At 45.6% G+C, this 261,294-nt stretch overlaps 8 protein-coding genes and 1 long non-coding RNA gene across 9 annotated transcripts; 2 read left to right on the top strand and 7 right to left on the bottom strand.

The window, feature by feature from the left end:
* Window positions 1–8,009: 8,009 nt before the first annotated feature.
* On the bottom strand, window positions 8,010–9,101 carry LOC311512920 (olfactory receptor 52P1-like; the record flags this gene model as incomplete). Its single annotated transcript, XM_084614370.1, has 1 exon — window positions 8,010–9,101. Exon 1 carries the CDS (start codon window positions 9,060–9,062, stop codon window positions 8,010–8,012), a length of 1,053 nt encoding a protein of 350 aa, XP_084470496.1. The 5' UTR covers window positions 9,063–9,101.
* A 23,920-nt stretch (window positions 9,102–33,021) lies between these two features.
* On the bottom strand, window positions 33,022–37,032 carry LOC311514935 (olfactory receptor 52P1-like; the record flags this gene model as incomplete). Its single annotated transcript, XM_084617656.1, has 2 exons — window positions 36,916–37,032; window positions 33,022–34,118 (listed from the first exon to the last, which is right to left on the bottom strand). The coding sequence occupies exon 2, from the start codon at window positions 34,072–34,074 to the stop codon at window positions 33,022–33,024; it is 1,053 nt and encodes a 350-aa protein (XP_084473782.1). The 5' UTR covers window positions 34,075–34,118; window positions 36,916–37,032.
* A 26,911-nt stretch (window positions 37,033–63,943) lies between these two features.
* Window positions 63,944–68,422, bottom strand: LOC311515247 (olfactory receptor 52P1-like; the record flags this gene model as incomplete). Its single annotated transcript, XM_084618187.1, has 2 exons — window positions 68,306–68,422; window positions 63,944–65,040 (listed from the first exon to the last, which is right to left on the bottom strand). Exon 2 carries the CDS (start codon window positions 64,994–64,996, stop codon window positions 63,944–63,946), a length of 1,053 nt encoding a protein of 350 aa, XP_084474313.1. The 5' UTR covers window positions 64,997–65,040; window positions 68,306–68,422.
* A 21,382-nt stretch (window positions 68,423–89,804) lies between these two features.
* Window positions 89,805–166,417, bottom strand: LOC311532985 (olfactory receptor 52P1-like; the record flags this gene model as incomplete). Its single annotated transcript, XM_084652007.1, has 2 exons — window positions 166,290–166,417; window positions 89,805–90,901 (listed from the first exon to the last, which is right to left on the bottom strand). Exon 2 carries the CDS (start codon window positions 90,855–90,857, stop codon window positions 89,805–89,807), a length of 1,053 nt encoding a protein of 350 aa, XP_084508133.1. The 5' UTR covers window positions 90,858–90,901; window positions 166,290–166,417.
* On the bottom strand, window positions 123,250–124,341 carry LOC311515542 (olfactory receptor 52P1-like; the record flags this gene model as incomplete). Its single annotated transcript, XM_084618701.1, has 1 exon — window positions 123,250–124,341. The coding sequence occupies exon 1, from the start codon at window positions 124,300–124,302 to the stop codon at window positions 123,250–123,252; it is 1,053 nt and encodes a 350-aa protein (XP_084474827.1). The 5' UTR covers window positions 124,303–124,341.
* LOC311514510 (olfactory receptor 52N4-like) lies at window positions 139,628–193,312 on the top strand (the record flags this gene model as incomplete). The annotated part of the gene is made up of 2 exons (XM_084617074.1): window positions 139,628–140,025; window positions 192,772–193,312. The coding sequence occupies 2 exons, from the start codon at window positions 139,628–139,630 to the stop codon at window positions 193,310–193,312; spliced, it is 939 nt and encodes a 312-aa protein (XP_084473200.1).
* On the bottom strand, window positions 156,667–157,605 carry LOC311532947 (olfactory receptor 52D1-like; the record flags this gene model as incomplete). The annotated part of the gene is made up of 1 exon (XM_084651972.1): window positions 156,667–157,605. The coding sequence occupies one exon, from the start codon at window positions 157,603–157,605 to the stop codon at window positions 156,667–156,669; it is 939 nt and encodes a 312-aa protein (XP_084508098.1).
* A 12,007-nt stretch (window positions 193,313–205,319) lies between the features above and the next one.
* LOC311532940 (olfactory receptor 52P1-like) lies at window positions 205,320–206,258 on the top strand (the record flags this gene model as incomplete). Its single annotated transcript, XM_084651957.1, has 1 exon — window positions 205,320–206,258. The coding sequence occupies one exon, from the start codon at window positions 205,320–205,322 to the stop codon at window positions 206,256–206,258; it is 939 nt and encodes a 312-aa protein (XP_084508083.1).
* A 45,096-nt stretch (window positions 206,259–251,354) lies between these two features.
* Window positions 251,355–257,034, bottom strand: LOC311533011. Its single transcript, XR_014714482.1, has 3 exons — window positions 256,954–257,034; window positions 252,423–252,517; window positions 251,355–251,843 (listed from the first exon to the last, which is right to left on the bottom strand). It is a non-coding gene; the product is annotated as an uncharacterized lncRNA (long non-coding RNA).
* Between the last annotated feature and the right edge of the window lie 4,260 nt (window positions 257,035–261,294).

Genomic DNA, 261,294 nt, shown 5'->3' with positions numbered 1-261,294 from the left:
GAGAAAAGAATTGTGCTGAATAGAATAACTATTTCTGTCTGTGTATCCTTTTTGTAACTTAAGGTTTTGCCTAGAGGGGTTCTCTATGTTTTTGAATCTAATTACCCTGTAAGATATCTACCATCCTGATTTTAGAGGGGGGATTTCTTTATTTCTATTTACTTCTATTTTTATTAAAAGTCTTCTTGTAAGAAAACGGAATGCTTTTTCATTGTTCTCAGATCCAAGGGTTTGGGTCTGTGGTCACCTATGCAAATTGGTGAGGCTTTTTATCCAACATTTCCCAGGAAAGGGGGGGTGCAAGTGTTGGGAGGATTGTTCATTGTTCTCAAGATCCAAGGGTCTGGGTCTGTAGTCACCTAGGCAAATTGGTGAGGCTTTTTATCCAACATTTCCCAGGAAAGGGGGGGTGCAAGTGTTGGGAGGATTGTTCATTGTTCTCAAGATCCAAGGGTCTGGGTCTGTAGTCACCTAGGCAAATTGGTGAGGCTTTTTACCAAACCTTGTCCAGGAAGTGGGGTGCAAGGTTTTGGGAAGTATTTTGAGGGGAAGGACGCGTCCAAACAGCTCTTCCCCAGTAACCAGTATTAGTTTGGTGGTGGTAGCGGCCAGTCCAAGGACAACGGGTGGAATATTTTGTACCTTGGGGAAGTTTTGACCTAAGCTGGTAAAGATAAGCTTAGGAGGTCTTTCATGCAGGTCCCCACATCTGTACCCTAGAGTTCAGAGTGGGGGAGGAACCTTGACAGGCTCTTCTTCTTGCGATGAGGTGTCACCTTGGTCATCCTGGATCTGCTCTAGGGTATACGGGTTCCCCTTTTAGGTCGGCCAGAGCACAGGCCTCTTTTTCTTTTGTTTACAGGCACACTCAATGTGTCCCTTTTTGCCACAGTGTTGACACACCAGGTCCTTACACCATCATTGTGATGCCTTGTGACCCGGCTCACCACAGTGGCAACGTTCCTCACTCTCTACAGTTTTGTGGGAAGGTTCTTGTGACATTTTATGCACCCTGGAGGATGCACCAATGGATTGCACCTCCTTTGTAGCCAGTTCCATGGAGACGGCAATATACACAGCCTTCGGTAAGGGAAGCTAGCCTCTGTCAATAGGCTCTTCCGTATAGTTTCACTCTGCAAACCACACAGTAACCTGTCACGCAGGGCATCATTTAACATCTCCTTAAATTCACGGTGTTTTGCTAGCCTTTTTAAAGTTGCTACAAATTGTACAACTGTTTCCTCTTCTTTTTGGCCTCTTTTGTGGAACCTCTATCCTTCAGGAATTACCAGTGGTTTGGAGGAAAAATGGGACCCCAGGATTTCTGCAATGTCACTGTAAGATTTGGTCTCAGGCTTAACAGGGTGTAATAAGCTGCGTAGCAGGGAGTAGGTTTTAGCTCCCACAACACTTAAGAATATTGGCACCTTCTTCTCTGCTGTAATGTCATTGCAAGAACAAAAAGATCAAAACGCTCAGTTTACACATGCCACTGCACTACATTCTCCTCCAAAGGTTCCAGTGGCCCTTTAAGTGTAGCCATGGTTTTAGTTTCATGTTTCACAGTCAGTGCCAACAAGCCAGCACAGTCAGTGCAAACAAGCCAGTTCTTACCCCCTTCCAACAGCTGAAAGATTTTGGTAGGATTTTTTTGTTTGTTTGTTTGCTTGCCTTGACTTCTACTTCCTTCTGTGGCTGGGGCAGCACAGGGATCCCATTCTCTTCGCCACTTTGTTGTATCCTTGGGGGCAGCACTTTAGGAAGGAATCACTTGAGACGCAGAGAGCGGTGAGCCATGAAAGCAGCAATTTATTTTCCACACACTGAACTAACCAAGCCAGCCCAAACTGGCTGGGCTATCCCCTAATAAGTTAACTCAGTTGCCATAGCAACAACAAGGTGCTATTAGCATGACAACCAAACACACAACAAGCCAGAAGAGTTGAAGGCAGCAGTGCTGAAGCAGAGCTGGGGAGCTGCAGCTGGAGCAGACCAGAACCGGGAGCTGGATCCGCACAAACCTGCTGCACCAACAGGGAGCCACGGCTGAGCTAGAGTAGGGAGCTGCAGGGACAGAGCCAGGACAGTGGATGCCGGCAACTAGTAACAAGGTAGCCGATCACAATGAGCAGCTCAGGAGAGCAAGTTGGGGCCATGGACAGAGGGCCTAGCACAGGGAGATGTCACCAGACCGGAGGGCCTTGAAGACTGGACTCAGGAGAGAGGACGTCAATCTGATGTAGGGCCAATTGCTGGGGAGAAGGGTCCTGCCACCTAGAGCCTGAGGGTGTGTGGCCACTGCAAAAGCCAGTGTCTGACTTGGCAGTATCACCACAGCACAACTAGAGGCTGGCAGGGGGCCTGGGATGTGTGAGGAACACAAAGAGAACAGTTCTTAGGTCCCAGACATGGCTGCTTGTCAGGACGGGGTTCCTTGTTTCCTTGAACTTTCCCATTTATCCTTAATTTTCTTTCCGGTTTCAGAGTAGCAGCCCTGTTAGTCTGTACTCGCAAAAAGAAGAGGAGGATTTGTGGCACCTTGGAGACTAACCAATTTATTTGAGCATAAGCTTTCGTGAGCTACAGCTCACTTCATCGGATGCATTTAGTGGAAAATACAGTGAGGAAATTTATATACACACAGAACATGAAGGAAAAAAAACAAACAAACCTGTAAGGAGAGTGATCAGTTAAGATGAGCTATTACCAGCAGGACAGCAGGGCGGAGGGGGAGGGGGATTTGTGTCCATTTATTCTTTTACGTAGAGACTGTGCAGGCATATCACATTGGTAGATGTGTAGATGTCCACACTATCAGAGGCTCGTTCACCTGCACATCCACCAATGTGATCTATGCCATCATGTGCCAGCAATGCCCCTCTGCCATGTACATTGGCCAAACTGGACAGTCTCTAAAAGAATAAATGGACACAAATCAGATGTCAAGAATTATAACAATCATAAACCAATCAGAGAACACTTCAATCTCTCTGGTCATGCGATTACAGACATGAAAGTTGCTATATTACAACAACAACAACAACAAAAACCTTCAAAAGCAGACTCCAACGAGAGACTGCTGAATTGGAATTAATTTGCAAACTGGATACAATTAACTTAGGCTTGAATAGAGACTCGGAATGGATGGGTCATTACACAAAGTAAAACTCTTTCCCCATGTTTATTTCCCCCACCCCCGCCCACTGTTCCTCAGATGTTCTTGTTAGCTGCTGGAAAGTTTTCACCCCCCTCCCCCCGCAACCCCCACCCTTCTCTCCTGCTGGTAATAGCTCATCTTAAATGATCACTCTGCTTACAGGTTTTTTTTTTTCCTTCATGTTCTGTGTGTATATAAATTTCCTCACTGTATTTTCCACTAAATGCATCCGATGAAGTGAGCTGTAGATCACAAAAGCTTATGCTCAAATAAACTGCTTAGTCTCTAAGGTGCCACAAGTACTCCTCTCCAATTTTCTTTCAGTCGCTGTTTAACACATTCTAGTTGGTTTGAAGTTAATGCAGTGATCAGTGGGTCAAAGAAGTGTCCGGTGTGAAGAGAGTACTCCACAGTGGGGACACCCTAGCTCCTGTCCTAAGTGACCACGATGAGACTGGGGGTTCAGCCTTCCAGGAATCTTTGGCTCAGCCATATCGCCATTACGAGGACTCTTCCAAACAGGAGAGTGGAAGGGGAGTCCTTGAGGTCAGGCAGGCCTCTGGGAAAAGGGAGTGGGAGTAGGGACTTGGACTCTTTCACTACCAGTTCCCTTGGGGTGACGCAAAAGCCAGGAAAGATCCCAACAATAGTTCCCCACTTACATTAGGGAACTGTTAGAAAATGATAGGTTGGATTTATAGTGACGTATAAACAGATGTGTAATTGGTGAAATCTTTCAAGAATTGAAAAAAGCCAAAATGTCTAACTTTGGGGAGAACATAAGAACATAAGAATGGCCGTACTGGGTCAGACCAAAGGTCCATCCAGCCCAGTATCCTGTCTACTGACAGTGGCCAATGCCAGGTGCAACGGAGTGTGTGAACCTAACAGGTAATGGTAAAATGATCTCTGTTCTGCCATCCATCTCCAGTCTGACAAACAAAGACTAGGGAAACCATTCCTTACCCATCCTGGCTAATAGCCATGAATGGACTCAACCTCCATGAATTTATCCAGTTCTCTTTTAAACCCTGTTATAGTCCTAGCCTTCACAACCTCCTCCGACAAGGAGTTCCACAGGTTGACTGCGTGCTGAGTGAAGAAGAACTTCCTTTTCTTGGTTTTAAACCTGTTGCCCATTAATTTCATTTGGTGGACCCTAGTTTTTATATTAATGGAACAAGTAAATAACTTTAGCTTATTCATTGTCTCCACACCACTCATGATTTTATATACCTCTATCATATCCCCCCTTAGTCTCATAGATTCATAGATATTAAGGTCAGAAGGGACCATTATTATCGTCTAGTTTGAGCTCCTCCACAATGCAGGCCACAGAATCTCACCCACCCACTCCTGCAATAAACCTCTCATCTATGTCTGAGCTATTGAAGTCCTCAAATCATGGATTAAAGACTTCAAGTGCAGAGAATCCTCCAGCAAGTGACCCGTGCCCCATGCTACAGAGGAAGGCGAAAAACCCCCAGGGCTTCTTCCAATCTGCCCTGGAGCAAAATTTCTTCCCGACCCCAAATATGGTGATCAGCTGAACCCAGAGCATGTGGGCAAGATTCACCAACCAGATACCCAGGAAAGAATTCTCTGTAGTAACTCAGATCCCACCCCATCTAACATCCCATCACAGGCCATTGGGCCTATTTACCAAAGATCAATTAATTGCCAAAATCATGTTATTGCAACATACCATCTCCTCCATAAACTTATCGAGCTTAATCTTGAAGCCAGGTAGGTCTTTTGCCCCCACTGCTTCCCTTGGAAGGCTATTCCAGAACTTCACTTCTTTGATGGTTAGAAACCTTCGTCCAATTTCAAGTCTAAACTTCTCCTCTTTTCCAACCTGAAAAGTCCTAGCCTCTTTAATCTCTTCTCATATGCGAGCTGTTCCAAACCCCTAATCATTTTAGTTACCCTTCTCTGAACCTTTTCTAATGCCAGTATATCCTTTCTGAGTTGAGGAGACCACATCTGTATGCAGTATTGAAGATGTGGGCACACCATGGATTTATATAAGGCAATAAAATATTCTCCGTCTTATTCTTTCTCCCTTTTTTAATGATTCCTAACATCCTGTTAGCTGATGTTATGAAGATGGCTCAGTTTTGGGAATCTCTCTAACGTCCTCAGCCATGAAGACTGAAGGAAAGAATTCATTTAGTTTCTCCATAATGACTTTATCATCTTTAAATGCTCCTTTTGTATCTCAATTGTCATGGGGTCCCACTGGTTGTTTAAGAGGCTTCCTGCTTCTGATGTACTTAAAAACATTTTGTTCTTAACTTTTAAGTTTTTGGCTAGCTGTTCTTCAACTCCTTTTTGGCTTTTCTTATTACATTTTTACACTTAATTTGGCAGTGTTTATGGTCCTTTCTATATACCTCACTAGGATTTGACTTCCACTTTTTAAAAGATGCCTTTTCATATTTCACTGTTTGTTTGACATGGTTCTTAAGCTCTTGTTTAGTTCTTTTACTGTGTTTTTTTTCATTAGGGGTAATTTAATTGTGGAAGTCTTGTTTACTCCTTCACATTACACAAGAACCAGGGATGACTGAAGGAAATTAATAGGCTGCAGGCTAAGATATTCAGGGATTCAACCCCATGATCTGGGAATCCCTGGCATCTGATTGCCTATGCTTGGACTGGAGAACAGGAGATGGATCCCTCAAGAACAGCCTGTTCTGTTCTTTCAGTGTGAAGATTGGTATTGGTCACTGTCAGAAGACAGGATACTGGACTAGATGGACCATTGGTCTGACCAGCATGGCTGTTTTTATGTTCTTATCTTAGTCTTCTTTTTCTTCTCTGGGTGGTGCTCCTTGTAGTTGATGGGGCCCACATGCCTCACTACATCAAAGAGTCCCTGCCAATGAACCAATCATCTGAAGAGCAAGCTTGGTTGTAACCATAACACCCAATCACCCAGTCGGAACACTCACAGCTAGACCCCTTTATTATCGGCCTTCTCTTGTACCTGCTGTGCATTTAGCAAAATTTTTCGAGCAAACACTCACAAAGTCTCGAGGCAATTTCTTAATTGAAGAATTTATTGGTCTATGTTCATTACCTGAGGACTTCCAAGACAGCAGTTCAAAGGGCGAAAACTTGAAGCCTTGAGGAACCTCCCTGATTGGTTAAAGGAGGTTGAGGAGGAGTTGATCGTAATGTTCGGAATCTGAGGCTACAGAATTCAATAATGTCTCCAGAACAGTTCCTTGAAATCACTCTACCAACCCATCGGTTTGGAGATGGTAGATCAACATTCTTAATGTCTTTACCCTCAGTAGTCCTTGATCTCTAAGGATTTATTGGGGTATTACCACCCAGAAAAGGACTTTCATAAGGTAATTCACTCGTTTTGCTCATACTCAGGGTGATGGGATTCTGCCTAGGGGGAAATAAACCTCTCCGGATGCCTTTGTCATCGAACCATGCCTGCGGTCTTTCTTTCTGAATAACATCAAGGACTGCTGAATTAGTAGGTTGCCTTACCTGCCAACACTGATAATTTTGGAGCTCCAAGGAGAGAAGCACTGAACAGTGTTACAGAGGCAACAACATTGCAGGTCTTAACAATTCCGGACGACACTCTGAGTCCAGGGATGAACAATTCTACTGTCTGGGGCAAGTCAGTGATTGTTTTGCCTCCTGCACAAAGTATTGTCACTGTCTCAGTCACTCGGGTTCCACCACTTCTCCATTCACCACGGAGAGTTGTTCATAGACATGGCTAAGGATAAGATTAAGTCATAGAAGTCACAGATTCTGTGACTTTCGGAGACCTCTGTGACATTTACCACTTCAGCCCTGGGGCAGCGGGTGGAGGCTCCTGAGCTCTCAGTTGCCATGTGTGGCCAAGGAACCAGCAGCTTTCAGCCACCTCTGGCGGTGGGGGTATGTGGCCCTCCAAGTGGCTCTTGGCCGTGTGGGGACCCAGATCTCGGAGCTGCCACTGGCAGTGGGAGCCGTGGAGCTCTCCACATGGGCTGCAGCAGGGGCTCGGGACCTCTGAGGTGCTGGGGCTGCAGTGGGGGCCACAGAGCTGTTATCTGCAGTGGCAGTAAGTGCTGGACCCTCACCCGTCCTGAAGTGCGGCTCAGGCTCTCATACTCCTGATGAGGCTTTAATCGTCCCCATTTCAGTCGCCCCCGCAGACCCTCGTGACCTGTTGGTGACTTTTACTAAAACTATCTGTGACAAAAAACCTTAGTCATGACTATTCAACTGGTCTTCCCATCTTCCTGAAAAAAATTGTGTTGTGGGCCAGGATATCCCTCCCCGGGTGAACGCATTCTGGATGCTGTGGAGGGTTGTGGTGAATGCAGGCCCATGGACCGATTCAGGCAGTCCGATTCAAAACATAGAGAATCCCTCTAGGCAAAACCTTAAGTTACAAAAAGATACAAAAAACAGGAATACACATGTCCTCCAGGACAGTGAATTTCCAAGCCAAAACAAAGAAAACCTAAAGCATTTTCTAGCTAGATTTCTTACTAACTGGACAGGAGTTGAAGGGCTTGCATCCTTGATCTGTTCCCAGCAACGGTATTACACAGACAGACAAAGGCTTTCCCCCCCTCCAGATTTCAAAGTACCTTGTCCCTCATTGGTCATTTTGGGTCAGGTGCCAGCGAGGTTACCTTAGCTTCTTAACCCTTTTCTGGTGAAAGGATTTTCCTTCTGCTAGGAGTACAACTCGTAAGAACTGCACAGTCAAGGAAGGCTGACTTTTTTTACAGATTGTTTGTGAGCATACTCTTCCTCCATGCCAGGGGTAACTGGGGAACCATGGCGCTCACAGAACTTCTGGTCTTCCTCCCAAACCGCATCCCACTTAGTGCTGGTTCACATACTCTCTGACAATTTGACAGTTCCCTGATGGACACTGCAGGCCTGAGGAGATATCGTCTCTTGTGTCTGCAGAACTTTGTGTGAACTTTGTGTCTGCAGAACTTCTGCAGGTGTATTTGACTACTTTGTCACGAAGCTCTTTCATTTTGACCCCATAAATGATAGGGTTGAGCATGGGAGGGATGAGGAGATAGAGGTCAGCTAAGATGATATGAACATAGGGTGCGATGCCTTGACCAAAGTGGTGTGTAAGAATGGAGAAGAAGGTAGGGGTATAATATGTCAGCATCACACAGATGTGGGCTGTGCAAGTGTTAAGGGCTTTCTGGTGGGCTTTATGAGAGGAGATTCTGAGGATGGCCCTGATGATCAGACCATACGACAGGGCAATGAACGTCAGGTCAAACCCATTGATTACAAACATTAGCACAAAACCATATATTCTGCTGACTCTGATGTCCCCACACACCATCCTCACCATAGCTATGTACTCGCATTGTGTGTGGGGGATAATGCGGTTGGCACAGAATGTCTGCTGACTCAGGAGCAGGGGCAGGGGCAGAATGAAGAGAACAGCTCTTATCAAACCTGCAAGTCCTAGCTTAGCTATTTGTGCATTGCTGAGGATGGTGGCATATCTCAGAGGGTTACATATGGCAACGTAGCGATCGAAGGCCATTGTCACGAGGGTGGATGAGTGCATCACAGAAATCGTGTGGAGGAAGAACATCTGGGTGAGGCAGCCAGCCACAGTAATGCCTTTCAAATTGAACCAAAATATGCCCAGTGCCTTTGGCACAACAAAGGTAGGTGTGGCAATGTCTGTAAGTGCCAGCATGCAGAGCAGGAGGTACATCGGCTTCTGCAGAGTCTGTTCTTTACCTACAACAGACAGAAGTGTGACATTTCCCAACAGGCTGATAATGTAGAATGTAAAGAAAGGGATGGAAATCCAGATGTGGGCAGCCTCCAGGCCAGGGATGCCCATTAGGATGAAAGTTGAAGCGTCAGAGTGGGTGAAGTTGAAAGGTGCCATGAAGCAGTTGATGCATCGATATGACTCAGAAATGCTCAAGGTGCCTGTAAAGGGAGAAAAGCACAGCAAGGGGGTTCTTATTTGTAAAAAATAATATGGTAAATATGTTACAGTTATGAACATTCTCGGAGTCTTCTTGAGTGAGGAGTGAAGAACTACCGACGATGTCACTCCCTACTTTCCATAGATCTAGAATACGGAGGGAACCGTTTGTTTCAAAACTTGGTTTCCAGACTCGTTTGTGGGAAGATTACAGACTCCCCAAAATGGAGTCCAGAGTTATGTGGCCTGGTCACATGGCCTTTTAGAGTCATAGCATCCACTACGTATAGTCTGTCTGAAGCATTCTCAGGGAGGCTCACCAGGTGGGAGATAAGTTTCTCTAAAGGCCTATTGTTTCCCCCAAAGTCTCATTGCCCTGAATAGGCCCTTCCCAACCATCTATCTAGACTGACATCAAGTTCCCTAGTGGGCGTTACTCACTTGTAACTACATTTGAAATACAGGGAAGTCATCAAAATTCAGAACTTTTGACCAAAATCATCAATACATACAACCATAACCATATTCAGAAAGTCATAACTTTTCCAATAACATCTTACATGACCCATCTTGCATAAACTGTATCATAATTATGCTATAATCATATCATCATATCACAATGAACAATATGGGGTACATTGTTACAAAAATATCAAATGTTATTTCTACCAGTGAAATGCCTGAAGTTACAGAACAACAACAAATGGAAACAAAACTGAGTAAAACTTGTGACACCCAGATTGTAGTTCTGTGGCTTGCCATGGGAAAGAGACCCTGAAACTCCCCAAACACACTCTGTACCACGAAAGGTCCCAAAGTTGGCCTTGGACCAACAAACACAAAGAAAAAAATAATTTCAACAGCACTGCCCACCTGTCCACCTACATGCTGCTTTGCAACCCTGTGATGTTCCCCTCTGGTGTTATCTGGACTGGTGATCTGGTTGGTCACCCCAGTCCTTAGCTTTGGTAGCCAGCCTTACCCTGCTCAGCTGTGAGAACCCCACTCCTGGGCTGTTCACGCTCAGTCTTTGACATGTAAACTGCTCTTTGGATTATGCAACCGAATGACACTAGCCAATATCTCCTTTCCCAGACACAACCTTACTCTTGCAGTGTGCAGGTGTGCCCGCAGGGCACTCCAAGCTTATGTGAGTTTGTCAGTTTAAGAAAGAAATGGAAATGCCCCAGGCTTGTTATCCCAAGGGGAGTCTCTTACACGCTTCAAACCAAACACACTGCTTCAGGTAGAATAAACAACAAATGTATTAAGTACAAAGATAGAATTTAAGTGATATTCAGTGATTGGCAAAAAGTCAGAGTGGTTACCAAAAGAAAAGGAAATGTAAGCACACTGTCTAAACTCTCAATCCTATTAGACTGGGCAACATCTAGATTAAGGATTTTTCTCACCCCACTGGATATTGCAGTCCTTAATATACAAGTTTCCTGTGTAAACCTGGGCCAATCTCCCCTGTTGGAGTCTTGTCTTCTTCTCAGTGGGGGCAGGAGAAGGGCCCAGTATGTGTCCGCTCTGTCTGTTTTATAGCCTCAATCCATGTGCTTGGGGGGCACAAGTCCAGGCATGTCTGGGGAGCATTGCTGAGTCTCTCCAAGCAAGGTTGAGCAATTCCCTCTGTGGAGCTTCGTGCACGTGAGTCATTGCATTGGAGCTCCCTTGCTGGACAAGGGCTCTTGATGGGTTGTTTGACACCCTGCCTGGGGATTGGTCACTTTCCTTGCTGTTGCCTCTGGAGAGCTAATATCTGACTTATTCCCCAATTTACAGCATGTTTTAGTGACCACCATACAACACCATAATCATAACTCCATATTCATTAATGATACACATGTATGGATAGAGGCATGATTTCAACAGATCATAACCTTTCCCTGATACCTTACAAGGCATGTTTTCTATGTAAAATCATGTTTATATGAAAATGAGGACTATGGCCGTTACAGGATGCTCCCCGGTGATAGAGAATGTCTCACCTCCCCCCTTATTTTGCTCCAAGAGGGTTAGCCACCGACTAGCTCAAAGGCAGGGTGTGTTATCGCTCTCTTGGCACCCAGCCTTCAAGGCCATGAGGCGGTGTCATAAATACAAAGTGAAGGGGAAAACTCCTCTCACCTGTAAAGGGTTAAGAAGCTAAAGGTAACCTCGCTGGCACCTGACCAAAATGACCAATGAGGAGGCAAGATACTTTCAAAAGCTGGGAGGAGGGAGAGGAACAAAGGGTCTCAGTCTGTCTGTATGCTGGGTCTTTGCCAGGGATAGACCAGGAATGGAGTCTTAGAACTTTTAGTAAGTAATCTAGCTAGGTACGTATTAGATTATGATTTCTTTAAATGGCTGAGAAAAGAATTGTGCTGAATAGAATAACTATTCCTGTCTGTGTATCTTTTTTATAACTTAAGGTTTTGCCTAGAGGGGTTCTCTATGTTTTGAATCTAATTACCCTGTAAGGTATCTACCATCCTGATTTTACAGAGGGGATTTCTTTACTTCTATTTACTTCTATTTTTATTAAAAGTCTTCTTGTAAGAAAACTGAATATTTTTTCATTGTTCTCAGATCCAAGGGTTTGGGTCTCTGGTCACCTATACAAATTGGTGAGGCTTTTTATCCAACATTTCCCAGGAAGGGGGGGGGGTGCAAGTGTTGGGCGGATTGTTCATTGTTCTTAAGATCCAAGGGTCTGGGTCTGTAGTCACCTAGGCAAATTGGTGAGGCTTTTTACCAAACCTTGTCCAGGAAGTGGGGTGCAAGGTTTTGGGAAGTATTTTGGGGGGAAAGACATTTACAAACAGCTCTTCTCCAGTAACCAGTATTTGTTTGGTTGTGGTAGCAGCCAATCCAAGGACAAAGGGTGGAATATTTTGTACCTTGGGGAAGTTTTGACCTAAGCTGGTAAAGATAAGCTTAGGAGGTTTTTCATGCAGGTCCCCACATCTGTACCCTAGCGTTCAGAGTGGGGAAGGAACCTTGACAGGTGGTGTGCCTCAGTTTCCCCATTCAGACACTGCAAACCAGGTTTCTATGCTATGATCAGATTTAAATCTGTTTGCAGCTATTAACTATGAACTAGACTTACCATAAGGTTTAACATCAGTCCTCAAATTCTTATCCCAAAACTTTACATTCATACCTTTTTTTTAATCACAGATGGGTGTTTACATGTATTTTTATGCTACCACGCCGTCTGTTCAGATACTGCAGTGTGAGGTTGGTTTGTTCCTTACCCATGGTGTCCTTTGACTCTCTCCCATGTAATCAGTCAATAGCTTGTCTTTCCCTCCAGTGTTCCCGTCTGTGTGGGCTATTAATTTAATTGTGTCTCTGGAATTTTGGTGCCTCAGGGTCTGGGAAGATAGTTTTTCAGGGGGATCCTGCACATTGGCTGGCTCTTTGCCACCTTTCCCTAGAGGATGGTGATCTGAGCTCCCTGAAAATCAATCAGGTTCTTAAAAGGAGAACTTTTTTTTTTTTTTTTTTTTTAAGTAAAAGAATCACACCTGGAAAATCAGGAGGGAAGGTAACTTTACAGAGTAAATAAAAAAGTAAAACACAGAGGATTCGCGACTGGGCTCAGCTTCAAAGTTACAAAAAACAAGAATAAAACTCCCTCTTAGCATATGGAAAATTCACAATCTAAAACAAAAGATAACAAAGGTATTTCCCTGCCTTTACTTACAATTTCTGTAATTGTAATGTATCATTTCAGGTATCTTTTCAGGAGATGATTTACCAGCTTGGTCTCTGTCTCTCTCTGTGTCCAGAGAGGGGACACACAAAGAGAGCACAGATAAAAACTCTTCCCCCCACTCCAGATTTGAAAGTATCTTCTTCCCTTATTGGTCCAGTTGGCCAGGTGCCAACCAGGTTATCTGACCTTCTTAACCCCTTACAGGTAAAGGGACTCTGTACCTCTGGACAGGAGGGATTTTATGTTACCGCATACATCAAGGTTGTGACCCTTCCCTTTATATTTATGACACAGTCTGTGTACCTGGGTTCCCAGATGCTGATGCAGCCTTCCTTCTAGTGTCCTCGGCATTATGCCCCAAGTGACGAGTGGGGAGAAATTCCTCTACCCCCACTATTCCTTCCCCAGTTTCCTCCTCTGGGCCCCCTCCTAAGACACATTTCTGTGTGCTCCATAGGAAGTGATCTTTCTTTTGTTCAGCTGCAAAACTCTGCCAGTTAACAGCAGAGACAGTTTCCTTACTCACTGACAACACCTCCCCTGCCTCTGTGCCTGAGGGCATGTTGCCTAGTCTCAGCCCCCTCCCATACTTGGAAGCATCCTGCTTCCGTGTGTTACAGAGTGACAGGCATCCTCACTCACCTCAGTGGTTTCTGAGATTCCCTGCCCCTTCTCTAGGCTCTCCTCTGGGACACATTTCTCTATGCTCCCTAGACTTTGTCTCTGGTTCAGCTGTGACCTGCTGGAATCTAACAACCTGGACAGTTCTCTTCCTGGAAGGTATTACACCCCATCCCTTCCTGATGTGATGTTTCCTCCAGCTTGAGTGCAGGAGTTGTTCTAAACCACCCTCCCGCCTGGAAGCATGTGGCTTCCCCCTGTTGCAGAAGAATCAAGGAGACTCTCTCCCATTCTATCAGCAGTTCCTGAGAACTTACCCTTTCCTTCACTGGTCCCAGGATAAAACTCACTCCTGCGGCAGGCAAATACTTTAAGCTGAGCTGCACAGAAAAAACATGAGCACGGAGCAGGTCGACGAAGAGGTGTTCCATTACTCCACAGTCCAAACACTTTCCAGACCTTCCCACACCACAAGGATTTTACCTAGTGGTATAAGGAATCTGCTTTCGCCCACCCTCACAATCTCTGCCGTGTGGCCAGGTAGCACCCTGACCTTTGGGACCACATTCCGCTGAACCAGAGAGATATGAGCTCCTGTATCCCTCTGCCTCAAGTACTCCATCCATTTGGAGAGCGTCAACATGCTCCATGTCTGGTTCTGCAGAGGCTAATCTCCTAAAACCAATATGATTGGTTTCAGTTGCTTGGGGAGTTTCTGGGGTGAGGACAGCAGAACTAACATGAACTATTGGTTGCCTGCTTCCTCCTATGTTTTTGGCTAAGAGAATGTTTCGGCTCCCATCCCCGTACTGTCTTCCCAGGGGCAAAATGGGACCCTCCCTTCCCACCAGTTGTCAACCCCTCTTTCTGTGGCCTGCCCTCAATAGACACCTGAGTCTAATCGAAGTCATCAGCTAAAAAAGCCATCTCAGCCCCAGACTTTACATCTTTGTCCCACAGACACTGCTTTACTTCAGCCGTACTTAGTAAATGCTCTTGAGCAACAAGTCCAAGTATTTCTTCAAAACTTGCCACCTCTTTACCCCTCACCCATTTTCTCATCCTCTCCAGAAACAGAGATGCGGGGGCTCAGAGGGAGCAGACTCCTCTCCCCCCTTGAAAAAAATGTTATCCTATTTGTTTTGAAGGTTTAAGCCTGTGAGTTTGAGATATCAGCATCTTTTCTGTCAGTTCTTCTTGGGTCCTAAGAAGCTCACCCATCCTTAGAGGCCACAGGAGAGCTCCACATGAAGTCACTGGAGACTCAGTGCTGATTTAAATCAGGGCATTTATTTAAGTCACTACATGTGGATTTAGGGGGAACTCCTGGATCTGTTGGTAATTTGGCCTTTGATCTCAAAGGGGACCAGATTCACCCTGAGTGTTTAACTTTTGGCTCCCGGCTGTGAAAATCACGGCTTTGGGTCCTGCTGCAGAATGTGCGATTCTGTTAGGGTGCTGAAAGAGCCTGAGGGGAAACCCCCAGTTCATGGGGTGCTCTGAGACCGGGAATGAAAGTTGGGAATTTCAAAACACAGGGGCCCTGATTTTGCTCTCAGAGAGGACAGTGTCAATCTGGAGTGACCCAGTGAAGACAGAATGTGAAAGCAGAATATAGCCAGTGTGTGGCCCATTCTCGTTGTGAACTCTCTGGTTCACAGGTACCCACTGCAGAGGCTTTGGCTGCATTTCCTAACAGGGCAGTGACATTGCTGAACTGGAAAACTTGAGCGAACCAGAGGAAAAACCACACAGCACAAAAAAAAAAAAAAAGGAAGTTACTGAGACAGATAGAAGGAAACAGTAAGAGAAAAGGAACTAAATTTAAAACACAATATTTGTCGAAACTCTTTCCAATACATTTATAGTTCCAATTTGACCAGGTAAATCCCTTGGTGTTTCCGAGAGTACTAAAAACTCAGCACTAACCTTAATGCAGAAACAGGCAAGTCACCGCAATCCTGCTCAGCAGAGAAAGGAAATCTCCTTATGGCTACTGCAAGGCAGAGGCTTGAGAATCAGTGTGTGAATGTCACATGGCTGACACTTCACATGCTGCACAGCGACCTTTATGATCCCCCTGAAGACTCCCCGCGAACTGTCAGGTTGGCCAGGACTCCCATAGAATTCCCTGGACTCTGTGAGCAACGGGAAAAGCAGAAAATAGACCGTAGAGAACTTCAGCCTAAGAGCCCCCCTGGGAGTGAAGAAATGATCTGCCAATAACAGGGGCTCAGATTTACAGAGCAAAATGCAGTTTGCGAACGGTTCAGTGCAGCACATGGTGATAGATTTCTTTCCTGTGTGTAGTGCACTTCCACCTGCACTCACTGGGAACGCTGCCACAAGATTGGGGGCCAAAAACACATTTCACTTGATGGTAGCATTGTACCACTGCACACCACCCATGCAGCTGTAATAGCCATTCCCTTCGCCTCTGAAAAATCAGTGCCACTCTGTCGCATCCAAATTACATGATCCTGAAATAATGCAAGCTGAAATGCGTGTAAAAGGCTTTCTTCTCATAGGATTCTGACATCAATGGTAGTTGCCAGTGGCCCTTGGGAGGTGCTAACTTGTTTTATGTCTGACAGCTACCAACTGTTTGAATGGTTAATCTACTCTCTGCATCAGGGAGGCATCACCTTTCACTTCTTTGTTGACCTTTCACAGATTGGTGCAGAAATGGGTTATGATATCCTGGGTCAGAGCTAGTCCAACGGGACTTCTCCACTGACTGCGTGATTACTTCCTCTCTTCCCGTGCTAAAATGACCGTGCTTCGGTGAGAACATGGGTGAGAACATGGTGGTACAGGAATCAAAGAACTGCTACATGTGGCTCTCCTGTTTGGGCTACTGTCCCTAGCCCCATACTTGCGTCATAGATGCCTTGCGGCCAAATTTGAGGTCCAGAGGGTATAAGACGGATGGGTTGTCACCCCTGGGGTGCAGTCTGGGAGCCATGAGAACTGCTGCACCCCTCTAACCACTCAACTCGGCTGGCCCTGTTTCACACTGCTTTGCTGGTGATTCAGTCTCTCCAGGCCCTGTGATCACCAACACTAGAGCAGATGGTGCCACACACTGAAACAGAGCTACCTGAGAGTTTAGCGAACCTCCTAAGTATAAACAGCAGACCCCAGCCGATTTCTCGGTTTTGTTTCCAATTTTTGTTGAAAGTTATATACATAACTTCAGACATTTCACTGGTGGAAAGAACCACCGATCTTTGCACCTCAGCTGCTTCAATCTCCTACCATATCCTGGATCCGCTGTCTGAACTCTCCTCCCCCATCCCAGGCTGCCTTGCTTCCAACATCATACTGGTTGCCAGTGTCTTCTCCATACACCTCAGTCACCTGTGGATTCCACAACCTCCGAGCTGCCCCACGCTCCCCACAACTCTTCTTCTGCAGGGGGTGAGATGACTCCCATCAAACCGGCTCCCTTGGCAGGGAGGAGTGACATACTGGTCAGAAATCTACACACAGGTCGCAAATGCTGAGGAACCTATGCTGCTTCTCTTATTACACCGATACACAGTACATGGTGCTTCAAGGACTGCTGCTCAGGAAAAACTCACAGGCTGAGAATTATGCACATTATATAATGAGAGCGGGCAACTCTGGGACATGTGAGGGCCTAGATCAATACAGCTGCCACATGCAGGAACCACTGGTAGCTGACTGACACAGTGGGCCAGTGTGAGACAGATGTTAAACCCAGGATGCTCTGGGACGATTTGCTAGCCAGCTCTGTTAGTTATGAATGGTGAGGGTTGTACATTCATCCTTAGTGCAAAGATTTTATGGGGTGTGTGAAGGTTCCTTCCACACTCTGAACTCTAGGGTACAGATGTGGGGACCTGCATGAAAACCTCCTAAGCTTACTTTTACCAGCTTAGATTAAAACTTCCCCAAGGTACAAAATTATTTTACCCTTGGATTTCCACTGTCACCACCAAACTTTATCTGGGTTTACTGGGAAACATAGTTTGGACATGTCTTTCCCCCCCAAATCCTCCCAACCCTTGCACCCCACTTCCTGGGAAGGTTTGGTAAAAATCCTCACCAATTTGAATAGGTGACCACAGACCCAAACCCTGGGATCTTAGAACAATGAAAAAACATTCAGTTTTCTTACAAGAAGACTTTTAATAGAAGTAAAGGAATCACCTCTGTAAAATCGGAATGGTAGATACCTTACAGGGTAATTAGATTCAAAACATAGAGAATCCCTCTAGGTAAAACATTAAGTTAAAAAAAAAACCACACAGACAGGAATAGTCATTCTATTCAGCACAACTCTTTTCTCATCCATTTAAAGAAATCATTATCTAACACATACCGAGGTAGATTACTTTCTAAAAGTTCTAAGATTCCATTCCTGTTCTATCCCTGGCAAAAGCAGCATACAGACAGACCCAGACCCTTTGTTTTTCTCCCTCCTGCCAGCTTTTGAAAGTATCTTGTCTCCTCATTGATCATTTTGGTCAGGTGCCAGCGAGGTTATCTTTAGCTTCTTAACCCTTTACAGGTGAGAGGATTTTTCCTCTGTCCAGGAGGGATTTTAAAGGCGTTTACCCTTCCCTTTATATTTATGACAGGGCGAAGTTATTATTTTTCTCACCTAAAACTTTTTTGCATGCAGCGCCTAATGGGATCCCTCAGGTTCATGAAATACACACCGAGTGCACATTTTCCAAGGCAGAGCTGTCACCTGAGAATTATGGTTAAATTCAACATACTCATGAATAGAAAATTGTTCTAATGCTGAATTAACTCACACCATTTAAAATGTACACTTTATTTCCAATCAGAAATTCTTTAACTCCAATTTCCAGATATTGGATTGTGTTACACCTCTCAGAGTAACAGCCATGTTAGTCTGTCTCTGCAAAAAGAAAAGGAGGACTGTGGCATCTTAGAGACTAACAAACTTGTTTGAGCATAAGCTTTTGTGAGCTACAGCTCCCTTCATCACAAAAGCTTATAGCAAAAGCTTATGCTCAAATGAATTTGTTAGTCTCTGAGGTGTCACAAGTCCTCCTTTTCTTTTTGCTGTTACACTTCAGTATGCTAGCCTGAAAAGCCTATTATTCAATACTAGTTCACAGTGTATATCGTTTCCGACAGTTATCAAGTCACCCCTTAACCATCTTGATTAAACTAAACAGATTCAAATCTTTGAATCTATCACAATAAGGCATGTTTTCTAATTTGTACTAATTCTTGTGACCCCTCTCTGAAAACTCTTCCGTAGATAAACATCCAGTTTTAACTGGGGACACCACAACTAGACAGAGGATTCAAGAAGCAGCCACACCAGTGCCAAATACAAAGGTAAAATAACTTCTCTAACTCTCCTTGAGATTCCAGTTTTTACCATCCAAGGACCACATTGGCTCTTTCGGCCACAAGGCCACACTGGAAATTCATGATTAGCTGATTATTCCTTCTTACAGATTGCTCTGAATCAGTGACCTGTCTTCTTTATTATTTACAATCCCCCAATTTTTTGTCATCTGCAAACATCATTGATTTTCAGGCATGAGAAGGGTTAGCAGCTGAGTTGCTGACACATGTTTCTTCTTACATTTGTCTGTTAACATCTGTAACTTATGCCTCAGACAAAGCTGGGTGCCTGCAAGAAAGTGTCTCACCAAAAGAAACAAGGAAGGTGTCAGGCTTCCCTCCCCACTCTGAATTCTTAGGTACAGTTGTGGGGACCAGCATGAAAGCCCCCCTAAGCTTATTTTAGATTAAAACCCGGTACGCTGCCAATACCAAGCAATTTAACAAAGAATCAGGGAAGATCCCACTTGGAGACGTCTTTCCCCAAAATATCCCCCCAAGCCCTTACACCCCCTTTCCTGGGAGGCTTGAGAATAAACAAGATGAGCACAAACCAGCCTTGATTTTTAAGACCCAAAAAAACCCATCAGATTCTTAAAAAACAGAACTTTATTAGAAGAACAAAAGCAGATAAGAGAACAACTCTGTAAGATCAGAATGGAAAATAATCTCACAGACAGTCAGATTCAAAACATAGAGAATCCCTCTAGGCAAAACCTTAAGTTACAAAAAGACACAAACAGGAATGTAATTCCTCCAGCACAGCGAATTTCACAAGCCAAAACCAAGAAAACCTAATGCATTTTCTAGCTAGATTACTTACTAACTTTAGAGGAGTTCGAGGGCTTGCATCCTTGATCTGTGCCCGGCAAAGGTATCACACAGACAGACAAGCCTTTTCCCCCCCTCCAGATTTGAAAGTATCTTGTCCCCACATTGGTCATTTTGGATCAGGTGCCAGCCAGGCTACCTTAGCTTCTTAACACTTTACTGGTGAAAGGATTTTGCCTCTGGCCAGGAGGGATTTTATAGCACTGTATGCAGAAAGGTGCTTATTCTTCCCTTTATATTTATGACAGGAGGTAACAGAGGTGCAGACCTGTTGCCCTAAACACCAATAGCTTTATGGCCTTCCTGCCCATTCTGTTGAGCACAAAGTCTCACTTAGCCCATGGCCTCAACTACCTCTTGTTGCAATGAGTTTCTCAGTTTAAGTAGGCATTGAGTCAAGAGAGCACTCTTTTTTTATTGGTTTTGAATTTGCCATGTTTCACTTTAATTGAATGTCCTCTTGATCTTGTGTTAGGAGACATGGAGAACACATTCTCAATCTACTCTCTACCAGGCAGTATTTTATAGATTTTCACATCTCCCCTCTAATTGATCTTCTTTGTAAGGTAACAATCCCAAACTTTTTCAACTTCCATTATGCTGCCCATTCACCTGGCTTGGTTAGCTCTCTCTGAGGACTTCTCTGGACTTGACTAGGACCTAAATAATCTTGTGCCACCTGCATATGTTGCCACATCACTGCTCAACACCCCCTTTCTAGATTGGTAATAAGTATTAAATATTTGCTCTACAGTTTGTTATAAATTGTGTAAACCCCCCAACCCTCTCCCGGCACCCACTGGCTGTCCTTCACAGGCACCTTGACCATTTCTGACCCTGACTGACACATGAACCACCTCATGGCAGTTTTCAACCTCACACACTTTGACGCTTCAGCATTCTTTCTAATGGGCATCCCTGACTTGGAAGCTGCTCACGTCTGGATTTCCATCCCTTTCTCTATTTTCTACTTTATGGGCCTGCTGGGAAATTTCATGCTTCTCTATGTTATAGCCAAGGAGCAGACTCTGCACAAGCCGATGTACCTGCCGCTCTCCATGCTGGCACTCACAGAAATCGGCACATCTACTTCCATCATGCCAAATGCAATGTGCATATTTTGGTTCAATTTGAAAGGTATTACTGTGGGTGGCTGCCTCACGAAGATGTTCTTCATTCACGTGGCTTCTGTGACACATTCAGCCACCCTCATGACAATGGCCTTTGATCGCTGTGTCGCCATATGTAACCCTCTGAGATATGCCACTGCCATCACCAACGCATGAATAGCTAAGCTAGGGCTAGTGGGTTTGATAAGAGCTGTTCTCTTCCTTCTTCCCATGCCCCTGCTCCTGAGCAGGCAGCCATTCTGTGCCAACCACATTATCCCACATACGTGCTGTGACCACATGGCCGTGGTGAAGATGTCGTGTGGCGACATTACAGTCAACAGGATGTACGGTTTGGTAATAGCAATTGTAATCATCATGTTAGACCTGACACGTATTGCCCTTTCCTATGGTCTGTTCATCACAATATCCTCCAAGAAAGCCCACCAGAAATCTTTCAGCACTTGCACAGACCATATCGGTGTGATGAAAATGTCTTACCCTTCCTTCCTCTTCTCCACTGTGACATACCAGTTTGGTCAGGGAATTGCTCTCCAGGTTCACATCATCTTGACCAGCCTATATTACCTCCTTCTCTCCATGTTCAATCCTATCATTTATGGGGCCAAAACCTTCGAGCTTCGTGAGAAATTGCGTAAGTACACTTGCAAAATAGGATTACCCGGTGCCACTGATTTTAAGCCTTCGTGACAAGAGGGTGAAAGTATATCTTGTTAATCAAGGGTGCTCTGTTCTCCTTTGGCTGAGCTCAGCACTGTGGAAGTTCAAGTCTGAGAAGCTCCTCACACCTAACCTCTTATCACTGTATCACCAAGTACTGATCTCTCTGCTGCTAAGTTTCCACTTTCTCACCATCAGCTGATCTCTCTCAGTGTCATCTATCAGCCCTCAGCCCCAGAAACCCTGGCACTTGTTCTTTCCATGACTTTCAAACCAACAGAAGATACGGTAGTTTTCTGAAGCAAGGTGGCTTTCCATTATACCCTGTTTGAACGGGTATCTTGTTCAGTTTGACAAACTGAAGCCATGCTTTCTGACAGCCAAAGACAATAAAGTAAGGACAGTGCTGAAATATACCTGATTTTTCTACGTCCAGTCCTTCTTGAAGCCTGGAGGATAAACTCAATGTTACGGTTGGAAAATGTTAATACAGGAAAGGTGCTGCAGGAATTGAGGGCATTCTAGTAGAGCTTCTTGGTGAGAGTTTTGAAACGATGTGTTTCTGAGAACTGGACCACATTACTCTGAATTTGAGAGCAGTTTGTGAAACAGATGAAACAGAGATTGTCACTATATGTCCAGGTGATTGAATCGCTTGCCTTCTTGAGTCTTTCACAACCTAGATTGGCTGATGTCTCATTTTTGCATCTATACAATGATACAAAATCTGTTATGAAGAGTCTGCACCAATGAAAGAATGATTGCACTGCTTACTGCTGATATGTATGACCAGAAGCAGAAGCATCCTACTTCCAGTGAAGACACCGAAGAGGAAACGTAGCCTTTTAGGGACTAACAGTAACAATATAATGCAACTCAGAATATGCACATTGGCTAGCATCATTGAATGTATTTAGAAATAAATAATATAATAATGTTATTGTTGTTTTTACGCAACATAAGTTTTGGGCTCCCTTGGGCAAGGCAATTTTTAACAACATAATTTGCTATTTTTTCTTTAAAACACCAGCCACCCATCAATCAGGATTCAATACAAATACTGAGGGTTTGATTTTCAATTTGATTGTCATCTCATAGATTTGTAGATTATGTGGAAAAACTCCTTCTGGGGCTTTTCTTTTCTTTTCTTTTCTTTTCTTTTCTTTTCTTTTCTTTTCTTTTGTAAATCAGATCTATGGAAGGTATCTAACAAAACGTTTCATTTGTTACTTGATGTATAGACCATTGCATTTATTATAAAAAAACCCTGTGTTTCAAGAAAGAGATTGCGCTACTTTTAGGTTAGTTTTTAAGTTATTTGGGGCTATTAAAGCAGTAAAATGCGGCAAACCTGATGCAGTAGCTCAAGCTGAGCTGGAGGCAGAGCAGCAGCAGCCATAAAAAAAAAGGTCCAGAGAAGGATCCCTGAAGGCAGAACTGGGCTGAGGCCACAGATGCAGCACTCAGCCATGTTGTATCCTTGGGAGCAGCAGTTGAGGAAGAAATCACTTGAGACACAGAGAGCTGTGAGCCATGAAAGCAGCCATTTATTTCCCACACCCTGAACTAACCAAACCAGCCCAAACTGGCTGGGCTACCCCCTAATAATCTAACTCAGTTGCCATAGCAACAACAAGCTGCTATTACCATGACAACCAAATACACAACATATTCCTCCCCCCTTTATAAGAACATTTCCTAAATAAAACAAACACTAAACTAGAGAAGAAAGGTAGACTGCCTCCATTCCCGGCTAAACCCCAGGGATTATTTTGCCCCATAACCGTGGGTTCACCCTAGCTAAAGATCCAGCCATTGGAGTGTTGTCTCCTTGCTGATTTCAAAGCTTGTTTCATTGTCTGCACAAATCTTTCAGCTAATCCATTGGTCGATGGATGATATGGTGCTGTAGTGATGTGGTGTATCCCATTTGCCTTCATAAAATTTTGAAACTCCTGAGAGATGAACTGTGGTCTGTTGTCACTCGCAAGTTGTTCTGGCAGAACAAAACGACTAAAGAGTCCCCGTAGTTTTTGGATAGTACTCTCTGCAGTAGTGGACTGCATTCTGGAGACTTCTGGCCATTTAGAACGGGCATCTACCACCAATAAGGACATGCTTCCTTCAAGGGGTCAGCAAAGTCAACATGAATACATTGACATGGGTTTTCAGGCCAGTCCCTGGGTGGAGGGGTACCCACTGGGGTGCATTCCTGACACCCTGACATGACATACAAGCTCTTGCTTTCTCTTCAATAGCACTGTCCAATCCAGGCCACCAGAAATAGCTTCGTGCAATTTCCTTCATGCGCACTATTCCACAGTGACCAGAATGTAGCTGTTCTAACATCTGTGATCTCAGTGGTGGTGGGATAATGACACGTCTCCCCCACAATAAACAACCAGATTGGATCGATAACTCCGTCCCCCAGGACATGTAGGTAACAAGGTCCGATGAGACCGGAGAGCTTTCGTTGAGATTTTCCATGCATCACGAGGTCCATAACTTGGGACAATACTGGGTCAATGCGAGTTGCCTTCTTTATCTGAGTAGCAGTGATGGGTGTATTCTCTACGTGTTCAAAGTAGAAGACTTCCTTTTGGGCAGTATCTTGATGTTTGACTGGCAAAGGTAACCTTGAGAGACCATCCACATTGCCGAGCAGAGTGGATTTCTGATATTTGGTTTCATATGTGTGCGCTGAAAGTAACAATGCCCAATGTTGCATACAACTAGCAGCTAATGGGGGAATGCCTAGATAGGGTCCAAAAATTGACGTCAGAGGGCGATGGTCAGCAAGAAGAGTAAAGTTCCACAAAAACAGGTACTGATGAAACTTCTGAATTCCAAAAATGATTCCCAATGGCTCACGTTCAATTTGGGCATAGTTAGTTTCTCCTTTGGTTAGAGTGCGTGAAGCAAAGGCAACAGGTCTCTCTTCTCCCGAAGGCATAATGTTTGACACGACTGCACCCACTCCATAAGGGGAGGCATCACAGGCCAATTGTAGGGATAAGGATAGATCAAAGTGTGTTAGAACTTCAGAATTTAGCAATGCACTTTTAGCTTTGTTAAATGCAACATCTCAGGCTTCAGTCCACTTCCAGGTCTCGTTCTGCCCAAGGAATTTACGAAGTGGTTTTAGCAGTGTGGCTAACTGTGAGATGAACTTTCCAAAATAGTTCAATAGTCCTAGAAACCAGCGCAGCTGGCTAACATTTTGAGGTGGGGGAACCTCCACAATAGCCTTAACTTTTGCAGGGGCCTTATGAAGACCCTCAGCGTCAATGATGTGTCCCAAATATTCAGCAGAGGGCTGGAAGAATTCACACTTGTCTTTGTGGACTTGTAGGCCATACTCTTCCAGTCTTTGTAGGGTAGCCTCTAAATTCTTTAAGTGATCCTTTTCATTCCTTCCAGTGACCAGGATGTCATCCAGATCGCACTGAACTCCTGGCAAGCCACACAAGATCTGGTCCAAAGCCCTGTGGAACAGGGTGGGAACAGACGTTAAGGGTAGGCGACAGTATCGATAAAGCCCCTTATGAGTCACAACAGTCAACAGCTCTTGGGACCTTTCATCGATATGCATCTGTAAACACACTTGACTCAGATCAATCTTACTGAAGTTTTGTCACCCGGCCAGGCCCGCGAAGAGGTCATCGATGCGGGGAAACGGGTATTGCTCTGCACACAACACTGTGTTGACAATGACCTTATAATCACCACAAATCCGGAGGGAGCCATCTTTCTTCATGATTGGAATGATAGGAGTGGCCCATGGAGTATGGGTAACTGGTATTAGGACTCCATTGGTGACCAGGCACTCCAAATCCGCTTCAACTTTCGGCCTGATGGCATATGGCACAGTTCAGGCTCTCAGATATTTTGGTTGACTGTCAGGTTTCATGTTCAGTGTGACAGTGATTCCCTTCATACTTCCCAGATCCTCTCCAAAAACAGCAACATGTTTCCTTAGTATAGCGGTCAGACCGGTTTCTTCTTTAGTCCTTTGGTGCACTTCTGCCCTGTTCAGCTGAATCTTCCCAAGCCAGGACCTACCCATTCAGGCTGGGTAACTACCTCTCACCACAAACAGTGGCAATTTAGCAGCCTGTCCTTTGAGTTCCACCTTAACATCAATACTGCCCAACATGGGCACAGCTTCTCCCGTATACGTCTTCAGAACAGCTTTTGTTGCCTTAAACGGAAGATGCTGTAGCTTTTCTTTATACACAGCCTCAGAGACCAGTGAGAGGGCTGCCGCGGTGTCCAGTTCCTTGCGTATAGGTTTGCCATCTAACAACGGGGTTACCCAGTATTCATGTGAGCCCACTGCCAAAGACAAAACGTGGAGTGGCTCTTCTTCTTGCGATGAGGTGTCACCTTGGTCATCCTGGATCTGCTCTAGGGTATACGGGTTCCCCTTTTAGGTCGGCCAGAGCACAGGCCTCTTTTTCTTTTGTTTACAGGCACACTCAATGTGTCCCTTTTTGCCACAGTGTCGACACACCAGGTCCTTACACCATCATTGTGATGCCTTGTGACCCGGCTCACCACAGTGGCAACATTCCTCACTCTCTACAGTTTTGTGGGAAGGTTCTTGTGACATTTTATGCACCCTAGAGGATGCACCAATGGATTGCACCTCCTTTGTAGCCAGTTCCATGGAGACGGCAATATCCACAGCCTTCGGTAAGGGAAGCTAGCCTCTGTCAATAGGCTCTTCTGTGTAGTTTCACTCTGCAAACCACACAGTAACCTGTCACGCAGGGCATCATTTAACAGCTCCTTAAATTCACGGTGTTTTGCTAGCCTTTTTAAAGTTGCTACAAATTGTACAACTGTTTCCTCTTCTTTTTGGCCTCTTTTGTGGAACCTCTATCCTTCAGGACTTACCAGTGGTTTGGAGGAAAAATGGGACCCCAGGATTTCTGCAATGTCACTGTAAGATTTGGTCTCAGGCTTAACAGGGTGTAATAAGCTGCGTAGCAGGGAGTAGGTTTTAGCTCCCACAACACTTAAGAATATTGGCACCTTCTTCTCTGCTGTAATGTCATTGCAAGAACAAAAAGATCAAAACGCTCAGTATACACATGCCACTGCACTACATTCTCCTCCAAAGGTTCCAGTGGCCCTTTAAGTGTAGCCATGGTTTTAGTTTCATGTTTCACAGTCGGCGCCAACAAGCCAGCACAGTCAGTGCAAACAAGCCAGTTCTTACCCCCTTCCAACAGCTGAAAGATTTTGGTAGGTTTTTTTTGTTTGTTTGTTTGCTTGCCTTGACTTCTACTTCCTTCTGTGGCTGGGGCAGCACAGGGATCCCATTCTCATCGCCACTTTGTTGTATCCTTGGGGGCAGCACTTTAGGAAGGAATCACTTGAGACGCAGAGAGCGGTGAGCCATGAAAGCAGCCATTTATTTTCCACACACTGAACTAACCAAGCCAACCCAAACTGGCTGGGCTATCCCCTAATAAGTTAACTCAGTTGCCATAGCAACAACAAGGTGCTATTAGCATGACAACCAAACACACAACAAGCCAGAAGAGTGGAAGGCAGCAGTGCTGAAGCAGAGCTGGGGAGCTGCAGCTGGAGCAGACCAGAACCGGGAGCTGGATCCGCACAAACCTGCTGCACCAACAGGGAGCCACGGCTGAGCTAGAGTAGGGAGCTGCAGGGACAGAGCCAGGACAGTGGATGCCGGTAACTAGTAACAAGGTAGCCGATCACAATGAGCAGCTCAGGAGAGCAAGTTGGGGCCATGGACAGAGGGCCTAGCACAGGGAGATGTCACCAGACCGGAGGGCCTTGAAGACTGGACTCAGGAGAGAGGAAATCAATCTGATGTAGGGCCAATTTCTGGGGAGAAGGGTCCTGCCACCTAGAGCCTGAGGGTGTGTGGCCACTGCAAAAGCCAGTGTCTGACTTGGCAGTATCACCACAGCACAACTAGAGGCTGGCAGGGGGTCTGGGATGTGTGAGGAACACAAAGAGAACAGTTCTTAGGTCCCAGACATGGCTGTGTGTCAGGACGGGGTTCCTTGTTTCCTTGAACTTTCCCATTTATCCTTAATTTTCTTTCCGGTTTCAGAGTAGCAGCCCTGTTAGTCTGTACTCGCAAAAAGAAGAGGAGGATTTGTGGCACCTTAGAGACTAACCAATTTATTTGAGCATAAGCTTTCGTGAGCTACAGCTCACTTCATCGGATGCATTTAGTGGAAAATACAGTGAGGAAATTTATATACACACAGAACATGAAGGAAAAAAAAAAAACCAAACCTGTAAGGAGAGTGATCAGTTAAGATGAGCTATTACCAGCAGGACAGCAGGGCGGAGGGGGAGGGGGATTTGTGTCCATTTATTCTTTTACGTAGAGACTGTGCAGGCATATCACATTGGTAGATGTGTAGATGTCCGCACTATCAGAGGCTCGTTCACCTGCACATCCACCAATGTGATCTATGCCATCATGTGCCAGCAATGCCCCTCTGCCATGTACATTGGCCAAACTGGACAGTCTCTAAAAGAATAAATGGACACAAATCAGATGTCAAGAATTATAACAATCATAAACCAATCAGAGAACACTTCAATCTCTCTGGTCATGCGATTACAGACATGAAAGTTGCTATATTACAACAACAACAACAAAAAAACCCTTCAAAAACAGACTCCAACGAAAGACTGCTGAATTGGAATTAATTTGCAAACTGGATACAGTTAACTTAGGCTTGAATAGAGACTCAGAATGGATGGGTCATTACACAAAGTAAAGCTATTTCCCCATGTTTATTTCCCCCGCCCACTGTTCCTCAGATGTTCTTGTTAACTGCTGGAAAGTTTTCACCCCCCTCCCCCGCAACCCCCACCCTTCTCTCCTGCTGGTAATAGCTCATCTTAAATGATCACTCTGCTTACAGGATTTTTTTTTTCCTTCATGTTCTGTGTGTATATAAATTTCCTCACTGTATTTTCCACTAAATGCATCCGATGAAGTGAGCTGTAGATCACAAAAGCTTATGCTCAAATAAACTGCTTAGTCTCTAAGGTGCCACAAGTACTCCTCTCCAATTTTCTTTCAGTCGCTGTTTAACACATTCTAGTTGGTTTGAAGTTAATGCAGTGATCAGTGGGTCAAAGAAGTGTCCGGTGTGAAGAGAGTACTCCAGAGTGGGGACACCCTAGCTCCTGTCCTAAGTTACCACGATGAGACTGAGGGTTCAGCCTTCCAGGAATCTTTGACTCAGCCATATCGCCATTACGAGGACTCTTCCAAACAGAAGAGTGGAAGGGGAGTCCTTGAGGTCAGGCAGGCCTCTGGGAAAAGGGAGTGGGTGTAGGGACTTGGACTCTTTCACTCCCAGTTCCCTTGGGGTGACGCAAAAGCCAGGAAAGATCCCAACAATAGTTCCCCACTTACATTAGGGAACTGTTAGAAAATGATAGGTTGGATTTATAGTGACGTATAAACAGATGTGTAATTGGTGAAATCTTTCAAGAATTGAAAAAAGCCAAAATATCTAACTTTGGGGAGAACATAAGAACATAAGAATGGCCGTACTGGGTCCGACCAAAGGTCCATCCAGCCCAGTATCCTGTCTACTGACAGTGGCCAATGCCAGGTGCAACGGAGTGTGTGAACCTAACAGGTAATGGTCAAATGATCTCTGTTCTGCCATCCATCTCCAGTCTGACAAACAAAGACTAGGGAAACCATTCCTTACCCATCCTGGCTAATAGCCATGAATGGACTTAACCTCCATGAATTTATCCAGTTCTCTTTTAAACCCTGTTATAGTCCTAGCCTTCACAACCTCCTCCGACAAGGAGTTCCACAGGTTGACTGCGTGCTGAGTGAAGAAGAACTTCCTTTTCTTGGTTTTAAACCTGTTGCCCATTAATTTCATTTGGTGGACCCTAGTTTTTATATTAATGGAACAAGTAAATAACTTTAGCTTATTCATTGTCTCCACACCACTCATGATTTTATATACCTCTATCATATCCCCCCTTAGTCTCATAGATTCATAGATATTAAGGTCAGAAGGGACCATTATTATCGTCTAGTTTGAGCTCCTCCACAATGCAGGCCACAGAATCTCACCCACCCACTCCTGCAATAAACCTCTCATCTATGTCTGAGCTATTGAAGTCCTCAAATCATGGATTAAAGACTTCAAGTGCAGAGAATCCTCCAGCAAGTGACCCGTGCCCCATGCTACAGAGGAAGGCGAAAAACCCCCAGGGCTTCTTCCAATCTGCCCTGGAGGAAAATTCCTTCCCGACCCCAAATATGGTGATCAGCTGAACCCAGAGCATGTGGGCAAGATTCACCAACCAGATACCCAGGAAAGAATTCTCTGTAGTAACTCAGATCCCACCCCATCTAACATCCCATCACAGGCCATTGGGCCTATTTACCAAAGATCAATTAATTGCCAAAATCATGTTATTGCAACATACCATCTCCTCCATAAACTTATCGAGCTTAATCTTGAAGCCAGGTAGGTCTTTTGCCCCCACTGCTTCCCTTGGAAGGCTATTCCAGAACTTCACTTCTTTGATGGTTAGAAACCTTCGTCCAATTTCAAGGCTAAACTTCTCCTCTTTTCCAACCTGAAAAGTCCTAGCCTCTTTAATCTCTTCTCATATGGGAGCTGTTCCAAACCCCTAATCATTTTAGTTACCCTTCTCTGAACCTTTTCTAATGCCAGTATATCCTTTCTGAGTTGAGGAGACCACATCTGTATGCAGTACTGAAGATGTGGGCACACCATGGATTTATATAAGGCAATAAAATATTCTCCGTCTTATTCTTTCTCCCTTTTTTAATGATTCCTAACATCCTGTTAGCTGATGTTATGAAGATGGCTCAGTTTTGGGAATCTCTCTAACGTCCTCAGCCATGAAGACTGAAGGAAAGAATTCATTTAGTTTCTCCATAATGACTTTATCATCTTTAAATGCTCCTTTTGTATCTCAATTGTCATGGGGTCCCACTGGTTGTTTAAGAGGCTTCCTGCTTCTGATGTACTTAAAACATTTTGTTCTTAACTTTTAAGTTTTTGGCTAGCTGTTCTTCAACTCCTTTTTGGCTTTTCTTATTACATTTTTACACTTAATTTGGCAGTGTTTATGGTCCTTTCTATATACCTCACTAGGATTTGACTTCCACTTTTTAAAAGATGCCTTTTCATATTTCACTGTTTGTTTGACATGGTTCTTAAGCTCTTGTTTAGTTCTTTTACTGTGTTTTTTTTCAGTAGGGGTAATTTAATTGTGGAAGTCTTGTTTACTCCTTCACATTACACAAGAACCAGGGATGACTGAAGGAAATTAATAGGCTGCAGGCTAAGATATTCAGGGATTCAACCCCATGATCTGGGAATCCCTGGCATCTGATTGCCTATGCTTGGACTGGAGAACAGGAGATGGATCCCTCAAGAACAGCCTGTTCTGTTCTTTCAGTGTGAAGATTGGTATTGGTCACTGTCAGAAGACAGGATACTGGACTAGATGGACCATTGGTCTGACCAGCATGGCTGTTTTTATGTTCTTATCTTAGTCTTCTTTTTCTTCTCTGGGTGGTGCTCCTTGTAGTTGATGGGGCCCACATGCCTCACTACATCAAAGAGTCCCTGCCAATGAACCAACCATCTGAAGAGCAAGCTTGGTTGTAACCATAACACACAATCACCCAGTCGGAACACTCACAGCTAGACCCCTTTATTATCGGCCTTCTCTTGTACCTGCTGTGCATTTAGCAAAATTTTTCGAGCAAACACTCACAGAGTCTCGAGGCAATTTCTTAATTGAAGAATTTATTGGTCTATGTTCATTACCTGAGGACTTCCGAGACAGCAGTTCAAAGGGCGAAAACTTGAAGCCTTGAGGCACCTCCCTGATTGGTTAAAGGAGGTTGAGGAGGAGTTGATCGTAATGTTCGGAATCTGAGGCTACAGAATTCAATAATGTCTCCAGAACAGTTCCTTGAAATCACTCTACCAACCCATTGGTTTGGAGATGGTAGATCAACATTCTTAATGTCTTTACCCTCAGTAGTCCTTGATCTCTAAGGATTTATTGGGGTATTACCACCCAGAAAAGGACTTTCATAAGGTAATTCACTCGTTTTGCTCATACTCAGGGTGATGGGATTCTGCCTAGGGGGAAATAAACCTCTCCGGATGCCTTTGTCATCGAACCATGCCTGCGGTCTTTCTTTCTGAATAACATCAAGGTCTACTGAATTAGTAGGTTGCCTTACCTGCCAACACTGATAATTTTGGATCTCCAAGGAGAGAAGCACTGAACAGTGTTACAGAGGCAACACCATTCCAGGTCTTAACAATTCCGGACGACACTCTGAGTCCAGGGATGAACAATTCTACTGTCTGGGGCAAGTCAGTGATTGTTTTGCCTCCTGCACAAAGTATTGTCACTGTCTCAGTCACTCGGGTTCCACCACTTCTCCATTCACTACGGAGAGTTGTTCATAGACATGGCTAAGGATAAGATTAAGTCATAGAAGTCACAGATTCTGTGACTTTCGGAGACCTCTGTGACATTTACCACTTCAGCCCTGGGGCAGCGGGTGGAGGCTCCTGAGCTCTCAGTTGCCATGTGTGGCCAAGGAACCAGCAGCTTTCAGCCACCTCTGGCGGTGGGGGTATGTGGCCCTCCAAGTGGCTCTTGGCCGTGTGGGGACCCAGATCTCTGAGCTGCCACTGGCAGTGGGAGCCGTGGAGCTCTCTCACATGGGCTGCAGCAGGGGCTCGGGACCTCTGAGGTGCTGGGGCTGCAGTGGGGGCCACAGAGCTGTTATCTGCAGTGGCAGTAAGTGCTGGACCCTCACCCGTCCTGAAGTGCGGCTCAGGCTCTCATACTCCTGATGAGGCTTTAATCTTCCCCATTTCAGTCTCCCCCGCAGACCCTCGTGACCTGTTGGTGACTTTTACTAAAACTATCTGTGACAAAAACCTTAGTCATGACTATTCAGCTGGTCTGCCCCTCTTCCTGAAAAAAATTGTGTTGTGGGCCAGGATATCCCTCCCCGGGTGAACGCATTCTGGATGCTGTGGAGGGTTGTGGTGAATGCAGGCCCATGGACCGATTCAGGCAGTCCGATTCAAAACATAGAGAATCCCTCTAGGCAAAACCTTAAGTTACAAAAAGATACAAAAAACAGGAATACACATGTCCTCCAGGACAGTGAATTTCCAAGCCAAAACAAAGAAAACCTAAAGCATTTTCTAGCTAGATTTCTTACTAACTGTACAGGAGTTGAAGGGCTTGCATCCTTGATCTGTTCCCAGCAACGGTATTACACAGACAGACAAAGGCTTTCCCCCCCTCCAGATTTGAAAGTACCTTGTCCCTCATTGGTCATTTTGGGTCAGGTGCCAGCGAGGTTACCTTAGCTTCTTAACCCTTTTCTGCTGAAAGGATTTTCCTTCTGCTAGGAGTACAACTCGTAAGAACTGCACAGTCAAGGAAGGCTGACTTTTTTTACAGATTGTTTGTGAGCATACTCTTCCTCTATGCCAGGGGTAACTGGGAACCATGGCGCTCACAGAACTTCTGGTCTTCCTCCCAAACTGCATCCCACTTAGTGCTGGTTCACATACTCTCTGACAATTTGACAGTTCCCTGATGGACACTGCAGGCCTGAGGAGATATCGTCTCTTGTGTCTGCAGAACTTTGCGTGAACTTTGTGTCTGCAGAACTTCTGCAGGTGTATTTGACTACTTTGTCACGAAGCTCTTTCGTTTTGACCCCATAAATGATAGGGTTGAGCATGGGAGGGATGAGGAGATAGAGGTCAGCTAAGATGATATGAACATAGGGTGCAATGCCTTGACCAAAGTGGTGTGTAAGAATGGAGAAGAAGGTAGGGGTATAATATGTCAGCATCACACAGATGTGGGCTGTGCAAGTGTTAAGGGCTTTCTGGTGGGCTTTATGAGAGGAGATTCTGAGGACGGCCCTGATGATCAGACCATACGACAGGGCAATGAACGTCAGGTCAAACCCATTGATTACAAACGTTAGCACAAAACCATATATCCTGTTGACTCTAATGTCCCCACACACCATCTTCACCATAGCTATGTGCTCGCATTGTGTGTGGGGGATAATGCGGTTGGCACAGAATGTCTGCTGACTCAGGAGCAGGGGCAGGGGCAGAATGAAGAGAACAGCTCTTATGAAACCTACAAGCCCTAGCTTAGCTATTTGTGCATTGCTGAGGATGGTGGCATATCTCAGAGGGTTACATATGGCAACGTAGCGATCGAAGGCCATTGTCACGAGGGTGGATGAGTGCATCACAGAAATCGTGTGGAGGAAGAACATCTGGGTGAGGCAGCCAGCCACAGTAATGCCTTTCAAATTGAACCAAAATATGCCCAGTGCCTTTGGCACAACAAAGGTAGGTGTGGCAATGTCTGTAAGTGCCAGCATGCAGAGCAGGAGGTACATCGGCTTCTGCAGAGTCTGTTCCTTACCTACAACAGACAGAAGCGTGACATTTCCCAACAGGCTGACAATGTAGAATGTAAAGAAAGGGATGGAAATCCAGATGTGGGCAGCCTCCAGGCCAGGGATGCCCATTAGGATGAAAGTTGAAGCGTCAGAGTGGGTGAAGTTGAAAGGTGCCATGAAGCAGTTGATGCATCGATATGACTCAGAAATGCTCAAGGTGCCTGTAAAGGGAGAAAAGCACAGCAAGGGCGTTCTTATTTGTAAAAAATAATATGGTAAATATGTTATAGTTATGAACATTCTCGGAGTCTTCTTGAGTGAGGAGTGAAGAACTACCGACGATGTCACTCCCTACTTTCCATAGATCTAGAATACGGAGGGAACCGTTTGTTTCAAAACTTGGTTTCCAGACTCGTTTGTGGGAAGATTACAGACTCCCCAAAATGGAGTCCAGAGTTATGTGGCCTGGTCACATTGCCTTTTAGAGTCATAGCATCCACTACGTATAGTCTGTCTGAAGCATTCTCAGGGAGGCTCACCAGGTGGGAGATAAGTTTCTCTAAAGGCCTATTGTTTCCCCCAAAGTCTCATTGCCCTGAATAGGCCCTTCCCAACCATCTATCTAGACTGACATCAAGTTCCCTAGTGGGCGTTACTCACTTGTAACTACATTTGAAATACAGGGAAGTCATCAAAATTCAGTACTTTTGACCAAAATCATCAATACATACAAATAGGATAACCATATTCAGAAAGTCATAACTTTTCCAATAACATCTTACATGACCCATCTTGCATAAACTGTATCATAATTATGCTATAATCATATCATCATATCACAATGAACAATATGGGGTACATTGTTACAAAATATCAAATGTTATTTCTACCAGTGAAATGCCTGAAGTTACAGAACAACAACAAATGGAAACAAAACTGAGTAAAACTTGTGACACCCAGATTGTAGTTCTGTGGCTTGCCATGGGAAAGAGACTCTGAAACTCCCCAAACACACTCTGTACCACGAAAGGTCCCAAAGTTGGCCTTGGACCAACAAACACAAAGAAAAAAATAATTTCAACAGCACTGCCCACCTGTCCACCTACATGCTGCTTTGCAACCCTGTGATGTTCCCCTCTGGTGTTATCTGGACTGGTGATCTGGTTGGTCACCCCAGTCCTTAGCTTTGGTAGCCAGCCTTACAAACAAATGTATTAAGTAAAAAGATAGAATTTAAGTGATATTCAGTGATTGGCAAAAAGTCAGAGTGGTTACCAAAAGAAAAGGAAATGTAAGCACACTGTCTAAACTCTCAATCCTATTAGACTGGGCAACATCTAGATTAAGGATATTTCTCACCCCACTGGATATTGCAGTCCTTAATATACAAGTTTCCTGTGTAAACCTGGGCCAATCTCCCCTGTTGGAGTCTTGTCTTCTTCTCAGTGGGGGCAGGAGAAGGGCCCAGTATGTGTCCGCTCTGTCTGTTTTATAGCCTCAATCCATGTGCTTGTGGGGCACAAGTCCAGGCATGTCTGGGGGGCATTGCTGAGTCTCTCCAAGCAAGGTTGAGCAATTCCCGCTGTGGGGCTTCGTGCACGTGAGTCATTGCATTGGAGCTCCCTTGCTGGACAAGGGCTCTTGATGGGTTGTTTGACACCCTGCCTGGGGATTGGTCACTTTCCTTGCTGTTGCCTCTGGAGAGCTAATATCTGACTTATTCCCCAATTTACAGCATGTTTTAGTGACCACCATACAACACCATAATCATAACTCCATATTCATTAATGATACACATGTATGGATAGAGGCATGATTTCAACAGATCATAACCTTTCCCTGATACCTTACAAGGCATGTTTTCTATGTAAAATCATGTTTATATGAAAATGAGGACTATGGCGGTTACAGGATGCTCCCCGGTGATAGAGAATGTCTCACCTCCCCCCTTAGTTTGCTCCAAGAGGGTTAGCCACCGACGAGCTCAAAGGCAGGGTGTGTTATCGCTCTCTTGGCACCCAGCCTTCAAGGCCATGAGGCAGTGTCATAAATATAAAGTGAAGGGGAAAACTCCTCTCACCTGTAAAGGGTTAAGAAGCTAAAGGTAACCTCGCTGGCACCTGACCAAAATGACCAATGAGGAGACAAGATACTTTCAAAAGCTGGGAGGAGGGAGAGGAACAAAGGGTCTCAGTCTGTCTATATGCTGGGTCTTTGCCAGGGATAGACCAGGAATGGAGTCTTAGAACTTTTAGTAAGTAATCTAGCTAGGTATGTATTAGATTATGATTTCTTTAAATGGCTGAGAAAAGAATTGTGCTGAATAGAATAACTATTCCTGTCTGTGTATCTTTTTTGTAACTTAAGGTTTTGCCTAGAGGGGTTCTCTATGTTTTGAATCTAATTACCCTGTAAGGTATCTACCATCCTGATTTTACAGAGGTGATTTCTTTATTTCTATTTACTTCTATTTTTATTAAAAGTCTTCCTGTAAGAAAACTGAATATTTTGTCATTGTTCTCAGATCCAAGCGTTTGGGTCTGTGGTCACCTATACAAATTGGTGAGGCTTTTTATCCAACATTTCCCAGGAAAGGGGGGGTGCAAGTGTTGGGAGGATTGTTCATTGTTCTTAAGATCCAAGGGTCTGGGTCTGTAGTCACCTAGGCAAATTGGTGAGGCTTTTTACCAAACCTTGTCCAGGAAGTGGGGTGCAAGGTTTTGGGAAGTATTTTGGGGGGAAGGATGCGTCCAAACAGCTCCCCCATTCAGACACTGCAAACCAGGTTTCTATGCTATGATCAGATTTAAATCTGTTTGCAGCTATTAACTATGAACTAGACTTACCATAAGGTAATTTAATTAATTTATTTGTGTCTCTGGAATTTTGGTGCCTCAGGGTCTGGGAAGATAGTTTTTCAGGGGGATCCTGCACATTGGCTGGCTCTTTGCCACCTTTCCCTAGAGGATGGTGATCTGAGCTCCCTGGGCTGGCTGTGTTTACCCTTTGATCAGACACAACTTTTTCCCAGCAGCTTTCCCACGACTCACTAGCATGGGGGAAGACACCCCCTTCTCTGTCAGTTGGGGCATTTGTATTCTCACAGACTACCACCTGGCAACTTCCTGGTCTCAATTCTTCCGTTATCACAGGCATTGGAGCTGCAACTAGATGTAAAGAGACACAGATATTTTCAAAAAAAAGTATCAGAAATAGCGTCCTGAAAAACTGGGACCTGGATTGGGGTACCCTCCGTCACCCCTTCCTCTGTCGCTGAGAAGTAAGCTGTGGGACTGCTCCCCTCCAGGAAGCCAGTTACACAGTTCCCTCTCAAAACCTGGGTCACCGGCTGTCAGGGTTCCCTCCCCACCCTGAGCTCTGGGGTACAGATGTGGGGTCCCGCATGAAACACCCCCTAAGCGTATTTCTACCAGCATAGGTGAAAAATTTCCCAAAGGCACAAATCATTTCCTTGTCCTTGGATGGTATTGCTACCACCACCAAGTGATTTAGACAAAAATCCAGGAAAAAAGGGCCACTTTGAGCCCTTGTTTCCCCAAAATATTCCCCGGAAACCCCTTCACCCCTTTCCTGGGGAGGCTTGAGAAAAATATACTAGCCAATTCGTTACAAAGTGAGCACAGAGCAAACCCCTGGCGTTTTAGGACCCTGAAAATCAATCAGGTTCTTAAAAGGAGAACTTTTTTTTTTTTTTTTTTTTTTAAGTAAAAGAATCACACCTGGAAAATCAGGATGGAAGGTAACTTTACAGAGTAAATAAAAAAGTAAAACACAGAGGATTCGCGACTGGGCTCAGCTTCAAAGTTACAAAAAACAAGAATAAAACTCCCTCTTAGCATATGGAAAATTCACAATCTAAAACAAAAGATAACAAAGGTATTTCCCTGCCTTTACTTACAATTTCTGTAATTGTAATGCATCATTTCAAGTATCTTTTCAGGAGATGATTTACCAGCTTGGTCTCTGTCTCTCTCTGTGTCCAGAGAGGGGACACACAAAGAGAGCACAGATAAAAACTCTTCCCCCCACTCCAGATTTGAAAGTATCTTCTTCCCTTATTGGTCCAGTTGGCCAGGTGCCAACCAGGTTATCTGACCTTCTTAACCCCTTACAGGTAAAGGGACTCTGTACCTCTGGACAGGAGGGATTTTATGTTACCGCATACATCAAGGTTGTGACCCTTCCCTTTATATTTATGACACAGTCTGTGTACCTGGGTTCCCAGATGCTGATGCAGCCTTCCTTCTAGTGTCCTCGGCATTATGCCCCAAGTGACGAGTGGGGAGACATTCCTCTACCCCCACTATTCCTTCCCCAGTTTCCTCCTCTGGGCCCCCTCCTAAGACACATTTCTGTGTGCTCCATAGGAAGTGATCTTTCTTTTGTTCAGCTGCAAAACTCTGCCAGTTAACAGCTGAGACAGTTTCCTTACTCACTGACAACATCTCCCCTGCCTCTGTGCCTGAGGGCATGTTGCCTAGTCTCAGCCCCCTCCCATACTTGGAAGCATCCTGCTTCCGTGTGTTACAGAGTGACAGGCATCCTCACTCACCTCAGTGGTTTCTGAGATTCCCTGCCCCTTCTCTAGGCTCTCCTCTGGGACACATTTCTCTATGCTCCCTAGACTTTGTCTCTGGTTCAGCTGTGACCTGCTGGAAGCTAACAACCTGGACAGTTCTCTTCCTGGAAGGTATTACACCCCATCCCTTCCTGATGTGATGTTTCCTCCAGCTTGAGTGCAGGAGTTGTTCTAAACCACCCTCCCGCCTGGAAGCATGTGGCTTCCCCCTGTTGCAGAAGAATCAAGGAGACTCTCTCCCATTCTATCAGCAGTTCCTGAGAACTTACCCTTTCCTTCACTGGTCCCAGGATAAAACTCACTCCTGTGGCAGGCAAATACTTTAAGCTGAGCTGCACAGAAAAAAACATGAGCACGGAGCAGGTCGACGAAGAGGTGTTCCATTACTCCACAGTCCAAACACTTTCCAGACCTTCCCACACCACAAGGATTTTACCTAGTGGTATAAGGAATCTGCTTTCGCCCACCCTCACAATCTCTGCCGTGTGGCCAGGTAGCACCCTGGCCTTTGGGACCACATTCCGCTGAACCAGAGAGATATGAGCTCCTGTATCCCTCTGCCTCAAGTACTCCATCCATTTGGAGAGCGTTAACATGCTCCATGTCTGGTTCTGCAGAGGCTAATCTCCTAAAACCAGTATGATTGGTTTCAGTTGCTTGGGGAGTTTCTGGGGTGAGGACAGCAGAACTAACATGAACTATTGGTTGCCTGCTTCCTCCTAGCACAGGCCATTTATTCCTCAAGTGATCAGTGGAATTACACTGACAGCACCTTTTGAGCTCTTCTGCTTTTACAGGAGATTTGGGATGGGGGTTAGAGGAATGTTTTTGGCTAAGAGAATGTTTAGGCTCCCATCCCCCTACTGTCTTCCCAGGGGCAAAATGGGACCCTCCCTTCCCACCAGTTGTCAACCCCTCTTTCTGTGGCCTGCTCTCAATAGACACCTGAGTCTAATCAAAGTCATCAGCTAAAAAAGCCATCTCAGCCCCAGACTTTACATCTTTGTCCCACAGACACTGCTTTACTTCAGCCGTACTTAGTAAATGCTCTTGAGCAACAAGTCCAAGTATTTCTTCAAAACTTGCCACCTCTTTACCCCTCACCCATTTTCTCATCCTCTCCAGAAACAGAGATGCGGGGGCTCAGAGGGAGCAGACTCCTCTCCCGCCTTGAAAAAAATGTTATCCGATTTGTTTTGAAGGTTTAAGCCTGTGAGTTTGAGATATCAGCAACTTTTCTGTCAGTTCTTCTTGGGTCTTAAGAAGCTCACCCATCCTTAGAGGCCACAGGAGAGCTCCACATGAAGTCACTGGAGACTCAGTGCTGATTTAAATCAGGGCATTTATTTAAGTCACTACATGTGGATTTAGGGGGAACTCCTGGATCTGTTGGTAATTTGGCCTTTGATCTCAAAGGGGACCAGATTCACCCTGAGTGTTTAACATTTGGCTCCCGGCTATGAAAATCTCGGCTTTGGGTCCTGCTGCAGAAAGTGCGATTCTGTTAGGGTGCTGAAAGAGTCTGAAGGACACCCTTCATGTTTTCTGAAACCCTTCATGTTTCCCTTCAGTTCATGGGGTGCTCTGAGACCGGGAATGAAAGTTGGGAATTTCAAAACACAGGGGCCCTGATTTTGCTCTCAGAGAGGACAGTGTCAGTCTGGAGTGACCCAGTGAAGACAGAATGTGAAAGCAGAATATAGCCAGTGTGTGGCCCATTCTCGTTGTGAACTCTCTGGTTCACAGGTACCCACTGCAGAGGCTTTGGCTGCATTTCCTAACAGGGCAGTGACATTGCTGAACTGGAAAACTTGAGCGAACCAGAGGAAAAACCACACAGCACAAAAAAAAAAAAGGAAGTTACTGAGACAGATAGAAGGAAACAGTAAGAGAAAAGGAACTAAATTTAAAACACAATATTTGTCGAAACTCTTTCCAATACATTTATAGTTCCAATTTGACCAGGTAAATCCCTTGGTGTTTCCGAGAGTACTAAAAACTCAGCACTAACCTTAATGCAGAAACAGGCAAGTCACCGCAATCCTGCTCAGCAGAGAAAGGAAATCTCCTTATGGCTACTGCAAGGCAGAGGCTTGAGAATCAGTGTGTGAATGTCACATGGCTGACACTTCACATGCTGCACAGCGACCTTTATGATCCCCCTGAACACTCCCCGCGAACTGTCAGGTTGCCCAGGACTCCCATAGAATTCCCTGGACTCTGTGAGCAACGGGAAAAGCAGAAAATAGACCGTAGAGAACTTCAGCCTAAGAGCCCCCCTGGGAGTGAAGAAATGATCTGCCAATAACAGGGGCTCAGATTTACAGAGCAAAATGCAGTTTGCGAACGGTTCAGTGCAGCACATGGTGATAGATTTCTTTCCTGTGTGTAGTGCACTTCCACCTGCACTCACTGGGAACGCTGCCACAAGATTGGGGGCCAAAAACACATTTCACTTGATGGTAGCATTGTACCACTGCACACCACCCATGCAGCTGTAATAGCCATTCCATTCGCCTCTGAAAAATCAGTGCCACCCTGTCGCAGCCAAATTACATGATCCTGAATTAATGCAAGCTGAAATGCGTGTAAAAGGCTTTCTTCTCATAGGATTCTGACATCAATGGTAGTTGCCAGTGGCCCTTGGGAGGTGCTAACTTGTTTTATGTCTGACAGCTACCAACTGTTTGAATGGTTAATCTACTCTCTGCATCAGGGAGGCATCACATTTCACTTCTTTGTTGACCTTTCACAGATTGGTGCAGAAATGGGTTATGATATCCTGGGTCAGAGCTAGTCCAACGGGACTTCTCCACTGACTGCGTGATTACTTCCTCTCTTCCCGTGCTAAAATGACCGTGCTTCGGTGAGAACATGGGTGAGAACATGGTGGTACAGGAATCAAAGAACTGCTACATGTGGCTCTCCTCTTTGGGCTACTGTCCCTAGCCCCATACTTGCGTCATAGATGCCTTGTGGTTAAATTTGAGGTCCAGAGGGTATAAGACGGATGGGTTGTCACCCCTGGGGTGCAGTCTGGGAGCCATGAGAAATGCTGCACCCCTCTAACCACCCAACTGGGCTGGCCCTGTTTCACACTGCTTTGCTGGTGATTCAGGCTCTCCAGGCCCTGTGATCACCAACACTAGAGCAGATGGTGCCACACACTCAAACAGAGCTACCTGAGAGTTTAGCGAACCTCCTAAGTATAAACAGCAGACCCCAGCCGATTTCTCGGTTTTGTTTCCAATTTTTGTTGAAAGTTATATACATAACTTCAGACATTTCACTGGTGGAAAGAACCACCGATCTTTGCACCTCAGCTGCTTCAATCTCCTACCATATCCTGGATCCGCTGTCTGAATTCTCCTCCCCATCCCAGGCTGCCTTGCTTCCAACATCATACTTGTTGCCAGTGTCTTCTCCATACACCTCAGTCACCTGTGGATTCCACAACCTCCGAGCTGCCCCACGCTCCCCACAACTCTTCTTCTGCAGGGGGTGAGATGACTCCCATCAAACCGGCTCCCTTGGCAGGGAGGAGTGACATACTGGTCAGAAATCTACACACAGGTCGCAAATGCTGAGGAACCTATGCTGCTTCTCTTATTACACCCATACACAGTACATGGTGTTTCAAGGACTGCTGCTCAGGAAAAACTCACAGGCTGAGAATTATGCACATTATATAATGAGAGCGGGCAACAATGGGACATGTGAGGGCCTAGATCAATACAGCTGCCACATGCAGGAACCACTGGTAGCTGACTGACACAGTGGGCCAGTGTGAGACAGATGTTAAACCCAGGATGCTCTGGGAGGATTTGCTAGCCAGCTCTGTTAGTTATGAATGGTGAGGGTTGTACATTCATCCTTAGTGCAAAGATTTTATGGGGTGTGTGAAGGTTCCTTCCACACTCTGAACTCTAGGGTACAGATGTGGGGACCTGCATGAAAACCTCCTAAGCTTACTTTTACCAGCTTAGATTAAAACTTCCCCAAGGTACAAAATTATTTTACCCTTGGATTTCCACTGTCACCACCAAACTTTATCTTGGTTTACTGGGAAACATAGTTTGGACATGTCTTTCCCCCCCAAAACCTCCCAACCCTTGCACCCCACTTCCTGGGAAGGTTTGGTAAAAATCCTCACCAATTTGAATAGGTGACCACAGACCCAAACCCTGGGATCTTAGAACAATGAAAAAACATTCAGTTTTCTTACAAGAAGACTTTTAATAGAAGTAAAGGAATCACCTCTGTAAAATCGGAATGGTAGATACCTTACAGGGTAATTAGATTCAAAACATAGAGAATCCCTCTAGGTAAAACATTAAGTTAAAAAAAAACCCACACAGACAGGAATAGTCATTCTATTCAGCACAACTCTTTTCTCATCCATTTAAAGAAATCATTATCTAACACATACCGAGGTAGATTACTTTCTAAAAGTTCTAAGATTCCATTCCTGTTCTATCCCTGGCAAAAGCAGCATACAGACAGACCCAGACCCTTTGTTTTTCTCCCTCCTGCCAGCTTTTGAAAGTATCTTGTCTCCTCATTGATCATTTTGGTCAGGTGCCAGCGAGGTTATCTTTAGCTTCTTAACCCTTTACAGGTGAGAGGATTTTTCCTCTGTCCAGGAGGGATTTTAAAGGCGTTTACCCTTCCCTTTATATTTATGACAGGGCGAAGTTATTATTTTTCTCACCTAAAACTTTTTTGCATGCAGCGCCTTATGGGATCCCTCAGGTTCATGAAATACACACAGAGTGCACATTTTCCGAGGCAGAGCTGTCACCTGAGAATTATGGTTAAATTCAACATACTCATGAATAGAAAATTGTTCTAATGCTTAATAAACTGACACCATTTAAAATGTACACTTTATTTCCAATCAGAAATTCTTTAACTCCAATTTCCAGATATTGGATTGTGTTACACCTCTCAGAGTAACAGCCATGTTAGTCTGTCTCTGCAAAAAGAAAAGGAGGACTGTGGCATCTTAGAGACTAACAAATTTATTTGAGCATAAGCTTTTGTGAGCTACAGCTCCCTTCATCACAAAAGCTTATAGCAAAAGCTTATGCTCAAATGAATTTGTTAGTCTCTGAGGTGTCACAAGTCCTCCTTTTCTTTTTGCTGTTACACTTCAGTATGCTAGCCTGAAAAGCCTATTATTCAATACTAGTTCACAGTGTATATCGTTTCCGACAGTTATCAAGTCACCCCTTAACCATCTTGATTAAACTAAACAGATTCAAATCTTTGAATCTATCACAACAAGGCATGTTTTCTAATTTGTACTAATTCTTGTGACCCCTCTCTGAAAACTCTTCCGACGATAAACATCCAGTTTTAACTGGGGACACCACAACTAGACAGAGGATTCAAGAAGCAGCCACACCAGTGCCAAATACAAAGGTAAAATAACTTCTCTAACTCTCCTTGAGATTCCAGTTTTTACCATCCAAGGACCACATTCGCTCTTTCGGCCACAAGGCCACACTGGAAATGCATGTTTAGCTAATTATTCCTTCTTACAGATTGCTCTGAATCAGTGACCTGTCTTCTTTATTATTTACAATCCCCCAATTTTTTGTCATCTGCAAACGTCATTGAGATTCAGGCATGAGAAGGGTTAGCAGCTGAGTTGCTGACACATGTTTCTTCTTACATTTGTCTGTTAACATCTGTAACTTATGCCTCAGACAAAGCTGGGTGCCTGCAAGAAAGTGTCTCACCAAAAGAAACAAGGAAGGTGTCAGGCTTCCCTCCCCACTCTGAATTCTTAGGTACAGTTGTGGGGACCAGCATGAAAGCCCCCCTAAGCTTATTTTAGATTAAAATCTGGTACGCTGCCAATACCAAGCAATTTAACAAAGAATCAGGGAAGATCCCACTTGGAGACGTCTTTCCCCAAAATATCCCCCCAAGCCCTTACACCCCCTTTCCTGGGAGGCTTGAGAATAAACAAGATGAGCACAAACCAGCCTTGATTTTTAAGACCCAAAAAAACCCATCAGATTCTTAAAAAACAGAACTTTATTAGAAGAACAAAAACAGATAAGAGAACAACTCTGCAAGATCAGAATGGAAAATAATCTCACAGACAGTCAGATTCAAAACACAGAGAATCCCTCTATGCAAAACCTTAAGTTACAAAAAGACACAAAAACAGGAATATAATTCCTCCAGCACAGCAAATTTCACAAGCCAAAACAAAGAAAACCTAATGCATTTTCTGGCTAGATTACTTACTAACTTTAGAGGAGTTCGAGGGCTTGCATCCTTGATCTGTGCCCGGCAAAGGTATCACACAGACAGACAAGCCTTTTCCCCCCCTCCAGATTTGAAAGTATCTTGTCCCCACATTGGTCATTTTGGATCAGGTGCCAGCCAGGCTACCTTAGCTTCTTAACCCTTTACTGGTGAAAGGATTTTGCCTCTGGCCAGGAGGGATTTTATAGCACTGTATGCAGAAAGGTGCTTATTCTTCCCTTTATATTTATGACAGGAGGTAACAGAGGTGCAGACCTGTTGCCCTAAACACCAATAGCCTTATGGCCTTCCTGCCCATTCTGTTGAGCACAAAGTCTCACTTAGCCCATGGCCTCAACTACCTCTTGTTGCAATGAGTTTCTCAGTTTAAGTAGGCATTGAGTCAAGAGAGCACTCTTTTTTTATTGGTTTTGAATTTGCCATGTTTCACTTTAATTGAATGTCCTCTTGATCTTGTGTTAGGAGACATGGAGAACACAGTCTCAATCTACTCTCTACCAGGCAGTATTTTATAGATTTTCACATCTCCCCTCTAATTGATCTTCTTTGTAAGGTAACAATCCCAAACTTTTTCAACTTCCATTATGCTGCCCATTCACCTGGCTTGGTTAGCTCTCTCTGAGGACTTCTCTGGACTTGACTAGGACCTAAATAATCTTGTGCCACCTGCATATGTTGCCACATCACTGCTCAACACCCCCTTTCTAGATTGGTAATAAGTATTAAATATTTGCTCTACAGTTTGTTATAAATTGTGTAAACCCCCCACCCCTCTCCCACCACCCACTGGCTGTCCTTCACAGGCACCTTGACCATTTCTGACCCTGACTGACACATGAACCACCTCATGGCAGTTTTCAACCTTACACACTTTGACGCTTCAGCATTCTTTCTAATGGGCATCCCTGACTTGGAAGCTGCTCACGTCTGGATTTCCGTCCCTTTCTCTATTTTCTACTTTATGGGCCTGCTGGGAAATTTCATGCTTCTCTATGTTATAGCCAAGGAGCAGACTCTGCACAAGCCGATGTACCTGCCGCTCTCCATGCTGGCACTCACAGAAATCGGCACATCTACTTCCGTCATGCCAAATTCAATGTGCATATTTTGGTTCAATTTGAAAGGTATTACTGTGGGTGGCTGCCTCACGAAGATGTTCTTCATTCACGTGGCTTCCGTGACACATTCTGCCACCCTCATGACAATGTCCTTTGATCGCTGTGTCGCCATATGTAACCCTCTGAGATATGCCACTGCCATCACCAACGCATGAATAGCTAAGCTAGGGCTAGTGGGTTTGATAAGAGCTGTTCTCTTCCTTCTTCCCATGCCCCTGCTCCTGAGCAGGCAGCCATTCTGTGCCAACCACATTATCCCACATACGTGCTGTGACCACATGGCCGTGGTGAAGATGTCGTGTGGCGACATTACAGTCAACAGGATGTACGGTTTGGTAATAGCAATTGTAATCATCATGTTAGACCTGACACGTATTGCCCTTTCCTATGGTCTGTTCATCAGGGCTGTCCTCAGAGTATCCTCCAAGAAAGCCCACCAGAAATCTTTTAGCACTTGCACAGACCATATCGGTGTGATGAAGATGTCTTACCCTTCCTTCCTCTTCTCCACTGTGACATACCAGTTTGGTCAGGGAATTGCTCTCCATGTTCACATCATCTTGACCAGCCTATATTACCTCCTTCTCTCCATGTTCAATCCTATCATTTATGGGGCCAAAACCTTCGAGCTTCGTGAGAAATTGCATAAGTACACTTGCAAAATATGATTACCCGGTGCCACTGATTTTAAGCCTTCGTGACAAGAGGGTGAAAGTATATCTTGTTAATCAAGGGTGCTCTTTTCTCCTTTGGCTGAGCTCAGCACTGTGGAAGTTCAAGTCTGAGAAGCTCCTCACACCTAACCTCTTATCACTGTATCACCAAGTACTGATCTCTCTGCTGCTAAGTTTCCACTTTCTCACCATCAGCTGATCTCTCTCAGTGTCATCTATCAGCCCTCAGCCCCAGAAACCCTGTCACTTGTTCTTTCCATGACTTTCAAACCAACAGAAGATACGGTAGTTTTCTGAAGCAAGGTGGCTTTCCATTATACCCTGTTTGAACCGGTATCTTGTTCAGTTTGACAAACTGAAGCCATGCTTTCTGATAGCCAAAGGCAATAAAGTAAGGACAGTGCTGAAATATACCTGATTTTTCTACGTCCAGTTCTTCTTGAACCTTGGAGGATAAACTCAATGTTACGGTTGGAAAATGTTAATACAGGAAAGGTGCTGCAGGAATTGAGGGCATTCTAGTAGAGCTTCTTGGTGAGAGTTTTGAAACGATGTGTTTCTGAGAACTGGACCACATTACTCTGAATTTGAGGGCAGTTTGTGAAACAGATGAAACAGAGATTGTCACTATATGTCCAGGTGATTGAATTGCTTGCCTTCCTGAGTCTTTCACAACCTAGATTGGCTGATGTCTCATTTTTGCATCTATACAATGATACAAAATCTGTTATGAAGAGTCTGCACCAATGAAAGAATGATTGCACTGCTTACTGCTGATATGTATGACCAGAAGCAGAAGCATCCTACTTCCAGTGAAGACACCGAGGAGGAAATGTTGCCTTTTAGGGACTAACAGTAACAATATAATGCAACTCAGAATATGCACATTGGCCAGCATCATTGAATGTATTTAGAAATAAATAATATAATAATGTTATTGTTGTTTTTACGCAACATAAGTTTTGGGCTCCCTTGGGCAAGGCAATTTTTAACAACATAATATGCTATTTTTTCTTTAAAACACCAGCCACCCATCAATCAGGATTCAATACAAATACTGGGGGTTTGATTTTCAATTTGATTGTCATCTCATAGATTTGTAGATTATGTGGAAAAACTCCTTCTGGGGCTTTTAGCTTCTTTTCTTTTCTAAATCAGATCCATGTAAGGTATCTAACAAAACGTTTCATTTGTTACTTGATGTATAGACCATTGCATTTATTTTAAAAAAAACCCCTTTGTTTCAAGAAAGAGATTGCGCTACTTTTAGGTTAGTTTTTAAGTTATTTGGGGCTATTAAAGCAGTAAAATGCGGCAAACCTGATGCAGTAGCTCAAGCTGAGCTGGAGGCAGAGCAGCAGCAGCCCCCCCCCCCCCCCAAAAAAAAGAAAGGTCCAGAGAAGGATCCCTGAAGGCAGAACTGGGCTGAGGCCACAGATGCAGCACTCAGCCATGTTGTATCCTTGGGAGCAGCAGTTGAGGAAGAAATCACTTGAGACACAGAGAGCTGTGAGCCATGAAAGCAGCCATTTATTTTCCACACCCTGAACTAACCAAACCGGCCCAAACTGGCTGGGCTACCCCCTAATAATCTAACTCAGTTGCCATAGCAACAACAAGCTGCTATTACCATGACAACCAAATACACAACATATTCCTCCCCCCTTTATAAGAACATTTCCTAAATAAAACAAACACTAAACTAGAGAAGAAAGGTAGACTGCCTCCATTCCCGGCTAAACCCCAGGGATTATTTTGCCCCATAACCCTGGGTTCACCCTAGCTAAAGATCCAGCCATTGGAGTGTTGTCTCCTTGCTGATTTCAAAGCTTGTTTCATTGTCTGCACAAATCTTTCAGCTAATCCATTGGTCGATGGATGATATGGTGCTGTAGTGATGTGGTGTATCCCATTTGCCTTCATAAACTTTTGAAACTCCTGAGAGATGAACTATGGTCTGTTGTCACTCGCAAGTTGTTCTGGCAGAACAAAACGACTAAAGAGTCCCCGTAGTTTTTGGATAGTACTCTCTGCAGTAGTGGACTGCATTCTGGAGACTTCTGGCCATTTAGAATGGGCATCTACCACCACTAAGGACATGCTTCCTTCAAGGGGGCCAGCAAAGTCAACATGAATACATTGACATGGGTTTTCAGGCCAGTCCCTGGGTGTAGGGGTACCCACTGGGGTGCATTCCTGACACCCTGACATGACATACAAGCTCTTGCTTTCTCTTCAATAGCACTGTCCAATCCAGGCCACCAGAAATAGCTTCGTGCAATTTCCTTCATGCGCACTATTCCACAGTGACCGTTCTAACATCTGTGATCTCAGTGGTGGTGGGATAATGACACGTCTCCCCCACAATAAACAACCAGATTGGATCGATAACTCCGTCCTCCAGGACATGTAGGTAACAAGGTCCGATGAGACCGGAGAGCTTTCGTTGAGATTTTCCATGCATCACGAGGTCCATAACTTGGGACAATACTGGGTCAATGCGAGTTGCCTTCTTTATCTGAGTAGCAGTGATGGGTGTATTCTCTACGTGTTCAAAGTAGAAGACTTCCTTTTGGGCAGTATCTTGATGTTTGACTGGCAAAGGTAACCTTGAGAGACCATCCACATTGCCGAGCAGAGTGGATTTCTGATATTTGATTTCATATGTGTGCGCTGAAAGTAACAATCCCAATGTTGCATACAACTAGCAGCTAATGGGGGAATGCCTGGATAGGGTCCAAAAATTGACGTCAGAGGGCGATGGTCAGCAAGAAGAGTAAAGTTCCACAAAAACAGGTACTGATGAAACTTCTGAATTCCAAAAATGATTCCCAATGCCTCACATTCAATTTGGGCATAGTTAGTTTCTCCTTTGCTTAGAGTGCGTGAAGCAAAGGCAACAGGTCTCTCTTCTCCCGAAGGCATAATGTTTGACACGACTGCACCCATTCCATAAGGGGAGGCATCGCAGGCGAATTGTAGGGATAAGGATAGATCAAAGTGTGTTAGAACTTCAGAATTTAGCAATGCATTTTTAGCTTTGTTAAATGCAACATCTCAGGCTTCAGTCCACTTCCAGGTCTCGTTCTGCCCAAGGAATTTACGAAGTGGTTTTAGCAGTGTGGCTAACTGTGAGATGAACTTTCCAAAATAGTTCAATAGTCTTAGAAACCAGCACAGCTGGCTAACATTTTGAGGTGGGGGAACCTCCACAATAGCCTTAACTTTTGCAGGGGCCTTATGAAGACCCTCAGCGTCAATGATGTGTCCCAAATATTCAGCAGAGGGCTGGAAGAATTCACACTTGTCTTTGCGGACTTGTAGGCCATACTCTTCCAGTCTTTGTAGGATAGCCTCTAAATTCTTTAAGTGATCCTTTTCATTCCTTCCAGTGACCAGGATGTCATCCAGATAGCACTGAACTCCTGGCAAGCCACACAAGATCTGGTCCATAGCCCTGTGGAACAGGGTGGGAACAGACGTTAAGGGTAGGCGACAGTATCGATAAAGCCCCTTATGAGTCACAAGAGTCAACAGCTCTTGGGACCTTTCATCGATATGCATCTGTAAACACACTTGACTCAGATCAATCTTACTGAAGTTTTGTCACCCAGCCAGGCCCACGAAGAGGTCATCGATGCGGGGAAACGGGTATTGCTCTGCACACAACACTGTGTTGACAATGACCTTATAATCACCACAAATCCGGAGGGAGCCATCTTTCTTCATGATTGGAATGATAGGAGTGGCCCATGGAGTATGGGTAACTGGTATTAGGACTCCATTGGTGACCAGGCACTCCAAATCCGCTTCAACTTTCGGCCTGATGGCATATGGCACAGTTCAGGCTCTCAGATATTTTGGTTGACTGTCAGGTTTCATGTTCAGTGTGACAGTGATTCCCTTCATACTTCCCAGATCCTCTCCAAAAACAGCAGTATGTTTCCTTAGTATAGCGGTCAGACCGGTTTCTTCTTTAGTCCTTTGGTGCACTTCTGCCCTGTTCAGCTGAATCTTCCCAAGCCAGGACCTATCCATTCAGACTGGGTAACTACCTCTCACCACAAACAGTGGCAATTTAGCAGCCTGTCCTTTGAGTTCCACCTTAACATCAATACTGCCCAACATGGGCACAGCTTCTCCCGTATACATCTTCAGAACAGCTTTTGTTGCCTTAAACGGAAGATGCTGTAGCTTTTCTTTATACACAGCCTCAGAGACCAGTGAGAGGGCTGCCTCGGTGTCCAGTTCCTTGCGTATAGGCTTGCCATCCAACAACGGGGTTACCCAGTATTCATGTGAGCCCACTGCCAAAGACAAAACGTGGAGTGGCTCTTCTTCTTGCGATGAGGTGTCACCTTGGTCATCCTGGATCTGCTCTAGGGTATACGGGTTCCCCTTTTAGGTCGGCCAGAGCACAGGCCTCTTTTTCTTTTGTTTACAGGCACACTCAATGTGTCCCTTTTTGCCACAGTGTCGACACACCAGGTCCTTACACCATCATTGTGATGCCTTGTGACCCGGCTCACCACAGTGGCAACATTCCTGACTCTGCACAGTTTTGTGGGAAGGTTCTTGTGACATTTTATGCACCCTAGAGGATGCACCAATGGATTGCGCCTCCTTTGTAGCCAGTTCCATGGAGACGGCAATATCCACAGCCTTCAGTAAGGGAAGCTAGCCTCTGTCAATAGGCTCTTCCGTATAGTTTCACTCTGCAAACCACACAGTAACCTGTCACGCAGGGCATCATTTAACATCTCCTTAAATTCACGGTGTTTTGCTAGCTTTTTAAAGTTGCTACAAATTGTACAACTGTTTCCTCTTCTTTTTCGCCTCTTTTGTGGAACCTCTATCCTTCAGGAATTACCAGTGGTTTGGAGGAAAAATGGGACCCCAGGATTTCTGCAATGTCACTGTAAGATTTGGTCTCAGGCTTAACAGGGTGTAATAAGCTGCGTAGCAGGGAGTAGGTTTTAGCTCCCACAACACTTAAGAATATTGGCACCTTCTTCTCTGCTGTAATGTCATTGCAAGAACAAAAAGATCAAAACGCTCAGTTTACACATGCCACTGCACTACATTCTCCTCCAAAGGTTCCAGTGGCCCTTTAAGTGTAGCCATGGTTTTAGTTTCATGTTTCACAGTCAGTGCCAACAAGCCAGCACAGTCAGTGCAAACAAGCCAGTTCTTACCCCCTTCCAACAGCTGAAAGATTTTGGTAGGTTTTTTTTGTTTGTTTGTTTGCTTGCCTTGACTTCTACTTCCTTCTGTGGCTGGGGCAGCACAGGGATCCCATTCTCGTCGCCACTTTGTTGTATCCTTGGGGGCAGCACTTTAGGAAGGAATCACTTGAGACGCAGAGAGCGGTGAGCCATGAAAGCAGCCATTTATTTTCCACACACTGAACTAACCAAACCAGCCCAAACTGGCTGGGCTATCCCCTAATAAGCTAACTCAGTTGCCATAGCAACAACAAGGTGCTATTAGCATGACAACCAAACACACAACAAGCCAGAAGAGTTGAAGGCAGCAGTGCTGAAGCAGAGCTGGGGAGCTGCAGCTGGAGCAGACCAGAACCGGGAGCTGGATCCGCACAAACCTGCTGCACCAACAGGGAGCCACGGCTGAGCTAGAGTAGGGAGCTGCAGGGACAGAGCCAGGACAGTGGATGCCGGCAACTAGTAACAAGGTAGCCGATCACAATGAGCAGCTCAGGAGAGCAAGTTGGGGCCATGGACAGAGGGCCTAGCACAGGGAGATGTCACCAGACCGGAGGGCCTTGAAGACTGGACTCAGGAGAGAGGACGTCAATCTGATGTAGGGCCAATTGCTGGGGAGAAGGGTCCTGCCACCTAGAGCCTGAGGGTGTGTGGCCACTGCAAAAGCCAGTGTCTGACTTGGCAGTATCACCACAGCACAACTAGAGGCTGGCAGGGGGTCTGGGATGTGTGAGGAACACAAAGAGAACAGTTCTTAGGTCCCAGACATGGCTGTGTGTCAGGACGGGGTTCCTTGTTTCCTTGAACTTTCCCATTTATCCTTAATTTTCTTTCCGGTTTCAGAATAGCAGCCCTGTTAGTCTGTACTCGCAAAAAGAAGAGGAGGATTTGTGGCACCTTAGAGACTAACCAATTTATTTGAGCATAAGCTTTTGTGAGCTACAGCTCACTTCATCGGATGCATTTAGTGGAAAATACAGTGAGGAAATTTATATACACACAGAACATGAAGGAAAAAAAAAACAAACCTGTAAGGAGAGTAATCACTTAAGATGAGCTATTACCAGCAGGGCGGAGGGGGAGGGGGATTTGTGTCCATTTATTCTTTTACGTAGAGACTGTGCAGGCATATCACATTGGTAGATGTGTAGATGTCCACACTATCAGAGGCTCGTTCACCTGCACATCCACCAATGTGATCTATGCCATCATGTGCCAGCAATGCCCCTCTGCCATGTACATTGGCCAAACTGGACAGTCTCTATAAGAATAAATGGACACAAATCAGATGTCAAGAATTATAACAATCATAAACCAATCAGAGAACACTTCAATCTCTCTGGTCATGCGATTACAGACTGTTGCGGTTCAGTGATGAGACAGAACACAGCTTTATGCAAGCAAACAGGCTGGTCAACGGAGATGGGCTGTTCTCCCCCCCCCCCCCCGCCTTCCACCTTCTCCTTTTATTATATTTCTCCCCCTAAGCATTACACACTGCTACACAAAGGAATGTATGACGTTGATTCATATGCTTAGTTACCATTCTCTATCTACTACAATCCTGGTTCTCAGGCCTTGAGCCCAGGCTAAAGAAACCTTCCACAGTTGCTGTCCAAACAATCAAGTTCTCAGGGTTCATATCTAGCCCTTGTCCTTGGATAGAGCAATGTGTGCATTGCTTCTAGGAAACAGTCAGGGTGTGCCCCGCCTGCTTCCAGGTGGAATAGCTAGACATTAACCCTTCATCTCCCCTTTTTTTGTTTATTGATAGTTGGCCATCTCATGGTAGCCGCCAATTTGTTTTGTCATGCTATTTAACTCCCAGACAGACAAGGACATAACCTGGGGAGCTTTCCAGGGCAAAAATTTTACAAAGTCTTAACAAGGAAGGAATACATTGTACACAGCAACAACAAAAAATAAGCCCAATGATTACAAACACAAAATAACCAAAAGCTTAACATCTGCAATATAATCATCTAAAAGGGGTACACTTCTTTTACTACAATTGTGACCAGCAAAAGGCAATATAAGTATCATTCTACTAAGACAGCAAAGGGTGCCATCACTTAAATTTGCAGGAATATAATTAAAGGTGCATGAACCACAAGTAAAAACCCATCCTGATGGTAGGATGATATGGTCATACTTATATGAAACATTAACAGCATGGGAACAATTTAAAAGGGATTGAGAAATTTTTTGACAGCCCAAGGGCACCTTTGTACTAGTGCAGTTAACTACACGCGCACAGGTGACATTGTGAGCCCCGGCCGGGTACGGTGTGTGGAGGGATATAGCCGTGCGAGGCAGAGTATAGTTGGCCGGGCCCCAATTAGCCATGCTAGAGTACTGGGAGGAAAGATTAGCATAAGCAGAGAACAGTGCCTTATTCTCCATCTCCTCAGGGTGATGACATACTGGAATAAGGCATGTACCTAACAAATCTCCAGCTGCTACAGAATTAGATAAACAAAAGTGGGTAACATTTGCTATTGAAGCCAATCTTTCCCATATGTTATATATATGTCATTCGGGCTTGTAACGGGGGAGGCGCTTCCGAGCCAACCCCTACAAGAAATAGCAGGCACAAAAGGTACACAATCATCACAGAATTAGCAGTGATTTGGGCGAGAATCGCCACAAACAAAGTCTTAGGAGTTTCTGGCTGCTGATCTGCTGCCAGTTTTCGTTGAGCCGTGGCGACCAATGCTTTTACCGCTTCCCATGTCATGGGCTGGCTTGGGACGCTACGCCTCCTCCGTTTCCGTCCCGCCGTTGTCGACTCGGGGGGGCAACGCGGTCTCCTCCAAGGTCAGCTGAAACTCTGGTATGGGATTCGACAGCCCCTGGTGCCATGCCATGTTGTTTAAGTGCCGGTCGCACACACCGGGCTGGAACCCACAACGGTCCTGCAGGAAGAGACACAGCAGCATATCCCCGACCCCAAGTGATTAGAGGTGCTGGGCCCAGCCACTGTGGATCGGGCAGCTGACGGTAAAAGACACGCGGTCTTTCCAGTACCTCAGATTTGTGAAAATGCCGATCCGCAGGGGTCTGCTGATCTGCATTCAGTGTTAAATTATTTAAAGTAAAAAAGAGGATATACATTTGTTGTTGAATGTCTCCTAAGGTTCGGAGACGCAGCTCCCCTTGTTTTAATTGTTTATCTAGCAAGGTTTTGAGTGTGCGATTGGCACGTTCAACAATGGCTTGGCCCGTGGAATTATAAGGGATTCCGTGTTTAAGACGGACGTCCCAGCGGGCACAAAAGGTGGAGAGGGCTGCAGAGCAGTAGGCTGGGGCATTATCTGTTTTAATTTGGCAAGGGCGACCCATAACAGAAAAGCAGGCCAGCAAATGGTGAATAACTTTGTTAGTGGCTTCCCCACGTTGTGGGGTTGCCCAAAGGAAGCCTGAATAAGTATCAACGGAATCATGTAAAAATGAATAGGGGCGGAATTGTGGCACATGAGTAACATCCATTTGCCACAGCTGATTTGCTGCGGTACCTTGGGGGTTAACGGCATAAGAGAAAGTAGGAGCAGCAGCAGCACAGTGGGGGCAGGAACGAACAATGGAACGTGCATGATCAGCAGGAATGTGAAACTGCCGGGCCAAAACAGAGGCAGACTGATGAAAAAAGGCATGGCTTTCAATGGGGTCAGAAAAAAGGGAATTTACCTGACCACGCAACGCGCAATTGGCGCGTGAATTGCCCTCAGTGAGTGGCCCAGGCAGAGGGGTATGACTGCGAATATGAGCAACAAAGTAAGGGAAATGACGAGTGGCAAGAAGATGCTGTAAAGACAAAAACAGGTGAAGGAGGTCTGCATCAATCTGAGGGGTAATGAGGGCAAGGGGTAAATGAGCAATTACCTAATAAACATAATGGGTATCCACAATTAAATCAAAGGGACAATCAGCAAAAGGTTGAAAGGCCAAAATAACAGCAGCTAATTCTGAGGGCAAAGGGGGATGGTAAAAAAACAATCTTTTAAATCTAACACACAAGGTTGATCGGTTTGAGGAATTAAATTTGGATTTGGTAAGCCAAATTGCAAGGGGCCCATAGGTTGGCTGCGTTTATTTATTTCCCTTAAATCATGTAACAGCCGCCAAGCACCTGATTTTTTCTTAATAACGAACACCGGGGTGTTCCAGGGACTGGTGGAGCTCTCCAATCGCTGTGCTTGCAAATGCTGCTGCACAAGTGAATGAAGTGCTTTTAGCTTTTCTAGAGGGAGGGGCCACTGGTCAATCCATACGGGCTCTAAGGATTGCCATACCAAGGGTAAGGCGGAGGGCACGGTGGGTGAGGGAGGGTTTTGGGCCATCAGATGTTAATATCGAGGGTGGTGTCTAACTTTGTAAGTAAATCACGGCCCCAAATATTGAGGTGGACAGGGAGCACAAAAGGGCGGATTGTAGCAAGGGCACGGCCTCCTGGTTTAGAGACCGTGACCCAAGACAAACTTTGGCACCCGGGTTTGCTACCCCCAATCCCCCACAACTCTTTAGAAGGAACCGTAGGCCAACTAACCGGCCACTCCAGATCACGAATCACTGTAACGTCAGCTCCAGTGTCCACCAGCCCTGTAAAAGGAACATCATTTAAGAGAAGTGTTAACTGAGGTTTCGAGGGGCGGACTGACATTGTCAGAGCAACAAGTGGAGAAGACGCGCTGTGAGACGGCGAGTGAGACAACGTCGCTCCAAAGCCTCCTCCACCCCGAGTTCGATCCTCGGCAGCTGGCACCTGATAGGGGACTAAAATCAATTGTGCAATTGACCGTCCACGCGGGAGCGACTGTGGAAGATGAGTCCACACCTGAACCTTAATAATGCCAGTGTAATCAGCATCAATGACCCCTGGAATGACAAAAAAGCCCTGTTTCCCAGCATGTGAGCGAGGGAGAACAAGACCTACAAAGCCGGCAGGGAGAGGTCCCATCACCTGTGTAGGTATGGCACAGACCTCCCCTGGCACTTGAAAGTCAGTGTCCTCCTGCATGATCAAATCAAGCCCTGCACTTCCAGCAGTCGCTGCCCTCATAGAGTCTACAGATTCCAAGGCAGAGGAGCGATTGCCTGAGTAGGAAACACCCCCGTTTGGCCCTGGGTTCGGGGGGGACCCGTCGTGCGGTTTCCCGACCCGCTACGACACTGATTAGCCCAGTGATAACCTTTCCCACACTTGGGGCACTTCTTTGAGGGTCGGGCTGGTGCCTTAGATGAGCGACACTCCCGCTGAAAATGACCCTCCTTACCACAGCGGTAACAGCGCTTCCCCTCCTTCCCAGTTTTTCTGAGGGCGGCAGCCAGAACTCCAGCCTTGTGGGCTTGTGTGCCAATGTTCTGGCAAGCCCGCAGCATGTCTGAGAGCTCTAAAATACCAGAGGCTTGTGCTGCCTGGAGAGCACGGCGGCAATCCTCGTTTGCATTTTCAACTGCCAATTTTAACAGGAGCTCGTGAGCTGCCTCAGTGTTATCCACCTGTCGGAGGATAGCCTCCTGCAATCTGTTGGTAAAATCCAAAAAGGACTCTAAGGCACCCTGACGGATACTGACAAAGCTTTTGGTAGGCTTGCCTGAATCCGGGACCTTCTTGAAAGCATGCTGGGCACAGGTGGAAATAATGGGGAAGACAGCCTGAGGGAGTTGAGACTGCATCTCAATAGTAGCAAACGGGCCCTCCCCTGCCAAATGCTCATAAATGATACCTTGCTCTCTATATACCTGGGCTTGGCGTTCTGCCATCTGCCGATACTCACTAAGCCAAATAACATACTGACTGGGTGACAACATCATGAGCAGCAGCGTTTTCCAATCCTCAGGGATTAGGGAGTACCCAGTACCCATCCCTTCAATGAGACCACGCACAAAGGTGCTAGTCAGGCCAAATTCACGAATTGCTTTCTTTACCTCTCTAACCACCGAGTATGGCAGAGTGGTCCAGGTGCCCACGGGGTTGCCCTGGTCATCATTCTGCCAGGTCACCGGGCAAACGGAGACCAGATCAGCCAGCTCCTCTGCTGTAAGATCTGATCGAGCTTTCGCCGCGTGAACCATTTGTTGCACCAGCGAAAGCTTCTGAGCAGATGCAGATGACCCTCCGGGGGGCCCCACGGGGGGAGGGTGATCACACACCGGCTCCAGTGAGGAAGGCCAGGGAGGCGGTGGTAATAGAGGCACTGGGAGCGAAGCAGGGGGAGGGATGGCTGCAGGAGCGGACGGGGGTGGCAGGATCGGCAGCTCCTCTGTTGGGGCTGGAGAGGGCCTTTCCGAGGCGACACGCTGTGTCGCATCGCCAGGAGGGGGGATGGCTGCAGGGGCGGACGGGGGCGGCAAGAGCACCAGCCTCGCGAGGGAGGGTCTGTCCGAGGCGACACGCTGTACCACGTCGCAGCAGAGGTGCCAGGCATGTAAAGCCTACACGGGCGCCCGAGGCTATTTGTGCAATGTCTGGCCCAATCGCTCCCAGTCCGCTAGCTTAAGGCTTCCGGCTTCAGGATACCACGGGCACTTGGCACGCACCTCCTGTAGCAGGAGAGTGAGTTCTCGAGTGGGGCAGTCATGCTGAGCCTTACGCAGCAAATACTGCAGCTCATTGCGGTCTTGCACTTGCAAAGCAGAGAGGGAGCTTCCCATACTTACCACAATGAAAAATACTCACCGGGATCCACGAAGCGGATGAGTGACGCGTCTGAAACCCTTGCCGGGCGAGGTGAGTGCTGAGGGCCCCACGTTTGGGCGCCAGTTGTTGCGGTTCAGTGATGAGACAGAACACAGCTTTATGCAAGCAAACAGGCTGGTCAGCGGAGATGGGCTGTTCTGCCCCCCCCGCCTTCCACCTTCTCCTTTTATTATATTTCTCCCCCTAAGCATTACACACTGCTACACAAAGGAATGTATGACGTTGATTCATATGCTTAGTTACCATCCTCTATCTACTACAATCCTGGTTCTCAGGCCTTGAGCCCAGGCTAAAGAAACCTCCCACAGTTGCTGTCCAAACAATCAAGTTCTCAGGGTTCATATCTAGCCCTTGTCCTTGGATAGAGCAATGTGTGCATTGCTCCTAGGAAACAGTCAGGGTGTGCCCCGCCTGCTTCCAGGTGGAATAGCTAGACATTAACCCTTCAACAGACATGAAAGTTGCTATATTACAACAACAACAACAAAAACCCTTCAAAAACAGACTCCAAGGAGAGACTGCTGAATTGGAATTAATTTGCAAACTGGATACAATTAACTTAGGCTTGAATAGAGACTCGGAATGGATGGGTCATTACACAAAGTAAAACTATTTCCCCATGTTTATTTCCCCGACCCCCGCCCACTGTTCCTCAGATGTCCTTGTTAACTGCTGGAAAGTTTTCACCCCCCTCCCCCCCCAACCCCCACCCTTCTCTCCTGCTGGTAATAGCTCATCTTAAATGATCACTCTGCTTACAGGTTTTTTTTTCCTTCATGTTCTGTGTGTATATAAATTTCCTCACTGTATTTTCCACTAAATGCATCCGATGAAGTGAGCTGTAGCTCACAAAAGCTTATGCTCAAATAAACTGCTTAGTCTCTAAGGTGCCACAAGTACTCCTCTCCAATTTTCTTTCAGTCGCTGTTTAACACATTCTAGTTGGTTTGAAGTTAATGCAGTGATCAGTGGGTCAAAGAAGTGTCCGGTGTGAAGAGAGTACCCCAGAGTGGGGACACCCTAGCCACTGTCCTGAGTGACCATGATGAGACTGGGGGTTCAGCCTTCCAGGAATCTTTGACTCAGCCATATCGCCATTACGAGGACTCTTCCAAAGTGGAGAGTGGAAGGGGAGTCCTTGAGGTCAGGCAGGCCTCTGGGAAAAGGGAGTGGGAGTACGGACTTGGACTCTTTCACTACCAGTTCCCTTGGGGTGACGCAAAAGCCAGGAAAGATCCCAACAATAGTTCCCCACTTACATTAGGGAACTGTTAGAAAATGATGGGTTGGATTTATAGTGACGTATAAACAGATGTGTAATTGGTGAAATCTTTCAAGAATTGATAAAAGCCAAAATGTCTAACTTTGGGGAGAACATAAGAACATAAGAATGGCCGTACTGGGTCAGACCAAAGGTCCATCCAGCCCAGTATCCTGTCTATTGATAGTGGCCAATGCCAGGTGCAACGGAGTGTGTGAACCTAACAGGTAATGATCAAATGATCTCTGTTCTGCCATCCATCTCCAGTCTGACAAACAAAGACTAGGGACACCATTCCTTACCCATCCTGGCTAATAGCCATGAATGGACTTAACCTCCATGAATTTATCCAGTTCTCTTTTAAACCCTGTTATAGTCCTAGCCTTCACAACCTCCTCCGACAAGGAGTTCCACAGGTTGACTGTGTGCTGAGTGAAGAAGAACTTCCTTTCCTTGGTTTTAAACCTGTTGCCCATTAATTTCATTTGGTGGACCCCAGTTTTTATATTATGGGAACAAGTAAATAACTTTTCCTTATTCATTGTCTCCACACCACTCATGATTTTATATACCTCTATCATATCCCCCCTTAGTCTCATAGATTCATAGATATTAAGGTCAGAAGGGACCATTATTATCGTCTAGTTTGAGCTCCTCCACAATGCAGGCCACAGAATCTCACCCACCCACTCCTGCAATAAACCTCTCATCTATGTCTGAGCTATTGAAGTCCTCAAATCATGGATTAAAGACTTCAAGTGCAGAGAATCCTCCAGCAAGTGACCCGTGCCCCATGCTACAGAGGAAGGCGAAAAACCCCCAGGGCCTCTTCCAATCTGCCCTGGAGGAAAATTCCTTCCCGACCCCAAATATGGTGATCAGCTGAACCCAGAGCATGTGGGCAAGATTCACCAACCAGATACCCAAGAAAGATTTCTCTGTAGTAACTCAGATCCCACCCCATCTAACATCCCATCACAGGCCATTGGGCCTATTTACCAAAGATCAATTAATTGCCAAAATCATGTTATTGCAACATAACATCTCCTCCATAAACTTATCGAGCTTAATCTTGAAGCCAGGTAGGTCTTTTGCCCCCACTGCTTCCCTTGGAAGGCTATTCCAGAACTTCACTTCTTTGATGGTTAGAAACCTTCGTCCAATTTCAAGTCTAAACTTCTCCTCTTTTCCAACCTGAAAAGTCCTAGCCTCTTTAATCTCTTCTCATATGGGAGCTGTTCCAAACCCCTAATCATTTTAGTTACCCTTCTCTGAACCTTTTCTAATGCCAGTATATCCTTTCTGAGTTGAGGAGACCACATCTGTATGCAGTATTGAAGATGTGGGCACACCATGGATTTATATAAGGCAATAAAATATTCTCTGTCTTATTCTTTCTCCCTTTTTTAATGATTCCTAACATCCTGTTAGCTGATGTTATGAAGATGGCTCAGTTTTGGGAATCTCTCTAACGTCCTCAGCCATGAAGACTGAAGGAAAGAATTCATTTAGTTTCTCCATAATGACTTTATCATCTTTAAATGCTCCTTTTGTATCTCAATTGTCCAGGGGTCCCACTGGTTGTTTAAGAGGCTTCCTGCTTCTGATGTACTTAAAAATGTTTTGTTCTTAACTTTTAAGTTTTTGGCTAGCTGTTCTTCAACTCCTTTTTGGCTTTTCTTATTACATTTTTACACTTAATTTGGCAGTGTTTATGGTCCTTTCTATATACCTCACTAGGATTTGACTTCCACTTTTTAAAAGATGCCTTTTCGTATTTCACTGTTTGTTTGACATGGTTCTTAAGCTCTTGTTTAGTTCTTTTACTGTGTTTTTTTTCATTAGGGGTAATTTAATTGTGGAAGTCTTGTTTACTCCTTCACATTACACAAGAACCAGGGATGACTGAAGGAAATTAATAGGCTGCAGGCTAAGATATTCAGGGATTCAACCCCATGATCTGGGAATCCCTGGCATCTGATTGCCTATGCTTGGACTGGAGAACAGGAGATGGATCCATCAAGAACAGCCTGTTCTGTTCTTTCAGTGTGAAGATTGGTATTGGTCCCTGTCAGAAGACAGGATACTGGACTAGATGGACCATTGGTCTGACCAGCATGGCTGTTTTTATGTTCTTATCTTAGTCTTCTTTTTCTTCTCTGGGTGGTGCTCCTTGTAGTTGATGGGGCCCACATGCCTCACTACATCAAAGAGTCCCTGCCAATGAACCAATCATCTGAAGAGCAAGCTTGGTTGTAACCATAACACACAATCACCCAGTCGGAACACTCACAGCTAGACCCCTTTATTATCGGCCTTCTCTTGTACCTGCTGTGCATTTAGCAAAATTTTTCGAGCAAACACTCACAAAATCTCGAGGCAATTTCTTAATTGAAGAATTTATTGGTCTATGTTCATTACCTGAGGACTTCCAAGACAGCAGTTCAAAGGGCGAAAACTTGAAGCCTTGAGGCACCTCCCTGATTGGTTAAAGGAGGTTGAGGAGGAGTTGATCGTAATGTTCGGAATCTGAGGCTACAGAATTCAATAATGTCTCCAGAACAGTTCCTTGAAATCACTCTACCAACCCATCGGTTTGGAGATGGTAGATCAACATTCTTAATGTCTTTACCCTCAGTAGTCCTTGATCTCTAAGGATTTATTGGGGTATTACCACCCAGAAAAGGACTTTCATAAGGTAATTTACTCGTTTTGCTCATACTCAGGGTGATGGGATTCTGCCTAGGGGGAAATAAACCTCTCCGGATGCCTTTGTCATCGAACCATGCCTGCGGTCTTTCTTTCTGAATAACATCAAGGTCTACTGAATTAGTAGGTTGCCTTACCTGCCAAAACTGATAATTTTGGAGCTCCAAGGAGAGAAGCACTGAACAGTGTCACAGAGGCAACAACATTGCAGGTCTTAACAATTCCGGACGACACTCTGAGTCCAGGGATGAACAATTCTACTGTCTGGGGCAAGTCAGTGATTGTTTTGCCTCCTGCACAAAGTATTGTCACTGTCTCAGTCACTCGGGTTGCACCACTTCTCCATTCACTACGGAGAGTTGCTCATAGACATGGCTAAGGATAAGATTAAGTCATAGAAGTCACAGATTCTGTGACTTTCGGAGACCTCTGTGACATTTACCACTTCAGCCCTGGGGCAGCGGGTGGAGGCTCCTGAGCTCTCAGTTGCCATGTGTGGCCAAGGAACCAGCAGCTTTCAGCCACCTCTGGCGGTGGGGGAATGTGGCCCTCCAAGTGGCTCTTGGCCGTGTGGGGACCCAGATCTCTGAGCTGCCACTGGCAGTGGGAGCCGTGGAGCTCTCTCACATGGGCTGCAGCAGGGGCTCGGGACCTCTGAGGTGCTGGGGCTGCAGTGGGGGCCACAGAGCTGTTATCTGCAGTGGCAGTAAGTGCTGGACCCTCACCCGTCCTGAAGTGCGGCTCAGGCTCTCATACTCCTGATGAGGCTTTAATCTTCCCCATTTCAGTCTCCCCCGCAGACCCTCGTGACCTGTTGGTGACTTTTACTAAAACTATCTGTGACAAAAAACCTTAGTCATGACTATTCAGCTGGTCTGCCCCTCTTCCTGAAAAAAATTGTGTTGTGGGCCAGGATATCCCTCCCCGGGTGAACGCATTCTGGATGCTGTGGAGGGTTGTGGTGAATGCAGGCCCATGGACCGATTCAGGCAGTCCGATTCAAAACATAGAGAATCCCTCTAGGCAAAACCTGAAGTTACAAAAAGATACAAAAAACAGGAATACACATGTCCTCCAGGACAGTGAATTTCCAAGCCAAAACAAAGAAAACCTAAAGCATTTTCTAGCTAGATTTCTTACTAACTGTACAGGAGTTGAAGGGCTTGCATCCTTGATCTGTTCCCAGCAACGGTATTACACAGACAGACAAAGGCTTTCCCCCCCTCCAGATTTGAAAGTACCTTGTCCCTCATTGGTCATTTTGGGTCAGGTGCCAGCGAGGTTACCTTAGCTTCTTAACCCTTTTCTGGTGAAAGGATTTTCCTTCTGCTAGGAGTACAACTCGTAAGAACTGCACAGTCAAGGAAGGCTGACTTTTTTTACAGATTGTTTGTGAGCATACTCTTCCTCCATGCCAGGGGTAACTGGGGAACCATGGCGCTCACAGAACTTCTGGTCTTCCTCCCAAACCGCATCCTACTTAGTGCTGGTTCACATGCTCTCTGACAATTTGACAGTTCCCTGATGGACACTGCAGGCCTGAGGAGATATCGTCTCTTGTGTCTGCAGAACTTTGTGTGAACTTTGTGTCTGCAGAACTTCTGCAGGTGTATTTGACTACTTTGTCACGAAGCTCTTTCATTTTGACCCCATAAATGATAGGGTTGAGCATGGGAGGGATGAGGAGATAGAGGTCAGCTAAGATGATATGAACATAGGGTGCGATGTCTTGACCAAAGTGGTGTGTAAGAATGGAGAAGAAGGTAGGGGTATAATATGTCAGCATCACACAGATGTGGGCTGTGCAAGTGTTAAGGGCTTTCTGGTGGGCTTTATGAGAAGAGATTCTGAGGACGGCCCTGATGATCAGACCATACGACAGGGCAATGAACGTCAGGTCAAACCCATTGATTACAAACATTAGCACAAAACCATATATCCTGTTGACTCTGATGTCCCCACACACCATCTTCTCCAGAGCTATGTGCTCACATTGCATGTGGGGGATAATGCGGTTGGCACAGAATGTCTGCTGACTCAGGAGCAGGGGCAGGGGCAGAATGAAGAGAACAGCTCTTATGAAACCTACAAGCCCTAGCTTAGCTATTTGTGCATTGGTGAGGATGGTGGCATATCTCAGAGGGTTACATATGGCAACGTAGCGATCGAAGGCCATTGTCACGAGGGTGGATGAGTGCATCACAGAAATCGTGTGGAGGAAGAACATCTGGGTGAGGCAGCCAGCCACAGTAATGCCTTTCAAATTGAACCAAAATATGCCCAGTGCCTTTGGCACAACAAAGGTAGGTGTGGCAATGTCTGTAAGTGCCAGCATGCAGAGCAGGAGGTACAACGGCTTCTGCAGAGTCTGTTCCTTACCTACAACAGACAGAAGCGTGACATTTCCCAACAGGCTGATAATGTAGAATGTAAAGAAAGGGATGGAAATCCAGATGTGGGCAGCCTCCAGGCCAGGGATGCCCATTAGGATGAAAGTTGAAGTGTCAGAGTGGGTGAAGTTGAAAGGTGCCATGAAGCAGTTGATGCATCGATATGACTCAGAAATGCTCAAGGTGCCTGTAAAGGGAGAAAAGCACAGCAAGGGGGTTCTTATTTGTAAAAAATAATATGGTAAATATGTTATAGTTATGAACATTCTCGGAGTCTTCTTGAGTGAGGAGTGAAGAACTACCGACGATGTCACTCCCTGCTTTCCATAGATCTAGAATACGGAGGGAACCGTTTGTTTCAAAACTTGGTTTCCAGACTCGTTTGTGGGAAGATTACAGACTCCCCAAAATGGAGTCCAGAGTTATGTGGCCTGGTCACATGGCCTTTTAGAGTCATAGCATCCACTACGTATAGTCTGTCTGAAGCATTCTCAGGGAGGCTCACCAGGTGGGAGATAAGTTTCTCTAAAGGCCTATTGTTTCCCCCAAAGTCTCATTGCCCTGAATAGGCCCTTCCCAACCATCTATCTAGACTGACATCAAGTTCCCTAGTGGGCGTTACTCACTTGTAACTACATTTGAAATACAGGGAAGTCATCAAAATTCAGAACTTTTGACCAAAATCATCAATACATACAACCATAACCATATTCAGAAAGTCATAACTTTTCCAATAACATCTTACATGACCCATCTTGCATAAACTGTATCATAATTATGCTATAATCATATCATCATATCACAATGAACAATATGGGGTACATTGTTACAAAAATATCAAATGTTATTTCTACCAGTGAAATGCCTGAAGTTACAGAACAACAACAAATGGAAACAAAACTGAGTAAAACTTGTGACACCCAGATTGTAGTTCTGTGGCTTGCCATGGGAAAGAGACCCTGAAACTCCCCAAACACACTCTGTACCACGAAAGGTCCCAAAGTTGGCCTTGGACCAACAAACACAAAGAAAAAAATAATTTCAACAGCACTGCCCACCTGTCCACCTACATGCTGCTTTGCAACCCTGTGATGTTCCCCTCTGGTGTTATCTGGACTGGTGATCTGGTTGGTCACCCCAGTCCTTAGCTTTGGTAGCCAGCCTTACCCTGCTCAGCTGTGAGAACCCCACTCCTGGGCTGTTCACGCTCAGTCTTTGACATGTAAACTGCTCTTTGGATTATGCAACCGAATGACACTAGCCAATATCTCCTTTCCCAGACACAACCTTACTCTTGCAGTGTGCAGGTGTGCCCGCAGGGCACTCCAAGCTTATGTGAGTTTGTCAGTTTAAGAAAGAAATGGAAATGCCCCAGGCTTGTTATCCCAAGGGGAGTCTCTTACACGCTTCAAACCAAACACACTGCTTCAGGTAGAATAAACAACAAATGTATTAAGTACAAAGATAGAATTTAAGTGATATTCAGTGATAGGCAAAAAGTCAGAGTGGTTACCAAAAGAAAAGGAAATGTAAGCACACTGTCTAAACTCTCAATCCTATTAGACTGGGCAACATCTAGATTAAGGATTTTTCTCACCCCACTGAATATTGCAGTCCTTAATATACAAGTTTCCTGTGTAAACCTGGGCCAATCTCCCCTGTTGGAGTCTTGTCTTCTTCTCAGTGGGGGCAGGAGAAGGGCCCAGTATGTGTCCGCTCTGTCTGTTTTACAGCCTCAATCCATGTGCTTGGGGGGCACAAGTCCAGCCATGTCTGGGGGGCATTGCTGAGTCTCTCCAAGCAAGGTTGAGCAATTCCCTCTGTGGAGCTTCATGCACGTGAGTCATTGCATTGGAGCTCCCTTGCTGGACAAGGGCTCTTGATGGGTTGTTTGACACCCTGCCTGGGGATTGGTCAATTTCCTTGCTGTTGCCTCTGGAGAGCTAATATCTGACTTATTCCCCAATTTACAGCATGTTTTAGTGACCACCATACAACACCATAATCATAACTCCATATTCATTAATGATACACATGTATGGATAGAGGCATGATTTCAACAGATCATAACCTTTCCCTGATACCTTACAAGGCATGTTTTCTATGTAAAATCATGTTTATATGAAAATGAGGACTATGGCGGTTACAGGATGCTCCCCGGTGATAGAGAATGTCTCACCTCCCCCCTTAGTTTGCTACAAGAGGGTTAGCCACCGACTAGCTCAAAGGCAGGGTGTGTTATCGCTCTCTTGGCACCCAGCCTTCAAGGCCATGAGGCGGTGTCATAAATATAAAGTGAAGGGGAAAACTCCTCTCACCTGTAAAGGGTTAAGAAGCTAAAGGTAACCTCGCTGGCACCTGACCAAAATGACCAATGAGGAGACAAGATACTTTCAAAAGCTGGGAGGAGGGAGAGGAACAAAGGGTCTCAGTCTGTGTATATGCTGGGTCTTTGCCAGGGATAGACTAGGAATGGAGTCTTAGAACTTTTAGTAAGTAATCTAGCTAGGTATGTGTTAGATTATGATTTCTTTAAATGGCTGAGAAAAGAATTGTGCTGAATAGAATAACTATTCCTGTCTGTGTATCTTTTTTGTAACTTAAGGTTTTGCCTAGAGGGGTTCCCTATGTTTTGAATCTAATTACCCTGTAAGGTATCTACCATCCTGATTTTACAGAGGTGATTTCTTTACTTCTATTTACTTCTATTTTTATTAAAAGTCTCCTTGTAAGAAAACTGAATATTTTTCCATTGTTCTCAGATCCAAGGGTTTGGGTCTCTGGTCACCTATACAACTTGGTGAGGCTTTTTAACCAACATTTCCCAGGAAAGGGGGGGTGCAAGTGTTGGGAGGATTGCTCATTGTTCTTAAGATCCAAGGGTCTGCGTCTGTAGTCACCTAGGCAAATTGGTGAGGCTTTTTACCAAACCTTGTCCAGGAAGTGGGGTGCAAGGTTTTGGGAAGTATTTTGGGGGGAAAGACATTTCCAAACAGCTCTTCTCCAGTAACCAGTATTTGTTTGGTTGTGGTAGCAGCCAATCCAAGGACAAAGGGTGGAATATTTTGTACCTTGGGGAAGTTTTGACCTAAGCTGGTAAAGATAAGCTTAGGAGGTTTTTCATGCAGGTCCCCACATCTGTACCCTAGCGTTCAGAGTGGGGAAGGAACCTTGACAGGTGGTGTGCCTCAGTTTCCCCATTCAGACACTGCAAACCAGGTTTCTATGCTATGATCAGATTTAAATCTGTTTGCAGCTATTAACTATGAACTAGACTTACCATAAGGTAATTTAATTAATTTATTTGTGTCTCTGGAATTTTGGTGCCTCAGGGTCTGGGAAGATAGTTTTTCAGGGGGATCCTGCACATTGGCTGGCTCTTTGCCACCTTTCCCTAGAGGATGGTGATCTGAGCTCCCTGGGCTGGCTGTGTTTACCCTTTGATCAGACACAACTTTTTCCCAGCAGCTTTCCCACGACTCACTAGCATGGGGGAAGACACCCCCTTCTCTGTCAGTTGGGGCATTTGTATTCTCACAGACTACCACCTGGCAACTTCCTGGTCTCAATTCTTCCGTTATCACAGGCATTGGAGCTGCAACTAGATGTAAAGAGACACAGATATTTTCAAAAAAAAGTATCAGAAATAGCGTCCTGAAAAACTGGGACCTGGATTGGGGTACCCTCCGTCACCCCTTCCTCTGTCGCTGAGAAGTAAGCTGTGGGACTGCTCCCCTCCAGGAAGCCAGTTACACAGTTCCCTCTCAAAACCTGGGTCACCGGCTGTCAGGGTTCCCTCCCCACCCTGAGCTCTGGGGCACAGATGTGGGGTCCCGCATGAAACACCCCCTAAGCGTATTTCTACCAGCATAGGTGAAAAATTTCCCAAAGGCACAAATCATTTCCTTGTCCTTGGATGGTATTGCTACCACCACCAAGTGATTTAGACAAAAATCCAGGAAAAAAGGGCCACTTTGAGCCCTTGTTTCCCCAAAATATTCCCCGGAAACCCCTTCACCCCTTTCCTGGGAGCAGGCTTGAGAAAAATATACTAGCCAATTGGTTACAAAGTGAGCACAGAGCAAACCCCTGGCGTTTTAGGACCCTGAAAATCAATCAGGTTCTTAAAAGGAGAACTTTTTTTTTTTTTTTTAAGTAAAAGAATCACACCTGGAAAATCAGGATGGAAGGTAACTTTACAGAGTAAATAAAAAAGTAAAACACAGAGGATTCCCGACTGGGCTCAGCTTCAAAGTTACAAAAAACAAGAATAAAACTCCCTCTTAGCATATGGAAAATTCACAATCTAAAACAAAAGATAACAAAGGTATTTCCCTGCCTTTACTTACAATTTCTGTAACTGTAATGTATCATTTCAGGTATCTTTTCAGGAGATGATTTACCAGCTTGGTCTCTGTCTCTCTCTGTGTCCAGAGAGGGGACACACAAAGAGAGCACAGATAAAAACTCTTCCCCCCACTCCAGATTTGAAAGTATCTTCTTCCCTTATTGGTCCAGTTGGCCAGGTGCCAACCAGGTTATCTGACCTTCTTAACCCCTTACAGGTAAAGGGACTCTGTACCTCTGGACAGGAGGGATTTTATGTTACCGCATACATCAAGGTTGTGACCCTTCCCTTTATATTTATGACACAGTCTGTGTACCTGGGTTCCCAGATGCTGATGCAGCCTTCCTTCTAGTGTCCTCGGCATTATGCCCCAAGTGACGAGTGGGGAGACATTCCTCTACCCCCACTATTCCTTCCCCAGTTTCCTCCTCTGGGCCCCCTCCTAAGACACATTTCTGTGTGCTCCATAGGAAGTGATCTTTCTTTTGTTCAGCTGCAAAACTCTGCCAGTTAACAGCTGAGACAGTTTCCTTACTCACTGACAACACCTCCCCTGCCTCTGTGCCTGAGGGCATGTTGCCTAGTCTCAGCCCCCTCCCATACTTGGAAGCATCCTGCTTCCGTGTGTTACAGAGTGACAGGCATCCTCACTCACCTCAGTGGTTTCTGAGATTCCCTGCCCCTTCTCTAGGCTCTCCTCTGGGACACATTTCTCTATGCTCCCTAGACTTTGTCTCTGGTTCAGCTGTGACCTGCTGGAAGCTAACAACCTGGACAGTTCTCTTCCTGGAAGGTATTACACCCCATCCCTTCCTGATGTGATGTTTCCTCCAGCTTGAGTGCAGGAGTTGTTCTAAACCACCCTCCCGCCTGGAAGCATGTGGCTTCCCCCTGTTGCAGAAGAATCAAGGAGACTCTCTCCCATTCTATCAGCAGTTCCTGAGAACTTACCCTTTCCTTCACTGGTCCCAGGATAAAACTCACTCCTGCGGCAGGCAAATACTTTAAGCTGAGCTGCACAGAAAAAACATGAGCACGGAGCAGGTCGACGAAGAGGTGTTCCATTACTCCACAGTCCAAACACTTTCCAGACCTTCCCACACCACAAGGATTTTACCTAGTGGTATAAGGAATCTGCTTTCGCCCACCCTCACAATCTCTGCCGTGTGGCCAGGTAGCACCCTGGCCTTTGGGACCACATTCCGCTGAACCAGAGAGATATGAGCTCCTGTATCCCTCTGCCTCAAGTACTCCATCCATTTGGAGAGCGTTAACATGCTCCATGTCTGGTTCTGCAGAGGCTAATCTCCTAAAACCAATATGATTGGTTTCAGTTGCTTGGGGAGTTACTGGGGTGAGGACAGCAGAACTAACATGAACTATTGGTTGCCTGCTTCCTCCTAGCACAGGCCATTTATTCCTCAAGTGATCAGTGGAATTACACTGGCAGCACCTTTTGAGCTCTTCTGCTTTTACAGGAGATTTGGGATGGGGGTTAGAGGAATGTTTTTGGCTAAGAGAATGTTTAGGCTCCCATCCCCCTACTGTCTTCCCAGGGGCAAAATGGGACCCTCCCTTCCCACCAGTTGTCAACCCCTCTTTCTGTGGCCTGCCCTCAATAGACACCTGAGTCTAATCGAAGTCATCAGCTAAAAAAGCCATCTCAGCCCCAGACTTTACATCTTTGTCCCACAGACACTGCTTTACTTCAGCCGTACTTAGTAAATGCTCTTGAGCAACAAGTCCAAGTATTTCTTCAAAACTTGCCACCTCTTTACCCCTCACCCATTTTCTCATCCTCTCCAGAAACAGAGATGCGGGGGCTCAGAGGGAGCAGACTCCTCTCCCCCCTTGAAAAAAATGTTATCCTATTTGTTTTGAAGGTTTAAGCCTGTGAGTTTGAGATATCAGCAACTTTTCTGTCAGTTCTTCTTGGGTCCTAAGAAGCTCACCCATCCTTAGAGGCCACAGGAGAGCTCCACATGAAGTCACTGGAGACTCAGTGCTGATTTAAATCAGGGCATTTATTTAAGTCACTACATGTGGATTTAGGGGGAACTCCTGGATCTGTTGGTAATTTGGCCTTTGATCTCAAAGGCGACCAGATTCACCCTGAGTGTTTAACTTTTGGCTCCCGGCTGTGAAAATCATGGGTTTGGGTCCTGCTGCAGAAAGTGCGATTCTGTTAGGGTGCTGAAAGAGTCTGAAGGAAACCCCCAGTTCATGGGGTGCTCTGAGACCGGGAATGAAAGTTGGGAATTTCAAAACACAGGGGCCCTGATTTTGCTCTCAGAGAGGACAGTGTCAATCTGGAGTGACCCAGTGAAGACAGAATGTGAAAGCAGAATATAGCCAGTGTGTGGCCCATTCTCGTTGTGAACTCTCTGGTTCACAGGTACCCACTGCAGAGGCTTTGGCTGCATTTCCTAACAGGGCAGTGACATTGCTGAACTGGAAAACTTGAGCGAACCAGAGGAAAAACCACACAGCACAAAAAAAAAAAAAAAGGAAGTTACTGAGACAGATAGAAGGAAACAGTAAGAGAAAAGGAACTAAATTTAAAACACAATATTTGTCGAAACTCTTTCCAATACATTTATAGTTCCAATTTGACCAGGTAAATCCCTTGGTGTTTCTGAGAGTACTAAAAACTCAGCACTAACCTTAATGCAGAAACAGGCAAGTCACCGCAATCCTGCTCAGCAGAGAAAGGAAATCTCCTTATGGCTACTGCAAGGCAGAGGCTTGAGAATCAGTGTGTGAATGTCACATGGCTGACACTTCACATGCTGCACAGCGACCTTTATGATCCCCCTGAACACTGCCCGCGAACTGTCAGGTTGCCCAGGACTCCCATAGAATTCCCTGGACTCTGTGAGCAGCGGAAAAAGCAGAAAATAGACCGTAGAGAACTTCAGCCTAAGAGCCCCCCTGGGAGTGAAGAAATGATCTGCCAATAACAGGGGCTCAGTTTTACAGAGCAAAATGCAGTTTGCGAACGGTTCAGTGCAGCATATGGTGATAGATTTCTTTCCTGTGTGTAGTGCACTTCCACCTGCACTCACTGGGAACGCTGCCACAAGATTGGGGGCCAAAAACACATTTCACTTGATGGTAGCATTGTACCACTGCACACCACCCATGCAGCTGTAATAGCCATTCCCTTCGCCTCTGAAAAATCAGTGCCACCCTGTCGCAGGCAAATTACATGATCCTGAAATAATGCAAGCTGAAATGCGTGTAAAAGGCTTTCTTCTCATAGGATTCTGACATCAATGGTAGTTGCCAGTGGCCCTTGGGAGGTGCTAACTTGTTTTATGTCTGACAGCTACCAACTGTTTTAATGGTTAATCTACTCTCTGCATCAGGGAGGCATCACATTTCACTTCTTTGTTGACCTTTCACAGATTGGTGTAGAAATGGGTTATGATATCCTGGGTCAGAGCTAGTCCAACGGGACTTCTCCACTGACTGCGTGATTACTTCCTCTCTTCCCGTACTAAAATGATCGTGCTTCGGTGAGAACATGGGTGAGAACATGGTGGTACAGGAATCAAAGAACTGCTACATGTGGCTCTCCTGTTTGGGCTACTGTCCCTAGCCCCATACTTGCGTCATAGATGCCTTGCGGCCAAATTTGAGGTCCAGAGGGTATAAGACGGATGGGTTGTCACCCCTGGGGTGCAGTCTGGGAGCCATGAGAACTGCTGCACCCCTCTAACCACCCAACTGGGCTGGCCCTGTTTCACACTGCTTTGCTGGTGATTCAGTCTCTCCAGGCCCTGTGATCACCAACACTAGAGCAGATGGTGCCACACACTGAAACAGAGCTACCTGAGAGTTTAGCGAACCTCCTAAGTATAAACAGCAGACCCCAGCCGATTTCTCCGTTTTGTTTCCAATTTTTGTTGAAAGTTATATACATAACTTCAGACATTTCACTGGTGGAAAGAACCACCGATCTTTGCACCTCAGCTGCTTCAATCTCCCACCATATCCTGGACCCGCTGTCTGAACTCTCCTTCCCCATCCCAGGCTGCCTTGCTTCCAACATCATGCTGGTTGCCAGTGTCTTCTCCATACACCTCAGTCACCTGTGGATTCCACAACCTCTGAGCTGCCTCACGCTCCCCACAACTCTTCTTCTGCAGGGGGTGAGATGACTCCCATCAAACCGGCTCCCTTGGCAGGGAGGAGTGACATACTGGTCAGAAATCTACACACAGGTCGCAAATGCTGAGGAACCTATGCTGCTTCTCTTATTACACCGATACACAGTACATGGTGCTTCAAGGACTGCTGCTCAGGAAAAACTCACAGGCTGAGAATTATGCACATTATATAATGAGAGCGGGCAACTCTGGGACATGTGAGGGCCTAGATCAATACAGCTGCCACATGCAGGAACCACCGGTAGCTGACTGACACAGTGGGCCAGTGTGAGACAGATGTTAAACCCAGGATGCTCTGGGAGGATTTGCTAGCCAGCTCTGTTAGTTATGAATGGTGAGGGTTGTACATTCATCCTTAGTGCAAAGATTTTATGGGATGTGTGAAGGTTCCTTCCACACTCTGAACTCTAGGATACACATGTGGGGACCTGCATGAAAACCTCCTAAGCTTACTTTTACCAGCTTAGATTAAAACTTCCCCAAAGTACAAAATTATTTTGTAAAAGTTATTATTTTTCTCACCGAAAACTTTTTTGCATGCAGCGCCTTATGGGATCCCTCAGGTTCATGAAATACACACAGAGTGCACATTTTCCAAGGCAGAGCTGTCACCTGAGAATTATGGTTAAATTCAACATACTCATGAATAGAAAATTGTTCTAATGCTTAATTAACTCACACCATTTAAAATGTACACTTTATTTCCAATCAGAAATTCTTTAACTCCAATTTCCAGATATTGGATTGTGTTACACCTCTCAGAGTAACAGTTAGTCTGTCTCCGCAAAAAGAAAAGGAGGACTGTGGCATCTTAGAGACTAACAAACTTATTTGAGCATAAGCTTTTGTGAGCTATAGCTCCCTTCATCGCAAAAGCTTATAGCAAAAGCTTATGCTCAAATGAATTTGTTAGTCTCTGAGGTGTCACAAGTCCTCCTTTTCTTTTTGCTGTTACACTTCTGTATGCTAGCCTGAAAAGCCTATTATTCAATACTAGTTCACAGTGTATATCGTTTCCGACAGTTATCAAGTCACCCCTTAACCATCTTGATTAAACTAAACAGATTCAAATCTTTGAATCTATCACAACAAGGCATGTTTTCTAATTTGTACTAATTCTTGTGATCCCTCTCTGAAAACTCTTCCGTAGATAAACATCCAGTTTTAACTGGGGACACCACAACTAGACAGAGGATTCAAGATGCAGCCACACCAGTGCCAAATACAAAGGTAAAATAACTTCTCTAACTCTCCTTGAGATTCCAGTTTTTACCATCCAAGGACCACATTCGCTCTTTCGGCCACAAGGCCACACTGGAAATGCATGTTTAGCTAATTATTTCTTCTTACAGATTGCTCTGAATCAGTGACCTGTTTTCTTTATTATTTACAATCCCCCAATTTTTTGTCATCTGCAAACGTCATTGAGATTCAGGCATGAGAAGGGTTAGCAGCTGAGTTGCTGACACATGTTTCTTCTTACATTTGTCTGTTAACATCTGTAACTTATGCCTCAGACAAAGCTGGGTGCCTGCAAGAAAGTGTCTCAACAAAAGAAACAAGGAAGGTGTCAGGCTTCCCTCCCCACTCTGAATTCTTAGGTACAGTTGTGGGGACCAGCATGAAAGCCCCCCTAAGCTTATTTTAGATTGAAACCTGGTACGCTGCCAATACCAAGCAATTTAACAAAGAATCAGGGAAGATCCCACTTGGAGACGTCTTTCCCCAAAATAGCCCCCCAAGCCCTTACACCCCCTTTCCTGGGAGGCTTGAGAATAAACAAGATGAGCACAAACCAGCCTTGATTTTTAAGACCCAAAAAACCCCATCAGATTCTTAAAAAACAGAACTTTATTAGAAGAACAAAAACAGATAAGAGAACAACTCTGCAAGATCAGAATGGAAAATAATCTCACAGACAGTCAGATTCAAAACATAGAGAATCCCTCTATGCAAAACCTTAAGTTACAAAAAGACACAAAAACAGGAATATAATTCCTCCAGCACAGCGAATTTCACAAGCCAAAACAAAGAAAACCTAATGCATTTTCTAGCTAGATTACTTACTAACTTTAGAGGAGTTCGAGGGCTTGCATCCTTGATCTGTGCCCGGCAAAGGTATCACACAGACAGACAAGCCTTTTCCCCCCCTCCAGATTTGAAAGTATCTTGTCCCCACATTGGTCATTTTGGATCAGGTGCCAGCCAGGCTACCTTAGCTTCTTATACCTTTACAGGTGAAAGGATTTTGCCTCTGGCCAGGAGGGATTTTATAGCACTGTATGCAGAAAGGTGCTTATTCTTCCCTTTATATTTATGACAGGAGGTAACAGAGGTGCAGACCTGTTGCCCTAAACACCAATAGCCTTGTGGCCTTCCTGCCCATTCTGTTGAGCACAAAGTCTCACTTAGCCCATGGCCTCAACTACCTCTTGTTGCAATGAGTTCCTCAGTTTAATTAAGCATTGAGTCAAGAGAGCACTCTTTTTTTATTGGTTTTGAATTTGCCATGTTTCACTTTAATTGCATGTCCTCTTGATCTTGTGTTAGGAGACATGGAGAACACAGTCTCAATCTACTCTCTACCAGGAAGTATTTTATAGATTTTCACATCTCCCCTCTAATTGATCTTCTTTGTAAGGTAACAATCCCAGTTTTTTCAACTTCCATTATGCTGCCCATTCACCTGGCTTGGTTAGCTCTCTCTGAGGACTTCTCTGGACTTGACTAGGACCTAAATAATCTTGTGCCATCTGCATATGTTGCCACATCACTGCTCAACACCCCCTTTCTAGATTGGTAATAAGTATTAAATATTTGCTCTACAGTTTGTTATAAATTGTGTAAACCCCCCACCCCTCTCCCACCACTCACTGGCTGTCCTTCACAGGCACCTTGATCATTTCTGACCCTGACTGACACATGAACCACCTCATGGCAGATTTCAACCTCACACACTTTGACGCTTCAGCATTCTTTCTAATGGGCATCCCTGACTTGGAAACTGCTCACGTCTGGATTTCCGTCCCTTTCTCTATTTTCTACTTTATGGGCCTGCTGGGAAATTTCATGCTTCTCTATGTTATAGCCAAGGAGCAGACTCTGCACAAGCCGATGTACCTGCCGCTCTCCATGCTGGCACTCACAGAAATCGGCACATCTACTTCCGTCATGCCAAATGCAATGTGCATATTTTGGTTCAATTTGAAAGGTATTACTGTGGGTGGCTGCCTCATGCAGATGTTCTTCATTCACGTGGCTTCTGTGACACATTCAGCCACCCTCATGACAATGGCCTTTGATCGCTGTGTCGCCATATGTAACCCTCTGAGATATGCCACTGCCATCACCAACGCATGAATAGCTAAGCTAGGGCTAGTGGGTTTGATAAGAGCTGTTCTCTTCCTTCTTCCCATGCCCCTGCTCCTGAGCAGGCAGCCATTCTGTGCCAACCACATTATCCCACATACGTGCTGTGACCACATGGCCGTGGTGAAGATGTCGTGTGGTGACATTACAGTCAACAGGATGTACGGTTTGGTAATAGCAATTGTAATCATCATGTTAGACCTGACACTTATTGCCCTTTCCTATGGTCTGTTCATCAGGGCTGTCCTCAGAGTATCCTCCAAGAAAGCCCACCAGAAATCTTTCAGCACTTGCACAGACCATATCGGTGTGATGAAGATGTCTTACCCTTCCTTCCTCTTCTCCACTGTGACATACCAGTTTGGTCAGGGAATTGCTCTCCATGTTCACATCATCTTGACCAGCCTATATTACCTCCTTCTCTCCATGTTCAATCCTATCATTTATGGGGCCAAAACCTTCGAGCTTCGTGAGAAATTGCGTAAGTACACTTGCAAAATAGGATTACCCGGTGCCACTGATTTTAAGCCTTCGTGACAAGAGGGTGAAAGTATATCTTGTTAATCAAGGGTGCTCTGTTCTCCTTTGGCTGAGCTCAGCACTGTGGAAGTTCAAGTCTGAGAAGCTCCTCACACCTAACCTCTTATCACTGTATCACCAAGTACTGATCTCTCTGCTGCTAAGTTTCCACTTTCTCACCATCAGCTGATCTCTCTCAGTGTCATCTATCAGCCCTCAGCCCCAGAAACCCTGTCACTTGTTCTTTCCATGACTTTCAAACCAACAGAAGATAAGGTAGTTTTCTGAAGCAAGGTGGCTTTCCATTATACCCTGTTTGAACCGGTATCTTGTTCAGTTTGACAAACTGAAGCCATGCTTTCTGATAGCCAAAGACAATAAAGTAAGGACAGTGCTGAAATATACCTGATTTTTCTACGTCCAGTCCTTCTTGAAGCCTGGAGGATAAACTCAATGTTACGGTTGGAAAATGTTAATACAGGAAAGGTGCTGCAGGAATTGAGGGCATTGTAGTAGAGCTTCTTGGTGAGAGTTTTGAAACGATGTGTTTCTGAGAACTGGACCACATTACTCTGAATTTGAGGGCAGTTTGTGAAACAGATGAAACAGAGATTGTCACTATATGTCCAGGTGATTGAATCGCTTGCCTTCCTGAGTCTTTCACAACCTAGATTGGCTGATGTCTCATTTTTGCATCTATACAATGATACAAAATCTGTTATGAAGAGTCTGCACCAATGAAAGAATGATTGCACTGCTTACTGCTGATATGTATGACCAGAAGCAGAAGCATCCTACTTCCAGTGAAGACACCGAAGAGGAAACGTTGCCTTTTAGGGACTAACAGTAACAATATAATGCAACTCAGAATATGCACATTGGCTAGCATCATTGAATGTATTTAGAAATAAATAATATAATAATGTTATTGCTGTTTTTACGCAACATAAGTTTTGGGCTCCCTTGGGCAAGGCAATTTTTAACAACATAATTTGCTATTTTTTCTTTAAAACACCAGCCACCCATCAATCAGGATTCAATACAAATACTGAGGGTTTGATTTTCAATTTGATTGTCATCTCATAGATTTGTAGATTATGTGGAAAAACTCCTTCTGGGGCTTTTAGCTTCTTTTCTTTTCTTTTCTTTTCTTTTCTTTTCTTTTCTTTTCTTTTCTTTTCTTTTCTTTTCTTTTCTTTCCTTTTGTAAATCAGATCTATGGAAGGTATCTAACAAAACGTTTCATTTGTTACTTGATGTATAGACCATTGCATTTATTATAAAAAAAACCCTTTGTTTCAAGAAAGAGATTGCGCTACTTTTAGGTTAGTTTTTAAGTTATTTGGGGCTATTAAAGCAGTAAAATGCAGCAAACCTGATGCAGTAGCTCAAGCTGAGCTGGAGGCAGAGCAGCAGCAGCCATAAAAAGAAAGGTCCAGAGAAGGATCCCTGAAGGCAGAACTGGGCTGAGGCCACAGATGCAGCACTCAGCCATGTTGTATCCTTGGGAGCAGCAGTTGAGGAAGAAATCACTTGAGACACAGAGAGCTGTGAGCCATGAAAGCAGCCATTTGTTTTCCACACCCTGAACTAACCAAACCAGCCCAAACTGGCTGGGCTACCCCCTAATAATCTAACTCAGTTGCCATAGCAACAACAAGCTGCTATTACCATGACAACCAAATACACAACATATTCCTCCCCCCTTTATAAGAACATTTCCTAAATAAAACAAACACTAAACTAGAGAAGAAAGGTAGACTGCCTCCATTCCCGGCTAAACCCCAGGGATTATTTTGCCCCATAACCCTGGGTTCACCCTAGCTAAAGATCCAGCCATTGGAGTGTTGTCTCCTTGCTGATTTCAAAGCTTGTTTCATTGTCTGCACAAATCTTTCAGCTAATCCATTGGTCGATGGATGATATGGTGCTGTAGTGATGTGGTGTATCCCATTTGCCTTCATAAACTTTTGAAACTCCTGAGAGATGAACTGTGGTCTGTTGTCACTCGCAAGTTGTTCTGGCAGAACAAAACGACTAAAGAGTCCCCGTAGTTTTTGGATAGTACTCTCTGCAGTAGTGGACTGCATTCTGGAGACTTCTGGCCATTTAGAATGGGCATCTACCACCACTAAGGACATGCTTCCTTCAAGGGGGCCAGCAAAGTCAACATGAATACATTGACATGGGTTTTCAGGCCAGTCCCTGGGTGTAGGGGTACCCACTGGGGTGCATTCCTGACACCCTGACATGACATACAAGCTCTTGCTTTCTCTTCAATAGCACTGTCCAATCCAGGCCACCAGAAATAGCTTCGTGCAATTTCCTTCATGCGCACTATTCCACAGTGACCGTTCTAACATCTGTGATCTCAGTGGTGGTGGGATAATGACACGTCTCCCCCACAATAAACAACCAGATTGGATCGATAACTCCGTCCTCCAGGACATGTAGGTAACAAGGTCCGATGAGACCGGAGAGCTTTCGTTGAGATTTTCCATGCATCACGAGGTCCATAACTTGGGACAATACTGGGTCAATGCGAGTTGCCTTCTTTATCTGAGTAGCAGTGATGGGTGTATTCTCTACGTGTTCAAAGTAGAAGACTTCCTTTTGGGCAGTATCTTGATGTTTGACTGGCAAAGGTAACCTTGAGAGACCATCCACATTGCCGAGCAGAGTGGATTTCTGATATTTGGTTTCATATGTGTGCGCTGAAAGTAACAATGCCCAATGTTGCATACAACTAGCAGCTAATGGGGGAATGCCTAGATAGGGTCCAAAAATTGACGTCAGAGGGCGATGGTCAGCAAGAAGAGTAAAGTTCCACAAAAACAGGTACTGATGAAACTTCTGAATTCCAAAAATGATTCCCAATGGCTCACGTTCAATTTGGGCATAGTTAGTTTCTCCTTTGCTTAGAGTGCGTGAAGCAAAGGCAACAGGTCTCTCTTCTCCCGAAGGCATAATGTTTGACACGACTGCACCCACTCCATAAGGGGAGGCATCGCAGGCCAATTGTAGGGATAAGGATAGATCAAAGTGTGTTAGAACTTCAGAATTTAGCAATGCATTTTTAGCTTTGTTAAATGCAACATCTCAGGCTTCAGTCCACTTCCAGGTCTCGTTCTGCCCAAGGAATTTACGAAGTGGTTTTAGCAGTGTGGCTAACTGTGAGATGAACTTTCCAAAATAGTTCAATAGTCCTAGAAACCAGCGCAGCTGGCTAACATTTTGAGGTGGGGGAACCTCCACGATAGCCTTAACTTTTGCAGAGGCCTTATGAAGACCCTCAGCATCAATGATGTGTCCCAAATATTCAGCAGAGGGCTGGAAGAATTCACACTTGTCTTTGTGGACTTGTAGGCCATACTCTTCCAGTCTTTGTAGGGTAGCCTCTAAATTCTTTAAGTGATCCTTTTCATTCCTTCCAGTGACCAGGATGTCATCCAGAGAGCACTGAACTCCTGGCAAGCCACACAAGATCTGGTCCAAAGCCCTGTGGAACAGGGTGGGAACAGACGTTAAGGGTAGGCGACAGTATCGATAAAGCCCCTTATGAGTCACAATAGTCAACAGCTCTTGGGACCTTTCATCGATATGCATCTGTAAACAGACTTGACTCAGATCAATCTTACTGAAGTTTTGTCACCCAGCCAGGCCCACGAAGAGGTCATCGATGCGGGGAAACGGGTATTGCTCTGCACACAACACTGTGTTGACAATGACCTTATAATCACCACAAATCCGGAGGGAGCCATCTTTCTTCATGATTGGAATGATAGGAGTGGCCCATGGAGTATGGGTAACTGGTATTAGGACTCCATTGGTGACCAGGCACTCCAAATCCGCTTCAACTTTCGGCCTGATGGCATATGGCACAGTTCAGGCTCTCAGATATTTTGGTTGACTGTCAGGTTTCATGTTCAGTGTGACAGTGATTCCCTTCATACTTCCCAGATCCTCTCCAAAAACAGCAGCATGTTTCCTTAGTATAGCGGTCAGACCGGTTTCTTCTTTAGTCCTTTGGTGCACTTCTGCCCTGTTCAGCTGAATCTTCCCAACCCAGGACCTACCCATTCAGGCTGGGTAACTACCTCTCACCACAAACAGTGGCAATTTAGCAGCCTGTCCTTTGAGTTCCACCTTAACATCAATACTGCCCAACATGGGCACAGCTTCTCCTGTATACATCTTCAGAACAGCTTTTGTTGCCTTAAAATGCTGTAGCTTTTCTTTATACACAGCCTCAGAGACCAGTGAGAGGGCTGCCCCGGTGTCCAGTTCCTTGCGTATAGGTTTGCCATCCAACAACGGGGTTACCCAGTATTCATGTGAGCCCACTGCCAAAGACAAAACGTGGAGTGGCTCTTCTTCTTGCGATGAGGTGTCACCTGGGTCATCCTGGATCTGCTCTTGGGTATACGGGTTCCCCTTTTAGGTCGGCCAGAGTACAGGCCTCTTTTTCTTTTGTTTACAGGCACACTCAATGTGTCCCTTTTTGCCACAGTGTTGACACACCAGGTCCTTACACCATCATTGTGATGCCTTGTGACCCGGCTCACCACAGTGGCAACATTCCTGACTCTGCACAGTTTTGTGGGAAGGTTCTTGTGACATTTTATGCACCCTAGAGGATGCACCGATGGATTGCGCCTCCTTTGTAGCCAGTTCCATGGAGACGGCAATATCCACAGCCTTCGGTAAGGGAAGCTAGCCTCTGTCAATAGGCTCTTCCGTATAGTTTCACTCTGCAAACCACACAGTAACCTGTCACGCAGGGCATCATTTAACATCTCCTTAAATTCACGGTGTTTTGCTAGCCTTTTTAAAGTTGCTACAAATTGTACAACTGTTTCCTCTTCTTTTTGGCCTCTTTTGTGGAACCTCTATCCTTCAGGACTTACCAGTGGTTTGGAGGAAAAATGGGACCCCAGGATTTCTGCAATGTCACTGTAAGATTTGGTCTCAGGCTTAACAGGGTGTAATAAGCTGCATAGCAGGGAGTAGGTTTTAGCTCCCACAACACTTAAGAATATTGGCACCTTCTTCTCTGCTGTAATGTCATTTGCAAGAACAAAAAGATCAAAACGCTCAGTTTACACATGCCACTGCACTACATTCTCCTCCAAAGGTTCCAGTGGCCCTTTAAGTGTAGCCATGGTTTTAGTTTCATGTTTCACAGTCAGTGCCAACAAGCCAGCACAGTCAGTGCAAACAAGCCAGTTCTTACCCCCTTCCAACAGCTGAAAGATTTTGGTAGGTTTTTTTTGTTTGTTTGTTTGCTTGCCTTGACTTCCACTTCCTTCTGTGGCTGGGGCAGCACAGGGATCCCATTCTCGTCGCCACTTTGTTGTATCCTTGGGGGCAGCACTTTAGGAAGGAATCACTTGAGACGCAGAGAGCGGTGAGCCATGAAAGCAGCCATTTATTTTCCACACACTGAACTAACCAAACCAGCCCAAACTGGCTGGGCTATCCCCTAATAAGCTAACTCAGTTGCCATAGCAACAACAAGGTGCTATTAGCATGACAACCAAACACACAACAAGCTAGAAGAGTTGAAGGCAGCAGTGCTGAAGCAGAGCTGGGGAGCTGCAGCTGGAGCAGACCAGAACCAGGAGCTGGATCCCCACAAACCTGCTGCACCAACAGGGAGCCACGGCTGAGCTAGAGTAGGGAGCTGCAGGGACAGAGCCAGGACAGTGGATGCCGGCAACTAGTAACAAGGTAGCCGATCACAATGAGCAGCTCAGGAGAGCAAGTTGGGGCCATGGACAGAGGGCCTAGCACAGGGAGATGTCACCAGACCGGAGGGCTTTGAAGACTGGACTCAGGAGAGAGGACGTCAATCTGATGTAGGGCCAATTGCTGTGGAGAAGGGTCCTGCCACCTAGAGCCTGAGGGTGTGTGGCCACTGCAAAAGCCAGTGTCTGACTTGGCAGTATCACCACAGCACAACTAGAGGCTGGCAGGGGGCCTGGGATGTGTGAGGAACACAAAGAGAACAGTTCTTAGGTCCCAGACATGGCTGTTTGTCAGGACGGGGTTCCTTGTTTCCTTGAACTTTCCCATTTATCCTTTATTTTCTTTCCGGTTTCAGAGTAGCAGCCCTGTTAGTCTGTACTCGCAAAAAGAAGAGGAGGATTTGTGGCACCTTAGAGACTAACCAATTTATTTGAGCACAAGCTTTTGTGAGCTACAGCTCACTTCATTGGATGCATTTAGTGGAAAATACAGTGAGGAAATTTATATACACACAGAACATGAAGGAAAAAAAAAAACAAACCTGTAAGGAGAGTGATCAGTTAAGATGAGCTATTACCAGCAGGACAGCAGGGCGGAGGGGGATGGAGATTTGTGTCCATTTATTCTTTTACGTAGAGACTGTGCAGGCATATCACATTGGTAGATGTGTAGATGTCCACACTATCAGAGGCTCGTTCACCTGCCAATGTGATCTATGCCATCATGTGCCAGCAATGCCCCTCTGCCATGTACATTGGCCAAACTGGACAGTCTCTATAAGAATAAATGGACACAAATCAGATGTCAAGAATTATAACAATCATAAACCAATCAGAGAACACTTCAATCTCTCTGGTCATGCGACTACAGACATGAAAGTTGCTATATTACAACAACAACAACAAAAACCTTCAAAAACAGACTCCAACGAGAGACTGCTGAATTGGAATTAACTTGCAAACTGGATACAGTTAACTTAGGCTTGAATAGAGACTCGGAATGGATGGGTCATTACACAAAGTAAAACTATTTCCCCATGTTTATTTCCCCCACCCCCGCCCACTGTTCCTCAGATGTTCTTGTTAACTGCTGGAAAGTTTTCACCCCCCTCCCCCCCCAACCCCCACCCTTCTCTCCTTCTGGTAATAGCTCATCTTAAATGATCACTCTGCTTACAGGTTTTTTTTTCCTTCATGTTCTGTGTGTATATAAATTTCCTCACTGTATTTTCCACTAAATGCATCCGATGAAGTGAGCTGTAGCTCACAAAAGCTTATGCTCAAATAAACTGCTTAGTCTCTAAGGTGCCACAAGTACTCCTCTCCAATTTTCTTTCAGTCGCTGTTTAACACATTCTAGTTGGTTTGAAGTTAATGCAGTGATCAGTGGGTCAAAGAAGTGTCCGGTGTGAAGAGAGTACTCCACAGTGGGGACACCCTAGCTCCTGTCCTAAGTGACCATGATGAGACTGGGGGTTCAGCCTTCCAGGAATCTTTGACTCAGCCATATCGCCATTACGAGGACTCTTCCAAACAGGAGAGTGGAAGGGGAGTCCTTGAGGTCAGGCAGGCCTCTGGGAAAAGGGAGTGGGTGTAGGGACTTGGACTCTTTCACTCCCAGTTCCCTTGGGGTGACGCAAAAGCCAGGAAAGATCCCAACAATAGTTCCCCACTTACATTAGGGAACTGTTAGAAAATGATAGGTTGGATTTATAGTGACGTATAAACAGATGTGTAATTGGTGAAATCTTTCAAGAATTGATTAAAGCTGTCAAGGTTCCTCCCCCACTCTGAACTCTAGGGTACAGATGTGGGGATCTGCATGAAAAACCTCCTAAGCTTATCTTTACCCGCTTAGGTCAAAACTTCCCCAATATTATTATATATTATAAAATATATATTTTATAATATAAAAAATATTACCGCCGTTATCCTTGGACTGGCCGCTACCACCACCAAACTAATACTGGTTACTGGGGAAGAGCTGTTTGGACGCGTCCTTCCCCCCAAAATACTCCCAAAACCTTGCACCCCACTTCCTGGACAAGGTTTGGTAAAAAGCCTCACCAATTTGCCTAGGTGACTACAGACCCAGACCCTTGGATCTTAAGAAAAATGAACAATCCTCCCAACACTTGCACCCCCCACTTTCCTGGGAAATGTTGAATAAAAAGCCTCACCAATTTGCATAGGTGACCACAGACCCAAACCCTTGGATCTGAGAACAATGAAAAAGCATTCAGTGTTTTACAAGAAGACTTTTAATAAAAAATAGAAGTAAATAGAAATAAAGGAATCCCCCCTGTAAAATCAGGATGGTAGATATCTTACAGGGTAATTAGATTCAAAAACATAGAGAACCCCTCTAGGCAAAACCTTAAGTTACAAAAAAGATACACAGGCAGAAATAGTTATTCTATTCAGCACAATTCTTTTCTCAGCCATTTAAAGAAATCATAATCTAACACATACCTAGCTAGATTACTTACTAAAAGTTCTAAGACTCCATTCCTGTTCTGTCCCTGGCCAAGACGACTACAGACAGACACAGACCCTTTGTTTCTCTCCCTCCTGCCAGCTTTTGAAAGTATCTTGTCTCCTCTTTGGTCATTTTGGTCAGGTGCCAGCGAGGTTACCTTTAGCTTCTTAACCCTTTACAGGTGAGAGGAGCTTTCCCCTGGCCAGGAGGGATTTCAAAGGAGTTTACCCTTCCCTTTATATTTATGACAAAAGCTAAATGTCTAACTTTGGGGAGAACATAAGAACATAAGAATGGCCGTACTGGTCAGACCAAAGGTCCATCCAGCCCAGTATCCTGTCTACTGACAGTAGCCAATGCCAGGTGCAACGGAGTGTGTGAACCTAACAGGTAATGATCAAATGATCTCTGTTCTGCCATCCATCTCCAGTTTGACAAACAAAGACTAGGGACACCATTACTTACCCATCCTGGCTAATAGCCATGAATGGACTTAACCTCCATGAATTTATCCAGTTCTCTTTCAAACCCTTTTATAGTCCTAGCCTTCACAACCTCCTCCGACAAGGAGTTCCACAGGTTGACTGTGTGCTGAGTGAAGAAGAACTTCCTTTTCTTGGTTTTAAACCTGTTGCCCATTAATTTCATTTGGTGGACCCTAGTTTTTATATTATGGGAACAAGTAAATACCTTTTCCTTATTCATTGTCTCCACACCACTCATGATTTTATATACCTCTATCATATCCCCCCTTAGTCTCATAGATTCATAGATATTAAGGTCAGAAGGGACCATTATTGTCGTCTAGTTTGAGCTCCTCCACAATGCAGGCCACAGAATCTCACCCACCCACTCCTGCAATAAACCTCTCATCTATGTCTGAGCTATTGAAGTCCTCAAATCATGGATTAAAGACTTCAAGTGCAGAGAATCCTCCAGCAAGTGACCCGTGCCCCATGCTACAGAGGAAGGCGAAAAACCCCCAGGGCCTCTTCCAATCTGCCCTGGAGGAAAATTCCTTCCCGACCCCAAATATGGTGATCAGCTGAACCCAGAGCATGTGGGCAAGATTCACCAACCAGATACCCAGGAAAGAATTCTCTGTAGTAACTCAGATCCCATCCCATCTAACATCCCATCACAGGCCATTGGGATCTGATGGGAACATACCATCTCCTCCATAAACTTATCGAGCTTAATCTTGAAGCCAGGTAGGTCTTTTGCCCCCCACTGCTTCCCTTGGAAGGTTATTCCAGAACTTCACTTCTTTGATGGTTAGAAACCTTCGTCCAATTTCAAGTCTAAACTTCTCCTCTTTTCCAACCTGAAAAGTCCTAGCCTCTTTAATCTCTTCTCATATGGGAGCTGTTCCAAACCCCTAATCATTTTAGTTACCCTTCTCTGAACCTTTTCTAATGCCAGTATATCCTTTCTGAGTTGAGGAGACCACATCTGTATGCAGTATTGAAGATGTGGGCACACCATGGATTTATATAAGGCAATAAAATATTCTCCGTCTTATTCTTTCTCCCTTTTTTAATGATTCCTAACATCCTGTTAGCTGATGTTATGAAGATGGCTCAGTTTTGGGAATCTCTCTAACGTCCTCAGCCATGAAGACTGAAGGAAAGAATTCATTTAGTTTCTCCATAATGACTTTATCATCTTTAAATGCTCCTTTTGTATCTCAATTGTCATGGGGTCCCACTGGTTGTTTAAGAGGCTTCCTGCTTCTGATGTACTTAAAAACATTTTGTTCTTAACTTTTAAGTTTTTGGCTAGCTGTTCTTCAACTCCTTTTTGGCTTTTCTTATTACATTTTTACACTTAATTTGGCAGTGTTTATGGTCCTTTCTATATACCTCACTAGGATTTGACTTCCACTTTTTAAAAGATGCCTTTTCATATTTCACTGTTTGTTTGACATGGTTCTTAAGCTCTTGTTTAGTTCTTTTACTGTGTTTTTTTCATTAGGGGTAATTTAATTGTGGAAGTCTTGTTTACTCCTTCACATTACACAAGAACCAGGGATGACTGAAGGAAATTAATAGGCTGCAGGCTAAGATATTCAGGGATTCAACCCCATGATCTGGGAATCCCTGGCATCTGATTGCCTATGCTTGGACTGGAGAACAGGAGATGGATCCCTCAAGAACAGCCTGTTCTGTTCTTTCAGTGTGAAGATTGGTATCGGTCACTGTCAGAAGACAGGATACTGGACGAGATGGACCATTGGTCTGACCAGCATGGCTGTTTTTATGTTCTTATCTTAGTCTTCTTTTTCTTCTCTGGGTGGTGCTCCTTGTAGTTGATGGGGCCCACATGCCTCACTACATCAAAGAGTCCCTGCCAATGAACCAATCATCTGAAGAGCAAGCTTGGTTGTAACCATAACACACAATCACCCAGTCGGAACACTCACAGCTAGACCCCTTTATTATCGGCCTTCTCTTGTACCTGCTGTGCATTTAGCAAAATTTTTCGAGCAAACACTCACAAAGTCTCGAGGCAATTTCTTAATTGAAGAATTTATTGGTCTATGTTCATTACCTGAGGACTTCCAAGACAGCAGTTCAAAGGGCGAAAACTTGAAGCCTTGAGGCACCTCCCTGATTGGTTAAAGGAGGTTGGGGAGGAGTTGATCGTAATGTTCGGAATCTGAGGCTACAGAATTCAATAATGTCTCCAGAACAGTTCCTTGAAATCACTCTACCAACTCATCGGTTTGGAGATGGTAGATCAACATTCTTAATGTCTTTACCCTCAGTAGTCCTTGATCTCTAAGGATTTATTGGGGTATTACCACCCAGAAAAGGACTTTCATAAGGTAATTCACTCGTTTTGCTCATACTCAGGGTGATGGGATTCTGCCTAGGGGGAAATAAACCTCTCCGGATGCCTTTGTCATCGAACCATGCCTGCGGTCTTTCTTTCTGAATAACATCAAGGACTGCTGAATTAGTAGGTTGCCTTACCTGCCAACACTGATAATTTTGGAGCTCCAAGGAGAGAAGCACTGAACAATGTTACAGAGGCAACACCATTCCAGGTCTTAACAATTCCGGACGACACTCTGAGTCCAGGGATGAACAATTCTACTGTCTGGGGCAAGTCAGTGATTGTTTTGCCTCCTGCACAAAGTATTGTCACTGTCTCAGTCACTCGGGTTCCACCACTTCTCCATTCACTACGGAGAGTTGTTCATAGACATGGCTAAGGATAAGATTAAGTCATAGAAGTCACAGATTCTGTGACTTTCGGAGACCTCTGTGACATTTACCACTTCAGCCCTGGGGCAGCGGGTGGAGGCTCCTGAGCTCTCAGTTGCCATGTGTGGCCAAGGAACCAGCAGCTTTCAGCCACCTCTGGCGGTGGGGGTATGTGGCCCTCCAAGTGGCTCTTGGCCGTGTGGGGACCCAGATCTCGGAGCTGCCACTGGCAGTGGGAGCCGTGGAGCTCTCTCACATGGGCTGCAGCAGGGGCTCGGGACCTCTGAGGTGCTGGGGCTGCAGTGGGGGCCACAGAGCTGTTATCTGCAGTGGCAGTAAGTGCTGGACCCTCACCCGTCCTGAAGTGCGGCTCAGGCTCTCATACTCCTGATGAGCCTTTAATCTTCCCCATTTCAGTCTCCCCCGCAGACCCTCGTGACCTGTTGGTGACTTTTACTAAAACTATCTGTGACAAAAAACCTTAGTCATGACTATTCAGCTGGTCTGCCCCTCTTCCTGAAAAAAATTGTGTTGTGGGCCAGGATATCCCTCCCCGGGTGAACGCATTCTGGATGCTGTGGAGGGTTGTGGTGAATGCAGGCCCATGGACCGATTCAGGCAGTCCGATTCAAAACATAGAGAATCCCTCTAGGCAAAACCTTAAGTTACAAAAAGATACAAAAAACAGGAATACACATGTACTCCAGGACAGTGAATTTCCAAGCCAAAACAAAGAAAACCTAAAGCATTTTCTAGCTAGATTTCTTACTAACTGTACAGGAGTTGAAGGGCTTGCATCCTTGATCTGTTCCCAGCAACGGTATTACACAGACAGACAAAGGCTTTCCCCCCCTCCAGATTTGAAAGTACCTTGTCCCTCATTGGTCATTTTGGGTCAGGTGCCAGCGAGGTTACCTTAGCTTCTTAACCCTTTTCTGGTGAAAGGATTTTCCTTCTGCTAGGAGTACAACTCGTAAGAACTGCACAGTCAAGGAAGGCTGACTTTTTTTACAGATTGTTTGTGAGCATACTCTTCCTCTATGCCAGGGGTAACTGGGAACCATGGCGCTCACAGAACTTCTGGTCTTCCTCCCAAACTGCATCCCACTTAGTGCTGGTTCACATACTCTCTGACAATTTGACAGTTCCCTGATGGACACTGCAGGCCTGAGGAGATATCGTCTCTTGTGTCTGCAGAACTTTGCGTGAACTTTGTGTCTGCAGAACTTCTGCAGGTGTATTTGACTACTTTGTCACGAAGCTCTTTCGTTTTGACCCCATAAATGATAGGGTTGAGCATGGGAGGGATGAGGAGATAGAGGTCAGCTAAGATGATATGAACATAGGGTGCAATGCCTTGACCAAAGTGGTGTGTAAGAATGGAGAAGAAGGTAGGGGTATAATATGTCAGCATCACACAGATGTGGGCTGTGCAAGTGTTAAGGGCTTTCTGGTGGGCTTTATGAGAGGAGATTCTGAGGACGGCCCTGATGATCAGACCATACGACAGGGCAATGAACGTCAGGTCAAACCCATTGATTACAAACGTTAGCACAAAACCATATATCCTGTTGACTCTAATGTCCCCACACACCATCTTCACCATAGCTATGTGCTCGCATTGTGTGTGGGGGATAATGCGGTTGGCACAGAATGTCTGCTGACTCAGGAGCAGGGGCAGGGGCAGAATGAAGAGAACAGCTCTTATGAAACCTACAAGCCCTAGCTTAGCTATTTGTGCATTGCTGAGGATGGTGGCATATCTCAGAGGGTTACATATGGCAACGTAGCGATCGAAGGCCATTGTCACGAGGGTGGATGAGTGCATCACAGAAATCGTGTGGAGGAAGAACATCTGGGTGAGGCAGCCAGCCACAGTAATGCCTTTCAAATTGAACCAAAATATGCCCAGTGCCTTTGGCACAACAAAGGTAGGTGTGGCAATGTCTGTAAGTGCCAGCATGCAGAGCAGGAGGTACATCGGCTTCTGCAGAGTCTGTTCCTTACCTACAACAGACAGAAGCGTGACATTTCCCAACAGGCTGACAATGTAGAATGTAAAGAAAGGGATGGAAATCCAGATGTGGGCAGCCTCCAGGCCAGGGATGCCCATTAGGATGAAAGTTGAAGCGTCAGAGTGGGTGAAGTTGAAAGGTGCCATGAAGCAGTTGATGCATCGATATGACTCAGAAATGCTCAAGGTGCCTGTAAAGGGAGAAAAGCACAGCAAGGGGGTTCTTATTTGTAAAAAATAATATGGTAAATATGTTATAGTTATGAACATTCTCGGAGTCTTCTTGAGTGAGGAGTGAAGAACTACCGACGATGTCACTCCCTACTTTCCATAGATCTAGAATACGGAGGGAACCGTTTGTTTCAAAACTTGGTTTCCAGACTCGTTTGTGGGAAGATTACAGACTCCCCAAAATGGAGTCCAGAGTTATGTGGCCTGGTCACATTGCCTTTTAGAGTCATAGCATCCACTACGTATAGTCTGTCTGAAGCATTCTCAGGGAGGCTCACCAGGTGGGAGATAAGTTTCTCTAAAGGCCTATTGTTTCCCCCAAAGTCTCATTGCCCTGAATAGGCCCTTCCCAACCATCTATCTAGACTGACATCAAGTTCCCTAGTGTGCGTTACTCACTTGTAACTACATTTGAAATACAGGGAAGTCATCAAAATTCAGTACTTTTGACCAAAATCATCAATACATACAAATAGGATAACCATATTCAGAAAGTCATAACTTTTCCAATAACATCTTACATGACCCATCTTGCATAAACTGTATCATAATTATGCTATAATCATATCATCATATCACAATGAACAATATGGGGTACATTGTTACAAAATATCAAATGTTATTTCTACCAGTGAAATGCCTGAAGTTACAGAACAACAACAAATGGAAACAAAACTGAGTAAAACTTGTGACACCCAGATTGTAGTTCTGTGGCTTGCCATGGGAAAGAGACCCTGAAACTCCCCAAACACACTCTGTACCACGAAAGGTCCCAAAGTTGGCCTTGGACCAACAAACACAAAGAAAAAAATAATTTCAACAGCACTGCCCACCTGTCCACCTACATGCTGCTTTGCAACCCTGTGATGTTCCCCTCTGGTGTTATCTGGACTGGTGATCTGGTTGGTCACCCCAGTCCTTAGCTTTGGTAGCCAGTCTTACCCTGCTCAGCTGTTTGAACCCCACTCCTGGGCTGTTCACGCTCAGTCTTTGACATGTAAACTGCTCTTTGGTTTATGCAACCGAATGACACTAGCCAATTTCTCCTTTCCCAGACACAATCTTACCCTTGCAGTGTGCAGGTGTGCCCGCAGGGCACTCCAAGCTTATATGAGTTTGTCAGTTTAAGAAAGAAATGGAAATGCCCCAGGCTTGTTATCCCAAGGGGAGTCTCTTACACGCTTCAAACCAAACACACTGCTTCAGGTAGAATAAACAACAAATGTATTAAGTACAAAGATAGAATTTAAGTGATATTCAGTGATAGGCAAAAAGTCAGAGTGGTTACCAAAAGAAAAGGAAATGTAAGCACACTGTCTAAACTCTCAATCCTATTAGACTGGGCAACATCTAGATTAAGGATTTTTCTCACCCCACTGAATATTGCAGTCCTTAATATACAAGTTTCCTGTGTAAACCTGGGCCAATCTCCCCTGTTGGAGTCTTGTCTTCTTCTCAGTGGGGGCAGGAGAAGGGCCCAGTATGTGTCCGCTCTGTCTGTTTTATAGCCTCAATCCATGTGCTTGGGGGGCACAAGTCCAGGCATGTCTGGGGGGCATTGCTGAGTCTCTCCAAGCAAGGTTGAGCAATTCCCGCTGTGGGGCTTCGTGCACGTGAGTCATTGCATTGGAGCTCCCTTGCTGGACAAGGGCTCTTGATGGGTTGTTTGACACCCTGCCTGGGGATTGGTCACTTTCCTTGCTGTTGCCTCTGGAGAGCTAATATCTGACTTATTCCCCAATTTACAGCATGTTTTAGTGACCACCATACAACACCATAATCATAACTCCATATTCATTAATGATACACATGTATGGATAGAGGCATGATTTCAACAGATCATAACCTTTCCCTGATACCTTACAAGGCATGTTTTCTATGTAAAATCATGTTTATATGAAAATGAGGACTATGGCGGTTACAGGATGCTCCCCGGTGATAGAGAATGTCTCACCTCCCCCCTTAGTTTGCTCCAAGAGGGTTAGCCACCGACTAGCTCAAAGGCAGGGTGTGTTATCGCTCTCTTGGCACACAGCCTTCAAGGCCATGAGGCGGTGTCATAAATATAAAGTGAAGGGGAAAACTCCTCTCACCTGTAAAGGGTTAAGAAGCTAAAGGTAACCTCGCTGGCACCTGACCAAAATGACCAATGAGGAGACAAGATACTTTCAAAAGCTGGGAGGAGGGAGAGGAACAAAGGGTCTCAGTCTGTCTATATGCTGGGTCTTTGCAGGGATAGACCAGGAATGGAGTCTTAGAACATTTAGTAAGTAATCTAGCTAGGTACGTATTAGATTATGATTTCTTTAAATGGCTGAGAAAAGAATTGTGCTGAATAGAATAACTATTCCTGTCTGTCTATCTTTTTTGTAACTTAAGGTTTTGCCTAGAGGGGTTCTCTATGTTTTGAATCTAATTACCCTGTAAGGTATCTACCATCCTGATTTTTCAGAGGTGATTTCTTTACTTCTATTTATTTCTATTTTTATTAAAAGTCTTCTTGTAAGAAAACTGAATATTTTGTCATTGTTCTCAGATCCAAGGGTTTGGGTCTGTGGTCACCTATACAAATTGGTGAGGCTTTTTATCCAACATTTCCCAGGAAAGGGGGGGTGCAAGTGTTGGGAGGATTGTTCATTGTTCTTAAGATCCAAGGGTCTGGGTCTGTAGTCACCTAGGCAAATTGGTGAGGCTTTTTACCAAACCTTGTCCAGGAAGTGGGGTGCAAGGTTTTGGGAAGTATTTTGTGGGGAAAGACATTTCCAAACAGCTCTTCTCCAGTAACCAGTATTTGTTTGGTTGTGGTAGCAGCCAATCCAAGGACAAAGGGTGGAATATTTTGTACCTTGGGGAAGTTTTGACCTAAGCTGGTAAAGATAAGCTTAGGAGGTTTTTCATGCAGGTCCCCACATCTGTACCCTAGCGTTCAGAGTGGGGAAGGAACCTTGACAGGTGGTGTGCCTCAGTTTCCCCATTCAGACACTGCAAACCAGGTTTCTATGCTATGATCAGATTTAAATCTGTTTGCAGCTATTAACTATGAACTAGACTTACCATAAGGTTTAACATCAGTCCTCAAATTCTTATCCCAAAACTTTACATTCATACCTTTTTTTTAATCACAGATGGGTGTTTACATGTATTTTTATGCTACCACGCCGTCTGTTCAGATACTGCAGTGTGAGGTTGGTTTGTTCCTTACCCATGGTGTCCTTTGACTCTCTCCCATGTAATCAGTCAATGGCTTGTCTTTCCCTCCAGTGTTCCCGTCTGTGTGGGCTATTAATTTAATTGTGTCTCTGGAATTTTGGTGCCTCAGGGTCTGGGAAGATAGTTTTTCAGGGGGATCCTGCACATTGGCTGGCTCTTTGCCACCTTTCCCTAGAGGATGGTGATCTGAGCTCCCTGAAAATCAATCAGGTTCTTAAAAGGAGAACTTTTTTTTTTTTTTTTTTAAGTAAAAGAATCACACCTGGAAAATCAGGATGGAAGGTAACTTTACAGAGTAAATAAAAAAGTAAAACACAGAGGATTCCCGACTGGGCTCAGCTTCAAAGTTACAAAAAACAAGAATAAAACTCCCTCTTAGCATATGGAAAATTCACAATCTAAAACAAAAGATAACAAAGGTATTTCCCTGCCTTTACTTACAATTTCTGTAATTGTAATGTATCATTTCAGGTATCTTTTCAGGAGATGATTTACCAGCTTGGTCTCTGTCTCTCTCTGTGTCCAGAGAGGGGACACACAAAGAGAGCACAGATAAAAACTCTTCCCCCCACTCCAGATTTGAAAGTATCTTCTTCCCTTATTGGTCCAGTTGGCCAGGTGCCAACCAGGTTATCTGACCTTCTTAACCCCTTACAGGTAAAGGGACTCTGTACCTCTGGACAGGAGGGATTTTATGTTACCGCATACATCAAGGTTGTGACCCTTCCCTTTATATTTATGACACAGTCTGTGTACCTGGGTTCCCAGATGCTGATGCAGCCTTCCTTCTAGTGTCCTCGGCATTATGCCCCAAGTGACGAGTGGGGAGACATTCCTCTACCCCCACTATTCCTTCCCCAGTTTCCTCCTCTGGGCCCCCTCCTAAGACACATTTCTGTGTGCTCCATAGGAAGTGATCTTTCTTTTGTTCAGCTGCAAAACTCTGCCAGTTAACAGCTGAGACAGTTTCCTTACTCACTGACAACACCTCCCCTGCCTCTGTGCCTGAGGGCATGTTGCCTAGTCTCAGCCCCCTCCCATACTTGGAAGCATCCTGCTTCCGTGTGTTACAGAGTGACAGGCATCCTCACTCACCTCAGTGGTTTCTGAGATTCCCTGCCCCTTCTCTAGGCTCTCCTCTGGGACACATTTCTCTATGCTCCCTAGACTTTGTCTCTGGTTCAGCTGTGACCTGCTGGAAGCTAACAACCTGGACAGTTCTCTTCCTGGAAGGTATTACACCCCATCCCTTCCTGATGTGATGTTTCCTCCAGCTTGAGTGCAGGAGTTGTTCTAAACCACCCTCCCGCCTGGAAGCATGTGGCTTCCCCCTGTTGCAGAAGAATCAAGGAGACTCTCTCCCATTCTATCAGCAGTTCCTGAGAACTTACCCTTTCCTTCACTGGTCCCAGGATAAAACTCACTCCTGCGGCAGGCAAATACTTTAAGCTGAGCTGCACAGAAAAAACATGAGCACGGAGCAGGTCGACGAAGAGGTGTTCCATTACTCCACAGTCCAAACACTTTCCAGACCTTCCCACACCACAAGGATTTTACCTAGTGGTATAAGGAATCTGCTTTCGCCCACCCTCACAATCTCTGCCTTGTGGCCAGGTAGCACCCTGGCCTTTGGGACCACATTCCGCTGAACCAGAGAGATATGAGCTCCTGTATCCCTCTGCCTCAAGTACTCCATCCATTTGGAGAGCGTTAACATGCTCCATGTCTGGTTCTGCAGAGGCTAATCTCCTAAAACCAATATGATTGGTTTCAGTTGCTTGGGGAGTTTCTGGGGTGAGGACAGCAGAACTAACATGAACTATTGGTTGCCTGCTTCCTCCTAGCACAGGCCATTTATTCCTCAAGTGATCAGTGGAATTACACTGACAGCACCTTTTGAGCTCTTCTGCTTTTACAGGAGATTTGGGATGGGGGTTAGAGGAATGTTTTTGGCTAAGAGAATGTTTAGGCTCCCATCCCCCTACTGTCTTCCCAGGGGCAAAATGGGACACTCCCTTCCCACCAGTTGTCAACCCCTCTTTCTGTGGCCTGCCCTCAATAGACACCTGAGTCTAATCGAAGTCATCAGCTAAAAAAGCCATCTCAGCCCCAGACTTTACATCTTTGTCCCACAGACACTGCTTTACTTCAGCCGTACTTAGTAAATGCTCTTGAGCAACAAGTCCAAGTATTTCTTCAAAACTTGCCACCTCTTTACCCCTCACCCATTTTCTCATCCTCTCCAGAAACAGTGATGCGGGGGCTCAGAGGGAGCAGACTCCTCTCCCGCCTTGAAAAAAATGTTATCCTATTTGTTTTGAAGGTTTAAGCCTGTGAGTTTGAGATATCAGCAACTTTTCTGTCAGTTCTTCTTGGGTCCTAAGAAGCTCACCCATCCTTAGAGGCCACAGGAGAGCTCCACATGAAGTCACTGGAGACTCAGTGCTGATTTAAATCAGGGCATTTATTTAAATCACTACATGTGGATTTAGGGGGAACTCCTGGATCTGTTGGTAATTTGGCCTTTGATCTCAAAGGGGACCAGATTCACCCTGAGTGTTTAACTTTTGGCTGCCGGCTGTGAAAATCTCGGCTTTGGGTCCTGCTGCAGAAAGTGCGATTCTGTTAGGGTGCTGAAAGAGTCTGAAGGACACCCTTCATGTTTCCTGAAACCCTTCATGTTTCCCTTCAGTTCATGGGGTGCTCTGAGACCGGGAATGAAAGTTGGGAATTTCAAAACACAGGGGCCCTGATTTTGCTCTCAGAGAGGACAGTGTCAATCTGGAGTGACCCAGTGAAGACAGAATGTGAAAGCAGAATATAGCCAGTGTGTGGCCCATTCTCGTTGTGAACTCTCTGGTTCACAGGTACCCACTGCAGAGGCTTTGGCTGCATTTCCTAACAGGGCAGTGACATTGCTGAACTGGAAAACTTGAGCGAACCAGAGGAAAAACCACACAGCACAAAAAAAAAAAAAAAAGGAAGTTACTGAGACAGATAGAAGGAAACAGTAAGAGAAAAGGAACTAAATTTAAAACACAATATTTGTCGAAACTCTTTCCAATACATTTATAGTTCCAATTTGACCAGGTAAATCCCTTGGTGTTTCCGAGAGTACTAAAAACTCAGCACTAACCTTAATGCAGAAACAGGCAAGTCACCGCAATCCTGCTCAGCAGAGAAAGGAAATCTCCTTATGGCTACTGCAAGGCAGAGGCTTGAGAATCAGTGTGTGAATGTCACATGGCTGACACTTCACATGCTGCACAGCAACCTTTATGATCCCCCTGAACACTCCCCGCGAACTGTCAGGTTGCCCAGGACTCCCATAGAATTCCCTGGACTCTGTGAGCAGCGGGAAAAGCAGAAAATAGACCGTAGAGAACTTCAGCCTAAGAGCCCCCCTGGGAGTGAAGAAATGATCTGCCAATAACAGGGGCTCAGATTTACAGAGCAAAATGCAGTTTGCGAACAGTTCAGTGCAGCACATGGTGATAGATTTCTTTCCTGTGTGTAGTGCACTTCCACCTGCACTCACTGGGAACGCTGCCACAAGATTGGGGGCCAAAAACACATTTCACTTGATGGTAGCATTGTACCACTGCACACCACCCATGCAGCTGTAATAGCCATTCCCTTCGCCTCTGAAAAATCAGTGCCACCCTGTCGCAGGCAAATTACATGATCCTGAATTAATGCAAGCTGAAATGCGTGTAAAAGGCTTTCTTCTCATAGTATTCTGACATCAATGGTAGTTGCCAGTGGCCCTTGGGAGGTGCTAACTTGTTTTATGTCTGACAGCTACCAACTGTTGTAATGGTTAATCTACTCTCTGCATCAGGGAGGCATCACATTTCACTTCTTTGTTGACCTTTCACAGATTGGTGCAGAAATGGGTTATGATATCCTGGGTCAGAGCTAGTCCAACGGGACTTCTCCACTGACTGCGTGATTACTTCCTCTCTTCCCGTGCTAAAATGACCGTGCTTCGGTGAGAACATGGGTGAGAACATGGTGGTACAGGAATCAAAGAACTGCTACATGTGGCTCTCCTGTTTGGGCTACTGTCCCTAGCCCCATACTTGCGTCATAGATGCCTTGCGGCCAAATTTGAGGTCCAGAGGGTATAAGACGGATGGGTTGTCACCCCTGGGGTGCAGTCTGGGAGCCATGAGAACTGCTGCACCCCTCTAACCACCCAACTGGGCTGGCCCTGTTTCACACTGCTTTGCTGGTGATTCAGTCTCTCCAGGCCCTGTGATCACCAACACTAGAGCAGATGGTGCCACACACTCAAACAGAGCTACCTGAGAGTTTAGCGAACCTCCAAAGTATAAACAGCAGACCCCAGCCGATTTCTCGGTTTTGTTTCCAATTTTTGTTGAAAGTTATATACATAACTTCAGACATTTCACTGGTGGAAAGAACCACCGATCTTTGCACCTCAGCTGCTTCAATCTCCCACCATATCCTGGACCCGCTGTCTGAACTCTCCTTCCCCATCCCAGGCTGCCTTGCTTCCAACATCATGCTGGTTGCCAGTGTCATCTCCATACACCTCAGTCACCTGTGGATTCCACAACCTCCGAGCTGCCTCACGCTCCCCACAACTCTTCTTCTGCAGGGGGTGAGATGACTCCCATCAAACCGGCTCCCTTGGCAGGGAGGAGTGACATACTGGTCAGAAATCTACACACAGGTCGCAAATGCTGAGGAACCTATGCTGCTTCTCTTATTACACCGATACACAGTGCATGGTGCTTCAAGGACTGCTGCTCAGGAAAAACTCACAGGCTGAGAATTATGCACATTATATAATGAGAGCGGGCAACTCTGGGACATGTGAGGGCATAGATCAATACAGCTGCCACATGCAGGAACCACTGGTAGCTGACTGACACAGTGGGCCAGTGTGAGACAGATGTTAAACCCAGGATGCTCTGGGAGGATTTGCAAGCCAGCTCTGTTAGTTATGAATGGTGAGGGTTGTACATTCATCCTTAGTGCAAAGATTTTATGGGATGTGTGAAGGTTCCTTCCACACTCTGAACTCTAGGATACACATGTGGGGACCTGCATGAAAACCTCCTAAGCTTACTTTTACCAGCTTAGATTAAAACTTCCCCAAGGTACAAAATTATTTTGTAAAAGTTATTAATTTTCTCACCTAAAACTTTTTTGCATGCAGCGCCTTATGGGATCCCTCAGGTTCATGAAATACACACAGAGTGCACATTTTCCAAGGCAGAGCTGTTACCTGAGAATTATGGTTAAATTCAACATACTCATGAATAGAAAATTGTTCTAATGCTGAATTAACTCACACCATTTAAAATGTACACTTTATTTCCAGTCAGAAATTCTTTAACTCCAATTTCCAGATATTGGATTGTGTTACACCTCTCAGAGTAACAGCCATGTTAGTCTGTCTCCGCAAAAAGAAAAGGAGGACTGTGGCATCTTAGAGACTAACAAACTCATTTGAGCATAAGCTTTTGTGAGCTACAGCTCCCTTCATCGCAAAAGCTTATAGCAAAAGCTTATGCTCAAATGAATTTGTTAGTCTCTGAGGTGTCACAAGTCCTCCTTTTCTTTTTGCTGTTACACTTCAGTATGCTAGCCTGAAAAGCCTATTATTCCATACTAGTTCACAGTGTATATCGTTTCCAACAGTTATCAAGTCACCCCTTAACCATCTTGATTAAACTAAACAGATTCAAATCTTTGAATCTATCACAACAAGGCATGTTTTCTAATTTGTACTAATTCTTGTGACCCCTCTCTGAAAACTCTTCCGTAGATAAACATCCAGTTTTAACTGGGGACACCACAACTAGACAGAGGATTCAAGAAGCAGCCACACCAGTGCCAAATACAAAGGTAAAATAACTTCTCTAACTCTCCTTGAGATTCCAGTTTTTACCATCCAAGGACCACATTGGCTCTTTCGGCCACAAGGCCACACTGGAAATTCATGTTTAGCTAATTATTCCTTCTTACAGATTGCTCTGAATCAGTGACCTGTCTTCTTTATTATTTACAATCCCCCAATTTTTTGTCATCTGCAAACGTCATTGAGATTCAGGCATGAGAAGGGTTAGCAGCGGAGTTGCTGACACATGTTTCTTCTTACATTTGTCTGTTAACATTTGTAACTTATGCCTCAGACAAAGCTGGGTGCCTGCAAGAAAGTGTCTCACCAAAAGAAACAAGGAAGGTGTCAGGCTTCCCTCCCCACTCTGAATTCTTAGGTACAGTTGTGGGGACCAGCATGAAAGCCCCCCTAAGCTTATTTTAGATTAAAACCCGGTACGCTGCCAATACCAAGCAATTTAACAAAGAATCAGGGAAGATCCCACTTGGAGACGTCTTTCCCCAAAATATCCCCCCAAGCCCTTACACCCCCTTTCCGGGGAGGCTTGAGAATAAACAAGATGAGCACAAACCAGCCTTGATTTTTAAGACCCAAAAAAACCCATCAGATTCTTAAAAAACAGAACTTTATTAGAAGAACGAAAACAGATAAGAGAACAACTCTGTAAAATCAGAATGGAAAATAATCTCACAGACAGTCAGATTCAAAACATAGAGAATCCCTCTATGCAAAACCTTAAGTTACAAAAAGACACAAAAACAGGAATATAATTCCTCCAGCACAGCGAATTTCACAAGCCAAAACAAAGAAAACCTAAGCCTTGGAAACAAGCAAGGAGAACTGGAGGTCCTGGTGATGTCAAGGAACTATGACGTGATTGGAATAACAGAGACTTGGTGGGATAACTCACATGACTGGAGTACTGTCATGGACGGTTATAAACTGTTCAGGAAGGACAGGCAGGGCAGAAAAGGTGCGGGAGAAGCACTGTATGTAAGGGAGCAGTATGACTGCTCAGAGCTCCGGTACGAAACTGGAGAAAAACCTGAGTGTCTCTGGATTAAGTTTAGAAGTGTGTGCAACAAGAGTGATGTAGTGGTGGGAGTCTGCTATAGACCACCGGACCAGGGGGATGAGGTAGATGCGGCTTTCTTCCAGCAGTTCACGGAAGCTACTAGATCGCATGCCCTGATTCTCATGGGTGACTTTAATTTTCCTGATATCTGCTGGGAGAGCAATACAGCGGTGCATAGACAATCCAGGAAGTTTTTGGAAAGCGTAGGGGACAATTTCCTGGCGCAAGTGCTACAGGAGCCAACTAGTGGGGGGCACTTTTCTTGACCTGCTGCTCACAAACCGGGTAGAATTAGTGGGGGAAGCAAAAGTGGATGGGAATCTGGGAGGCAGTGACCATGAGTTGTTTGAGTTCAGGATCCTGACACAGGGAAGAAAGGTAAGCAGCAGGATACGGACCCTGGACTTCAGGAAAGCAGACTTCGACTCCCTCAGGGAACGGATGGCCAGGATCCCCTGGGGGACTAACTTGAAGGGGAAAGGAGTCCAGGAGAGCTGGCTGTATTTCAAGGAATCGCTGTTGAGGTTACAGGGACAAACCATCCCGATGAGTCGAAAAAATAGTAAATATGGCAGGCGACCAGCTTGGCTTAATGGTGAAATCCTAGCAGATCTTAAACGTAAAAAAGACGCTTACAAGAAGTGTAAGGTTGGACATATGACCAGGGAAGAGTATAAAAATATTGCTCGGGCATGTAGGAATGATATCAGGAGGGCCAAATCGCACCTGGAGCTGCAGCTAGCGAGAGATGTCAAGAGTAACAAGAAGGGTTTCTTCAGGTATGTTGGCAACAAGAAGAAAGTCGAGGAAAGTGTGGGCCCCTTACTGAATGAGGGAGGCAACCTAGTGACAGAGGATGTGGAAAAAGCTAATGTACTCAATGCTTTTTTTGCCTCTGTCTTCACTAACAAGGTCAGCTCCCAGACTGCTGCGCTGGGCATCACACAATGGGGAAGAGATGGCCAGCCCTCTGTGGAGATAGAGGTAGTTAGGGACTATTTAAAAAAGCTGGACGTGCACAAGTCCATGGGGCCGGACGAGTTGCACCCGAGAGTTCTGAAGGAATTGGCGGCTGTGATTGCAGAGCCATTGGCCATTATCTTTGAAAACTCGTGGCGAACCGGGGAAGTCCCGGATGACTGGAAAAAGGCTAATGTAGTGCCAATCTTTAAAAAAGGGAAGAAGGAGGATCCTGGGAACTACAGGCCAGTCAGCCTCACCTCAGTCCCTGGAAAAATCATGGAGCAGGTCCTCAAAGAATCAATCCTGATGCACTTGCATGAGAGGAAAGTGATCAGGAACAGCCAGCATGGATTCACCAAGGGAAGGTCATGCCTGACTAATCTAATCGCCTTTTATGATGAGATTACTGGTTCTGTGGATGAAGGGAAAGCAGTGGATGTATTGTTTCTTGACTTTAGCAAAGGTTTTGACACGGTCTCCCACAGTATTCTTGTCAGCAAGTTAAGGAAGTATGGGCTGGATGAATGCACTATAAGGTGGGTAGAAAGCTGGCTAGATTGTCGGGCTCAACGGGTAGTGATCAATGGCTCCATGTCTACTTGGCAGCCGGTATCAAGTGGAGAGCCCCAAGGGTCGGTCCTGGGGCCGGTTTTGTTCAATATCTTCATAAATGATCTGGAGGATAGTGTGGATTGCACTCTCAGCAAATTTGCAGATGATACTAAACTGGGAGGAGTGGTAGATATGCTGGAGGGGAGGGATAGGATACAGAAGGACCTAGACAAATTGGAGGATTGGGCCAAAAGAAATCTGATGAGGTTCAATAAGGATAAGTGCAGGGTCCTGCACTTAGGATTGAAGAATCCAATGCACCGCTACAGACTAGGGACCGAATGGCTAGACAGCTGTTCTGCGGAAAAGGACCTAGGGGTGACAGTGGACGAGAAGCTGGATATGAGTCAGCAGTGTGCCCTTGTTGCCAAGAAGGCCAATGGCATTTTGGGATGTATCAGTAGGGGCATAGCGAGGAGATCGAGGGACGTGATCGTTCCCCTCTATTCAACATTGGTGAGGCCTCATCTGGAGTACTGTGTCCAGTTTTTGGGTCCCACACTACAAGAAGGATGTGGATAAATTGGAGAGAGTCCAGCGAAGGGCAACAAAAATGATTAGGGGTCTAGAACACATGACTTATGAGGAGAGGCTGAGGGAGCTGGGATTGTTTAGCCTGCAGAAGAGAAGAATGAGGGGGGATTTGATAGCTGCTTTCAACTACCTGAAAGGGGGTTCCAAAGAGGATGGCTCTAGACTGTTCTCAATGGTAGCAGATGACAGAACGAGGAGTAATGGGCTCAAGTTGCAGTGGGGGAGGTTTAGATTGGATATTAGGAAAAACTTTTTCACTAAGAGGTTGGTGAAACACTGGAATGCGTTACCTAGGGAGGTGGTAGAATCTCCTTCCTTAGAGGTTTTTAAGGTCAGGCTTGACAAAGCCCTGGCTGGGATGATTTAACTGGGAATTGGTCCTGCTTCGAGCAGGGGGTTGGACTAGATGACCTTCAGGGGTCCCTTCCAACCCTGATATTCTATGATTCTAATGCATTTTCTAGCTGGATTACTTACTAACTTTACAGGAGTTGGAGGGCTTTCATCCTTGATCTGTTCCCAGCAAAGGTATCACACAGACAGACCAAAGCCTTTCCCCCCCTACAAGTTTGAAAGTATCTTGTCCCCTCATTGGTCATTTTGGGTCAGGTGCCAGCCAGGTTACCTGAGCTTCTTAACCCTTTACAGGTAAAAGGACTTTGCCTCTGGCCAGGAGGGATTTTATAGCACTGTATGCAGAAAGGTGCTTATTCTTCCCTTTATATTTATGACAGGAGGTAACAGAGGTGCAGACCTGTTGCCCTAAACACCAATAGCCTTGTGGCCTTCCTGCCCATTCTGTTGAGCACAAAGTCTCACTTAGCCCATGGCCTCAACTACCTCTTGTTGCAATGAGTTCCTCAGTTTAAGTAGGCATTGAGTCAAGAGAGCACTCTTTTTTTATTGGTTTTGAATTTGCCATGTTTCACTTTAATTGCATGTCCTCTTGATCTTGTTTTAGGAGACATGGAGAACACAGTCTCAATCTACTCTCTACCAGGCAGTATTTTATAGATTTTCACATCTCCCCTCTAATTGATCTTCTTTGTAAGGTAACAATCCCAATCTTTTTCAACTTCCATTATGCTGCCCATTCACCTGGCTTGGTTAGCTCTCTCTGAGGACTTCTCTGGACTTGACTAGGACCTAAATAATCTTGTGCCATCTGCATATGTTGCCACATCACTGCTCAATGCCCCCTTTCTAGATTGGTAATAAGTATTAAATATTTGCTCTACAGTTTGTTATAAATTGTGTAAACCTCCCACCCCTCTCCCACCACCCACTGGCTGTCCTTCACAGGCACCTTGATCATTTCTGACCCTGAGTGACACATGAACCACCTCATGGCAGTTTTCAACCTCACACACTTTGACGCTTCAGCATTCTTTCTAATAGGCATCCCTGACTTGGAAGCTGCTCACGTCTGGATTTCCATCCCTTTCTCTATTTTCTACTTTATGGGCCTGCTGGGAAATTTCACGCTTCTCTATGTTATAGCCAAGGAGCAGACTCTGCACAAGCCGATGTACCTGCCGCTCTCCATGCTGGCACTCACAGAAATCGGCACATCTATTTCCGTCATGCCAAATGCAATGTGCATATTTTGGTTCAATTTGAAAGGTATTACTGTGGGTGGCTGCTTCACGCAGATGTTCTTCATTCACGTGGCTTCTGTGACACATTCAGCCACCCTCATGACAATGGCCTTTGATCGCTGTGTCGCCATATGTAACCCTCTGAGATATGCCACTGCCATCACCAACGCATGAATAGCTAAGCTAGGGCTAGTGGGTTTGATAAGAGCTGTTCTCTTCCTTCTTCCCATGCCCCTGCTCCTGAGCAGGCAGCCATTCTGTGCCAACCACATTATCCCACATATGTGCTGTGACCACATGGCCATGGTGAAGATGTCGTGTGGCGACATTACAGTCAACAGGATGTACGGTTTGGTAATAGCATTTGAAATCATCATGTTAGACCTGACACTTATTGCCCTTTCCTATGGTCTGTTCATCACAATATCCTCCAAGAAAGCCCACCAGAAATCTTTCAGCACTTGCACAGACCATATCGGTGTGATGAAGATGTCTTACCCTTCCTTCCTCTTCTCCACTGTGACATACCAGTTTGGTCAGGGAATTGCTCTCCAGGTTCACATCATCTTGACCAGCCTATATTACCTCCTTCTCTCCATGTTCAATCCTATCATTTATGGGGCTAAAACCTTCGAGCTTCGTGAGAAATTGCGTAAGTACACTTGCAAAATATGATTACCCGGTGCCACTGATTTTAAGCCTTCGTGACAAGAGGGTGAAAGTATATCTTGTTAATCAAGGGTGCTCTGTTCTCCTTTGGCTGAGCTCAGCACTGTGGAAGTTCAAGTCTGAGAAGCTCCTCACACCTAACCTCTTATCACTGTATCACCAAGTACTGATCTCTCTGCTTCTAAGTTTCCACTTTCTCACCATCAACTGATCTCTGTCAGTATCAACTATCAGCCCTCAGCCCCAGAAACCCTGTCACTTGTTCTTTCCATGACTTTCAAACCAACAGAAGATACGGTAGTTTTCTGAAGCAAGGTGGCTTTCCATTATACCCTGTTTGAACCGGTATCTTGTTCAGTTTGACAAACTGAAGCCATGCTTTCTGACAGCCAAAGACAAAAAAGTAAGGACAGTGCTGAAATATACCTGATTTTTCTACGTCCAGTCCTTCTTGAAGCCTGGAGGATAAACTCAATGTTACGGTTGGAAAATGTTAATACAGGAAAGGTGCTGCAGGAATTGAGGGCATTGTAGTAGAGCTTCTTGGTGAGAGTTTTGAAACGATGTGTTTCTGAGAACTGGACCACATTACTCTGAATTTGAGGGCAGTTTGTGAAACAGATGAAACAGAGATTGTCACTATATGTCCAGGTGATTGAATCGCTTGCCTTCCTGAGTCTTTCACAACCTAGATTGGCTGATGTCTCATTTTTGCATCTATACAATGATACAAAATCTGTTATGAAGAGTCTGCACCAATGAAAGAATGATTGCACTGCTTACTGCTGATATGTATGACCAGAAGCAGAAGCATCCTACTTCCAGTGAAGACACCGAGGAGGAAATGTTGCCTTTTAGGGACTAACAGTAACAATATAATGCAACTCAGAATATGCACATTGGCTAGCATCATTGAATGTATTTAGAAATATATAATATAATAATGTTATTGTGGTTTTTACGCAACATAAGTTTTGGGCTCCCTTGGGCAAGGCAATTTTTAACAACATAATTTGCTATTTTTTCTTTAAAACACCAGCCACCCATCAATCAGGATTCAATACAAATCCTGGGGGTTTGATTTTCAATTTGATTGTCATCTCATAGATTTGTAGGTTATGTGGAAAAACTCCTTCTGGGGCTTTTAGCTTCTTTTCTTTTCTAAATCAGATCTATGGAAGGTATCTAACAAAACGTTTCATTTGTTACTTGATGTATAGACCATTGCATTTATTATAAAAAACCCCTTTGTTTCAAGAAAGAGATTGCGCTACTTTTAGGTTAGTTTTTAAGTTATTTGGGGCTATTAAAGCAGTAAAATGCGGCAAACCTGATGCAGTAGCTCAAGCTGAGCTGGAGGCAGAGCAGCAGCAGCCACAAAAAAAAAGGTCCAGAGAAGGATCCCTGAAGGCAGAACTGGGCTGAGGCCACAGATGCAGCACTCAGCCATGCTGTATCCTTGGGAGCAGCAGTTGAGGAAGAAATCACTTGAGACACAGAGAGCTGTGAGCCATGAAAGCAGCCATTTATTTTCCACACCCTGAACTAACCAAACCGGCCCAAACTGGCTGGGCTACCCCCTAATAATCTAACTCAGTTGCCATAGCAACAACAAGCTGCTATTACCATGACAACCAAATACACAACATATTCCTCCCCCCTTTATAAGAACATTTCCTAAATAAAACAAACACTAAACTAGAGAAGAAAGGTAGACTGCCTCCATTCCCGGCTAAACCCCAGGGATTATTTTGCCCCATAACCCTGGGTTCACCCTAGCTAAAGATCCAGCCATTGGAGTGTTGTCTCCTTGCTGATTTCAAAGCTTGTTTCATTGTCTGCACAAATCTTTCAGCTAATCCATTGGTCGATGGATGATATGGTGCTGTAGTGATGTGGTGTATCCCATTTGCCTTCATAAAATTTTGAAACTCCTGAGAGATGAACTATGGTCTGTTGTCACTCGCAAGTTGTTCTGGCAGAACAAAACGACTAAAGAGTCCCCGTAGTTTTTGGATAGTACTCTCTGCAGTAGTGGACTGCATTCTGGAGACTTCTGGCCATTTAGAATGGGCATCTACCACCACTAAGGACATGCTTCCTTCAAGGGGGCCAGCAAAGTCAACATGAATACATTGACATGGGTTTTCAGACCAGTCCCTGGGTGTAGGGGTACCCACTGGGGTGCATTCCTGACACCCTGACATGACATACAAGCTCTTGCTTTCTCTTCAATAGCACTGTCCAATCCAGGCCACCAGAAATAGCTTCGTGCAATTTCCTTCATGCGCACTATTCCACAGTGACCAGAATGTAGCTGTTCTAACATCTGTGGTCTCAGTGGTGGTGGGATAATGACACGTCTCCCCCACAATAAACAACCAGATTGGATCGATAACTCCGTCCCCCAGGACATGTAGGTAACAAGGTCCGATGAGACCGGAGAGCTTTCGTTGAGATTTTCCATGCATCACGAGGTCCATAACTTGGGACAATACTGGGTCAATGCGAGTTGCCTTCTTTATCTGAGTAGCAGTGATGGGTGTATTCTCTACGTGTTCAAAGTAGAAGACTTCCTTTTGGGCAGTATCTTGATGTTTGACTGGCAAAGGTAACCTTGAGAGACCATCCACATTGCCGAGCAGAGTGGATTTCTGATATTTGATTTCATATGTGTGCGCTGAAAGTAACAATCCCAATGTTGCATACAACTAGCAGCTAATGGGGGAATGCCTGGATAGGGTCCAAAAATTGACGTCAGAGGGCGATGGTCAGCAAGAAGAGTAAAGTTCCACAAAAACAGGTACTGATGAAACTTCTGAATTCCAAAAATGATTCCCAATGCCTCACATTCAATTTGGGCATAGTTAGTTTCTCCTTTGCTTAGAGTGCGTGAAGCAAAGGCAACAGGTCTCTCTTCTCCCGAAGGCATAATGTTTGACACGACTGCACCCATTCCATAAGGGGAGGCATCGCAGGCCAATTGTAGGGATAAGGATAGATCAAAGTCTGTTAGAACTTCAGAATTTAGCAATGCATTTTTAGCTTTGTTAAATGCAACATCTCAGGCTTCAGTCCACTTCCAGGTCTCGTTCTGCCCAAGGAATTTACGAAGTGGTTTTAGCAGTGTGGCTAACTGTGAGATGAACTTTCCAAAATAGTTCAATAGTCCTAGAAACCAGCACAGCTGGCTAACATTTTGAGGTGGGGGAACCTCCACAATAGCCTTAACTTTTGCAGGGGCCTTATGAAGACCCTCAGCGTCAATGATGTGTCCCAAATATTCAGCAGAGGGCTGGAAGAATTCACACTTGTCTTTGCGGACTTGTAGGCCATACTCTTCCAGTCTTTGTAGGATAGCCTCTAAATTCTTTAAGTGATCCTTTTCATTCCTTCCAGTGACCAGGATGTCATCCAGATAGCACTGAACTCCTGGCAAGCCACACAAGATCTGTTCCATAGCCCTGTGGAACAGGGTGGGAACAGACGTTAAGGGTAGGCGACAGTATCGATAAAGCCCCTTATGAGTCATAAGAGTCAACAGCTCTTGGGACCTTTCATCGATATGCATCTGTAAACACACTTGACTCAGATCAATCTTACTGAAGTTTTGTCACCCAGCCAGGCCCACGAAGAGGTCATCGATGCGGGGAAACGGGTATTGCTCTGCACACAACACTGTGTTGACAATGACCTTATAATCACCACAAATCCGGAGGGAGCCATCTTTCTTCATGATTGGAATGATAGGAGTGGCCCATGGAGTATGGGTAACTGGTATTAGGACTCCATTGGTGACCAGGCACTCCAAATCCGCTTCAACTTTCGGCCTGATGGCATATGGCACAGTTCAGGCTCTCAGATATTTTGGTTGACTGTCAGGTTTCATGTTCAGTGTGACAGTGATTCCCTTCATACTTCCCAGATCCTCTCCAAAAACAGCAGTATGTTTCCTTAGTATAGCGGTCAGACCGGTTTCTTCTTTAGTCCTTTGGTGCACTTCTGCCCTGTTCAGCTGAATCTTCCCAAGCCAGGACCTATCCATTCAGACTGGGTAACTACCTCTCACCACAAACAGTGGCAATTTAGCAGCCTGTCCTTTGAGTTCCACCTTAACATCAATACTGCCCAACATGGGCACAGCTTCTCCCGTATACATCTTCAGAACAGCTTTTGTTGCCTTAAACGGAAGATGCTGTAGCTTTTCTTTATACACAGCCTCAGAGACCAGTGAGAGGGCTGCCTCGGTGTCCAGTTCCTTGCGTATAGGCTTGCCATCCAACAACGGGGTTACCCAGTATTCATGTGAGCCCACTGCCAAAGACAAAACGTGGAGTGGCTCTTCTTCTTGCGATGAGGTGTCACCTTGGTCATCCTGGATCTGCTCTAGGGTATACGGGTTCCCCTTTTAGGTCGGCCAGAGCACAGGCCTCTTTTTCTTTTGTTTACAGGCACACTCAATGTGTCCCTTTTTGCCACAGTGTCGACACACCAGGTCCTTACACCATCATTGTGATGCCTTGTGACCCGGCTCACCACAGTGGCAACATTCCTGACTCTGCACAGTTTTGTGGGAAGGTTCTTGTGACATTTTATGCACCCTAGAGGATGCACCAATGGATTGCGCCTCCTTTGTAGCCAGTTCCATGGAGACGGCAATATCCACAGCCTTCAGTAAGGGAAGCTAGCCTCTGTCAATAGGCTCTTCCGTATAGTTTCACTCTGCAAACCACACAGTAACCTGTCACGCAGGGCATCATTTAACATCTCCTTAAATTCACGGTGTTTTGCTAGCCTTTTTAAAGTTGCTACAAATTGTACAACTGTTTCCTCTTCTTTTTCGCCTCTTTTGTGGAACCTCTATCCTTCAGGAATTACCAGTGGTTTGGAGGAAAAATGGGACCCCAGGATTTCTGCAATGTCACTGTAAGATTTGGTCTCAGGCTTAACAGGGTGTAATAAGCTGCATAGCAGGGAGTAGGTTTTAGCTCCCACAACACTTAAGAATATTGGCACCTTCTTCTCTGCTGTAATGTCATTTGCAAGAACAAAAAGATCAAAACGCTCAGTATACACATGCCACTGCACTACATTCTCCTCCAAAGGTTCCAGTGGCCCTTTAAGTGTAGCCATGGTTTTAGTTTCATGTTTCACAGTCAGTGCCAACAAGCCAGCACAGTCAGTGCAAACAAGCCAGTTCTTACCCCCTTCCAACAGCTGAAAGATTTTGGTAGGTTTTTTTTGTTTGTTTGTTTGCTTGCCTTGACTTCCACTTCCTTCTGTGGCTGGGGCAGCACAGGGATCCCATTCTCTTCGCCACTTTGTTGTATCCTTGGGGGCAGCACTTTAGGAAGGAATCACTTGAGACGCAGAGAGCGGTGAGCCATGAAAGCAGCCATTTATTTTCCACACACTGAACTAACCAAACCAGCCCAAACTGGCTGGGCTATCCCCTAATAAGCTAACTCAGTTGCCATAGCAAAAACAAGGTGCTATTAGCATGACAACCAAACACACAACAAGCCAGAAGAGTTGAAGGCAGCAGTGCTGAAGCAGAGCTGGGGAGCTGCAGCTGGAGCAGACCAGAACCGGGAGCTGGATCCGCACAAACCTGCTGCACCAACAGGGAGCCACGGCTGAGCTAGAGTAGGGAGCTGCAGGGACAGAGCCAGGACAGTGGATGCCGGCAACTAGTAACAAGGTAGCCGATCACAATGAGCAGCTCAGGAGAGCAAGTTGGGGCCATGGACAGAGGGCCTAGCACAGGGAGATGTCACCAGACCGGAGGGCCTTGAAGACTGGACTCAGGAGAGAGGACGTCAATCTGATGTAGGGCCAATTGCTGGGGAGAAGGGTCCTGCCACCTAGAGCCTGAGGGTGTGTGGCCACTGCAAAAGCCAGTGTCTGACTTGGCAGTATCACCACAGCACAACTAGAGGCTGGCAGGGGGTCTGGGATGTGTGAGGAACACAAAGAGAACAGTTCTTAGGTCCCAGACATGGCTGTGTGTCAGGACGGGGTTCCTTGTTTCCTTGAACTTTCCCATTTATCCTTAATTTTCTTTCCGGTTTCAGAGTAGCAGCCCTGTTAGTCTGTACTCGCAAAAAGAAGAGGAGGATTTGTGGCACCTTAGAGACTAACCAATTTATTTGAGCATAAGCTTTTGTGAGCTACAGCTCACTTCATCGGATGCATTTAGTGGAAAATACAGTGAGGAAATTTATATACACACAGAACATGAAGGAAAAAAAAAACAAACCTGTAAGGAGAGTGATCACTTAAGATGAGCTATTACCAGCAGGACAGCAGGGCTGAGGGGGAGGGGGATTTGTGTCCATTTATTCTTTTACGTAGAGACTGTGCAGGCATATCACATTGGTAGATGTGTAGATGTCCACACTATCAGAGGCTCGTTCACCTGCACATCCACCAATGTGATCTATGCCATCATGTGCCAGCAATGCCCCTCTGCCATGTACATTGGCCAAACTGGACAGTCTCTATAAGAATAAATGGACACAAATCAGATGTCAAGAATTATAACAATCATAAACCAATCAGAGAACACTTCAATCTCTCTGGTCATGCGATTACAGACTGTTGCGGTTCAGTGATGAGACAGAACACAGCTTTATGCAAGCAAACAGGCTGGTCAACGGAGATGGGCTGTTCTCCCCCCCCCCCCGCCTTCCACCTTCTCCTTTTATTATATTTCTCCCCCTAAGCATTACACACTGCTACACAAAGGAATGTATGACGTTGATTCATATGCTTAGTTACCATCCTCTATCTACTACAATCCTGGTTCTCAGGCCTTGAGCCCAGGCTAAAGAAACCTTCCACAGTTGCTGTCCAAACAATCAAGTTCTCAGGGTTCATATCTAGCCCTTGTCCTTGGATAGAGCAATGTGTGCATTGCTTCTAGGAAACAGTCAGGGTGTGCCCCGCCTGCTTCCAGGTGGAATAGCTAGACATTAACCCTTCATCTCCCCTTTTTTTGTTTATTGATAGTTGGCCATCTCATGGTAGCCGCCAATTTGTTTTGTCATGCTATTTAACTCCCAGACAGACAAGGACATAACCTGGGGAGCTTTCCAGGGCAAAAATTTTACAAAGTCTTAACAAGGAAGGAATACATTGTACACAGCAACAACAAAAAATAAGCCCAATGATTACAAACACAAAATAACCAAAAGCTTAACATCTGCAATATAATCATCTAAAAGGGGTACACTTCTTTTACTACAATTGTGACCAGCAAAAGGCAATATAAGTATCATTCTACTAAGACAGCAAAGGGTGCCATCACTTAAATTTGCAGGAATATAATTAAAGGTGCATGAACCACAAGTAAAAACCCATCCTGATGGTAGGATGATATGGTCATACTTATATGAAACATTAACAGCATGGGAACAATTTAAAAGGGATTGAGAAATTTTTTGACAGCCCAAGGGCACCTTTGTACTAGGTGCAGTTAACTACACGCGCACAGGTGACATTGTGAGCCCCGGCCGGGTACGGTGTGTGGAGGGATATAGCCGTGCGAGGCAGAGTATAGTTGGCCGGGCCCCAATTAGCCATGCTAGAGTACTGGGAGGAAAGATTAGCATAAGCAGAGAACAGTGCCTTATTCTCCATCTCCTCAGGGTGACGACATACTGGAATAAGGCATGTACCTAACAAATCTCCAGCTGCTACAGAATTAGATAAACAAAAGTGGGTAACATTTGCTATTGAAGCCAATCTTTCCCATATGTTATATATATGTCATTCGGGCTTGTAACGGGGGAGGCGCTTCCGAGCCAACCCCTACAAGAAATAGCAGGCACAAAAGGCACACAATCATCACAGAATTAGCAGTGATTTGGGCGAGAATCGCCACAAACAAAGTCTTAGGAGTTTCTGGCTGCTGATCTGCTGCCAGTTTTCGTTGAGCCGTGGCGACCAATGCTTTTACCGCTTCCCATGTCATGGGCTGGCTTGGGACGCTACGCCTCCTCCATTTCCGTCCCGCCGTTGTCGACTCGGGGGGGCAACGCGGTCTCCTCCAAGGTCAGCTGAAACTCTGGTATGGGATTCGACAGCCCCTGGTGCCATGCCATGTTGTTTAAGTGCCGGTCGCACACACCGGGCTGGAACCCACAACGGTCCTGCAGGAAGAGACACAGCAGCATATCCCCGACCCCAAGTGATTAGAGGTGCTGGGCCCAGCCACTGTGGATCGGGCAGCTGACGGTAAAAGACACGCGGTCTTTCCAGTACCTCAGATTTGTGAAAATGCCGATCCGCAGGGGTCTGCTGATCTGCATTCAGTGTTAAATTATTTAAAGTAAAAAAGAGGATATACATTTGTTGTTGAATGTCTCCTAAGGTTCGGAGACGCAGCTCCCCTTGTTTTAATTGTTTATCTAGCAAGGTTTTGAGTGTGCGATTGGCACGTTCAACAATGGCTTGGCCCGTGGAATTATAAGGGATTCCGTGTTTAAGACGGACGTCCCAGCGGGCACAAAAGGTGGAGAGGGCTGCAGAGCAGTAGGCTGGGGCATTATCTGTTTTAATTTGGCAAGGGCGACCCATAACAGAAAAGCAGGCCAGCAAATGGTGAATAACTTTGTTAGTGGCTTCCCCACGTTGTGGGGTTGCCCAAAGGAAGCCTGAATAAGTATCAACGGAATCATGTAAAAATGAATAGGGGCGGAATTGTGGCACATGAGTAACATCCATTTGCCACAGCTGATTTGCTGCGGTACCTTGGGGGTTAACGGCATAAGAGAAAGTAGGAGCAGCAGCAGCACAGTGGGGGCAGGAACGAACAATGGAACGTGCATGATCAGCAGGAATGTGAAACTGCCGGGCCAAAACAGAGGCAGACTGATGAAAAAAGGCATGGCTTTCAATGGGGTCAGAAAAAAGGGAATTTACCTGACCACGCAACGCGCAATTGGCGCGTGAATTGCCCTCAGTGAGTGGCCCAGGCAGAGGGGTATGACTGCGAATATGAGCAACAAAGTAAGGGAAATGACGAGTGGCAAGAAGATGCTGTAAAGACAAAAACAGGTGAAGGAGGTCTGCATCAATCTGAGGGGTAATGAGGGCAAGGGGTAAATGAGCAATTACCTAATAAACATAATGGGTATCCACAATTAAATCAAAGGGACAATCAGCAAAAGGTTGAAAGGCCAAAATAACAGCAGCTAATTCTGAGGGCAAAGGGGGATGGTAAAAAAACAATCTTTTAAATCTAACACACAAGGTTGATCGGTTTGAGGAATTAAATTTGGATTTGGTAAGCCAAATTGCAAGGGGCCCATAGGTTGGCTGCGTTTATTTATTTCCCTTAAATCATGTAACAGCCGCCAAGCACCTGATTTTTTCTTAATAACGAACACCGGGGTGTTCCAGGGACTGGTGGAGCTCTCCAATCGCTGTGCTTGCAAATGCTGCTGCACAAGTGAATGAAGTGCTTTTAGCTTTTCTAGAGGGAGGGGCCACTGGTCAATCCATACGGGCTCTAAGGATTGCCATACCAAGGGTAAGGCGGAGGGCACGGTGGGTGAGGGAGGGTTTTGGGCCATCAGATGTTAATATCGAGGGTGGTGTCTAACTTTGTAAGTAAATCACGGCCCCAAATATTGAGGTGGACAGGGAGCACAAAAGGGCGGATTGTAGCAAGGGCACGGCCTCCTGGTTTAGAGACCGTGACCCAAGACAAACTTTGGCACCCGGGTTTGCTACCCCCAATCCCCCACAACTCTTTAGAAGGAACCGTAGGCCAACTAACCGGCCACTCCAGATCACGAATCACTGTAACGTCAGCTCCAGTGTCCACCAGCCCTGTAAAAGGAACATCATTTAAGAGAAGTGTTAACTGAGGTTTCGAGGGGCAGACTGACATTGTCAGAGCAACAAGTGGAGAAGACGCGCTGTGAGACGGCGAGTGAGACAACGTCGCTCCAAAGCCTCCTCCACCCCGAGTTCGATCCTCGGCAGCTGGCACCTGATAGGGGACTAAAATCAATTGTGCAATTGACCGTCCACGCGGGAGCGACTGTGGAAGATGAGTCCACACCTGAACCTTAATAATGCCAGTGTAATCAGCATCAATGACCCCTGGAATGACAAAAAAGCCCTGTTTCCCAGCATGTGAGCGAGGGAGAACAAGACCTACAAAGCCGGCAGGGAGAGGTCCCATCACCTGTGTAGGTATGGCACAGACCTCCCCTGGCACTTGAAAGTCAGTGTCCTCCTGCATGATCAAATCAAGCCCTGCACTTCCAGCAGTCGCTGCCCTCATAGAGTCTACAGATTCCAAGGCAGAGGAGCGATTGCCTGAGTAGGAAACACCCCCGTTTGGCCCTGGGTTCGGGGGGGACCCGTCGTGCGGTTTCCCGACCCGCTACGACACTGATTAGCCCAGTGATAACCTTTCCCACACTTGGGGCACTTCTTTGAGGGTCGGGCTGGTGCCTTAGATGAGCGACACTCCCGCTGAAAATGACCCTCCTTACCACAGCGGTAACAGCGCTTCCCCTCCTTCCCAGTTTTTCTGAGGGCGGCAGCCAGAACTCCAGCCTTGTGGGCTTGTGTGCCAATGTTCTGGCACGCCCACAGCATGTCTGAGAGCTCTAAAATACCAGAGGCTTGTGCTGCCTGGAGAGCACGGCGGCAATCCTCGTTTGCATTTTCAACTGCCAATTTTAACAGGAGCTCGTGAGCTGCCTCAGTGTTATCCACCTGTCGGAGGATAGCCTCCTGCAATCTGTTGGTAAAATCCAAAAAGGACTCTAAGGCACCCTGACGGATACTGACAAAGCTTTTGGTAGGCTTGCCTGAATCCGGGACCTTCTTGAAAGCATGCTGGGCACAGGTGGAAATAATGGGGAAGACAGCCTGAGGGAGTTGAGACTGCATCTCAATAGTAGCAAACGGGCCCTCCCCTGCCAAATGCTCATAAATGATACCTTGCTCTCTATATACCTGGGCTTGGCGTTCTGCCATCTGCCGATACTCACTAAGCCAAATAACATACTGACTGGGTGACAACATCATGAGCAGCAGCGTTTTCCAATCCTCAGGGATTAGGGAGTACCCAGTACCCATCCCTTCAATGAGACCACGCACAAAGGTGCTAGTCAGGCCAAATTCACGAATTGCTTTCTTTACCTCTCTAACCACCGAGTATGGCAGAGTGGTCCAGGTGCCCACGGGGTTGCCCTGGTCATCATTCTGGCAGGTCACCGGGCAAACGGAGACCAGATCAGCCAGCTCCTCTGCTGTAAGATCTGATCGAGCTTTCGCCGCGTGAACCATTTGTTGCACCAGCGAAAGCTTCTGAGCAGATGCAGATGACCCTCCGGGGGGCCCCACGGGGGGAGGGTGATCACACACCGGCTCCAGTGGGGAAGGCCAGGGAGGCGGTGGTAATAGAGGCACTGGGAGCGAAGCAGGGGGAGGGATGGCTGCAGGAGCGGACGGGGGTGGCAGGATCGGCAGCTCCTCTGTTGGGGCTGGAGAGGGCCTTTCCGAGGCGACACGCTGTGTCGCATCGCCAGGAGGGGGGATGGCTGCAGGGGCGGACGGGGGCGGCAAGAGCACCAGCCTCGCGAGGGAGGGTCTGTCCGAGGCGACACGCTGTACCACGTCGCAGCAGAGGTGCCAGGCATGTAAAGCCTACACGGGCGCCCGAGGCTATTTGTGCAATGTCTGGCCCAATCGCTCCCAGTCCGCTAGTTTAAGGCTTCCGGCTTCAGGATACCACGGGCACTTGGCACGCACCTCCTGTAGCAGGAGAGTGAGTTCTCGAGTGGGGCAGTCATGCTGAGCCTTACGCAGCAAATACTGCAGCTCATTGCGGTCTTGCACTTGCAAAGCAGAGAGGGAGCTTCCCATACTTACCACAATGAAAAATACTCACCGGGATCCACGAAGCGGATGAGTGACGCGTCTGAAACCCTTGCCGGGCGAGGTGAGTGCTGAGGGCCCCACGTTTGGGCGCCAGTTGTTGCGGTTCAGTGATGAGACAGAACACAGCTTTATGCAAGCAAACAGGCTGGTCAGCGGAGATGGGCTGTTCTGCCCCCCCCCGCCTTCCACCTTCTCCTTTTATTATATTTCTCCCCCTAAGCATTACACACTGCTACACAAAGGAATGTATGACGTTGATTCATATGCTTAGTTACCATCCTCTATCTACTACAATCCTGGTTCTCAGGCCTTGAGCCCAGGCTAAAGAAACCTCCCACAGTTGCTGTCCAAACAATCAAGTTCTCAGGGTTCATATCTAGCCCTTGTCCTTGGATAGAGCAATGTGTGCATTGCTCCTAGGAAACAGTCAGGGTGTGCCCCGCCTGCTTCCAGGTGGAATAGCTAGACATTAACCCTTCAACAGACATGAAAGTTGCTATATTACAACAACAACAACAAAAACCCTTCAAAAACAGACTCCAAGGAGAGACTGCTGAATTGGAATTAATTTGCAAACTGGATACAATTAACTTAGGCTTGAATAGAGACTCGGAATGGATGGGTCATTACACAAAGTAAAACTATTTCCCCATGTTTATTTCCCCCACCCCCGCCCACTGTTCCTCAGATGTCCTTGTTAACTGCTGGAAAGTTTTCACCCCCCTCCCCCCCCAACCCCCACCCTTCTCTCCTGCTGGTAATAGCTCATCTTAAATGATCACTCTGCTTACAGGTTTTTTTTTCCTTCATGTTCTGTGGGTATATAAATTTCCTCACTGTATTTTCCACTAAATGCATCCGATGAAGTGAGCTGTAGCTCACAAAAGCTTATGCTCAAATAAACTGCTTAGTCTCTAAGGTGCCACAAGTACTCCTCTCCAATTTTCTTTCAGTCGCTGTTTAACACATTCTAGTTGGTTTGAAGTTAATGCAGTGATCAGTGGGTCAAAGAAGTGTCCGGTGTGAAGAGAGTACCCCAGAGTGGGGACACCCTAGCCACTGTCCTGAGTGACCATGATGAGACTGGGGGTTCAGCCTTCCAGGAATCTTTGACTCAGCCATATCGCCATTACGAGGACTCTTCCAAACAGGAGAGTGGAAGGGGAGTCCTTGAGGTCAGGCAGGCCTCTGGGAAAAGGGAGTTGGAGTACGGACTTGGACTCTTTCACTACCAGTTCCCTTGGGGTGACGCAAAAGCCAGGAAAGATCCCAACAATAGTTCCCCACTTACATTAGGGAACTGTTAGAAAATGATGGGTTGGATTTATAGTGACGTATAAACAGATGTGTAATTGGTGAAATCTTTCAAGAATTGATAAAAGCCAAAATGTCTAACTTTGGGGAGAACATGAGAACATAAGAATGGCCGTACTGGGTCAGACCAAAGGTCCATCCAGCCCAGTATCCTGTCTATTGATAGTGGCCAATGCCAGGTGCAACGGAGTGTGTGAACCTAACAGGTAATGATCAAATGATCTCTGTTCTGCCATCCATCTCCAGTCTGACAAACAAAGACTAGGGACACCATTCCTTACCCATCCTGGCTAATAGCCATGAATGGACTTAACCTCCATGAATTTATCCAGTTCTCTTTTAAACCCTGTTATAGTCCTAGCCTTCACAACCTCCTCCGACAAGGAGTTCCACAGGTTGACTGTGTGCTGAGTGAAGAAGAACTTCCTTTCCTTGGTTTTAAACCTGTTGCCCATTAATTTCATTTGGTGGACCCCAGTTTTTATATTATGGGAACAAGTAAATAACTTTTCCTTATTCATTGTCTCCACACCACTCATGATTTTATATACCTCTATCATATCCCCCCTTAGTCTCATAGATTCATAGATATTAAGGTCAGAAGGGACCATTATTATCGTCTAGTTTGAGCTCCTCCACAATGCAGGCCACAGAATCTCACCCACCCACTCCTGCAATAAACCTCTCATCTATGTCTGAGCTATTGAAGTCCTCAAATCATGGATTAAAGACTTCAAGTGCAGAGAATCCTCCAGCAAGTGACCCGTGCCCCATGCTACAGAGGAAGGCGAAAAACCCCCAGGGCTTCTTCCAATCTGCCCTGGAGGAAAATTCCTTCCTGACCCCAAATATGGTGATCAGCTGAACCCAGAGCATGTGGGCAAGATTCACCAACCAGATACCCAAGAAAGATTTCTCTGTAGTAACTCAGATCCCACCCCATCTAACATCCCATCACAGGCCATTGGGCCTATTTACCAAAGATCAATTAATTGCCAAAATCATGTTATTGCAACATACCATCTCCTCCATAAACTTATCGAGCTTAATCTTGAAGCCAGGTAGGTCTTTTGCCCCCACTGCTTAAACCCCTAATCATTTTAGTTACCCTTCTCTGAACCTTTTCTAATGCCAGTATATCCTTTCTGAGTTGAGGAGACCACATCTGTATGCAGTATTGAAGATGTGGGCACACCATGGATTTATATAAGGCAATAAAATATTCTCTGTCTTATTCTTTCTCCCTTTTTTAATGATTCCTAACATCCTGTTAGCTGATGTTATGAAGATGGCTCAGTTTTGGGAATCTCTCTAACGTCCTCAGCCATGAAGACTGAAGGAAAGAATTCATTTAGTTTCTCCATAATGACTTTATCATCTTTAAATGCTCCTTTTGTATCTCAATTGTCCAGGGGTCCCACTGGTTGTTTAAGAGGCTTCCTGCTTCTGATGTACTTAAAAATATTTTGTTCTTAACTTTTAAGTTTTTGGCTAGCTGTTCTTCAACTCCTTTTTGGCTTTTCTTATTACATTTTTACACTTAATTTGGCAGTGTTTATGGTCCTTTCTATATACCTCACTAGGATTTGACTTCCACTTTTTAAAAGATGCCTTTTCGTATTTCACTGTTTGTTTGACATGGTTCTTAAGCTCTTGTTTAGTTCTTTTACTGTGTTTTTTTTCATTAGGGGTAATTTAATTGTGGAAGTCTTGTTTACTCCTTCACATTACACAAGAACCAGGGATGACTGAAGGAAATTAATAGGCTGCAGGCTAAGATATTCAGGGATTCAACCCCATGATCTGGGAATCCCTGGCATCTGATTGCCTATGCTTGGACTGGAGAACAGGAGATGGATCCATCAAGAACAGCCTGTTCTGTTCTTTCAGTGTGAAGATTGGTATTGGTCACTGTCAGAAGACAGGATACTGGACTAGATGGACCATTGGTCTGACCAGCATGGCTGTTTTTATGTTCTTATCTTAGTCTTCTTTTTCTTCTCTGGGTGGTGCTCCTTGTAGTTGATGGGGCCCACATGCCTCACTACATCAAAGAGTCCCTGCCAATGAACCAATCATCTGAAGAGCAAGCTTGGTTGTAACCATAACACACAATCACCCAGTCGGAACACTCACAGCTAGACCCCTTTATTATCGGCCTTCTCTTGTACCTGCTGTGCATTTAGCAAAATTTTTCGAGCAAACACTCACAAAATCTCGAGGCAATTTCTTAATTGAAGAATTTATTGGTCTATGTTCATTACCTGAGGACTTCCAAGACAGCAGTTCAAAGGGCGAAAACTTGAAGCCTTGAGGCACCTCCCTGATTGGTTAAAGGAGGTTGGGGAGGAGTTGATCGTAATGTTCGGAATCTGAGGCTACAGAATTCAATAATGTCTCCAGAACAGTTCCTTGAAATCACTCTACCAACTCATCGGTTTGGAGATGGTAGATCAACATTCTTAATGTCTTTACCCTCAGTAGTCCTTGATCTCTAAGGATTTATTGGGGTATTACCACCCAGAAAAGGACTTTCATAAGGTAATTCACTCGTTTTGCTCATACTCAGGGTGATGGGATTCTGCCTAGGGGGAAATAAACCTCTCCGGATGCCTTTGTCATCGAACCATGCCTGCGGTCTTTCTTTCTGAATAACATCAAGGACTGCTGAATTAGTAGGTTGCCTTACCTGCCAACACTGATAATTTTGGAGCTCCAAGGAGAGAAGCACTGAACAATGTTACAGAGGCAACACCATTCCAGGTCTTAACAATTCCGGACGACACTCTGAGTCCAGGGATGAACAATTCTACTGTCTGGGGCAAGTCAGTGATTGTTTTGCCTCCTGCACAAAGTATTGTCACTGTCTCAGTCACTCGGGTTGCACCACTTCTCCATTCACTACGGAGAGTTGCTCATAGACATGGCTAAGGATAAGATTAAGTCATAGAAGTCACAGATTCTGTGACTTTCGGAGACCTCTGTGACATTTACCACTTCAGCCCTGGGGCAGCGGGTGGAGGCTCCTGAGCTCTCAGTTGCCATGTGTGGCCAAGGAACCAGCAGCTTTCAGCCACCTCTGGCGGTGGGGGTATGTGGCCCTCCAAGTGGCTCTTGGCCGTGTGGGGACCCAGATCTCGGAGCTGCCACTGGCAGTGGGAGCCGTGGAGCTCTCTCACATGGGCTGCAGCAGGGGCTCGGGACCTCTGAGGTGCTGGGGCTGCAGTGGGGGCCACAGAGCTGTTATCTGCAGTGGCAGTAAGTGCTGGACCCTCACCCGTCCTGAAGTGCGGCTCAGGCTCTCATACTCCTGATGAGGCTTTAATCTTCCCCATTTCAGTCTCCCCCGCAGACCCTCGTGACCTGTTGGTGACTTTTACTAAAACTATCTTTGACAAAAAACCTTAGTCATGACTATTCAACTGGTCTTCCCATCTTCCTGAAAATAATTGTGTTGTGGGCCAGGATATCCCTCCCCGGGTGAACGCATTCTGGATGCTGTCGAGGGTTGTGGTGAATGAAGGCCCATGGACCTGGCTTGAAGTGTCCTCCACAGCATCATATTTGTCCTCCCCTATTCCTACCAACTCTGTCAGTTCTAGTCATCCTCCCACCAGGCCGTCAGCCTCCATCTTCTCAGTTAGCTGTTTCCCCAATTTCTTTATGACTTCATCAAAGTGATTCCTGTCCCTCACCAACATGACCAGAAAGGCAGATATTGGAATAATTGCCCAAGTAAGTTTATTAAGGTTTTGCACAACTAAGTTTCCACACCAGATTTCTGTTATTAGTCCAAAGGGTGCGTGGTGTTGATTACATCCAAAATACAGTTATAAGCAATTACAGACTTTGTGTTATATCCAAGCAACAATATAGTTATATGTTTAAGCAGCGTCTCAATAACAATGAGGACTCTGGTGGAACCTTATGGACTAACAGATTTATTTGGCCATTAGCTTTTGTGGGAAAAAACCTACTTCAATAAAAGCTTATGCTTAAGGCTTATAACTTAAAGCTTCAGACAGCTCTGTTTGATCAGAATGGAAGATAATCTTACAGGCAGTCTGATTCAAAACATAGAGAATCCCTCTAGGCAAAACCTTAAGTTACAAAAAGATACAAAAAACAGGAATACACATGTCCTCCAGCACAGTGAATTTCCAAGCCAAAACAAAGAAATCCGAACGCATTTTCTCGCTAGATTTCTTACTAACTGTACAGGAGTTGAAGGGCTTGCATCCTTGATCTGTTCCCAGCAACGGTATCACACAGACAGACAAAAGCTTTTCCCTCCCTCCAGATTTGAAAGTACCTTGTCCCTCATTGGTCATTTTGGGTCAGGTGCCAGCGAGGTTACCTTAGCTTCTTAACCCTTTACTGGTGAAAGGATTTTCCCTCTGCTAGGAGGTACAACTCGTAAGAACTGCATAGTCAAGGAAGGCTGGCTTTTTTACAGGTTGTTTGTGAGCATACTCTTCCTCCATGCCAGGGGTAACTGGGGAACCATGGCACTCACAGAACTTCTGGTCTTCCTCCCAAACCGCATCCTACTTAGTGCTGGTTCACATGCTCTCTGACAATTTGACAGTTCCCTGATGGACACTGCAGGCCTGAGAAGATATCGTCTCTTGTGTCTGCAGAACTTTGCGTGAACTTTGTGTCTGCAGAACTTCTGCAGGTGTATTTGACTACTTTGTCACGAAGCTCTTTCGTTTTGACCCCATAAATGATAGGGTTGAGCATTGGAGGGATGAGGAGATAGAGGTCAGCTAAGATGATATGAACATAGGGTGCAATGCCTTGACCAAAGTGGTGTGTAAGAATGGAGAAGAAGGTAGGGGTATAATATGTCAGCATCACACAGATGTGGGTTGTGCAAGTGTTGAGGGCTTTCTGGTGGGCTTTATGAGAGGAGATTCTGAGGACGGCCCTGATGATCAGACCATACGACAGGGCAATGAACATCAGGTCAAACCCAATGATTATAAACATTAGCACAGAACCATATATCCTGCTGACTCTGATGTGCCCACACACCATCTTCTCCAGAGCTATGTGCTCACATTGCGTGTGGGGGATAATGCGGTTGGCACAGAATGGCTGCTGACTCAGGAGCAGGGGCAGGGGCAGAATGAAGAGAACAGCTCTTATCAAACCTGCAAGCCCTAGCTTAGCTATTTGTGCATTGCTGAGGATGGTGGCATATCTCAGAGGGTTACATACGGCAACGTAGCGATCGAAGGCCATTGTCACGAGGGTGGATGAGTGCATCACAGAAATCGTGTGGAGGAAGAACATCTGGGTGAGGCAGCCAGTCACAGTAATGCCTTTCAAATTGAACCAAAATATGCCCAGTGCCTTTGGCACAACAAAGGTCGGTGTGGCAATGTCTGTAAGTGCCAGCATGCAGAGCAGCAGGTACATCGGCTTCTGCAGAGTCTGTTCCTTACCTACAACACACAGAACCATGAAATTTCCCAACAGGCTGATAATGTAGAATGTAAAGAAAGGGATGGAAATCCAGATGTGGGCAGCCTCCAGGCCAGGGATGCCCATTAGGATGAAAGTTGAAGCGTCAGAGTGGGTGAAGTTGAAAGGTGCCATGAAGCAGTTGATTCATCGATACGACTCAGAAATGCTCAAGGTGCCTGTAAAGGGAGAAAAGCACAGCAAGGGGGTTCTTATTTGTAAAAAATAATATGGTAAATATGTTATAGTTATGAACATTCTCGGAGTCTTCTTGAGTGAGGAGTGAAGAACCACCGACGATGTCACTCCCTGCTTTCCATAGATTTAGTATATGGAAGGAACCGTTTGTTTCAAAACTTGGTTTCCAGACTAGTTTGTGGGAAAATTACAGACTCCCCAAAATGGAGTCCAGAGTTATGTGGCCTGGTCACATGGCCTTTTAGAGTCATAGCATCCACTACGTATAGTCTGTCTGAAGCATTCTCAGGGAGGCTCACCAGGTGGGAGATAAGCTTCTCTAAAGGCATATTGTTTCCCCCAAAGTCTCATTGCCCTGAATAGGCCCTTCCCAACCATCTATCTAGACTGACATCACGTTCCCTAGTGGGCGTTACTCACTTGTAACTGCATTTGAAATACAGAGAAGTCGTCAATATTCAGAACTTCTGACAAAAATTATAAATGTATACAAATAGGATAACCATATTCAGAAAGTCATAACTTTTCTAATGACATCTTACATGGTCCATCTTGCATAAACTGTATCATAATTATGCTATAATCATATAATCATATAATCATATCACAATGAACAGTACGGGATACATTGTTACAAAAAAAAACAATAGCTATTTCTACCAGTGAAATGCCTGAAGTTACACAACAACAACAGTTGGAAACAAAACTGAGTAAACTTGTGACACCCAGATTGTAGTTCTGTGGCTTGCCAAGGTAAAGAGACCCTGAAACTCCCCAAATGCATGCTGTACCAAGAAAGGTCCCAAAGCTGGCCTTGGACCAACAATCACAAAGAAAAACGTAATTTCAGCAGCACTGCCCACCTGTCCACCTACATGATGCTGTGAGACCCTATGACGTTCCCCTCTGGTGTTATCAAGACTGGTGATCTGTTTGGACACCTCAGTCCTTGACTCTGGGAGCCAGACTTCCCCTGCTCAGCTGTTCGAACCCCCACTCCTGGGCTGTTCAGGCACAGTCTCTGGCATGTAAGCTATTCTTTGGATTATGCAACCGAATGACACTAGCTAATATCTCCTTTCCCAGACACAACCTTACTCTTGCAGTGTCCAGGTGTGCCCGCAAGAGACTGCAAGCTTATATGAGTTTGTCAGTTTGAGAAAGAAATGGAGATGCCCCAGGCTTGTTATCCCAAGGGGAGTCTCTTACATGCTTCAAACCAAACACACTGCTTCAGGTAGAATAAACAACAAATGTATTAACTACAAAGATAGAATTTAAGTGATATTCAGTGATAGGCAAAAAGTCAGAGTGGTTACCAAAAGAAAAGAAAATGTAAGCACACAGTCTAAGCTTTCAATCCTATTAGACTGGGCAACATCTAGATTAAGGATTTTTCTCACCCCACTGGATACTGCAGTCCTTAATATACAAGTTTCCTGTGTAAACCTGGGCCAATTTCCCCTGTTGGAGTCTTGTCTTCTTCTCAGAGTCTCAGTTGCTTCCAGTGAAGGTGGGGGCAGGAGAAGGGCTCAGTATGTGTTGTTAGGGGACGCAGAGGGATGGGGGGTGGCTGAGGAGCCCACCCTCCTTGGTATATGGGTTGTGAAAGAAGGTCCCTGCCCATGGGGACTGAATGCCTTCCAGGGAAAGGAGGCACTTCAGTCCCCTCGTGAGAGGTTTGAAGTAAGGGCAGCATTATGGGAAGCTGCCAGGAATCTTTCAAGTTTGGTGCTGCTTCAGCAAGGGCAGCTGAAGGGTTGTAGATTAGTTAGGGGGTGTGAAAGATGATTTGGCACAACAGGGTTTAAAGTCAAAAGCAGAGTTAACAGACCACCTTTAGAGACTGGACCTGGGACTTGGTCCTTGGGGAGTGGAGAGAAAGAAGGGGAAGGAAAAAAGAGTTTCAAAGTGCAACCTGCCTTTCCACACACTTTTGTTTTTTCTGAAGTTTTAATGGAGGGTACTTTGGATACGTATGTGAAATGTTTTTGGTGATTTTGGACAAAGTATGAAGGAGGTCTGTTGTATCCCACTGGAATTTTTGGAGTAAAAGATCCATGGGCATCCATGGAGACAAATGTTTTACTGCCTCTCTGAACAATCTCAAGGTAAAGACAACACAGGTTAAGGCAGCTGTGTGGCAATAATTGTACTTTTTGGCTAAGTTCTTACAGACAAATTGCACTACCTTAAAGAACTAAATGTAGGAGTAAGTGATTTAAAGAAGTGAGTGAAAAGTTACAAATAGCTTTTGCGAAAATTGATAATACAGGGTTTTCTGGAAAGTAAACATTTGGGAGTTGTGGAAATGGTAAAAGGTAACTGTTGTAGTGTTACAAGAGGGAAGTTTTTGTTTAATGATCAAACCCAGTTATATCACTGTAATTGTATGTGCAACTCTGTGCAGTCGCATTGGATGGAAGCTTGGTAATTAAATTACCCAAGGGGGGGTCATGTAGAGTGGCTACTCCCACCACTACGCTTCTGTCCCCAGAAGCCTTTACAGCTATTCTGAGGGAAAATAGGCCCTTTTCCCACAGAAATGGTCTATAAGGGACTGCTGCAGGCAGCAGGCAGAGAGAGAATCTGATCAAAATTATTTGACTTGGGTAATGTAATCAAAATCGCAAAAGGATGTAAGGGGTTTCTATTGGAACTTAACTTGGCTGTCCCTGGTTGTGTCTAGTTGTACAAGATGGAAGTGCAATCGAGGTACAGTTGTGTAGGGGAGTGATCACAGTGCAGGGGATGTTGGGCAGAGGAGAATTTTGTGTGTGCACACAGGTAGAAGAGAAGGAAAAGGGGAAGAATGATGGGAACACTGAGCCTTGGGTGGCTCTGGGGGATCAGATTGTTGCTTTGGTGGGTGTGCATGAAAACTCTGTGGGCATGGGAGGCAGTTACACCTTGTGTAAAATTAATATGGCTAATATAATGTTATGGATGTTAAACTATATTGAAGGAATGTGCATTTTCCCAGGACGTGTGCAGTATATATTGGAGAAGGGGTAAAAGAAATGCAGATGTAAGCAGAGTCAGGATGAGCTCCACCCTGACATCTGGTGGTGAGGTGTGGCAAGTTGTGGAAAAGAACTTCAGGGGCCGATCTCATTTGCATAGGCACACCCACCACGCCTAGAATGAGACCATAGCTGCCCAAATGGTCACTTTGGCTGTTGTGGGATCCCCAGTGTCTCTGTTATTGGGGCGGGAAGAATAAATTGTTATTACCCTGATTATGGAAACTGTGCTTGGAACTGCACGTGGCCTTTTGTTATGATGGAGGGATTCACCATCAACTAAGTAGCACTCGCTAGGCAAGGGTCATGGGTTCCAAAACTGTGTGAATGGAGAGAGGCTGGGGACAAGTATTAATACTTGGTGGCATGGGCCCCTTGGTGCGGGCCTTATATGCTAATTGCACTTCCTCCTCTCTCCACTGTGGAATATCAGAGCTAATTTTGATTTCATTAGAAGTCTAGTTATAGGCTGCTGAGCTCACTTTGGGCTGACAGTGCACCAGCACTGGGGCTCCCCTATTATAAGCTGAATTCACCTAAGAGCTGAAATCTCTGAGTGTTGTGTTAAGTAGTGGGGGAGCCTGAAGATATATTGTGGAGCAGTTCGATGCGGCACAGTGTGTGGATGGCAGGAGCTGCTTGTGGGCCGTGGAGCTGAGTGAAGGAGTTCGTGGGGCGGCTGGCAGAGCGGAGCGGAGCACAGCTGAGCGAAGGAGTTCGTGGGGCGGCTGGCGGAGCGGAGCGCAGCTGAGCGAAGGAGTTCGTGGGGCGGCTGGCGGAGCGGAGCGGAGCGCAGCTGAGCGAAGGAGTTCGTGGGGCGGCTGGCGGAGCGGAGCGCAGCTGAGCGAAGGAGTTCGTGGGGCGGCTGGTGGAGCAGAGCGCAGCTGAGCGAAGGAGTTTGTGGGGCGGCTGGCGGAGTGGAGCGCCACTATGGAGCTATGGGGCGGTCAGCTTCAGATCACGTAAGGTGCCTCTTACCCCTGTCCCATTTCTACCCAGGTTGGGAGGTAAAGCTCCGCAGATAAACTTTCGAACTCTGGGGCTGCCCTGACCAGGGACAGAGACTTTTGGGGCATTGGACTTTTGGGACTTTGGGTGATTTGGGGTTGCTGGACTCAAGGACCAAAGGGAAAAGGGCATGCCCCAATTTGCCTGGGGTGGGTTTTTTTTTGCTCATGGGTTGTGTTATGAATCCTGTTGGTGGTGTTTCCCCAACATAATGCCACATTGTTTCTCTCTGTTATTAAAAGACTTTTGCTACACTCAGACTATGTGCTTGCGAGAGGGGAAGTATTGCCTCTTGGAGGCGCCCAGCGGGGGTGGTATATATTTGTCCCAGGTCACTGGGTGGGGGCTCGAGCCGGTTTGCATTGTGTTATTGGAATGGAACCCCTAGATATTGAACCCGGCCCTTGTTGCTGCCAACTCTGACGGGCAGAAGGGTTACACAAACAAAACATGGTACTTAATTAGAATCCCATTAGGGCTCTAAAAGGGGCCACAATAGGTTGTGCTATCTTTTTCAGATTTCTGTGTGTTTTGGAGCAGGAGATGAAAGTGGAAAGAAATCAGAACTCTAGTGTAAGTGGAATGTTTCCATTTTAAGACAGTCTCTGAGTTGCTTACAGCTTTGGATCCAGAAGCAAGCTAGTAAGCCTCTGTGTAAATGCAAATTACCTAGCAGATGAGCACAAAGGAACTGCAAATAATGAATACATCTTGTCAGCAAACAAGTTACTAGAAGACTCAGATTATGGCCCTCCAGGAAAGGAAGGTGAAAAAAACAAGTCAAACCTGAAAATCGGGGGGCAGGATAACCTGAAGGGGTGGGTGGGTGTGTGGGGGGGTGGGTGGGGGAAATGGGAACAGAGAATGGGGGTAAGGAAACCCAGAATCACGTTTTGCTAAAGGGGGAAATGGGAACAGGGAATGGGGATGGGGAAATTGGAATCATGTTTGGCTAAGGGCAGGAATGGGAACAGGGACACAGGTGTAAGACACTGTGGTGTCAGAGCTGGGAAGGGGGACACTAAGGAAGGAAACTGGAATCATGTTTGCTGGAAGTTCATCCCAATAAACATCAAATTGTTTGCACCTTTGGACTTCGGGTATTGTTGCTCTCTCTTCATGCAAGAAGGACCAGGGAAGTAAGTGGGTGAAGGAATATGCCCCCTAACATGTGTCCACTCTGTCTGTTTTATAGCCTCAGTCCATGTGCTTGCGGGGCACAAGTCCAGGCATGTCTGGGGGGCATTGCTGAGTCTCTCCAAGCAAGGTTGAGCAATTCCCTTTGTGGGGCCTCGTGCACGTGAGTCATTGCATTGGAGCTCCCTTGCTGGACAAGGGCCCTGGATGGGTTGTTTGACACCCTGCCCCGCTATTGGTCACTTTCCTTGCTGTTGCCTCTGGAGAGCTAATATCTGACTTATTCCCCAACTTACAGCATGTTTTAGTGACCACCATAGAACACCATTCTCCTAACTCCATGTACATTAATGATACACATATGTGGACAGAGACATGACTTTCAGCAGATCATAACCTTTCCCCTGAGACCTTACAAGGCATGGTTCATATGTAAAATCATGTTTATATGAAAATGAGGACTATGGGGGTTACAGTATGCTCCCCGATGATAGAGAATGTCTCACCTCCCCCCTTAGTTTGCTACAAGAGGGTTAGTCACTGACTAGCTCAAAGGCAGGGTGTGTTATAGTTCTCTTGGCACCCAGCCTTCAAGGCCATGAGGCGGTGTGCCTCAGTTTCCCCATTCAGACACTGCAAACCAGGTTTCTCTGCTTGTTACCCTTCCCTTTATATTTTTGACACAGGCTGAGTACCTGGGTTCCCAGATGCTGATGCAGCCTTCCTTCTAGTGTCCTCGGCATTATGCCCCAAGTGACGAGTGGGGAGACATTCCTCTAGCCCCACTATTCCTTCCCCAGTTTCCTCCTCTGGGCCCCCTCCTAAGACACATTTCCGTGTGCTCCATAGGAAGTGATCTTTCTTTTGTTCAGCTGCAAAACTCGGCCAGTTAACAGCTGAGACAGTTTTCTTACTCACTGACAACATCTCCCCTGCCTCTGTGCCTGAGGGCATGTTGCCTAGTCTCAGCCCCCTCCCATACTTGGAAGCATCCTGCTTCCGTGTGTTACAGAGTGACAGGCATCCTCACTCACCTCAGTGGTTTCTGAGATTCCCTGCCCCTTCTCTAGGCTCTCCTCTGGGACACATTTCTCTATGCTCCCTAGAGTTTGTCTCTGGTTTAGCTGTGACCTGCTGGAAGGTAACAACCTGGACAGTTCTCTCCCTGGCAGGTATTATACCCCTATCCCTTCCTGTTGCGATGTTGCCTCCAGCTTGAGTGCAGGAGTTGGTCTCAACCAGCCTCCCGCCTGGAAGCATGTGGCTTCCCGCTGCTGCAGAAGAATCAAAGAGATTCTCTCCCATTCTCTCAGCAGTTCCTGAGACCTTACTCTTTCCCTCGGGTCCCAGGATAAAACTCCCTCCTGCAGCAGGCAAATACTTTAAGCTGAACTGCACAGAAAAAAACATGAGCATGGAGCAGGTCGACGAAGAGGTGTTCCAATCTCCACAGTCCAAACACTTTCCAGACCTTCCCACACCACAAGGATTTTACCTAGTGGTATGAGGAATCTGCTTTCGCCCACCCTCACAATCTCGGCCATTTGGCCAGGTAGCATACTGTCTTTTGGGACCACACTCTGCTTCATCAGAGAAATCTGGGCCCCTGTATCCCTCTGCCCCAAGTACTTCCTACCATCCATTTGGAGAGTGTTAACATGCTCCATGTCTGGTACTGCAGAGGCTAATCTCACAAAACCAATATGATTATTTTTTTGTTGCTTGGGGAATTTCTGTGGTGAGGACAGCAGAACTAACATGAGCTATTGGTTGCCTGCTTCCTCCTAGCACAGGGCATTTATTCCTCAGGTGATCAGTGGAATTACACTGACAGCACCTTTTGAGCTCTTCTGCTTTTACAGGAGATTTGGGATGGGGGTTAGAGGAATATTTTTGGGTCAGAGAATGTTTAGGCTTCCAACCCCGTACTGTCTTCCGAAGGGCAAAATGGGATCCTCCCTTCCCACCAGTTGTAAACCCCTCTTTCTGTGGCCTGCCCTCAATAGACACCTGAGTCTAATCAAAGTCATCAGCTAAAAAAGCCATCTCAGCCCCAGACTTTACATCTTTGTCCCACAGACACTGCTTTACTTCAGCCGTACATATGTTGCGGAAATGCTCTTGAGCGAAAAGTCCAAGCATTCCTTCAAAACTTGCCACCTCTTTACCCCTCACCCATTTTCCCAAAAAATCTTTCACGTTCTTTACATATTCCCCATTACTCATCCCAATATGCCTCTTAAGATTCCTAAATTTAACTCTATATGTTTCAGGGTTAATCTGAAAACTTCGCAAAACAGTATCTTTTAATTTACAGTAGTCTCTAAAGCATCTTCGTTAGGCATTCCATTGAAATCATTTGGAGCTTTGCCAGTGAATTTTGCAATCTCTTACCAGCAGGGATTTCATGTATCACACACAGCCTTTCAAAGGCAGTCAGATATTCAGCAATATCATCCTCCTGACTGTCTGCAGGACACGAGTGTTCCCATTTGTGGATTTTTGTAGTGATGGGAGTCACTTGGCTCAGGGGCCTCTGCTTCTGCTTCTTTATCAAGTCCAGTTGGTGTTTTCATTTTCTCTCTCTCTCTCTTTCTTCCTGCCCTCTCTCTCTCTTTCTCTCTCTCTCTCTCTCTTTCGCTCTTTTTCTTCCATAGCCCTTTGGTGTGCAGCCTTCTCTTCTTTGACCTCATTGCTGCTTGCCACGTTTGAAACTTGCCGTAGTTTCCCTTCTCTGCTGCTTCCAGTTTTTCCAGCTCTAGTTTTGTAGCTGCAGCGTCGGTAGTCATTTTTCAGCTTTCTTGTGCTTAATTCCCTCATTGAAATTAAACAAACAGAAAATGACATAACAGTGCCTCCTCCTGACTGTCCTTAGCCACTGCACGTTCTCACAGGACGAAGGATGGTCCAGACGGGGACGGTGTCAGAGAAAATCTGCTAGAGTGTGATCTGTTAGAGAGCTTATTCCTTCACTCTCCCACCTCCCTGCTCCTTCTCGCATGAACAGAGAGCAACAATACCCGAAGTCCGAAGGTGAAAACAATTCGATGTTTATTGGGGTGAACTTCCAGCAAGCTTAAATACAGGTTCCTTTTTCCTTATTTTCGAATCCCAACTTATTTCCTGTTTGCCCCTAATTTATATAGTAATATTCTTAGCTATACCTTAACCAATCATTCTACTGAAATGTAACTAAACAATCCTAACATATTGTAACATGATTAGCTAACCAATTATATCCCACCACCTTAATTAGTTTACAAAATAAATTTTTCAGCAGACAGAAAAAATCACAGATCCAGACAGAGACCATGCCAATAAACAATAGCAAAGTGGGAACTATAATGACAAAACAATACAGAAGTGAGGATTTCACAACTACATCTATAAAGACATAAGAGTTTCCCAGCTGTGTCTATTGATAAGTGATTTCTTACCAGACAGAAAACTATCAACCTCAATTTCCTTTTACATCTTCTAGGCACTTCCCTTTCTCTGGAGGTGATAGGCTCTATCAGGACAGGATTGTATCATAACAGCCCAATAGCACCTTCTTTCAATGTGTCTATTTTGGAATGTGAGGAGGTGACCGGTCGCTTCCCAGCTTTTGGCTGCCTGTGCTGGTTAGCCAAAGGTCTTAGCCTAATAACAGGGCCTTGGACTGTCTCAGTAGGAGAAGGAACTTACACTGGCAGACAGTGATTTTGATTCTTTCTTTTCTATCTCTAACTAGCCAAGTGATAAGAATACACCTAAATTCTTAAAGTAGAGGCCTTTACAGAGAAGCCTGAATATCCATATCCCAACATGATCCACTTTACATTCCAGGCTGAGACACCTCCCGGATGCAGGAGGCCTCATGACACCACTTTGGGCTGTGCATTGGGGAGGACGTCCAGTCCCCATTTTCCATAATTTCAGGACTCCGAGTCACTCTGATCTGGACACTGCATGTCCTGCTGTCCCATCCCCAGGCCCCCACACAGGGTATGTTTCTGGAGCTCCCCCAGGGACATTTGCAACACCACCTCTAAACCAGAAACGTGCTTTTAATTTTACTGCCTCTTGTGTTTCTCATCCTCTCCAGAAACAGAGATGCGGGGGCTCAGAGAGAAAAGACCCCTCTCCCCCCTTGAAAAAAAGTTATCCTAATTGTTTTGAAGGTTTAAGCCTGTGAGTTTGAGATATCAGCAACTTTCCTGTAAGTTCTTCTTGGGTCCTAAGAAGCTCACCCATCCTTAGAGGCCACAGGAGAGCTCCACATGAAGTCACTGGAGACTCAGTTCCGATTTAATTCAGGGCATTTATTTAAGTCACTACATATGGATTATGGGGGAACTCCTGGATACGTTGGGAATTTGGCCTTTGATCTCAAAGGAGACCAGATTCACCCTGAGTGTTTAACTTTTGGCTCCTGGCAGTGAAAATCGCGGCTTTGGGTCCTGCTGCAGAAAATGCAATTCTGTTAGGGTGCTGAAAGAGTCTGAGGGGAAACCCCCAGTTCATGGGGTGTTCTGAGACCGGGAATGAAAGTTGGGAATTTCAAAACACAGGGGCCCTGATTTTGCTCTCAGAGAGGCCAGTGTCAATCTGGAGTGACCCAGTGAAGGCAGAATGAGAGAGCAGAATATTGCCAGTGTGTGGCCCATTCTTGTTGTGAACTCTCTGGTTCACAGATACCCACTGCAGAGGCTTTGGCTGCATTTCCTAACAGGGCAGTGATGTTGCTGAATTGGAAAACTTGAGCGAACCAGAGGAAAAACCACACAGCACAAAAAAAAAGGAAGTTACTGAGACAGATAGAAGGACACAGTAAGAGACAAGGAACCAAATTTAAAACGCATTATTTTTCTAAACTCTTTCCAATACATTTGTAGTTCCAATTTTACCAGGTAAATCCCTTGGTGTTTCCAAGAGTACTAAACAATTTAAGTCACCCTGCTGGTGAATTCCCCCAGATGGTTATTGATTTGAACCATAGAACCCTTCCTGAGCCCTCAGCACTAACCTTAATGCAGAAACAGGCAAGTCACCGCAATCCCGCTCAGCAGAGAAGGGAAATCTCCTTACGGCTACTGCAAGGCAGAGGCTTGAGAATCAGTGTGTGAATGTCACATGGCTGACACTTCACATGCTGCACAGCAACCTTTATAATCCCCCTGAACACTTCCCGCGAACTGTCAGGTTGGCCAGGACTCCCGTAGAATTCCCTGGACTCTGTGAGCAGCGGGAAAAGCAGAAAATAGACCCTAGAGAACTTCAGCCTAAGAGCCCACCCGGGAGTGAAGAAATGATTTGCCAATAACAGGGGCTCAGATTTACAGAGCAAAATGCAGTTTGCGAATGGTTCAGTGCAGCACATGGTGATAGATTTCTTTCCTGTGTGTAGTGCACTTCCACCTGCACTCACTGGGAACGCTGCCACAAGATTGGGGGCCAAAAACACATTTCACTTGATGGTAGCATTGTACAGCTGCACACCACCCATGCAGCTGTAATAGCCATTCCCTTCGCTTCTGAAAAATCAGTGCCACCCTGATTAAATGATCCTGAACTGATGCAAGCTAAAATGCGTGTAAAAGGCTTTCTTCTCCCAGGATTCTGACATCAATGGTAGTTGCCAGTGGCCCTTGGGAGGTGTTAACTTCTTTTATGTCTGAGAGCTACCAACTGTTTTAATGGTTAATCTACTCTCTGCATCAGGGAGGCATCACATTTCACTTCTTTGTTGACCTTTCACAGATTGGTGCAGAAATGGGTTATGATATCCTGGGTCAGAGCTAGTCCAACGGGACTTCTCCACTGACTGCGTGATTACTTCCTCTCTTCCCGTGCTAAAATGACCGTGCTTCGGTGAGAACATGGGTGAGAACATGGTGGTACAGGAATCAAAGAACTGCTACATGTGGCTCTCCTGTTTGGGCTACTGTCCCTAGCCCCATACTTGCGTCATAGATGCCTTGCAGCCAAATTTGAGGTCCAGAGGGTATAAGACGGATGGGTTGTCACCCCTGGGGTGAAGTCTGGGAGCCATGAGAACTGCTGCACCCCTCTAACCACGGAACTGAGCTGGCCCTGTTTCACACTGCTTTGCTGGTGATTCAGTCTCTCCAGGCCCTGTGATCACCAACACTAGAGCAGATGGTGCCACACACTCAAACAGAGCTACCTGAGAGTTTAGCGAACCTCGTAAGTATAAACAGCAGACCCAAGCCTATTTCTCGGTTTTGTTTCGAATTGTGTTGAATGTTATTTACATAACTTCATACATTTCACTGGTGGAAAGAACCACCGATCTTTGCACCTCAGCTGCTTCAATCTCCCACCATATCCTGGACCCGCTGTCTGAACTCTCCTTCCCCATCCCAGGTTGCCTTGCTTCCAACATCATGCTGGTTGCCAGTGCCATCTCCATACACCTCAGTCACCTGTGGATTCCACAACCTCCGAGCTGCCCCACGCTCCCCACAACTCTTCCTCTGCAGAGTGTAAGGTCCCTGCGATCACACCGGCTCCCTTGGCTGGCAGGAGTAACACACAGGTCAGAAATCTCACACACAGGCCGCAAATGCCAAGGAACCTATGCTGCTTCTCTTGTTACACCGATACACAGTACATGGTGCTTCAAGGACTGCTGCTCAGGAACAACTCACAGGCTGAGAATTATGCACATTATATAATGAGAGCGGGCAACTCTGGGACATGTGAGGGCCTAGATCAATACAGCTGCCACATGCAGGAACCACTGGTAGCTGACAGAAACAGAGGGCAACTGTGATACTCTGGGACGATGTGCTAGCCAGCTCTGTTAGTTATGAATGGTGAGGGTTGTACATTCATCCTTAGTGCAAAGATTTTATTGGGTGAAGTTATTATTTTTCTCACCTAAAACTTTTATCCATGCAGCGCCTTATGGAATCCCTCGGCTTCATGAAATAGACACCGAGTGTAACATTTCCAAGGCAGAGCAGTCACCTGATAATTATGGTTAACTTCAACATACTCATGAATAGAAAATTGTTCCAATGCTTAATTAACTCACACCATTTAAAATGTACACTTTATTTCCAATCAGAAATTCTTTAACTCCGATTTGCAGCCGATGGATCGTGTTACACCTCTCAGACTAGCAGCCATGTTAGTCTGTCTCCACAAAAAGAAAAGGAGGACTTTTGGCACCTTAGAGACTAACAAATTGATTGGAGCATAAGCTTATCACGAAAGCTTATCGCAAAAGTTTATGATCAAATGAATTTTTAGTCTCGAAGGTGTCACCAGTACTCCTTTTCTTTTCGCTGTAACACCTCAGTATGCTAGCCTGAAAAGCCTATTATTCAATACTAGTTCCCAGTGTATGTCGTTTCCGACAGTTATCAAGTCACCCCTTAACCATCTTGGTTAAACTAAACAGATGAAGATCTTTGAGTCTATCACTATAAGACATGTTTTCTAATTTGTACTAATTCTTGTGACCCTTCTGTGAACACTCTTCAGTAGATAAACATTCACTTTTAACTGGGGACACCACAACTAGACAGAGGATTCAAGAAGCAGCCACACCAATGCCAAATACAAAGATAAAATAACTTCTCTTACTCTCCTTGAGATTCCAGTGGTTATCATCAAAGGACCACATTGGCTCTTTCGGCCACAGGGTCACACTGGAAATTCATGTTTAGCTAATTATTCCTTCTTACCAACCAATACAGATTGCTCTGAATCAGTGATCTGTCTTCTTTATTATTTACAATCCCCCAAATTTTTTGTCATCTGTAAACGTCATTGATATTCAGGCATGAGAAAGGTTAGCAGCTGAGTTGCTGACACATGTTTCTTCTTACATTTGTCTGTTAACATCTGTAACTTATGCCTCAGACAAAGCTGGGTGCCTGCAAGAAAGTGTCTCACCAAAAGAAACAAGGGAGGTGTCAGGGTTCCCTCCCCACTCTGAAATCTAAGGTACAGATGTGGGGACCAGCATGAAAGCCCCCTAAGCTTATTCTTACCATTTTAGGTTAAAACCTGGTACGCAGCCACTACCAAGCGATTTAACAAAGAATCAGGGAAGAGCCCACTTGGAGACATCTTTCCCCAAAATATCCCCCCAAGCCCTTACACCCCCTTTCCTGGGAGGCTTGAGAATAAACAAGATGAGCACAAACCAGCCTTGATGTTTAAGACCCAAAAAACCCCATCAGATTCTTAAAAAACGGAATTTTGTTAGAAGAACAAAAACAGATAAGAGAATGACTCTGTAAGATCAGAATGGAAAATAATCTCACAGACAGTCAGATTAAAAACATAGAGAATCCCTCTAGGCAAAACCTTAAGTTACAGAAAGACACAAAAACAGGAATATACATTTCCTCCAGCACAGCAAATTTCACAAGCCAAAACAAATAAAACCTAATGCATTTTCTAGCTAGATTACTTACTAACTTTACAGGAGTTGGAGGGATTGCATCCTTGATCTGTTCCCTGCAAAGGTATCACACAGACAGACCAAAACCTTTTCCCCTCTCCAGATTTGAAAGTATCTTGTCCCCTCATTGGTCATTTTGGGTCAGGTGCCAGCCAGATTACCTGAGCTTCTTAACCCTTTACAGGTTAAAGGATTTTGCCTCTGGCGAGGAGGGATTTTATAGCACTGTATGCAGAAAAAGAAAAGGAGGACTTGTGGCACCTTAGAGACTAACCAATTTATTAGAGCATAAGCTTTCGTGAGCTACAGCTCACTTCCTCAGATGCATCTGAGGAAGTGAGCTGTAGCTCACGAAAGCTTATGCTCTAATAAATTGGTTAGTCTCTAAGGTGCCACAAGTCCTCCTTTTCTTTTTGCGAATACAGACTAACACGGCTGTTACTCTGAAACCTGTCTGTATGCAGAAAGGTGGTTACCCTTCCCTTTATATTTATGACAGGAGGTAACAGAGGTGCAGACCTGTAGCCCTAAACACCAATAGCCTTGTGGCCTTCCTGCCCATTCTGTTGAACACAAAGTCATAACCTAGCCAGATTATATCTGTTTCTTTGGGGGAAACTTGGCTCCTTTCCAACATAGGAATGGCATTGTGGATCAGACCTATGGTTCATCTAGTCCAGTTTCCTCTCTCTGATACTGAAAGCCCCAGGTGCTGCAGAAGAAGTGGTAAGACACCAAGCAATAGTTGGATAGGGGGATGACTTATCCATCCTGAATGTGTCATCCTAATGTCTAACAGCTGGAGATAGGCTTGTGCCCTAAAGCATGTTCGAGGGTAGGCCTTTCAAAATATGTCTTTAGCTATAAATATTGTAAGTGGCTAATTTCGCTATCCAGGTAAATGTCCAAATCCTTCCTGATTCTCACTTAGCCCATGGCCTCAACTACCTCTTGTTACAACAAGTTCCTCAGTTTAATTAGGCATTGAGTCAAGAGAGCACTCTTTTTTTATTAGTTTTGAATTTGCCATGTTTCACTTTTATTGAATGTCCTCTTGATCTTGTGTTAGGAGACATGGAGAATACATTCTCAATCTACTCTCTACCAGGCAGTATTTTAGAGATTTTCACATCTCCCCTCTAATTGATCTCTTTTGTAAGGTAACAATCCCAGTCTTTTTACCCTTTCTCCAGCTGAGAGCTTCCTCAGGCCCTTGAGCCTACTTATTGCTCTTGCCTGAACCCCTCTAGTTCTGCAATATCCACTGTGAGTATGGTTCTCAGTACTACACAGAGGAGTCCAGAGGAGGGTGAAACATCACCTGACTGATCTCATGGCATTGTATTTTCTGTATGGTTTCCCATCCCTCTCCTCCTGGATGCCAATGTTTTTCTTAGACTTTAAAGTTCATCTGCCATTATGCTGCCCATTGACTTGGCTTGGTTAGCTCTCTCTGAGGACTTCTCTGGACTTGACTAGGACCTATATAATCTTGTGCCATCTGCATATTTTGCCACATCACTGCTCAACACCCTTTTTCTAGATTGGTAATAAGTATAAAACATTTGCCATACAGTTTGTTATAAATTGTGTAAACCCCCAACCCCCTCCCACCACCCACTTGCTGTCCTTCACAGGCACCTTGGTCATTTCTGACCCTGATCGACACATGATGGCAGTTTTCAACCTCACACACTTTGACGCTTCAGCATTCTTTCTAATGGGCATCCCTGACTTGGAACCTGCTCACATCTGGATTTCCATCCCTTTCTCTATTTTCTACATTATGGGCCTGCTGGGAAATTTCAAGCTTCTCTATGTTATAGCCAAGGAGCAGACTTTGCACAAGCCGATGTACCTGCCGCTCTCCATGCTGGCACTGACAGAAATCGGCACATCTACTTCCATCGTGCCAAAGGTAATGTGCATCGTTTGGTTCAATTTGAAAGGTATCACTCTGGGTGGCTGTCACATCCAGATGTTCTTCCTTTATCTGCATACTGTTATGCATTCAGCCATCCTCATGACAATGGCCTTTGATCGCTGTGTTGCCATATGTAACCCTCTGAGATATGCCACAGTCATCACCAATGCATGAATAGCTAAGCTAGGGCTAGTGGGTTTGATAAGAGCTGTTCTCTTCCTTCTTCCCAAGCCCCTGCTCCTGAGGAGGCAGCCATTCTGTGCCAACCGCATGATCCCACATACATGCTGTGACCACATGGCCATGGTGAAGATGTCGTGTGGTGACATTACAGTCAACAGGATGTATGGTTTGCTAATAGCATTTGTAATCACTATGTTAGACCTGACACTTATTGCCCTGTCCTATGGTCTGTTCATCACAGTATCCTCCAAGAAAGCCCACCAGAAATCTTTCACCACTTGCACAGACCATATCGGTGTGATGAAGATGTCTTATCCTTCCTTCCTCTTCTCCACTGTGACATACCGCTTTGGTCAGGGAATTGCTCCCCATCTTCACATCATCTTGACCAACCTATATTACGTCCTCCTCCCCATGTTCAATCCTATCATTTATGGGGCCAAAACCTTCGAGCTTCGTGAGAAATTGTGTAAGTGCACTTGCAGAATATGATTGCCCGGTGCCACTGATTTTAAGCCTTCGTGACAAGAGGGTGAAAGTATATCTTGTTAATCAAGGGTGCTCTGTCCTACTTTGGCTGAGCTCAGCACTGTGGAAGTTGAAGTGTGAAAAGCTCATCACACCTAAGCTCTTATCACTGTCTCACCAAGTACTGATCTCTCTGCTGCTAAGTTCCCTCTCTCTCTCCATCACCTGATCTCTCTCAGTGTCATCTATCAGCCCTCAGACCCAGAAACCCTGTCACTTGTTCTTTCCGTGACTTTCAAACCAACAGAAGATAGGGTAGTTTTCTGAAGCAAGGTGGCGTTCCATTATACCCTGTTTGAACCGGTATCTTGTTCAGTTTGACAGACTGAAGCCATGCTTTCTGATAGCCAAAGACAATAAAGTAAGGACAGTGCTGAAATATACCTGATTTTTCTACGTCCAGTCCTTCTTGAACCTTGGAGGATAAACTCAATGTTATGGTTGGAAAATGTTAATACAGGAAAGGTGCTGCAGGAATTGAGGGCATTCTAGTAGAGCTTCTTGGTGAGAGTTTTGAAAGGATGTGTTTCTGAGAACTGGACCATATTACTCTAAATTTAAGGGGAGTTTGTGAAACAGATGAAACAGAGATTGCCACTATATGTCCAGGTGATTGAATCGCTTGCCTTCCTGAGTCTCTCGCAACCTAGATTGGCTGATATCTCATTTTTGCAAATATACAATGATACAAAATCTGTTGTGAAGAGTTTGCAACAATGAAAGAATGATTGCACTGGTTACTGCTGATATGTATGACCAGAAGCATCCTACTTCCAGGGAAGACACCGAGGAGGAAATGTTGCCTTTTAGGGACTAATAGTAACAAAATAATGCATCTCACAATATGGACATTGACTAGCATCATTGAATACAATTAGAAATATATAATATAATAATAAAAATGAGTACTTGTGGCACCTTAGAGACTAACCAATTTATTTGAGCATAAGCTTTTGTGAGCTACAGCTCACTTCATCACGAAAGCTTAAGCTCAAATAAATTGGTTAGTCTCTAAGGTGCCACAAGTACTTCTTTTCTTTTTGCAAATACAGACTAACACGGCTGTTACTCTGAAACCTAATATAATAATGTTATTGTTGTTTTTACACAACAGAAGTTTCGGGCTCCCTTGGGGCAAGGCAATTTTTAACAACATAATTTGCTATTTTTTCTTTAAAACACCAGCCACCTATCAACCAGGATTCAAGGACGAGTACTGGGGGTTTGATTTTGAATTTGATTGTCATCTCATAGATTTGTAGGTTATGTGGAAAAAAACTCCTTCTGGGGCTTGTAGCTTTCTTTTCTTTTCTTTTCTTTTCTTTTCTTTTCTTTTCTTTTCTTTTCTTTTCTAAATCAGATCTATGCTAGGTATCTAAGAAAAGGTTTCTTTTGTTACTTGATGTATAGAGCAATGCATTTATTAAAAGAACCACCCCCTTGTTTCAAGAAAGAGATTGGGCTACTTTTAGATTAGTTTTTAAGTTACTTGGGGCTATTAAAGCAGTAAAATGTGGCAAACCTGATGCAGTACCTCAAGCTGAGCTGGAGGCAGAGCAGCAGCAGCCATAAAAAGAAAGGTCCAGAGAAGGATCCCTGAGGGGAGAACTTGGCTGTGGTCACAAAAGCAGCACTCAGCCATGTTGTATCCTTGGGAGCAGCAGTTTAGGAAGAAATCACTTGAGACACAGAGAGCTGCGAGCCGTGAAAGCAGCCATCTATTTTCCACTCCCTGAACTAACCGAACCAGCCCAAACTGGCTGGGCTACCCCCTAATCATCTAACTCAGTTGCCATAGCAACAACAAGCTGCTATTACCACGACAACCAAATACACAACATATTCCTCCCCCCTTCATAAAAACATCTCCTAAATAAAACAAACACTAAACTAGAGAATGAGGGTAGACTGCCTGCATTCCCGGCTAAACCCCGGGGATTATTTTGCCCCATCACCGTGGGTTCACCCTAGCTAAAGATCCAGCCATTGGAGTGTTGTCCCCTTGCTGATTTCAAAGCTTGTTTCATTGTCTGCACAAATCTTTCAGCTAATCCATTGGTCGATGGATGATATGGTGCTGTAGTGATGTGGTGTATCCCATTTGCCTTCATAAACTTTTGAAACTCCTGAGAGATGAACTGCGGTCTGTTGTCACTCGCAAGTTGTTCTGGCAGAACAAAACGACTAAAGAGTCCCCGTAGTTTTTGGATAGTACTCTCTGCAGTAGTGGACTGCATTCTGGAGACTTCTGGCCATTTAGAATGGGCATCTACCACCACTAAGAACATGCTTCCTTCAACAGGGACAGCAAAGTCAACGTGAATATGTTGCCACAGGTTTTCAGGTTAGTCCCAGGGGTGTAGGAGCACCCACTGGGGTGAATTCCTGACACCCTGACATGACATACAAGCTCTTGCTTTCTCTTCAATAGCACTGTGTAATCCAGGCCACCAGAAATAGCTTCGTGCAATTTCCTTCATGGGCACTTTCCACAGTGACCAGAATGTAGCTGTTCTAACATCTGTGATCTCAGTTGTGGTGGGATAATGACACGTCTCCCCCACAACAAATAACCAGATTAGATCGATAACTCTGTGCTCCTGGACATGTAGGTAACAAGGTCCGGTGAGACCGGAGAGGTTCGTCGAGATTTTCCATGCATCACCAGGTCCATAACTTGGGACAATACTGGGTCAACGAGAGTTGCCTTCTTTATCTGAGTAGCAGTGATGGGTGTATTCTCTACGTGTTCAAAGTAGAAGACTTCCATTTGGGCAGTATCTTGATGTTTGACTGGCAAAGCAACCTTGAGAGACCATTTGCATTGCCGAGCAGAGTGGATTTCCGATTTTTGATTTCTTATGTGTGCGCTGAAGTAACAATGCCCAACGTTGCATACGACTAGCAGCTAACGGGGAAATGGCTGGGTAGAGTCCAAAAATTGACGTCAGAGGGCGATGGTCTGTAAGAAAAGTAAAGTTCCGCCCAAACAGGTCCTGATGAAACTTCTGAATTCCAAAAATGATTCCCAATACCTCACATTCGATTTGGGCATAGTTAGTTTCTCCTTTGCTTAGAGTGTGTGAAGCAAAAGCAATAGGTCTCTCTTCTCCGGAAGGTATAATGTGTGACACGACTGCACCCACTCCATAAGGGGAGGCATCACAGACCAATTGTAGGGGTAAGGATGGATAAAACTGCATTAGAACTTCAGAATTTAGCAATGCATTTTTAGCTTTGTTAAATGCAACATTACAGGCTTCAGTCCATTTCCAGGTCTGCCCAAGGAGTTCGTGAAGTGGTTTTAGCAGCGTGGCTAACTGTGAGATGAACTTTCCATAATAGTTCAATAGTCATAGAAACGAGCGCAGCTGGCTAACATTTTGAGGTGGGGGAACCTCCACAATAGCCTTAACTTTTGCAGGGGCCTTATGAAGACCCTCAGCATCAATGATGTATCCCAAATATTCAGCAGAGGGGTGGAAGAATTCACACTTGTCTTTGCGGACTTGTAGGCCATACTCTTCCAGTCTTTGTAGGGTAACCTCTAAATTCTTTAAGTGATCCTCTTCATTCCTTCCAGTTACCAGGATGTCATCCAGATAGCACTGAACTCCTGGCAAGCCACACAAGATCTGGTCCATAGCCCTGTGGAACAGGGTGGGAACAGACATTAAGGGTAGGCGCCAGTATAGATAAAGGCCCTTATGAGTCACAATAGTCAACAGCTCTTGGGACTTTTCATCGATATGCATCTGTAAATACACTTGACTCAGATCAATCTTACTGAAGTTTTGTCCCCCAGCCAGGCCCGCGAAGAGGTCATCGATGCGGGGAAACGGGTATTGCTCTGCACACAGAACTGTTTTGACAGTGACCTTAAAATCACCACAAATCCACAGGGAGCCATCTTTCTTCATGATTGGAATGATAGGAGTGACCGATGGACTATGGGTAACTGGTATTAGGACTCCATTGGTGACCAGGCACTCCAAGTCCGCTTCAACTTTTGTCCTGATGGCATGTGGCACAGTTCAGGCTTTCAGATATTTTGGTTGACTGTCAGGTTTCATGTTCAGTGTGAAAGTGATTCCCTTCATACTTCCCAGATCCTCTCCAAAAACAGTAGCATGTTTCCTTAGTATAGCGGTCAGACCGGTTTTTTCTTTTGTCCTTCAGTGCACTTCTGTCCAGTTCAGCTGAAACTTCCCAAGCCAGGACCTACCCATTCAGGCTGGGTAACTACCTGTCATCACAAATATTGGCAATTTAGCAGCCTGTCCTTTGAGCTCCACCTTAACATCAATACTGGCCAACATGGGCACAGCTTCTCCCGTATACGTCTTCAGAACAGCTTTTGTTGCCTTAAACGGAAAATGCTGTAGCTTTTCTTTATACACAGTCTTAGAGAAAAGCGAGAGGGCTGCCCCGGTGTCCAGTTCCTTGCGTATAGGTTTGCCATCCAACAACGGGGTTACCCAGTATTCATGTGAGCCCACTGCCAAAGACAAAACGTGGAGTGGCTCTTCTTCTTGCGATGAGGTGTCACCTTGGTCATTCTGGGTCTGCTCTAGGGTATACGTGTTCTCCTTTTTGGTCAGCCAGATCACAGCCCCTTTTTCTTTTGTTTACAGGCACACTCAATGTGTCCTTTTTTTCCCACAGTGTCGACACACCAGGTCCTTACACCAGCTTTGTGATGCCTTGTGACCCGGCTTACCACAGTGGCAACATTCCTGTCTCTGCACAGTTTTGTGGGAAGTTTCTTGTGACATTTTATGCACCCTAGGGGATGCACCACTGGATTGCTCCTCCTTTGTAGCGAGTTCCATGGAGACGGCAATATCCACAGCCTTCGGTAAGGGAAGCTAGCCTCTGTCAATAGGTTCTTCCGTATAGCTTCACTGTGCAGGCCACACACTAATCTGTCACGCAGGGCATCATTTAATATCTCCTTAAATTCACAGTGTTTTGCTAGCCTTTTTACAGTTGCTACAAATTATACAACTGTTTCCTCTTCTTTTTGACGTCTTTTGTGGAACCTCTATCCTTCAGGAATTACCAGTGGTTTGGAGGAAAAATGGGACCCCAGGATTTCCACAATGTCACTGTAAAATTTGGTCTCAGGCTTAACAGGGTGTAGTAAGCTGCGTAGCAGGAGTAGGTATTAGCTCCCACAACACTTAAGAATATTGGCACCTTCTTCTCTGCTGTAACGTCATTTGCAAGAACAAAAAGCTCAAAATGCTCAGTATACACATGCCACTGCACTACATTCTCCTCCAAAGGTTCCAGTGGCCCTTCAAGTGTAGCCATGGTTTTAGTTTCATGTTTCAAAGTCAGTGTCAACAAGCCAGCACAGTCAGTGCAAACAAGCCAGTTCTCACCCCCTTCCAACAGCTAAAAGATTTTGGTAGTTTTTTTTGTTTGTTTGCCTTGACTTCTACTTCCTTCTGTGGCTGGGGCAGCACAGGGATCCCATTCTCGTCACCACTTTGTTGTATCCTTGGGGGCAGCACTTTAGGAAGAAATCACTTGAGACACAGAGAGCGGTGAGCCATGAAAGCAGCCATTTATTTTCCACACACTGAACTAACCAAGTCAGCCCAAACTGGCTGGGCTATCCCCTAATAGTCTAACTCAGTTGCCATAGGAACAACAAGGTGCTATTAGGATGACAACCAAACACACAACAAGCCAGAAGAGTTGAAGGCAGCAGTGCTGAAGCAGAGCTGGGGAGCTGCAGCTGGAGCAGACCAGAACCGGGAGCTGGATCCGCACAAACCTGCTGCACCAACAGGGAGCCACGGCTGAGCTAGAGTAGGGAGCTGCAGGGACAGAGCCAGGACAGTGGATGCCGGCAACTAGTAACAAGGTAGCCGATTACAATGAGCAGCTCAGGAGAGCAAGGTGGGGCCATGGACAGAGGGCCCAGCACAGGGAGATGTCACCAGACAAGAGGGCCCTGAAGACTGGACTCAGGAGAGAGGACGTCAATCTGATGTAGGGCCAGGTGCTGGGGAGAAGGGTCCTGCCACCTAGAGCCTGAGGGTGTGTGGCCACTGCAAAAGCCAGTGTCTGACTTGGCAGTATCACCACAGAACAACGAGAAGCTGGCAGGGGGCCTGGGACGTGTGATTCAAAACCATCCTCTGAGGTGTCCATAACCTCTCTTTGCCAGAAACTGGAAAGGAGAAACGGGGGATGGATGACTTGATGATTAGCTCTTCTGTTCATTTCCTTTGAAGCACCTGGCATTGGCCACTGTCAGAGGGCTAGATAGTTCTTATGTTCTTCTAAAGAGCAAATTGTTAGGTGGTTCCTTTTTCCGAGGTTTTCCTTTCCGCTCTGGAATCACACCATGATAGGAAAATAGTTCCTGATTCTCTTCCTGTTGGGAATATTTAGGTTATCCATATGTAACTCTTCTTCCAGGTACAGCCAGCAGCAACCAGGGCCAGGTTCAATATCTAGGAGTTCCTTTCTATTGACACAATACAGAACCGGCTCAAGCCCCCACCCAATTACCTTGGAAATGTACACACCACACTTAGGCACCTCTGAGAGGCAATACTTCCCCACTCTAGACAACTAACTTTTAATAAAAGGAGGGAAGTAACTAGGTATTCATTTGGGTACCGCCCGCAAACATTGGTCCTAAGCAAAAACCCTGAGTAAAAGACATCCCCCCGCAAGCAAGTTGGGCAGCATATATTTACCCTCAGGTTCTTCAGTCCAGCAACTCAAAATTCCCATTCACGATCCTTCTCTGTACCCCACTCACAGTTGCTATGCTTGCTCAGTGCAGACCCAGAGTTCAGAGGTGCATCTGCAGAGTTCACCTCCCTCCCACTCCCAGGTCAGGTAAAGAGGAACCCTACTGGCTGCGCTGCTCAGGCACTTGCTCACTACTCTTCTCTGCCACCTGTGCTGCTGGCTGGTCACCAGCCGCTCCTGCCAGCCCCCTGCTTGCTGCTCCTGCCGGCCACCTGCTCACTACTCTCGCCGTGCCTCTCCACAAATCCCCTTGCTGGTTGCTCATCATGCCTCTCCACTGCTGGGCTGCTGCCACTCATTTCACCTTCCTGCCTCACCAACCAGTTGAATTTCAATCACCTTCTGCTGCCACCTGCCTCTCTGATGTGACCTCTGCACATCAGTGTTGTAGCAGTTTCCAACTCTTTGCAGGCAGGGAAGAAACACTGTCCCATCTCAAGTGATTTCAGCTTTCGGTAATTTCAGTTCTTAGCAGCCAGGGCAGAAACACAGTCGTACCACAACTGCTGTTAGCTCAGATTGAGCATTTCATGTAACAAAGAGGCTCCTAATGAAGCCTATTTAGCTCTTTCTTTGAACAGTGGGAGAAACAGATTTAATCAGTCCAGGGAGGACCCAATGGAACTGTTTTCAGCTTCTTCATTGGAATGCCTGTCCCCACCCCTCATACATTCACAGGGCTCTGATATTCAAGCTTCTGGCTTAACAAGGTTCTTTCAACTGAGCATGCCCCCTCCTTTGGAACAACGTAATTGCAGTACTGATGTCCTGTATTCCTACAATAATTACAACATTGGCAACCATATTTCAATACCGCTGCATCCAGCACTAAGGTGATTTCTACCCAACACCAGCCAAAGTTGATCACTCTGACACCGCTGTAGCTGCTGAATATGTAAGCAGAGCATGAGTAAACTGTATTCACACAAACATTCTGTGACGGGGCAAGGCCAGATGGCTATAGGAAAGTAGTGGGAGACAGATATATTATCCAAAGATTAAACAAATCCCTGTTACCAGCAGAAGAAAATGGCAGCTGCTCCAGGTCTATTAAGACATCTGGGGCCAATGAAGAGCTTTCAAGAAGGCAGGGAGGACAGCTAGGTTGATTGGGACACCTGAAGTCAAGCAGGGACTGGCTGAAAGTAGTTAAAAGCCTCCCAGTTAGTCATGTGGGGGCACGTATCAGGAGCTGTAGGAGGAAGCCACGCTGCTGGGGAAACTGAGCAGTACAAACCATATCAGGCACAAGGAAGGAGATCCTGAGGTATGGATGAAGAAGATATTGAGGAAGTGGGGGCCACTTCCTACCACCTCCCTGCGAATGCCCCCAGGTCTCTGTCTGGGGTAAAGCAGCAGGAAGAGTGTCTGCTCACCCCAAGGCACCTTTTGGTGGTGGCATGTAACAAGGTCTTACTCCTTTCTTCTCTGGCAGCAACTGCCTTTTCCTGTGGTGTGGCCCAACCTCCGAGGGCCAGCTCAGTCCCAGGGCTCTCCCCTGCTGGGATAGTCCAAAGAGCAAATAAAGGGGATCAGTCAAGTCCAGCATTCATATGAGAGATTAGTGCTTCCCTCTCAGGCTGTCCCTGCAGCAGGCTCTCCCTTCCCTCATGGAAGGATCTTTGGGCAGTTGTTCAGGGGGAGATTCTGCCTTCCCTCAGATCCTCTCCCCTGCTGCTGCCTATAGCAGGTCTGCTCTGCTCCCTGGTCTTCCACAAAATGAGCTGCTTCCCTGCCTTTATGCCCGTCTCAAGCACTTTTCTTCAGACTTGATTTCTCTTCCCCATTTTCCTGATAATTTACTTTCAGAACGTTTGGCTTCTTTTAACTGAATTTGAAATGAAGCTACAAGTTCGGTGGTTTTGAGAAGTAATCCTGCTGCTTTGGATAGCTCTGTGTTTTGTCTGTTTTGTATAGGTGTTTGTCTTTAGATTTCAGAGTAACAGCCGTGTTAGTCTGTATTCTCAAAAAGAAAAGGAGTACTTGTGGCACCTTAGAGACTAACCAATTTATTTGAGCATGAGCTTTCGTGAGAGTGAGCTGTAGCTCACGAAAGCTCATGCTCAAATAAATTGGTTAGTCTCTAAGGTGCCACAAGTACTCCTTTTCTTTTTGTCTTTAGATTGTAGCAGTTTTGAATCAGCATTTAACATTTCCAGAATCTTTCTTCAGAGCACAATGAGAAGAACAAAATGAAGATCGAACTTTAATAATGGAGGCTCATAAAATTCATCGGCATTTTTGCTCAGGAGAATTATTTTTCTGGGTGGCTCCATTGTGTCTAAATACTGAATGTGAGAGGAAGGATTCAGAGTAGCAGCTGTGTTAGTCTGTATCCACAAAATAAATGTGTTAGTCTCTAAGGTGCCACAAGTACTCTCGTTCTCTTTTTGAGAGGAAGGAGTGTTTCATACTGGTTGTTGATCAATTGTGTGGACAATTGCTTGACCAAGCTTTGATTTCTTAACATTTGTTCAAGAGGCCAAATAAACCATGTCAGGTTTCGTGCTCTAACCCCATAATAAAATACCACAGGGAAAAGCTATTATATGTTTAAAGGTTCAGGTTCACCACTGCTGGGCCTCCTCCTGGTCGTTGGGAATTAGCTCCTCGAGCCGTGGGAAGTTATCTGCCTTACCACTGGCCCCCGTGTCTCTCCCAGGACCCGGTGCCCCTTTCTCTGGGGTGCTGCCCCCCTGGTAGTACCACCCCAATCTCAGGTTCTGGGTCTCTCCAACCAGGGGAACCCCCAGCCTCTAACCCCACCTCACCTCAGTCTGGGCTACTGCCAGTCCCCACTTAGCCCCTTGTATCGGGGGCAGACTGTAGCATACATGCCACTCATCAGCAGCCAGGGGGTTTTGGACCTGCTGCCTCCACTTACATATGGGCTGCCCCTCTGCAACCCTGCACCTATTTCACAAGCAGCCTGAGGCTTTCCAAGTCGAAGCTCCCAGTTCCTCTGGCCCTTCCCGAGCCCTGCTCCAAACTGGGAGACCTGCTTGGCACCTTGCAGCCAGGCCCTTCTCCCTCTACAGGCAGAGGGAGACTGACTGGGTTCCTGGCTCACAACCTCTTTTAGGGGCCAGCTGGGCCTGATGGAGCCACAGCTGCGGCTGCTGCCTTCATCAGCCTGGGTTTCCCCCCACAGCCCCAGCCTTCTCCCCGGGATGGCCTCATCCCTGTCAGGGCCAGAGTAGGGAACCACCCCACTACTGGAGAGAGAGGTCAGTCTGTTAGGGCTGCCCAGCTAGCTGGGGCTCTCCCTCCTCCTCTCCAGCCACCCTGGGCTGTTGCTGCTGGCTGGAGCTCTCTCCTTCCCTGGAGGACTACTGCTGCTGCTGCCACTGCTGCCGAGTGAGGAGTGGGGCCTGCCAGCCTGCCAGCCTGCCCCCAACACCCATCACCTGTGGAGGAAGAAGTCAGGACCCCACTCCTGCCACCTGTGAGGGGTCCTTCCTGCCTGGCTGCCAGGGTTGTTGGAGCTGCTGCTGTTGTGTTTGTCCCGGGGAGCTGCTGGTGTCTGGTGCTAGAAGAGGACTGACAGGACCGTCGGCTGCTGGGGGAGCGCACGGAGACTCTGGGAACCACTGTGGAGGGGGCCACTGAGGACGGAGTGATTATCGAGCTGCGCTTTTGTGGTGGGGGACCTGACTGTGTTTGTGGGGACATAGTGGGTGTGGCATGGAGCCTGCCCCCGTGCCATCTGTGTCCCTCCCCTGAATCCCACTGCCACCGTTGTCCCCTCTACCACTCCCACCAGCCACAGACCATCTACCTCAAGCTCCTGCCACCAGGACTCAGTGGCTTTCCTGGCTTGCCATGCCTGTTTCCTCCATTTGGGCCCCTTGGTTCCCTTGCCCCACCCCCAGCCTGGCTGCTCCCTTTCCTTTGCTGCCCCCCCTTGCCCTGTTTGGCCCTCCCTTTGTGTACCCATGCCCCCTCCCATGTGCTTGTGGGTCCCTCTCCCGTTTTGGTTGATCACTGCACCCCCCTGATGTTATTGTGACCTTCCCTCCCCTAGAGCAGCTAGAAGAGCTGGACATCCATCCTAGGTTGGTGACTGACCCCCCCAAGTCCTTGATAGCCCCCCTATCTGCCCCCTCATATTGGTGCCCTCCTCCCCTGCCTGTGTAAGGGGACTGTTGCCCCCTTATTAACATTCAGTGGGGGTGTTTTAGTGGCCAGCTCCCAGTACTAAAAAGGGGGAAAGGTCGATGGGGAATCAGGACCCTGAGACTGACAGCCCCCAGGAAGAATGGGGAGAGGCCAATGCTCCAGGTCAGCCTGAATGACAGGGCAAGCAGGCTAATCAGGGAGTCAGGAAGCCAGGGAGGTCCTGTCCTTATTGTGAGCTGGATTTGCCTGGGTCAGACAGAGTGGGGCCGACCTAAGGAGAAAGCAGGTGCCCGAGCTGAGCTGGGGGGCAGAGCTGGGCCAGATCCAGAGAGAGCAGACGTGTCCTGGGAGCGGAGCTGCAGCAACCAGAGGCAGAGGGGCCAGAGAAGCAGCCCAGGGAGCTGGAGGCAGACCAGCAGCAGCCGTGCAGAGACCGCGTGATGCAGCTGGGACTGGAGCTGTCCGGAGCTGGGTGCGGTGAGCAGCTGGGGAGAGCGAGGGGGACCCTGGGCAGTGGGCCCAGCACAGGGAGACGCCTCAGCCAAGAGGCTCCGCAGACCAGACTTGTATCGTAACCCCGACTCGGCAGGGGCAATAATGGGAAGAAGGGTCCTACCACTGAGAGCCTCAGAGCGTGTGGCCACCACCAGAGCAAGTGTCCAACCCACAGCTTCCCTGCAGCACAGCCAGGGCCTGAGCAGGAGGCCTGGCACTCACAAGGAACAGACTGTGAACTGCCTTGATGTTCCAGAGACACTGACTGCGAAGTTCCCTGCCACAGAGCGGGGTGATGTGTTTCCTTTCACCTTTCCCATTTTTCCTTATTCTTTTTAAAATTAATTGTTGATTAAATAACTTGCATTTGCTTTAACTTGTATGTAATGGTCAGTGGGTCAGAGAAGTGCCCAGTGCAGAGAGAGTACCCTGGAGTGGGGACACCCTAGCCTCTGTCCTAGTGAACGCCGCAGAGTTGGGGGTCGAGCCCCCCAGGAATTCTGGGCCCAGCCTTGTTGGGGTTATGAGGACTCTGCCAGACAGGAGCGTGGAAGGGGAGTCCTCAAGGGCAGGGATCCTTGGGGTGGACCCTGCCCCCCCCCCCACCTGCACTCCCAATGCTTCCTTAACCTGTACTTCAACCGCGGCTGCCGAACCACCAGCTATCGTCCCCACTGGGGCTCCAGCAGCAGCGGGCGATGGGCTGACCTGCACTGCTGCCACGTGTCTCAGCCACTCTTAATCTGGGGTAGCTGGCCCAGCTGGCGGGAAGGGCTGGGGCAAAAAGAAAGGAAAGAGCCCTGCTAAAAATACTTGGTCGTCCATGGCAGGGGCTTCCCCCACTGCTGCGGCTCCACCATCATCTGTGGCATCCCTCCCCGCTGCTCCCTCCACCAGCATCACAGGCGTCCCCTCTCCAGCCCCCAGAGTGTGCACAGATGGCGGCGGCCCCCCACCAACTCTTGTGTCATCTCTCCCAGCCACCGCCGCTGTTGCATCCCTAGCAGCCGGGGCCCCTTCCCCACCTTAGCCAGGAAGCATGGCGTCCATTGTCTTCTAGTGCCTGCCACACCCCACATGGATACCTATGTACGGGCATTGGCAAGGGGGGTGGGGCCCACAGCCATTGTGGTGGCCTCCAAAATGTATGGCAAGGTTGTCTTTCTCCTTGCCTCGGAGGCCGCAGCCTACAGGTGGTGGAGAAGGGACTGGCAGTAGGGGGCGTGTTCGTCCCCCTGGAGCCACTGGACGACCTGGGTGCCTGTGTAGTTCTGACCTTCATTCCTCCCTTCCACCGCAATGTGTAGTGCGGGTCAGCAGCTTATATCTTGGCATTTACCTTTCTGCCACACATCACCAGAGAACTGGCACGGTTTACAGGGCAGGGTGATGGAGCGGCTCCGGAGATGGACAGGACTACTCAGGTGCCTCTCCCTTCAAGGGAGGGTGCTAGTACTCAATCAACTAGTCCTGTCCATGCTCTGGTACTGGCTCAACACCCTGGTCCCGGCCCCAGGCTTCCTGGCAGACCTCCAGAAGGGGATTCTGGAGTTCTTTTGGCCAGGACTGCACTGGGTCTCTGCAGCGGTCCTCCATCTGCCCCTGGAGGAGGGAAGGCAGAGTCTGAAGTGCCTACACACTCAGGTCCATGTCTTCCGCATCCAGGCCCTGCAGAGGCTCCTTTATGGTGCAGGTAGTCTGGCATGGAGAGTACTGTCTCACACCTTCCTGAGTCGCTTCTGAGGCCTCCAATACGAAGAGCAGCTCTTTTATATTGAACTGAGAGGTCTTCTGCGAGACCTCTCCATGCTGCCGGTCTTCTACCAGGACCTCCTCTGGACCTGAAAATTGTTCTCTGTGACCAAGTCCATGGTGGCCACTGAGGGGGCAGATCTCCTCACAGAGCCCCTGCTACACAACCCCCAGCTCCGTGTGCAGGTGGCAGAGTCCCCCTCTTTGCGCCAGAGGTTGGTCCTGGCAGAAGTCACCAGAGTCGGAGACCTCCTGGATTACGACTGGGGAGACTGGCTGCATCCCCTGATGCTCGCTTAGCGTATACGGCTCTCCAGGACTTGTACTCCCCGGCCCGTACTTCAGGAGGTGAGGGCCGCTTCTCCACCCACTGCTCAGGTTTACCTCGACCTGGTCCTGCATTTGGGCACGCCCTGTCCACCCACCACCACAGGCCCTCCGGACCTTTTCATCAGACCCCTGCCCCGTGGACCCAAACAGTCCCCCGCCCCTTCTCCATGAGCCGGCTCCATGTCTTGCAGCCAGTTTGTTTCCAGACTGCACGAAGGAAACACCTGTACACGCTCGTCCTCCACACCCTTTACTTCCTCACCCTCGTCTTCCGCCCCGACACAAATATCCTGTTACGTTTCTGGCTGCACTTTTCCCCTTACCTCCTACTCCATGCACTCCCTGTCTGTGGCCCCACAAAGTCACTGGGACCTCCTGGTCAGACTCCTCCTGGCCCTGTCCAAAATGGCCATCTATAAAACCAGGGAGAGGAGGTTGGCCGATAGAGACTCCTGTGACTCATATATCCAGGCAGAGTTCCTCTGGGCGGTGTCCACTGGCTCCCTTAACGTATTTGAGGAGCAGTGGGAGCTGTCTGGGGTCCTCTGCTCTGTGTCCCCATCAGGATCCCTTCTTTTGACCCTTTGACCACACTCCTGTCCCTGTTATTTCATTAGTTGTCCCATGGAATCATTTGGTTTCCAGGTCCTGTAGATCCTCCCCTCAGGCTACGGGGTGGTGGAGGGGTTCTCATGCAGTGGGCTGGCTCCCGCCTGCCCTTTTCCCAGAACCCAATAGGTACAATATGATACCAGTCTCTGGGAAGCAATCTTGTGCAGTGATGTTACGTTCACCTTACGCAGAAAGTGTGCTCCCCAAAGTTACGCATTTCAGATTGTATCATTTCTATGAAGAATTCACAAGTTACACATCTCTTTACCCATCACTAAAATCCAACCCATCTGTTTGTCCTAGTTCCCTAATGTAAGTGGGGAAGTATTATGGGGAACTTTCCTGGCTTTTGCATTACCACAGAGGAATTTGCTTAGGAAAGGCTATGAGTCAAAACTCACACTCCCTTTTCCCACAGGCCTGCCTGACATCAAGGACTCCCCTTCCATTCTCCTATGGTCACTTAGGATAGGAGCTAGAATGTCCCCACTCCAGGGTACTCCCTTCACAGTGGATGATTCCTTGACCCCCTGATCACTAAGTTAAGTTCAATCCAAATATAATTTATTAAACAGCAAGTATAAGAATAATCATCCAAAAAAAAGGGAAAGGTTCACGGAAACAAGAAACCCTGCTCTGTGTGCATGGGGATATCACAAAGAGTCCTCTCTAGGATGCAAGGAAAGTTCATAGTCTCTTCCACTCCAAAATTGACTTCAAAAACAACTGCAAAAAGCAGAAAGAAAAGGAGTACTTGTGGCACCTTAGAGGCTAACCAATTTATTTGAGCATAAGCTTTCATAAGCTACAGCTCACTTCATCAGATGCATGCTTTGTATGTATATAAAAACATCTTCTACACTTTCCACAGTATGCACCCAACAAAGTGAGCTGTAGCTCACGAAAGCTTATGCTCAAATAAATTGGTTAGTCTCTAAGGTGCCACAAGTACTCCTTTTCTTTTTGCGAATACAGACTAACACGCCTGTTACTCTGAAACCTGCAAAAAGCAGTACATTATTTTTACTTAAAGGTGATGTCGTAGTTAAATACAGGAGTCCAGTTCTCAAAAACACACCATTTCCTAACTCTCACCAGTAAACTCTGGTTCAATGCCCTCAATTCCTATAGCAGCTTTCCTGTATTTGGACTTTCCCACTGAAACATTAGCACTATCCTCCAGGATTTGTGATGGATTCAACATAGAAAAAACACGTACATTTTGCTCAGCAAATCACTGTCCATATGATAAAGAACTTCAACATTGCCTTTTCTTTCTTTTTCTCTTTGGCTATCTGAAAGTGTAACATTTGTTTGTAAAACTGGACAAGAACAATTACCACAGAGGGACTAATGGAAAACTACTTTGCATCAAAATGCTACAGTGTCTTATGGTAGTCTTAGGGCAGGTCTACACTACAACTGGGATCGATGATCTGAGATCAATCCACCGGCGGTCGATTTAGCAGGTCTAGTGAAGTCCCACCAACTCGACAGCATATCACTCTGCAATTGACCCCCAAGAAGAAGAGTAACATAATCAATGGGAGATTTTCTCCATCGACAGCCCCCTCTCCACCTCCCCACAATGTAGAACCCGCTGTAACTTGACCTAAGGTACATCGACTTCAGCTGCCTTATTCATGTAGCTGGAGTTGCATAGAGTAGGTTGACACGATGAGTAGGTGGACAGCGTGGTTGTATGGATATAGCCTTAGAGTTACGGAAAGGCTAAGTATCAGAGTGTGTGAGCAGGGAGGCTGAGGGGTGACAATAAAGAGGTCAAGTGATGGTCAGAGACAGGTAACTCAGCAGTGGAAAGAGCAGTGCTTAGTGATGGAGTGATAAGATGTTGGTTGGGAGGAAATTCTCAGACTGTGAACTTCCACAATGGTTAGCTCTACCAAACTGGGACACTGCACCCTTGATTAATGAGGAGATATGCTTTCCTCCCCTTGCCACACAGGTTTCAAGTCAGTGGCCCCAGGTAATCACCTTTGGCAGGTGTATTTGCCTACTCTGTCACGAAGCTCTTTGGTTTTGACCCCATAAATGATAGGGTTGAGCATGGGAGGGATGAGGAGATAGAGGTCAGCCAAAACAATGCGAACACAGGGAGCGATGCCTTGACCAAATTGGTTTGTGAGACTGGAGAAGAGTCCAGGAATATAATATGTCAGCATCACAGAGATGTGGGTTGTGCAAGTGTTGAGGGCTTTCTGGTGGGCTTTGTTAGAGGAGATTCTGAGGACGGCCCTGATGATCAGACCATAGGACAGGGCAATGAGCGTCAGGTCAAACCCATTGATCACAAACATTAACACCCAGCCGTATATCCTGGTGACTGTGAGGTCCCCACACATCACCTTCTCCACAGCTAGGTACTCGCATTGCATGTGTGGGATAATGCGGTTGGCACAGAATGGCTGCTGACTCAGGAGCAGGGGTAGGGGCAGAATGAAGAGAACAGCTCTTATGAAACCTACAAGTCCTAGCTTAGCTATTTGTGCATTGCTGAGGATTGTGGCATATCTCAGAGGGTTACATATGGCAACGTAGCGATCAAAGGCCATTGTCACGAGGGTGGCTGAGTGCGTAACAGAAACCGTGTGGAGAAAGAACATCTGGGTGAGGCAGCCAGTCACAGTAATGCCTTTCAAGTTGAACCAAAATATGCCCAGTGCCTTTGGTACGACAAAGGTAGGTGTGGCAATGTCTGTAAGTGCCAGTATGCAGAGCAGCATGTACATTGGCTTCTGCAGAGTCTGCTCCATACCTACGACAGACAGAAGCGTGACATTTCCCAACAGGCTGACAATGTAGAATGTAAAGAAAGGGATGGAAATCCAGATGTGGGCAGCCTCCAGGCCAGGGATGCCCGTTAGGATGAAAGTTGAAGCATCAGAGTTGGTGAAGTTAAGAGCTGCCATGAGGCGGTTGATGCGTCGATATGACTCAGAAATGCTCAAGGTGCCTGTAAAGGGAGAAAAGCACAGCAAGGGGGTTACATGCTTTTTAAACAAATAATATGGTAAATATGTTATAGTTATGAACATTCTCGGAGTCTTCTTGAGTGAGGAGTGAAAAACCACCAACGATGTCACTCCCTACTTTCTACAGATTTAGCATAAGGTGGGAACCCTTTGTTTCAAAACTTGGTTTCCAGACTAGTTTGTGGGAAAATTACAGACTCCCCAAGATTGAGTCCAGAGTTATGTGGCCTGGTCACATGGCCTTGTAGAGTCATAGCATCCATTACGTTGAGTCTGTCTGAAGCATTACCAGGGAGGCTCACCAGGTGGGAGATCACTTTCTCTTAAGGCCTATTGTTTCCGCCAATGTCACATTGCCCTGAATAGGCCCTTCCCAACCAGCTATCGAGACTGAAACCAAGTTCCCTATTGGTTGTTACCCAGTTGTAACTACATTTGAAATGCAGAGAAGTACTAAATATTCAGAGCTTCTGACAAAAATCATAAATGCATACAAAAAGGATAATCATATTCAGAAAGTCATAACATTTAAATAATAACAAATAAATTGGTTAGTCTCTAAGGTGCCACAAGTACTCCTTTTCTTTTTGCGAATACAGACTAACACGGCTGTTACTCTGAAACATTTCCAATGACATCGTACATAACCCATATTGCAATGGGGTACATTGTCACAAAAATGTCAATGGTTACTTCTACCAATGAAATGCCTGAAGTTACAGAACAACAACAACTGGAAACAAAACTGAGTAAAGTTTGTGACACCCAGATTGTATTCTATGGCTTGTCAGGGCAAAGAGACCCTGAAAATCCCCAAACACACTCTGTAGCAAGAAAGGTCCCAAAGCTGGCCTTGGACCAACAGTCACAAAGAAAAATATAATCTCAACAGCACTGCCCACCTGTCCACCTACATGCTGCTCTGCGACCCTCTGATGTTCCCCTCTGGTGATATTTAGACTGGTGATCTGTTAGGTCACCCCAATCCTTTACTCTGGGAGCCAGCCTTCCTCTGCTCAGCTGTGAGAACTTCACTCCTGGCCTGTTCACACACAGTCTCTGGCATGTAAGCTGCTCCTCGGCTTGTGCAACCGAATTACACTAGACAATATCTCCAGTCCCAGACACAACCCAAGAAACCTCCCTCTTGCAGGGTCCAGCTATGCCCGCAGGACACTGCAAGCTTAAATGAGTTTGTCAATTTAACAAAGAAATTGAGATGCACCAGGCTTTTTATCCCAAGGGGAGTCTCTGTCACGCTTCAAACCAAACACACTGCTTCAGGTTAGTATAAACAACAAATGTATTAACTACAAAGACAGATTTTAAGTGATATTAAGGGGTAGGCAAAAAGTCAGAGTAGTTACCAAAAGAAAAGAAAATGTAAGCACACTGTCATAAATATAAAGGGAAGGGTAACCACCTTTCTGTATACAGAACTATAAAATCTCTGCTGGTCAGAGGCAAAACCCCTTCACCTGTAAACAGTTAAGAAGCTAAGATAACCTCGCTGGCACCTGACCAAAATGATCAATGAGGAGACAAGATACTTTGAAAGCTGGAGTGGTGGGTGCGGGAACAAAGGGTCTGTCTGTCTGTCTCTGTGATGCTTTTGCCAGGAACAGAACAGGAATGGAGTATTAGAACTTGTTAGTAAGTAATCTAGCTCGAAATGGTTAGATTTCCATTTCCATTCCAAATTAGATTTCCTTTTCTTTAAATGGCTGGTAAATAAGCTCTGCTGAATGCAGTGAATATTCCTGTTTTTGTGTCTTTTTGTAACTTAAGGTTTTGCCTGGCGGGATTCTCTATGTTTTGAATCTGATTACCCTGTAAGATATTTACCATCCTGATTTTACATTGCTGATTCTTTTACTTTTTCTTTAATTAAAATTCTTCTTTTAAGATCCTGATTGCTTTTCCATTGTTCTTAAGATCCAAGCGTTTGGGTCTGTGTTCACCTATGCAAATTGGTGAGGATTTTTATCACGCCTTCCCCAGGAAAGGGGCTGTAGGGCTTGGGAGGATATTTTGGGGGTTAGACATCTCCAAGTGGGCTCTTTCCCTGTTGTTTGATTAACACACTCGGTGGTGGCAGCATATGGTTCAAGGACAAGGCAAAGTTTGTATGTTGAGGAAGCTTTTAACCTAAGCTGGTAAGAATAAGCTTAGGGGGTCTTTCATGCAGGTCCCCACATCTGTACCCCAGAGTTCAGAGTGGGGAAGGAATCTTGACATGGTGGGAGAGTGGTGGGATCATTTTAAGATTTTTTTTTAGATGCTTTTGAGATTTTTTTTTCATCATTTTGAAGCAGAAGCACAATAGGATTTTAAAAGGACATTTTTTCCCCTTTGGGCTGCTTAGAAACAGGTTTTAAGCTGAAAGCAATTAGAGTATTCCTGTCTCTGCCTGGGGGCCAGAGCAGCAAGTGTAACCAAGGGATTTGTCTTTTTTGAGCAGGAGTTTTCTCTACCTCAGTGCAGGGTACTTAACCTCCTGCAGGGAATGCACAAGTTTTTCACAGACCTGAAGAGGTTTTTCGTTCTTGTTTGTTTATTTAAGCTAAGAGCAACTAGGCGTTTTTTCTGTCTATTTGCCTGGAGACAAAGGATTTTTTCTGTAGGCTGAGAATAGGCTTTTCTGTAGGCTGAGGGTGTTCTTGAGGAAATAGAAAGATGCATCCTAGATGGTAAGCCCAAAACTGTAATCGAGGCGGGGGAGATTGGAGCCAAATGGGTGGAGGTGGCAGAAATGAAAAAAAAAAACTGTTCGTAGTTGGAGCGGATACCAGAAGGGACAACCTCAGACCACACCCTACTACTGGGGGCCGCCCAAAGCCCCAACTACACACCAAGGAACACTCCAGACACCTTATTGTCCCGCCACACCAGTGACCCATCAGCTGGACGATGTTTTAAATGTAACGAGCCGGGGCATGTAAAGGCCAACTGCCCCAAGAACCCCAACAGATTACAGTCCATTGCACCGGAATCACACCAGAGGTCCTCAGGCCCAGATGCCTCCCAGATACACTTGGAGTGGAGGAAAACTGTGAGTGTGGGCGGGAAGAAGGTCACCGCGTGGAGGGACACTGGAGCACAAGTGTCAGCTATCCATGCTTCCTTAGTGGACCCGAATTTAATCAACCCAGGGATCCAAGTGACGATTCAACCCTTCAAGTCCAACTCTTTCAATTTGCCTACAGCCAAGTTGCCTGTCCAGTACAAGGGCTGGTCAGGAACGTGGACTTTTGCAGTCTATGATGATTATCCCATCCCCATGCTGTTGCCAATCAAGTGAAGCTAGCCAAGAGGGTGGGAATGGTCACCCGCAGCCAGGCTAATCTGTCACGCCTAGCTCTCTTCTGGAAACTTCTACCAGGACCCGGTCAGAGGTGATGGAACCGGAGCCCAGGCCACCGTCTGCACCACCAGCAGTGGATCCAGTCCCAGAGACCCAAACGGAGCCAGTCGCAGAACCGGAACCGGCGATACAACCAGCACCAGACCCATTGCCAACACTGATTTCAGTACTTGCAACCCCAACACCAGAGGACCCGACCAAGCCTGTACTGGCAGCAGCAGATAACCCTACTAAAGAGGCTCAGCCGGAGCCTGAACCCCAACATAGTGCACCAGCAGAGAGTGGTTCACAGTCAACAGAAACAGCCCCATCATGTGAATTGCTTCCAGAGGGACCAAGCCCAGATCCACAATCCAATGAGGAACTGATGTCTCCAAACTCAAGGGAACAGTTTCAGACTGAACAAGAAGCAGATGAAAGCCTCCAGAGAGCTTGGATGGTGGCATGGAGCAACCCACCACCTCTCAGCTCTTCTAATTGATCCAGGTTTGTTGTAGAAAGAGGACTTTTCTACAAGGAAACTCTCTCTGGTGGACACCAGGAAGACTGGCATTCTCAGAGACAGTTGGTAGTTCCAACTAAGTACTGGGTCAAGCTCTTGAGCTTAGCCCATGATCATCCTAGTGGCCATGCTGGGGTGAACAGGACCAAAGACCATTTGGGGATGTCATTCCACTGGGAGGGAACGGGGAAGGATATTTCTACCTATGTCCGGTCTTGTGAGGTATGCCAAAGAGTGGGAAAACTCCAAGACTAGGTCAAAGCCCCTCTCCAGCCACTCCCCATCATTGAGGTTCCATTTCAGTGAGTAGCTGTGGATATTCTGGGTCCTTTTCTGGAAAAGACATCCAGAGGAAAGCAGTACATCCTGACTTTCATGGATTTTGCCACCCGATGGCCGGAAGCAGTAGCTCTAAGCAACACCAGGGCTAAAAGTGTGTGCCGGGCACTAACAGACATTCTTGCCAGGGTAGGTTGGCCCTCTGACATCCTCACAGATGCAGGAACTAATTTCCTGTTAGGAATTATGGAAAGCGTTTGGGAAGCTTATGGGGTAAATCACTTGATTGCCACTCCTTACCACCACCAAACAAATGGCTTGGTGGAGAAGTTTAATGGAACCTTGGGGGCCATGATATGAAAATTCATAAATGAACACTCCAATGATTGGGACCTACTGTGGCAGCCATTGCTCTTTGCCTACAGATCTGTACCACATCCCAGTTTAGGGTTTTCACCATTTGAACTTGTATATGGCCGTGAGGTTAAGGGGCCATTACAGTTGGTGAAGCAGCAATGGGAGGGATTTACACCTTCTCCAGGAACTAACATTCTGGACTTTGTAAGCAACCTACAAAACACCCTCTGAACCTCTTTAGCCCTTGCTAAAGAAAACCTACAGGATGCTCAAAAAGAGCAAAAAGCCTGGTATGATAAACATGCCAGAGAGCGGTCCTTCAATGTAGGGACCAGGTCATGGTCTTAAATGTGCTCCAGGCCCATAAAATGGAAGTGTGGTGGAAAGGGCCATTCACGGTCGAAGAGTGCCTGGGAGTTGTTAATTATCTCCTAGCATTCCCCACCTCCAACCGAAAGCCTAAAGTGTACCATATTAATTCTCTAAAGCCCTTTTATTCCAGAGAATTAAAGATTTCTCAGTTTACAGCCCAGGGAGGAGATGATGCTGAGTGGCCTGAAGGGGTCTACTATGAAGGGAGAAGTGCTGGTGACGTGGAAGAGGTGAACCTCTCCATGACCCTTGGGTGTATGCAGTGACAGCAGATCAAGGAGCTGTGCACTAGCTACGCTCCGATGTTCTCAGCCACCCCAGTACTGACTGAACAGGCATACCACTCCATTGACTTAAGTAATGCTCACCCAATGAAAGTCCACCCTACCAGGTGTCTCCTCAAGCTAAAACTGCTATAGAATGGGAGATCCAGGATATGCCACAGGTGGGGGTAATCTGCCCCTCTGGCAGTGCATGGGCATGTCCAGTGGTTCTAGTACCCAAACCAGATGGGGAGATACGTTTTTGCATGGACTACCGTAAGCTAAATGCTGTAACTCGCCCAGACATCTATCCAATGCCACGCACAGATGAAGTATTGGAGAAACTGGGACGGGCCCAGTTCATCTCTACCTTGGACTTAACCAACGGGTACTGGCAGGTACCGCTCGATGAATCTGCCAAGGAAAGGTCAGCCTTCACCACACATCTCGGGCAGTATGAATTTCATGTACTCCCTTTAGGGCTGCAGAATGCACCCGCCACCTTCCAAAGACTTGTAGATGGTCTTCTAGCAGGATTGGGAGACTATGCAGTCGCCTACCTTGATGATGTGGCCATATTTTCAGATTCCTGGGCAGAACACCTGGAACTTCTACAAAAAGTCTTTGAGTGCAAAAGGGAGTCGGGACTAACTGTTAAGGCTAAGAAGTGTCAAATAGGCTGAAACAGAGTGACTTACCTTGGACACCAGGTGGGTCAAGGAACCATCAACCCTCTACAGGCCAAAGTGGATGCTATCCAAAAGTGGCCTGTCCCAAAGTCAAAGAAACAGGTCCAATCCTTCTTAGGCTTGGCCGGATATTACAGGCGATTTGTACTGCAATACAGCCAAATCGCTGCCCCACTGACAGACCTAACCAAAAAGAAAGAGCCAAATGTCGTTCAGTGGACTGAAGAGTGCTGGAAGGCCTTTCACCAGGTTAAAGCCACACTCATGTCCGACCCTCTGCTAAGGGACCCAGACTTTCACAAACCGTTCCTAGTAACAAGAGATGTGCCTGAGGGTGGTGTGGGAGTAGTCAAAATGCAGGAAGGACTGGATCAAGAATTCCACCCTGTAGTGTTTCTCAGCAAGAAGTTGTCTGAGCGGGAAAGCAACTGGTCAGTCAGTGAAAAAGAATGTTACGCCATTGTCCACGCTCTGGAAAAGCTACACCCATATGTTTGGGGAGGGTGTTTCCAGCTGCAAACCAACCATGCTGCTCTACAGTGGCTTCATACCACCACGGGAAATAACAAAAAACTTATTCGGTGGAGTTTAGCTCTCCAAGATTTTGATTTCGACATCCAATACATCTCAGGAGCTTCTAACAAAATGGCTTATGCACTCTCTCCCGAAAGTTTCCCAGAATCAACTGGTTAAAATCATCCTTGAGATGTGGAAAATATTGTTAGTCTTTATATACTTGGTAGTATATGTAGAGGTGCATGTGTCTTATTAATTCTGTTTTCTCCTAGAGCTCCATGAAGAAATCCCAGCCAGTGTTTCACCCTAGCTGAGATTTGGGGAGCGTGTGATAAATATAGAGGGAAGGGTACCCACCTTTTTGTATGCAGAACTATAAAATCCCTCCTGGCCACAGGCAAAACTCCTTCACCTGTAAAGGGTTAAGAAGCTAAGATAACCTCGCTGGCACCTGACCAAAATGACCAATGAGGAGACAAGATACTTTCAAATCTGGAGCGGGGAGAAACAAAGTCTCGCTCTGTTTGTGTGATTCTTTTGCTGGGAACAGAAGAGGAATGGAGTCTTAAAACTTAGAAATTAATCTAGCTAGATATGTGTTAGATTCTGTTTGTTTACATGGCTGAGAAAATAAGCTGTGCTGAATGGAATGGATATTCCTGTTTTTGTGTCTTTTTGTAACTTAAGGTTTTGCCTGGCAGGATTCTCTATGTTTTGAATCTGATTACCCTGAAAGGTATTTACCATCCTGATTTTACAGAGATGGTTCTTTTATTTTTTCTTTAATTAAAATTCTTCTTTTAAGATCCTGATTGCTTTTTCATTGTTCTTAAGATCCAAGGACTTGGGTGTGTTCACCTATGCAAGTCGGTGCAGATTTTTATCAAGCCTTCCCCAGAAAAAGGGGTGTAGGGCTTGAGGGGATATTTTGGAGGGTAGACATCTCCAAGTGGTCTCTTTCCCTGTTCTTTGTTTAACACGCTTGGTGGTGGCAGCATAGAGTTCAAGGACAAGGCAAAATTTATACCTTGAGGAAGTTTTTAACCTAAGCTGGTAAGAATAAGCTTAGGGGGTCTTTCATGCAGGTCCCCACATCTATACCTTGGAGTTCAGAGTGGGGAAGGAACCTTGACACACGCAGTCTCAACTCTCAACTCTATTAGACTTGGCAATATCTGGATTAAGCATTTTTCTCACCCCACTGTATATTGCAGTCCTTAATATACAAGTTTGTTCTTTAAACCCTCAGTCAATGTGGTTTGGAGGGCACAAGTCCAGGCATGTCTGGGGGGCATTGCTGAGTCTCTCCAATTAAGGTTGCCCAATTCCCTTAGTGGGGCCTCATGCACGTGAGTCATTGCATTGGAGCTCCCTTGCTGGACAATGGGTGTTGATGGGTTGTTTGACACCCTGCCCCTCTATTGGTCACTTTCCTTGCTGTTGCCTCTGGGGAGCTAATATCTGGCTGATTCCCCAACTTGCAGCATGTTTTAGTGACCGCCATACAACACCATTCTCATAACTCTATATACATTAATGATGCACATGTATGGACAGAGACATGACTTTCAGCAGATCATAACCTTTCCCCTGAGACATTACAAGGCATGCTTCATATGTAAAATCCCATTTATATGAAAATGAGGTCTATGATGGTTACAGGATGCTCCCCGATGATAGAGAATGTGTCACCTCATCCCTTAGTTTGCTGCAAGAGGTTAGTCACTGACTACCTCAACGGCAGTGTGTGTTACAGTTCTCTTGGTACCCAGCCATCAAGGCCATGAGGTGGTGTGCCTCAGTTTCCCTATTGGGACACTGCAAACCAGGTTTCTCTGCTGTGATCTGATTTAATTCTGTTTACAGTTATTATCTATGAACTAGACTTACCATAAGGTTTAACATCAGTCATCAAATTCTTATCCCAAAACTTTACATTAATACCATTTTTTTTAAATCACAGATGGGTGTTTACAAGTATCTTTATGCTACCACACCCTCTGTTCAGATACTGTAGTTTGAGGTTAGTTCGTTCATTATCCATGGTGTCCTTTGACTCTCTCCCAAGTAATCAGTCAATGGCTTGTCTTTCCCTCCAGTGTTCCCGTCTGTGTGGGCTCTGAATTTAATTGTGTTTCTGGAATTTTGGTGCCTCAGGGTCTGGGAAGATAGTTTTTCAGGGCGATCCTGCACATTGGCTGGCCCTTTGCCCCCTTTCCCTAGAGGACGGTGATCTGAGCTCTGTGGGCTAGGTGTGTTTACCCTTTGATCAGATGCACCGTTTTCCCAACAGCTTTCCCACGACTGCTTTCAGTGTCTCACCAGCCTGTGGGAAGACACCCCCTTCTCTGTCAGTTGGGCCATTTGTATTCTCACAAACTACCACCTGGCAACTTCCTGGTCTCAATTCCTCCCTTATCACAGGCATTGGAGCTGCATCTAAATGTAAAGAGACACAGATACTTTCCAAAAAAAGTATCAGAAATAGGGTCCTGAAAAACTGAGACCTAGACTGTGGTACCCTCTGCCACCCCCTTCTCTGTTCCTGTGAAGTCAGCTGTCTGACTGTTCCCATTCAGGACGTCAGTTACACAGTTCCCTCTCAAAACCTGGGTCACCAGCTGTCAGGGTTCCCTCCCCACCCTGAGCTCTGGGGTAGAGATGTGGGGCCCCGCATGAAACACCCCCTACGCTTATTTCTACCAGCATAGGTGAAAAATTCCCAAGGCACAAATCATTTCCTTGTCCTTGGACAGTATTACTGCCATTACCAAGTGATTTAGACACAAGTCGAGGAAAAAGGGCCACTTGGAGTCCTTCTTTCCCCAAAATATTCCCCGGAAACCCCTTCACCCCCTTTCCTGGGAGGCTTTAGAATAATATACTAACCAATTGGTTACAAAGTGAGCGCAGAGCAAACCCCTGGCTTTTTAGGACCCCGAAAATCAATCAGGTTCTTGAAAGAAGTACTTTATTATTATTTTGTTTAAAAAAGTAAAGGAATAACAGCTAGAAAATCAGGATGGAAGGTAACTTTACAGAGTAAATTAAAAAAAAAAATAAAACACAGAGGATTCCCGTCTGGGCTCAGCTTCAAAGTTACAATAAAACAGAAATAAAACTCCCGCTAGCATATGGAAAATTCACAAGCTAAAACAAAAGATAATCTAATGCATTTCCTTGTCTTGACTTACAATTTGTGTAATTTTAGATGTATCATTTCAGGTATCTTTTCAGGAGATGGTTTACCAGCTTGGTCTTTCTCTCTGTGTGTGTCCAGAGAGGGAACACACAAAGAGAGCACAAACAAAAACGCTTCCCCCCCACCCCAGATTTGAAAGTAACTTCTTTCCTTATTGGTCCATTTGGCCAGGTGCCAACCAGGTTATTGCAGGTTCTTAACCCCTTACAGGTAAAGGGATTCTGTACCTCTGGACAAGAGGGATTTTATCTTACCATATACATGAAGGTTGTTACCCTTCCCTTTATATTTATGACACAGGCTGAGTACATGGGTTCACAGATGCTGATGCAGCCTTCCTTCCAGTGTCCTCAGCATCATACCCCAAGTGACTAGTGGGGAGACATTCCTGTACCCCCACTATTCCTTCCCCAGTTTCCTCCACTGGATCCCCTCCTAAGACACATTTCTCTGTGCTCCTTCGGAAGCATTCTTTATTTTGTTCAGCTGCAAAACTCTGCCAGCTAAGAACTGGGACAGTTTCCTTACTCACTGACAATACCTTCCCTGCCTCTGCCCCTGAGGGCATGTTGCCTAGTTTAAGCCCCTCCCATACTTGGAAGCACCCTGCTTCCCTGTCTTACAGAGTGACAGGAATCCTCACTCACCTCAGTAGTTTCTGAGATTCCCTGCCCCTTCTCTGGGCTCTCCTCTGGGACTCATTTCTCTATGCTCCCTAGAGTTTGTCTCTGGTTCAGCTGTGACCTGCTGGAAGCTAACAACCTGGACAGATCTCTCCCTGGCATTTATTACACCCCATCCCTTCCTGATGTGATGTTTCCTCCAGCTTGAGTGCTAGAGTTGGTCTCAACCACCCTCCTGCCTGGAAGCATGTGGCTTCCCCCTGCTGCAGAAGAATCAAGGAGACTCTCTCCAATTCTCTCAGCAGTTCCTGAGATCTTACCCTTTGTCTCAGGGGTGCCAGCATAAAACTCCCTCCTGCGGCAGGCAAATACTTTAAGCTGAGCTACACAGAAAGAACATGACCAAGGAGCAGGTCGACTAGGAGTTGTTCCTTTACTTCACAGTCAAAGCTTTCCAAACCTTCCCACAACACATGGATTTTATTTAGATGTATGAGGAATCTGCTTCCACCCACCCCCACAATCTCAGCCATTTGGCCAGGTCGCATACTGGACTTTGGGACCCACACTCTGCTTCATCAGAGAGATCCGGGCCCCTGTATCTCTCTGCCCCAAGTACTCCCTGCCATCCATTTGGGGAGCCTTGACTTGCTCCATATCTGGCTCTGCAGAGGCCAATCTCACAAAACCAATATGATAGGTTTTGATTGCTTGGGGAGTTTCTCTGGTGAGGACAGGAGAACTAATATGAACTGTTGGTTGCCTGTTTCCTCCTAGCACAGGGCATTTATTCCTCAGGTGATCAGTGGAATTACACTGACAGCACCTTTTGAGCTCTTCTGCTTTTACAGGAAATTTGGAATGAGGGTTAGAGGAATATTTTTGGATAAGAGAATGTTTAGACTCCCACCCCCCTACTGTCAGCTAAAAAAGCCATCTCATTCACTGACTCTATCTTTGTCCATGCACTCCACAGTCTATCTTTCTCCCATAGACACTGCTTTACTTCAGCCTTACATATGCTGAGGAAATGCTCTTCAGCAACAAGTCCAAGCATTCCTTCAAAACTTGCCACATATTTACCCCTCACCCATTTTCCCAACAAATCTATGATCTTGTTTACATATTCCCCATTACTCGTCCCAATATCCCTCTTAAGATTCCTGAATTTAACTTTATATATTTCAGGGGTAATTTGAAAACTTCACAAAACTGTATCTTTAAATTCACAGTAGTCTCTAAAGCATCTTCGCTAGGCGTTCCATTGAACACATTTGGAGCTTTGCCAGTGAATTTTGCAATGCATCTGATGAAGTGAGCTGTAGCTCACGAAAGCTTTTGATCAGATAAATTGGTTAGTCTTTAAGGTGCCACAAGTACTCCTTTTCTTTTTGCAATCAGGGTAGGAGCTCTCTTACCATCAGGGATTTCATGTATCACACACAGCCTGTTGAAGGCAGTCAGATATTCAGCTATATCATTCTTCTCACTGTCTGCAGGACATGAGTGTTCCCATTTGTGGATTTTTGGAGTGATGGGAGTCACTTGGCTCAGGGGCCTCTGGTTCTGCTTCTCTATCAAGTCCAGTTGGTGTTTTCACTCTCTCTCTTTCTTTCTTCCTGCCCTGTTTCTCTCTCTGTCTCTCCTTTGCTCTTTTTCTTCCATAGCCCTGCTGTGTGCAGCCTCCTCCCTGGCTGCTTCTTCCTCCATAGCCCTTTGGGGTGCAGCCTCCTCTTCTTTGAGCCTCATTTGAAACTTGCGGTGGTTTCCCTTCTCTGCTGTTTCCAGTTTTGCCAGCTCTAGTTTTGTAGACTCCCTAACTGGTAGTCATTTTTCTGCTTTCTTGTGCTTATTTCCCTCACCCAAAATAAACAAAGAGAAAATATCATAAGTGTGACCTCCTCCTGACTGTTCTTAGCCAGTGCACTTAAGACTCACTTAAAATAACAAATATCAGTGCTTAAAGTGTGAACTTCACTTGGAGTAACAAGCTGCATGTATTTCAGGTATCAGAGTAACAGCCGTATTTGTCTGTATCTGCAAAAAGAACAGGAGTACTTGTGGCACCTTAGAGACTAACACATTTATTTCAGCATAAACTTTTCTGGGCTACAGCCCACTTCAGCGGATGCACAGAATGACACGTATAGTAAGAAGATACATATATACATACAGAGAACATGATCAACAGTGTGCCCTTGTTGCCAAGAAGGCCAAAGGAATTTTGGGATGTATAAGTAGGGGCATTGCCAGCAGATTGAGGGACGTGATCATTCCTCTCTATTCAACATTGGTGAGGCCTCATCTGGAGTACTGTGTCCAGTTTTGGGCCCCACATTACAAGAAGGATGTGGAAAAAATGGACAGAGTCCAGCGGAGGGCAAGAAAAATTATTAGAGGACTGGAAGACATGAGTTCTGAGGAGAGGCTGAGGGAACTGGGATTGTTTAGTCTGTGGAAAAGAAGAGTAAGGGGAGATTTGATAGCTGCTTTCAACTACCTGAAAGGGGGTTCCAAAGAGAATGGATCTAGACTGTTCTCAATGGTAGCAGATGACAGAACGAGGAGTAATGGTCTCAAGTTGAAGTGGGGGAGCTTTAGGTTGGATATTAGGAAAAACTTTTTCCTTAGGAGGATGGTGAAACACTGGAATGCGTTACCTAGGGAGGTGGTGGAATCTCCTTCCTTAGAGGTTTTTAAGGTCAGGCTTGATAAAGCCCTGGCCTGGATGATGTAGTTGGGGCTTGGTCCTGTTTTGAGCAGGGGGTTGGACTAGATGACCTCCTGAGGTCCCTTCCAACCCTGATATTCTAGGATTCTATGAAAAGCTGCACATACACCCTGTTCTCTGCGCCACGGTGACATTCCCCTCATGTTATCTGGAACATGTTATCTGCTAGGTCACTTTCCTTTCTCTTGCCTCTGGGAGCTAATATCTGGCTGATTCCCCCAATTATAGCATGTTTTAGTGACCACCGAACAACACAATTCTCGTAACTTCATATGCATTAATGATCACCAATATGGATAGAGACATGACTTTCAGGAGATCATAACCTTTTCCCTGATACTTTACAAAGTATGCTCTATATGTAAGATCAGGATTATATGAAAATGAGGAAAATGGGGGTTACAGTAGGGTCCCCCAAGGTATAGACTGTCACAGCACCCACAAATACTTAGTGCCACTTGTCTGTCACTGTACATCCTCTGCCTGACTCCACAGCACTCAGCAGTGCCCACTTCTCTCTGTACACCCCATGCCTGCTCCCACAGCCTCCAGCACTGCCAGCCTGCCTGTGTACACCCTGCTCCCTGCCCCACAACCCCTGGTGCTGGTCACCTGTCCATGTAGGTCCACCACCTAACATCCCTGCCACATAGGGATACCTCTCACCCAGGACCAAAACCAGGTGCCACACAACACAGTGACATCTCACAGAAATGAGACAAAGCTTTGATGTATTGCATCCAGTTACAAACCTATATGCACCTTCCTGAGGCTGCTTTTCCATGCTGGCGATTGCTGACATTGCCACGAAACTGTAGTGGGCTTTCTCACAGGATGAAGGATGGTCTGGATAGGGGACGGTGCCAGAGACAATCTGCTACTGTGTGGTTCACTTTACATTCCAGGCTGAGACACCTCCCGTACGCAGGAGGCCTCATGACGCCTCTTTGGGCTGTGCATTACGGAGGACGTCCATTCCTCATTTTGCATAATTTCAGGACTCTGAGTCACTCTGATCTGGATACTGCATGTCACAGAATATCAAGGTTGGAAGGGACCTCAGGAGGTCATCTAGTCCACAGTGTCCCGCTGTCCCATCCCCAGCCCCCCACACACTGTGTGTTTCTGGACCTCCCCCGGGGACATTTGTAACACCATCTCTCAGCCAGAAACATGCTTTTAATTTTACTGCCTTTTCTGCTTCACATCCTCTCCAGAAACAGAGATTCAGGGGCTCAGAGAGAGCAGACCCCTCTCCCCCCTTGAAAAAAATGTTATCCTAATTATTTTGAAGGTTTAAGCCTGTGAGTTTGAGATATCAGCAACTTTCCTGTCAGTTCTTCTTGGGTCCTAAGAAGCTCACCCGTCCTTAGAGCTCCACATGAAGTCACTAGAGACTCAGTGGTGATTTAAATCAGGCATTTATTTAAGTCGCTACATGTGGATTACGGGGGAACTCCTGGATCCATTGGGAATTTGGCCTTTGATCTCAAAGGGGACCAGATTCACCCTGAGTGTTTAACTTTTGGCTCCCGGCTGTATAAATTGTGGCTTTGGCTCCTGCGGCAGAAAGTACAATTCTGTTAGGGTGCTGAAAGAGTCTGAGGGGAAACCCCCAATTCATGGGGTGTTCTGAGACCGGGAATTAAAGTTGGGAATTTCAAAACACAGGGGCCCTGATTTTGCTCTCAGAGAGCACAGTGTCCATCTGGAGTGACCCAGTGAAGACAGAATGTGAAAGCAGAATATAGCCAGTGTGTGGCCCATTCTTGTTGTGAACCCCCTGATAATACCCACCGCAGAGCCTTTGGCTGCATTTCCTAACAGGGCAGTGATGTTGCTGAATTGGAACACTTGAGCAAACCAGAGGAAAAACCACACAGCACAAAAAAAGGAAGTTACTGAGAAAGATAGAAGGACACAGTAAGAGACAAGGAACTGATCTTAAAAACAAATATTGTCTAAACTCTTTCCAATACATTTGTAGTTCCAATTTTACCAGGTAAATCTCTTGGTGTTTCTGAGTATTAAACAACTCAAGTCACCCTGGTGGCCCTGGATCCCTTCCTGAGCCCTCAGCACTAACCTTAATGCAGAAACAAGCAAGTGACCGCAATCCCGCTCAGCAGAGAAAGGAAATCTCCTTACGGCTACTGCAAGGCAGAGGCTTGAGAATCAGCGTATGACTGTCACATGGCTGACACTTCACATGCTGCACAGTGACCTTTATGATCCCCCTGAACACTCCCCGCGAACTGTCAGGTTGCCAAGGACTCCCGTAGAATTCCCTGGACTCTGTGAGCAGCGGGAACAGCAGAAAATGGACCGTAGAGAACTTCAGCCTGAGAGCCACCCCCCGCCCCCAGGAGTGAAGAAATGATTTGCCAATAACAGGGGCTCAGATTTACAGAGCAAAATGCAGTTTGCGAACGGTTCAGTGCAGCACATGGTGATAGATTTCTTTCCTGTGTGTAGTGCACTTCCACCTGCACTCACTGGGAACGCTGCCACAAGATTGGGGGCCAAAAACACATTTCACTTGATGGTAGCATTGTACCACTTCACACCACCCATGCAGCTGTAATAGCCATTCCCTTCGCCTCTGAAAAATCAGTGCCACCCTGTCGCAGCCAAATTACATGATCCTGAATTAATGCAAGCTGAAATGTGTGTAAAAGGCTTTCTTCTCAATGACCCTGCTTCGGTGAGAACATGGATGAGAACATGGTGGTACAGGAGTCAAAGAACTGCTACATGTGGCTCTCCTTTTTGGGCTACTGTCCCTAGCCCCATACTTGCGTCATAGATGCCTTGCGGCCAAATTTGAGGTCCAGAGGGTATAAGACGGATGGGTTGTCACCCCTGGGGTGCAGTCTGGGAGCCATGAGAACTGCTGCACCCCTCTAACCACCCAACTGGGCTGGCCCTGTTTCACACTGCTTTGCTGGAGATTCAGTCTCTCCAGGCCCTGTGATCCCCAACCCTAGAGCAGATGGTGCCACACACTCAAACAGAGCTACCTGAGAGTTTAGCGAACCTCCTAAGTATAAACAGCAGACCCCAGCCGATTTCTAGGTTTTGTTTCCAATTTTTGTTGAAAGTTATATACATAACTTCAGACATTTCACTGGTGGAAAGAACGACTGATCTTTGCACCTCAGCTGCTTCAATCTCCCACCATATCCTGGACCCGCTGTCTGAACTCTCCTTCCCCACCCAGGCTGCCTTGCTTCCAACATCATGCTGGTTGCCAGTGTCTTCTCCATACACCTCAGTCACCTGTGGATTCCACAACCTCCGAACTGCCCCACGCTCCTGTCAAGGTTCCTCCCCCACTCTGAACTCTAGGGTACAGATGTGGGGACCTGCATGAAAAACCTCCTAAGCTTATCTTTACCAGCTTAGGTCAAAACTTCCCCAAGGTAACAAATATTACCCCCGTTATCCTTGGAATGGCCGCTACCACCACCAAACTAATACTGGTTACTGGGGAAGAGCTGTTTGGACGCGTCCTTCCCCCCAAAATACTTCCCAAAACCTTGCACCCCACTCCCTGGACAAGGTTTGGTAAAAAGCCTCACCAATTTGCCTAGGTGACTACAGACCCAGACCCTTGGATCTTAAGAACAATGAACAATCCTCCCAACACTTGCACCCCCCCTTTCCTGGGAAATGTTGGATAAAAAGCCTCACCAATTTGCATAGGTGACCACAAACCCAAACCCTTGGATCTGAGAACAATGAAAAAGCATTCAGTGTTTTACAAGAAGACTTTTAATAAAAAATAGAAGTAAATAGAAATAAAGAAATCCCCCCTGTAAAATCAGGATGGTATATATCTTACAGGGTAATTAGATTCAAAACCATAGAGAACCCCTCTAGGCAAAACCTTAAGTTACAAAAAAGATACACAGACAGAAATAGTTATTCTATTCAGCACAATTCTTTTCTCAGCCATTTAAAGAAATCATAATCTAACACATACCTAGCTAGATTACTTACTAAAAGTTCTAAGACTCCATTCCTGTTCTGTCCCCGGCCAAGACGACTACAGACAGACCCTTTGTTTCTCTCCCTCCTCCCAGCTTTTGAAAGTATCTTGTCTCCTCATTGGTCATTTTGGTCAGGTGCCAGCGAGGTTACCTTTAGCTTCTTAACCCTTTACAGGTGAGAGGAGCTTTCCCCTGGCCAGGAGGGATTTCAAAGGGGTTTACCCTTCCCTTTATATTTATGACAGCTCCCCACAGCTCTTCTTCTGCAGGGGGTGAGATGACTCCCATCAAACCACACACAGGAGGAGTGACACACAGGTCAGAAATCTCAAACACAGGCCTCAAATGCCAAGGAACCTATGCTGCTTCTCTTGTTACACTGATACACAGTACATGGTGCTTCAAGGACTGCTGCTCAGGAAAAACTCACAGGCTGAGAATTATGCACATTATATAATGAGAGCAGGCAACTCTGGGACATGTGAGGGCCTAGATCAATACAGCTGCCACATGCAGAAATGACTGGTAGCTGACTGACACAGTGGGCCAGTGTGAGACACATGTTAAACCCAGGATGCTCCGGGACCATTTGCTAGCCAGCTCTGTTAGTTATGAATGGTGAGGGTTGTACATTCATCCTTAGTGAAAAGATTTTATGGGGTGTGTCAACGTTCCTTCCCCACTCTGAACTCTAGGGTACAGATGTGGGGACCTGCATGAAAACCTCCTAAGCTTACTTTTACCAGCTTAGGTTAAAACTTACCCAAGGTACAAAATTATTTTACCCTTGGATTTCCACTGCCACCACTAAACTTTATCTGGGTTTACTGGGAAACATGGTTTGGACACGTCTTTCCCCAAAAAATCCTCCCAACCCTTGCACCCCACTTCCTGAAGAAGGTATGGTAAAAAATCCTCACCAATTTGAATAGGTGGCCACAGACCCAAACCCTTGGATCTTAGAACAATGAAAAAGCATTCAGTTTTCTTACAAGAAGACTTTTAATAGAAGTAAAGGAATCACCCCTGTCAAATCAGGATGGTAGATTCCTTACAGGGTAATTAGATTCAAAACATAGAGAATGCCTCTAGGCAAAACCTTAAGTTACAAAAAAGACACACAGACAGGAATAGTCATTCTAATCAGCACAACACTTTTCTCAGCCGTTTAAAGAAATCATTATCTAACACATACCTAGCTAGATTACTTACTAAAAGTTCTAAGACTCCATTCCTGTTCTATCCCTGGCAAAAGCAGCATACAGACAGACCCAGACCCTTTCTTTTTCTCCCTCCTCCCAGCTTTTGAAACTATCTTGTCTCCTCATTGGTCATTTTGGTCAGGTGCCAGTGAGGATACCTGTAGCTTCTTAACCCTTTACAGGGGAGAGGATTTTTCCTCTGTCCAGGAGGGGTTTTAAAGCTGTTTACCCCTCCCTTTATATTTATGACAGGGTAAAGTTATTATTTTTCTCACCTAAAACTTTTTTTCCATGCAGATCCTTATGGGATCCCTCAGATTCATGAAATACACACTAAGTACACATTTTCCAAGGCAGAGCAGTCACCTGATAATTATGGTTAAATTCAACATACTCATGAATGGAAATTTTTTCCAATGTTTAATTAACTCACACCATTTATAATGTACACTTTATTTCCAATGAGAAATTCTTTAACTCCAATTTCCAGCCATTGGATCGTGTTACACCTCTCAGAGTAGCAGCCATGTTGTTCTGTCTCCGCAAAAAGAAAAGGAGGACTTGTGGCACCTTAGAGACTAACAAATTGAATGGAGCACAAGATTATGTGAGCTACAGCTCACTTAATCGTGAAAACTTATCATAGAATCATAGAATATCAGGGTTGGAAGGGACCCCAGGAGATCATCTAGTCCAACCCCCTGCTCAAAGCAGGACCAATTCCCAGTTAAATCATCCCAGCCAGGGCTTTGTCAAGCCTGACCTTAAAAACCTCTAAGGAAGGAGATTCTACCACCTCCCTAGGTAACACATTCCAGTGTTTCACCACCCTCTTAGTGAAAAAGTTTGTCCTAATATCCAATCTAAACCTCCCCCACTGCAACTTGAGACCATTACTCCTCGTTCTGTCATCTGCTACCATTGAGAACAGTCTAGAGCCATCCTCTTTGGAACCCCCTTTCAGGTAGTTGAAAGCAGCTATCAAATCCCCCCTCATTCTTCTCTTCTGCAGGCTAAACAATCCCAGCTCCCTCAGCCTCTCCTCATAACTCATGTGTTCCAGTCCCCTAATCATTTTTGTTGCCCTTCGCTGGACTCTCTCCAATTTATCCACATCCTTCTTGAAGTGTGGGGCCCAAAACTGGACACAGTACTCCAGATGAGGCCTCACCAATGTCGAATAGAGGGGAACGATCACGTCCCTCGATCTGCTCGCTATGCCCCTACTTATACATCCCAAAATGCCATTGGCCTTCTTGGCAACAAGGGCACACTGCTGACTCATATCCAGCTTCTCGTCCACTGTCACCCCTAGGTCCTTTTCCGCAGAACTGCTGCCTAGCTATTCGGTCCCTAGTCTGTAGCTGTGCATTGGGTTCTTCCATCCTAAGTGCAGGACTCTGCACTTATCCTTATTGAACCTCATCAGATTCCTTTTGGCCCAATCCTCCAATTTGTCTAGGTCCTCCTGTATCCTTTCCCTCCCCTCCAGCGTATCTACCACTCCTCCCAGTTTAGTATCATCCGCAAATTTGCTGAGAGTGCAATCCACACCATCCTCCAGATCATTTATGAAGATATTGAACAAAACCGGGCCCAGGACCGACCCTTGGGGCACTCCACTTGATACCGGCTGCCAACTAGACATGGAGCCATTGATCACTACCCGTTGAGCCCATCAATCTAGCCAGCTTTCTACCCACCTTATAGTGCATTCATCCAGCCCATACTTCCTTAACTTGCTGACAAGAATACTGTGGGAGACCGTGTTTCAAGCTTTGCTAAAGTCTAGAAACAATACATCCACTGCTTTCCCTTCATCCACAGAACCAGTAATCTCATCATAAAAGGCAATTAGATTAGTCAGGCATGACCTTCCCTTGGTGAATCCATGCTGGCTGTTCCTGATCACTTTCCTCTCATGCAAGTGCTTCAGGATTGATTCTTTGAGGACCTGCTCCATGATTTTTCCAGGGACTGAGGTGAGGCTGACTGGCCTGTAGTTCCCAGGATCCTCCTTCTTCCCTTTTTTAAAGATTCGCACTACATTAGCCTTTTTCCAGCCTTTCGGGACTTCCCCCATTCGCCACGAGTTTTCAAAGATAATGGCCAATGGCTCTGCAATCACAGCCGCCAATTCCTTCTGCACTCTCGGATGCAAATCGTCCGGCCCCATGGACTTGTGCACGTCCAGCTTTTCTAAATAGTCCCTAACCACCTCTATCTCCACAGAGGGCTGGCCATCTCTTCCCCATTTTGTGATGCCCAGCGCAGCAGTCTGGGAGCTGACCTTGTTAGTGAAAACAGAGGCAAAAAAAGCATTGAGTACATTAGCTTTTTCCACATCCTCTGTCACTAGGTTGCCTCCCTCATTCAGTAAGGGGCCCACACATTCCTTGGCTTTCTTCTTGTTGCCAACATACCTGAAGAAACCCTTCTTGTTACTCTTGACATCTCTGGCTAGCTGCAGCTCCAGGTGCGATTTGGCCCTCCTGATATCATTCCTACATGCCCGAGCAATATTTTTATACTCTTCCCTGGTCATAAGTCCAACCTTCCACTTCTTGTAAGCTTCTTTTTTATGTTTAAGATCCGCTAGGATTTCACCATTAAGCCAAGCTGGTCGCCTGCCATATTTACTATTCTTTCGACTCATTGGGATGGTTTGTCCCTGTAACCTCAACAGGGATTCCTTGAAATACAGCCAGCTCTCCTGGACTCCTTTCCCCTTCAAGTTAGTCCCCCAGGGGATCCTGGCCATCCGTTCCCTGAGGAAGTCGAAGTCTGCTTTCCTGAAGTCCAGGGTCCGTATCCTGCTGCTTACCTTTCTTCCCTGCGTCAGGATCCTGAACTCAACCAACTCATGGTCACTGCCTCCCAGACTCCCAGATCTTGTCTCCTCATTGGTCATTTTGGTCAGGTGCCAGCGAGGTTACCTTTAGCTTCTTAACCCTTTACAGGTGAGAGGAGCTTTCCCCTGGCCAGGAGGGATTTCAAAGGGGTTCACCCTTCCCTTTATATTTATGACACGCCCACCAAATCTCAGCTAGGGTGAAACACTGGCTGGGATTTCTTCCTGGAGCTCTAGGAAAAACAGAGTTAATAAGACACATGCATCTCTAAATATACTACCAAGTACATAAAGACTAACAATATTTTCTACATCTCAAGGACGATATTAACCAGTTGATTCTGGGAAACTTTCACGGGAGAGTGCATAAGCCACTTTGTTAGAAGCTCCTGAGATGTGTTGGATGTCGAAATCAAAATCTTGGAGAGCTATACTCCACAGAAGAAGTTGTTTGTTAGTTCCTTGACGGTGTGAAGCCACTTCAGTGCAGCATGGTCGGTTTGCAGGTGGAAACATCATCCCCAAACATATGGGCGTAGCTTTTCCAGAGCGTAGACAATGGTGTAACATTCTTTTTCAGTGACAAACCAGTTGCTTTCCCTCTCAGACAGTTTTTTGCTGAGAAACACTACAGGGTGGAATTCTTGATCAGGTCCTTTCTGCATTAAAACTGCTCCCACACCATGCTCGGATGCATCTGTGGTTACTAGGAACGGTTTGTCAAAGTCTGGGGCCCTTAGTACAGGGTCAGACATGAGTGTCGCTTTAAGCTGGTTAAAGGCCTTCTGACACTTTTCGGTCCACTGAACAGCATTTGGCTGTTTCTGTTTGGTCAGGTCTGTCAGTGGGGCGGCGATTTGGCTATATTGCAGTACAAATCGTCTGTTATAACCGGCCAAGCCTAAGAAGGATTGAACCTGTTTCTTTGACTTTGGGACAGGCCACTTTTGGTAGCATCCACTTTGGCCTGTAGGGGGCTGACATTTCCTTGACCCACCTGGTGTCCAAGGTAAGTCACTCTGTTTAGGCCTATTTGACACTTCTTAGCCTTAACAGTTAGTCCTGCCTCCCTTATGCGCTCAAGGACTTTTTGTAGATGTTCCAGGTGTTCTGCCCAGGAATCTGAAAATATGGCCACATCGTCAAGGTAGGCGACTGCATAGTCTCCTAATCCGTCTAGGAGACAATCTGTAAGTCTTTGGAAGGTGACAGGTGCATTTCGCAGTCCGAAGGGAGTACATTAAATTCATACAGCCCGACATGTGTGGTGAAGGCTGACTTTTCCTTGGCAGATTCATCTAGAGGTACGTGCCAGTACCCCTTGGTTAAGTCCAAGGTAGAGATGAACTGGGCCCATCCCAGTTTCTCTAATAGTTCATCTGTGCGTGACATTGGATAGTTGTCTGGGCGAGTTACAGCATTTAGCTTACGGTTGTCCATGTAAAAACGTATTTCCCCATCTGGTTTGGGAACTAGAACCACTGGAGATGCCCATGCACTTCCAGAGGGGCGGATTACACCCATCTGTAATATATCCTGGATCTCCTGTTCTTTTGCAGTTTTAGCTTGAGGAGACACCCAGTAAGGTTGGACCCTAATTGGGTGAGCATTACCTGTGTCAATGGAGTGGTATGCCCGTTCAGTCAGTCCTGGGGTGGCTGAGAACGTCAGCACATAGCTAGCGCACAGCTCCTGGATCTGGTGTTGCTGCATACGCCCAAAGGTCATGGAGAGGTTCACCTCTTCCACACCACCAGCACTTTTCCCTTCATAGTAGACACCTTCGGGCCACTCAGCGTCGTCTCCTCCCTGAGCTGTAAACTGACAAACCTTTAATTCTCTGGAATAAAAGGGCTTTAGAGAATTAATATGGTACACCTTAGGCTTTGGGTTGGAGGTGGGGAATGATATGAGATAATTAACATCTCCCAGGCGCTCCTGGACCGTGAATGGCCCTTCCCACGATGCTTCCATTTTATGGGCCTGGCGCGCCTTTAAGACCATGACCTGTTCCCCTACTTTGAAGGAACGTTCTCTGGCATGTTTATCATACCAAGCTTTTTGCTCTTTTTGAGCATCCTGTAAGTTTTCTTTAGCAAGGGCTAAAGAGGTTCGGACGGTGTTTTGTAGGTTGCTTACAAAGTCCAGAATGTTAGTTCCTGGAGAAGGTGTAAATCCCTCCCATTGCTGCTTCACGAACTGCAATGGCCCCTTAACCTCGTGGCCATATACAAGTTCAAATGGGGAAAACCCTGAACTGGGGTGTGGTAGAGCTCTGTAGGCAAAGAGCAACTGCTGCAACACTAGGTCCCAATCATTGGAGTGCTCATTTACGAATTTATGTATCATGGCCCCCAGAGTTCCATTAAACTTCTCCACCTTGCCATTTGTTTGATGGTGGTAAGGAGTGGTAACCAAGTGATTTACCCCATGAGCTTCCCAAAGGTTTTCCATAGTTCCTGCCAGGAAATTAGTCCCTGCATCTGTGAGGATGTTGGAGGGCCAACCTACCCTGGCAAAAATGTCTGTTAGTGCCTGGCACACACTTTTAGCCCTGGTGTTGCTTAGAGCTACTGCTTCCGGCCATCGGGTGGCAAAATCCATGAAAGTCAGTATGTACTGCTTTCCTCTGGTTGTCTTTTTTGGAAAAAGACCCAGAATATCCACAGCTACTCACTGAAATGGAACTTCAATGATGGGGAGTGGCTGGAGAGGGGCTTTGACCTGGTCTTGGGGTTTTCCCACTCCTTGGCACACCTCACAAGACCGGACATAGGTAGAAACATCCTTGCCCATTCCCTCCCAGTGGAATGTAGGTTTCAGGTGTAATCTGGAACTGTTTCAAAATCAGTTCCTTAAATTTACCATAGTTTGAAGCAGCAGCAATAAGTGTCTTATTGGATATGTCCAGAGTTCTCCCCGTCAATTTTGCAACCAAAGTAGCCATTTTTGGATCCTGAGGATTCGCATGGAGAATGTGCAGTCCCTCAAAGGTGATGAAATATTCACCAATATCACTGGATTCATAATATGGTGGGCATAACCATTCCCACTTGTGGATTTTTGGGGAAGTGAGGATCCTGAAGGGTTTTGTTTCTTCCACTCCATTTCAGCCAGTTCATAGTTCTGGGTCACAATCTGGGCCTCAATTTCTTTCTCTTTTAACTCTAGGGCTTGCTGGTCAGCAGCTTTTTGTGCTTCAATTTGAGCCTTTTTCTGGGCCTCAATTTTTTTCTCTTTTAACTCCAGGGCTTGCTGCTCTTTCCTTCTCCTCCTGTGCAGCTTGCTGTGTTAACCTCTGTCTGGGCTTCCATAGCCCTTCTGTCTGCAGCCACCTCTATGGCTGACTTTCTCTTTTCCTTTTCCTTTTATCCCCAGTTGTTTCAGTTGCAATAATCTCTGGTGCTCCCTCTCCTTTTCTGCAACTTGCAGCCTAAAATGCTCCAACTGCACAACTGCTTCACTGCTTTCACTAATTTTCCTGTTTTTCTGTTTCTACTTCCTTTTCCTGAAATAAGCAAAGAGAAAATAACAAATCAGTAACCATTTTGTCTATTTTCCAGCCATGACACTTAAAACACTCTGAAAATCACTACCCATGTCTCAAAGCAATCAGCTGTGCAATGACCCTGCTCAGCTAAGCCACCACGCTGATATTACCTCTGAATCTATTTTCCCTGCCAACCTGGGACTCCAGAACCCTGCCTTGTTGAGCCAGACACGCTAGCCTGCTGCAACACAGACCCAGGTCTGGTCCACGCCCCTAAAGCTGGAGACTTTAACTAAAAACTGCTCAGCAGGTTACCTGCCTCCAGCATCAAGACACCCAGCTCCCAGTGGGATCCAAACCCCAAATAAATCCGTTTTACTCTGTATAAAGCTTATACAGGGTAAACTCATATGTTGTCTGCCCTCTACAAAATTGAGAGAGATGCACAGCTGACATTAATCTCTTACTCTGGGTTGATTACTAAACAAAAGTCATTTTATTAAGTACAAAAAGTTGAATTTAAGTGATTTCAAGTCATAAAAGACAGAACAAAGTAAGTCACCAAGCAAAATAAAGCAAAAATACATTCATAAACATATGGAATGCAATGTCACCGTGACATCTGCTGTGATGTTGGTGATAACAAGGGGTTGTAATAAAGGACCTCCTGAGGTCTCTTCCTTCCTTATCATCTATGATTCTTTGATTCTATGATAAAAGGGCCTTAAGAGGCTGAATCACCAGCAAAGCATTGTGAAAAAGGGCAAGGCTAGCTGGGTGGTTACAGGGGAGCAGCAGTTCACCCCACATGCGACAACCCATCACAACCATACCCTGTGGAGCTCAAATTAGGTCCCCAGGCACGTGTGATGTCAATCAAGGGAAGGGACTGTAGCATGAACAAAAGATCGAGATGTAGCAGTTGTTTAATTCCTTTGCCACTGTGTTCTCACCCCAGCAGGGCACACCTACCAAAAATACCACTATACTGAAATGGCCCCAGGGCAACAGATTAAGAAAACTCCTTGGCTGTTCCCTCATAACATGGTAGATATCATGTGAGATGAACTCCAGGTCATTTTGGCTCTGGGAGTGGTGAAGAAATAACATAGTGAATGGAGAAGATCCCTGGTACTACTGTTGATGCAGGATAACACAACCTGTTTTTGCATTGATTTCAGAAAGATAAACACAGTATGGAAATTTGATGTCAGAATCCCAGGAGAAGAAAGCCTTTTCCAAGCCCTTAAACCTGCATTAATTCAGGATCATAGAATCATAAGATCACGTCATTTGGCCTCAACAGCATACATTGTACGGAGAAAAAAAAAACATTGCCAGTTGGTAGTCTGAATAGATTGTGTGGAATTATAACATTGTATAAGTATAACGTTGTATAAGGGGACATGCTGGATACATTGTATATGAGAGGGCATGCCAAAATATGTTACAAAGTATCTGAGGGAGCACACGTAGGGACAGTTAGCTTTTGAATGGAGGAGCAATTAAGATAGAGCCAGCACGTCTAAGAAGCAGGCATCAGAATGGAAGGTGTGAAGGGCAATTAGTTACGTTAACTGGAAGCTGTTAAAGGAGATTGTTAAGGGTGGCAGGTAATTGAAGATACGTGACTGGTCTCAGGGATCTTGAAGGGTGGTGACTAAAATCTTTTTCTTCTTTTGTCTGTAACTTCTCTGTAACTTGTTCTCCAAAAAAAACCTGTATAAATTAAGAGACACAAGCCCCACTCAGGGGGCTCACTTCTAAATGTATTAGCAGAGCAGCTTTGCTAATAAAACAGAGCGGTCTGATAAATTGTGAGTCTGAGTCAAACTTTGACAATTGCAAGACACAGTTTGCCCTGAGAATCTGAGCTCCTGGTATTGGAGAATATTTTTTTTCAATACCGAGGGAGGCTCTAAGGCTGAAGTTCTCCAGGGTCTATTTTCTGCTCTTCCCTCTGCTCATGGAACCGAGGGAATTGTCTGGGAGTCCTGGTCAATGTGAGAGTCCACAGGGACTGTACAGGGGAATCATAAAACTCAATGTCCAGCACGGTGAGTGTCAGACATCTGAGATTCATATACTGCTTCTCAAGCCTCTGTCTTCCTGTCACAGTAAGATTTCCTCTCTCTGATGAGCGGGATTTTGGTGAGTTGCCTAATTCTGCATTAAAGTTAGTTCTAAGGGATAAGAAAGGGTTCCAGGGTTAAAGTCAAGAACCATATGGGCAGGAATTCTCAAGGAAAGCAACTCTAACTGTTTAGTATTGTCAAAAAAACAAGGGATTTACCTTTTAAAATTGGAAATACAAATGTACAGGAAATAGTTTAGACAATTATTTATTTTTAAGATCCGCTCCTTGTCTCCTATTGTGCCCTCTTATCTGTCTCAGTAGTTTGGATATCTGTGTTACCAGAGGGTTCACAACAATAATGGGCCGCACCCTGGCCAGATTCTTCTCTTACATTCTGCCTTCACTGGGTTCTTCCAGATTGACGCTGGCCTCCCTGAGAGCAAAATCAGGGCCCCTGTGTTTTGGAATCCAAGTCTTTCATGACTGGTCTCAGAACACCACATAAACCACAGGTTTCCCTGAGACTCTTGCAGCACCGTAACAGAATATCAATCTCTGTAGCAGGACAAGAACCCATGAATTTCACAGCTGGGAGCTGAAAGCTAAATACTAAGGGTATGTCTACACTATGGATTAAGGTTGAATTTATAGAAGTCGTTTATTTAGAAATCGGTTTTATATATTCGAGTGTGTGTGTCCCCACAGAAAATGCTCTAAGTGCATTAAGTGCATTAACTCAGCGGAGTGCTTCCCAGTACCGAGGCTAGAGTCGACTTCCGGACTGTTGCACTCTGGATAGCTATCCCACAGTTCCCGCAGTCTCCGCTGCCCATTGGAATTCTGGGTTGAGATCCCATTGCCTGATGGGGCTAAAACATTGTCGTGGGTGGTTCTGGGTACATATTGTCAGGCCCCCCCTTCCCTCCCTCCTTCCGTGAAAGCAAGGGCAGACAATCCTTTTTGCGCCTTTTTTCCTGAGTTACCTGTGCAGACGCCATAGCACAGCAAGCATGGAGCCCGCTCAGGTAACTGTCACCCTATGTCTCCTGGGTGCTGGCAGACGCGGTACGGCATTGCTACACAGTAGCAGCAACCCATTACCTTGTGGCAGCAGACGGTGCAGTACGACTGGTAGCCATCCTCGTCGTGTCCGAGGTGCTCCTGGCCATGTCGGCTGGGAGCGCCTGGGCAGACATGGGCGCAGGGACTAAATTTGGAGTGACTTGACCAGGTCATTCTCTTTAGTCCTGCAGTCAGTCCTATTGAACGGTCTTATGGTGAGCAGGCAGGCGATACGGATTGCTAGCACTCGTACTGTACCATCTTCTGCCGGGCAGGCAAGAGATGAGGATGGCTAGCAGTCGTATTGTACCATCTTCTGCCGGGCAGGCAAGAGATGAGGATGGCTAGCAGTCGTACTGTACCATCTTCTGCCGAGCAGCCATGAGATGTGGATGGCATGCAGTCCTTCTGCACCGTCTGCTGCCAGCCAAAGATGTAAAAGATAGATGGAGTGGATCAAAACAAGAAATAGACCAGATTTGTTTTGTACTCATCTGCTTCCCTCCCTCCCCTATCTAGGGGACTCATTCCTCTGGGTCACACTGCAGTCACTCACAGAGAATGTGCAGCGAGGTAAATCTAGCCATGTATCAATCAGAGGCCAGGCTAACCTCCTTGTTCCAATAAGAACAATAACTTAGGTGCACCATTTCTTATTGGAACCCTCCGTGAAATCCTGCCTGAAATACTTATTGATGTAAAGCCACCCCCTTTGTTGATTTTAGCTCCCTGATGCCAACCCTGTAAGCCGTGTCATCAGTTGCCCCTCCCTCCATCAGAGCAAAGGCAGACAATCGTTTCGCGCCTTTTTTCTGTGCGGATGCCATACCAAGGCAAGCATGGAGGCCGCTCAGCTCACTTTGGCAATTAGGAGCACATTAAACACCACACACATTATCCAGCAGTATATGCAGCACCAGAACCTGGCAAAGCGAAACCGGGCGCGGAGGCGACGTCAGCACAGTCACGTGAGTGATCAGGACATGGACACAGATTTCTCTGAAAGCATGGGCCCTGACAATGCATGCATCATGGTGCTAATGGGGCAGGTTCATGCTGTGGAACGCCTGGGCTCGGGAAACAAGCACAGACTGGTGGGACCGCATAGTGTTGCAGGTCTAGGACGATTCCCAGTGGCTGCAAAACTTTCGCATGAGTAAGGGCACTTTCATGGAACTTTGTGACTTGCTTTCCCCTGCCCTGAGGCGCATGAATACCAAGATGAGAGCAGCCCTCACAGTTGAGAAGCGAGCGGCGATAACCTGTGGAAGCTTGCAACGCCAGACAGCTACCGGTCAGTTGGGAATCAATTTGAAGTGGGCAAATCTACTGTTGGGGCTGCTGTGATGCAAGTAGCCCACGCAATCAAAGATCTGCTGATATCAAGGGTAGTGACCCTGGGAAATGTGCAGGTCATAGTGGATGGCTTTGCTGCATGGGATTCCCTAACTGTGGTGGGGCTATAGACGGAACCCATATCCCTATCTTGGCACCGGAGCACCAAGCCGGCGAGTACATAAACAACAAGGTGTACTTTTCAATAGTGCTGCAAGCTCTGGTGGATCACAAGGGACGTTTCACCAACATCAACGTGGGACGGCCGGGAAAGGTACATGATGCACGCATCTTCAGGAACTCTGGTCTGTTTCAAAAGCTGCAGGAAGGGACTTTATTCCCAGACCAGAAAATAACTGTTGGGGATGTTGAAATGCCTATAGTTATACTTGGGGACCCAGCCTACCCCTTAATGCCATGGCTCATGAAGCCGTACACAGGCAGCCTGGACAGTAGTCAGGAGCTGTTCAACTACAGGCTGAGCAAGTGCAGAATGGTGGTAGAATGTGCATTTGGACGTTTAAAGGCGCGCTGGCGCAGTTTACTGACTCGCTTAGACCTCAGCGAAACCAATATTCCCACTGTTATTACTGCTGGCTGTGCGCTCCACAATATCTGTGAAAGTAAGGGGGAGACGTTTATGGTGGGGTGGGAGGTTGAGGCAAATCGCCTGGCTGCTGGTTACGCGCAGCCAGGCACCAGGGCGGTTAGAAGAGCACAGGAGGGCGCGGTACGCATCAGAGAAGCTTTGAAAACCAGTTTCATGACTGGCCAGGCTACGGTGTGAAAGTTCTCTTTGTTTCTCCTTGATGAAACCCCCCGCCCCTTGGTTCACTCTACTTCTCTGTAAGCTAACTACCCTCCCCTCCTCCCTTCCATCACCGCTTGCAGAGGCAATAAAGTCATTGTTGCTTCACATTCATGCATTCTTTCTTCATTCATCACACAAATAGGGGTATGACTACCAAGGTAGCCCTGGTGGGGTGGTGGAGGAGGGAAGGAAAATGCCACACAGCACTTTAAAAGTTTACAACTTTAAAATTTATTGAATGCCAGCCTTCTTTTTTGGGGGGAATCCTCTGTGGCGGAGTGGCTGGTTGGCCGGACGCCCCCGACCGCGTTCTTGGGCATCTGGGTGTGGAGGCTATGGAACTTGGGGAGGAGGGCAGTTGGTTACACAGGGGCTGTAGTGGCAGTCTGTGCTCCAGCTGCCTTTGCTGCAGCTCAGCCATACACTGGAGCATACTGGTTTGGTCCTCCAGCAGCCTCAGCATTGAATCCTGCCTCCTCTCATCACGCTGCTGCCACATTTGAGCTTCAGCCCTGTCTTCAGCCCGCCACTTACTCTCTTCAGCCCGCCACCTCTCCTCCTGGTCATTTTGTGCTTTCCTGCACTCTGACATTATTTGCCTCCATGCATTTGTCTGTGCTCTGTCAGTGTGGGAGGACAGCATGAGTTCGGAGAACATTTCATCTTGAGTGCGTTTTTTTTCTTTCAAAGCTTCACTAGCCTCTGGGAAGGAGAAGATCCTGTGATCATTGAAACACATGCAGCTGGTGGAGAAAAAAAAAGGGACAGCGGTATTTAAAAAGACACATTTTATAAAACAGTGGCTACAATCTTTCAGGGTAAACCTTGCTGTTAACATTACATACATAGCACATGTGCTTTCGTTACAAGGTCGCATTTTGCCTCCCCCCACCGCGTGGCTACCCCCTCAACCTTCCCCCCTCCCTGTGGCTAACAGCAGGGAACATTTCTGTTTAGACACAGGCCAACAGCCCAGCAGGAATGGGCTCCTCTGAGTGTCCCCTGAAGAAAAGCACCCTATTTCAACCAGGTGACCATGAATGATATCTCACTCTCCTGAGGATAACACAGAGAGATAAAGAGCAGATTTTGTTTGAACGCCAGCAAACATACACTGCAATGCTTTGTTATACAATGATTCCCGAGTACGTGTTACTGGCCTGGAGTGGTAAAGTGTCCTACCATGAAGGACGCAATAAGGCTGCCCTCCCCAGAAACCTTTTGCAAAGGCTTTGGGAGTACGTCCAGGAGAGCCGCGAATGCCAGGGCAAAGTAATCCTTTCACATGCTCTCTTTTAAACCATGTATAGTATTTTAAAAGGTACACTCACCGGAGGTCCCTTCTCTACCTGCTGGGTCCAGGAGGCAGCCTTGGGTGGGTTCGGGGGGTACTGGCTCCAGATCCAGTGTGAGAAACAGTTCCTGGCTGTCGGGAAAACCGGTTTCTCCGCTTGCTTGCTGTGAGCTATCTACAGCCTCATCATCATCATCATTTTCTTCATCCCCAAAACCTGCTTCCGTATTGCCTCCATCTCTATTGAAGGAGTCAAACAACACGGCTGGGGTAGTGGTGGCTGAACCCCCTAAAATGGCATGCAGCTTATCATAGAAGTGGCATGTTTGGGGCTCTGACGTGGAGCGGCTGTTCGCCTCTCTAGTTTTCTGGTAGGCTTGCCTCAGCTCCTTCAGTTTCACGCAGCACTGCTTCGGGTCCCTGTTATGGCCTCTGTCCTTCATGCACTGGGAGATTTTGACAAAGGTTTTGGCATTTTGAAAACTGGAACGGAGTTCTGATAGCACGGATTCCTCTCCCCATACAGCGATCAGATCCCGTACCTCCCGTTCGGTCCATGCTGGAGCTCTTTTGCGATTCTGGGACTCCATCATGGTCACCTCTGCTGATGAGCTCTGCATGGTCACCTGCAGCTTGCCATGCTGGCCAAACAGGAAATGAGATTAAAAAGTTCATGGTTCTTTTCCTGTCTACCTGGCCAGTGAATCTGAGTTGAGAGTGCTGTCCAGAGCGGTCACAATGGAGCACTCTGGGATAGCTCCTGGAGGCCAATACCGTCGAATTGTGTCCACAGTACCCCAAATTCGAGCCGGCAAGGCCAATTTAAGCGCTAAGCCACTTGTCAGGGGTGGAGTAAGGAAATTGATTTTAAGAACCCTTTAAGTCGAAATAAAGGGCTTCATCGTGTGGATGGGTACAGGTTTACATTGATTTAATGCTGCTAAATTCGACCTAAAGTCCTAGTGTAGACCAGGGCTGAGGGTGAAATTTCGGCCCCATTGAGATCAGTGGCAAAACTCTGAACACAGCCAGGATTTAGAAGAACTGACAGGGGAGTTGCTGAAATCTTGAACTCACAGGCTTACACATTCAGAACAATTAGGATAACATTTTTTTTTTCAGGGAGGAAGAAGGCTCTGTTCTCTGTGTGCCCCTACATCTCTGGTTCTGGGGAGGACGAGAAGCACCAAAAGGCAATAAAATGAGAAGCATGTTTCTGGCTTAGTGAAAACTAGGTGTTGTTGTATATTTCACTGGGGGAGATACAGGAACACACAGTGTGAGTGTGTGGTGTAGGGGAGATGTGCAGTATCCAGATCACAGTGGCATAGAGTCCTAAAACTGGCGAAATAAGGAATGGACATCCTGCCTAATGCACGGACTGAAGAGGTGTAACAATGACTCCTGGGGTTGGGGGTGTCTCAGACCATAACGGAATGTGGATCAAACTGTAGCAGATTGTCTCTGACACCATCCACCACTCGAAACATCCCTCCTCACATGAGCAAAACCACTACAGTCTCATGGTAACGTCAGCAATTCCTAACATGGAAAAGAAGCCTCAGGAAAGTATGTCCAGGTTCCTAACAGGCTGCAATACATTAAAGCTTTGTGGCATTTTGAGGAAGTGTTACTCACTCTGGGTCCTTTTCATCTCCACGTCCTCTCTCCATCTTGCAGGGTCTGTCCCTCTCTCCTCCTTTGCTCAGGCTGAACTGCTGCTGGGGTTCCCTTTGCTCCCCAGAATGGCATTTCAGGCTGATCTCCCCCTTTTCCCTCATGCAGGTAGGCACTGAGATTAACCTAGCCTGAGGAGGTATTTCTGTGAGCTGTTGCTGTGGGGTCTGGCACCTGGTTCTGGTCCTGGGTGAGGGGTATTACTGTGTGGCAGGGCTGGAAGTTGTGGGGATGGGGGACCTTCATGGACAAGTGGCCAGCACTGCAGGTTCTGGGGAAGAGAACAGGATGTATATGGGCAGGTGGGCAGCACTGGAACTTGTGGGGGCAGGGAGGAAGGTGTATTCAGATAGCCTATAAGTAATGGATGCTATGACTCTGCAAGGGCATGTGATCAGGCCACATAACTCTGGACTCCATCTTGCAATGTCTGTGTTTTTTCCACAAAATGCTTTGGGAACCAAGTTTTGAAACTAGGGGTTCCTGCCATACGCTAAAGCTATGTAAGACAGGGATTGACATCATGGGTGGTTCTTCATTCCCCACACAAAAAGGACAACTGGAAAGGCCTGAGGAAAAAAGATTTAACCTGGAGAAATGCTGGACCAATGCTAAAGTGATTTCTAGCCTTTGTATGGAAACCTGAGAAACCCAAATGGCAAAACAAATGTGGCTTGTGCCTTGAGAATCTGCCAGATGCCTTGTGAGAAGCTGCTAATTCATAGTCAATCTAACTAGTGTATTAAACTTTGAATTTTTGTTGATTTGCTCGCTCATCTTCTTTGATCTGTTTGATATCTCTTAGAATCATTTGTATTCTATCTATTGTAGTTAATATATTTGTTTTACGATTTAATCAAAACCCAGTATCCCTTTAAGGGAAGTGTCTGGGGTAAAAATCTCAGCTTGGTTAAGAAAAGTGTGCATTGTCCTCCTCACATTGAAGGAGGGGAGAACTGGGTAACAAATTCATACTGGTCAGAGTTTGTACCAGGGCACGATGGTACAGCTCTGGGGTCATAGCCAAGGCAGCTGGTGTTTATTTTGGTAGTAGCCTCTCTATTGTTGGGTCATGCAGTGGCTGGTCAGAGCCACTGACCATTTGCTCTGGGACCATTTGCTAGCCAGCTCTGTTAGGCATGAATGGCAAGGATTGTTCATGGGCTGAAGTCTGTTTTTCTCACCTAAAATGTTCAACCATAGAGTGCCTCACGGGATCCCTCAGCCTCGTTAAATACACACCTAGTATAATATTTTCAAGGCTCCATAGTCACATGAGAATGCTCCCACTAGGGTAAAATTAAACATGTTAATGAATAGAAAAAATGCCTTCAGAAAGCTCAGGCATAAGCTCGTAAGCAAAATGCGTCCCGCTGACTCCTGGGGACATGTTCAAAGATTCCAAGGGACCATTGTTATCATCTGGTCTGACTTCCTGTAGACTATAAGCCAGAGAATTTCCCCAAAAATGTTCCCAGAACAGATCTTTTAGAGAAACATCCACCCCCAATTTAAAAATTCTCTCTGATGGACAATCTGCCAAGAACCTTGGTATATTTTTCCTAGGGTTATTCTCACCGTTTAGACAATGAACACCTTATTTCCAGTCATAATTGTTTTAACTTCAATTTACAGCCATTGAATAGTGCTATGCTAGGACAAAAAGCATATTATAAAATATTTGTTCCCTGTGTACATACTTACAGACTGTGATCAAGTAACCCTTTAACCATCTTTGTTAAACTAAATAGACTGAGATCTTTGAGTCTAATTCTATAAGGCAAGTTTTCTAATATTTTAATAACTCTTGTGACTCCTTTCTGAACCCTCTTCAATATATCAGTATCTACCTTTTATTGTGGACATCAGAACTGGAGAAAGGGTCCAGTAGCAGTTGAACGAGCGGCAAATATAGAGGTAAAATAATTTCTCTACATCTCCTTGAGATTCCCTTGGTTATCATCAAAGGATCATATTGCCTCTTTTTGCCACAGAGTCACACTGGAAGCTCATGTTTAGCTAATGATCCCTTCATGCCTCAAAATCTTGTTCAGAGTCATTCACTTCCCATGAGACTCCCCCTCATGTAAGCCTTAGAGACTAACCAATTTATTTGAGCATAAGCTACATTATCAGCCTCTTTGGCAATTTCACAGTTCTATTTGTTGTATGGAAACAGCAGACCCTGCACAAGCCAATGTACCTGCTGCTGTGCATGCTGGCACTCACAGACATTGGCACGTCCACCTCAATCATGCCAAAGGCACTCTGTGTATTTTGGATCAATTTGAAAGACATTACTGTGGGTGGCTGCCTCACTCAGATGTTCTTTATTGACCTGGTTCCTACTATGCACTCACCATCCTTGTGACAATGGCCTTCGATCACTACCTTGCCATATGTAACCCTCTGAGATACACTACCATTCTCACCAACATACAAATTGCTAAGCTAGGGCTAGTGGGTTTGATCAGAGCTGTTCTCATAGTTCTGCCCCTGCTCTTGCTCCTAATCAGGCAGCCATTTTGTACCAACCGCATTATTCCCCATACGTACTGTGACCATATGACTGTGGTGAAGATGTCGTGTGGGGACACCAGATTCGAGGGGATGTATGGCTTGGTGGGAGCATTTATAATCATCGGGTCAGACCTGACACTCATTGCTCTGTCCTACGGTCTGATCATCAGGTCTGTCCTCAGAATCTCCTCCAAGACAGCCCACCAGAAAGCCCTCAACACCTGCACAGCCCACATCTGTCTGATGCTGATGTCTTATACTCCCTTCCTCTTCACCTCTCTGACACATCGCTTTGGTCAGGGCATCGCTCCCCATGTTCACATCATCCTGGCCAACCTCAATTTCCTTGTCCCCCCCATGCTAAACCCTATCATTTATGAGGTCAAAACCAAAGAGCTTTGTGACAAAGTGGTCAAATACACCAGTAGAAGGTGATTGCTGGGGGACACTGACTTTAAACCTGCATGACAAGGGGGAGAAATGACATCTCCTTGTTAATAAAGGGGCTCTGTCCCAGTTTGGCTGAGCTCAGCATTTTGGAAGTTCATAGTCTGAGAAGTTCCTCACACCTCACATCTTATCACTGCATCGCCAAGCACTGCAGGCTGGCCTCTGGCTAAAGGAGTAGGAGTGGGGCCTTAGAACCTTTTACTAGCCAATTCCAATAGGGTAGTGCAGAAGCCTGGCAAGTTTGCTACGGTAGTTCCCCACTTATATTTGGGAACTGAGAGAAATTGATTGGTTGGATTTTAGTGACATGTAAATATATGTTTCAGAGTAACAGCCGTGTTAGTCTGTATTCGCAAAAAGAAAAGGAGTACTTGTGGCACCTTAGAGACTAACCAATTTATTTGAGCATGAGCTTTCATGAGCTACAGCTCACGAAAGCTCATGCTCAAATAAATTGGTTAGTCTCTAAGGTGCCACAAGTACTCCTTTTCTTTTTGTAAATATATGTGTAACTTGTGAAATATTCATAAAAATGAGAAAAGCTGAAATGTGTAATTTTGCAGAGGACACTTTCTGCGTAAGGTGAATATCACATTACTGCATGGCATGGCCTCCCAGAGACTAGTATCATATTAAACCTTTTTCATTTACTATTTTATTATGGGACTAGAGCAGTAAACTTGACATTTTTTATTTTGCCTCTTGAACATATTTCATAACAAATTAAAACTCGGTTAAGCAAGCTTCGTCTCAGATTCAGTATTTAGACACAATTAAGGCACCCACAGAAATCATTCTCCTGAACAAAAATGCGAACAAATTTACGAACCTTCAGCTTTAAAGAAATTAATGGAAAAATGTAGTTTTGTTTTTATCATTGTGCTCCAAAGAAACATTGTGGAAATGGGAAATGCTGTTTCAAAACTGCTACAATCCAAAGACAGAGATCTATACAAAGCAGCAGTATTACTTTCTGAAGGCCCTGAAGTTGTAGCTAATTTAAAACTGAGTTCAAAGTAGCCAAATGTTCAGGAAGTAAATGATCAGAAAATGGGGCAGATAAATCAAATCTGAAGAGAGGTGTTTGAGAAAGGCAAAAAGGCAGGGGAGAATCTCGTTTTGTGGCAGATCAGAGTGGAAAGAGACCTGCTTCTGGCAGCTCCAGGAGAAATGAGCTGAGGAAGGCAGAATCTGCCCCTGAACAACTGTCCAAAAGTCCATATCTGAGGGAAGGGATGGCCTGCTTCATGGGCATACTGAGAGGGAAACATTAATCTTTAAACTAGGATTTCAACTATATTTGCCATGGGATAGAGTACTAAGCATCAGGGGAGGTGGAGAAGTGGGATACCAGGAGAAAATCAAGGAGGAGTGTACAACAGGGGAGGCCTCCTTATTCATACTGAGAAAGTAGGGTAATCGGCTAGTTATTTTAGGTGCCTGTACACGAACGCAAGAAGTCTGGGAAAGAAGCAGGAAGAATTGGACTGAAGCACTGCCATGGATCTGCATAAATTGCTTAGGAAGAACAGGTGGGGGGGAAGGTGGAGGAGCTGACTTGTATGAAATAGAGCAGCATGAATGCTCAGAACTCCAGTATGAAACTGGAGAAATGCTTTTTGAGTGCAATGGCTAATAGCCATCGATGGACCTATCCTCCATTAACTTACTAACTCTTTTTTGAACCCTGTTACAGTCTTGGCCTTCGCAACATCCTCTGGCAAAGAGTTCCAAAGGTTGACTGTGTTAGTTCTTATGTTATAGGAAGGAGTAAATAACACTTCTTTATTTCCTTTCTCCACGCTTGTCATGATTTTATACATCTATAGCATATCCCCTCTTAGTCAGAAAAATGGCCATATTGGGTCAGACCAAAGGTCCATCTAGCCCAGTATCCTGTCTTACAACAGTGGGCAATGCCAGGTGATTCAGAGGAAATGAGCAGAACAGGTAATCATCAAGTGATCTGTCCCCTGCCACCCACTCCCAGCCTCTGGCAAACAGAGGCTAGGGACACCATCCCTGCCCTTCCTGATTAATTGCCATTGAACTATCATCCAGGAACTCTTTGGACCTATCCTGTGGAACTTTTGTCTGGAAGATGTTGTGAAGGCCAAGACTTTAATTGGTGCCAACTTCCTTTGTGCCATTAACAACCCGAGTCCCACTGAATGTGGATGGATTTTGGGTACCTAATTCACAGATGTGCCTCTGAACCTCTTCCTCCACCCTCCCTAATCTAATTATAGCCTGAGCAGTTATTCTAGCAGTCCCTAGGCTTCAGAGTACCTGCTGATCACTGAAGGGGCTCAAGAAGCTGCTCCTGCCCACGGTATGATATTGCACTACAGGGGTATATGATTAAGTAGGGACAATCTGTGCTACCCTCGGTCCTAGAGAGGCTATCAGATGGGATTGAAACAAGGATGTGTGACAAGGACAAGCCTTTACTTTGCATGTCATGTTCTCAGGGACTCAGCGCAGGGCTCGTCAGCCAGGAGGATGAGGATGAGATTCTCAAATTCTATGACTATGTGCAGGAGCATAAAAATGCTGATACATAAATGAGTACATCTAAACCTTGGCTCTTCCTTTTCTTTCCAGGGTTTATGTAGTGCCAGACCACTTTATCAAGTCTGGGAGACTCAATTTTCCATGACAATCTGAGCCTCTGTTATCAAAGAATCTTGTCTTCACTCCCTGGGGAACCTCTCAGGCTGAAATTCTCCAAGGTCTATTTTCTGCTATTCCCTACTGCTAATGGAGACAAGGGAATTGTCTGTGAATCCTGGCCAACATGAGAGTCCTCAGGGACTGTATAGATCAACCATAAAGGTTGCTGCCCAGCACACGAAGTGTCAGACATGTGAGAGTCAGACACTGATACTCAGGGCTCTGCCTTGTTGTTGCAGTAAAGCGATTTCCTCTCTCTGTTGAGCGGGATTTTGGTGAGTTACTTCTTTCTGCAATAAAGCTAGTGGTAAGGGCTCAGGAAGGGTTCCAGGGGTAAAGGCAAGAACCATCTAGGTAGGATTCACAGTGACTTGAACTGTTTAGTATTGTCAGAAACACCAAGGGATTTACCCGGTAAAATTGGAACTACAAATGTAATGGAAATAGATTAGACAAATATTAGTTGTTAAGATCAGTTCCTTGTCTCTTACTGTGTCCTTCTATCTGTTTCAGTAGCTTCCTTTTTTGAGGCTGTGTGGCTTTTCCTCTGATTCACTCACGTTTTCTAATTCAGCAACTCCACTGCCCTGTAAGGAAGTGCAGCCAAAGCTTCTGCAGCGGGTATCTGTGTTACCAAAGGGTTCACAACAAGAATGTGTCGCCCAGTGGCCAGATTATGCTCTCACATTCTGCCTTCATTGGATAACTCCACAATGACACTGGCCTCCCTGAGAGCAAAATTAAGGCCCACATGTTTTGAAATCCCCATCATTTATGGTGGAGTCTCAGAACGCCACATGAACTGGGGGTTTCCTTCAGACTCTTTCAGCACCCTTACAGAACAATGCTCTCTGTAGCATGATCCAAAGCCATGATTTTCGCATCTCGGAGCCAAAAGTTAAACACTAAGGGTGAATCTGGTCCCACTGAGATCAATGACAAAACTCCCAACAGGGATAGGAGTTCACCCTAAGTCCACAAGAAGGGATTTAATTAAATGGCCTCATTTACACCGGCCAGGATCCTCAGTGACTTTAAAAGCAGTTGTCTCATAGCCTTTAAGGACGGGCTATCTCGTTTGGATCAAAGAAGAACTGACAGGAGAGTTACTGAAATCTCAAACTCACAGACTTACAGGTTCAGAACAACCAGGAGAACAGTTTTTTTGACGGGGGAGAGGGTCTTCTTTCTTTCTGTTCCCCTGCATCTCTGTCTTTTGGTACTGCAAATGGGCAGTACCAAAAGACAGTAAAAAGAAAAGCTTGATTCTTGCTTAGAGAAAACCAAGTGGTGGAAATCTCATCAGGGAGGTTCAGGAATGAACAGGGTGTGTGTGTGCGCAGGGCGGAGCAGGGGGAAACATGCAGTATCCAGATCACTGTGGTGTGGAGTCCTCAAACTGGGTGAAATAGGGAATGGACATCCTGCCTAATGCACAGACCAGGAGGTGTAACGAGGTCTCCTGGGGCAGAGGTTTACCTCAGGAAGTAACATAATGTGGACCACACTGTAGCAGATTGTCTCTGACACCATCCCCCATCTGGACTAACCCTCCTCCCATGAGCAACCCCACTACAGCCTCCTGGTAACGTCAGCAATTGCCAACACAGGGACAGCAGACTGAGGAGGCTCTGTCTGGGTTTCTAATGGACTGAAATTTGTTAACGCTTTGTGTCATTTTAAGGAAGAGTTACTCACATTGGCAGATTTCAGAGTAGTAGTCATGTTAGTCTGTATTTGCAAAAAGAAAAGGAGTACTTATGGCACCTTAGAGACTAACCAATTTATTTGAGCATAAGCTTTCGTGAGCTACAGCTCACTTCATCAGATGCATTCAGTGGAAAATACAGTGGAGAGATTTATATACACAGAGAACATGACAAAATGGGTGTTACCATACACACTGTAAGGAGAATGATCAGGTAAGGTGAGCTATTACCAGCAGGAGAGCGGGTTGGGGAGAGGGGGAGAGGACATTTTGTAGTGATAATCAAGGTGGGCCATTTCCAGCAGTTAACAAGAACTTTTGAGGAACAGTGGGGGGTGGGAGTGGGGAAATAAATATGGGGAAATAGTTTTACTTTGTATAATGACCCATCCACTCCCAGTCTCTATTCAAGCCTAAGTTAATTGTATCCAGTTTGCAAATTAATTCCAATTCAGCAGTCTGTCTTTGGAGTCTGTTTTTGAAGTCTTTTTGTTGAAGAATTACCAATCTTAGGTCTGTAATCGAGTGACCAGAGATATTGAAGTGTTCTCTGACTGGTTTATGAATGTTATAATTCTTGACATCTGATTTGTGCCCATTTCTTCTTTTACATAGAGACTGTCCAGTTTGACCAATGTACATGGCAGAGGGGCATTGCTGGCACATGATGGCATATATCACATTGGTGGACGTGCAGGTGAACGAGACTCTGATAGTGTGGCTGATGTGATTAGGCCCTATGATGGTGTCCCCTGAATAGATATGTGGGCACAGCTGGCAACGGGCTTTGTTGCAAGGATAGGTTCCTGGGTTAGTGGTTCTGTTGTGTGGTGTGTGGTTGCTGGTGAGTATTTGCTTCAGGCTGGGGGGCTGTCTGTAAGCAAGGACTGGCCTGTCTCCCAAGACCTGTGAGAGTGATGGGTCATCCTTCAGGATAGGTTGTAGATCCTTGATGATGCGTTGAAGAGGTTTTAGTTGGGGGCTGAAGGTAATGGCTAGTGGCGTTCTGTTATTTTCTTTGTTGGGCCTGTCCTGTAGTAGGTGACTTCTGGGTACTCTTCTGGCTCTGTTAATTTGTTTCTTCACTTCAGCAGGTGGGTATTGTAGTTGTAAGAATGTTTGATAGAGATCTTGTAGGTGTTTGCCTCTGTCTGAGGAGCAAGTGTGGTTGTATCATAGAGCTTGGCTGTAGACAATGGATTGTGTGGTGTGATCTGGGTGAAAGCTGGAGGCATGTAGGTAGGAATAGCGGTCAGTAGGTTTCCGGTATAGGGTGGTGTTTATGTGACCATCACTTATTAGCACCACAGTGTCCAGGAAGTGGATCTTTTGTGTGGACTGGTCTAGGCTGAGGTTGATGGTGGGATGGAAATTGTTGAAATCATGGTGGAATTCCTCAAGGGCTTCTTTTCCATGGGTCCAGATGATGAAAATGTCATCAGTATAGCGCAAGTAAAGTAGGGGCATAAGGGGACGAGAGCTGAGGAAGCATGTTCTAAGTCAGCCATAAAAATGTTGGCTTACTGTGGGGCCATGCAGGTACCCATAGCAGTGCCGCTGATCTGAAGGTATACATTGTCCCCAAATGTGAAATAGTTATGGGTGAGGACAAAGTCACATAGTTCAGCCACCAGGTTTGCCGTGACATTGTCGGGGATACTGTTCCTGACAGCTTGTAGTCCATCTTTGTGTGGAATGTTGGTGTAGAGGGCTTCTACATCCACAGTGGCCAGGATGGTCTTTTCAAACTTTTCAGGAAGATAACCAATGGACTGTAGTTTCCTCAGGAAGTCGGTGGTGTCTCAAAGATAGCTGGGAGTGCTGGTAGCGTAGGGCCTGAGGAGGAAGTCTACATAGCCAGACAATCCTGCTGTCAGGGTGCCAATGCCTGAGATGATGGGGAGTCCAGAATTTCCAGGTTTAAGGATCTTGGGTAGGAGATAGAATACCCCAGGTCTGGATTCCAGGGGTGTGTCTGTGCGGATTTGTTCTTGTGCTTTTTCAGGGAGTTTCTTGAGCAAATGCTGTAGTTTCTTTTGGTAACTCTCAGTGGGATCAGAGGGTAATGGCTTGTAGAAAGTGGTGTTGGAGAGCTGCCGAGCAGCCTCTTGTTCATATTCCAACCTATTCATGATGACAATAGCACCTCCTTTGTCAGCCTTTTTGATTATGATGCCAGAGTTTTTTCTGAGGCTGTGGATGGCATTGTGTTCTGCACGGCTGAAGTTATGGGGCAAGTGATGCTGCTTTTCCACAATTTCAGCCCTTGCATGCTGGCGGAAGCACTCTACGTAGAAGTCCGGTCTATTGTTTCAACCTTCAGGAGGAGTCCACCCAGAATCCTTCTTTTCGTAGTGTTGGGAGGGAGGTCTCTGTGGATTAGTATGTTGTTCAGAGGTGTGTTGGAAATATTTCTTGAGTCGGAGACGTCAAAAATTGGATTCTAGGTCACCACAGAACTGTATCATGTTCATGGGGGTGGAGGTGCCTCTCTCTGTCCTGCCGGTCCTGTCCCTCTCTCCTTCCCTGCATAGTCTGAGCTGATGCTGGGGTTCCCTTCGCCCCACAAAAGGCAGTTCAGGCTTATCTTCCCCATTTCCTCATTGCAGGCAGACATTTAACCTAGTCTGAGGAGATATTTCTGTGATGTCACTGTGGGGTCTGGCACCTGGTTTTGCTCCTGGGTGAGGGGTATCACTCTGCAGCATGGCGGGAAGTTGTGGGGGTTGGGGGAATAGATTGACAAGTGGCCAGAAGTGGGGGATCTGGGGCAGGGAGCAGTATGTAGGTTGGCAGGTGGGCAGCATGGAGGGTTGTGGTGGTGGGAAGCGGGTTGCACACAGACAGGCAGGCAGTGCTGGGGATTCTGGAGGGAGGTGTACACCGAGAAGCAGGCAGCACTGAGGGCAGTGGGGACAGGCAGGGTTGTACAGTGACCGGCAAACAGAGGTGGGGATCGTGGGGATGGGGATCGGTATGTTCACAGACAGGCAGACAGCACTGAAGGTTTAGGGGGTGGGGAGTGGGGTGTACAGGGACAGTTGGGCAACAGCACTGACATTAAATTTCGCTTTGTCATTGTTGGTCCAAGGCCAGCACTGGGACCTTCCATGGCCCGGAGTGTGTTTGGGGGTTTCTCAAGGAAACTTTGCTCTGGCAAGCCACAGACCTGCAGCCTGGGTTCCCAACTCCATTTCACCGGTGGAAAGAACAATTTATCTTTGCATGACACTGCAACCATATTCTTCATTGTGATGTAATTTTGATATAATTATAGTACAATTTTGATACCTTTAATTCAAGATGGGTCATATAAGATGTCATATGAAGTGTTGTGATTTTTTGAATATGATTTTTAATGCATATTTCATGTTTGTGTCTGAAGTTATGAATCATAGAATCATAGAAGATTAGGATTGGAAGAGACCTCAGGAGTTCATCTAGTCCAACCCCCTGCTCAAAGCAGAACCAATCCCCAACTAAATCGTTTGTCAAACCCAGTCTTAAAAACCTGTAAGGGTGGAGATTCTACCACTTCCCTAGTAAACCCATTCCAGTGTTTCGTCACCTTCCAAGTGAAATAATGTTTCTGAATATGCAACCTAGACCTCCACCACTTATACTTGAGACCATTGCTCCTTCTTCTGTCATCTGCCACCACTGAGAACAGCCAAGCTTCATCCTCATTGGAACCCCCTTTAGGTAGTTGAAGGCTGCTATCAAATCCCCCCTCATTCTTCTCTTCTGCAGACTAAACAAGCCCAGTTCCCGGAGCCTCCCTCTCCTCGTAAGTTATGTGCCCCAGCCCTCTGATCATTTTCATTGCCCTCCACTGGACTCTCTAATTTTCCACATCCTTCCTGTAGTGGGGGGCCCAAAACTGGATGCAGTACTCCAGATGTGGCCTTAACAGTGTTGAATCAAGAGGAATAATCACTTCCCTCAATCTGCTGGCAATGGGCCTACTAATGCCGCCGAATATGCAGTAAGAAAATGCTGTTTATGCCTTGAGAATCTGCCGAATGGCTTGTGAGAAACTGCTAATTCTTAGTCAGTCTAATTAGTGTGTTAAACTTTGTTTGAATTTTTGCTGATTTGCTCAGTCATCTTCTTTGATCTGTTTGACATCCCTTCTAATGGCTTGTATTCTATCTGTTGTAGTTAATACACTTGTTTTATGATTTAATCTAAACCCAGTATCCCTTTAAGTGAAATGTCTGGGGTAAAAATCTCTGCTTGGTTACAAAAAGTGTACATTGTCCTCCCCACATTGAAGGAGGGGAGAACTGGGTAACAAATTCACACAGGTCAGGGTTTGTACCAGGGCTGGATGCTACAGTTGTGGGGTTCTAGCCAAGGGAGCTGGTGTTTATTTTGGCTCTAGCCTCCCTATTGTTGGTTCATGCAGTGGCTGGTCAGAGCTTGCAGGTAACTGCCGCTGGGTGTGCCCCTGCCTGTGTGAATGCTAGAGGAGGTGTAGGACCGGGAGTGGGTCTGCAGCACAATGGAAGTTCAGGCTGGCTTCAGCTTCAGAAGACTCAGTGATACCACATTTCCAGGTGGAACCCCGTGAGGAACCAGCCACACTTTGCTCCTCATCTGCTTCAATTTTCCATCATACTCTGACCCTTTTTCCAAACTCTCCTTCCCCATACCAGGCTGTCCTGATTCCAAAAGCAAGTTGGTCACCACTGTCTTCTCCATGCTCCCCAGTCATTCCTCGCTCCCATACCCTCTGAGCTGCCCCATGCTCCCCAAATCTCTTACTCTGGTGATGAGGTGACAGTTATCCTCCTACTCCCTTGGCTGGGTGGTAATCAGTGATTGTGTCTCACTGGTGAGAAATCTCACAAATGGAAAACTTCAAAGCATGTTCATGTTATACTTATGAACTCTGTGTGGTGTATGAGTACACAGGAACAATTCAGATGCTGAGAAGTATGCACATTATATAATGTTAGCGGGCAACTCTAGGATATGTGAAAGCTTAGATAAATACAGCTGGCACATGCAGGAATCACTGGTAGCTGATTGAAAGAGTGGGTCACTGGGACACAGATTTTAAACTCAGGATGCTCTGGGAGCATTTGCTAGCCAGCTCTGTTAGCTATTAATGGCAAGGGTTGTACTAGAGTTCATGGGCTGAAGTCTTTGTTTTTCTCACCTAAACTGTTCATCCATATAGTGCATCGTGGGATCCCTCAGCCTCGCTAAATACACACCTAGTATAATATTTTCAAGGTGCCATAGTCACATGATAATTGCTCCCACTAGGGTTAAATTGAACATGGGAATGAATAGAAAAAAATGCCTTTAGTAAGCTCAGACACAAGCTTGCAGGCAAAATGCATCCAGGTGACCCCTGGGGACATGTTCGTAGATTCCAAGGGACCATTGTGATCATCTGGTCTGATTTCCTGTCAAGTACAAGCCAGAGAACTTCCCCAAAATTGTTCCTAGAGCAGATCTTTTAGAGAAACATCCAACCCCAATTTAAAAAAAAAATCTCCGATGGATAATCCACCAAGAACCTCGGTAAGTTTTTTCCAAAACTTACCACTTAAACAATGGACACCTTATTTCCACTCATAACTGTTTTAACTTCCATTTAAAGCCATTGAATCGTGCTATGCTAGGCTGAAAAGCCTATTATTAAATGTTTGTTCCCCATATAGGTACTTGTAGACTATCAAGTCACCATTTAACCTTTGTTAAACTAAATAGATTGAGATCTTTGAGTCTATCACTATAAAGCATTTTTTCTAATCTTTTAATAATTTTTGTGACTCTTCTCTGAACCCTCTTCAATATATCAGTATATCAATATCTTTAATTGTGGACATCAGAAGCGGACAAAGGGTCCTCCAGCATTTGCATCAGTGGCAACTATAGAGATAAAATAACTTCTCTACGTCTCCTTGAGATTCTCCAGGTTATCACCCCAGGATCACATTGGCTCTTTTGGCTAAGAGTCTCACTGGGAGCTCATCTTTAGCTAATTATCTTTTCACACCCCATCATATAAGCATCACCTAAATTCTTTCTTCCTAGATGTAGATATCTACAAAGCTATATTAGGACACATATTGTTTGCTTTGACCCAGTTTACCAACTAATCCAGATGGCTCTGAACAGTGACCTGTCTTCTTCATTATTTACAATCCCCCATTTTTTGTGTCATCTGTAAACTTCGATATTCAGGCGTGAGAAGGGCTAGCTGAGTTGCTGACACGTGTCTCTTCTTACATTTGTCAGTTAACACCTGTAACTTATGCTTCAGACAAAGCTGGGTGTCTGCAAGAAAGAGTCTCACCAAAAGAAACAAGGGAAGTAACAGAGGTGCAGGCCTGTAGCCCTAAATACCAAGACCCTTGTGACATTCTTGCCCATGATTATGTCTGTTTCCATGGAGGAAACTGAGCTCCTTTCCAACATTGGAATTACATCTTGGATCAGACCTAAACTCCGTCTAGTTCCGAGTCCTCTCTCTAACAGGGACAGCCCCGGGTGCTGCAGAAGAAGGTGTAAGAAACTCAGCAGTAGATGCATGGGGGTGAGGTGACCTGACCATCTGGAGGGTGTCCCCTAATGCCTGACTGCTGGAGATTGGCTTATGCCCTGAAACACTATGGCATCTAGACTTTGCGAACTATGTATTTAGCTGTAACTATTGTAACTGGATAGTCTTAACTACCATGTAAATGTCCAAACCCTTCCTGATTCTTACTACTCAACTACCTCTTGTGGCAACAATTTCTTTAGTCTAATTAACCATAGATTGAAGAAAGCATTCTTTTTTATTGGTTTTCAATATGCCATATTTAATTGAATGTCCTCTTAATCTTATATTAGGAGACAGGGAGAACACATTCTCAGTCTACTCTCTACCAGTCAGTATTTTAAATGCTTTTCTCATGTCCCATCTTATTCATCACCTTTGTAAGGTAATTATCCCAGTCTTTTCAACCTCTCTCCAGATGACAGTTTCCCCAGGCCCATTATCATTCTCATTGTTGTTGCCTGAACCCCTCTAGTTATGTAATATCCTTTGTGAGAAGGGTGCACATTACTACACAGAGGAGTGCAGAGGATGGTGAAACATTGATGGACTGATCTCATGACATTTTATTTTCTGGGTGGTTCTCCAACCCACTCCTTCTGGATCCCAATATTTTGCTTAGCCTCTGTCCATGGGTGCACTGTTAGCAGGCTTTCCCAGAGCTGTATACCATGATGCCTAGGTCCCATTCCTGAGTTCATGCAATTAAATTACAACCTTCCCAGGTGATTGAGGACTTCAAGCACTTCCCTCTAATGAGAATACACGTTACTGATATTGACATTGAAGTTTCTCTATCATCATGCTGCCCATTCACCTGGCTTGGTTAGCTCCCTCTGAGGACTTCTCTGGACTTGACGAAGACCTAAATAATCTGGTGCCATCTGTAAATGTTGCCACGTCACTACTCATTCCCCTTTTCTAGCTGGATAATAACTATAAAATATTTACCATACTATTTGTTATGAAGTGTGTAAACACCATCAATGTTCTTCTCTCCCTTCACAGGCACCTTGAGCATTTCTTCGCCTAACCGATGAATCGACCACCTCATGGCAGCTCTCAACCTCACCCCATCTGAACCTTCAACTTTCATGCTAATGGGAATCCCTGGCCTGGAAGCTGCCCACATCTGGATTTCCATCCCTTTCTCTATGTTCTATATTATCGGCCTCTTTGGCAATTTCACAGTTCTCTTTGTTGTAGGCAAAGAGCAGACCCTGCACAAGCCAATGTACCTGCTGATTTGCATGCTGTCAATCACAGACATTGGCACGGCTACTGCCATCGTGCCAAAGGCACTGTGTATATTTTGGTTCAATTTGAAAGGCATTACTGTCTGTGGCTGCCTCACCCAGATGTTCTTCGTTCATACAAGTTCCATGATGCACTCAGCCATCCTCATGACAATGGCCTTCGATCGCTACCTTGCCATATGTAACCCTCTGAGATACGCTACCATCCTCACCAATGTACGAATAGCTAAGCTAGGGCTAGTGGGTTTCATGAGAGCTGTTGTATTCATTCTACCTCTGACCTTGCTCCTGATCAGGCAGCCATTCTGTAACAACCACATTATCCACCATACATACTGTGACCATATGGCTGTGGTGAAGATGTCGTGTGGGGACACCACATTTGATGGGATGTATGGCTTGGTGGGAGCATTTATAGTCATTGGGTTAGACCTGACACTCATTGCTCTGTCCTACAGTCTGATCATCAGGTCTGTCCTCAGAATCTCCTCCAAGACAGCCCACCAGAAAGCCCTCAACACCTGCACAGCCCACGTCAGTGTGATGCTGATGTCTTATAGTCCTTTCATCTTCACTTCTCTGACACATCGCTTTGGTCAGGGCATCACTCCCCATGTTCACATCATCTTGGCTAACCTCTACTTCCTTGTCCCCCACATGTTCAACCCTATCATTTACGGGGTCAAAACCAAAGAGCTTCGTGTGAAAGTGGGCAAATACATCAGCAGAAGGTGATCGCTGGGGGAACATTGAGTTTAAACCTGTATGACAAGAGGGGGAAACGATATCTCCTCCTTAATTAAGGGTGCTCTGTCCCAGTTTGGCTGACCTCAGCATTGTGGAAGTTCACAGTCTGAGAAGTTCTTCACACCTAACATCTTATCACTGCATCACCAAGCACTGCGGGCTGGCCTCTGGGTAAAGGGAGTGGGATTGGGGCCTGAGACCCTTTTACTAGCCAATTCCCCTGGGGTGGTGCAGAAACCAGGGCTGTTCACTACAATAGTTCCCTGCTTACATTTGGGAACTGGGAGAAATTGATAGATTGGTTTTAAGTGACGTGTAAATATATGTGTAACTTTGAAATGTTTATAACAATGAGAAAAGCTAAAATGTGTAACTTATGGGAGCACACTTTCTGCGTAAGGTGAATATCACATTACTGCATGGGACAGCTTCCCAGAGTCTGGTATCATATTAAACCTTTTTCCATTACTATTTTATTATGGGGTTAGAGCAGTAAACCTGACATTTTTCATGTGGTCTATTCAACATATTTCATAACAAATTAAACCTTGGTCAAGCAAGCTTCCTTTTATTTCCAATATTTAGACACAATGAAGGCACCCACAGAAATCATTCTTCAGAGCAAAAATGCTGATGAATTTATGAGCCTTTAGCGTTAAAGAAATTAATGGAAAATTTTAGTTTGTTTTTATCATTGTGCTCCAAAGAAATATTGTGGAAATGGGAAATCCTGTTTCAAAACTTCTACAATCCAAAAACACAGACTGGTGGGGGGGGAGCGGTGGGGGGGGGGGGGGTTGAGAAAAACTGTGTAATCTAATTGCTGCCCAGTCTAATATGGTTGAGAGTTTAGGCTGCGTGCTCATGTTTTATTTTATATGGGTAACCACTCTGACTTGCTATGCTTTGACTTATAATCAACTAAAATCTAGCTTTATAATTAATAAATCTGTTTGTTTGCTCCACTTGAAGCAGTGTGCTTGGTCTGAAGAGTGCCAGAGACTCCTCTTGGGATAACAAGCCTACTACATATAAAATTCTTTGTTAAATTGATGAAGTCATATAAGCTTGCAGTGTCCAGTGGGCAAAATGGGACACTGCAAGATTTAGGTTCCTAAAGTTGTGTCTCATACAGGAGATATTGGCTAGTGTCATTTGCTTTCAAGCAGCTGGTAGTAGCCAGAGACTGTGTGTGAACAGCCCAGGAGTGGGGGTTCTCACAGCAGTGCAGAGTAAGGGAATGTGACACAAAGATCTGTACAAAGCAGCAGTATCAATTCTCAAATGAACTGAGCTTGTAGAAAATTTTAAATTGAGTTCAAAGAAACCAAACGTTCAGCAAGTAAATAATCAGAAAATAGGGTAGACATATCAAGTCTGAAGAAAAATGCTTGCAGAAGGCAAAAGGGCAGGGGAGCAGATCATTTTGTGGCAGACCAGGTAGGAGAGGAGAGCTGCTACTGGCAGCTCCAGGGGAGATGAGCTGAGGGAGGCAGGATCACACCTGAGCAACTGCCCAAAGGTCCCTCCCTGAGGGAAGGGACGGTGTGCTGCATGGGATCTGGAGAGGGAAGTATTCACCTTTAAACTAGGTTTTCAGGGGCTGGACATCTAAGCCCAGAGGTAAGTGGGGAAGTGGGATACTGGGAGGAAATACAAGACGGAGTGCACAACAGGGGAGGCCTCCTGATTCATATTGAGAAAGTAGGACAATCGGCTAGATACCTAGGTTCCGGTACATGAACTCTGGCAGTGTGGGAAACAAGCAGGAAGAATTGGAAGTCCTGGTACAGTCAAGGAACTATGGTGTGATTGGAATAACTCACATGCGTGGAGCACTATCATGGATGTCTATAAACTGTTCAGGAAGGACTGGGGGGGGGGAAAGGTGGAGGAGCTAACCTGTATGTATGAGAGCATTGTACTTGCTCAGAGCTCCTGTATGAAACTGGAAAAAAGCTTGTTGATTGTCTTTGCATTATGTTTAGAGTTGAGAGCAACAAGGGTGATGTCATGGTGGGCATCTGCTATAGACCACTAGACCAGGAGGATGAGGCAGACAAGGCTTTCTTTGGACAACTAAAAGAAGTTTCCATATCACACACCCTGGTTCTCAGGGGGACTTCAATCACCCTCCATCTGCTGGCAGATCTATAAGGCAATGCACAGACAATCCAGGAAATTTTTGGAGAGTGTTGGGGATAACTTCCTGGTGCAAGTGATGGAGGAACCAACTAGGGGGCATGCTTCTCTTGACCTACTGCTGACAAACAGAGAAGCATTGGTAGAGGAAGAAGATTTGGGTGGCAACCTGGGCTGCAGTGACCATGTGATGGTTGAGTTCAAGATCCTCACAAAAGGAAGAAAGGAGAGTAGCAAAATACAGACCCTGGACTTCAGAAAAGTAGACTTTGACTCCCTTGGGGAACTGATGAGCAGGATCCCCTGAGAGGCTAATATGAGGGGGAAAGGAGTCCAGAGTAGCTAACTATTTTAAAGAAGCCTTATTTAGAGTGCAGGAACAAACCATCCTGATGTGCAGAAAGAATAGCAAATATGGCAGGTGACCATTTTGGCTTAAGAGAGAAATCTTTGGTGAGCTTAAACACAAAAAGGAATCTTACAAGAAGTGGAAACTTGGACAGATGACTAGGGAGGAGTATAAAAATATTTCTTGGCATACAGGGGTGTAATCCAGAGGGTCAAAACAGAACGGGAGTTGCAGCTAGCAAGGGAGGTGAAGGGTAACAAGAAGGGTTTCTCCAGGTATGTAAGCAATAAGATAAAGGTCAGGGAAAGTGTGGGACCCTTAATGAAAAGCGGAGACATCCTAGTGACAGATCATGTGGGAAAAGCTGAAGTACTCAATGCTTTTTTTGCCTCGGTCTTCACAGACAAAGTCAGCACCTTTTCTACTGTTCTGGGCAACACAGTATGGGGAGGAGGTGAGCAGCCCTTGTTATAGAGCTTATTCCTTCACTCTCCCACTTTCCTGGTCCTTCTCACATGAACAGAGAGCAACAATATCCTAAGTCCGAAGGTGCAAACAATTAGATGTTTATTGGCGTGAACTTCCAGCAAGCTTAAATCCTTTCTTCCTGTTTGCCCCTAATTTATACAGTAATATTCGTAGCTATACCTTAACAAATCATTCTGCTGAAATGTACCTAACCAATCCTAACATATTGTAACATGATTAGCTAAGCAATTATATCCCACCACCTTCATTAGTTTACACCCAGCAAAATTAATTATACAGCAGACAGAAACAATCACAGAACCAGACAGAGACCATGCAAATAAACAATACTAAAGGGGGAACTATAATGACAAAACAATACAGAAGTAAGGATTTCACAACTACATCTATATAAGGGTTTCCCAGCTGTGTCTATGGATAAGTGAGTTCTTACCAAACAGAAAACTATCAAACTAAATTTCCTTTCACATCTTCTAGGCTCTTCCCTTTCTCTGGAGATGACAGATCGGATCACCTTTCCAACAGCCCCAGATTGCCTTATTCTAAAATGACTAGTTTGGAATGTGAGGAGGTGACCGGTTGCTTAGCAGCTTATTGCTGCCTCTGCTGCTTGGCCAAAGGCCTTAGCCTAAGAACAGGGCCTCAGACTGTCACAGTAAGAGAAGGCCCTTACACAGATTCTCTCTTTTATACCTCTATAAGTAGCTAAATGATAAACATATCCCTAAATACTTAAAGTATAGGCCTTTACAGACAGGCCTGCATATCTATATCCTAACAGCCCTCAGTGGCGAAAGAAGAGGGGGTTGGACTAGATGACCTCCTGAGGTCCCTTCCAACCCTGATATTCTATGATTTTATGAAGAGGTTAAGGACTATTTAGAAAAGCTGGACATGTATAAATCCAGTGGTCCAAATCTAGTGCATCCGAGGGTGCTCAGGGAGTTGGCTGATGTGATTGTAGAGCCATTGGCCATTATTTTTGAAAACTCATGGTGATCGGGGGAGCTCCCAGATGGTTGGAAGAAGGCAAATATAATGCCCATCTTTAAAAAAGGGAAGAAGGAGAACCAGAGGAACTACAGACTGGTCAGCCTCACCTGAGTCCCTGGAAAAATCATGGAGCAAGTTCTGAAGGAAACCATTTTGAAGCACTTGAAGGAGAGGAAGATGATTAGGAACAGTCAACCTGGATTCATCAAGGGCAAGTCAGGCCTGACTAACCTGATTGACTTCCATGATGAGATAACTGGCTCTGTGGAAAGCAGTGGACACAATATATCTTGACTTTAGCAAATCTTTTGATATAATCTCCCACAGCAAGTTAAAAAAGTATGGATTGGATTAATAGACTACAAGGTGGATAGAAAGCTGGCTAGATTGTCAGGCTCAACGGGTAGTGATCCACGGCTCAATATCTAGTTTGCAGCCGGTATTAAGCATAGTGCTACAGGGGTTAGTCCTGGAGCTAATTTTGTTCAACATCTTTATTAATGATCTGGATGATGGGATGGATTGCACCCTCAGCAAGTTCGCAGATGACATTAAGCTGGGGGTAGAGGTAGATAAGCTGGAGGGTAGGCATAGAGTTCAGAGTGACCTAGACAAACTAGAGGATTGGGCCAAAAGAAATCTGATGAGGTTTAACAAGGACAAGTGCCGAGTTCTGCACTTAGGACAGAAGAATCCCATGCACCGCTACAGACTAGGGACCAAATGGCTAGGCAGCAGTTCTGCAGAAAAGGACCTAGGGGTTACAGTTGATGAGATCTGGATATATCTCAGTAGTGTGAAGCTGTTGACAAAGAGACTAACAGCATATTGGTCTGCATTAGTAGGGCCATTGTCAGCAGATTGAGGGAAGTGATTTTTCCCCTCTATTGGGCACTTGTAAGGACACATCTGGACTATTGCATACATTTTTGGGCCCCCCACTACAGAAAGGATGTGGACAAATTGGACAGAGTCCAGCGGAGGACAACAAAAAAGATCAGGCTGCTGGGGCAGATGACTTACGAGGTGAAGCTGAGGGAACTAGGCTTGTTTAGTTTGCAGAAGAGAAGTGTGAGGGGGGATTTGATAGCTGCTTTCATCTACCTGAAGGGGGGTTCCAAAAAGCACGGTGCTCAGTGGTGGCAGAAGACAGAAGAAGGAGCAATGGTCTCAAGTTGCAGTGGTGGAGACATAGGTTGGGTATTAGGAAACACTATTTCACTCGGAGCATGGTGAAACACTGGAATGCGTTACCTAGGGAGGTGGTGGAATCTCCATCCTTAGAGGTTTTTAAGGCCTGGCTTGACAAAGTCCTGGCTAGGATGATTTAGTTTGTGTTGGTCCTGCTTTGAGCAGGGGGTTGGATTAGATCACCTTCTGAGGTCTCCTCTGACCGTAATCTTCTATGATTTATTAAAACTGGACAAACACATGTCCATCAGGTTGGATAGAGTGCATCCGAGGGTGCTGAGGGAGTTTGGTTGTGTGACTGCAGAGCCATTGGCCATTATCTTTGAAAACCTGTGGTGATCAGGGGAGGTCCCAGATGGCTGGAAAACGGCTTATATAGTACCCCTCTTTAAAAGAAAAGTGCAGAAGGAGAATCCATGGAACTACAGCATCCACTCAGTCCCTGGAAAAACCATGGAGCAGGTCTTCAAGGGATCCATTATGAACAAATGGACTAGATGACCTCCTGAGGTCTCTTCCCACCCTAATCTTCTATGATTCTCTCTCTCACATGAATGCTGGACTTGATTGATCACCTTCATTTGCTGTTTTGACTGCCCCAGCAGGCGAGAGCCCTTAGACTGAGCTGGACCTCTGAGGTTGGACCATGCCACAGGAAGAGGCAGTTGCTGCTCGAGATGAAAGGAGAACAACCTCACTACATGCAGCCACCAGAATGTGCCTTGGGGAGAGCAGATTCCCTTCCATCTGCTTTACACCAGAGGGAGAACTTGGCACATTCACAGGGAGGTGTTAGGAATTGGCCCCCATGGAGCCACCTTACATAGGTGGCTGGTATAATAGGCCAATGGAGGCTAAACCTCCCCTGTGGGGCAACCGCTGCTCTGCCACCTTTGAGATCACACAGACATGGGCTGTGGTTGCCCTGCCTGCTCTTGACCCCAGATATCCCATCCCACTTCTGTACATGGCCTCACCCATGCTCCACCTTTTCCTGTCCCTGCTCTGCTCCTCTGCTGAGGCCTCCACTGCTTTTCTCTGAATCCTTTCTCTCCTCCACCGAGAGGCCCCCACAGCCCACCACTCACTGAGTCTCTCCCCTCTTCGGCCCCCTGTGGCCTCCCGGTAGCCATGGGATATTCTGGGTCTCTACTCCCTTCTCTCCTTCATAGAATCATAGAATATCAGGATTGGAAGGGACCCCAGAAGGTCATCTAGTCCAACCCCCTGCTCGAAGCAGGACCACTTCCCCATTAAATCATCCCAGCCAGGGCTTTGTCAAGCCTGACCTTAAAAACCTCTAAGGAAGGAGATTCTACCACCTCCCTAGGTAACGTATTCCAGTGTTTCACCACCCTCTTAGTGAAAAAGTTTTTCCTAATATCCAATCTAAACCTCCCCCACTGCAACTTGAGACCATTACTCCTCGTTCTGTCATCTGCTACCATTGAGAACAGTCTAGAGCCATCCTCTTTGGAACCCCCTTTCAGGTAGTTGAAAGCAGCTATGCCCCTACTTATACATCCCAAAATGCCATTGGCCTTCTTGGTAACAAGGGCACACTGCTGACTCATATCCAGCTTCTCGTCCACTGTCACCCCTAGGTCCTTTTCCGCAGAACTGCTGCCTAGCCATTCAGTCCCTAGTCTGTAGCTGTGCATTGGGTTCTTCCGTCCTTCAACCCCCTCCTCTATGGCCCTCCCACCAAGAGCTCGCTGAGTCCCTTCTTTCCTCAACCTGGTTGCCTGTGGCACCCCACCTTCCTCACGCTAAGTCCTTCCTCTCCTACTCCCCACGTTCCAATGCTTGCTAGTCCCTCCTGTCCTCCACCCTCACCCCCTTGCTCCCAAGGCTGCTACTGCCTGCCACTCGCCAGTGAAAACCATGAGCTGATGTTGTATAGGTCCCTATGCAGTGCAAGACACTGTAATTGTGGGTTTATACTCCAATGGAGGATGTGAACTGGGGAGCTGGCAAATTGGCTAGTGTCTGCTGATTGTATTTGGGTGGTTTAGATAAGCCCTTGGGTAACTCAGTTTGGGAGTGTGGCACCATCTGCTGGGTGATAACAGGGTCTGGAGAAGGGGAATTACCAGCAAAGGAGAGTGAAAAGGGGCCAGCCCAGCTCGGTGGTTAGAGGGGTGCAGAAGTTCCCACAGCTCCCAGACTGCCCCCAGGAGTGACAATCCCTCACACTGATACCCTGTGAAGCCCAAATTAGGCCCCCAGGCATCTGTGATGCCAACATGGGGAAGGGACTGTTGCTTGAGGAAAAGATCCAGATGTAGCAGTTGTTTGATTCCTTTACCCCTGTGTCCTCACCCCAGCAGGGCATGGCTACCTAAACTACCACCATAGTGCACTGGCCTCAGGGAAACTGATTAGGGAAAGTAAGATAGCCACTTGGGAACGTCCAGTTCAGGCCAATGATCCTTTAGGGGAAAATAATAGGCCTGAGGAGAAATGTCTCTCTCACTTCCTGAGCCTCCCTGAGAATGCTCCATTCAGCCTATACGTAATGGATGCTCTGACTCTACAAGGTCATGTGACCAGGCCACATAACTCTGGACTCCATCTTGGGGAGCCTGTACTTTTCCCACATGCTGGACTGGGAACAAAGTTTTGAAGCAAAGGGTTCTTGCCATATGCTAAAGCTATATAAGGCAGGGAGTCACATCATGGGTGGTTCTTCACTCCCTACACAAGAAGACTACAGAAAACACCTGAGGAACAAAGATTGAACTGGGGGAAGTGCAGGACCCAGCCTAAAGGGATTTCTTGCCTGAAGATGGAAATCTGAGAGCCCCAAACTGCAAAGCAAATGCAGCTTGTGCCTTGAGAATCTGTGTGTTCAGCTTAGTTTGTGTTTTTCTTTATCTGTTTGCTATCCCTCATAATCACTTAAAATCTATCTTTTGTAGTTAATGCACTATGGTTTACTCTAAACCCAGTGTACCTTTAAGTTAATTGTCTAGTTGGGGGAATCACAGTTTCATTATCACAAGTGTGTATTGTCCTCCCTACATTCAGGGAGGGGTGAACCAGGTAATAAATTCAGATTGGCTGGAGCTTGAACCAGGGCAGGACAGTACAGCTCTGGGGTCAAAGCCTAGGGACTCTGTTGGTGGGTATTTTGGCTGTAGCGTCTCTATTGTTGGTTCATGCAGTGGCTGGTCAGAGCCTGCATGTAACAGCAGCTGGGTGTGTCCCTGTCTGTGTTAGTGCAGGTCTGCAGCTTGTCGCAGCACATTGAGAGAGGAACCCAGGCTGGTGAGGATCCTCCAGTGACTTTAAAAGCAGTTGTCTCGTAGCCTTCAAGGACAGGATATCTCATTTGGATCAAAGAAGAACTGACAGGAGAGTTACTGAAATCTCAAACTCACAGGCTTAGAGGTTCAGAACAACCAGGAGAACAGTTTTTTTGACGGGGGAGAGGGGTCTTCTTTCTTTCTGTGCCCCTGCATCTCTGGTTCTTGAGCAAATGGGCAGTACCAAAAGACAGTAAAAAGAAAAGCTTGATTCTGGCTTAGAGAAAACCAAGTGGTGGAAATCTCATCAGGGATGTTCCCCCATTCTCTCCCTGCATTTCTGCCATGCAGCTGGATGTCTGGGCTTGATCTAGGCCTGTCGTCTCTGTGGCATGCCACTTTGGGAAGACTGGCTGCTCTAGGGTTTTGGTGCCCGTCTGCAACCTCATGCACAGGGCTGCCCTACTCCAGCCTAGCTATTTCACTCCCATGAAGCTAGAAAAAAAATAAATAAATTGCTTGTTGGACTACCTGGTTTGGCAGGCTGAACTCTTTGTGTGCCTGGTCCCCCACAGGCAGCAAGGAAGAGAAACAAAGAAAAAAATGTCCTGGGTCTGTGGGCTGCCAAAAGGAAAAACGTGCCCTTTTAAAATCCTGAGGTCTGTGGTTCTGGTTCAGAATGATCCCACCTCTCTGCCACCATGACAAGGCTGATTCCCCATGCTGGCACTTCGAGTGCAGAAGGTGGGGGCCCGCGAGGACTCTAAAAATCAATACTAGTCATTCCAGGGCTGAACTAAACTCCCAAGGTTATAGCTTTTCTCTGACCTTGGATGGGAAGATGCTGTCCCCATCCAAGTGCAAAACCCCTTTTAAAGCTCAGGAAGGCACACTTGGGAAGGCCTTCCGGTGGGGTACCCTCAAGTTCTTTCAGGCCCCCCTCCAGGGACGAGCTGAGAAGGAAAGCAAAGGAAATCAGCTGTTGCCAACAGTAATTAAACAACATGTGCACAAACTTCTTAGGACACAAAAATCCAATTCTGTTCTTAAAAAAGGTAATTTTTATTTAAAAAAAAAGGAATAAAATATATACGGGTACTTAGGCTTTTGCTAGATTTAAAAAGAGCAACCTCAAAGATTAAGGAAGCATCAAGGATAATTTCTCGAGGTCCAAGTTAAAGGTTACAAGCAAAACAAAAGCACGTGGGGTTAGCACAGAGGAGTCCACAAGCCATAAAGAAATAAAAGGGATAAACCTAATCAGGTCTTCCTAGACATTTCCTGATCTACTCACATATCTGGGGTTTTAATTGAGTAGCTTCTAGGTACGATCCTGAAGATTTTTTCATTCCTGTCCCCAAGCTTCTTACATCATAGTTCTGCCCTGTCCCCTCACTCCCAGAGTACAACCACAGACAGACAAAAGGGGAGCCTTGTTTCAGTTTTAAAAAGTACTAGCCTTCCCATTGGCTCTTCTGGCCAGGTGCCCACTTACTTCGTTTAACCCTTTACAGGTAAAGCAAGTAGAGAACAGCTCTAAGAGGGATTTTATAGCTAACTTGCTGACTGGGTCCATAAAAGGGAGCTACCTTCCCCACCCCTTCCTTTATCATAGGGGACTTCTTGGGGGAGGGGAAGAAGGATTCTGTGAGAGACAATGCGGGCCTTGGCAGAGGAGCAGAGCAGGGAGAGGAAGAGGTTGAACATGGTGCATCCATGTGGGGAAGAGGGAGGGGGCACCAGGGGCGGAGCGCAGGCGAGGCAAAAACGGCTGAGACGTCCATGCCCTCAAAGGCAGGGGGCAGTGACTGTGCCACAAGGTAAGTCTAGATTCCCCTGGCCTATTATACTCGCCACCTATGTAAGGTGGCCCTCCTTGGGCCACTTCCGACCACCTCCCTGAGAATGTCCCCAGGTCCCCATCTGGGGTAAGGGAGCATGAAGGATGTCTGCTCACCCCAAGGCAAATGTTGGTGTCTGCATGTAGTGAGGTCACAACCTCAGGGGTTCCCCTGGGGAAGGCAGATCAGCCCCTCATGTTCCTAATGCTGTTGCAAGCATCACAAAGAATTTTGGGCAGGGTCAAAGGTATGAGTGAAGACTGGAAGATTATTTTGCAGGCTGCAAGAGGCCAAAGTGGGAATAAGGAAGAGAGCAGAGAATGGGTTAACTTCATGCTCCTGCTAGGCCTGAAGATAAGACGCTGACTCCAGCCAGCTCAAGGCCATGGCACACATCTGATTCTCGGCTGCCTGCCAAGAAAGAGGTCTAAGACTGCAGAGATTGAAAACACCGGTGAGATGGCAAGAGGGGGAGACAGCAAGCGGGCAAGATGGCAAGCCTTGTGTCCCTGGAGCCGGGGTGTTTTGAGAAAGCTGAAGACAACATGGAAAGCCGGTTTGGACTGGCAGAGAGGGCACCAGGAGCAGAGGTCCCTGAACGAAGCACCTCCCCACCCAAGGAGCCCGGGTCTTAAAACCTTCCTGAGAGCTGGAGCAATTTGGAGATCACAGTGGACCCGGACGACCTGTGCACACAGGACAGAACTGCCGTCCACCCTTCCTCCTCTTCTTCTTTCATTACACCCAGGCCTGGCCAGCCTCAGGTAGTTCTTGTGTGAGTATGAAAGTGGGTTAGGGGTTGGGGCACTAACGCTTTCTTCCTTCCTCTGAGTGACATGAGGAAACCCCCCTCCCCAACACTCTCTGCTGTTATTTTATTATTTTATCAATAAAGCTTTAAAATTTAAACACTTGGTGTGTTACATCATCTCCTACCTTACTGATCCTGTGGCCTCAGACTGATCACCTGATGCTTCAGGCGGATTGGTAACAGAAATCTGTCACAGTGAGGTTGTTCTCCTGTCTTCTTGGGCAGCAACTGCCTCTTCCTGTGGTATAACCAAACCCCTGAGGGCCAGCTCAGTCCAAAGGCTCTCCCCTGCTGGGGTACTCCAAACAGCAAATAAAGCAGATCAGTTGAGCCAGAGATTAATGCTTCCCTCTGAGTCTGCCCCTGCAACAGGCCCTCCCATCCCTCAGGGAGGGACTTTTGGGCAGTTGTTCAGGGGGAGATTCTGCCTTCCCTCAGATCCTCTCCCCTCAAGCTGCCAGTGGCAGGTCTTCTCTCCTCCCTGGTCTGCCACAAGTCAAGCTGCTCCCCTTCCTTTTTGCTCTTCTTAGGCACTTATCTTCATACTTGATTTGTCTGTCCCATTTTCCTGATAATTTACTTGCTGAGTGTTTGGCTTCCTTGAACAATATGTTCACTGGCTATGGGAAGTAATACTGCTGCTTTGTATAGGTCTCTGTCTCTGGACTGTAGCAGTTTTGAAACAGCATTTCCCATTTCCAGAATCTTTTTTTGGAGGACAATGAGAAAAACTAAACTAAAATTATCCATGAATTTCTTTAATGCTGAAGGCTCGTAAACTTCATTTGCATTTTTTCCACAGGAGAATTATTTCTATGGGTGCCTTTGTCATGTCTAAATACTTCATCTGAGAGGAAGGAGTGATTCATGCTAGTTGTTGATCTATTATGTAGTCAATACCTTGACCAAGCTTTCATTTGTTATGAAATATGTTCAAGAGGCCAAATAAACAGTGTCCGATTTACTGCTCTAACCCCATAATACTATAGTACAGGAAAAAGTGTTTATGCGATACCAGTATCTGGGAAGCTGTCTCGTGCAGTGATGTTGCATTCACCTTACTCAGAAAGTGTGTTCCCCAAAGTTACACATTTCAGCTTTTATAATTTAAACGAAAATTTCATAAGTTACACATCTCTTTACACATCACTAAAATCCAACCCATCAGTTTGTCCCAGTTCCCTAATGGAAGTGGGGAACTATTTTGGGGAACATTTCTGGCTTCTTCACTACCCCACAGGAACTGGCTAGTGAAAGGGTCTGAGTCCCCACTCCTACTCCCTTTATCCAGAGGCCTTCCTGACCCCAAGGACTCCCCTTCCACTCTCCTGTGTGGCAGAATCCCCATAATGGTGACACGACTGGGTCCAGGATCGCTAGGAGGCTGAACCCCCAGTCTCAGCATGGTCACTTAGGACAGGGGCTAGGGTGTCCCCAATCTGGGGTACTCTGTTCAAACCAGGCACTTCCTTGACCCACTGATAACTACATTAAGTTCAAACCAAATAGAATTTATTAAACATGAAAATTAATGAAAATTTCATTAAAAATGAAAAAATGTGAAAGGTTCAAAGAAAAAGGGAGCCGCTCTGTGAGCACGGGGACATCACAAACAGCTGTCTCTGGGATGTAAGGAACATTTGAAGTCTGTTCCTCACACCCCCAGGCCTCCTGCCCAGGCACTGGCTGCACTGCAGTGAGACCGCAGGTCACACACTTGCTCTGGCCGTGGCCACAAGCCCTCAGGCTCTAGGTGGAAGGACCCTTTTCCCCAGCGTCTGCCCTCCCATCAGATTCATGGGCCCCCTTTCTCAGTCCAGCCTCAAAGCCCTCTTCTCTGGCAATATCTCCCTATGCTCGGCCCTCTGCCCATGGACCCACCTTCCTCTCCCCAGCTGCTCATTGTTCTCAGCACTGTTTTACTTGTGGCATGGCCGGCATCCACTATCCTGGCTGTGGCTCTGTGGCTCCCCCGCTGTAGCTCAGCCCCGGGTCACCAGCTCCACCTCAGCATTGCTGTTCCTCCTCCAGCCTAGTTCTGGCTCTTCTGGCTCAGTGCTGCTTCTCTGGCTCTGGCCCTGGCCCAGATCTGCCTTCTGGGCTTCCTCTCTGGCCCTTGTATTTCTGGCTGGTCCTGCTCTACCTCCAGCTCAGCTTGAGGTGCTGCAGGTTTCCCAGATTTCTACTGCATTAATAGCCCTCAAACACTTCAAAACTAACCTATAAATAGCCCAATCTATGTCTTGAAACAAAGGGGTTTTTTTTATTAACACATTGGTATATACATAGAATCATAGAATCATAGAATATCAGGGTTGGAAGGGACCCCAGAAGGTCATCTAGTCCAACCCCCTGCTCAAAAGCAGGACCCATCCCCAATTAAATCATCCCAGCCAGGGCTTTGTCAAGCCTGACCTTAACAACTTCTAAGGAAGGAGATTCCACCACCTCCCTAGGTAACGCATTCCAGTGTTTCACCACCCTCTTAGTGAAAAAGTTTTTCCTAATATCCAGCCTAAACCTCCCCCACTGCAACTTGAGACCATTACTCCTTGTCCTGTCCTCTTCCACCACTGAGAATAGTCTAGAACCATCTTCTCTGGAACTACCTCTCAGGTAGTTGAAAGCAGCTATCAAATCTCCCCTCATTCTTCTCTTCTGCAGACTAAACAATCCCAGCTCCCTCAGCCTCTCCTCATAACTCATGTGTTCCAGACCCCTAATCATTTTTGTTGCCCTTCGCTGGACTCTCTCCAATTTATCCACATCCTTCTTGTAATGTGGGGCCCAAAACTGGACACAGTACTCCAGATGAGGCCTCACCAATGTCGAATAGAGGGGAACGATCACGTCCCTCGATCTGCTTGCTATGCCCCTACTTATCCATCCCAAAATGCCATTGGCCTTCTTGGCAACAAGGGCACACTGCTGACTCATATCCAGCTTCTCGTCCACTGTCACCCCTAAGTCCTTTTCTGCAGAACTGCTGCCTAGCCATTCGGTCCCTAGTCTGTAGCTGTGCATTGGGTTCTTCCGTCCTAAGTGCAGGACCCTGCACTTATCCTTATTGAACCTCATCAGATTTCTTTTGGCCCAATCCTCCAACTTGTCTAGGTCCCTCTGTATCCTATCCCTGCCCTCCAGCATATCTACCACTCCTCCCAGTTTAGTATCATCCGCAAATTTGCTGAGAGTGCAATCCACACCATTCTCCAGATCATTTATGAAGATAATGAACAAAACTGGCCCCAGGACCGACCCCTGGGGCACTCCACTTGACACCGGCTGCCAACTAGACATGGAGCCATTGATCACTACCCGTTGAGCCCGACAATCTAGCCAACTTTCTACCCACCTTATAATGCATTCATCCAGCCCATAGTTCTTTAACTTGCTGACAAGAATACTGTGGGAGACCCTGTCACAAGCTTTGCTAAAGTCAAGATACAATACATCCACTGCTTTCCCTTCATCCACAGAACCAGTAATCTCATCATAGAAGGTGATTAGATTAGTCAGGCATGACTAATCAAATACAAATGAAGGCTTTTGTTAGATACCTAGTACAGATATGATTTTTTTTAAAAGCTAGAAGCTGAAGCAGGAGTTTGTCCACATTAGCAACAATGCTATGAGATGGCAATCAAATTCAAAATAAAACCCCTAGTACTGGTAGTAGTATCCCGACGGAGGGTTGGCAGGTGTTTCAAACAAAAAACAGTGAATGATGGTATTAAAAGGATACCAAAAGGAGCCCCAAATGTATAAAGTATAAAAACCACAATAACTTGACAATATTATTTATTTCTAATTGCATTCAGTGATGGCAGTCAAAGTCCATATTTTGAGTTTCATTAGTTTGTTCCTGTTAGTCTCTAAAAGTTAACATTTCATGCTCGCTGTCTTCTTTCAAAGTAGAATGCTTCTGCCACAGGTCATACATATCAGCAGTGACCAGTGCAATTATTTATTTTGTTGCTGCAAACTCTTCACAACTGATTTTTGACTGCCATCACTGAATGCAATTAGAAATAAATAATATTGTCAAGTTATTGTGGTTTTTATACTTTATACATTTGGGGCTCCTTTTGGTATCCTTTTAATACCATCATTCACTGTTTTTTGTTTGAAACACCTGCCAACCCTCTCATAACACAAGATCAAGAGGACATTCAATTAAACTGAAACATGGCACATTCAAAACAAATTTAAAAAATGCTTTCTTCACTAAATGCCTAATTAGACTCAATGCCTAATTGCCAAAAGAGGTAGTTGAGGCCATAAGCTAAGTGAGAATCAGGAAGGATTTGGACATTTACATGGGTAGTGGGACTATGCAGTTACAATAGTTACAGCTAAATAAATAGTTTGCAAATCCTATACACCCACGTGTTTCAGGGCTCAAGCTAATCTCTAGCTGTTCGGCATTAGGGTGACTCCCTCAGTACAGTTAGGTCATCCCCTCCATCCAGTTACTGCTGGGTTTCTTACACCTTCTGCAGCAGCTGTGGCTGTCACTGTGAGAGAGAGGACACTGGTCTAGATGGACCATAGCTAGATGGACCAAAGCTATAACTTTGTGCTCAACAAAATGGGCAGGAAGGGCAGCAGGGTCTTAGTATTTAGTGCTTTTCAACCTAGCATACAGAGGTCTAAAAGGATCCAATGCCTGGAAGCTGAATTAAAAAAAAAATCTGAGTGGAAATTCTGAGTGGAGATTCTTCATCACTGAGAATTTAATATCAAGGTTGGACGTTTCTCTAAAACATCTGCTCTTGGAATAATTTTGGTGAAATTCTCAGGCCTGTGTTATACAGACCAGATGATCACAATGGTCCCTTCTAGCCTTGAAATCTACGAACATGTACCCAGGTGTCGGCTGGAGGCATTTGCCTGGAAGCTCCTGCAGTAGCTTACAGAAGGCATTTTTTTTTCCATTCATGACCGTGTTGAATTTACCCTAAGAGGAGAAAGTCTCATGTGACTGCATGGAAACATTACACTAGGTGTGTGTTTCACGAGGCTGAGGGACCATGTGGTGTGTATGGGTGTAACAAAAGAAGCCTCACAGGTGCCTACTTTGGCATTTCCCACTCTTGAGATTTCTCTCTGGTGAGACACAGTCACTGATTACCCCCAGCCAAGGGAGCAGGTGTGACGGGAGGCACCTCACCCCTTACAGAGTAAGAGCTGTGGGGATCGTAGGGTGGCTCGGAGGTTGCGGGAGCCAAGGATGACTGGGGAGCATGGAGAAATCACTGCTGACCAGCACGCTGTTGGAATCGTGGCAGCTTGGGATGGGGAAGGAGAGTACGGACAGGAGGTCAGAGTATGAGAGGAGACTGAAGCATCTGAGGAATAAAGTGTAATGGGTTCCCCCCAGAATGTCACCTAAAACTGGGGTACCACTGAGCCCTCTGACTCACCAGCCTGGGCTCCTTCTCTCAATGTGCTGCTGTGACAAGCAGCAGACCCACTCCTAGTCCATCACCTCCGCCAGCATTCGCACAGGCAGGGACACAACCAGCTGCAGTAACATGCAGGCTCTGACCAGCCACTGCATGAACCAACAATAGAGAGGCTACAGCCAAAATAACCCCCAGCTCCCTTGCCCATGACCCCAGAGCTGTACCATCCTGCCATGATCCGAACTCTGACCACTATGCATTCGTTACCCGGTTCGCTCCTCCCTCCATGTCAGGAGGACAGTCCTCACTTGTGGTAACCAAGCTGACATTTCCCCCCCAGACACTTCACTTAAAATGTATCTTTTGTAGTTAGTACACTTATTTTATGTTTTAATTTAAACCGCGTAAGCCTTTAAGTGTATATAAGGGTTAGCAAACAGATCACCTAGCAAATAATAACCCAAACTGAATTTATCAAGATGATTAGACTGAGTGTGAATTAGTAGTTTTTCACCCTGATTGATGATACAAGGCATAAGCTGCATTTCCTTTACAGCTTAGATTTCTCAGGTTTCCATATAAAGGCTAGAAATCCCTTTAGTATCAATCCAGCACAACCACAAGTTCAGTTTTTGTTCCTCAGGTGTTTCCAGGAGTCCTCTTGTGTGGGGAGTGAAGAATCACCCATGATGTCACTCCCTGCCTTATATAGCTTTAGCATATGGCAGGAAACCCAAGTTTCAAAACTTTGTTCCCAAAGCATTTTGTGGAAAAAGCACAGACATCGCAAACTATGTGGCCTGGTCACATGCCCTTGTAGAGTCATAGCATCCATTACTTACAGGCTGTCTGCATACACCTTCCTTCCTGCCCCCAGAAGCCCCAGTGCTGCCCGCCTGCCCGTGTACATGCTGCTCTCTGCCCCAGAACCCCCAGCGCTGGCCACTTGTCCACATAGGTCCCCCATCTCCAGAAATTCCAGTCCTGCCACGCAGAGATACCTCTTATGCAGGACCAAAACCAGGTGACAGATGCTACAGCAACAGCTCACAGAAATATCTCCTCAGACTAGTTTAAACTCAGCGTCTGGGGAAAAGGGGGAGATCAGCCTGAACTGCCTTCTGGGGGTGAAGGAAATCCCAGAAGCAGCTCAGCCTGTGCAAGGAAGGAGAGAGGGACAGACCCTGTGAGATGGAGAGAGGACAAGGAGACGAAAAGGACCCAGCATGAGTAACACTTCCTCAAAATGCCACAAAGCTTTAATGTATTGCAGCCTCTTAGAAACCAAGACAGAGATTCCTGAGGCTGCTTTTCCTGTGTTGGCAATTGCTGATGTTACTATGAGGCTGTAGTGGGATTGCTCATCGGAAGAGGGGTGGTTCGAATGCGGGATGGTGTCAGAGACAATCTGCTACAGCGTGGTCCATATTCTATTATGGTCTGAGGCAACCCCAACTCCAGGATGCCTCGCTCTAACTCTTCGGTCTGTGCATTAGGCAGGATGTGCATTCCCTATTTCGCCAGTTTCAGGATTCCAAACCACTGTGATCTGGATACTGCATGTCTCCCCTCCTACCCCACACACACACTGTGTGTTCCTGGACCTTTCCTGGTAAGATTTACAACACTGCCTGGTTTCCTCTTAGCCAGAAACATACCTCTATTTTTATGGCCTTTTGCTGCTTCTCATTCTCTCCAGAACCAGAGATGCAGGGGCACAGAGGGAGCAGACCCTTCTCCCTCCCTGAAAATGTTTTTTATCCTAATTGTTCTGAATGTCAAAGCCTGTGGCCTGTGAGATTTCAGCAACTCTCCTTTCAGTTCTTCTTTGGTCTCAATGAGCTCACCCGTTCTTAGAGGCCACAGGACAACTCGAGTTGAAGTCACTGGAGGCTCATGGCCAGTGTAAATCACTACATGTGGATTTAGGGTGAAATCCTGGTCATGTTCAGAGTTTTGCCATTGATCTCAAAGGGACCGAGTTTTCACCCTTAGTATTTAACTTTCAGCTCCCAGCTGTGAAAATTACAGGGTCTTGTCCTGCTAAAGAGATTGCTATGCTGTGAGGGTACTGTAGGAGTTTATGTGGCATTCTGAGACCAGACATGAAAAATTAGGATTCCAAAACACAGGGGCCCTGATTTTGCTCTCAGGGTGGCCAGTATGAATCTGGAGTGACCCAGTGAAGGCAGAATGTGAGAGCAGAATCTGGCCAGTGTGTGGCCCATTCTTGTTGTGAACCCCCTGGTAACACAGAATCCCAAGCTATTGAGACAGATAGAAGGAAACAATAGGAGACAAGAAACTGATCTTAAAACAAATATTTGTCTAAACTATTTCCAATACATTTGTAGTTCAATTTTTAAAAGGCAAATCCCTTGTTTTTTCTGACAATGCTAAACAGTTCAAGTTGCTGTCCTTGTTAATTCTTGCCCAGATGGTTCTTGATTTCTACCCTGCAACCCTTTCTGATCCTGTAGAACTAACTTTAATACAGAATTAGGCAACTCACCAAAATTCCGCTTATCAGAGAAAGTAAATCTTACTGCTACAGGAATGCAGAGCCCTGAGAATCAGTGTATGAATCTCACATGTCTGACACTTGCCTTGCTGGACAGCGACCTTTATGATTTCCCTGTACAGTCCCTGTGGGCTCTCCCATTGGCCAGGATTCCCAGTCAATTTCCTCTGTTCTGTGAGCAGAGGGAAGAGCAGAAAACAGACCCTGGAGAACTTCAGCCTGAGAGCCTCCCTCGAGAGCAAGGAAATTATTCTCTGATACCAGGAGCTCAGATTCTCAGTGCAAACTGTGTCTTGCAGACTGTTCAGCCTGGCAATTGGGGACGGCTTTTTTTCTTTTCTGTGTATAATGTACTGCCATGTGATACAGGACCAAAACCCATTTTCAATTGATCGGAGCAGCATAGCGCTGAATACCACCCATTCAGTTGTAATATCTAGTCCTTTAGCTTCTGAAAAATCAGTGCCACTTTGTTGAGGCCAAATGATGTGATCCTGAATTAAAGCAGGTCAAAGGACATGGGAAAGGTTTTTTTCTCCTGGGATTCTGGCATCAAATTTCAATACAGTGTTGAACTTTCAGAAATCAGTGCAGAAATGGGTTGTGCTATCCTTCATCTAGTACTATCCTATGCTAGTACTATGGGACTTCTCCACTCACTGTGTGATTCCTTCACCACTTCCAGGGCCAAAATGACCTGCAGTTCATGTCACATGGTACCCCCCATTTTACGAGGGAACAGCCATGGAGTTTTCCTAATCTGTTGCCCTGGGACCATTTCAGTATGCTGGTATTTTTGGTAGGCGTGCCCTGCTGGGGTGAGAACACAGCTGGGGTGAGAACACAGTGGAAAAGGAATCAAACAACTGCTACATCTCGATCTCTTGTTCATGCTACAGTCCGTCTTCGATATTTATATCACATGTGCGTGGGGGCCTAATCTGGACTCCAAAGGGTATGAATGTGATGGGTTGTCTCCCCTGGGGAGGACTCTGGGAGCCGTGGGAACTGCTGCTCCCCTGTAACCACCCAGCTGGCCTTGCCCTTTTTGACAATGTTTTGCTGGTGATTCAGCCTTTTAAGGCCCTGTTATCATAGAATCATAGAATCAAATAAGCATAGAAGATAAGGATTGAAAAGGTCATTTAGTCTAACTCCCTGTTATCACCCAACATGACAGCAGATGATGCCACACACCCAATTAAGCTACCTGAGGGCTTACCTAAGCCACCCAAGTACAAAGAGCAGCCAGCAGCCAATTTCCCATCTCAACAGGATCACATCCACCACCGGAGTATAAACCCAAAATTATACTGTCTTGCACTGCACAGGAGTCTGTACAATGTAAGCTCATTAATAGGATTTTTGCATCACATGTATTTTCCAGTATCCATTTGTGAGGTCTAAAGAGGCAGCTCAAACTGTTCATCTTGTGACATTAGTGACATGAACTGGGACTGTATAGATCATTGTTGCAACCACGGTCCTATATTTGCACGAAATCTTGTACGAAGGAGGTCAAGTAAGGTGTCTAGGGAAAGGTTGTAATTTGCTAGTTATGATTACGCTGCATGTATGTATCATTTTTGTATTTGAAGCTATGAATATTGGCCATGTACTTGTATCTCAGTGTGTTTGATTCTAAGTAGCATCAGTGAAGCATTTGGTCAGCTTCTTGAGAAAGGACTATTCTGAGTAAGTGCCCAATCAAGAAACACTTAACTGACAATGGCCTTTGGGAGATGCCAATCCACATCTGAGCTTTCCTGGGAATGTTCAAACTAACATGCAAACAATGATGTCAGCTGCAAAAAGCTGAGTAAATTCATGGACATGTGACTTGCCCAGGTGGCTAAAAACTCCATCTTGTTGCTGTGATTTTGCACAGAAGAACAAAGGGGTTTCTACCCACAAGACAGCGAATATAAAAAGCCTTGGAAGCCTCTCTATTTTGTCTTCAGTTGGCTCAAGAGATGGCCTGTCCACCCCAAAGAGATGCCTGAAAGAAACTGGGACAAAGGACTGTAACTACGGGGAAGTGAGTGATTGCTGGACTCAGGCCATAAACTACAACTTTGGTCTGAAAAGGATTGGACCCAGACTAGGAAGGAGTCCAGTCTGTGAAAGAAGCTTATTGGAACATCTCAGAGGGTGAGATTTACCTCTATTCAGTTTCCTACTGTATGAGGCTTAGACGTGCGTGTTTTGTTTTATTTTGCTTGGTAACTTACTTTGTTCTGTCTCTTACCACTTGGAACCACTTAAATCCTACTTTTTATCCATAATAAAATCACTTTTGCTTATTAATTAACCCAGAATAAATAATTAATAACTGGGGGAGCAAACAGCTGAGCATATCTCTCTATCAGTGTTACAGAGGGTGGATAATTTATGAGTTTACCCTGTATAAGTTTTATACAGAGTAAAAAGGATTTATTTGGGGTTTAGTTTCCATTGGGAACTGGGTGCCTGGGTGCTAGAGACAGGAGCACTTGCTAAGGCATTTTCAGTTAAGTCTGCAGCTTTGGGGGTGTGGGTCAGACCCTGGGTCTGTCTTGCAGCAGATTAGCTTATCTGCCTCAACAAGACAGGGTTCTGGAGGCCCAGACTGGCAGAGAAAATGGGCTCAGTGGTGGTCTCAGCACATCAGGTGACAGTCCTAAAGGGGTCTCTGTGAACGAACCTGTCACAGACACAGATACTGAATTTAACCTAGTCTGAGGAGGTATTTCTGTGAGCTCTCACTTTGGGGTGTGGCATCTGGTTTTGGTCCTGGGTGGGGGAACTTCATGGACAGGCGGGCAACACTGGAGGTTGTGGAGCAGGGAGCAGGGTGTACACAGGCAGGTGTGCAGCATTGAGGATTATCGGGGTGGAGAGAGGAGTGGACATAGAGAGTCGGGCAGTGATGAGGATTGTGGGGAATGCAAGGGGTTAGGGTTACAGTCTTGGCCTTCACAACATGCCCTGGCAAAGAGTTCCACAGGTTGATTGTGTGTTATGTGAAGTAGTAAACAAGACTTCTGTACTTATTTTATCCACACCCATCACATGCTTATAGATCAATACCATATACCCTCTTTGTCATAAGAACAGACCAAAAGCCCATCTAGCCCAGTGCCCTGTCTTCTGAAAGTGGCTAATGACAGGTGCTTCAGAGGGAGTGAACAGAACAGGTAATCATCAAGTGATCCATCCCCTGTCACCCATTCCCAGCTTCTGGCAAACAGAGGCTAAGGACACAATGTCTGCCCATCCTGACTGATAGCCATTGATGGACCTATCCTCCAGGAACTCTTTGGACCTATGCCAGAGGATGTTGTGAAGACCAGTTGGTGCCTACTGCATTTGTGCCTTTAACAATCTGAGTCCCACTGAATGTGGATGGACATTGGGCACCTAACTCACATTTGTGCCTCTGAATATCTCCCTCCACCCTTCCTATCCTAATTATAGCCCATGCACTTACTCAAGCAGTCCACAGGCTTCAAGGCACATGCTGATCACTGAAGGGTCTCAGGAAGCTGCTCCTGCCCATGGCACAATATTGTACTATGGGGGGTTTATGACTAAGCAGGGGCAATCTGTGCTACCCTTTGTCAAAGAGAAGCTATCAGATGGGAGGGGCTATTAGTCTGTGCCTGAAACAAGGATGTGTGAGAGCCTTTCCATTTCATGTTGTGTTTTCAGGGATTCAGTGCAGGACTCATCTGCTGGGAGGAGGAGGAGATGCACAGATTCTATGGCAGATTCGCTGACATGGCAGGTCATGTAAGTGGAGTACAGCAAACAATGGTGCGAGATACATTGCATAGCTCATAAATTGGATTTGGTTTTAGCTAAGCCCTGCAAAGTAAACTGGAAAGCAACAGGATGTTTTTTACACTCTAGAGGGCTTGTTTACCTTTTTTGCACAGCCTGGCATACACCATGCTTACTTAGAGAGCAAGAAAACACTTGGAGTGACACTGGAATTGTCTAGTTTAAGTGACAGAGGATGGAAAAATGCATCCGTTGTAAAAAAGTCCATGAGAACAATTCTCAGCAGTGTGTTGGGACTATCAGAGCCACCCTACCAAAGATTTATTGAAGCACTCTGTTTGTTGAAGAATGGGCAGAAAATTAATTTTTGTGTGTGCTTGATGATTTTTTACAATCAGACACAACTGTAATTTTTACAATTTTTACAATCAGACACAACAGTTGATACTTTCTCAGGCTTGCACCATACGTCAGGGAACTGTCAAAGCATTAGAGAGTATGTGAACCAGCACTAAGTGGGATGTTGTTTGGGAGGAAGACCAGAAGATCTGTGTGCTAGCTCTTACAAGCACACTAGGACAACAAGAATATCAGCCAGGTAAAAATGAGAGTGATAAAGAAAAATGGGGCAGACGGCTGTATTTTCTTGTGATTGATGCCCTGTTGGCTGAATGTAATCTCAGGTTTTCATCCCAGTCAATGGAAATAGATAAAAAGTGTAGATGCAAAGGTACCAGGTGATCCGGGGGCACTGATGACTTCTCAGTAAATATGCTAGTGCCCTTTCAATCAATTCCACACTTGCATACAGTACAATCCTGTGTTAAATGTAACCTACTAAAAACCAAGGGAAAGCAGGATTTATCTTCTGCATAGTAAAGTTGCCAGTCTGTATTAAGTCAATGTTGAATTGTAAACTTTTTAAAGAACAACCATAATGTTTTGTTCAGAGTTATGAACAACCTCCATTCCCAACGTGTATATAACTCTGATGTTCTACTGTATAGCAAAAGCTGCAGAGCTGCCGGTGTATATTCAGTTTGCTACAGCAATAGAATTAAAAGAGGAATTTCTGTATTGCCATCCACTACCAACACAAGTAATGGGTGAAGAGCTTTTTAAACTATTAAATAATTGTTTTTGAGACACAGGTTTTGATTGCTGACATTGTTTTGGAATTTGCAGTGATGGAGGACAGTATAATAGGATGGCTTAACAGGCTTGTCACAAGGGTAGAAGAAGTGGCTCCCTCAGCTACCTGGAATCATTGTATGATCCAGAAACAGGCATTGGCTGCTAAGAAGATGGCAGAGGAGCTTAGTAATGTTCTTTCTTGTGCAATAAATATATAAGGCTATTGTAGAGAAACTAAATTAATTCTTTGCATTTGTCTTCACTGCAAAGGATGTGTAGGAGATTCCCAAACCTGAGCCATTCTTTTTAGGGGAGAAATGTGAAGAACTGTTTAGGGATGTGTCTGTATAGATTTGTTCCTGTGCTTCTTCAGGGAGTTTCTTGAGCAGATGGTGTTTCTTTTGGTAATCCTCAGTGGGATCAGAGGGTAATGGCCTGAAGAATGTGGTGTCAGAGAGTTCTCTAGGAACCTCTTGTTCATATTCTGACATTTTGATGATGACTACAGCACCTCCTTTGTCAGCCTTTTTGATTATGATGCCAGAGTTGTTTCTGAGGCTGTGGATGGTGTTGTGTTCCCAACAACTGAGGTAATGGGGCAAGTGATGCTTCTTTTCCACAATTTCAGCCCGTACACACTGGCGGAAGCATTCTATGTAGAAGTCCAGTCTGTTGTTTTGACCTTCAGGAGGAGTCCATGCAGAATTCTTCTTGTTGTAGAGTTGGTAGGAAGGTTTCTGTGGGCTAGTGTATTGTCCAGTGGTGTACTGAAAATATTCCTTGAGTCGGATATGTCGAAAGTAGGATTCTAGGTCACCACAGAACTGTCTTTGTGGGGGTTGTGGGGCAAAAGGAGAGACCCCAAAATAGGAAAGACCCTTTTGCTGAGCTAAGAGTATAGCTGGATAGATTAACAATATTGTTGGGTGAGTTAAGGGAACCTGTTGTGGCCCCTTGTGGAATCTAGGAGTTTAGATAGTTTAGTATCCATTCTCCTCTGTAGAGAAGCAAAATGTGTGTTGTAAATGGCTTGTCTAGTTTTTGTAAAGTCCAGCCACAAGGAAGTTTGAGTGGAAGGTTGTTTTTTTTATGAGAGTTTCCAATTTTGAGAGCTCCTTGTTGATCTTCCCCCGTTTGATGTACAGAAGTGAAATTAATTTGCAAACTGGACGCCATCAAATTAGGCCTGAATAAAGACTGGGAGTGGATGGGTCTCTACAAAAACTAAATGAATTTGTTAGTCTCTAAGGTTCCACAAGGACTCCTCATTGTTTTTGCTGATACAGACAAACACAGCTACCACTCTGAAATATGCTGCGGTGTTGGTGATCACAGGGCCTGGAGAGGCTGAATCACAAGCAAAGCAGTGTGAAAAATGGCCAGGTGGTTAAAGGGGTGCAGCAGTTCTCCTGGCTCCCAGACTGCACCCCAGGGGTGACAAACCATCAGACTCATACCCTCTGGAGCCCAAATTTGGTTGCAAGGTACCTGTGATACAAGTAAGGGGGTAGGGACGGTAACCCAAACAGGACATCCAGATGTAGCAGTGGTTTGGTTCCTTTACCACCATGTTCTTACCTGAGCAGGGAACACCTACCTAAACACCTACTGGCACACTGAAATAGCCTCAGGGCAACAGGTCAGGCAAATTCCATGGCTGTTCCCTCGCAAAATGTGGGATACCATGTGAGATGAATTCCAGGTCATTTTAGCATGGGGAGACATGAAGGAAATACAGTGAGTGGAGAAGTCCCATTGTTCTAGTTCTGACCCAGGATATCATAACCCGTTTCTGCATCAATTTGTGAAAGATCAACACTGTATTGAAATTTGATGCCTCCCTGATGCAGAGAGTAGATTAACTATTGGAACAGTTGGTAGCTGTCAGAAATATAGTCAACTTAACACCTCACAAAGGCACACTGGTAAATACCATTGGTGCCAGAATCCTGGGAGAAGAAAGCTTTTTACACTCCCTTCAACTTGCATAAAATCAGGATCACGTACTTTGGCCTCTACAGGGTGGCAGTGATTTTTCAGAGGCTAATGGAATGGATATTCCAACTGCCTGGGCAGTATGCAGCAGTGCACTGCTATGATCAATTGAAAATTGTTTTTGATCCCGTATCTTGTGGCAGCTTTCCCACAGAGTGCAGGTGGCAGGACATTACACCCAGAAAAGAAAGCTATCATCAATTGCTAGGCTGAACAGTTTGCAAGACACAGTTTGTTCTGAAAATCTGAGCTTCTGTTAGCGGCAAATCATTTCTTCTCTCCCAGGGGTGGCTCTCCGGCAGAAGTTCTCTAGGGTCTATTTTCTGCTCTTCCCACTGCTCACAGAGTCCAGGGAATTGTCTGGGAGTCCTGGCCAACCGGACAGTCCACAGGGACTGCATAGGGGAATCATAAAGTTCGCTGTTCAGCATTCCAAGTGTCAGACATATGAAATTCCTACACTAATTCTCAAGACTCTGACTTTTTATTGCAGTAAGGAGATTTCCTCTCTCCGCTGAACAGGATTTTGGTGAGTTGCCTGTTTCTGCATTAAAGTTAGTGTTAAGGGCTCAGGAAGGTTTCCAGGGTTCAAGTCAAGAACCATCCTGACAGGAATTCACCAGCATGGTGACTGTATTGTCAGAAACACCAAGGGATTTACCTTGTAAAATTAGAACTACAAATGTATTGGAAAGAGTTTAGACAAATATTTGGGTTTAAGTTCAGTTCCTTTTCTTTTACTGTGTCTTTCTATCTTTCTCAGTAACTTCTTTTGTTATTGTTTTGCTGTGTGGGTTTTACACTGGCTATATTCTACACCCATATTCTGCCTTCACTGGGTCACTCCACATTGACACTTGTTAAGGAAAAGTTAGCACATGTGACTCCATTTTGGTTTGGGGCCCAACATTGTTTAAATGCCAGCACATCATACACCAGAAGGAGTAATCCTTAGATACTGAATCCCTGTGAAAATCCTCCTCCTTGTCTCCAGCCTTCCCTGACTCCCAGTATCTGGTTTTTGTCAGTCTCTAACTCCCTGTCTCTTGGCCTTGATGTGAGGCCTCCCATCCTGATAATAAAAGTTACTGATGCATGGCTTTAGGACCATGCTGTGTAATTAACATACTGGTATAGCACGAGGAATGCACCAAGCAGGGATAGGTGGTAGATAAGACAAGGGTTTGTTTATTGGCTAAGGTTTCCGATGCACGAGGGCAACATGCTTTGCTAAAAGATATATAACCTTTGTATAATCTGCATTCAGGGTCCCCTCCTGGCTAGCAGGGGGGCACCACGCTCGAGCTTAATAAACTTAGTGTCTTTTGGGAACTCAGCAGTTGTGGACTTTGTTTCTGTGCCTCAGCCTAGATTCGAACTGTGTGTGACCTATCAGGTGTAATTCGTAGCACTGGTGTGCGTGTCCTACCAGGTGTAATTCGTAGCACTTGTGTGTGTGTCCTACCAGGTGTAATTCGCAGCACTGGTGTGCGTGTCCTACCAGGTGTAATTCGTAGCACTTGTGTGCGTGTCCTACCAGGTGTAATTCGTAACACACTGGCCTCTCTGAGAGCAAAATCAGAGCCCCTGTGTTTTGAAATTCCCAACTTTCATTTCCGGTCTCAGAATGCCACATGAACTGGGGGTTTCCTTCAGACTCTTTCAGCACCCTAACAGAATAGCACTCTCTGCAGCAGGACCCAAAGCCATGATTTTCACAGCCGGGAGCCAAAAGTTAAACATTCATGTTAGGGGGCTTATTCCTTCACCCACTTACTTCCCTGGTCCTTCTCGCATGAACAGAGAGCAACAATACCCAAAGTCCAAAGGTGCAAACAATTCGATGTTTATTGGGGTGAACTTCCAGCAAGCATGATTCCAGTTTCCTTCCTTAGTATCCTCCTTCCCAGCTCTGACACCACAAAGCCTTACACCTGTGTCCCTGTTCCCATTCCTGCCCTTAGCCAAACATGATTCCAACTTCCTTACCCCCATTCCCTGTTCCCATCTCCCCCTTTAGCAAAACATGATTCCAATTTTCTTACCCCCATTACCTGTTCCCATCTCACACACCCACATGCCCACCCCCACCCACACCCCGTCACTTCCTCATTGACTACAGATTATATAGTAAAACTTGAGTTCTGCTTAGCTATACCTTAACCAATCATTTTCCTGAAATTTAACTAACCAATCCTAACATATTGTACCATGATTATGTAACCAATTATATCCCACCACCTCAATTAGTTTACACCCAGCAAAATTAATTATACAGCAGACAGGAACAATCACAGAACCAGACAGAGATTATACAGACAAACAACAGCAAAGTGGGAACTATAATGACAAAACAATACAGAAGTGAGGATTTCACATCCCAGCTATTGATAAGTGAGTTCTTGCCAGACAGGATGCTATCAAACTAAGTTTCCTTTTACATTTTCTAGGCACTTCCCTTTCTCTGGAGGTGATAGGAATACAATCCTGTCCTGATAGTGCCTAACAGCCCAATAGCACCTTATTTCAATGTGACTAGTTTGGAATGTGAGGATGTGACCATTCGCTTCCCAGCTTATGGCTGCCTCTGCTGCTTAGCCAAAGGCCTGAGCCTGAGAACAGGGCCACAAACTGTCACAGTAAGAGAAGGCCCTTACACCATAGATTCATAGATTCATAGATTCATAGATATTTAGGCCAGAAGGGACCATTTTGATCATCTAGTCTGACCTCCTGCACAATGCAGGCCACAGAATTTCACCCACCACTCCTAAAAAAGACCTCACACCTATATCTGTGCTATTGAAGTCCTCAAATTGTAGTTTGAAGACCTCAAGGAGCAGAGAATCCTCCAGCAAGTGACCCGTGCCCCATGCTACAGAGGAAGGCGAAAAACCTCCAGGACCTTCCAATCTGCCCTGGAGGAAAATTCCTTCCCGACCCCAAATATGGCGATCAGCTAAACCCTGAGCATATGGGCAAGATTCACCAGCCAGATACTACCGAAAATTCTTTCCCGGGTAACTTGGATCTTACCCCATCTAAAAACACATCACAGGCCATTGGGCCTATTTACCATGAATATTTAATTACCAAAACCATGTTATCCCATCATACCATCTCCTCCATAAACTTATCGAGTTTAATCTTAAAGCAAGATAGATCTTTTGCCCCCACTACTTCCCTCGGAAGGCTATTCCAAAACTTCACTCCTCTGATGGTTAGAAACCTTCGTCAATTTCTAATCTAAATTTCCTAGTGGCCAGTTTATATCCATTTGTTCTTGTGTCCACATTGGTACTGAGTTTAAATAATTCCTCTCCCTCTCTGGTATTTATCCCTTGATATATTTATAGAGAGCAATCATATCTCCCCTCAACCTTCTTTTAGTTAGGCTAAACAAGCCAAGCTCCCTGAGTCTCCTTTCATAAGACAAGTTTTCCATTCCTCGGATCATCCTAGTAGCCCTTCTCTGTACCTGTTCCAGTTTGAATTCATCCTTCTTAAACATGGGAGACCAGAACTGCACACAGTATTCCAGGTGAGGTCTCACCAGTGCCTTATATAACGGTACTAAAACCTCCTTATCCCTACTGGAAATACCTCTCCTGATGCATCCCAAGACGACATTAGCTTTTTTCACAGCCATATCACATTGGCAGCTCATAGTCATCCTATGATCAACCAATACTCCAAGGTCCTTTTCCTCCTCCGTTACTTCTAGTTGATGCGTCCCTAGCTTATAACTAAAATTCTTGTTATTAATCCCTAAATGCATGACCTTACACTTCTCACTATTAAATTTCATCCTATTCCTATTACTCCAGTTTACAAGGTCATCCAGATCCTCCTGTAGGGTATCCCTGTCCTTCTCTAAATTAGCAATACCTCCCAGCTTTGTATCATCTGCAAACTTTATTAGCACACTCCCACTTTTTGTGCCCAGGTCAGTAATAAAAAGATTAAATAAGATTGGTCCCAAAACTGATCCTTGAGGAACTCCACTGGTAACCTCCCTCCAACTTGACAGTTCACCTTTCAGTAGGACCCGTTGTAGTCTCCCCTTTAACCAATTCCCTATCCACCTTTCAATTTTCCTATTGATGCCCATCTTATCCAATTTAACTAATAATTCCCCATGTGGCACAGTATCAAACGCCTTACTAAAATCTAAGTAAATTAGATCCACTACGTTTCCTTTATCTAAAAAATCTGTTACTCTCTCAAAGAAGGAGATCAGGTTGGTTTGGCACGATCTACCTTTTGTAAAACCATGTTGTATTTTGTCCCATTTACCATTGACTTCAATGTCCTTAACTACCTTCTCCTTCAAAATTTTTTCCAAGACCTTGCATACTACAGATGTCAAACTAACAGGCCTATAATTACTTGGATCACTTTTTTTCCCTTTCTTAAAAATAGGAACTATGTTAGCAATTCTCCAATCATACGGTACAACCCCTGAGTTTACAGATTCATTAAAAATTCTTGCTAATGGGCTTGCAATTTCTTGTGCCAATTCTTTTCATATTCTTGGATGAAGATTATCTGGGCCCCCCGATTTAGTCCCATTAAGCTGTTTGAGTTTCGCTTCTACCTCAGATATGGTGATGTCTACCTCCATATCCTCATTCCCATTTATCATGCTACCATTATCCCTAAGATCCTCTTTAGTCTTATTAAAGACTGAGGCAAAGTATTTGTTTAGATATTGGGCCATGCCTAGATTATCCTTGACCTCCACTCCATCCTCAGTTTTTAGCGGTCCCACTTCTTCTTTCTTTGTTTTCTTCCTATTTATATGACTATAGAACCTTTTACTATTGGTTTTAATTCCCTTTGCAAGGTCCAACTCTACTTGACTTTTAGCCTGTCTCACTTTATCCCTACATATTCTGACCTCAATAAGGTAGCTTTCCTTACTGATCCCTCCCTTCTTCCACTCCCTATATGCTTTCTGCTTTTTCTTAATTACCTCTCTAAGATGCTTGCTCATCCAGCTTGGTCTACAACTCCTGCCTATGAATTTTTTCCCCTTTCTTGGGATGCAGGCTTCCGATAGCTTCTGCAGCTTTAATTTAAAATAATCCCAGGCCTCCTCTACCTTTAAACCCATAAATTCTTCAGTCCAATCCACTTCCCTAACTAATTTCCTTAATTTTTGAAAGTCAGCCCTTTTGAAATCAAAAACCCTAGTTGCAGATTTATTTTTGTTAATCCTTCCATTCAGTTTGAACTGAATTAGCTCATGATCACTTGAGCCAAGATTATCCCCTACAACCATTTCCTCTATGAGGTCCTCATTACTCACCAGCAGACAGTGATTTTGATTCTTTCTTTTATACCTCTATCACTAGCCAAGTGATAAGAATACACCTAAATTCTTAGAGTACAGGCCTTTGCAGACAGGCCTGAATATCTATATCCTAACAATTCAGGGTGAATCTGGTCCCCTTGAGATCGAAGGCAAAATTACCAACAGAGCCAGGAGTTCACCCTAAATCCGCACGTAGTGACTTAAATAAATGCCCTGATTTTTGTCTGAAGTTGTGAATATTGACTAAATATCTGTATTTCAACTGTAGTTACACCTGGGTAACTCCAACTAGGCAAAATGCTTTCAGCCTAGGTAGCTGGTTGGGAAGGGCCTATTAGGGCAATAAGCCATTGTGGGAAAAGATTGGCCTTAAGAGAAACTTATCTCCCACCTGGTGAGCTTCCCTGAGAATGCTTCAGACAGCCTATATGTAATGGATGCTATGACTCTACAAGGCCATGTGATCAGGCCACATAACTCTGGACTCTATCTTGGAGAGTATGTAATTTTCCACAAACTATTCTGGAAACCAAGTTTAGAAACAAAGAGTTCCCGCCATAGGATAAAGCTATATAAGGCAGGGAATGACATCATCGGTGTTTCTTCAATCCCCACTCAAGAGGACACCTAGATTGTTAATAACCATAAATATTTTCCATATTATTTGTTATAAAGTATGCAACCCCCTCACTGTGTTTCTCTCCCTTCACAGGCACCTTGAGCATTTCTGAGTCGTATCGATGCATCAACTACTTCATGGCAGCTTTCAGCCTCACCCCCTCTGATCCTTCAACATTTATCCTAATGGGTATCCCTGGCCTGGAGGCTGCCCACCTCTGGATTTCCTTCCCTTTCTCTACATTCTACATTATCAGCCTGTTGGGAAATTTCACACTTCTGTGTGTTGTATGTAAGGAGCAAACCCTGCATAAGCCAATGTACCAGCTGCTCTGCATGCTAGCGCTTACAGACATTGCTACACCTACATTCATTGTGCCAAAGACACTGGGCATATTTTGATTCAATTTGCAAGGCATTCTGTGGCTGGCTGCCTCACCCAGATGTTCTTCCTCCACACGGTTTCTGTTATGCACTCAGCCGTCCTCGTGGTAATGGCCTTTGGTCGCCACATTGCCATATGTAACCCTCTGAGATATGCCACCATCCTCAGCAATGCACAAATAGGTAAGCTAGGGCTTGTAGGTTTGATAAGAGCTATTCTCTTCATTCTGCCCCTACCCCTGCTCATGAGTCAATAGCCATTCTGTTCCAACCGCATTATCCTCCACACAGAATGTGAGTTCATAGCTGTGAAGAAGATGGCATGTGGGGACATCACAGTCTCCAGAATATACGGCTTGGTGCTAATGTTTGTAATCAATGGGTTGGACCTGACGCTCATTGCCCTGTCCTACGGTTTGATCATTATGGCCGTCCTCAGAATCTCCTCTCATAAAGCCCACCAGAAAGCTCTCAACACTTGCACAGCCCACATCTGTGTGATGCTGACATATTATATGCCTGGACTCTTCTCCAATCTCACACACCGGTCTCAAGGCATCGCTCCCCATGTTCACGTCATTTTGGCTGACCTCTATCTCCTCATCCCTCCCATGCTCAACCCTATCATTTATGGGGTCAAAATCAAAGAGCTTCGTGACAAAGTAGGCAAATACACCTGCAGAAGGTGAATTCCTGGGGCCACTGACTTGAAACCTGTGTGACAACAGGGGGAAATCATATCTGCTCTTTAATCAAGGCACTTTGTCCCAGTTTGGTTGAGCGAAGCATTGTGGAAGTTCACAGTCTGAGAATTTCCTCCAATCCAATATCTTATCATTCCATCACTAAACACTGCTCTCTTCATTGCTGAGTTCCCTTTCTCTGACCATCAACTGACCTCTTTTATTGTCAACCATCAGCCTCCCTCCCCACAAACCCTGTTACTCAGCCTTTCCATGACTCTAAGGCTATGTCTACTCTACCACAGGAAGTCAACCTTCTCTATGCAACTCCAGCTACGTGAATAAGGTGTCTGGAGTCTCTGTACCTTTAGGTTGAGTTACCCCCGGGTCTACACTGTGTGTGTGTTGGAGGAGAGGGGAGGGTGGTCGACGGGAGAAAATCTCCCATCAACTTATCTTACTGGTCTCATAGGGGGTCGACTGCAGAGCAATCTGCAGTCAATTTGGTGGGTCTTTACTAGACTGACTAAATCGACCTTGAGTGGATCAATCTCAGAGCGTCGATCCCATCTGTAGTGTAGACCTGCCCTAAGACTCCCATGAGATACTGTAGCATTTTTATGCAAAGTGGTTTTCCATTAGTCTCTGTGCGGTCAGGGGTCTTGTTCATTTTTACAAACAGAAGCTACACTTTCAGATAGCCAAAGAGAAAAAGAAAGAAAAGACAATGCTGAACTTCTTTATTATGTGTAAGCTTATGCTCAAATAAATTTGTTAGTCTCTAAGGTGCCACAAGTACTCCTTTTCTCATTATATGCATAGTGATTCGGTGAGCAAAATGTACCTGATTTTTCTACGTCAAATCCATCAGGAAACCTGGAGGATAATCCTAATATTTCAATAGGAAAGTCCTAATATAGGAAAGCTGCTATAGGAATTGAGAACTTTCTACTAGAGCTTACTGGTGAGAGTTGTGAAACTGCGCTTTTGAGAACTGGACTGCTGTATTTAATTACTACATCACCTTTGAGTAAAAATAACTTATGGCTTTGCGCAGTTGATTTTGGAGTCGATTTTGGAGTGGAAGAGACTATGAACTTTCCTTGTGTCCCGGAGAGAGCTGTTTGTGATGTCCCCATGCCCAAAGAGTGGGGTTTCTTGTTTCCGTGAACCTTTCCCACGTTTTGTTTATTGTTCTTACAGATAGTGTTTAATAAATTATATTTGGTTTGAACTCAACGTAGTGATCAGGGGGTCAGGGAAGCATCCAATGGAAAGAGAGTATCCCAGAGTGGGGACACTGTGGTCCCTATCCTAAGTGACCATGATGAGACTGGGGGTTCAGCCTCCCAGGAATCCTGGGCCCAACCCTCTCACAGTTATGAAGATTCTGCCACACAGAAGAATGGAAGGGGAGTCCTTGGAGTCAGGAAGGCCGGTGGGAAAAGGGAGTGGGAGTGGGGACTCAGGCCCCTTCCTTAGTGAATTCCCCTGGGATAATGCAGAAGCCAGGAAAGTTCCCCACAATAGATCCCCACTTACATTAGGGAACTGGGGCAAATGGACAGGTTGGATTTTAGTGACATGTAAAGAGATGTGTAACTTGTGAAATCTTCATACAAATGAGAAAATCTGAAAAGTGTAACTTTTGGGAGCACAATTTCTGCATAAGGTGAATCTAACATCACTGTACAAGATGGCTTCCCAGAGACTGGTATCAGACAAAAGCTTTTCCCTGTGCTATTTTATTATGGGATTAGAGCAGGAAACCTGACATTGTTTATTTGGCCACAATTGATCAACAACAAGTAGGAATCACTCCTTCCTCTTAGATTCAATGTTTAGATGCAATGGAGGCCCCCACAGAAATAATTCTCCTGGGCAAAAATACCGATGAAGTTTATGAGCCACAATCAATAAAGAAATTAATGGAAAATCGTACTCTTGTTTTTCTCATTCTGCTCCAAAGAAAGATTCTGGAAACGGTAAATGCTGGTTGAAAACGGCTACAATCTAATGACACACACATATACAAAACAGACAAAACACAGACCTATCCAAAGCATCAGTTTTACTTCCTAAAGCCACTGATCTTCTGGCTACATTTCAAATTCAGGTAAAAGAAATCAAACATTTAGCAAGTAAATTATCAGAAAAATGGGGCAGACAAATCAAATATGAAGAGAAGTGCTTGAGAAAGGCAAAAATGCAGAGGAACAGCACATCTTATGGCAGACCAGGGAGCACAGCAGACCTGCTACCGGCAGCTTCAGGGGAGAAGATTCATAGATTCATAGATTCTTAGATATTTAGGTCAGAAGGGACAATTATGATCATCTAGTCTGACTTCCTGCACAGCACAGGCCACAGAATTTCACGCACCACTCCTACAAAAAACCTCACACCTATATCTGAGCTATTGAAGTCCTCAAATTGTAGTTTAAAGACTTCAAGGAGCATAGAATCCTCCAGCAAGTGACCCGTGCCCCATGCTACAGAGGAAGGCAAAAAACCTCCAGGGACTCTTCCAATCTGACCTGGAGGAAAATTCCTTCCCGACCCCAAATATGGCAATCAGCTAAACCCTGAGCATATGGGCAAGATTCATCAGCCAGATACTACAGAAAATTATTTCCTGGGTAACTCAGATCCCACCCCATCTAATATCCCATCACAGGCCATTGGGCCTATTTATCATGAATATTTAATTACCAAAACCATGTTATCCCATCAAACCATCTCCTCCATAAACTTATTGAATTTAATCTTAAAGCCAGATAGATCTTTTGCCCCCACTGCTTCCCTTGGAAGGCTATTCCAAAACATCACTCCTCTGATGGTTAGAAACCTTCGTCTAATTTCTAGTCTAAATTTCCTGGTGGCCAGTTTGTATCCATTTGTTCGTGTGTCCACATTGGTACTGAGCTTAAATAATTCCTCTCCCTCTCTGGTATTTATCCCTTGATATATTTATAGAGAGCAATCATATCTCCCCTCAACCTTCTTTTAGTTAGGCTAAAAAAGCTGAGCTCCTTGAGTCTCCTTTCATAAGACAAGTTTTCCATTCCTCGGATCATCCTAATAGCCCTTCTCTGTACCTGTTCCAGTTTGAATTCATCCTTCCTAAATATGGGAGACCAGAACTGCACACAGTATTCCAGGTGAGGTCTCACCAGTGCCTTGTATAATTGTACTAAAACCTCCTTATCCCTACTGGAAATACCTCTCCTGATGCATCCCAAGACCACATTAGCTTTTTTCACAGCCATACCACATTGGTGGCTCATAGTCATCCTATGATCAACCAATACTCCAAGGTCCTTTTCCTCCTCCGTTACTTCTAATTGATGCGTCCCTAGCTTATAACTAAAATTCTTGTTATTAATCCCTAAATGCATGACCTTACACTTCTCACTATTAAATTTCATCTTATTACTATTACTCCAGTTTACAAGGTCATCCAGATCCTCCTGTAGGATATCCCTGTCCTTCTCTAAATTGGCAATACCTCCCAGCTTTGTATCATCTGCAAACTTTATTAGCACAGTCCCACTTTTTGTGCCGAGGTCAGTAATAAAAAAGATTAAATAAGATTGGTCCCAAAACTGATCCTTGAGAAACTCCACTGGTAACCTCCCTCCAGCCTGACAGTTCACCTTTCAGTAGGACCCGTTGTAGTCTCCCCTTTAACCAATTCCTTATCCAACTTTCAATTTTTCTATTGATCCCCATCTTATCCAATTTAACTAATAATTCCCCATGTGGTACGGTATCAAATGCCTTACTGAAATCTAGGTAAATTAGATCCACTGTGTTTCCTTTGTCTAAAAAATGTGTTACTTTCTCAAAGAAGGAGATCAGGTTGGTTTGGCAAGATCTACCTTTTGTAAAACCATGTTGTATTTTGTCCCATTTACCATTGACTTCAATGTTCTTAACTACCTTCTCCTTCAAATTTTTTTCCAAGACCTTGCATACTAAAGATGTCAAACTAACAGGCCTATAGTTACCCGGATCACTTTTTTTCCCTTTCTTAAAAATAGGAATTATGTTAGCAATTCTCCAATCATACGGTACAACCCCTGAGTTTACAGATTCATTAAAAATTCTTGCTAATGGGCTTGCAATTTCTTGTGCCAATTCCTTTAATATTCTTGGATGAAGATTATCTGGGCCCCCCGATTTAGTCCCATTAAGCTGTTTGAGTTTCGCTTCTACCTCAAATATTGTAATGTCTACCTCCAAATCCTCATTCTCATTTGTCATGCTACCGTTATCCCTAAGATCCTCTTTAGTCTTATTAAAGACTGAGGCAAAGTATTTGTTTAGATATTGGGCCATGCCTAGATTATCCTTGTCCTCCACTCCATCCTCAGTGTTTAGCGGTCCCACTTCTTCTTTCTTTGTTTTCTTCTTATTTATATGGCTATATAACCTTTTAAAACTATTGGTTTTAATTCCCTTTGCAAGGTCTGAGGGAAGGCAGAATCTCCCCATGAGCAACTGCCCAAAGATCCCTCCCTGAGGGAAGGCTGGGCTTGCTGCAGGGACAGCCTGAGTGGGTCGTATTAATCAGTCATATGAATGCTGGACTTGATTGATCCCCTTTATTTGCTCTTCGGACTACCCCAGCGGGGAGAGCCCTGGGACTGAGCTGACACTCAGAGTTTGGGCCACACCACAGGAAGAGGCCATTGCTGCCTGAGAAGAAAGGAGTAAGACCTTGTTACATGCCACCACCAGAAGGTTCCTTGCGGTGAGCAGACACTCTTCCTGCTGCTTCACCCTAGATGGAGACCTTGGGACATTTGCAGGGAGGTGGTAGGAAGTGGCCCAGGTAGGCAGCAGGTATAATAGACCAGGGGAGGCTAAACCTCCCTCGGCTGTGCAGCCCCCAACCCGCCGCCTTTGAGAGAGGGGACACCTATGACCTGGTGTCCTGGCCTGTGGTCCACCCCTATTCCCCCTCCCGCTTTTTCCCCTTGGCCCCACCCACACTCCACCTCCTCTTATCCGTGCTCTGCCCCTCTGCCGAGGCCCTCTTTGCTTATCGCTGAATCCTTCCTCTCCTCCCCGAGAGGCCCCCGCAGCCCACCACTCACCGAGCCTCTCCCCTCCTCCACCGCCCCGTGGGGCCCTTCATTCCCCATGGTGTTGGCTCTAGTCTGGACTCCCTCCTCTCCTCCACTCCCTCCTCCATGGCCCCACTACTCACAGATCGCTGAGTCCCTCCTGTCCTCCATCACCTTTCCCTATGCCCCCCGCACCTGTCTTTGGCTGAATCCTTCCTCTCCTCCACACCCCTTCTCACTGCTCACTGAATCTATCCTCTCCTCCACTCTCCTTTCCCGAGGGCCCTTTCCCCATTGCCTGCTGAGTCCCTCCTACCCGACAGACCAAACTCCCCTCCCCCGAGGCTCCTACCACGTGCCATTTGCCAGTGAAAAACAGAACCACATTTCAAAGTGGGCCCTGGCCTCTTGGCCCTCCGTGTTCCAGCCCCCTTAGCTGAGTTGCTCCAGTATCTCAAGGCATAACAGCAGAAGGAGTCACACAGCTGGGCCAGGTATAGGAGCCAGACATCAACCAAAGACCAGGGGCATGCAAATGCCTTAAGTGATTAAGTGGTGCAAAGTCCAAAGAAGAGAAAGTGAACTCGGGACACTAGAATCAGCAAAGTTGTGTCACGGTCTTTCTCATTTACATCAAAATATTACAGATACAGTTTTCTGTATTCCTTGCAGACAGTTTTCCAGTTTTTTGAGAGACCCTGTGTTCACTGAAAATGGAGTAAGAGACTGGAAAAAATATAGGAAAAATGTCAGAAACATATACAATCTGCCGTACTCAAGCAATGTTCTGAAAAGTGGCATTTTTTTTAAACAGTGAAAAGAAGTAGGCACCATAGTGGCACAGTTGTTAAATTCTCACAAGCTGGCATTACATGAAAACAGAGACAATGCTGCTGGAATCCTCAATGCTTTACCTGGCTAAGCAAGGAATTGCACTGCAGGGGCAGGAAGAGAGAGAAGAATTAGCAAAATGTGGAAACGTTGTGGAATTATGCAATTTGATTTAGAGTGTGATAAAGAATTTGGAAAAAAAAAACCAACAAAAACCCAACAAAAAACCCAGAGTGATTCTTTCCATCTCACAAGCCACTCAACTCAATACGAGCTTTTATGAGTTGCTGCTCATATTGTGGAAAGCACAATCATTCAGAAAGTTCTGGAATTGGGGTTTTGTTCTGTTCTCGTTGATGCAGCACTCAGTTTTAAACAAGAAGAAATGACAGTGTGTATGAGACAGCAAACATGGAAATAAAGGAAAGATTTCTAGCATTTGTTGATTCCTCTGAGCGAGGGAATGCTGGCACCATCTATTGCAACATTAAGCAGTTCTTACAAGCATCGAGGACTACAAACTTGCCGGTTGCAGCAGAGTGTTCTGAAGGGGTGGCTGTCGTGGCAGGTCATGAAAGTGGATTACAGCAAAAATGGTGCAAGATCACCCTACTGCTATATATACTCACTGCAGAGTTCATAAATTGAATTTGGTTTTAGTTGAAGCCTGCAAAGTAAACTGGAAAACAACAGGATGTTTTTTACACTCTAGAGGGCTTGTTTACCATCTTTCCACAGCCTGGCATACACCATGCTTACTGAGAAGGCCAGAAAACACTTGGAATGAAATGGAATTGTCTAGTTTATGTGACACAAGATGGGCATGCAGAAGGAAAAAGGCATCTATTGTAAAAAATGCCATGAGAACGCTCCTCAGCAGTTTTTTGGGACTATCAGAACCACCCTACCGAAGATTTATTGTAGCGTTCCGTTTGGTGAAGAATGGGAAGAAAACTGATTTTTGTGTGTTCTTAGTATGATTCACATAGCACGCAAAGTTCTACAGACACAAGAGACAATACTTTCTCAGGCTTGCAGTGTATGTCAGGGAACTGTCAAATTGTTAGAGAGTATGTGAGCCAGCACTAAGTGGGATGCTTTTTTGGAGGAAGACCAGAAGTTCTGTGAGCATCATGGTGCCCCAGTTACCCCTGGCATGGAGGAAGAGTATGCTCACAAACAACCTGTGAAAAAAGCCAGTCTTCCTTGACTATTCAGTTCTTACTAGTTGTCATAAATATAAAAGGGAAGGGTAACCACCTTTCTGTATACAGTGCTATAAAATCCCTCCTGGCCAGAGGCAAAATCATTTCACCTGTAAAGGGTTAAGAAGCTAATGAAACCTGTCTGGCACCTGACCCAAAATGACCAATGAGGGGACAAGATACTTTCAAATCTGGAGGGGGGAGGAAAGGCTTTTGTCTGTCTGTCTGTGTGATACCTTTGCCAGGAACAGATCAAGGATGCAAGCCCTTCAAGCCTGTAAAGTTAGTAAGTAATCTAGGTAGAAAATGCATTCGGTTTTCTTTGTTTTGGTTTGTAAATTCGCTGTGCTGGAGGAAATGTGTATTCCTGTTTTTGTGTCTTTTTGTAACTTTAGGTTTTGCCTTGAGGGGTTCTCTATGTTTTGAATCTGACTGCCTGTAAGATTATCTTCCATTCTGATCTTACAGAGTTGTTCTCTTATCTTTTTTTTCCTTCTTCTAATAAAGTTCTGATTTTAAGTATCTGATTGGGTTTTAAAAATCCAAGGGGTTTGTGCTTGTTAGGGGCTTATTCCTTCACCTGCTTACTTCCCTGGTCCTTCTTGCATGAACAGAGAGCAACAATACCCGAAGTCCAAAGGTGCAAACAATTTGATGTTGATTGGGGTGAACTTCCAGCAAGCATGATTCCAGATTAGAATAATAGAATCATAGAATATCAGGGTTGGAAGGGACCTCAGGAGGTCATCTAGTCCAACCCCCTGCTCAAAGCAGGACCAATCCCCAATTAAATCATCCCAGCCAGGGCTTTGTCAAGACTGACCTTAAAAACTTCTAAGGAAGGAGATTCTACCACCTCCCTAGGTAACGCATTCCAGTGTTCCACCACCCTCCTAGTGAAAAAGTTTTTCCTAATATCCAACCTAAACCTCCCCCACTGCAACTTGAGACCATTACTCCTTGTCCTGTCCTCTTCTACCACTGAGAATAGTCCAGAACCATCCTCTCTGGAACCACCTCTCAGGTAGTTGAAAGCAGCTATCAAATCCCCCCTCATTCTTCTCTTCTGCAGACTAAACAATCCCAGTTCCCTCAGCCTCTCCTCATAAGTCATGTGTTCCAGACCCCTAATCATTTTTGTTGCCCTTCGCTGGACTCTCTCCAATTTATCCACATCCTTCTTGAAGTGTGGGGCCCAAAACTGGACACAGTACTCCAGATGAGGCCTCACCAATGTCGAATAGAGGGGAACGATCACGTCCCTCGATCTGCTCGCTATGCCCCTACTTATACAGACCAAAATGCCATTGGCCTTCTTGGCAACAAGGGCACACTGCTGACTCATATCCAGCTTCTCGTCCACTGTCACCCCTAGGTCCTTTTCCACAGAACTGCTGCCTAGCCATTCGGTCCCTAGTCTGTAGCTGTGCATTGAGTTCTTCCGTCCTACGTGCAGTACCCTGCACTTATCCTTATTGAACCTCATCAGATTTCTTTTGGCCCAATCCTCCAATTTGTCTAGGTCCCTCTGTATCCTATCCCTGCCCTCCAGCGTATTTACCACTCCTCCCAGTTGAGTATCATCTGCAAATTTGCTGAGAGGTCAATCCACACCATCCTCCAGATCATTTATGAAGATATTGAACAAAACTGGCCCCAGGACCGACCCCTGGAGCACTCCACTTGACACAGGCTGCCAACTAGACATGGAGCCATTGATCAGTACCCGTTGAGCCCGACAATCTAGCCAACTTTCTACCCACCTTATAATGCATTCATCCAGCCCATACTTCTTTAACTTGCTGACAAGAATACTGTGGGAGACCGTGTCAAAAGCTTTGCTAAAGTCAAGAAACAATACATCCACTGCTTTCCCTTCATCCACAGAACCAGTAATCTCATCATAGAAGGCGATTAGATTAGTCAGGCATGACCTTCCCTTGGTGAATCCATGCTGACTGTTCCTGATCACTTTCCTCTCATGTAAGTGCTTCAGGATTGATTCTTTGAGGACCTGCTCCATGATTTTTCTGGGGACTGAGGTGAGGCTGACTGGCCTGTAGTTCTCAGGATCCTCCTTCTTCCCTTTTTTAAAGATTGGCACTACATTAGCCTTTTTCCAGTCATCTGGGACTTCCCCTGTTCTCCATGAGTTTTCAAAGATAATGGCCAATGGCTCTGCAATCACAGCCTTCCTTCCACAGATTCCTTCCTTAGTGTCCCCCTTCCCAGCTCTGATGCCACAGAGCCTTACCTGTGTCCCTGTTCCCATTCCCCCCCTTAGTAAAACATGATTCCAATTTCCCCACCCCCATTCCCTGTTCCCATTCCCCCCGCCCTTACTTCCTGATTGACTGCAGATTATATAGTAAAACTTGAGTTCTGCTTAGCTATACCTTAACCAATCAGTTTACTGATATTTAACTAACCAATCTGAACATATTGTAACATGATTATTTAACCAGTTATATCCCACCACATGAATTAGTTTACACCCAGCAAAATTAATTGTACAGCAGACAGAAACAATCACAGAACCAGACAGAGATTATACAGACAAACAATAGGGAAATCGGAACTACAATGATAGAACAACACAGAAATGAGGATTTCACATCCCAGTATTGATAAGTGAGTTCTTGCCAGACAGGATGCTATCAGACTAAGTTTCCTTTTACATTTTCTAGGTACTTCCCTTTCTCTGGCGGTGATAGGCACTATCAGGACAGCATTGTATTCCTAACAGCCCAATAACACCTTATTTCAACAAGACTAGGGGTACGTCTACACTATGAAATTAGGTTGAATTTATAGAAGTTGGTTTTTTTAGAAATTGTTGTTATATAGTCGATTGTGTGTGTCCCCACACAAAATGCTCTAAGTGCATTAAGTGCATTAACTCGGCAGAGTGCTTCCACAGTACCGAGGCAAGCGTCGCTTCCAGAGCTCTGTACTGTGGGTAGCTATCCCACAGTTCCCGCAGTCTCCGCTGCCCATTGGAAATCTGGGTTGAGATCCCAATGCCTGATGGGCAAAAAAACATTGTCACGGGTGGTTCTGGGTACATGTCGTCAGGCCCTCACTCCCTCCATGAAAGCAACAGCAGACAATCCTTTAGCGCCTTTTTTGCTGAGTTACCTGTGCAGACGCCATAGCACGGCAAGCATGGAGCCCGCTCAGCTCACTGTCACCATATGTCTCCTGGGTGCTGGCAGACGCGGTATTGCATTGCTACACAGCAGCAACCCATTGCCTTGTGGCAGCAGACGGTGCAATAGGCCTGAAAACCATTGTCATCGTGGCTGAGGTGCTCCTGGCCACCTCGGTAAGGTCGGTCAGGAAAGCCTGGGCAGACATGGGCTCAGGGACTAAATTAGGAGTGAGTCAACCAGGTCATTCTCTTTAGTCCTGCAGGCAGTCCTATTGTACCATCTTCTGCCGAGCAGCCAGGGGATGTGGATGGCTAGCAGTCCTACTGCACCGTCTGCTGCCAGCCAAAGATGTAAAAGATAGATGGAGTGGATCAAAACAAGAAATAGACCAGATTTGTTTTGTAGTCATTTGATCCTCCCTCCCTTCCTCTGTGAAATCAACGGCCGACAATCGTTTTGGTGAGGTCTGTCAAGGGCACCTTGAAAACTTTAATGGAGATTCAGTCCTGCCTAAAACACCAGAGGGAGGAATAGGTTTGTGGGTTGAACATTGGACTGCTAAACACAGGGTTTTGAGTACAATCCTTGAGGGGGCCATTCTGTATGACAGTTGTTTTTGTTTTTCCTTTATGTAAAGCCACCCCCTTTGTTGATTTTAATTCACTGTAAGCCAACCCTGTAAGCCATGTTGTCAATCGCCCCTCCCTCCGTCAGAGCAACAGCAGACAATCGTTCCGCGCCTTTTTTCTGTGCAGATGCCATACCACAGCAAGCAGGGAGCCCGCTCAGATCACTTTGGCAATTAGGAGCACATTAAACACCATGTGCATTATCCAGTGGTATATGCAGCACCAGAACCTGCCAAAGTGAAACCAGGTGAGTAGGCGACGTCAGCATGGTGACGAGAGTGATGAGGACATGGGCACAGACTTTTCTCAAAGCATGGGCCCTGGCAATGCTGGCATCATGGTGCAAATGGGGCAGGTTCATGCCATGGAATGCCGATTCTGGGCCTGGGAAACAAGCACAGACTGGTGGGACCGCATAGTGTTGCAGGTCTGGGACGATTCCCAGTGGCTGCGAAACTTTCGCATGTGTAAGGGCACTTTCATGGAACTTTGTGACTTGCTTTCCCCTGCCCTGAGGCGCATGAATACCAAGATGAGAGTAGCCCAGTTGAGAAGCGAGTGGCAATAGCCCTGTGGAAGCTTGCAATGCCAGACAGCTACCGGTCAGTCGGGAATCAATTTGGAGTGGGCAAATCTACTGTGGGGGCTGCCATGATGCAAGTAGCCAGCGCAATCAAAGATCTGCTGATATTAAGGGTAGTGACCCTGGGAAATGTGCAGGTCATAGTGGATGGCTTTGCTGCAATGGGATTCCCTAACTGTGGTGGGGCTATAGACGGAACCCATATCCCTATCTTGGCACCGGAGCACCAAGCCGGCGAGCACATAAACCGCAAGGGGTACTTTTCAATGGTGCTGCAAGCTCTGGTGGATCACAAGGGACGTTTCACCAACATCAATGTGGGATGGCCGGAAAAGGTACATGACACTCGCATCTTCAGGAGCTCTGGTCTGTTTCAAAAGCTGCAGGAAGGGACTTTATTCCCAGACCAGAAAATAACTGTTGAGGATATTGAGGAAGCTTTGAAAACCAGTTTCATGACTGGCCAGGCTACGGTGTGAAAGTTCTCTTTGTTTCTCCTAGATGAAACCCCCTGCCCCTTGGTTCACTCTACGTCCCTGTAAGCTAACCACCCTCCCCTCCTCCCTTTAATCATTGCTTGCAGAGGCAATAAAGTCATTGTTGCTTCACATTCATGCATTCTTTATTCATTCATTACACAATTAGGGGGATAGCTGCCAAGGTAGTCCAGGAGGGGTGGTGGAGGAGGGAAGGACAAGGCCACACAGCACTTTAAAAGTTTAAAACTTTAAAAATTATTGAATGCCAGCCTTCTGTTGCTTGGGCAATCCTCTGGGGTGGAGTGGCTGGGTGGCCGGAGGACCCCCACCACGTTCTTTGGCATCTGGGTGAGGAGGCTATGGAACGTGGGGAGGAGGGCGGTTGGTTACACAGGGGCTGTAGCGGCTGTCTGTGCTCCAGCTGCCTTTCCTGCAACTCATACATATCCTGGAGCGCATTAGTTTGATCCTCCAGCAGCCTCAGCATTGAGTCCTGTCTCCTCTCCTCATGCTGCCTCCACCTTTCAGCTTCAGCCCTCTCTTCAGCCCGCCACCTCTTCTCCTGGTCATTTTGTGCTTTCCTGCATTCTGACATTGTCTGCCTCCACACATTCCTCAGTGTGGGAGGACAGCATGAACTCAGAGAACATTTCATCACAAGCGCATTTTTTTCGCCTTCTAATGTTAGCTAGGCTCTGGGAAGGAGAAGATCCTGTCATCCCTGAAACACATGCAGCTGGTGGAGAAAAAAAAAGGGACAGTGGTATTTAAAAAGATACATTTTATAGAACAATGGGTACACTCTTTCACGGTAAACCTTGCTGTTAACATTACATACATAGCACATGTGCTTTTGTTCCAAGGTCGCATTTTGCCTCCCCCCAGTGTGTGGCTAGCCCCTCCACCCTCCCTGTGGCTAACAGCGGGGAACATTTCTGTTCAGCCACAGGCAAACAGCCCAGCAGAAACGGGCACCTCTGAATGCCCCCTTAAGAAAAGCACCCTATTTCAACCAGGTGACCATGAATGATATCACTCTCGTGAGGATAACACAGAGAGATAAAGAACGGATGTTGTTTGAACGCCAGAAAACATACACTGCAATGCCTTGTTCTGCAATGATTCCCAACTATGTGCTACTGGCCTGGAGTGGTAAAGTGTCCTACCATGGTGGATGGAATAAGGCTGCCCTCCCCAGAAACCTTTTGCAAAGGTTTTGGGAGTACATCCAGGAGAGCCGCAAATGCCAGGGCAAATTAATCATTAACCATGCTTGCTTTTAAACCATGTATACCATTTTAAAAGGTACACTCACCAGAGGTCCCTCCTCTGCCTGCTGGGTCCAGGGGGCAGCCTTGGGTGGGTTCGGGGGGTACTGGCTCCAGGTCCAGGGTGAGAAACAGTTCCTGGCTGTCGGGAAAAATGATTTCTCTGATTGCTTGCTGTGAGCTATCTACAACTTCATATCATCATCTTCCTCGTCCCCAAAACCTGCTTCCGTGTTGCCTCCATTTCCATTGAAGGAGTTAAACAACACGGCTGGGGTAGTGGTGGCTGAAACCCCTAAAATGGCATGCAGCTCAGCATAGAAGTGACATGTTTGGGGCTCTGACCCGGAGCTGCCGTTTGCCTCTCTGTCTTTTTGGTAGGCTTGCCTCAGCTCCTTAAGTTTCACACGGCACTGCGTCAGGTCCCTGTTATGGCCTCTGTCCTTCATGCCCTGGGAGATTTTGACAAAAGTTTTGGCATTTTGAAAACTGGAACGTAGTTCTGATAGCACGGATTCCTCTCCCCAAACAGCGATCAGATCCCGTACCTCCCATTCGGTCCATGCTGGAGCTCTTTTGCGATTCTGGGACTCCATCATGGTCACCTCTGCTGATGAGCTCTGCTCTCACTTGCAGCTTGCCACCCCGGCCAAACAGGAAGTTGAAATTCAAAAGTTTGCAGGCCTTTTCCTGTCTACGTGGCCAGTGCATCTGAGTTGAGAGTGCTGTCCAGAGCGGTCACAATGAAGCACTCTGGGATAGCTCCCGGAGGCCAATACTGTCTAATTGTGTCCACAGTACCCCAAATTCGACCCAGCAAGGCCGATTTCAGCGCTAATCCCCTTGTCGGGGGTGGAGTAAGGAAATCAATTTTAAAAGCCCTTTAAGTCAAAAACAAGGGCTTCGCCGTGTGGACGGGTGCAGGGTTAAATTGATTTAACAATGCTAAATTCCACCTCAAATCCTAGTGTAGACCAGGGCTAAGTTACCTTCTGAACACTAGTCATGATTTTATAGACCTCTATGTAGCTCACCTTAGTACTTTCTTTTTCCAAGCTGAAAAGTCCCAGTCTTATAAATGTCTCCTCATACAGAAGCTGTTCTCTACACCTAATCATTTCTGTTGCCCTTCTCTGTATCTTTTCCAATTCCAATATATCTTTTTTGAAATGGGGCAACCAGATCTGCATGGAGTACTGAAGATGTTGGCATACCACGGATTTATATAGAGGCAAGATGATATTTTCTGTCCTATTGTCTATTCTTTTCCTAATGATTCTGAGGATTCAGTAAGCTTTTTTGACTGATGCTGCAGATTGAATGGATGTATTTCAGAGAATTATACACAGTGACTCCAAGATCTCCTTTTTAAACGGTAACAGCTAATCTCGACCCCCGTCATTTTTTATGTATAGTTGGGATGCTGTTTTCGAAAGTGCATATGTTTGCATTTATGAACATTGAATTTTATCTGCCATTTTGTTGCTCAGTCACTGAGATTTTTGGGATCCCTTAGTAACTCTTTGCAGCCTACGTTTACCCCTTTCTTCAGATCATTTATGAATATGTTGAATAGTAATGGTCCCAGTTCTGCTCAGATGTTTGGTTGTATGTATGTGTTCTCACTGTGTGCTGTTCCAGCTCTGTGCAGACACCCTCCACAGCAGACCTTGAGAGAACCACGCAATGACCACAATGTCCATTAAGGTGCGAAGGCACCCAGACAGGTTTATTGTCGACAAAGCAAGGTAATAGCACCTGGCAAACTTTACAAGGTTACTAAGACCTGTATGTCCATGACAATGGATGCAGCTTAGTCAGTGATGGGACTTTCCACTGCCCCCTAGGCTGGCTAAAGATACTTCCTCTGAGATACATCTTTATACCCTGATGCAAACAAACTACCTCCTGTCTTCCTGACCTTATCTTTTAGGAAAGGGTCATTGTGTTTCTGTTATCCTTGGGGAACATTTTTGTACCATCATTGTAATCCAGATGTTCTGGTACCACTTAATATTGGGATGTGTTTGCGTGAGAACTCTGTACTTAGCACTTCTTAGGAATGTGTATTTCAGCAATATAAAATATTGCTGTTCTTGCCAAATTCTGTGAGGATGTACTGACTCATACCAGGCCTCTGATACAAGGGCTTATGTCTCAGGCTCTCTTCCTACTACACCAAGATACCATCTGGTCCTGGTGATTTATTAATGTTTAATTTATCCATTTGTTCCAAAACCTCTTCTAATGACACCTCACTTTGGGACAGTTCATCAGATTTGTCACCTAAAAGAATGGCTCAGGTTTGGGAATCTCCCTCAAATTCTCAGCCTTGAAGAGCAATGCAAAGAATTCATTAACTTTCTCCGCAATGGCCTGATCATCCTTGAATGTTCCTTCAGCATCTCCATAATCCAGTGGCCTCCCTAGTTGTTTGGCAGACTTCCTGCTTCTGATGTACTTAAAGCAACTTTTGCTGTTACTTTTTGAGTCTTTGGCTTGGAATGCTTTTTTGGCCTTCCTAATTATATTTGTACACTTCATTTGCCAGAGTTTATGCTCCTTTCTATTTTCCTCATTGGAATTTAACTTCCAATTTTTGAAGGATGCCTTTTTGCCTCTAATTGCTTTTTTTTACTTTGTTGTTTAGCCACAGGAGCACTATTTTGGTCTCCTTACTATGGTTTTTTTTTTTTAATTAGGGGTATAGATTTAAATTGAGCCTCAAGGTGAATTGCCAGTGGGGGTTAGCAGTCACAGTCCTGGCTGCCTCTTTCAAACACCTGCTCCAGCCGCATCCATCCTATGGGTGAAACCTTTGTTGTGAGAAGGATTTCAGATATAATGTGGAAATGATGCTTCACCCAATTCTATACCGCAGCAGCCCTTGTAGGCACAATTTCCTCTACCCGCTAGGTATGTGAGAGGCCGCTATGTACAGATTGTGGGTTTGGCTGGGGGTACGTGGTTAGGTTCCCAGTGCTGGGAGCAAGATACACAGGCATGAAGGTGGCAGTTGAGGAAGGATTTGATGTTTTGTTGAGGTTCCCATGCTTTGATGAGGTTCTGAGCCATGCTCATCCTGGACCCCGTTTTCAAGTTCTGAAGAGCAAGACTCCAGTTTGGCCCATTTCACGTGCCTCAGTGAGCTGGTCCGATTCTCTGCAATGTGCATATTGTGTGCCACAATCCGAGCTTTATGAAAAAAAATAACTGTAAAGTCTTTAGTGCTTCTGTTTGCAAAGGGACTTTCCCAGTCATAAGCCAAGAAGAACAGGTGCTGCATTGTACATTGACTGGCCAGTGCCAACCTGCGTACCACTCTTGATATCATTTCTGCTTTTGGCTTTCAGTTGAGACAATTGCTGTGCCCCTGGGCAACCTATTGAGGTGTTACCAGGGGAGCCCAGCAATGATCATCGAAACAGTGACCTTGTGAACTATTCCACTGTTAAATATGGCGGGGATGGAGGGAGTTTGTATAATGAAGGTATCCACAAGCTACTGTGAGTGGCACCCAAACCCTACAGAGGGGCAGCAGAACCCACAAAGCTCAGAGGCAGCGTTTGATCCCTCTGAAGCATCTGGCACCGTTCACTGTCAGGGACTCTGATCTGATCCACCATGAGGGAAGGGTAATTAAGTTAATGTTTGTAAAACCCTTTGAAGATGGGAAGTGCTCTCAGCAGGGGAGTATGTTGTGTATGAAACAGTTACAATCCCCCTCCCACTGAGCCCAATTTCAATCAGTGTCTTAGAGGTGAAAAGCTGAAAATAGCATCACCAGCCCTGTGAGACATCAAGTCTGTCTCAGAGGATACGCTATAAATTTCTTATACAAATCCCATTCAATAGTTAATAAAGTGAATATCTCATGAAAATGTCTGATACAGATAAATACCCAGGTGGCAGCTAATGAGAGGAAGAGGAACATTCACATCTGCAAGTTCTCTGGAGATCAGGAAACTCTGTGGTGACTAGGGGACTTAGATATATATATATCTACATGAGGCTGAGAGAGGCAGTTCCTGCACTTTGGATGTCACATTCATTTCTCTCTACTACACAATCCCAGTAACTGGCTTGACTCTGGGTGCTCATGTTTATGATCTGGTGCTGCTGTTGTACAAATGCTCAGTATTGAGATTCTTTTTCATTGGGAAGGGTCTGGGTTCCCTAGGAGTGGTTTAAAAGGCTGAGTTTTTCCTGCCTGTGGATTATCAGCCCTTTACAGAGTAAACAGACAAACACATGCGATTTGGGAAAGACCCTTCTTAAGGCGAATTCCCCACTCTGTCACTTCGAGTGCAGAAGGTGGGGCCCTGCAAGGATTCTACAAATTAATACTGACCACTCGAGGTGTTACCCGGGGTTCTTTCAACCCACAGCTCTTGGTAACTTTTACTCTGTGTGAGGTGGTGTCAGGAAATAAATCAGGGGAGACACGGCCGTCAGTCCGATAGATGGCTGGCACAAACAGGACAACACAAGGCTGGTTTCACTTGACTTGACTTAGACTCAAGCACTAACACACATCCACAAAAGGTTAGTAAAACACCCCCAACCCTTGGTAATTACCAAAGCTGAGTGTGGCTCTCGAGTGGCACAGCGGCAGGCTTCCGGTGGCCAAATCTTCCATCTGCCAGTGAGGACTGCAAGATGTATCCAGAGAGAGAGTCCAAAAACAAGTCCAAATTCCTCAAACTTTTCCCCCTTATTTATACATTAGTCATAGAATAACATTTCCCTTAAAGAAAACTTGTTAAGTAAGCAGTTTCAATAGTCAAGCAAGAGGTTCCTTCTGATTATCGATTAACCAGGTGTGAGTTTTTCCAGAGTTTGCAGCCTGGAGGCCCCAGTAGACATTCCTGGGGCACATCCTGCTCTTCGAAAATGCATGTATCAGCCACTTTAACACAATTCTTATCAGGAAGGACGCGGGGTCAAGCTGCCCTTTCTGTGTCACCCAAAATTCCCTCCCCCACACATTCCTGCCTTGGTCAAATTGAGAGTGCTGAATGGCCAATTTACAGCCTGCTGACTTGGCTGCTTTTAGCAATAAGCCATAGTGGTTTCAGGCACTTTACTGGCTTGCCAAAATCTCCCCATACACAGGTTTGTATTAAACTCCCAAGGTTACAGCTTTTCTCTGTCCTTGGACTGCTAGATGCTGCCACCACACAAGTACAGAACACCTAGAAGAGCCCAGGAAGGCGCACTTGGGAATTTCTTCCTGTGAGGTACCCTCAAGCCCTTTCATTCCCCCGCCCCCTGCAGGGAAGAGCTGAGAAAGAAAAGAAAAAAGCAAGGAAATCAGCTGTTTCCACCAGCTAATTAAACAAAATGAGTACAAGCCTCTTAAGACACCAAAATCCAATTCTGTTCTTAAAAAAAGGTAAATTTTATTAATAAAAAAAGGAAGAAAATACATCTGGGAAATCAGACTATTGCTCAATTTTAAAAGAGCAACTACCAGTAGTAATTACCAAGAATAGCTTTCTGGAGGTCGATCTTAAAGGTTACAAGGAAAACAAAAGCACCTGGGGTCAGCACAGAGGAATCCACAAGAAAACAACAAAAAAAGAGAGATAAATCTAATTGCATCTTCCTAGACATTTCCTGATCTAATTACATATCTGGGGTTTTAAATGAGAAGTTTCTAGGTATGAGACTGATAATTTTTTCGCACCTGGCCCAAGCGTCTTACAGCAGAGCTGCAGCCCTGTCCGCCTCTCCGTGGGAGAACAACAACAGCCAGACAAAAGGGGAGTCTTTTTTCAATTTTAAAAAGTTCTAGCCTTCCCATTGTCTCTTTTGGCCAGGTGCCCACTCACTTCCTCTTACCTATGCATAGCAGTGAGACTTTTTAACCCTTTACAGGCAGAGCAATTAGAGAACAGCTACTAAGAGGGATTTTATAGCTACTAGCTGGGTGAGTATCCATAAAAGGGAGCTACCCCCCCCCCCCAATACTTCATTAATCATACCCCTGCTCTGTGCTGTCTTCCCAACCTGCCACTGATCCAGCTATTGTTTGTCGGTTTGGGAGACCATCATTGGCAGGATACTCCTGCTTTTGAGGAGAGAGGAGAATGCGTTACCCTATTGTTTCAGTAAGATGCATGTGAAATTCTCTTCTTTTGCCACTAAGTCACACAAGTTTCAAACTCCTGGGACCTGATTTGGATCTCAGTTACTGCAGCGTAAATCCAGAGTAACTTCAATTAAATCTTAATATTCATACCACCCTGGAAAAATAACTGAGACAAATGAGATGTCTTCAAGTTATCAGGGCCTCATGAAATTCATCGTACTCAATGAGCTGACTGAGGCCATTAGCGATTATCTTTGAGAAGCCATAGAAGATGGGAGAGATTCCAGAAGACTGGAAAAAGGCAAATATAGTGTCTGTCTATAAAATGGGAAATAAGGCCAACCCAGGGGATTACAGAATAGTCAGCTTAACTTCTGTACCTGGAAAGATAATGGAGTAAATAATTAAGCAATCAATTTACAAATATCTAGAAGACAATAAAGTGATAAGTAACAGTCAGCATGGATTTGTCAAGAACAAATCATGTCAAACCAACCTGATAACTTTCTCTGACAGTGTAACAAGACTGGTGGAGAGCGTGGAAGCGGTAGATGTGGTCAAGCTTCAATAAAGCTTTTGATACTATCTTGCATGACATTCTCATAAACAAACTAGGGAAATGCAACCTAGATTGAACTACTATAAGGTGGGTGCAAAACTGGTTGGAAAACTGTTCCCAGAGAGTAGATATCAGTGGTTCACAGTCATGCTTGAAGAGCATAATGAGTGGGGTCCCACAGGGATCAGTTCTGGCTCCGGTTCTGTTCAATATCTTCATCAATGATTTAGATAATGGCATAGAGGGTAAACTTATAATGTTTGAGGATGATACCAAGCTAGGAGGGGTTGCATGTGCTTTGGAGCATAGCATTGTAATTCAAAATGATCTGGACAAACAGGAGAAATGGTCTGAAGTACATAGGATGAAATTCAATAAGGACAAATGCAAAGTAGTCCATTTAGGAAGGAGCAATCAGTTGCACACATACAAAATGGGAAATGACTGCCTAGGAAGGAGTACCGCAGAAAGGGATCGGGAGTTATAGTGGATCACAAGCTAAACATGAGTAAACAGTTTAACGCTGTTGCAGAAAAAGCGAACATCACTCTGGGATATATTAGCAGGAGTATTTTAAGCAAGACACGAGAAGTAGTTCTTCCGCTCTGCTCTGATTAGGCCTCAGCTGGAGTTTTGTGTCCAGTTCTGGGCACCACATTTCAGGAGGGATGTGTACAAATTGGAGAGAGTCCAGAGAAGAGCAACAAAAATGATTAAAGGTCTCGAAAGCCTGACCTATGAGGGAAGATTGAAAAAACTGGGTTTGTTTAATCTGGAAAAGAGAAGACTGAGAGAGGACATGATAACAGTTTTCAAGTACCTAAAATGTTAAAAGGAGGAAGAAGAAAACAATGTTGTTTCTTAACCTCTGAGGACAGGAGAAGAAGCAATGGGCTTAAGTTGCAGCAATGGCAGTTTAAATTGGACTTTAGAAAAAACTTTCTAACTCTCAGGGTAGTTAAGGACTAGAATAAATTGCCTAGGGACATCGTGGAGTCTCCCTCATTGGAGATTTTTAAGAGCATGTTAGAAAAACATCTGTCAGGAATGGTCTAGATAATACTTAGCCCTGCCAAGAGTGCAGGGGACTGGACTAGATGGACTCTTGAGGTGTCTTCCAGTTCTGTGATGCTATGATTCTATGATCATTGATAATTAAGGCTCTCAATTAATCACAGTTAAATCAAGTGATTAATTTGTTTTGAGTTAACTTGATTAAAAAAAATCACGATTAATCACAGTTTTAATTACACAGTAAACAATAATAGAATACCAATTTACATTTATTATAAATATTTTGGATGTTTTTATACATTTTCAAATACACTGATTTACATTACAGCACAGACTACTAAGTGTACAGCACTCACTTTCTATTATTATTTGTATTACAAATATTTGCACTGTAAAAAAAGATAAATAGTATTTTAATTCACCTCATAAAAATACTGCAGTGCAATCTCTTGATCGTGAAAGTGCAGCTTACAAAGGTAGAATTTTTTGTTACATAACTACACTCAAAAATAAAACAATATAAAACTTTAGAGCCAACAAGTCCACTCAGTCCTACTCCTTGTTTAGCCAATCGCTAAGACAAAGAAGTTTGTTTACATTTATGGGAGGTAATGCTGCCCGCTTCTTATTTACAAGGTCATCTGAAAATGAGAACAGACGTTCACAGGGCACTGTTCTAGCCGGCGTTGCAAGGTATTACCATGCCAGATATGCTAAACGTCTATATCCCCTTTCATGCTTCAGCCAACATTCAGAGGACATGTTTCTGTGCTAATGATGCTCATTAAAAAATATTCTGTTAATTATATTTGTGACTGAATTCCTTGGGGGAGAATTCTATGTCTACTACCCCATGGTTTTACTTGCATTCTCCCATACATTCTGTGTTATGGAAATCTTGGATGATGACTCAGAATATGTTGTTCGATTTAAGAACACTGTTAGAAATGGAAAGAAGGAGCAGGAGGACCCAGAGGCGGATTGAGTAAACATACTTCTTTATTGCGGTACTAGTTCTCTTCAACCCAGTTCTCGAGTAAGCCCCGAATTAATTACATCACACTCTTTTATTTCAGTTAATATATAAATACCTGCATTTACTACAATGCTCCCAAATCTGAACATCCATATAATGAATATTAATAGCTATATACAGAAGATAATTATACTTGGCCTCCTTTACAGCATTAAGCATATTATACAGATTTGTGGGCATGTATCATTTTTGATTGTGAAGTTAGGAATATTGACT

Source organism: Lepidochelys olivacea (genome assembly GCF_965140295.1).
Source record: "Lepidochelys olivacea isolate rLepOli2 genome assembly, chromosome: 1".
In the NCBI taxonomy this organism is placed as follows: Eukaryota; Metazoa; Chordata; order Testudines; family Cheloniidae; genus Lepidochelys; species Lepidochelys olivacea.
This window is presented reverse-complemented; position numbering and strand designations above follow the sequence as displayed.